This window comes from Pteronotus mesoamericanus, unplaced genomic scaffold (genome assembly GCF_021234165.1).
Source record: "Pteronotus mesoamericanus isolate MK-2021 breed Mesoamerican mustached bat unplaced genomic scaffold, CSHL_Meso_final scaffold_1186, whole genome shotgun sequence".
In the NCBI taxonomy this organism is placed as follows: Eukaryota; Metazoa; Chordata; class Mammalia; order Chiroptera; family Mormoopidae; genus Pteronotus; species Pteronotus mesoamericanus.
In genome coordinates, this window is record NW_026555302.1 from 6,645,355 (window position 1) to 6,933,712 (window position 288,358).

The 288,358-nt window shown below is 43.5% G+C and overlaps 2 protein-coding genes and 1 non-coding gene across 3 annotated transcripts; 1 reads left to right on the forward strand and 2 right to left on the reverse strand.

Moving 5' to 3' along the window:
• Nucleotides 1-45,373: 45,373 nt before the first annotated feature.
• LOC129082123 (U1 spliceosomal RNA) lies at nt 45,374-45,535 on the reverse strand. The gene has a single exon (XR_008530385.1). It is a non-coding gene; the product is annotated as a U1 spliceosomal RNA (small nuclear RNA).
• Nucleotides 45,536-88,463: 42,928 nt separating this feature from the next.
• Nucleotides 88,464-215,983, forward strand: ACBD6 (acyl-CoA binding domain containing 6). Its single transcript, XM_054587696.1, has 8 exons — nt 88,464-89,228; nt 95,271-95,335; nt 98,048-98,144; nt 128,300-128,382; nt 143,185-143,290; nt 153,767-153,856; nt 196,640-196,670; nt 215,681-215,983. The coding sequence occupies exons 1-8, from the start codon at nt 89,007-89,009 to the stop codon at nt 215,833-215,835; spliced, it is 849 nt and encodes a 282-aa protein (XP_054443671.1). The 5' UTR covers nt 88,464-89,006; the 3' UTR covers nt 215,836-215,983.
• Nucleotides 215,984-230,543: 14,560 nt separating this feature from the next.
• On the reverse strand, nt 230,544-270,576 carry LHX4 (LIM homeobox 4). The gene is made up of 6 exons (XM_054587545.1): nt 270,501-270,576; nt 253,449-253,620; nt 237,772-237,974; nt 233,535-233,689; nt 232,975-233,146; nt 230,544-230,938 (listed from the first exon to the last, which is right to left on the reverse strand). Exons 1-6 carry the CDS (start codon nt 270,574-270,576, stop codon nt 230,544-230,546), a joined length of 1,173 nt encoding a protein of 390 aa, XP_054443520.1.
• Nucleotides 270,577-288,358: the final 17,782 nt, after the last annotated feature.

Sequence of the window (288,358 nt, forward strand, 5' to 3'; positions counted from 1 at the left end):
TAAATGCTTGTTGAATTTAATTGAAGACATCAGTGCCAAAAATTGCATGCCGTTTCTGAATTTCAATGTAATTATCAGTCCCAGGTCTATCAGAAAGGCCAGTAACAACAACTTGACTCAGACCAGGGCGGGGTTGGGGAAGGGGGTGAACCAACTGGACTTGGGAGTGAACTTTCTGGAGATTAGGGGTAGGGTTGAAAGGGAAACCAATATTGGGAGAAAAAAGAATCCCCTGGAGGTAGGGTAGCAACCTCACCTCCCAGGGAGACCAGAAATGGGACCAGTATACAGACTGAACTGTCCTCCAGGAGCATGGGGAATAGATGCTTCACACAGCTTGGCACTACTTCCAGTATAAAAGTAATGTCCTGGAAGACCTTCCTTGGGACAGAAACTTAAGTCCTTCCCTGAATGAAGGAGCCCTAGACAGTAATAGCTAACATTTATTAAACACTCACTGTCCATGTACCAAACGCTATTCTAAATTCCTTACATGTACTTCAATTTTTAATTCTCACAATTTTTATGAGACCCAGAAACTAGGGGACCACTGTGACTGGGACAGTATTCTGAGATACCAGGACAGTCTATGCTTTTGGCTTTTTTTCTGCCCTCCATGTATTTTTCCCCTTTCCCTTCCTTTTAATTCATGCCAGTAGGCGTTCTGCAATCATTTTCTCAGGAGAGGGATGAGGCATAATGGAAAATAGGCATAAGCTATGAACCTTTCTGACTTTTGTTATACAACAACCTCTGGTGGAAAGGTAGTTAAGGTCAAAAAAAGAAGAGGAGGAAGAGTGAGGACTCCTCTCAACACCATACCCTCTGCCTACCATAAAAATTCCCTTCTACTGGAGGTAAACTGTTGCCAGGAGAAAGAGATAGGTGAAACAGAGGGCTGTGCGCCCAGGAAGAAGGCACAACCACAGAGAGGAAATAGCTGCACAGTATGCCTAAGAGGACGGAACCAGGAGCAGCTGCAAATGAGTTTGCTGGGCCGTTAGCCAGAATGGACTAGAATGGTAGATTCTTGGCAGCAACTCCTGTAGACTATGGCTTCCTGCTCCCAACAGCACTGTATTTTGGTGCCTTACTGTGCATAAGATTCTGGAACCATGGCCCAACCCAGAGAAGAAAAGAAATCCTCAATACCAGCTGTATAACCAACAACTCTTAGTTTTTCTCATGCCTGATCTGAAGTCCAGACACTCAGTTGGACATGAAAATCCTAATTTCTATACAGAAGTAGATCTAATAATGTTTCCTTATTTTTAGCATTACTTCAGGTATTTCACTGATACAACCATCAAACACTTAGCCTTTATTGAAATAGGTACTTTCTGTAGAGTACTGGGCAAAGTGCTATGACTGATACTCTGAATAGCTTTACTCTGAATTAGAAGGGTCCAGCATTACACTTTCTTTTGTAAATAGACAACTCTTCATTTAACAGAACTTTATTAAGCACTATAATATGCCAGTCATTCCACTTCGAGAATGAAGGACTATTAAAAAATAAATAAGACTATATTTTCTTTTGAAGATATTACAATCCAGTCAGAAAGACAGGCAGATAGACCAACAGCTAGACCACAGTGTGATATGTGTTTAATTGTGGTGTGGACCAGGAAACACAATCCAACTGGATGGTGACCCAGGGAAGGTAATTTTGAAACACAGTCTTAAACAGCAATCTGACCAAGAGAAAAAGCCCAACAATTTTTTTTACCTTTTTCAAAGGTAAAGAACAAGAAGTCAGGATTGTTAACAGATGGCAAAAAGTTGTCTGACCAGAATATCCTTTAAGGCAACTACATGTTTCCTCCTCAGAGAAACTCTCCCTATTCCCTCCTCTCCCTTCCCTATTTGGGGCCCCACATCCACCTGGTGCACACTCTTCTATTGTCAGCAGTAATTTGTGTCAGACTATGAGCTCCTGGAAGACAAGTTGCTCATCTCTCTTGTTTTCTCCTGTTTAACTTGGTTCCTGGCGGCATTCAAGCATTCAAAAAATATTGAAGGAACAAAGGAAAGAAAGAAGGGAGGAGGGAAGAAGGACTGAAAGGGTGCTCCACACGGAAGGAATCTGCAGGAAACAAAGTTAAGTTGGAGCAAGATTGTGAAGGAATAGCTCATGTCAGCACAGGCAGTGTGGGGTCTTTAAAGAAGTTTAAGCTGTAAGTGACTTGCTCAGCCTTGGGAAAGTGGTATAGTATAGCTTCCTGGTTTTGAACACAGGCTCAGGGAATAGACAGGCATGACTCAAAGCCTGAACTCTGGCATTTATAATCTGTGTGGCCTTCACTAAAGCACATTAGCTGTTAAGGTCTCAGTTTCTTTCTCTCTCAAATTGGGATATTAGCACCTCCTTAACAGGCTGTTATGAAAAGTAAATGAGATTCTACATATAAATCACTTAGCACAATGACTGGCCTCTGGTTGACCACTCCAAAACTGGCAGCCCCTCAAAAACCTGTTAGCCCTGTGAAGGGTAGACTAGAGTGGGGACAAATCAGAGCCCAGTTAATTAACAAGCACGTATGTATCACTCACTCTGTGCCAGGTGCTGGTTTAAGTCCTTTATAAATAACAAACTTACTTAATTCTCACAAGGACCTTCAGAGACAGCTACTATTATTACCCTCATTTTAGAGATGCGTACACTGAGACGGAACAGTGAAGAATCTGCTCAAGATCACCCACCTAGAAGTGGGAGAGTGAGGTTTGAACACTGGCACTCCAGCTTCAGAGTCCTTGCTCTTGACCACTACATTATGCTGATTGTCGATACACAGCCCATGCCCGTCACAGTGGTGGAGAGAAGGAGGTGTGACATGTGACTCTAATTCAAGTGACTGGGTAGATGACACTGCCATGGACTGAGATAAGGAATGGAAGTGGAGGACATGTTTGGGGCATTATTGGATGTGTTCAATAGTTAGCAACCCATGAGACATACGATACTCCAATTGAAGGTAAAAAACGAGAGCTTGGGGAAGAGATGGTATTGTTGAAGATGGAGAGGCCATTCACATTTAGGTGATAATTAAGTCCTGGTAAGTCTGCCCAGAAAGAAAGCATACACTGAAATGGAAGAAAGTCCAAGGGAACATCCTGGTGTGAGCCTGATAATGAAGGTGGGACAAGGGAAGAGGCCGGTGTGTGGCCAGAGTACACAGCGAGACAATTAGGAGAGAGCCCCGTCATGGAGGCCTAAAAAGGTGGCATTTCCATAAGGAAGGCAGTGACCCAAAAATGTCAGATTCTACAGAGAAGCTGAGTAGGGTGACTGCTGGGCTGCTGGGTTTAGCAATTAACAAGGCATTAGTAACCTCAGAGAAAGTGGCTTCCATAGCATGAAGGGTCACAGGAGGCTGAGCAGTGAACTGCATTTTGTTTTTGTGTATCCTAAGTTATATTTATTCTGTGTACATGCTGTAGGATCACCAGGAGTGAAAATGTAATAGCATACTCGGCTATTTATCTAGAAATTCATAAGTGCCAAGTCCAAACACTTCATATTTATCACATGTAATTCTAAGTTTGGGAATAGTTATACTTACCACAAAGTAATTGTTCTAAAACTTAGAATTATGTGTGATAAATATAACTACTGCTCTGTTGCTCGAGCAAATGAGACTAGTGATCATGCTGAAGGGTGAGGAACTGACCTGCAGAAGGGTCAAATCTTATGCTGTACCTCCTACCGAAGCTGAATGAGAAGAATGGTCAGAATGGTTGTCTCTGGGTTAGAGATTTCAAGAGATTTTTACTCCTTGTATTTTTCTGTGTTGCTTTCCATTTTTACAAAGTGCATTTATCACATCTGCAATAACAATAGCGTTAACTATTTAAATAACCGCAGGAATGGATGATGCGCTGTGAGTGTGAAAGATGTCTCTGCAGTGTTAGACACTGCAGGCCACAGGGAAGAAACCAGCGGTCTAGGAGATGCAGAAAATCGAGGTGACGAAAGCTCAAGCCAGAGCGCAGGGAAGGCCGAAGAGTACAGACCAAGGGAGGGATTAGCCTTTGTCATCATTTGAGGGGTGTCTTGACACTAGTTGAGACTTGGGGATGAGGGTGCTAGAAATGATTGGGGCAGACACACGTAAGTTTGTAGTTGGAGCAGAGGGATTTTAGGGGAGTTACATGTACATTCCCTGTGTGCTCTCTGTAGGAGATGAGTTCATCTCTCTGCTTGTGGAAATGAGAGGAGAGCTGGGGAAGAAGTAGGCAAGTAGTACCTTGCGTTTGGAAACTATTCACTTTAATGGACTAAATGGGTGGTTTTATTAATTTTTCTAGCAGTACGCAGCAATCTAAGAGCAGGAGGTGAGCGAGGAGATAGTGGAATTGCTCCAAGATTAGGAATTGCAGAAATTGCCTCGGGAAAGGAGATAAAGACATTGAGGTACTAATGGAAACAAAATAATAACAATTAATTTTCTTTATTTCACATGCATTTTTAAAGTTAATCTTTACTTTAAAAGTAAAGCAATGGATAAGGATTAAAAGGATGTTAGGATAAAATATTATAGTAAAGGATAATGATTATAAAGGGCCATTATAATTTCCATTGTACAGATGAGAAAACTGAGGCTTAGAGGATACGGTGGGCATTTGCCTGGTTCTGGAGCTGCCTTCCTAGATGGCAGGATTCCTCATCCCTGAGGTCTTGATAGGAAGTAAGACCCCAGCTCCTACGAGGACTAAAGTGGGCAGATATCCCTATCTCACTTCTTTGGCAGGAAGCATGGGGCCCAGATTTGGCCAGATGCTCCTGCCATGGACCGTGCCTCCAGCGGAAGTACTCAGAGACTCAGCCTAAGCAGAGCATATTGTCAGAGGCTGCAGCAGACCTAAGGTCCAGCAGTGAAAATGGCAGCGAGCATCCCAGCCTGATTTTTTTTCTGATGTGACCTCTGCTCTGTTCTCGGCTGCAAGCTTTTCTTGGCTTCTGGTTTTTTCTTATATTTGTTTACCGGTCTCTTCATGGATGCTGTGAGCAACCCAAAGCCATCCAATAAAATCTATTTCTGTTTAAGTTAACCAGAGTCATATTTTCTTGTTTGTAGGCAAGAACCCTGGGTGGGTCACAGAGATTAAGAACTTTGCCCATAGCTGTTGCTGAGGAGGTACTCAGTAATCAGATGAACATAATGATTATCTGTGAATGTCTATCAGCCTCTCTCTCCAGCCACCCTGGGACCTGGGCAGTGGGCTCATGGATCAAGTGGTCACTGTATCAGGGGATGAAGCATATACTGGACTTCAAAAATATTGCCTTTCCCTCATGTAGGCTGATTGTTTGGCCTGCCAGCGGAGACCGCTGCTGAGTCCCTAACATAGTATCAAATTTGGAGTGGGGTAGACCAGTCAGATATCTGGTGGCAGGTTGATTACATTGATTTCTTTTCATCCTGAGAGTGAGGGAGAGGGCAGTAACTTACCCTCACTGGAACAGTTATTCTGCATATACATTTGCCTTCTCTGCCAGCAATACCATCTGTGAATGTCTTGTTTACCATCACAGTGTCCCATTCAATATTGCTTCCACCAAAGAAATGAAAGGAAAAATATCTATGTATTTTATTGATCTCACTTTGTAGCCGATCACTTACAAACACATGACATTACAGAATGCTATTATAACTTATTGAAGACTCAGTTATGGTAACAGCCAGGAGTTACCACTCTGAGTAGTTGGAGTGCTGTGCTATAGAATGAGATAATGCTCTAATCAGTAGCTGATCTATGCTGATGCTTCTTCCAGTCAGACTACATGAGTCTAGAAATGAAGGAATAGAACTAATTGATCACAAAGTTTTTTAAATCTGTTTTCATGATGCTTGGCTCTCTGCTGGTTCAGAAGATTCAAAACCAAGAAAGAGACTGCTCCCTCCTAAAAACTCAAGACGGTTCCATTAAAAGGAAAGTTGGGGCAGCCATTTGGCCAATGTGGCCTCTAAACCTTGTTAAATCAACAAATAAAAAGGGTTCCTATATTGTTGGAGGGCTTGGCCTGGATTTTCAAGGGAAAACAGAGTTTCCATTGCAAATGAAATAACGGGTATGAGTGGTTTTAAAACCAAGAAGAATCTCTAGGGCACCGCCTTATGCTCCTCTGTCCAGTGGTACAAGTTAAAGAGAGGCCAACCCAATACCGGCAGGATCACCAAGGATTCAGACCCCTTAGAATGAAAGCTTGAATTACCCCATCAGCTAAGGTATCATGACTAGCTGAGTGCTGGCTGAAGGTACTAAAAGGAATATGAGATGGGAGTGGAAGAAAGTTATAAATACCAACTATGGGCTTCAGATCAGTTACAGAAATAAGGTCTGTATTAGCTACCCCATTTTCTTCCGTGCTTTGTTATACATAGAGTAACACATTTCCTTTGCTGGCCCTTTCCTTTTTCTCTAGTGTTTTAGAGTAGTGTGTTGGATGTGGTGAACTTTATAAGTTAGACCTCAGGTTACAGGATATGAAGGTGGGGCTGTGACCAAACTAGAACTAGAGAGGAATGGGCATTCCCCTGGGGCCAGGAGTTCCTTGAGGCCTTTCTGGTTTCTCAGACAGCAGCCCACCCCTGCAGCCCTTTCAACGACTTTGTAAGCACCTAGTTCCCTGTATCTAGCCTTCCTGCCTGCCTAAAATTGCTGCAGCGGTTTTCTGTATCTGTTCTTATGCCCCAACCCAAAAGAAAAACAAACAAAACAATGCTGCAAACAATGAGAAAGTATAAGACGTGTTTATTTTGTTATTGAATCCAAATGCTGATGGGATGGTGGTTTAGATTATTTGTTTTGGTTACTGTAAAGAGTTTTTGCTTTCTATTCAGGCTCTAAAACTTGCTGTAGGCCATTATATAGCTCACTTTGACATGCCTTTGTCTTTTATGAGTCTCATAGATGTTTTGATCAAAGAAGAAGAATCACTGTTTTCTGTCAATACTTACATCTTTAAAGTTGGAGACATAACCTTTCCCAAATTATAACTAGGTCCTTAGAGACAGGGACCATTTCTTATTCATTCTTAAGAGCACTTAACATAGTAGACTCTAGATAGCAATATAAATTGATCCTTTAATATATGTCCTCTCCCCTCCCCCATCAGGATAATTTTTCAATCCATGCAGATCCATTCTTATTGTAAAAATATGTTGTCAGAATCTGGACTTTCCCCCAACACCTGGGGTGGCTGGAAACTAAGGCTAGAGTAAGAGACCTGTATGCAAGGGGTAAGACAGACAATCCAGAAAAGTGAGGAGTCTGAAGCGTTCAGGCAGTGGGGGCTTGGTTATCAAATGTGTTAAAAGTCCTACTGAGAAGCATAAGCTTTTTGGTATTCTGTTCAGTTTCTAGTACATCCAATCAAAAAATCCTAACCTCAGGGAGGTTTGGTTTTAATTTTAAGCTTTTCTATTAACTATCAAATTAAAACACTAATTGTAGAGAATTTAGAAACCACAAAAAGTGTATAGAAGCAGAAAAAATAGACCCCCAAGTTATCACCCAAGAGAAAATACTATCAACCTTTGGGCTTATTAGTTTTGTCTTTTTAAGTTAAAATAGTTGCAGTGTTAAAGTGAGAGTTCAGAGCAGAAATGTATCGCTTTCTTGTAAGTCTTGAATATTCCTCAGGCCCCTCAGGCCCCTGAGGCAAAGCCCCACATTCCTTTCACAAGACACCTCCACAAGCTACCCAAAACCTCAGACTCAGCCGTTAAAACAAAGAGTTGCTTTGTCTTTAGTCCAAGGGAAGGAGTTCCCCTTCTTTGTGTGACAGATTAATAAGATAAACCAGTCAGGGAAGCCCAGCGTGTCCTTCTCGCCAGTTTACAGTACATCCCAACTTGGTGTTTCCAATGGCTTCTAAGAGCCAGGATCTGGGTAGAGGAAGGGGAAAGAGGGCAAAGAGAAGGGTCAGTTGGACATGGGGAGATAGGGAGAAGGCTGTGCGTGTGGAAAGCAGGACATGTCAGTGTGCCTGGGAGTCTGGCAGGAGTGTAGATTGGGCAGGTGTAATTTGAAGATAACTCCCAAGGGCTCTTGCTTCTTGTATGTCAAGGCAGAAGCAAAAGATGGGGGAGGAGACACTAAGCAGGAGAGTGTCCATTTAATTAAGAAAAACAGTCATCATTTCCTGCTCCTGCTCTCTGTACATCTCTAAAACACTGTTTTCTGATGACAGCAAAAAAAAAAAAAAAAAAAGGCCACAGCTTTTATTTGTTCACTTCCTGAAATCCTGAAGTGATCAGCACAGCCCCAGGTGAAGCGAGCACTAAAATGAAAGTCAATTTTTCACTCTGCACCGGAATTGGAGGGTTGGGTCTTGCTCAGTGCTCTATCGCTTGAAACACAATTGGACAGATTCTCAGCGGTGAGTTCAGTGCCAAGCAGGTGATTAACTTCCAGATTATTGGGCTTAGAAACTAAATAATTCGGTAATACATTGGTTAATCCTTTTTTTTATAGTCCTCTGAAAAGAAACGTGTTGACTCTATCTCCAAAATATCTCTTGAATCTGTTCACTTCTTCCTGTCTCCATAGCACCAGTCACCACATTATCTTCCTTGACCCTGATAACAGTTTCCTAGCTGGTGTCCCCCTCCTGGCCCCACTCCATTGTCCACACAACAGTCAGAGCTTCTTTTACGACATAAATCCCATCATGCCTTTCTCCTGCTTACAACTCTGCAGTGCTTCCCATGGCACGTAGGCTAGAATCCAGAATCCTTTTGTGGCCATTTGAGGTAAAGTCAGCGCCCTCCCTCTCCTTCACCTTGTCTCACCTTCCTCCTCATGCACTGCGCTCCAGCTTCGCTAGTCTTTTCTCAGTTTCTTTGCGGCATCACACTCTTTTGCTCCTCAGAGCCTTTCCGTATGTTATTCTTCTGCATGAGATACTCTCCTCCTCCCTTCTTACTCACCCTTTGAACTTCAGCTTAAATATCATTGGCCATCCACACCCAATCTCACTTAGGGACTCCCCATTATACAAAGCACTCTGTACATTTCTTTTACCATTTATACTAACACTGATGAATGTATATTTATTTGAAAGATGGTTAAGGTCCAGTTTACCCAACAGATGGTAGATTCTAAGAAGATAGAGACTATGTCTCTTTTGCTTCCACTGTATCTCCTAGTGCCTGGCACAATACCTGACATATAGTAGGTGCTCAGTACTTCTTGAATGGAAGATTTAAATGATCAAAGTTTGAAGAGTTTAATATAATAATTACCCAAAAAGTGATTTCCTTGTGTCTGTTTTCTACTAATGCAGGACACATAAAAACACTAATTAAATACTGTTGATTGATTGACTTTAGACTAATATTTTAGGTGGGAATAAAGGTATCACACCTGGAGACAGGTTAGGATCAAAGACACCCAGGAATATCATGTGAACTATATTTTAATAAAAAGAAAAAAGAAATAAAACATATACACACCACCCAGGTATAATTACAGTCAACTTTTTTTACTGTGGTGAAAGTGAAACTGTCATAGTGAGGATTAGGTACAAACATTTATAATTACTGTAATGATAGGGCCTCTTACAAGAAGAAAAAAATCAAGACGTACTATAGCTGAATATTACTGGGCATGTTTGTGTTGTGGGCGGTGAGAAGCTATGATTGGCTAGATGGGGCTGCGAACTGAAATCAAGTATCTCACTGGATTAGTAGGCTTGGAAAGAGGAGAAGAGCAAATGTGAGGTATATGGAGAAAGCCATTTCTAGTAGGGCAGAAGATATTGCAAATCTTGAGCAGTAGATTCAGTAGGTAGCCCAACCTAACAGTTATCAATGATTAGCATCATACTGTGAATTAATTTTTGTATAAAATTATATCACAGTAGGCCACAGCCTTGACATACAAAGCCATGCTGCATGTACTCTAGGCCTCCTGTTGATATTTCAGGACTTGTCTGGGTATAGCAGAGATCTGATTTGTACTGAGAGGCATCAGACTGGGGAAAAAGAGAGGCGAGGCTCACAAGACTGGTTCAGACTCTAACTCAAGGTCAGTGTCAGTGGGAAGGATGATTAGCAGCATCTGTCCTTGTGATTGTCTTCCAGCCCGGCTGAGCTTAGGGAACAGGACCTGCAGGTGGGTAGACAAAAACAAAGCATAATGTAGATCTGTCTACACACCCTGTGGGGAGGCTCTGGTAGGGGGTCAGGTCACAATGTGGGACCCCCTACCAGTGCCTCAAGGACTCAAAATGAACACAGCGGGCCAACCTATAGCTGGATCAAAGAAGGCGTGAAAGAGAACACCAGGTTGTAGTGGCATTAAGGAGAGGAGAAAAGCCTGTGGAAAAGAACAGTGCTAGTTCATGACCACCTAGGACCTTCAGCACTACTTGGAAGGAATTTATTATGGGTGGAATTATGTCCCCCAGCAAGGTATGTTGGAATACTAACTCCCAGTACATCAGAATGTAACCGTATTGGACATAGGGTCATTGCAGACGTGACCAAGTAAAGATACGGTCCTTGGGGTAGGCTCTAATCCAGTATGATAGTGTCCCTAATAAGAAAGGAAAAACACCATGTGAAAACAGAGACACACCCAGAGAATGCTGAGTGGTGACAGAAGTAGACATTGGAGTGACACAGCTGTAAGCCAAGGGATGACAAAGATTGAGGACCAACCAGCACAGAAGCTAGAAAGAGGCAAGGAAAGAGGGAGCATAGCGTGGCTGACACCTTGATTTGGGTCGTTTCTGTTGTGTTAAGTCACTCAGTTTATGGTATTTCGTTACAGCCGCCCTAGGAATCTAATACAGGATTGGAGGCAAGGAGTTTTTCATAGTGAGTAGGACTGAGCCAAAGAGATAATGTTTCGCTGCTGTTATTTTGACCCAAATTTTTCCCATAGATTCGTGAAGCTAGGTAAACACAATTTATGTATAATAATCATACCAAAAAAAGTGCCAAACTGCTAAGCTTTTATTTGCTGACTTGAATTTAGTCAGTTAATGTGCCACTGTCTAGTACATTTCATGCAACTTTAAGACCTGCCTGTGTCAATGAGAGAATGTGTGGGACGCTCTCAGAACAGCACCTGCCACTCAGTAAACCAGTAAACTTATAAATGTTAGACTCATAATTATCATCATCTCATTATCCTGATCCTACAGCTCTCAGCAAGTCATGGATCTTTTGCATCTCAGAGCTGCCAGGAGCTGCTGAGAAAACCTCACACCTAGGCAGTCAGGTGCCACTAAAAAGTGAAACATCACCAGTCTCACCAGAGTCCTCTGCCTGGGTTTCCCTCATAAATGTTCTCTCCCACTTTCCACAACCAGCATTTCAAATTGTGCCTCTTCAAACCTCGACGCCGACTCCTTTTCTCAACTTACTCCCAGCCGGATTCCTAGCACTGAGAAAAGGGGAGCCGTTAGGGGGGAAACAAATGCCAGCTCCCTTCACCAAAGTGATCAACCCAGATGCATCCTCAGCTACCCTGGACTTCCCCCAGTTATTTGGACATTTGAGGTGCCCTGGCTTCTTCGAGTCTAGGGAGCCATTCATCATTCTTCCCTCTTCCTCATTCATGCTTTCATTCCATAACCAAGAGTTCATTCTACCTGCTAGGTATCTTGCCAATCCACACACTTTATCTCTATGGCCACCAGCTTGCCTCATATAAACCTGATTGTGTCACTGTCCTGCTCAAATCACCTCAGGGACTTCCTGCTGTTTTGTAGCTACAGATCCAGAAAATCCTTCACACACTTACAAGTCCTCCCCCTGCCCCAGCCTCCCCATAAGCCAAGCTCTATTAGTTTTTCTAATTTCACTTCTTTCTCTGTACTTTTTATACGCTATACTCTGGGCCAGAGAGTAGCTCAAACTATCTCCACTTCCTTGTCAAAATAACGAACACTTAATTAATGCATATTACCTGCTGGGCACATAGCAACTCACCTATCAAGACAGCAAACCTATCACAGCTAAGTACTGTGACTACCCCCATTAGGAGATAAGGAAATAGAGGCACAGAGGTTAAGTCACTTGCTCAAAGTTATAAGGGAAGTAAGTGGTAAGCCAGGATTTGAACCAGGCATACTGGCTGTGCTGTGTATCCCACCAGGCCACTCTCTGGCCTTGTTTAATGGCCAAGTCAGCATTCACCCTCATCCCCCTAACTTGGCTGATTCCTTTGGCTCCTTCATGTCTCAGGGTACACATCCCTTCCTCAGGTTCAGACTTTCTTGCTTAATGTCCTCATGCCTTCCTACCTCTCCCTTAAGGTTTTTATTTAACATCTGTCACCTCTGCTAGACTGTAAGCTCAGTCTGCTTTTTTCACAGCCATACCCTGACTTAGCACATGCCTGACACATAGAAGGTGCTCAAAAAGTGTTTTTTCTTAATAAAAGAATGGACAATGACTAACTACCTTGAAGAGCTTCTTGTATTTAGAACATATAACACAGTACCTGGCACATAGCATTAACTTGATAAACATTTATTTGATAGTGTGTACAGGAAATGGCAAGGAAGCCTGTTTGACTAGTGTCAAGGGTGTAAAGAGAGGTTTTGGCAAATGGTTCAAGTCTTTTTAATGAGCCAAAGGAGGAGAGAATTGCATGATGGAAGGGGTTATCAGTAGTGTGTAATCTTGCAAAGGCAAATATTAGCATTTCAAAATCCCTCCTACCCAGCCGATGATGGTTTGGAATTTTTCTTTCAACTACATCATCCAATTTTCTTATAGCAGACTTCAGCAAAGTATAATTGGTGTGCCCAGGGACGTTGGCGCGTGGTCAGAAGCATGTACTAATGACCCAGGTGGAAACAAAGGTCTACTGTGGATGCGTTCTGTGTGTAACACAAACAGCTACCTCCTCTAAAATTTGAATCTCTCTGAGCACAAGAAAAGATTTCCTATTCCTATCTCCTTTGGAAAACGTAAATAATTTATTACCTTCCCAAGGCTCCCTGGAACACTGGGTTAATCCCTTTAAAAGCATTCATCTGGACACACTAACTTCATTACAATTCTAGACTTGAATGCTACCAGGTATATTTTTTTTCTTCCCTAAACTGAGTGGTGCCAGGGAGTCTAGAGACAGCAGTCAGCAAGGCAGGTTCAAATCATTGTCTCTCTGAGGCTGTGTGTTGGCAGCCAAAGCAACAGCAGGCTCAGCCTTCAAGGAGCAGTGAACGTCTTGTCACCCTTGAGTGACCCTCAACAGGAAAACTGGAAGGAGAAGGGGGTGACTTCCAGGGAAAACAGCTGATCCACCACCTGTACAAACATGCACCTAACTGGCCTGACATGGGCGTCCTTGGGGAAGGGCTCTGGGAAACCGGAGGAATTGCCAACGCGAGGAATCAAGCCGCGGTGCTCCGCACATGCCAGCCCCACAAAGATTGCGCTATCTGTCAGAAACCACCAGCGTCACAAAGCTGCTTTATTCCAAGCCATTTTGTTAAATCAAAGCCCCACCAACTACAGGGCGGTGATTGTGCAGGACTTCTGTCACAGGATCAGCATCTTTGGCCCTATTTTCACACCACAGGAGACACCTATTCTTTTCCAACATTCTGGTCTATGGCTAGCTCTTAATTATATTTGCCGCCAAGAACCAGTTAATGAAGGGATATTTCATGGCCTTTGGCAGAAACCTCAGACTCAGCAACCAAGGAACTGAAAGCCCTGACCTCAAGGCAATCTCTACACCAGCCTCCTGCCTGATGCATATTTCAAAGGTTTCCAGGTTTTAAAGCACGGATTACTTTTGCAAATGAAAAATTGAACAAGCAAAAGCATTTAGTGGCATGTTATTACAGTTCCAATGATTTTGAAAAGGCTGCTTGGTTTAACCAGAGGCAGAATTTCAAATGAACATAGAACAAATATCCATTGCTTTTTTTTTTTTTCCATTGTTTGCTGTTTATTCTACCAGGATTTAAAATGGAATATATAATGCATTATAACATGCATATATCAACCTACAAAAAATACACATATTAATAAAATATTTAATAGCTTCAGAGGAATTCAATATCCAGCCCCCCCAAAACAGGTTGTTTTATTTAAATAAGATCTTACATGGTAATGAAATTTTAAACTCCACTCAAAAAGTAGTGTCTTATTCTTTCAAATATTCCAAATCTTTCATTTATAAGAAAAATAATTAAAACAGAAAGTAAAAGAAATCACTGGCTTTATTTAGTCACTGTTTGCCAGGTATGTAGCCTTTTCCCAGACGCCTTCCATCTAAATACATTCCTTACATACCTACTCTGCACCGGGTACTTTCTGAAGTGAAAAGATTTTAGCCTTTGCCCTCAGACAGTTCAAATCTAGAAAGAGAAACAGTAAATCACAATATAATGTAGCAAATATTATGGGAGTACAATATATGTTAGCTGTACTAAATGTCTAAATGAAGGAATGAAGGAAGGAATTAATTAGCCTGGGTATTTACAGAGTATAATAAATTCATTATAGACAATAGGCAATAAATATAGACTATTCAGCAAAAATGGAGCATGGAATATTTCTAAGTGAAGAAAGTTTCAAGAGGACTCAAGATTACTGATTTTAGCTGTAAGGTTACAAATGAGAAGTCCTACATTCAACTTATGTACAATGTGTTGATAAAACCAGGCTTAAACATGAAACACATATGATAGTGAAGAACCAAACTGCAAAACATAGGAAAAATAAGTGAGCTAGGAATCAGATTGTTACATAACAGTATTGTTACTTAAACTCTGATTTTGGATTTATGAATGTTCTTGTCCAATTATCATGACATACCTACTTTAATTTCTCCATTGTTACTGCAATTAACTACAGTATAATTTACTCCAAGTAGAAGGTACTAGAAAGGGGTATAAGATAAAATCAAGCCAATTCTTCCCCTTTGGGCCTTCAAAACACAACATAATATCCATTTTCACTACAAAGGAAAAAAAAAAGCATCCTTTGTTACTCCCTCAGAAGTAAGATAAAAATTTTACACATCAATCAAAAATGTAATCAAGGACCTCTGTGGCCTCAAACTCAATCTCAGAAAAAAAGAAAGAAAATGAAGGTAAGTGTACGAGGTCTGTCTGGAAAGTATCCAGCCACAAACTATGAAAGACATTTATTGAAGAAGGTACAAGATACAAGAAACATTGTACATAGGACAATGGGACCTCAGCACTCTTCAAGGTAGGCACCTTGGCACCTCACACAGTTCTCCCAGCATCTCTTCCACTGTTCAAAACACTGCAAAATCCTTTGTTGAATGGCCAGCAGAGCTGCCCTGTCATATTTTCCTGAAACTCATCGATGATCTGAAATCTCATCTCTTTCAAAGGTGATTCTAGTTTTGCGAATAGCCAAATCTGGGCTGTGGGGAGGCTGAGTCATGGGGGTAATTTGATGTTTTGTCAAAAAACTCTGCATGAGACGTGATGCATGAGTGGGTGCATTGTCATGTTGAAGCTGCCAATCACCAGTTGCCCCATAGCTGGTGGTTTTCATGGCATTGCCTCTCTTAGAAACAGTTTTTGGAATCCCCAGATCAACTTCTAGGTCTTACACTGTCAGTCGCTGATCTTTGTTGATTGCAGCTTGAACATGTTCAACATTCTCAGGTGTGGGCCTTGTTCGGCTTGCTGTAGGCCTTCCAGAACATAGACACTTTCAACAAATTCTTGATCATCTTTGAAGCATTTGTGCCAAATTTTTATTTGAGCTACACTCATTGCATCATCCCTGAAAGGCTTCTGAATCATCCAAATAATTCCCATAGAGGAATGTTCAAGCTTAACACAAAATCTGGTGCAGATTCATTGCTCTACTTGTTCAGCCATTTTGACTGTGGTGGCCACACAGAACACGTGCTCAGTCAACAGTGTCTACAGCTCCCACTGACTAGTACAGTGAAGTCATGGTTGTTCACACATGCGCATTCCAGTCCACTCTCCTTGGTTGCCAGGTTACATCAATGCCATGCAAACCACTCTTCTTATATTAACAATGGCTGGACTTTTTCCAGACAGACTTCTTATGTCCAAAAATATGGTGTTTGGTCTAAAGAGGTAATATATTGTAATAGATTTGGTGCTGAAGAAGTGGGTTCCAACTTTATCATTATTTTGTTGTATGACCTTGGTCATCATTGCCTCATTGACTAAACAGGAATAAGAATGCATGCTTCTTAAATAAAGTGAAATTTTTGGAAACATTGTGAAAATATAAAAATCCCTTATTAGATTTGTTGCACATTTGAATGATAGAGTTATGATAAGATGGTATTTTTCATCTCTAAAGGATGAAGTACTTTATTATAAGATAAAAGCACATTTGCAATGTATGAAATCTCCTTTAATAATCTATACAATAATAGGAATTAAGTAATAGAAATGCTGCAATTTATTTATTGCAGGTGCATCTATTTCTAGTTCCAGGACAATTTCTTTCTCCTTTCCTTCCTTCCTTCCTCTCTTCCTCCCTTCCTCCTTCCCTTCCTCCCTTCCTTCCTCCCTCTTTCCCTTGCTCACGCTTTCATCATAACTTCATAAAATTTTATGAGATTATTTCTTGTCTTTGCTTTAAAATATTATTTTGATTATTAAATCTTTATTGAAAACATGAAGAAAAAAAGATCCTAAACCTGCTCTTTCCCCTAACAGAGTCTAGCTTTGGTTCTGCCAAGAACATCTAGAAGTTGATAAAAATAGCACATTTCTTTATTTGAACTCAACTGACTTATATTTCTATGGACCTGTCCAAATGTTAAATAATAAATGGTTACCTCTGAATAGATTCTTCCTTGCCCAAGATGCAGTCAAAAAAACATGTTTTTAGATGAGTCATTTAACCGGAATAATTTCCCTTTGGATCGCTAGAGTCATTAGGGGGAAAATATATAAACATATATATATATATAAAGCCATGTGAGTAATTTTCCATGTATCTAGGGCTTAATATTTGAAATGTTTCATAGGCCTTCTGCATCACAAGACAGTTTATTTAAAAATACAGGCACATCCTCCTCTCTGCTGCTCTGTGTCCCTTCCTCTTGAGCAGCTGAAGGCAGGCTCATCAATGATGAACAGTGTCAGCCACTAGCCCTTATGCTTGTGTGTCATCGTTCTGAACTAAATGAACATGTCTGAAGGAGCCAGGCAGAGAGCCTTTCCTCCTCCTTGCTATCATCACCCTGTCTTTTTAACAAAAATGTCAATAAACTAAGTTACTAACCATCAAAACCACATGGACACAATACAAAGGTACAACTTCTGTCGCTATATCAAGGTATAGCCAAATCGCCACCCACGCATTTGCTGCTGTTACTGGGGAAAAAGGGAAATATTGCTTTGGCTCAGAGAAGGGGGAGGAAGAGGTGGAGGCAAAGGAGAGGAGGAGGCAGAACCTTGTCTTTGACAGGAGTGTTCCAACTGAGAAAATCATTTCTCACCCTCCGTCAGGAACAGGTGAACCACAGAAACAGGAGAGCGTGTTATTCATGACCCCTGCCAGAAATTGCAAGGAGATTAGAATGCTCATCAGGAGATACGGCGCCCTGCATAGTGATGTCAAGCTTTGATATTTTGGTTAAAAGAGACATTTCAAATAATTGTATAGCCAACATTCCTACATTAGCCTGTCTTGCTATTGTATATTGCATGGATGCTCTGCTAGGGAAATTTGATCAATATATTAGATTCCTGGCAGAAAGATGCTATCAGACAATGCATGTATGCCTTGACATAGCTCAATTTCAATTTATCCAAGAAGATATTGATTTTTCTCTCACAGAAGTGCACACACACATACTAAGAGTGCCTACAGAGGATGGGGGTTGGGCAGACATTTATTTAAGAACGGACAGCTCTGCCATTTCCCAAATGCATTCAAAATACCCTCTGGCTTGGTGACATATGCCTGGATGATGTACACAAACTCCTCACATCAGGATTAAATCAATAGCTAATGAGGAAAAAAACAAACAAACGGTTTTTCTATGCTCACTCCTTGAATATTAAGAACTCTGTCAACCTCTTCAGAAAATGCAGCCCTTTTAGAATCCTATTCCAGGCTCACTTCACATGAAACAGCTTCCTGAAGCCACTTCTTCCTAATTCAACTGGAATTAATTCTGGATCATTTGATCACAGTCTTCTTGCCCACTATCTGGAGGCATATTAACACTACTTTTATCTCCCTGTGGTTCTCTCCTTGTTTCTGGTGGTCTCTTTCTGACTTAGAGGACCAGACAGTTATTCAAGCTTCTCACTCACTATTTCCAGTTCTTCACATTCTGGGATTGGGCTAGGATTATACTTCCAGGTCCCTTTGTAGTTAGGTGGGGTTGTGTGACCAGTTCTGAGCAATGAGTTATGAGTAAAAGTAATCTGTGTCACTCCCACGTTTAGCTTTTAATTGTCTATGGGACAGCATCCAGAGGAAAATATTGATGCATTAGACTTCAAAAAAATTAAGATCTTCAATATGACAAAAGATACCATTAACAAAATTAAAAGGCAAGAGCCAAATTGAGAGAAAATATTTTTAAAAAATGTAACAAAAGGTTACAAATCAATAGAAAAGTGTGCCTCAGATATAAACAGGCATTTTGTTGAAGAAATATAAGTAGGATAAACATATGAAAAGACACTAAATCTCAGCTGTAGTTAGGGAAATGAAAATTACAGCAACAATATGCCATTCTTACCTATTAGATAAAGAAAATTAAAACTAACAACTAAAAATGCTAACTAATTTCCAGAAGTGGCAAGAGCATGGGGAAATAGGCATTCTCATCCCTGCTGGTATAACCTTATTGGAGGGCAATGAGCAATATCTTTCAAAGTTACAAAAAAATGAATATTTTTACCCCCAAATTTTATTTCTAGGAATATAATCTATAGAAATATTTGCATATAATATTCACATTTATAGAACACATATGGCGTGTCAAGCCCTACCTGTTTTATTTACATTAATCATTTCCCCTTAAGTTAACTTCTATTCTTACCCCATTTTACAAATGAGGAAACAGAGAGAGACTAAGCAACTTGCTTAAGTTAATGCAACTATTAAGCACAGGGATTCAGACACAGAGCACTTTCTTCTGTGTGACACAGCAGACACTTTGTTGTCTTTCTCAAAGAAATATTCATAGGGATATTTCTTGCACCATTATTTATAATTTTAAAAAGATGAATAAAACATAAATGGCCATCAATAGGAGAAATAGTTATGTGATAAATTCAAATTATAGAATACTATGTAGTAATTCAAAAGAATGAACCCAAGAGAATTGAAAACATATAGTCACACGAAAACATGTAGAAATGTTCGTAGTAGCATTATTCATGATAGCCAAAACAGCCCAAATGGCCATCAACTGATGACTCTGTAAACCAAATGTGGTCTGTCATGCAATAGAATATTATTCAGGCATAAAAAGGAATCAAGTACTGACACCTATTACAATGTGGGTGAACCTTGAAAACATTAGGATAAATGAAAGAAGCCAGACACCAAAGGCTACATATTGTATGATTCCTTTTATATGAATGTTCAGAATAGGCAAATCTAGAGAAACAGAAAATGGATTAGCAATTGCCAGGGAATTGAGGGGACAGAGGAATTGGGACTAAGGTACAGGGTTTCTTTTTGGGTGATGAAAACGCTCTGGAATTAGGTAGTGGTAATGGTTGCATAATGTGGTAAATATACTAAAAAGCTTTGAATGGTATACTTGTAAATAATGGAAAATTATGTGAGTTTTATCTCGATTTAAAAAAAGAATGAGGTGTCCTTGTGGTAACACAGAAAAATATTAAATGAAAAAAAGCAAACCTTAAAACAATATGAATGGTATGTTTTCACTTACCAAAAAGAAATATATGTGTTTGAAAACACAGAAAAAATCAGGAAGATTACACACTAGTCCATTAACAGAGATTCCCTCTAGAGAGAAAATATATTTGGGAAAGAGAAGTAAAAGAAAGACTCACTTTTACTCTCTGTACTTCTGTTTTGAATTTCTTTACAATAAGCGTATATTACTCTTACTATTTAAAAAAAAAAACAAAAAATGAAAATAAAAGCATTTAAACATAATTAAGCAAGTGAACAAAAATAACCTCCAGAAACAAACCGTAGTCAAAGTAATAAAATGTAATGGGAAGGCCCGGGGCCGGTACCCCTAATGGCTCAGGTAACTTTAGAAGGTTCATCTAGCATCTCTGAGCCTCAGTTTCCTCTTTCAAAAAAGGCATCTGGACTAGATGACCACCATGAAACTTGCACCCCTAGATAGAATCTTTGGATTCCACAATAGGCTGTCGCCCTTCTTGCTCTGTTACCAAGGTTACTTGCAGCTCCCGCTTTTCAGACCATGTTTCTGACAAAGCGTCAAACACACTCATTAATTTACATATATCCCAAGGTCATGACCTATGGGAAAAGGATCATCAACACCATTGCTCAGCTTCTGCTTAATTATGACCCTTTCTGCTTTATCTGACAGCAGTTAGTTACACAGACTTATGGCTGAATTGAGTAATAAAATAATTCTTGGGCAAACAAGGTAATTGGCTGAACAGTTCATTTTTTTGTATATAATCCATTGAAATTTCATTTCAGAAAGCATGCTACTCCAAAATAATTTATTTTCCTTTCATCATGTACTGTTGATTTTGCTGGCCCTGGGCAGACAAAAAGGAGGTTAAAAGAAAGAGAGAGGCACAATTGCCCTGGGAAACTCAAGGGTGCAAAGGAGCGGGGCTCAATTAAATGCTGTACATGAGCCCTGGCTGGCGTGGCTCAGTTGATTGGCCATTATTCTGCAAACCAAAGAGTCACAGGTTCAATTCTCAGTCAGGGCACATGCAGGGGATAAGCAATCGCTATTTCTCTCTCACATTGATGTTTCTCTCCCTCTCTTTTACGCTCCCTTCCTCTCTCTCTAGAATCAATAAAAAAAAAAATTACTACTGTACATGAATGAACAAATAAATACATGAGAAAATGAGAGATATTTCTGCTCTCTTCTCACCAGCATACCAGCTCCCTGCCTGGCGTTCAGGCCGCTGCAGTGAACAGTGGGGATGATGTACCTATCTGAAAGGCCTGGAAGACAATCTTCAGAGGCCAAAGCTCATACTCAAGGAGTTGGACCAACTCCATCAAGCACAGTGCAGGTACAAATAGATGCCCCCAACGCACCAAAGAGCCCAGACTTTGGAGCCTGTAAAACCAGGGCCCACATCTTGTCTCTGTCACTGTCTTTCTCTATGACCTTGGAAAACTGTAAATACTATAGGATTGTTAAGAAGGTTAAACAAGATAACATATGTAAAACGCCTACCATGCTGCTGGGCATACACTAAGCAATTATTGAAAACATAACTGTTTATCAACCTTTAAATTCTAAAGGACCCATGCCTCAAGTTTTGCCCAAAGTAGGCCTGGAGGCCTGCTTCAACAGGTTTGCTTCTGAGAACAAGGGGACAGCCCACCTTAAGTCCATTTATGGGGATTTTGAGTGGACAGTTTTGACATTAACTTCCAAAGCTACAACTCTGTTCCCTATAGCTCTCCTGGCCATCAGACTCACAGTTGAACTGCTCGGCTTTGGGGTCCCTCAAATGTTGCTTGTGTCTATATTGCTGGTCAGAAGCATCGTGTGGCAAATGAAGAGTGGGAAGGGTTGCAGGGTAAGAAGAAAGAGCACTGAGTGGTTCCTACAAACAAGCTGCCAGGTCAAGCTATTTCTAAAAGAACAGGGATTTTAGCCCTGGCCAGTGTGACTCAGCTGGTTGGAGCATCACCCCACGGACTGAAAGGCTGCGGGTTCAATTCCCAGTCAGGGCACATACCCAGGTTGCGGGTTCGATCCCTGTTTGGGGCGTGTACGGGACACAGCCCATCAATGTTTCTCTCTCACATTGATGTTTCCCCTTCCTCTCTCTCTAAAAGCAATGAGAAAATGTCCTCGGGTGATGATAAAGAAACAATGAAAAGAGCAGGGATTTTAAACTTCCCTTGGAGGTGCTTATGCTTTTCCGCAATACCTGTGTGGGATAACTAAGATCAATTCCTCAGGTATATGCCGACTTCACCTCTTCCCTAACTGGGACCAAGAGTTGGCTTGGGTCCTAGAACTGTCACTCTGGGGCACTTTCATCAAGGAGACTCACTCTTGTAAGTGGGCTGCTTCTCTCCAGCTAGCAAATTCTTTTGAGTCTATTAGTTTTAATTCCTCTGAGGGAGAATCTCCCGGGCACAGCTAACCCTGTCATGCCAGGCCCTCCCTGGCAGGGAGTGCCTCCCTCTGCCCGGGAAATCACAAAGGCTGTGACAGCAGGGACAGGCTTAAAGGATGATGGGTGCTGTGTGTAATGTGTGTATGGCAGGTGCAAAATTTTGCAGAATTATTCTAATTCTAGGGCCTTCGTGCAGCTATTGTTTACTTTTCTCCTTTCCTTAATCGTAAGAGTCACTTATATTCCTAAGGAACTCCACACTTGAAGGAACTAGAGTGAATCTCTAAGTCTCTCTCTTTCTCATTTCAATGAGGACGCTTAAGAAAATCTAGAGTAATATTCTCTCATTCATTCATTCATACATTTGGCACTACTAAATAACATCTGACGTACTCTAGCTAAACACTTCCCTAAAATGAGAGTTCAGATTATGTACTCAAAATGGACATTCTTATAAAATAATTCTGTGAATTTCAAATAAGTTCTCTAAGCAGATTTAAAAACAGTAACAACAAAAAACAGTACCTGTAGAAAATTCTATCTTTCTGACATTTATCCTTTTCCTCTGCCCTGAGAAGCATATATCTATTTATTAATTAATAATAATGTTGCTGCCTTCTACATGAGGTGTTCATTCCCAGCTGCTAACTTCCTATATTTGCTTTTGCTCAGCCCCGTTTATTGTAAGACTAAGAAATCGGTTCAACTTTCCTGATTAAATTTATTTTTGCATCCAATCTTTAGGACTGAAAAAGTAACAGATGCTTATTGTATAAAAAGCAAAATCATACAGAAGTCTTAGGAAGTAAGAAACCCTGTCAATCCTACCCCCAGACATAACACCCATTAACAATGTGGTGCATAGACTTTCAAATTTCCTCCATTCATATACCAACACATATGATATTTATACATATTTTTACATAAATGGGATCTGCCATACGTACTGTTTGGCGATTTTTGTTTCCTTTTGACAAACAAACATTTTAGCTATCTTTCTTTGTCAGGATCTATAGCTTGATCTCAGCTTTCAGGTAGCTTTTAAACAAAAGAAAACATTTGTTTTACATAAACAGAGTGAATTTCAAATGTTTTGCCAACGCACGCCTTAATCAAAACAAAGTCTAGGTGAGAAAATGAAGATAGTGCTATATATTGAAAAAAAAGTAGGTTAATAGTTGCTCCTACTAAACAGTATGTTGCTGTAACTAACTCAGCCTTAAAAAAAAAATTGGGCTGTTACATCTACTTTTTGAATTAGCAGCCAATGGACAAGAGGTGGAATGAGGAATGTTTTGGAAAACACCCTCTCGTGGAGTTGCCTTCAGGTAGTGTATTGCAGGCTCTGAGGCACTTTCAACAGCTTGCCATTAGCTAGAAACACACTTCCCAACACCTCAGCTCGATCTGTTAAAGCCTCTCATTTAGTGAGAAACACAAGACACAGATGACTCAGTGTGCTGGGCAATTCATTAACCCATCAAGGGCTTTCTTCCTGAGCCTGGGATAACAGGCAGAAAAAGAAATGTAATCCTTAATGAATAACAAAGAGCGTGGCTGGAGGGACAGGAACACACACATACAAGACATGTGACGGGCTCCCTTTTTCATCCGGAGCAACCAGTTGTCTCCTGAACTCACATAGATTTTCTCCGTAGATTGATCCTACCTGGGAGCAAGATGAGTTTTGTTTTCCCAGCTGTCTTAGAAATGGGAAGGGACACATACCATGAATCACACTCACAGAAGGCCGTATGTCTTGTATCCCAGGTCTGAGTGGACTGTCCAAAAAAGAACCAAAGGAGTGAACAGAGCCCTGCCAATATTTTACAGGACACCAAAGAGAATATGTGTTCTCACGTTGAGCTATAAAAGTCGGTATTAGCCCAGGGATTACCTGAAATTTAGCCTGAAGGACAACAAGTCATTGTCTTCAGAAAACTGAATATGCTATGCTCTTTTTCATGCTTTTACATAGCATTTGGGAACACTTGAGGACAGGAAGCAAATGTTTTGAGATAATGTTTTATGGATATTTTTTCAGAACACTTTTTTTCTTCTTATTATTTCTTTTCTTCCATGAGCTATTTTGATATCCAACTATGATTCCTGGTTTGGGAATCTTCCTATTTCTAACAAAAAGTTTAAAATATCTAGAAGCTAATCCTTCCCTTTTTCCCCTAAATCTTTGGTTTGCTATCATTAAGACAAGACCCAATAAGTAGGTTGCTGGAAAATGCGTGCACTTTCTCAATGTAATACTGAGAATATTAAGGTAGTAACAAAGTAGGCTTAGGAAGGATAAAAGGAGCATAATTGAAATTTTTTAAAGCTATAAACAGAGCTTTCTTAAATTTCCAGCACAATTATTCTCATTAATAATGTTTATGTTAGTAATTAGTAGGGCGATCAAATGTTTCAGTTTGCCCAAGAGAGTCGTAGTTTGTGCCTGTGGTCTCAGAATAATAATTAAGGGCATTTGCTTTCTCTTTCAAAAGCGTTCTGGCTTGGGCACACAATTCTATGATCACCCTATTACTTATGTAAGGCAGTATTCTGCCATCACAATGGGGCCAGGGCCATGTCACACTGTACGTTGAACTGTATATTAAACGATGATAATTTTCTGTCAAAATTTTAAGCGCACAGATCCTTCACCACAGAAATTTTTCTTCTAAGAATATAATTTATAGACATTCTCATGTTATGAGCAGATTATATATATGCATGCATGTGCACACACATGCACAAGAATGCTTAGTGAAACTGGAAAAGGTTTAAATGTTTATCAATAGTCTAGTTAGATACCATGGAATCCTATGTAACTATTATAAAAGAAGGTGGTATGTCTTTATGTGTTGATAATATGGTGAAATGTCCAAGACATGTTTTTAAATTAAAAATGCAAATTGTGGAAGCATATATACAGCAGTGGTTGTTGTGGCTGGACCTGACAAGCCTTTATGTTCTCCCATAATCTCCTCTAGCTCCCCACCCCACAAACCAAGACAAGTCAACATCAACCTAAATACTAACTGGTTACTATACAAATGAAACTTCCAGTCTAACCAGATTGCCCCTCCCAAGCCTCTCCAAGATAGAGATTTTGGAGATGCCACAACCTACAATATAATCCTGTTGTAATATGCATATTGGAAGAGCATTCTCAAAACTATTGGCTGATTACTTCTAAGGAGTGACTGTTATTCCCTTCTATACTTTTATTTTAACCCATAATCAGATATTGCTTACATTTTTAAAAATTACTTTAAAAGAAATACACATCAGGTTAGTCTGCCATGTAAGACCAGATATTTTAACTGTATCTAGAACATGTGGGGATCCTTGATTTACAGAGAAAGATTAGAGAGCCAGATCTCTGGTGTTTTTCCTATAAATATACTTTGGAGTGGATGTGGCATATTCTGTAGTTATCTCCCAATTATCACGGTAATTGAGGAAATAAAATTGAAATGTAGCTTTCTGTTTCCAACTTTTTCACAATCATTTTAACTGGATCAGTTACACAAATACATTAGTTGCTTCCTCAGAATCTCTTTGGAAATAGGTTATAAAATATAAACCAACTATTTTAGAAGGATAGACTTTCACTTTTTTTTCCCTTTCATTTCTCTGCTCCATCTTCTAGGACAAGTGTGACTCCAAAGATTCACAGAAGAGGAATGAAGACTTGAAGGAGTTTTACCATGGGATTAGCAGATCAAATTGTACCATTTCAATTTCAAGGATTACAAAATGTTCCCACTTAGTTTTAATTTTAGAGTGAAACAAGAAACAAAAGAAAAATAAGCTGAAACAAGAAACTAAAGAAAAATAAGAGTTGGAACTATCTTTCATAGGTAAACACGCTCTAATTTTCATCTCTGCTTCCTCGCTTGCGCCTCCCCAGCCACTTGGTCCTTGATGAGTGAAGATTTCACTCCAAGCTTGGCTCCTCCCTGCCTCCCAGCTCCCTTCCCACTCACTGACCCCCTTCCCACCTTCTCCTCCTTCCTGGCATCAGGGCTTTTAAATTAACTACTTCCTCCTCTCTGTTCTACTGTGCTCTCTTATAAGCCTCCACTTATTTTCTGTTTGTTTCCTCATTTACTCCAATCCACTGTGCCGTCCCCTCTCTAAACTGTCACTTCCTTCAGAGCAGGGACTGATCAATAATATTCCTATTTGAAGCATCAGTGCCTGACACAATACTTGGCACATAGTAGGTACTTAAAAATGTTTTTTAATGAATGAAACCTTGGCATAAATACCAAATAAAAAAGAGTCCCACCTCTACTCTATAGAAAAAAGTCCCAGAAAACACTATAAACCATTTCAAGGTGCCCCAGGAAGGGATCCTTTTGGGCAAGGTGCGGTCTTGTTTCCAGTTGGCTCCCTGGCTGGAGTTCAGAATCTTGTCTACATTTCTTCCCCTGGTGGATTGGTTTGAAATGCCTTTTGTAAGTACTGCATTTTGCTGGTTCCCTAACCCTTTTTTGTTGTTCTGGGAAATCCAAGTGTGAGCCTTGGAACTAACTGAGTGAGACGACACACATTCCGCATTCACCTGTTGTTATGGGTTGGCTTAGCTGTGCACAACACAGGATGGGCTGGCTCAGGAGACACAGTGACGCATGTCATTTTCCCTGTAATCAGGGGTGACCCGGAGCACTCTGGGCCAGGAAGAAATTAGTTTCTCGCACTCGAGCTCTATGGCTCTGACTGTAGATTGAGTCCGGGCACCATCTCGGCATCCATCAACATGACCGAATTAGCTGCTGCCCCAGCTGAGAGTGATGGCACAGGCGTCTGGCTACAGAAAACCTCCCCTGCTTGGCTAAAAGAGGTTATGACCTGCTTGCACAGGGATATAATGGGAGTGTGAAAATCTGCATTTGACTGAAGCTTTAGATTAGAGACACAGCAGCATTGGGCAACCTCTTTTAAAACTCAATGAATAGCAACCTATTAACTATTCAAATGATGTGAATTAGTTTAAGATTTATTGACTGTTTCTATCTACCAGGGAAGCAGGCGCTTGGATGGAGGGTGGGAAATGGGGGAATACAGGAAATGCCCGGCAGAGAAGTGATCCGGGAGCGCAGACATTGGTTACTAAAGACCGCAGCCCTGGCACTGTAGAGAAGGTTGGGGGAGGAACCCAGAGGCGCTCAGAGAACGGGGTGGGGGGCGGCGCGAGGGGGACATTACAGAAGGGTTTAGAAAAGAATTCTGAAGGGGAGAATTAGAAGGCTCCTAGACATTGTGTGTAAAGCAGTCCCTTTTGTATTAGGAGGTTCATCTAAAGCGGAACCAGGAGCAAGCACTAATACTGATAAGAACGGGCCAGACAGATGAATTGTGAGGGCCTAATGATTTTTAACATAACAGTTGTTTTGTTAATTTTCAGAAGTATCATACATGCAACTTGGAAAACGTTAAAAAAAGCACAAAAGACCCAACAAACAAACAAACCAACCAAAAAAACAGAATTGCTTTCGCCCCTCAGAGACAGCCCTCCCTTTGTCGCGCGTATGCCTCTGTCTGCTCCCTTATCTGTGCACACACTCACTCCTGCACGTATCTTTTCTACAACGTAAACCATACCTTACTGCACATACTGTTCTGCAGCCTGGGCCTCGTACATCTTGAAACGTGTGAGGGAAGTGTCTGTGGGAAATTTTTCTCCCTCTGTGGTTCTGTACACTAGGTCCTTCCCGCCCCACCTCTCAGCCCTGTTGTAGGCAGGCTGATTGCTGTAGACGAACCCGCTCACCCGGGGGCCTCTTTGCTCACTGAGGGGTACAACGGCTGTGCTTAAAAAGATAACAGGACTCTGCTGATTCGTACATTACTTTGCATATATTTCCTTTCTAAGTATAAGGGGCTTTTATGTGAGCATGTAAGATAAAACAAAATTGATTGATTAATGTAATCTATGGCCTACCATTCAGGGCCTCCCATTTGTGGAATTGAGCCATGTAATCACACCCTGAGGTAAGGAGGCCGATTCCACACACGGAGAAAAAAGTTGGGATGTGCCAAAGGAGACACACCTTCACGGTCCACAGCGCACCTGCCCTAAGCCTTCTTCTCCCATCTCTTAGGCTTCAGACCCTGGATGCTGACCAGCGGGGCAGAATGCTGAGCCTGAGTATTTCTCATTTGGGCCCAGCCTCTCCTTCCCCCTACTACCGCCTTAATTTAATGCTTTTATCATATGTGGATCCGTGCAAAAGCCTTATACATTACCTTCCTGCCCCTAATCTTGCCCTCTTCTACTCCATCCTTAGCATTTGTAGATAAATAAACTTTCTAACTTGAATATTTGTCTGTTTCTATTGCCTATTACTATGTAACAAGGCACACCAAAAGTTAATGGCAAAAGACAACTGTTGCTTTTTTATGCTCACGATTCAGTGGGTCAGGAATTCAGATGTAGCGTAGCAGGTAGCAGGGCTGGTGTCTCTCTGCCCTGAGAGATCGAGAGCTGGGAGGGCTTGACAGTCTGGGACAGGAACGGCTGCCGTTGGAAGAAGGGTCCCTGCGAGGCATCTTTCCCTGCCTGATTGGCGCCGGGCCGCAGTGCCGAAGGACGGGTTCCGCTGCGGCTGTCGACCGGAGGACCCATGGGCAGCCTCCTCAATATCATGGCCTCGGGTCAGGCTTCTCCCATGGTGGCTCAGGGCTTCAAGTGCTAGCATCTCCAGGGAGCAAGGTGAAGCTTCATGGCCCTTTGCGACCGAGCCTCAGAAGTCACGTAGTTATATTTCCACAATATGCCATAGGCCAGAACAGTCACAAGCCGGCCATGCTTCAAGAGAAGGGAACATAAATTCCACCTCTAGATGGGAACCATGTCAAAAACTTGGGAGTTATATTTTAAGTCATCTATTTTCTAGATTTGCATAAGAATTAAAGGTGATTAAAAATATATGGCAAACTATTAAAGATTAGAGGAAGGAAGGAGACTTTTACTCTTCATTCTCCATACTTCCAAAGGAGGAAAAACTGGTGGGATTACAGGTGATTTTTATTTTGTATGGAAAACTGCCTCCCCTATTCTCTCTAGCCTGCAAAAGATACTATGACAGGCCCTACGTGGACACATTTTAAAAGAAAGTGCCAGACCTGCCAGCTATGCAGGGCACGTGAAGACACAGTGCAACAGCTCCTCCATATCGGCGTGTTACCCACCCTCCAGCTGTGGAAGAGAAGCTAGAAACATCATTCAGGAGGTTTAAGAGACCAGATCAAGGGCTTTGTAGGAAGTGGCCCTGACGCTATGTTCTATGTCCCAGCTCATCCCCACTCTGCCATTGGAAACACCCCCTCACCTTGGAAACCAAACAAGGGGGCTTCACGAAAACCATTTGGAGATCTTGACCTGTATCTGCTGGAGTTTGAGGGTCACAGGGATGGGAGATCGACTTTCACCAGAAGCCCAGAGGCAAAAGGCTAGCTGGGGAGGCCTGCTTTGCAGCAGAACGAAGAAAGGGGACTCATTGGCAGGGAACTTCACTTTCACTGATGGGTGGGCCCCGGAATGGAGGAGACCCCTCCATGAGCCACTATGAATGGCATGAAGGAGGCCACCCAAGAGAACCACCTGGAAGGTGAAGACACCTCGCAGAAGTCCACTACAGCCAGGGGTCCTTAGTAGGTGGACCTCCCAGGTGCAGATGCTACAGCAGATGACAACTGTATCAGTCACACAAGCCTGGGCCATTTGCCTCTAATCCTTCCTCAAGGGCCTAAGGAAAGAGCAGCTAGTGGTTAGAGAAGGAAGGGAAAAAACTAAGCATACACTCCTCCTCCATCCCAAGCTCCCAAAACTGGAGCAAGCCTAGCCGGGGGAATGAGAGGAGTTTTAAAATAAATAAAAGTTTGAAGGTGTAATACTAGACTTGACATGACTTTTACAGTACTCCAATGAGAGCATTCTTGTGCCTGAATGGGATCAGAAAAACTGAAGATTTCATTCTAGAATGGATTTCCTAGAGCAGCAGGAGAAAGAGTAAAAATTTGTTTCTTACTAGAGCTCTAGTATGTCCAATACATTTAATAAATCTATTACATGTTTTTCATGCTTTTCTGATTTTCCAAATTTTGTTTGAGACACATATTGTTTGTTATTATTTAAATGCACATCTAGTCGTATCACTTCTGTGCTTAAAACCCTTCAATGCCTTTGCATTGCCCTCATGATAAAGGCTAATTTTAAAACATGGCTTATGAGGCTTCTCATGATCTCGCCCCTGCCTACCTCTCCAGCTTCCTCTCCTATTCTCCCCTCAACTACACACAACCTACAGTCCAACCATATGGACATAAAAGTTCCAAATGCATCGCAGCCTCCTGTGTCTTTCCCCCGCTCACATTGTTCTTTTGGCCTGGAATGTCACCTATCCTCACCCCTTGCCTGAAGTGTTGGCTGCGATCCTCCCTTCCGCTCGACTTCCACCTCTGCAGCCCCCTAAAATTTCAGATGGAGAGTCCATTTAGGTCAGAGACTGGGCTTGCCGGTTGGTATCCCTAGTGCCTGTGACCAAGTGACACAGCAGGCACTCGGTTTCCAATCCTATAAATAACCCATCATAAACAAATGATGGTTGATGTTCTGTTCAATGTTTCATAAGTGAAGAAAGTCAGGAGAGGCCAAAAGGCATAGTCTTTGGCCTTCTTTCTGAGATGAGGAAAGGAGTTAAGCTCTTTGTGCCTTGCTGACACGTCCACAGCAGGCTTTGGACAGATGATGGCTCCCTGGTGTTGATGAAGCTCTGCCCAGCTGTGGGTCTGGCCACTGACCTGCCCAAAGAGTGACTGCTTCTAGACCTTGCAATCTGAAAGATTCTGTCCTTGGTGTAGATTGTTGCTCTGTTCTAACTCGGTCTCTGTTAAACTGCTCTTTAGGTTTCCGACTTGTGGATCTTTCTCCAGAACACTGTTTCTTGTGGGACCTTTTGGATGAGAGTTAAATGTCTAGAAGTCATGTGCTGAGAAAGTTGGATCACACAGAGTTCAGATAACTGCTAATTTTGCTTCAGAACTTGATGTCACACTTCTATCACATTCTCTTTGCATTTCAATCTAATAAAACACATTCGTTGTCTTTGTTTTCCTTTCTTTCATTTTGTTATACAGAAAATTATATTTACTTATTCAATAAGCAGTTGTTACCTGTCCAGAATCAGCCATTGACATTGCAAACTTCATTTCTACCTTGCTTTAGAACTTCCTGCTTCTTGGTACTCTCCCCTGTTCATATTCTTTGGCAGCCATGAGGTTCTTGGATTCTTAGATCAGAAGGACCACAATCCTTCATATTCATGAAAGGTTTAAAGGTTTGCAGATACACTGGAATTTTAAAATACATTTTATCACCTGAATTTCACAAACACCTATGAAAGAAGAGCTATCATAATGTTAAAGATTTTATAGATGAAGAAAGTGAAATGCAGCAAGGTCGGGTGATTTGTCTGAGGTCATAGAGTTAATTTGGGTCAGAGCTTGGACTCTGTTAACTCTAAGTTGAGTGTTCTGTCCTGCAGTGAACACCATGGCTTCCTCTATCTCACTTAGTACCTGGCCCTGGGTCAATACGATAAGGCCATTAATAACAGACTTTATAGCCTCTTGTGGTCGAGAGTTCACAGTAAAATCAACAATGGCCATGCCTCCTGGAGGGCTGTTTCAAAACCCTTCCAGGAGGCAGCTACACCATATGAAATGTCTAAGAAAGTAGGAATTATATCAAGAATTCACTTGAAAGGTTGATTTTCTTGAAGCCAGCAGAGTTCTTGGTTCAGGTCATTCTGATAATGAAGTCAGAAGTATGTCCTATATCTTTACTAGTGGCCACACCCTCTTCCTTCCCCTTGGCAGTGGCACTTGGCCAATGACATATTGGAAAGAGAGTTATGTCTCCTTAGAGGGCTTCTAGCCTGTCCCCTGGGATAAATTTGCAGGACAAGTTAGGCATGTTTTTCATTATGGAAAATTTGCCATTAATTCATTTACTCTAGCTATGCATTCTTGCTTTTATTTATTTAAAGAGTAAACATTTCTTCTGACTAAATGGAACAACAAATGCGGCCTATTAAACATGACAGACAGGATTCAAGTCTCTGCTGTACCAGTTACTAGCAGTGAGCTTGGGCAAGTTAGTTACCTTCTAGCCTTGGTGTCCTCATCTGTTAAACAGGAATGACCCCAGCCACGAGACCAGATCACGGATAAGCCTGTGACCCCATCTCATTAGAGTGCGTCTCAGCGCTCGACAGGCGGCTATTTCCTGCTGGGAATAGAGACAATGGAAGACTGTCTGACTGGAGCAGCTCCAGCCACCTCCCCACCCCTCCCTTCACACACACACAGAACATGAGGACAAAACCAAAACGCACAAAGGAAGGCAGAGCCATTCCAGGAGATGGAGGGAGACAAGGTTCTGATAGCGCTGTGTGAGCCTAGTCATGTCTGAAGCCAGCCCTATCCCTGGGCTTCCCAGCCCGGCATTCATACCTGCTTGGTTCAGGTAAATCAAGAGGATCCTAAATGATGTTCTACCTAATTTGAGAAGAAAATAAGATAAAGTGCTTAGCAAAATACCTAGCACAGAGTAAGTGCTCAATAAAAGTTAGCTTAATTGTGCTTCTTCTGGTATTTAGTCTAAAAAAGAGGAGACTTCATAACATATTTTGAATACTGAGCAATTTTTGCCAGACGAGGCCAAATCCCATGAGGTATGATATCACAGACACCAAGAAGCCTTTCCTATCTTCTAAAATGCCTCTCTTTTCTTGCTGCCAATTGCCAAAAATAGCCATCAGGCCCTCAATTTGAAGACCTTTCCAGAGAGGTTTCTCATTCAGCCATAGCAGCTACGTCAATATCCTTAACTCCATTCAGGGGCAGGTTTTGACAGTGGCTCTAGAGGTAATAGAGGCCACCGGGCGCCCTGGGGGAGCAAGGGGGACATGGCTTCACCCAAAGGAGACTGCTGGGCTGAAAGTCCAGCGCCGTCCCCGTGCAGTTTTGCCCTAGCTGTCCTCACTGAGTGTGCTCAAGAAGCTCGCATCTGAGATTGTAGAAAACACGTGCTTTCTCTGAACTGAAAAAACATTTGGATGAAATGGCCAAACGAGCCTTCATTAAGCAGAAAGCATCGCTGGAAACCCAGCCCACCTCTTCCACCCACATAGCCTCCAGGCCCGAGCCCGCAGCGGCAGATGTTCCCAAGGAAGCAGGACCACCAAGGGGTGGGGGGGGAAGCAGCCCAAGCCGGGGGTGCTGAGGAAGGGCTCCCTGACAAGAGGATGAAACCCAGCTCCTGTCAGGTGTGCGCGGGGCAGGTGTCTCGATCATCCGTGATTCTAGCCTGCAAAGGAGATGGCCGGATGCGGGAAATGGAGAAGCCGCCTGGGTCGGGCATGGAGTAAACAGTTTAAAGTTCTGTTAGAACAAGAACAGACGTGCCCTGAGGGAAGGACCTGAGTCAGAGTCGTTGTTCAAAGAAATTAGGCAGAGATTCCTGGAAGCAACAATCTAAACAACTTTAGACATCTTATTTAACTCTCAAATCTTCAATTGCCTTCTCCCTCCCTCCCTCCCTCCCTCCCTCCTTCCCTTTTTTCCTTCCTTCCTTCTTCCCTTTCTTTTTAAAATTCTTTCTTCAGTCCATCTCTCATTTTTTTTCTTACAGTCTTTAACCTAGAGCCCGTGTTTTCTTTCTGCTTTGGAGGATTAAGAATGGTTTTACAAAGCTGGTAACATTTCAGTTGAATTTTCTGAGAAGAATGAGATTTTGTAAGCTTATCAAAGCAAGAAGGATATTCCAGGCAGGGAGAACAGTGCGTGCAAAGTCACGGAGGACTGCCCCGGGAAGTGTGGGAGGTTTGGAATGGCTAGAGGGAAAGGCAGAATAAACGAGATGGCAGAAGACGCCGCTAATGGGGCCGGTGGAGGCTGGTTCATGAGGGCCTTACCCGCTGGGGCACACACTGTCAGTTCCCATCCCGTGAGCCTTGCTTCTTCCTTGCAAACAGAATTTTGATTTTGTTCAGGTGGTAAAATGCCCAGGGCCAGACCATTAATCACCATTGGCCTAAGCCAAATATAGCAGCCCCCTCACCTTTGGTGATAATGCTTGGTCTAGGGCTGAGCATGGCACTCAGTTCTGGCCAGAAAAATAGAAGAAATCCGGAGGAAGGCATTGAGGGGAAGAGTTTTAGCCCCGATTTTTAAAAAGAAAGAAAACTAACTCTGTACCAGAAGAGTCCCCTTTTCCCTCCCTCCCTTTGTGATTTGTCACAGGAGAATGTGATATCTATCTGTGACCTTAGTGAGAAGCCCAAGGGTGAACACCACATGCCTAGGATGGAAGAGGAAGGACAGAGAGTCAGAAAGTGGACAAACCAATTGACGGTTGCCTGCCTCAGGACTTTTAGCTAAGGGCACTACAAATATCCTGTGGTTGAAGCCAGTATTAACTGTGCTTGCCGTCAAATTTGTCACAACTGCTGTCATGCCAAGGATGACATTTGTAGGTATGGCTAAGGAGGATGGACCTTATCATGAAGACAAAGGGGAGCTACAGGAAGCTTCAGGCAGGGGGATGAGCTGTTGGATCTGTGCTTGTAAGCCAGGACTCTAGCTGTGGTGTGAAGAATGGGCTGCAAAGGAAGAAACCAGGTGGAGGGGCCAGTTAGGGAGCTACTGCAATTGCCCAAGAGATTAGGGAGAACGGAAGCACTAGAAGCAACAATGATAACCAGAGCGAAGGGCATAAGCCTGAGAGCTATTTTTAGGTCAAAATAACACAGCTTAGTGACTAAGTGGATGTGAGAGGGGGAAAGCAGGAGAAACAAAGAGAGTTCATGGTTTCCGGCTCAATAGGCTTGAAAGACTAGTTGGATGATCCTAGGCAGTTTCTGCATTTCAAGGAGGTCAGATTGAAAATATGAAAACAGATAGGTCTCATCTCTCCTGGCAGCTCTAACTCCCAGGAGAACATTTTGCTGAGAGGACTAGAAGGGACCAGGAAGACCACCTTGGGGAAGGAAAAACCTCTCTTCTCCTGGTGGGTCCTCCGATTTATTTGTGCAGAGCTCCGTGGTGGGCGGCTTTGATCTTCTGTCTGCCCCTTAGATCTAGACTGACAGCAGCGTGCAAAGTGAGGCGGAGGGCTCAGTGACAGGAGTGAGGTCCAAGCATGTAAACTGAAGCCAGCAAACCATCACTTCCCACACACCCTCTAGACATGTCCTCTGTTAAAGTTCTCATAAAAGCTTTGTCCACATCCCCTGGAATTCACTCCTGGTCATGAAGTCTTTCCCTTCTGCTGTTTCTTTACCATCCAGACCTGCCAGGTGCAAGGGGAAGCGATTTGCTTTAAACAAAACAATTGTACCTGTTCCTGATGGCAAAAACAAACAAAAGAAAACACCCCAGAAAAACGAAAATCAATGAAACAGGTAACAGAGATGTTTTTCCCCTAGTGAGGAATGATGCAAACCAGGCAGAAAGCCCAGAGACTGTTGCCAGGATACATGGCTGCTGGGTGGCAGAGGTCACGGAACCATGGAAAGGGTTTCACAAATGACTAATTAGTTGTGTTTTATTTCTCCTTATGGAAGGATTGCCTCAGTCTCTCCAAGACTTACTACAGTTCAAATATTTAAGCTCTCCCACTCCGGTACCACATTTTATATTAGTTTCATGCATTACCTCATTTGATGGGGGGAAAGGTTGAGGAATGCAAGGGTCCAGATTCTTCCCTGTATTCAGGGCAGTTCTGAAGGGTCGCCCCAGCTCCAGAGCTTCCCATGGGACCAGCCAAGGCCTCCGTGTCAGCTGCTTCATAACTCACGGTCTCCCTCTGCCTGTTTCACTCCCACCTTTAGAGGTGTTGTTCCTGGTAGCACCCACCCCCCAATAAAGTCCCTGTATGTGTCAAAGGAAAAACAGAACTGAACTGTAGTTAAAGGGGTAGAAACATTTTATTCAAGACTACTGCAATCAGGTAAAAGAGATCTTATAAAACTGGTTTCAACTCGGAATACAAGAAGGACAAGTGGGGTTTTATAGCCAAAGAGCAAGGGTGGGGCAGTGGATGGAAAATTATTAAAAGGAAACATCAGGGGGAAGAGGGGATTCTGACTAAACCAATCAACAGAATTCTTGCTGAAGGCAGGTGAGGAGGTCACACATCATGTTGGGGATAAAGAACGTGATCAGATATGGAGGGTGATCCGGTATCAAGGACAGGGTATTCTATCTAAACTGACTTAACAGAATTCTCGCTAAAATTGAGTGATGCCAACCGGACAAGGACAGGTGCAGGAGTTAAACGTCAACACTGACTTGAGAAGCCACCTTGGAGGAGACTGAGTAGGAATTGGTCAAGAAGGGAATCTGTCACATGTAAATTTCTCTCTGTTTCCTAGGGAACCTGACCTATGACACCAACATAGGATCATCAATCAACTCTATTTTTCTAGGCACGCATGCACACACACACACACACACACACTTCCATCTCTTCTTATTGTCATCATTTTATTATTTTTAAAAAGATACTTACTTAAAATTCCAACAAAGAAGCATAATCTCAGAATAAATTTAAAATTCTTTGAGTTGAATAGGTTTAGTTTAAATAAAAACTAAAACCCTTGGTTGACAAAGACTTCTTAGAAAGAACACAAAAAACATAAGCCATAATAGAAAATTTGGGTAGATTAGACTTTATCAAAATGTAAAACTCTGCCTTTTAAATGTCACTAAAAGACAGGCACAGATTAGGAGAAGCTATTTTCAAAAAAACATACTTGATAAAGGACTTGTTTCCAGAATATATAAAGCACTCTCACAAAGAAATAGAAATATAAGCAACTCAATTTTTAAATGGGCAAAAGATCTTTTAATCAGAAAAGAGATATAGATAGCAAATAAGCCAACAAAACGATGCTCAGCATTGTTAGTTATTAGAGACATGCAAATTAAAACCACAATGAAATGTCTACAGACCCATCAGAATGGCAAAGAGCGAGCAAGCAACCAACCAACAAACCAACCAACCCAAAACAAACAAAAACAAAAACAAAAACAAAACTCTGATAAGACCAAGTGCTGACAAGGATGTAGAGAAATTTGAACTCTCATACATGAAGTAGTGATTCAGAAATGGTACAGCCATTTTGAACAACAGTTTTTAATAAAGTCAAGCATACATTTACCAAATAATCCAGCAACCCTACTCCTGGATATTTACTCAAAAGAAATAAAAACATATGTTTACACATAGACCTTTACACAAATGTTTATAGCAGCTTATTTGTAATTGCAAAGAATAGAAAACAATCTAAATGCCCATCAACTAATAAACAGATAAACAAACCGTGGTATCACCATACAAGGGACTATTTCTAAGCCATTAAAAGAATGAAGTAATGACAGCAATTCTACTTCTAGGAATGTACTCAAGAGAAATGAAAACATATTTTCACACAAAAACTTATACAAAAACGTTCATAGTTGCATTATTTACAGTAGCCAAAAAGTAGAAAAAACCCCAACACCTACCACCTAAAGAATGGATAAATGCCATATATCCATACAATGGAATATTATCCAGTAATAAAAAAGAATGAGGTGCTGATTTGTGCCCACAATATGGATAAACTTTAAAAACAGCAGGCTAGAACCCTGGCTGGTGTGGCTCGGTTGGTTGGAGGGCCACGCCATAACCGAAAGGTCGCAGGTTCAATTCCTGGTAGGGGCACATATCTAGATTGCAGATTTGATTCCTGGTCCTAGAATGTACAGGAGGCAACCAATCAATGTTTCTCTTTCACATTGATGTTTTTTTCTCTCCCTTCCTGTCTCTCTTAAAAAAAAAAAAAAAGTCCTCAGGTGAGGAGAGAAAGAAAAAAAGCTAGAAAGAGAAAGAAGCTAGACACAAAGGACCACATATTGTATGCTTCATTTATATGAAATGTCATGAGACAGCGTGGTAGTTGCCTAGGGCTGGGGTTTGGAAAGAATGGGAAGGGACTGCTTTAAGGTTTCTTTCCGGAGTGGTGAAAATGTTCTAAAATTGATTGTGGTGATGGTTGCACAACTCTGTAAATTTACCAAAGCCCCCCTTGCCAAAAGATTGAATGGTACACTTTAAATGGGTGAATCGTATGGTACACAAATAGTTACTTTTAAAAAAGGAATAAATGAGGAAGTAAGCTTAGGAAATATACTCAACGTCATTGTGATAACTGCGTACGGTGCCTGCGGGAGCGCTGGGAATACCGCGGGGAGCGCTGCGTGAAGTGTGTGGTTGCCTATCCACGCCACGCGAAGCCAATACAAAGACACAAAGAAAGGAAGAAAGATTATTCTATTATTCACCAGCCTATATTGTTAAGAATTCAGAAAATTACAGATTAAAAAAAAGGAATGAACTAATGAGACACAATAACATGAATGAACCTTGAAATAATAATACTAAGTAAAAGAAGTCCAACATGAAAGACTGATTACAGTATGACTGCATTTATATGACATTCTGAAAAAGAAATCGATAGAGACAGAAGTTAGATCAGTGTTTGCCAGGGCCTGGGGGCAGAGGTTTACTTTAAAGGAGCAAAAGGACTTCTGGGGGGTGATAAAATTATACTGTCTCTAGATTATGGTGGTGGTTACACAACTGGTTACATTTCTCAATATCCACATGTAAAAAGAGTGAATTTTATGATATTAAATTGTACCTCAGTAAACCAAACCTAAAACCAACCTCACTGCGTTGTCCCGGGTTTTTGTTTTGCCACAGACTAGTGACATCTTTGTCACCTACCAAGCCTGGCTTGTGGATGTGAAGGGAAGCAGGGAGAGCAGGCAGCAGCTACAGGACGCAAAGGGAGTTTTTTCAGACAGGTGGAGTCTGCCACATGCGTACAGGCTGCGGAAAGGAATCGTTGTGAAGGGAGAGACCAAAGTTCCTGGAGAGGAGGGTGCTGATTGATGGGCAGAGAAGACTGCTTAAATCAGAATTCTTGATGGTAAACCACAGAAACCCAATTCAAAGAAGCTTAAGCAAAAAAGATAGTATTTGGCTCACATAACTGAAAACTCCAAAAATTTAAAAACAATAGTGTCAGTGCTTGTCTTCGCTTAGGCTGCTAAAACAAAACAGCATAGTCCGGGTGCCTTAACCACCAGACGTTCGCTTCTCTCTCTGCTGGAGGCTGGGGAGTCTGCGATCGGGTGCCAGCGTGGTCAGGCGCTGGTGAGAGCCCTTTCCTGGTTTGCAGGCGTCCAGTTGCCTTCTATATCCTCACAGGGCAGAGAGGGGCCGGGACTCTGGTCTCTTCCTCTGCGGATGAAGGGCGCTAATCCCATCCTGAAGACCCTACCTCAGGACCTCTTTTAAACGTCAATGCCTCCCTGAAGCCCCACCTCCAAACACCATCACAGTGGGGGACAGGGCTTCAACATGTGCATGTTGGGGGGACACAGACCTTCACCATAAGAGCAGCCTCGCTCCCTGTAACCCCTGGCACCTTCGACCTCTCCTCAGCCTTGTTCTTAGTCAGGTTCTTTCCGTAGAAAACAGGCAGGCTCACATTAGTCTTACAGCTGGCAACTCCAGAGAAAAGAATTCAACCACCTGTCCTCCGGTGCCCCCATCCCCCTCTTGAAACAGACTCTAACTGGCCTTCCTGGGGTCATGCCTCGCCTTGTGCTTGGGAAAGCAGGGGCACGTGATTGACAGCCCAGAGCACGTAGAAATGAGGAGGGGGGTTAGAAAGGAAAGAGTGCATGGCAGACAGGAAAAAGAAAAACCCATTGTAGATATTCATCATGGACCCACACACTTGGGAGGGGATAGAATCCACAGGACAAAGTCACTTTGCTAGGCGAGTCCTTCCTTTGACACAATGGGAATAAGATAAGGACGGATGAAGCAAGGAAAGGGAGGGTGGTTTCTGTTAGAGAGAGAAGAGTATGGGCAGGAAAATGAAGCCATTTGCATGGATCAGCTCCCCTTTTCTCTATGAAATAAGAAGTAAGGTTATTTGCTGGAAGCGAACGAGTGGGGGGAATAGAGGTAGAGGCCTTTAAAGAACGGGGAAAGGGTGATGGAAGGTTTAGAAGAGCTGGTAGGGAGCATACAGGGACAAAGAAAAGGGTTGCCGAATGGCACTGAGGCTCTCCCCATCCCTCAGGGCTCAGTTAAAAATGTTCTCGATGGACTTGTACCCCGACTGGAAGACCGCTCGCACCCTCCCGGCTTCCTGCCACGTGGGCCCCCCACAGCCCTCTCCATGCCCCCGCAGCAGCCAGCCCCGGCCCCACCGATCGGTTTCCTGAGTTTGGAGCCGCACAGTTTAGGTGGCGAGTTTAAATACCGGTTACCTGAGGTTCTTTAGTTTGGGAAAGTGGGTAGTAAAAGTTTGAAAAGAGGTGAACTTATTTTAAAATGTATCTGAATCTATTCATTTCCTGAGTCTGGTTAGCAAAAGTTCTGATGAAGTGTTTGAATAACGAGGATAATACAGTTGTGTGCAAACGTGAGCGCATGCACGAGTGTGTGTGCACGCACCTGTTAACTTGCCGGCTGTATTGTACTTTCTGGAAGGCGAAACCCTTGTGTAACTAATTTTCATGTTTCCACGGGCCCTAATATGCAGTGGGGGCTGAACATTTGTTAAGTGAATAAATAAAAGCCAGCTTGCCTTTCTCTGCTTCTCTTTGTTCCTACTCAACCTTACTGCTCCATTAACACAATTGAAGGTGAAACTTGAAAGAACTGCTCCTGTAATTGGGCCTGCTTCCAACTGCAATTATAAGCACGCGTTTTTCTTTTCCTTTACCCACCACCCCGTCACACAAAACCTGAATCAATTCCAGGAGATGGATTTTGCTGCCTGTGTAAAATGTTCTGGCTTCTAGTCAAATGGACATTGCAGGAGTATATAAAAATGGCTTTGTTCTCCACACGAATGAATTCATTTAAGCAGTGCACAGTTTCGATTTCTTATTACCTTTTGGGAGGGTAGAGCATTAAGGAATTTAAAGGTATCATTATTGTAAGAAAACTGCTGAATAAGGAATACCTAAGTGGTAAACAACTCACTGAACTGCCTGAGTACATTTGCGATAAGGGAGCGCATTCTTTATTGTGCCTGAAACCTGTTTCCTATGCAAGAACAGTCCACGCCTTTCTTTTGGAAGAACAATAACATGTAACCTTGAACATACAATACAGCTTTCTATTGCTTGTTCTTCATTTGTAACTGTATCCTTAGACATAGCTGATTCTCTGTGACTCCAGCAAAAAGATTAAAAGGTTCTGGTAATGGTTGAAACGTCTCTGTTTCTGAGTGTTCGTGTGTGAACAAGGCTAACATTAACACATAGTGGGTGTTTAATAAGTAGTCACTGGAAGAGCAGATAAAGAAACAGATTCCCCTGCTAGAGATCCAAGCTTACTAAAGGAATTTTCCTAGGAGGAGGCAAAGAAACTGACTCCCTAGACTCCAGGTTTTGTAAGTACCCTAGAATTGTGTTCAGGGACTCAGGAATTTGGGAAAAGAGAAGAAATACACATTTCTGACAGTGGATTCAAGATGGAGGTTAACTCACTTCAAAGTGGGTGCTTCCGTATTTCAGTTCAGAATAGCCACAAAGGTGATTTCTCTAAATAAGAACACAGCGGGGCAAGACATCAGATTTAATCCCCATTTGTACTTCTAACTAGTTCTGTGGCCTTTGCCATTTATGCAATTCTCCTGAGCTTCAGTTTCCCATTTGTAAAATGAATATATCTCATAGGGGCTTTATGAGAATTAAATCCTATAAATAAACATGTGTGTAAGATTGAGCCTGGCATACTTGTTCACTCAACACATATTTATAGTGCCAGGCACTAGGGATATAAAGGCAAAAGAAATAAGACTTCATCCTTTGAAGAGTTTATAGTCTAGTGGGAAAGACGTGCAAATAAATGCATGTGAAGATCATAAGGATGGCGCATTATGGGAGCATGCGGAAGAATGCCTAAATCAGATTGGGGAACCTAGGAACTTCCCGAGGAGGCAATGCTCAGCTGAGTTTTGAAGAAGTAGGAGCTTCATAGACCAAAACGGGAAGGTCATTCCTGACGGAGTGGACTGTACATGCAAAGGCAGGGCGGCGTGAAACAGCTGACTGTTTAGGGAACAACAGATGGTTCAGTTAGACTGGAGCAAAGGTACATATGTGGGGAAGGCAGCTGACAGGGTGAGGCAGGGAGAGGCCAGATCGGGACCAGCCTTGGGCAACCTGCTCAAAGCAAGTGAACTTTACCTCCAAAGGTATGGGCAGTGGAAGGGCAAGGCCAACCAGGTTTAGTCTGAAAAAGAGTACTCTGGGTGCAATGTGGGGAAAGGATTGTAGGGGTGCAGCTTAAAGGCATGGGGTTCAGTGTGAGGTCCCCGTAATAGTCTAGATGGGGAAAAAATGAGAGCCTGAGTTAGAGTAGTGAGAATGGGGAGGAGGAGATGCATATAAGAGCTATTTAGGAGGGATAGGAATGCAGGGCAGGCAATGAAGGAAGTGTAAGTGTCTAAGATGGTTCACATCCAACGAGGTGGATGATATTGCCATTCACTGAGAGGGAGATCGCAGGAGAAGGAGCAGGTCTGAGATGGGAGTGGATCGGATGAACACTGTGTTTTCCATTTGTTCAATTTTATTGTCTATTAGTCTTTGGGTACAAATATCCAAGAGACAATCGGTTATATGGATCTGAATTAAAACTGTAAATTGGAAAGAACAACCAAGACTGCTAGTTGTGCCAGTGGTTATTTATTGTTTCTTATTCTTCGGTACTAGAATTTCTCCCCTTTCTTTCTCCTTCCCTCCCTCCCTCCCTTCCTTCCTTCTTGCTGTTTTTGCTGATTACATGGCCACTTAGAATAAAAACTACATTTCCCAGCATCTTTTACGACTGGGGTGAGGTCATATGACAAAGATCTAGACAATGAAATGCAAGTGAAGTCTCACGTAAGAAGTTCTAAAGATCTTACTTTAGATTCAGCCCACGGATACCCTGTGCCCTCCTTCTCCATCAGTCCCTTCCTCCATGTTCCTGCCTGGAAGATGACAAGTGTTGCAATCTTGGACAGTAAGGTTCAGATCCCTTGAAGGAGAAAGCGAGAAAGACCCTGGGCAGGGCCATCACTTGGCTCTCCCCCAGAGGGGTCCTTCATTCTGGATGTGCACAGAAGGGTTCCCATGAGGCCGTAAACTGGGCCCAGAGGCTGGGTCTCTGATGTCAGGAGCTTCATGACAGCTCTGGACTACTTACTCAGACATTGATGCGGGAAAGGAAACAAATCCAAACGTCTCTTTTGTTTAAGCTTTTAAACTAGCTGTATTTGAGTTTTCTCTCGGTTGTTGCAACATCTAATCCTAAGTCACTCAAGACTCAGCAGGCTACAGGAGAGAGTTGAAGCCACAGACGTGGATCCAGTCACCCAGGGGCTATGCATGGGGCGACAGCAGCAGAGGATGATGACGGAGCCTGGAGGACAGGCGTTTGAGGGGTCCTGCAGACTCTGTCCCTTCTGAAAGGTTCATTTGCTGCATCTTCGTTTCCTTCCTGCCTCTGGGACGAGAGTCCGTCTTCTCTACTCATCCAGGTATTAAGCCGCCGCGCCTGTCGACTGTCGCAGATGGGCTGCTCTGACCCCAGAGTCACAGTTGGGGGTGGGGTGAGGGAAGGAGCAGTGGTGATTTTAACAGCCTGATTGAAATAGAATTCACATATCGTACAATTCAGCCATTCACAGTGCGCGATTCAATGTTTTCCATTTTTGTCACAGGGTTAGTCAACCACCGCCACAACCTAATTTTACAAGATTTTTACCCTGCAAAAAGAAATGGGATTTGGTGCCCCTTAGCAGTTGCTTCCCATTCTGAGGTAATGAATTTTAATCGTGTCATTGGTTGTCCCTTTCAAAGTGGAAGTAAACCCACTAGTGATACCAATGCCTTCAGCATAGAGAGAGGGAGGATGACGAGCTGAGGACACTGAGGCTCACAGGTGACATGCGTGCAGACCAGGTCTCCTGCCTTTCCCTCCAACACCCCTGCACTTCTTTTAATAATGCTGTGGGCACAAAGGCTCTTTGAGTGGAAGTAATAAGATACCATGAAAGAATAATGACCTTTTTTTCCTTTAGAAATAATTTCAAACTTGCAAAAATGTTGCAAGAACACTATAAGGAACTCCTATATGTCCTTCACTCAGATTCCCCAGTTGTTAACATTTTACCACATTTGTCTTTCATTCTCTCTGTATAGGTGTAAACTTTATTACTTTTTATTTTTCCTGAAAATTTTGAAGGAAGTTAAAGATATAATGCTCCAATATAACTTAATACTTTAGTATGCATTTTCTAAAAACAAGGACTTTTTCTGACATAACTGCAGTACAAACATTGATACAGTGTTACCATGTAATCCACAAACAATATTCAAATTTTGCCATCTGTCCCAACAATAATATCCTTTATGGGTCTGGAAGCCCACCCAGGATTATGCATTGCATTTAATTGTCTTGTCTCTTTAGTCTCCTTTAATTTGGAATATTTTTCTCAGCCTTTCCTTGTCCTGAATATGTTTGCAGGGAGTACAGCCAGTTATTATGTAGAAAATTCCTCAATTTGAGCATGTCTGATATTTCCTCATGATTAGCTTTGCCATCATGCATTTTTGGCAGCGCTACGACAGAGTAATGCTTTGTTCTTCTCAGTGCATTGTATCAGGGGACATGATGTCGATTTGTCCCATTACCGGTGCCATTAAATTTGGCGTTTAGTTAAGCTAGCGTTTGCCAATTTCTCTACAGTAAACTTAATTAATAAGCATTTTGTACTTACTAATAAGGAATGAATCAATATTTTATTGGGAGACACTATGAGGTGCTGTAAATATTCTGCTTCTCATTAAATTTTCATCCACTAGTTTCAGCATCCATTGACGATTCTTGCCTAAATCAATTTTTATTATGATGGTTGCCAAATGATTTTCTAATTCCATTGTTTTTCCTATATTTACTTATTTTTCTTTTTCTTTTTTTCCCCCCAGGGGAGAGCGTGAACGCTGTCGCCCACTACCACAGATTATGCAGTCGAGTCTCCCACATTCGGGGAAATCGCAGGGGTCGGCACACCCGGAGCGCAACGGGTGAGCCTCGCCCTGGGAGAACCGCCTTGTGGTCATGGTAGCTCCCTGCCAGGGGAGTATCTTCTTCCTGTATTTACTAGTTGGCATTATATTATGAGTTTATACTAGACTTTTTTCCTTATTTATTGATATCATTTTCTGTGACTTTATATGGACTCCTATTTATAGTGGGTTGTAATCATTAGTCTAGCCATTTATTTTGATTCTTAATTTTGATTTATTTTAGTTCTTAACTGCCCTCAATTTGACCAATGGGGTGTCCTTCAAGCTGGGTCCTTTTGATATGTCCTCATCGTTCCTGAGCATTACCTCACTCTCTGGCCCAACAAGATATTCTGGGTTCATTCACTGTCCTAGACTCATATCTTAGTTTCTGTGGATGCTGTAACAAATTATCACTGACTTTGCAGCTTAATACAACAGAAATTTATTCTTTGACAAGTTTGGAAGCCAGAGGTCTGGAATCAGTATCTTTGGACTAAAATCTAGATGCCAGCAAGACCACGCTCCCTCTGGAGGCTCTAGAGAGAGTCTATTTGTTGTCTGCTCTAGGTTCTGATGGCTGTCAGCATTCCTTGAGCAGTGGCCGCATCACTTCAGCCTCTGCCTCTGTGGTCACACTGTCTCTACCCCTCCTGCCTGTAATCTCTTATAAGGATGCTTGTGATAGCATTTAGGGCCCGCCCGGATAATCCAGGATAATCTTTTCATCTTGAGGAGAAATTTAGTCACATCTTTAAAGATCCTTTTTCCAAAAAAGGTAAGATTTGCAGGTTCCAGGGATTAGGATGTGCATATCAATCGGTGGACCATTTTTTGGTGCTTTCTTGAAGGACTGGTTCCTTTTAATGAACGATATTTAGTCGCCAAGCTGTGGACGCTATGTATGCTCTTTGCTACTTGAGTGTCTTTGTTTCCAGACACTCTGTGCACCTACAGCTAAGAAATTACACAGCCAGACAGAAAAATAGTTAGATAGATAGATAGATAGATAGATAGATAGATAGATAGATAATAAATGATGTATGTCTGTATACAGGTATGTCATCTAAGTATTTATCTATCCATTTATACACACACATAAATAGACATAAATCTAATTAACCTATTTACATAAAATTCAGGAGATCACATAGACACCTTCAATTCTAACCCAGCACCACAGACCTTATCCTAGCCTCCTTCCTTTCTGTATCTGTATCTCAAATATAGATCTCTCGAATAGTCAGAGACCTGGCTCTCGTTATTCACAATACGCTATTTATTTGCCCAGTTACCTTGTAAGCAATCTCCTGACCATGCCAGTTAAATCCATATATCCCTGCCAACCACACTGGTTATAGGGGACGAATTCCATTGGTCTAGGGAAAGGGAACAGTGGGTAGGATTGTCTAATGAAGAGGTACAATACAGCATCATTGGAGAAGTAGAATTGTCTGTGTTAAGGATAAATCTTTCATTAGCTCAAAGCACCTTCAATTGTGATCTTGTATTTGTTATGCTCAAAGAGAGGTCCTCAAGTCCCACAAACAAGAGAATGATTTTTATAATCCAACATCCTCAAGAGCTTTCTTCCTGAAGACTTCAAGATGACAGTGAAGGGTTCAGAAGTTACCTTACACAGCATCCACATTCACATTTAGGGATGCATTTTCTCAAATGTATGCTGAATCTTAAACTGTTTATCGACATGAATTTTTTTCCCATTGGGGGAACACCTTTATATTTTAAAAGCCTACAAGTCCCTCAAGGGGAGAATTTTAAAATCCACTCAGAGACGCGCTACTCGCCAATTTGCCCTCACTAACTCATCTCCTGATGTTGTTAACGGGAGGAAGGGCGGAGTGCTACAGCGCCATTGAAATTCTAGGCAAACGCGAGATTTATAGTTCTATTGTGTACTATCATTGTCTAACACCTGAAACGGCTTTCCTATCGGGAAACAGCCTGGGTGGTGGCGGGGTGGCAGCAGAGGGAAGTGCGTGGATTAGAACGCCTTTGGGTGATTCTTCCAGACGAAGTTCTTCATGCCAAATTTTGCTCTTTGCTCTCTGGATTAGAAAAAGAAAAAGTGGGTGGGGGAGGGGGGGAACTATCTTAGCTGTCGCAATTCCTGGACTGCTTACACATTAATAATGTTCCAAAAATGCAACAGATTTTGTTTTTGCTGCTATCGCGTATGCCAGGCATCTGGGGTGAGATGAGGAAAATAGAACCCTGAAAGCTCCTGAAATTGTGGCATGATAACCGAGGCTTTTGATAGCAGGGACTGAGTCTGAGATCTCTTTTCAGTTACAAGGGTTCAAAACTTAAAGGGAATATATTAGAAAAGCAGAGTGGGGGGAAGCACCCTGGTTACTACACACCACAGTTTTAAAAAGGAAGAACACACCTCAGGATCTAGAGGAAATGACAGGGAAGATTTGCAATAGTAATTCGTCCTGCTTTTCTACAGGGTCCAGCTATGGGGTGTGACTTTACTGAAACATTCAAAAGAGCTGTATCCATCTTCAAAGTGGCCACCCAGGGAGCCCATGCACAACTCCAAGATGCGTGTGGTCTTTCAAAGCATTTTGGAAGCATGTTTTGGCGCTAACTTCAGGGTCGTTTAATGAGCCACATAAAATTTTAGGCTAGTGGCTACAGTAACAACTACTTTTTCCCCCAACAAAACTAGAATTTCCAGCCATTTATTATCCACTTTTATTCTACTAACTTAACGTTAAAGTCTTGGAATTTCCTCTAAAATCACACTCAAAGTTCTTTTAGTGGAATTCAAAAGCCTTTGTCATTTGTGGTGACTTTGATATTAATGCTTATTGGGCTACCTAGGATAGGCCAACACTTTACATACATTTTTTTCTTGTCCTTTTTCTCATTTTACCAATCAGCAAACTGAGGCTTAGAGATTAAACAACCAATTACCACAGTTAAAAAGTGGCAGAACTTGATGTGCGGCCAGGTCACCTGCCTCTAAAGCACATATTTTTGCCCTGTGCTATGCCTAAACAAGCATGCCACAACTTTTTTTTAAATCCTCACCTGAGGATATGTTTATTGGTTTTTTAGAGAGAGAAGAGGGAGGGGAGAGAGCAAGACAGAGGGAAACGTCTAATGGTTACCTCCAGTAAGTGCCCTGACTGGGGATTGAATGAACCCACAATTTAAGTAATGCCCTGATTGGGAATCCAACCTGCAACCTTCTGACATACGGAATGACATTCCAACCACTTGAGCTACCCAGCCAGGGCAAAGCCACAAAAAAAAATTTTTTTTTTGAGCGATGACATTAGCCCTAGAAACAGCTATTGACCCAAAAAGTAGCCATTTCAAAAGCACGATGCTCATTTGGTTGTATATATTCTTGCTTATGTGTTTAAAACCTGTCACATTGTGTTATTGGTCACATCTCATCTTTTATGTCACAGAGAAAAGTTGTTTTTTTTAAATGTTATATTGGAAGTCTTATATTCTTTCTTTTTTAAGATTGTATTTATTTATTTTTAGACAGAGGGGTAGGGAAGGAGAAAGAGAGGGAGAGAAACATCAGTGTGCGGTTGCCTCTCACATGTCTCCCACTGGGGACCTGGCCCACAACCCAGGCATGTGCCCTGACTGGGAACTAACCTGCGACTCTTTGGATTGCGGGCCAGCGCTCAATCCACTGAGCCACACCAGCCAGGGCTGTCACATGCAAATGAAGATGGTAAATGTTAGTATTACCATTTAGAACAATGATTCTTAGGAACTGGAGGTGGAGGGAGGGAGTTCAGACTCCCACGTGTGCTCCCACCAGCATCCAGCATCTCAAGGGGTCCGGGTGACGGGCCTGGTTTGGGAACAAAGCAGTGCTTTGTTCTAGGGCATTTGTTCCTCCTGAAATTTACGATTAACTTCAGAAAATGAAAGGAGAGCACACGGTGTTTTAAAGTTTATCACAGGGGTTTTAAAACACAGGGCTTTTAAATGAGTTTGGAAAACAGTCTGAGAAGAAGGAAAGCATAATGTCTCAGTGTTCTAGAAATCTTTGCCTCCACACAAGAAAATGCTGACTGATGAAAGCCAGAGGTAAGGAGGTCAAAGCAAACATGTCTTCAGTGCCCATTGTTTAATAATTCAATGCAAGCCCTCCTTCTTATGCCTCTAAAAATCATTATTGTTCTGCGAGGGGAGCTGAGGAGCAGAGCAGCAGCCTCTGGGCACAGACGAAGGCTGAGCTGAACGTGTGAAGTTCTAGAAGCTGCAGACATTCAAACCCGCTCCCTCCTCTTGACTGAAACCCTGGGGGTGAGAGACAAATGCTCTTGAGCATCTGTTCGATAGGCAGTTGTGAATGGCAGGGGTTCTTTCAGAACAGATTTGTAGTCTCAGTGTAAACAGTTGGGTTTAAGAAATAGCTCCGTTTGCACTGGCCTATTGTTCGATTAGAGAATTTGAGTGTGTGGCCTTGCACCTCTGATAAAGTCAAGGTGGTCAATTGTCTGCTGGGTGAAACGCTACATTTCAAAAGCACCGTGTGTTGAGGCACTTCATTTCCACCCTCATCCTGCTTCAGGATTTCCATCCCCGTTTTCGCCTCTATTCTTCTTATTTTCAATTTATCTGTGACTAGACAATAAGGTTCATAGACTCCAGGAACCATATCTGTTTTATTCACCAGTGTATACTCAGTGTATAGCGCAAGGTAGGAATTCAGTGAATAAGTAATCCAGAAGTCTCGCTGCATCCTGCCCGGGACTCCGAGCTGGTCATCACCCAAAGCTCCTCTGAGTTCATGGGGTCAAACAGCAGAGCAAGCGGGAGAGTCAATTTTCAGGGATGACGGGCATCGTGCCACTGCCGGGCCCTCCTTGCTACCATTTGGAAAGCACCACTGCCTACCCTGCCAGCCTGATGGAAGGAAACCGGGGCCTGGAGGGGCCCTCCCATTCCTGCTCTGGAGATACAAAATCTGGATTTTCTCTATGGCTCAGTCGTGGCCTGGCCCCCTTGAGGCAGAAGGCAGGGAGGGGCGGTGCCCCAGGCAGAGGCCAGTGCCATCGACGCGGTCTGCAGGGCTAGTTCTCCAGATGGGCTCCGCGGTCAAAGCTAGAGAGGCTGGCACTTGGACGGGCCCGAGAAGGGGGGGCCAGCCACAAAGCAGGAAGTGGTGTGTTGTAAGCAGAAAAGTGTGGGACTGCATGCCAAAGCTAAGAAGAAGCAGGAGCAGCAGGAGGCCTGGCCAGAGCCAGCAGTCAGCACAAGACAGGTCCCGCATGGACAAAGAACCCTTCCAGTGAATCTCATCTATGCCCCCGTTCTGACATGGAGCACGTGTACTAGCCATGTTTTCTGGACCATAAAATAGCTGATACTACAGGGAGAGTATTCAAAAAAGACATCAAGTAAGCAGAACAGAGGCCACTGGGATCAGAGTGAGGGCATAGGACAATGGTTCTCATTAGAACATTAAAATCACCTGGGGAGCTTTTGCAATCCATGGATGCTGGACCCCAGCCCTAGAGAGTCTTATTTAATTGGCTGGAAGTGGGGCCCAAGCATCAGTGGGTTTTAAGAGCTCCCAAGGTGATTCTAATGTACACTAGCCTAGATCGAGCAGAAGAGAACAGGAAGCAGGAAGAAGATGCTCATCCGTTTAACTCCTTCTCCAGCGACCGGATACTCTCACCCCAGCTCACCCCCGGCACCGCGACCTAGTCCTCACCCCTAGTCCAGAAATTAAAGGAAGCTGATTTCAGTAGCACAGGTGACTGGGTTAATTGGGATGGTCTCCTCCACTTTCTCTTTTTGGCAACCAGACGATGTCCTAAATCAGTTGAAGACTAAAAAGCCTTACATCATAATTAGTATGATGGAATTAGCACCTAATATAGTGGTTTAACTTTAGACTTGGGTTGTCAATAGGAAATAAAAATATAGAACAGCCAATTTAGTTTTAATTTCAAATAAACAAAGAATAATTTTAGTGTAGGTATGTACTATGCAATATTTGGGACATATTTATATTGAAAAATTATGTGTTTATCTAAAATTCAAATTTAACAGGGCATCTGGTATTTTTACTGGCAATCTTACCTTAGATTCAAATGTTGCATTTGAATTTAAGAGGATGACAGCTTTTTATAATACAATTGAAAGGATTGGGTTACTGTGTATGTTTTGCGTAGTCAAAGGTCTTGGTTTGCCAGAGGCGTCCAACATAAGTAATAGACCGCTTCCACCCTCAAAAGTGTCTAATTTAAATGATAAATTATGTGGTCATCTATGCATGGCCACCAGGCTGAGGCACCGGGCTGTCCACAACAATAAAACAAGGATCCTACTTGGCCAGTCCTATAAAGGAGAGAAGCTCTGCTTTTCCTCCTGGAAGGCTGGGGTAGCAGAACACGACCCCGCCTGGGCTGCTCCTGGGAAGCCCCTTGCACCTTGCAGTCTCACTGTTGCCCTTCTCGGACTGGGGGAGGTGGGCCGAGGCTGTCCAGGGGCCTGCAACAGGCTGGGATGACAAACCCCTCTGCTACCAGCATGCCCTGCACCCTGTCTGGAGTGGCAAGAGCTTCACGCTTTACTCTTCCCTGGGCTAGAGAACTCCTCTTCCCTGCCCACCAGACCCAGAGACTAAGCGAGGTAGTCGTAAGGCTGCTTTTGTAGTTAACCTTTAACTTGCGTCTTTATCTGCCTGGCCAAGACCACTGATCTAGAAGGAAAAGAACATATTTTCAAGTTCATCTTTAGAATTAGGAAATTAATCTTTAACCAGATGAAAACGGTCAGTACTAAACTGACTGCTGTTTGTTCCATTCCGCCCCCCATCTGTTGTCCCTGTGACTATAGTGGACTGACCGTCCATCACACCTTAGACCCCTCAGAAGAGTCGGCCAGGGCCATGGCCCTGACTCGGATACTGTCGGCCTGCCTCCCTGTGCGCACCCCATCCCTTACGAGACGGCCTGCGTTCCCAGAATGCCTCAGCTTCAGGATCAGTGTCCAATATTAGCCTCGTGTTTGCCTCTTACCTGCATCACCAGATTTTCTTCTCTGGTTTATCAGATTTGCTCTCCCCTCCACCTGTCCATTTGCTTGACTTAGGCCCCGATGGTTGTCCAAACTTTCAGCGTCTCTGGGCCACACTGGAAGGAGAAGAGATGCCTTAAGCCATATATTAAACACATTGAGACACATAATCACACCCAAGAAAAATCTCTTAATGTTTTAAGTAAAAAAACTTTTTTTCGTGTTGGACTGCATTCGTAGCCATCCTGGGCAACATGCGGCCAGTGGGCCATGTGTTGGACACCCCTGATAGGGCTTTCTAGATCCCTGAGTTACAGCATTCTTAAAGCTATGCGGTACCCAAGAAATATGCCCTCTTTTATCTTTGGTCTCATGGGACCACTTGGGACACTATCGCTAAGACTCTGGATTACCTATTGCCTACCTGTCACCTTATTGAGAGCAACATTCTGTCCGAGTGACAGCATTCACAGCACAGCCACATCAGTCAATGTCCCAGACCTCGCCAGCCTGGGAGGACCACACACAGCCGTATTTCTTCTCAGCCAGAATTGCAGTAGGTTCATTCTTGTCTCCATTTCCTCTACGTCTCTCCAGATATTGCCAAGAACTCCTGGGTTGCTCATCCGGTACACACATCAGCCTCCTTCTATCTGCCTCTTGAAAAGAAGTAAGGACTCTGACGAGCCCTTGCAGACCACCCTCTACACCTGGCGATCTCTAGCCTGCCCTGGAAGCCTCGCTGCCATGACTGATGTGGATGGCTAGCCTCCCTGCACACCCTGGACAGGCTAAGAAGGCCAAAGGGGAAAAAAAACCCTCACATTTGTAAAATCATTTTAATTATATAACTATATCCAGTTGCTAGTCTTGGATCTGCTGAACCAACTTGTTTGGGTATCACCTTCCCACCAAGCCATTGGGGCACCTACAGCTTCCACATCTCAGAATAGACAATGACAGGGAAAGTCCTCCAGACACACCCCAGGCAGGCTGAGTACCCAGCTACATCATATGGCTGGCCCGTGAAAAATTCCTGCTCAGAGCTGCCAGACAGCCCGATACTGAAAGCTATCTACATGCATGGATCTCCATGGACCCCCTGTTTTCTGAATCTCTGCTCTGTACTCCACCCACCTCCTGCGACGCCACCTGTTACCGTGGCTGGATTGTCCTGGCAGTGCATAGCGGGGTCCTTGCACCCACCCCAAGGGATTCACAGAGATTCTCTTGGCCGCACTTCTTGCCATATGTGTAGGAGCTTGGCTGCACCAAGCCCCTGGTCACCACTGTGGTTTAGATGTGGCCTTTCCAATAACCCTCGGCTGAATGCCTTCTGAGCTCCCATTCCAATGGTGTGGTGGGGTCGGGGAGCCGATGGAAAAGAGGAACGCTCCAGGCACGAGCAGCCACGGAGAGGTGCCAGGAGAACAGAGCAAATATAACAGATATCCCTGCTTCCTGATAACCTTTTTGTTTCCTTGCCTCTTATCGCTAATTTGTTGGGCCTGGAACCTGGTGACTCTAATGCCACAGTGGAACTGAAAATAGAAAGGCCAGTACAGATTTCTCCCACCCTACGATGACTGATGGTATGAAACCTTTAAAAACTTAAGCATGTTTTTGATATTCCTAAAGAACTAAAAAGTTGGATCAAACAGATATTCAAAATTAATTTAATTTACCAAAAACTAATTTATACACTTATTTTTAAAATTTTTTTCTGGATTTATTCCTTTTATTTATCCCTTTTTAAAATAATGCATTGATTTTATTTTTCAATTACAGATTACATTCAATATTGTTTTGTATTAGTTACAGGAATATACTGTAAAGACATTTTAAAAAAGAGCTTTACTACCATGTAAGGCTAGATACTAACCTAACTTGTTGGAGGGCAAAGTTACAAGATCTAATAAAATAAGTAAATGCTACTGGACACTTAACGAAGTGAGTGATCTCTATGGTAACTTAGCCAGCAAAGGCATAGGTTATACAAAGTCATTTCTGATGTATATCAACCACGGAGAAGTATAAAATAACAACTGCAGTAGTCATTGGGCTGGAGAAGAAACATTTCTTTATTTCTTGGGAACTCTGCTGTGTAGCCCCACATTCAAATGACAAGTATCTCTAAATGCAAACTCTAGTTATTTCTTTTGTTATTGAGACACCCCAGAAGGCCATTATTATTATTATTTGTTTCATTTTTGTATTACCAAAAATAATTTCATTGTATAAAAAAGGAAAGTGTTTGAAATGGTCTCTTCTGCCCATCAAATATAATTGAGCATCAGATGAGTTGATAATATGGACGCTCAATGATGGGTATCGGGGTTTATTATACTATGTACTTTCTCTGTTTCTTTCCATCTCTCTCTGTCTCTGTCTCTATACATCTATCTATACATTTATCTAAAATTTTCCATAGTAAAATATTTTTAAAAATTATAGAGACCAAATATAAAATATCAAGAGCTTGAATCTGGAGGGATTAGAGGGCCAGGATTATTTATGATAGCCAGCAGTGGGGTTAAACAGTAAACAGACATCAGACAAGAATAAGTCCCTGACATCACTTAATGTGCCTGCTTAAGTGTAGTGAGTGGAATGGTACCTACACTAAAAGCTTCAGAGATGGAGCAGACTCAGGAAAATAATTGTCAATACAACTTTGAAAATGACAAAAGTAGCTATCAGATCTTTATTGCTGCTGTGCATACCTCTAGGGATTCTGGAGATCCCAGGATGAAAGAATCTACAACAGACAATGTATTCATTCTTTTCTTTTGTGGACTATAACCCCAGAAGCCAGCTAATTAGGATAAAAGGAGTAGCAGGAACTGAGTCCCACCAATAACATCAGGAACTGAAGAGTCCTGGAGCCTGCTTCAACTAACATGATTCTTTCTACTGCAGAATTCTTGGATCCCAGAAATCACAAACAATGGGCCCACCGTTACTGAGCCCAGAGTGAAGGCCAGACCAGGCAGCAGAGATGACTTCTGCTTCCTTACTTCCTCTCCAAGCAGTCATGTCACGTGTAGTAATTTCCAAGAACTTGCGTTTGGAGGACTGTTTGCTAAATTCAGCATTTCCCACTGAGATCTACAGAATTGCAATTGTTTTGTTTTGTTGAGAAAAACGAACTATTTATACATAGATTTCAATGCAATGTTTTCTTAGAACCAACTGTTTAATGTTATCGTTTTGGACTTCTTGGTAAACTTTCCTCCACGTCACCCGCCGTGGAAGGCTGTTGGGCAGCACTTTTACTAAAAGTTAGGGTGATGTGGGAGAGAAGTAAAATTACACCATAGCCCAGCCAACTCCTTAGGACTGAACAGCAGCTATTTTTGTTCTCATGCTCCTTGGTCAGCCCTTTGATTGAGGATCTCACCTTGGTTGCCTTTCCTCTGCGGGGCACTGGCTGACCACCCTGCTTAGACTTCCCCCTGGATCACTTTAGCTCCTCCACGTCTTTCGCATATTTACCACCACTTAACACTCTCATGTGGAATCATGGAACTTTAGAGGCTGAAAGGGCTCCACAGCTAATTTAATGCAGCCCTCTCATTTAACAGGTGAGGGAACAGAAATCCTACAAGGTAAGGTAATTGGCAGGTGATAGATCGACCAGGCCAAGCCTGAGCTGGACCTGAAAATGAGGTTTGCCTCCTCATCGAGGACGCTTGCTCCAAACTATGCTGTTGCCATGGTTCTGAAGCTAGCAAGTCAGACTGATTTGAGGTGCTTACAAATGGATGAATGCACAGCCTCAAACAATAGCTCTCTGGATGAAAAGAAACCCTGGCTGGTAATTGAGACCTCCGAACCACAAGTGTGGAAGAAGGAAAAGGCTGTGCAGGCGGCAGCCCTGCCCCGGGGGCGGGCGGGGGCAGGAGGTGTGGACAGTGGGTGGACAGAGACTTGGGTGAGGCCCTGGCTCCGCTGTGTCCCAGATGGGTCATGTGGGATGCCTTTCGGTTGCATGACATTGTTGTAGGCACCCTGTGCATTTTACATCACCCAAAGCTATAAATGGCTTTGCATTAAAAAAAAAAAAATTACAGGTCTCCCACAGCCCACAAAAATATGCTCCACCCAAAAAGAAGCCCATAATTTGGCTGCATCCAGCTGGGTTAAACAAAAACGGAGCCAAGGTTGCCTTGTATTGTCCTGAGAGGTGGCCTAACATTAGCAGGATGAAAGAAATGTAAAATTACTCACAATGGGCTAGATTTTTCTCCATAGGGAAAGCGCTCAGAGTTACTCAGCACGACCTTGGCATCAGCTAGGTAAGGTCTACTCACTGCATGAAAATCACTTCCAAGCTATTATTTATAATTGTATAGCATCTCACATTTGCAAATTGCCTAGCAATGAATTGAGGCAATTTTTCGTAACAATTCTGAGTGGGAGGTTGAGGATTTTAACCCTTCTTTTACCAAAACACAAAGATACTGAGACAAATATGCATCAACCATAAAGAATACCTGGACCGTCTATTTATTTTGGCCGTGGCCCGTGATCCGTGACTTGGCCCCCATTAGGATGACCAAATGTTCCAGTTTGTCTGGGATGGAGGGGGTTTCCTGGGAGGTGGGACTTTTAGAGCTAAAACTGGGCCAGTTCCAGGCAAACCAAGACAGTTAGTCACCCTCTGCACTGAGCGATGTTGCGGGAGCCTGGTGCTGACTCCTGGTCATTTTTGTCTGCATTTCTTAAATGAACATGGCTCTATTTTTTTTTTTAACCCTATCTGTTTTATCTTTCAGAGTTTCAGAAGGCAGAGTCTGACATTGAAGTTTTGTTGTCTTCTCCTATTAGAACCCCTTAACAAAGGAGGTTTGCCTCTTTTTGTACTAGCTGATTGTTCACTAGTATCCCATTTAGGGAGTTTGCTTGCCTGCCATTGCCCCCTGACATGCTTTTGGTAGTATGCGTCCTAAAGATGGCTTCAAGCAAAACACATGTAAGAGAATATGATTTTATTTTTCTACTAAGTAATTGGATTTGAACACCATTCTCTGTCTCCCTAGACACAAAGTTCACCCTTTCTCCTTGGATATTTTCTTTGACAGGAGGACATTTAAAGCTTTAAAATTCAGGTGGCCACCAGGATAGATGGAAAGAGAGAATTCACCTCTGGCTAAGAAACCCTTGAGTCAAAATCAGCCCCAATGAGAGTCACAGGCTTTCATCACCAATCAAGAGTCAAACAAAGGGCACGCATGCTACAGTTTTAAGAGTAGGACATCATAAACTGGATTAAGTTTTCAGTAGCGTTTTGCATTAAAAATCCAGAAAGGTCTAAGTGAGGCAATATAACCACTGGTGGGGCCTGCTGACGTGAGGCCTCAGGAGGCAGGTCGTTGGGAGAGTGGGCCCCAAACACTCCGTGAGTTCCAGGGACAGCCGCATATTAGCCTTTATCGGCAGAGCTCTGTTATTAATACATTCCATTGCTTTGGGTGAGAGGTAGCACAACCTCTTTAAAAACGGCCGGGGAAGTATAAAGGGTGTACAGAAGGAATCACAGACACAGAACCAGATTGAGGGGCAGGTCAGACAGGCAGCTGACTGAGGTATCAATTCCTAATGAGTACTTTCCAGAATAAAGTAGAAATGGAGTGCCAGGTAAGTTCAACACAGATCTCACATACAAACGGTGGAATGTCAAAGTGGCCTTACTCCAGTGAAGGGGACCACATCCTCCTGTGAAAATAAAACACCATTCTTCGCCCGAGTCGCCCCCCACCAGCACTAAGTCACTTCAAAAGGCACTAAATTCTTAACCCACCTAGGCTCCCTGCATTTCTTGGTCCACCATATACAAAGGCCTGGCACGTTGCCGATGCCAAGTATGTACATGCTGGTCTAAGGAAGGCCCTGCTTCCACCTCTGGGTACCAGGTAGTCCCTGCAGAGCTTATTCTCCAAAGCATTCAGATGCAATGATAGGAATTAACACTGTGGGCCTTGAGAAAGGCACTTCAAATTTATAAGAGCTTGTCCTGTATCCAGAGGTGACATCAGATCACCTTGAAGATTCTTTGTTCTCTCTTGCTTGGCCCCTTACAATTGTGTGCAGGCATCTGTTACCCTGGGGAAAGGACAAAATGGATCTTTCTGTGATCTCCAGAAGCCCATCAAGATACTACTTTATTTTTCTTTTAAAGAGATTTATTTATTTATTTATTTATTTATTTCTAGAGAGAGGAAGGGAGGGAGGAAGAGAAGAAGAGAAACATCAATGTGAGAGAGAAACATGGGATGAAACCAACAACCTAGGCATGTGTCCTGACCGTGAATCAAACCAGTGACCTTATGTTTTGTGGGATGATGTTCAACCCACCGAGCCATACAGGTCAGGGTGATACTATTTTATCTTCAGGGTATTTAGGTCTTGGCATAGAGCCCAGGTCCTCAGCCCCAAATCCTCCTTTTGTCTTGGTGAGTTTCTCTTTGGAGGCACTGTGTTCCCTGGTGGGCTGATTCATCCTTCCCTCAGCAGGTCCAAAAGTATTACCTGAGGCCTTGGTTGGACAACCACAGGAGCCTCCTTTGCCCTGGAACCTTGACCGATCTCTGGTCAGCATACGGCCTACCCAGGAAGGCCCTCCGGATGTAGCTGCCCTGGCCGGGCACCAAGCGTGTGAACTGACCACCCAGCTAGGGGGCCGTTGCACCGAACCCGCAAGGACATGAGTGCGGAGCAGACAAGTTCTGTTGGGTGGAGCAGTGCCAGCCTTGGACGGCCCCTGTTGACCTGCTCGGGCCATTTGTCGGCCTCTAAAGTAGTGACAGCAGTTGGAAGGAGGATATCCTTGGACTGGTCAACGTGGGTCGCCTAAGTCCCAACACAGCTAGGAGAGGGATGGGGCTCTGTGTTTGTGCGATTGAGGAACCCTCCAGGCCCTGAGGGGGTGGGGAGGGACAAGACCCCAGAGAGGAGAAGGAGTGTGTTTGGTTATCCAAACCAAAGGGGAGCCATTCCTGGGTGAACTGGTCTTGCAGTGCTCTCTCAGTACAAGCCCAGTGTTTTTATAAGACCCCCACTTCATACACAAGCGAAAGAGCAACAACAGGATGATGCGTTTCCCCTCGGACCAGGTAAAAGAGTAACATGATTTTACTGCACCCACTTGGAACATTTTTCTGTTGACCTGCTAGTGGGAACACAGCCTAGCTCTTCTTCAGAAATATAGTTGTGTCAGAAAATAATGTAGTGGAAACCAAATTCCTTTATACTTCTCAAAATCAAGTGATTCATGGAAAGGACACCTGAAGAAAATAAGTTTAAAAAATGGCATCATTTCCACTATACATAAAGGTATTTTTTACTGAGGGGCCACCTGCCATCCCTATTTTATTAATTTTTATAAAACCCGCATGGGAAGAGGTAAATATAGAAGTGTGGTATTCTCCCTCTCTCCCCCGCCACCGCTTCAGAAATTCAAGAAAAGTGACAAACCACAGTGGCACGCAAAGAGTGTCCTGGTTATGATGTATATGTCCACCATCCCAACGGCTCAGACGACTGTCAGCTGGAAGAGGAAGAGTGTGGCGTAGAATGGCTCTGTGAAGAAGTTAGCCCGAGTTCTAAAGCAAGGCTTTAGCATGGACTTGCAGGACACCCAGGTCGCCGGAGAGCTCTCTCCGTCCCCACCTCATCCGGCCTCGCAGCAGGAAGAACAACAACAATAATAAGCATGCCGAATATGAGAACATCCCTCGGATTAGCGTGCTGGCAAGGGGGAAGGACTGTGAAATCGTTTATGGCGTGGTCCGGACAGGACATCTCATGGCCCAGCAGGGGGGACGGGAGTCCATCAGAGCATCTCAGGAATCACTGGAACAGGATGATACAAATTACTGAGCCCCAGCTACAAAGAAGAGCTAAACGTTGCATCATCGCGATGGGCGAGAAATGTGATTTCTTGACTTGCACTAATGAAGCATACCAACAAAGAAACTAAGCCTCTGGGAGTATAAGTTGTAAAGTAAATAAATTGAATTGCATATGAAAAAATTTGTTTTTTTTTTATGTGAACCGGGCTTGGGAGAGATAGGCCTACTGATGCCTGAGTCACTCAGGAAATCTACGGCTTCTCGTCTGGCCCCTTAGCCTTCACCAGGGTTTTCCGTTTGTCCGGTAGATTGAGGTAAACAGCGCGCAGCAATGTTGTAAAGCAGGTACGTTAAGTCTGTCCTCATCCTCCCAGTGCCCAGGGCCCCGTGCAGGGTGCTCGTCTCTACCAGCCTGGGAGGGAAGGGCGCGATCTTGGTCCTTTCACGTGATGGTGAGTGGGCCGCAGTCATAACCTGAGAATGTCAACACCGTCACCTTAACTCTAAATAGTACATGAAAGCCCTTGCCCCTTTAAAATAGAATTCTAGGTAAAGAGGAGCAGAGACAGCCCTCCCCAAGCCTCCCAGCATCACCTCCTACCTATTCCTCAAAGCGTGGTTAAGAGAATCTTGTCATTTTAGGGCATGTGCACTCCGGGGAAAGCAATAATTCCTATTTTTTACTCTCAACAAGTTTCCTCTGTTTCCTGATGAAAGGACAGCCAAGGACTAAACTGGAGAAAGAAGGCAGCTCATTCGAAGGAGAGGCTGGGGGCCAAATGGCCTAGATGCCACCCCCCAAGCAGAGCTGGTCTCCCTGCAGTCACGCTTTGTGTTGGCTTTTTCTGCCCTTTCTCAGTCCCTGCCGTGGCTCTGGTCTCAGTTTCCCATGCTTGTCTCTCTTCCAGATTCTAAGAATCCAGAATTCAAACTCACCCCAACCTCTTACCAGCCCTGACCCCAGTACTTCCTCCTCTGGTCCAGGTTTCAGCCACCCCTCTGCATCCATTACTATCATCTGATTAATTAGTTTGTCGTAGCCTCATAGCCTTGTTTCTGGTGTTGAAAATTTCAATCTAAAGATTATTAATTGGCAACTTTTTTGCATAAGGTCCAATTCAGTCAAGTAGACAAAATAATATAAGAAACCACTATATTCCCACCACCCACATTCAATAATTATCAAGGGTTCACCATATTTACTTGATTTAATCCCCTTTTGTGTTTGTGTTTTCCATTTGCTGAAGTACTTTAAAGTAAACCCCAGACGTCATTTGTTTCACTTCTGAGTCTCTCAAAATAGTGACTTTTGAAAACGTAACCACAATGCCATTATCACACCCACCAAAATTAACAACAGTACTTAGTTAGGTATCACAAATACCCAGTCTGTAATTAACTTTCCTTTATTGTCTCTTAAGCATCTTTTTACATCTGGTTTGTTCAAATCAGGACCCAAACAAGATCCCCACACTACATGTGGTTATCATTTACGCATTTCAAATTAATTTTCCCATCCCTGAGTGGTTTCTTTTTGAGCTCATTTTTTTAAAAAATCTAAATAGCATGCCTTGGCATATATGATTATAATGCTTAGGGCTGTTGTTTCAGTTGCTATTACTGTTGGTTGTTTTTTTTTCATTGAGATGAGACCTGGGTGTGTGTGTGTGTGTGTGTGTGTGGTGGGGTGGAGGGGGGTGTTAAGATACTGGCATCTGAGGAAGCAAATGGCACTGGATTATCTGCAGATGAGAGACAAAAATAATAATTATAGCTAGCAGGTATTCAATGCTTAGTATGTGCCAGCCATTGTTCTAAATGCTTCACATGTAATTTTCTCATCTTTTTAAAGGTAACTGCGTTGGGAGATTTTCAGATGGTGCTGGGACAGGAAGAAAGTGCTGCCTTTTCTGGTTGGGTGAAGATTGTCTAAATGGGTCACAGAGCCTGCGAGTGTGTCAGGTGAGCGAGCATGGGTGGATGCACAATACTCTGAAGACTGGCTGAATTCTCTTCTCCACTCCCAAACATGAAATAATGTAAAGGGAATGTTCTTGCTGCCGAGAAGTATTCCTGGGAGGTGGAGGGGAAGGGCAGATTACTGGTGGCCCTTTAATCCTTTGTTCTGGACAGGCCTCATTCCTTCTCTCCCCCATCCCCATCTTGTGTCTGGAGTCCTATGTGCTGCCACCTCCATGAGTGATTCATCGCCGGTGGCGGTGATAGAACACTGGCTGGAATTACTTAGCCTGTGAGTAAGTGGGGTTGTTGTTCATCAATATAATTTTGGTTTCTTAGCCCTGCAGGGGAACCGCAGGCCATATTGCAAAACTTGGAGTTGTTAAATACCGCCGTCTACACTTAAGGTGCCCCCGAGTCTGACCTTGAAAAGTGAGGATGCAAGGAAGCCGAAGGTGCTGCTAAGGGCTCCAGGTGGAAACACCGTGGGAGACGGGCCTGCGCATAGGGAAACCTCTGGGCTTGAGGTGAGTCAGAGGCAGGGGTTCCCAGGGGACCTGACTATTGGGACATTGTGCAGATAAAGTCAGGGACAGGCGTTTGGTGCTGAGGAAAGCTGGAGCTGGACCCTAGGATCTAGTCTATGAAACCAATGTAAAGTGCAGGCAGCCCAAGTCCAGGTACCTGCTTAAATTAGGATCCCAGGAATGTAGTCCCAGGACTAAGCTAGCAGTAGAGGTTAAGATGAGACATAAAACCAGGGTGACACCAATCAACATAGGACAGTTCCTCTGAGTAAAACTGCCTTCCATCGGACCTCTGCTGAGGATCAGAGGGCCTGACATGAGACCCTCTGATCTTAGAGGCATTGCTTTCTGAACCCCACGGGACTGTGCTCAGGGGCAGGCCTCCCGGACCCTTCCCAGCCACCTCCTCTTGCTGGGAGTGTCCACACAGAGCTGAGCACTGCTGTGGGGCAGGCGGGTAAACACAAGGGAAGAATTGCTTCTCTTGACCAGTTCCTGGTCATCTTCATTAACTGGGAAATAAAACAAGAATTTACTGTTGATGTAAAATATTTGGGTGTAAGCTTCCACCATTTATTGCAGTACTAGTTATGCTGTTTGTCTGGCTTTTGAGAAAATACTTGTTGAAGATGTACAAATGTTGCTATCTTATTTTCTGCCTTGGGACACAAATCTATATAGAGATCCACCACCAAAATAAGCAGGAATTTAAATCAAATGGGGTTGCACACCTAATGACCCCCTTGGGTGGTAGAAATGTTTAATGATAGTTTAGTTCATGGAAACTCCAGCGACCAGGTTCCAAACAGTCTCAGTGGGGAAACCCAAGTCTTTTTCTTTTGGAAATTCTCAATGATATGTTTTCAAAGCAGCTGATAAAACAGTTAATTATAGTGAGGTGTTTGGGCTCCTCTGTAACATACACTTTCTCCTAGTCTGTGATTGGGGCTTGTCATGTGCCCTGAGCAGGACTAGCTAATGCTACCATATATTTGTTTTCCCTTGGGGGGAAACCTACTTAAATTACCACATAGGTAAAACTTCAGGTAAAAAAGCAAAAACTAGCATAAAAAGTAATTTTCACCAAAAGTTTGGAGGGCTAGGTACCACTCTTCCTTCACTTTTCCAAAGCCAGGATCTCCTTTCTGTAGTGGAAGTTGCTTAGACTGAGGCTGGAGATCTCTTAGCTGATCAAGAATGTATCCCCACCCCTTTGGAAATGTGGATCATAAAGAAATAAGCGGTGAAAAGGACTCGGAACCCTGACTTGATTTGAAATGAGCAGAATCAGTTCTTAGCGCTCTTGGTGGAAATTGGTTCCCCATCTAACACAATGGTGAAAAGTTCATTCAATTCCATGCAGGCTCATATATCCAACTGCTTACTCAGCATCGCCACTTAGAAGTCGGATGGACATCTCAAACATGTCCCAAACTAAACGCCCGATCTCTGTGCACCCCACCTCCTGCCTCTCCAACAAACCTGTTTCCACTGCACCTGTCCCAATCTCAGTCGATGGCAATTTACCCTTCCAGTGGTTCAAGCCGGAAACACCTTTGCTGCCTCCAGGGCAGTGAATCTTATTGGACTTTTTTCCCCTCTTTGGCTTTTACACGTAGAGGAAGTTAAAGCTGAAAAGGGCCTTACTCTTTGTTTCACAAATAGACAACTCAGTCGAAAGAAGGTAACAGCTTGCTTAAAGCCAAGCTAGGGACAGGCTGAAACCAAGGTGTGTTCTGCTCTGTGTGCAGACCTCTGTTTTGCAGAGTCACTTTTTGAAAGGCTTTGTGACACGCTGGATGGGCTTCTGGGTCCTGGTTTGCAGGTAGAGCCGATGGGCAATGCTGGTGGTGTCAGGCGGCCCCTTCACCAGGCTGGTGGTTGTCATCCTCGCTGCATGATGCTGCACAGATTTGGATCTACACCACGTGGCAAAACTTAGGCATGGAAAAAGGATGCAGAGAAGCAGCACTGGTGCAGCGCCTAAAGGTCCCAGCTTACAGGACCAAAGGCAGCCGGGGACAGGCCGAACTCTGGCCGAGAGCCCGACCAGCTCTCAGCTGCAGTAAAAGGCTGATGCACCCCCACTGGTGTTTGCGGAGTGTGAGGTCGTGGGCACCAGTCTCCAGTCTCCGAGGCATTTTCATATAAAAGGGAGATCCTAGGACCCTTTAAAATTTCCAGAGGATCGCTGCTGCCATTTGCTGGGAGGGGGCAAGGACATGGAATCCACAGCCACAATGCTGAGGACATATCCATTAAGCCAGTCACAGGATGCTGACTATGCTTGAGGCTCATATTTGTAAGAGACATTGAAATGGAGCGGTGCGGGGTGGTGGGGGAGTCTCTCAAGGCAAGCCTTGGTGTTAGGAATGGGGCAAATGCCTGACTGGCCTAAATTTGATGGAAATTTCCCCTTCTGCCTATGCCTTTTAAAAAATCCTGGAAAGGCTTCCAACAGATTCCCCAAACTATTCTTTAATTGATTCGAACTTTAACATTGACCACAATCTTGGGGTAGTTTTAGAGGCAATCCTCGTCTGCACTTCTGTAATGACAATGGCCGCGTCATGGCTCTAAAAGCTACTTCTCTGCACTACGATACAGCAATATTTCAATCTGGAGGCTTGAAGCTTGTGAGATGCCCTCACTGCACAGAGTAGACACTCGATAAACATTGAAGTAATTTCTTTTCTCATCTGAACTGGAAGCTTATCAAAAGCATGGTTTTTTTGTTGTTGTTGAGCCTTTAAAAGTTCATCTCTTGTGATCACTTATGCAAAACTCTTAGGCCAACGCCGAGCACGCGATAAATGTTCAGTGTACGTTTGTTGGCTAAACAAACAGATTACAAGAACAGAGGAAGCAGGAATGACCTACAGTCTCATTCCTATGGGCCTCCCAGTGTTCCCTGACTGTGTCTTTCTCCCCCCACCTCAGGGTGTGACACCATCACACACACATTCGACGCACACCCTCGGCCACCCGCCCTGGCCCTGGCACCAGTGAGGGCCACCTGAGCACGTTTTCTATATGGATGCACCCAAGGCTAGAGCCCTGCCAAATAATTGCTTTCCAGGAAACATACGATTCCGTTCTGCTTTTGTAATGCAGCCAGGATGCTGTGCCAACGAGCTCCGTGCAAGGAGGGATCTTACTCTTCATGTCACTCTATCAGAAAACGCCGCCACCGGGCCATTTGCCCATTAATTAAATTGCCTTGTGTGGATGAAAGGGTGGGGAAGGGAGCTAGGCAAGCTGTCTGTTCCATGTTTAAGTGAATTTATATTACATTTTGAAGGGGGTTGTGATTTTTCTTTCTTTCTTGAGGTTGAAACCATTTTATGAGTAGACACTGGAAAAGAAATGTGATTGCCTGTAATTTTCTTTTTCTATTGTATTATTCTTACTGCTGTTTATTGTTCTGATGTCTTCATTAGAAAAAGAAAAAGAGAAAGAAAAAAAAAAAAGGCCTTCCTTCAACATGAAGGCTGGGTCTTACTCTAGAATTACTGGAGGAAAGATCCCTGGCTCTTAGGAACTGTTCAAGGTTTCCACCTTGACTTAATCTCCCCAAGCCAAGGTGTCTGTTCTGAAAACCTTCATCATAATACCCACCTTACCTCCCTCAGGAGGTTCCTTTGAATAGCCGTTCCCTTGGACTCTCCTTAAAAAGCTATATGCATGTAATATCTTGTTTTTTAATATGTTAAGAATGTGGCCCTTTGATTCTTTTCAAGAAACTGCTGAGATTGGTAACGACCATCATATCATAAGATGGACCAGAAGCCAGGTCAACGGCCTAAGACTTCTGTGTAGAGAAGCCCGGTGGGAAAATGGCGATGGGAAGGCAAGGAGGCATTACAGTGCCCCCAAGTGGCAACTTGGGCATGACGCCTGGGAGGCAGAGGAAGTGGATGACCCTCCTAGTGAGACCTGTAGTGAGAAAAGGAAACAATCTAATACTCATCTCTCATGGGAATATTTAAATACCATAAGGAAAAACAGGAGGGAAAAAAACAAACTAACTGATCTCAGGCGGTTAAATGTGCTCCAGTTTGCTGGCTTCCATTCTAAGGTCAGCCACTTTGTATTCAATTCGCTGCTCTGAACTCAATGAAGTGTTTAGATTCCATTAAGAAACCTCAAAAAAACCAAGCAAACCTTGGACCTTTAGAGTTAGCAGGAAAGCTTTTAAAAGCTTCTCACAAGCTATCATTTGTGTATTTGGAAAACCATTAGGACTTCTTCCTTTGAAAATACTTTTGATTTTTTTTTTTTAGCTTCTGATTTTAAACATTAATATTTTCTTACTGTGACCCTTATCCTCAAGAACAAATTTCCCACGCCTCAGCAGACAATGCAATCAATTTCTGAGATGCTGAGGCATGGACTGGATTTTTAAAAGTAAAGCGACATATCTTTCTATGTGGATGAAATATAGCGATGGGAAGAAATTTAGAGACGAGTTGGAAGAGTGAAGAAGTGAGACACACAAGCATATTGAATACTTAGAAATGCAGTGGAATCACGAGGGTCTTGGGGAGGGCCTCGTGCCTGAGAAGGGTATTTGCCAGTTGGGCGGTGGAGATATCAGGAGACCAGATGGAATCGCAGGTGGAAAACATCCTCTCTTCACTCCTGCTGCTCTCAAGAAATGGGGACTTGGGCAGACCCCCAAGAGGCATCGCGCAGCGGCTGGCAAAGGCACGCAAATTCAGAGGCTTGGGCTCTACCGACCCCAGCTCTCTCACCAGCGGCATGAGCGTGGGCAGCCAGTGTCTTCAGCAGCCCTGAGAGCAAAATTCCAGCTAATTCACATTAAATTCCACACTCTCCTATTGAACAAGACTAATACCCTCTCCTCTGTGCAACAAACCTGATTTTGCTAAATTTGTGGATTGAATGGGCCTTCCAAGTTCTTTGCACAGGAGAAAGTGTAGATGTAAAAAGTGTAGGCTTTGGAGCCAGACTGTCAGGCCTCAAATGCCAGCCTCACACCTACTAGCTAGATGGCCTCTCATTGTCTCTTTAAGCCTCAGCCTCTTCATCTGTAAGCTGGGAATAATAATAATTTCTATCTCAGGAAGATTAAATGCAATGATACATATCTTTCTTTTTAAAGTGCAATTAGTTGCTTTTATTCCTAATCACTAAAGTATACATGAACACAATATAAAATCTGGGTATTTTTTAAAAGCACAGAAATAACCATTGTTAATTATTTGGTATATAACAATACTTAAGTATATAAATAAATGTGTATATTTTAAAAACTGAACTCTTACTATGCACAGTCCTGTAGTCAGCTTTTCCCCACTCAACAATATGTTGTGAATGTTGTGAAATTTGTATTTTGAAAACCTAATGTTTAATTTCTATACACATTTTATTGATGAATATGTAATAATTTCATCAATGCTGTATTGTCAAATATTTAAATTATTTAGTGTTTTCCTGTTGTAAGTTGTAATGCTTATTTCTTAAGAATAAAAATTCCAGTAGAGATAGATATGAACATTTTCAGGCTTTTGATCCATGTTGCCAGATTTCCCATTAGAGAAGTGGTACTAATTTATATTCCCTTAGTGGTTTTTGAATGCCACTTCTCTGAATATTATAAAAATGTTTGCCAACTTGATAGGTGAAAATGAAATGTCATTAGTTATTTTGCATTCTTGATTTCTAGGGAACTTGAATATTTTAAATATGCATATATCGATCATGTATTTCTTTTTTGGTGACTTATCTATTCACCAGATCTTGGCCCATTTAATCAAAGTTTCATTCGTTCCTAACTTTGTAAGAGCCCTTATCTGTATGATATGAACCCTTCATTATATGTGTTTTATAAAGCTGGAGAGAGGGCTCAAACCTTCCCTTTCCAATTCTCATGGTAAGGGAAAATAAGTGGAAGAAGTGGAATATAAAACTGTGCACATAGTATGATAGCAGTTTTATTTTTAAAAACACATAAAATGAAGTAAAAGATTATAAAGAACCCTATAAAAAGTTAAAAAAATTTTTTTACTTTTTTTATTTTCCAACTGTTTGCAATGGACATATTAAAATTACAATGATTGTGCACTTTTTCCTCCCAATTAGACTGTAAGTTCCTAGGAAACAGAGCTACCTATACTTCATTTGTTCCCAGCAATGGTTGACAAGTATTTGTCAAATAATTAAATCCATGAACTAATATTTTTTGGTTGTATTCTCAGTGATATATGCCTATATTACTTCCACTGTGGTCTTGGTTAGTCAACTTGGGAAGCAGAGGAATTAAATTGTTTAAGAATGGAAGTGAAGAACAAACTGACAGTTACCAGCGGGGAGGGGAGAGGGGGAGAACGGGAAAGAAGGGGAAGGGGTCAAGTCAAGGAACATGTATGAAGGACCTATGGACAAGGACAAGGAGGGGAGGGGGGAGTCGCATATGGAGGGTAGGCAGGGAAGAGCCGTGTGGGAAAAATGGGGACAACTGTAACTGAACAACAATGAAAAAAAAAATTTTTTTAATGAAGTTAATTTTAGAAGAGGCAGTTGGTGGTGCTCAGGTTAAATCTACAGGAAGCAACGTTGGAAGCTCTCGATAAACATTATCCATGAACTCTCCCTCCCCTCAGGCCTTATCTGAGGCTGGTTCATGGGGCATAGGACTCCACTGACAATAGCAAGATACAGGAATATGTCATAATCTCATTCATATCCCACTGTGACAAAATCCCACTCAAATAAAAATTTCCTGGTCTGCTTTTTAATAAAAAATCAGTCTCAGAGCTGTCACTGTGGTTGCTAAGGGTGAAAAAGAGTCAGGACTTCGGACTTGTGGATACGAGATCCCAGCACCTGGGGAAGAGGGCGGTGGGTGGAGAAAGTGGTACTTGGGTAAAACACTGCCCCCTGGCGCCAGGCTGCAACTTGGCCCGCCCTCAAGGTAGCTGGAGGAAGGGGACTGCGGGGATCACCTGCAACCCAGGCTCATAGGCAGTGCAGCCAATGGAATCCCATCACTGTGTGAGGAGGCCCAGGCAGCGATCGCAGGGCGTGACCAGGGCTGCTTGCAGCTGTGTCTCCTGCCAATGGGCAGAGGCAACTGTTAGGGAATATTGAAAAGTAGCTGAGAAATGACATTTCACTTAGTAAAGTTGGGGTCTCGGCTGCCTTGACTCAAATGAAAAGAGTTAGTAGTTCAGCTCTTAAAAGATAAGCTCCACGTGGGGACAGTGAACTACTGGGTGTTTAGCCCCCGCCCCGCTTCAGGCAGCCAAACCAGGCATCAGAAGGTGGGGGAATGACTTCGCCCGAAGTGCTCTCTCTCCTGAACAACATGGCCCTCTAAGAAAGCTCACTGTGCCATGCTTACTGGCCAGCCTTGCAAAAAGAGCAGAGTGGCAGGGAGGAGAGGTGGGGCCAGCTGAAGCCCCGACACCTTCACAGGCGGACGGGGCCCTGCCCGAGTGCTGCGTTCACCCAGGAGGGGCCTTGTCTACCCCACCACGGTTCTGAAGGTCGTCCAGGAAGGCTGCCTGGTGCTTCTCCTGCCTGACTCCCCTCGATATTCTTTTCTCCTCCATTGTCTGCTTTCTCCCCGCAACACTGCCCTCCATAGGACTTGCTGGGACGCCCTCTGTTTCCTGACTTTATTTGAAAACAATGTTATATAGTCAAATAAATCAGTGTGTTCACCTGCTGTATTTGGGGAACAGCAGAAAAAGCCTTGTGTCTCTGGACAGAAGACACTTTAAGAAATCTTACCCTATTTTCTTCCAGGTAATTTGTCTTTTAAATACTTTCTTCCATGGAGAAAATTCCCAATGACAGGAAAAAGAGAAATAGGTCATTTAGAAAACACAGTAATAGTATAACAGTATTTTCTTGGGATATTAATTAATAACCCTCTAATTGCTAAATTTAAGTCACTTACAATGATATATATTAAAATCGTTTTTTAAAAAGGAAGCTTTGCACATATCTCATCTCCCCCAAAGAGCCACCTCTGCAATTCCTTTAAGTGTTCTAGAAAACGTCTGCCGTTCACAAAGGGCTTTTGCATATATTTTCTCCTTTGGTCATTACTCGTTAAGGCACAATGGCATTTCCCCCTCATTTGTAAAGTGAGGATGCCCAGACACCTGAGGTGACTAGTTGAAGGTCACCCAGCTCCCTGCTGCTCAGGTTTGATCAGCAGCAGCCCCTTGAATGTCCACAGCAGCTCTGTGCTGCCTTCTGGGGTTTAAGACAAAATGGAAAACAACGTATTACCCTCGGCACTGTTGTGTGGCTAGGTTACACTTGACTTAGCTTTGCACCTAGGCACCCTTTGAAATGTGATTCTGAGCTGGGAAAAGGGCTATTTTAATACACCCAACTGGAGGCTTAGCTGGATTTTTCCTCATGTGTGCCTGTGACTAAGAGAACATAACGCCTCCAGGGGTCGTTCCTTCTGCGCTCTGGTAACCTTGGTTTTGCGACAATCGTGAAGTGAGAATTTCCTTCCTAAATACACTGGAAATGTATACCAACCATTCGGGAGACGTAGGTGGGTTAAAAATTATTTTTTAAAAGATGATAAGTCAAGACGATAAAAGACAATAATTCCCATCAGTTTTGAGTTAGAGGCAGCTTATAGTCCTCAATAGAAAACACTAGAAAAACAAAAACATCTTGGATAGAAAATGCCAGAACAGAAAAAAAAAATCTTCCTGCTTATGCCTTAGAGGTAGAAATGCCTCAGTTCTGGCTGGGGAGTCTGCAGGACAACCCCCCACCTATAATCCATACTCAGAAATTCAGAAACACAAGCCAGCATGCACCAGAAATCCTCAGCACTCTCAATCCTCAGGAAATGCACCTTAAAACGCACACACCTCCCCCACAACAACTGCTGACTTGACAAGACTAAGACATTTGTGCAGGTAATGTTACCAGGATTAGTTTCCTCATGGAGACATTCCCTGGCTCCAAAGAGCTTTCAAGCATTTTCAAACAGCAGAAAAGTTTGTGATCAATTATGACGAAGCCAAAATAATCGCTTGACATTGTGCTTAGTAATAAAGGTAAGGTTTGACCAGGTTGTTTTTCAGATCTCCCAGAGAACAGATTCCTGTCCAACAGCATTCACTGACTGGAGTTTCCAGCAAACAAGGGTGAGAATGTCGTCAGGATTCAAGTTCATATTGGGCTCAGGAATTCTCACGTCCTCGGTGTCGCTGGGCACTGACATCACAAGCATATGTTTTCTATATTGAGGGCTTGGGTCTCGCTTTATTTTTGCAGTTTTTTAAAAAAGAAAAAATAATAACCTGTTGTGTGTCCACTATTATGTGGCAATTCTCAAGAAAGCCCAGGGAATGAGTCATTGTCCTTTGAGCACATCCTTCACATTCCTGCCCCCGCACCTTGGCTCCTGCCCCTCTCCTCTCGATGCCCTTGCCCCGCCTGGCCTGCTGAGAAAGGCTACGTGCCTGCGAGCCTCATGTCCAGCCAAACCACTCGTCTTCCTTCCCAGGCTAGTGCTGCCTCCCTCCCCCGAACTCCCGTAGCCCTCCCTGCCTGCCCGACACATTTACAACTTGACGTACCCTCTCTCGGGTGGATAATTACCTTTCATGTTCTGCCTCTGGAAATAGGCTCTAAGACCCTTCGGTGCTGGCATATATTTCCTCCCTTCTTTTCTTTCTTGAAAAATAAAATTTCCCTGATTGCATGCCTCAGTCCAGATGGGTACTCAGAACCATCTCTTGATGGGCTCATGAACCTTAGTCTCTGTGCTTGGAGGTGGAGTACGTAGGAGTTTGGGTAGCAGAGCCTTCGCTTCTCAGCATTCCCTGGTTTAAGGTGTTGGTGGACTGTGGGCTCGTGTTGTTACAGTGTCTCAGGGGCAAGGTCAGGGAGGAGAAACACCGTGTTTACTTCATAACTCTGAATGTGCGCTCTCCCCTCTATGGCTGCCAGCACCGCTGGTGGCAAGGACATAAAGAAGAATTATGAGGATTCAGGAGGGCGGAGTGGCCTGGCTTAATGGAGTGCCCAGCTCAGCTCCAAGAAGGCCAGGGAGACAGGAGGAAGAAAAGACAGCTTCAGGTTGGGGAGGAGGCTCCCTCCTTCTGTCCTGCAGCCAGGGAGAGGACACCTGGGAGATTCACCCTGTTGTTGCCTCGGTTGAGGCTTTTTCCATAGAGGAACTGACAACACAGAGGAATTGGGAGGAGGGAAGCAGAGACAGCAGAAAGTTATCTCGAGGAGCAAGTGAGGAGAAACAATGCCATGGAGATACCAGAGCAGATATGACAAATATCCCAGGAGAGGGAGGGTCGTTTTTGAGTGAGAGCCCTTGGAGGCAGGATTCAATTGCACGGAAGAAAGGTTAGGGAAATTTTTACCTGACTCTACAGAAAACTCTGCTGAGTTAAGGGGTGAGGTAATAGATTTGAATCCTGATGACCTGAGGAGTATGTGAAGAATTTAACTACGCAAGAAGGCAGCAACTGTAACAGTAAGAGCATGAGCCCACAGTGGATGGAGCCGGGTTCAACTCCCAGCTCTGTGTCTGGGGCCAAGTTACTATCTCTGAGTCTCAGCCTCCTCCTGTGTAAAATGAGCACGTCTACCACAGCGTTGTCCAGAGGATTAAGTGAGATAATACAAGCAGGTAATGTGATCCCTTAACAAATGGTAGTTCTATCCGCATGGAAGGATGGGATATTTCTTGGTCTCTTTTGGGGCAACTTGGGCTTTGGAGTGCCCTGAGAGAACCGAAGGGGGCACAGTCAGAGGGAAATGCTTCGTGGAAGAAAAGGCCGTGACCTTGTAGGAACGATGATGTTTGATGTTGCATTTGAAATTATTTCCTGCCCCAGGCTATATTAGCTCTGTCTGCTCTCATTTTCAGAAAAGTCTGTTTTGTGCAACTGCTTTATGTCAGTGGTGCTTTGCAAGAGAAAGGAGACAGGTGGGGGTCTGTGTTTCGGCCGCCTGCCGTGGGAAAGCAGAGAGCAGACAGAAAGGACTGACAGGAAGCAGGACTTCAGAGCTGGAGCCGATGGATGGATGCATTAAGGAAGGCAGTAACATTTCGCAGTGAATGGCAAAAGCAGGAAGGGAAGTGGACTTGGTAACATCCGGATTGCACTCACGCATTCACTGTCCCAAGCAGAAGGAATCAGGAAATAATCCCTAGTCTGTCGAACTAATCAACCCACAGCCCAAAGTCAACAGAAAAGTTTCCTGGGGCCCTCTGCCCAGAGGCAGCTTTTCGCTTACCAAGTTGGGTTGAACTGACTCACCTGGAGGAGCTCTGGCACATTCTAATGTGTCAGTACCCGCTAAGTTTACAGAGCTAGCATCTCCGAGTGTCAGCTGTGGCTCTTTGCACTCAGCCTTCTCCTCTGTGTGACAGGAAGTTTTCCCAGGTTGCCAGCCTCAGGGATACGCAGAAAGAAAATTAATACCAGCACACACGTGACTTGGTTCGAAATGGAGAGGGATTTCTAGGATGGCTTCCAGCCGCTGTCATGTTGTGTACGGGGCTGCGGGGATGCTCCCTGACCAAAGAAATAACTCACGAAGCCCCCCGGCTAACGCACCTGCGCCCAGGCCACCACACTCACCACTGGCTTGCCTCTAGGGCAGGGCTCTAAACACGCCAACACGAGTTCCTTCTGAAGCCCGAAAGCGGGCCGCCCTCCTAATCTGGCAGGGCCAGGGCTAATTCTCAGGCTCTTACTCACCGGTGCCGCTGAGTCTCCCACGTTGCCCATGATGTCTTCGAGAAGGTCAGCAGCTCTCTCAAACTAAACTGCTGTCATTCATTTCCTATCCCTTTTGCCAACACAAGCGGCTAGAAAGCCCTTTGCAGCATCTGGCCTGAGGCTCCACATTTCTCCAGACCATCCTCCACGTGCACTTTCCCCTCATTTGTTGTTCTTAGCTTTGCCATAGTGACCTCCCCCTTCCTACCCACTTCACCTCCTTCCCTTCCACACCTGAGCTCCTGCCCTTCACCTTGGAACTGACCCCTAGTTCAAGCCCTGAACTCCTTTGGATGGAATTCTGGCTTTCGTCCATCTCAAACTCCTGTGATTGGACTCCAAGCACTGAAAAAAAATATATCAACTGTCATTTTAAAATTATAGACTATAAAATAAATACAAACTCCAACACATTAAGCGATGACTCTTTCAATGTTTTTTTATTTTTTAACTGTCAAATGCTTCTCCTGCCCAAATATTTTGGAGGCCTGATTTGCTAGTGCCCAGAGCGTGCATTTTGTCTGCCTATTAGTAAAGCAAGTGTGTGCCCCACCCCACCCCCACGGCTCCCCTCCCAACTCCACCCTCACGCCCTGCTGAGCCCTAGGGGACCGTGAAGACTGGCCAGCACAGCTCCTGGGCTCACCCGTAGATTCTAGCTTTGTCCTCCCCATAAAGCCACCTCTTCCCTTCCCTCCCCGTCTGTCTGGGACAGTGTGTATTTCCGTTTTGTCTCTTTGGCTCACTCTCACTGAATTGATGGCTCCTCATTGCTATTTCCACCGAGACAACTGGGACACCGAGAGCTAAGTGTGGCACTAGAGACATGTGTTGACTCTCCACTTAAGTGGCATTTCCTCCGCTGCCCAGTCCTGCTAGGTGTAACTGGGTGAGGGAGAGCCATAGAAGCAACAGGCTGCGACAATTGTTCTGACCCCAAGCAAATTTACATAGGTCACCAGAACATCCATCATTTCTCACTGCAAGCATTTTAAAGCCAGTAGAGATGGTTATGCATAATTTATTATCTAATTGATTTGACCAAAAGGCCATGAGAGAAATAACAGCCATTTATAAATAAGTAACCCAGAGGAACCCTCTCTCTTTCCTTCCCTCTCTCTCTGCCCCTGCTTCTCTTTATCTATTTTTTTAAAATCAAAGAGCATTCAAACACGAGTTTCCTTTCTATATAGGACTCACATATCTCATGACCTCATTCTCTGAGGCACACCCCCCACCCCACAGACTGTTCCCAAAACCTTCCTTGAATCAAGTGGGACTATTGGACCACATCTAGCTCTTCCTGGGATTATGCATCATTTCCATTGCAAGCCTCCTCTCCCGATGGCATCATAGGCAAGGGGAGGAAGCCTCTTTGCCAGGGAAGCCGGGGATTGTGTCTGCTCACCTGGGTAGGGCGGCCCTTCCTGGAGTCTTCACCCACCTTCGGAAAAGTATTTTTTGAACGAGGTCTGTTTGTATTCCTGGGCTGCCCCATTGTCTTCCTCCCGGGTGTTCCCGAGCAATACGCTTTCCCCCCGATGGACTCACTCATTTTATTCCCTCTGCTTAAGCGTGATACCTGGACAGTCGTCTCTGCAGAGCTCCCTGCCTGTTCATCACCGTCCACTCCACCAGAGACGGAGGCGCCACAGGAGGGAAGAGGAGTCAGCCCATCTAATATTTTGGAGGTGATTTAGAGGTTCCACCCCAGATGAGATACCAAGGAGCTGCCCAAGATGGACAGCAGGGTGAAGTCCAGAGGGAGGGAGCAAAGCTCACAGGTGTGAGGGGCATACTATCTTCTGTAACAAAGGGCCTCAGCCTGGGGGGCTTAAAATGACAGAAATGTATTGTCTCCGTTCCGGAGGCTACACGTCTGAAGTCAGAGTGTCAGCGGGACCGCGTTCCCTCTGACCCCTGGAGGAGGGAAGCCTTCTTTGCCTCCTCCAGCTTCCGGTCACTCGCTGGCAGCACCTGCCCTCGCTTGGTTTGTAGCTTCAATACTCCAGGGCCAGCCTTCATTGTCACATGACATTCTCCTGTGTGTCTCAGTCTTCACATGGCCATCATTTAAGGACACCGGTCATACGGGATTAGGGGTCAACCCACTCCAGTATGACTTCATCTTAACTCATTACATCTGCAATGGCCCTTTTCCCAAGTAAGGTCCTGTTTTGCATTGCTGGGGGTTAGGGCTTCAACATATCTTTTTAGTGGGGACACAATTCGTCCCATGACAAGGAGCAGGCCCATGCTGAGCATAGTTGGTAGTTCAGCTTGGCTGGAAAACTGGGTATGAGGAGAGGGTGGCGGGAGAGAAGACAATCTCGCAACTAAAATAATGGAGATCAAAAGGATGGACTTGTTAGCTTAGTTTCATGGGGAAACGCTCTCTGCATCTTTTTTCCAGTCCAGAAGCTTAGAATTTTTTGCCATTGGTCAAAGAAAAATAGAGAACTACCATGCAAGTGAACCAATAATGTCTTCTCTATCTAGCTATGATTTCCTATTCTATTAATTCAATAATATTTATTGAGCACCACGTGCCAGGAGCCATCCCGGGCAATGGGAAATCAGCAGCAAACAAAACACACCTGACTCCTGCCCTTCTGGGAAAACAGCTCAAAGTGTGGTCTTACTGGTCTTTAGCCATGACCTTCCTCATCAACATGTCACAATGTTTAGTAGGAATTCCAAAGTAGAGAAATTTAAAACCAACAGGTGGCAAAATGAAAAACAAAACAGGAAATCATTTTAATGGCAGAAAGTAAGTATCCACACATGGGTGGCAAGCCTGTGCAAAGCTCTTTCTATGTCAAGGCCAGTGCCCTTGACATACCATAAAGTATCAGATAACTAACTCCTCCTGACTTCTGAGGCATGCTCGTCATCCCCATAATGAAAAGAGAAAACCCTCAACTGACCCTGCAGGAAGGTGACAACATAACAACACACTGCCCAGGACTCAGCCGGCAGCTGAAGTTCAAGCTGCCCCGTCGGGAGCGCACAGCTCTTTGTCCCATGCGTCAGGGGTCATGGGACCGCGCCTGGACAGGCGGCATGTGTCGGAGGCCAGGCGGCAACTCTCTTCCGGCAGCACACTTGTTCCTAAATTGCAAAATGCCTCCTGGTATCCATGGCAAAGAGGGAGATGTTGCAGACATGTGACTCAGCGCCATTATGTTCCCTACAGTTAATATTTTCCGTAAACTGCAGATGGTCTCTGAATTGGCCGATATTTGCAGAAATTATGCTCTAGTCCTATAAAATACTGTGTAGAATTACCTTCCAAAGGAACAATGTGCATGAGGCAGCTCGTCTCTTATCATTCAGCAGGTGACCCTCTCCTGGCAGGGAGTGTCCCATTAAATAATATAACATGTTTTCAGAACAAGCAGGGAGGGAGGAAGAGGCAAAGAGTAAGCTCGTGAATGTCATTACAGATGTTCACAAATAGTCTGCTTTTCTCTCTTTCCAGGAACACAGCAGACTGCGTCTCTCTGCCCTTTTTAAAGTCAGGTATGACCGCATGATTTCCTGTGGCTGATAAAACATGTGCAGAAGTGACGTACATCACTCCTGAGAAAAAGCTCGAAGAGCCAGGGCACAGTTTGCTCCCCTGGCTCCCCTGGCTCATTTAGTTTTCCTGTATTGTTGCTTTAGAAGTTGTGGAAACAGGTATCAAGACTGGTTCTATCACTGTGGGTCCCCCATGACCCTGATAAGCTGAGGAACAGAGCAAGGGCAACATAAAAGATTGGTGATGGGAAGCCATTGAAGCTTGGGGTTTTGTGTTAATGACAGAACTCGTCGTGTTGTGACCAGCACCAGCGATTAGTTCTTCATGTCAGCTCCTGCATGTTGATGTGGCAGAATTCTCAGAGGGGTGAATGGTGTCCCCTGCTAGGCGTGCACCTGCCTGGGTAGATCTGTCAGGGGGCTGAGGTTGGGCTTGAGATAGATTGAAGAGGCTTTCTACTAGGGAGCTACTAGCATATGTTTATTTTTACTACTTAGCTGTAATATATGCTTTGGATAGAATCATGAAATACTTCAGTATGATAGGGGTTAATATAATTTTTTCTGGTCAAATATTCAACAATATTATGAAGAATAAAGAAAAGGGATAAAGGATTATTATGAACAAAGGGATAAAGGAAAAAGAAAGAAAGAAAACCAAGTCAACCAAATGCTATTTTAATAGACGGATGTAGCCGCTGAGTTAATATTGTTTGTCAACTTACAAATAATCAAGAAAAGAATAAACAAAAACAACAACCAACAATGATCAAAAGGGGGTAATAACAAATTCAAAGCAAAGTTTATCTCACTCTGCATTGTATGACTTCTATTTCTTACTGTGACATTTAGAAAAATGAGTGGATAATCAAACATTCTTTTAAACCAAGCCTTAACATAGCCTATTTTCCTCTTCATTCGTAGGCCTTCAGTTCCAAGTCTAAAGAAGAAACAGAACTAGGGTTTTGCTGCTTTGCTTTGCTGCTTTATTTTGTTTAAAATAAAGACATAATTGCATAAACAATTGTTTCATCCACTGTGTCACACGACGTGCAAAGTCTGTGTCCTTTCTGAAGAGAAAGACCAGAAGACAAAGATCATCTAGAAAGCTCTGCACACTGACTGAAAACGAACCTGGCTCTAAGTTGCCATCATGTGGTCAATGTGTATATTGCACTTCCACTGGGCTGGAGCGCAGCAACATGATGGGCACCTGGAACCTTGGACCCCCCAGAGTGCAGACTCAACCTCAGAGGACTCATTTTTCATATAAAGAAGTTATATTTTACAAAGGAACAACATGGTAGTTATGTTTTTATTTTTGGGCTCCTTTAGTCTTCAATTCAGTAACTGTAATCCCCCTCCCCCCAAATTAGATGAGAAAATTTTTAGTTTCCTACTTTAAAGTTCAAACATCCGTAAATATCTTGACTTCTAATGCACATGCAAGTAATTCCTTTTAGCTTCTTCCAATCGACTAATAGCTCCCTTTCCATTTATGAATTCTAAGCGCAGTGTGTTTAGCAGACATAAAAGGCCCAGGCTGCGCAGAAGCCTGGGGTGTTAGATGCACTGGGTCACTCACCTCAATGTGAGGCCTAATGCAAACCACTTAAAGTTTAAAGGGCATCCTCTGGAAAGAGAATGGGGCTCAACTGCGGGCTTTCATGGGGATGATACCCGGCTTCAAAAAGCCTACCACTGTTTCACTTCAGTGAGCCTTGCCAGATGGAGCCCTTAAGTGTACTGTCTTATTTGATTTTCTGATTGTTGGATGAATCCTAGTATTATTTCTCCAACTAAAACTTAAGTTACTTGATGGCAAGGATGATATCCATCTCCCCAAACTGTGTACTTTTTACTATATTACATTACCTGCAAGATTACTAAGTCAACATTTAATATTTCATTTTACATTAATTTTTAGCAAAATAACAATATGAAATTAAAAAACACATTTACTAATACAGAATACTCACTAAACTCCATCAGTGTACTACATACTATACTGACAACCACAACCAAAATGTCCCAAATGTGGGACACAGTTCAGCCAACGCAAAGCACTTAACTGAGGCCACTGGCTGCCTGTGCTGCTTTGTGGTCCAGGTTTATCAAGCAACACGGAACTTCTTTGGGTCTAATATCTCAGAGAATGCCAGGGTTTTATTATTTAATGCTGCTTTGCTTTGTGGCCTATGATTTGCCCTTGCAATAGGACCCACAGAATGATACATAGCATTCCAGAGGACTCTGCTAGAAAGTTAGTTTCTAAACCCACAGACCCACCCCCAGCAGTTTCTGTTACTTGTGTTCCATCCAGCTGTCCACCAGCATCAAACAGACTCTGCTGAGATGGTTTCAAAATTAATCACATTTGTTCTTAATTTTAAGTAGCAAATACCTAACTATTCCTGAGAGCTTGAGAATGTGATTTTTTTTTAATTAAATTTTGCTCATTATACAGATTCCACAAAGACTCCAAGATCAGGAGTCTGAGTTTCCTGTTGTGAGTCTTCACCTCCCGCTACAACCATGTTTTGGTTTTGTATTTAGTATAATTCTGCTGGTTATTTTATTTGAAAATGGCCAAAAGAAGTTTAAGATTATGCAAATTAGATCATTCAGTCTACTATCTCTCTGCACCTGCTTATCTGTCTATATGCTAGAGTCCTGCTAATGTACTTAAAGTGTTGGATTAAAGGCATTAGGTTTCCTGGAAGATTATGTCCTAGATAAATATGGTCAATTTGATTGAGTGACATAAAAATAAGCCACCGGCCTGTAAGAACCTTCTTCTTTTAATATTTGCAAAAATAATGCAGTCTTTGTTAAGGAAGGTGTTTCCTCTTAGGAGAAGGTTAACATATATTCCAATTTTTAGTTTCTGCTGGGTAAGAGAGAAAAACAGCTAACTGCATTCCTGCTGTTTGCTTACTGAATCTTGCTTCTTAAGTGAAAACAGCAACATTGCTTCCACCCTCACTACTTCTTCTGCCTCGTGTGCCTTTTCCGCATCATTTGCAATATTTTACTGCCCTTATCCATGTTCTATTTGTAAGTCCTTAAAGCAGTAATTTTCAACCCATGTGCCACTGCAGCACACTGGTGTGCTGTGAGAATTTTTAAAACATGCACTGACCTTTTTTCCCTTAGATTGTCCAACAAAAAAAGGGCAACAACCAACACAATAGCTGTGCAGTGTGAATGAATCAAAATTACACCTATTTTTTTTCTGTCAGACCAGCAAAAAATATAACACATTTTTTGGTGTGCTGCAAAATGTTGGTAATTAATTTATGTGTGCCTTGAGATGAAAAAGGTGGAAAATTGCTGCCTGAAAGAACTATGATTGTGTCTTTTACACTTCCACCCACGATTTACTCGATAAAGATTTAGCAATGTGCCAGGGCAGGGGAAAACAGCAATGATAAAAACAGAAAAAATCCCTGCCTTCATGGAACTTATATAAAAATGGCGTAATACATGAGTAGAATACGTTGTAAATTAGATGGAGATAAGTTCTAAAGAAGTGGAATCGAGAGTGTCAGGAAGGATGGGGCTGCAGTATTTAATAGGACAGACAAAGGAGGTTTGACCAATGTGACATTTGAGCAAAGACCTGAAGGAGCTGCAGACGAACCATATAGATGCCCGGAGGTAGGGCGTTCCAGAAAGAGCACCGGAAAAGTCACCAAAATGGGAGTGCGATGGATGGTGCCTGGTTTGTAAAACCATTAGGAGGCCCAAAGGCTAGAGTAGCATGCACGTGAGACAAGGGATATTCTTGTTCATCCTGTCATCCTTAGGGCTTATCATCGTGTCTGAAACTTGAGGCATTAACATAGTTTTGATCATTAAAGGATATTTTGATAGTAATATAAAAATGTCAATAGTTCATAAAACCAGAATCTTACTAAATCCGGTGCAGTTATTTTTGAATGAAAATATTTTGCCTGCTTGCCCAAACCTTGATTCTGACACCAAAAATGATAGGATTTTTGTTCATCAAGATTTCGGGTTAGTTCAGGATGTCCTGTTGGAGTATTTTGCAAACCATTCACAGCTTCTTTCTTTGCACTTTTTCTGTTAAAGTACTTACAAAGGACTATAGTCAACAGAGAATATAAACACTGGAAAACACCAGCAAACATTCGTGGGTAGTAAATAGTCTAATAACATAACATTCAATGTTTCAGCAAATTTTAACAGCACTCCTTAGAATCACTTAAAAGAAATTTGCCTACTTAAGGAATTATTTTGCAACCAAAACTTCTCAGAACATCATTCATAGATTTTTGTATAAAGTATACTAAACAGAGAATCAAGATGGTGGAGGAGTGAGTGGAAGTCACCTGACCTCCTCCCAGGACCAATCTGGAATTACAACTAAATTGTGGAAAAAATCACCCAGAACAAACAACTGAACAATAGTGAGAGAAGACTCTTATAACCTCAGACAGACAGAAGAGTTAGCTTGTGCACAACCTAACTGGTAAAGAATGCAGTAGAGACTCAAGAAGGAGGGTGGGGTGCCGATGGGCAGCCGCACCAGAAGGATATTGATATGGCCAGTTGGATCCCCCTGAGAAGAGCAGGGTCTAAACCATAAGTGGGAATCTCCAGCCTACAGGACCAGAGCCCAAAAAGTGGCAGGGTTGCTCTCTGTCAAAGACAGATGGCTGGAGATGCAAACAGCCATTTAAAGGGCCAAGGCATAAATTTTTATTTGCAGCCAATTACCCTGAGCCTTGGCAAAGGCAGGGGAAGAGTGGGCTAGAGACACCTGAGAAGAGACTGGGGAAGGCGGCTTTGAGGAGAGAACTGAGAGAGTAGTAGGCGGGATCCCAGTGCTGACTCATCCCCAAGATGGCATCGGCCATCTTGCTCAGGCAGACCACTCCCCTGAGTGGCAACAGCATGCAAGGACCCAAAAGCCCCGTTCCCCAGGAGGGACTTGGCCCTGGCCCAGTACTGCTAAAGCCTTACTGCTGAGTACAGAGTGACAGCCACAGATAGTAGATCTCTGGCTAAAGGGGGCACAGAGTGGTCTAGAGACACTTGAAAAGAGACTGGAGATGGAGGCTTCAGGGAGAGAACAGAGAGAGTAACTGGCAGGATCCTGGTGCTGACTCCTTCCCCATATGGCAGGAGCCATCTGGCTCAGGCAGACCACTCCCCTGAGCAGCAGCAGCATGAGAGGACCCAATAACCCTGCCCCCAGGAGGGACTGTGTCCCACCCTGTGATGTATAAGCCAGCCTGCTGAGTGCAGAGTGACTAGATCAACAGCTGAAGGAGACAGCCACAGACAGTAGATTCCTGGAATTCTCAAACAGACTGCCTAAGATCAGACAGGGATGATATCTGACACCATCAGAGGCAGATCTAAAATAAAAAAACAGCAGTTTCCTACCACAGAAGTTCACACCACAAAGTCAGTAAATCAAGACAGATCAACTTAAGAAGCAGAAGCAAAAAAAAAAAGAAGAGTCTCACAAATAATGGGAAAACAAAGAAACACCCCACCCCTCCCTCAATTGAAGGGAAAGGAAGAATCCCCTGAAAGAGAACTAAATGAAACAGAGGCAAGTAAACTATCAGATATTGAGTTCAAAACAACGGTTCTAAGGAAGCTCAATGAGCTCAGAGAGAATTACCAAAAACTATAGGGAAACTATGAGGAACTTACAGCAAACTATATCAGCATGAAAAAGGACATAGAAACTGTCAATAAGAGATAAGAGGAAATGAAGAACACAATTGCTGAATTGAAGAACACAGTAGAAGGAACCAAAAGCAGCTAGATGAAGCAGAGGAAGGAATCAGCGAGTAGGAGGATAAAGTAGAAAAAAGCTCCAAGAAAGAGGAAGAAAACGAAAAAAGACTCAAAAAGAATGAAGAGGCATTTAGGGAAATGTAATAATATCCATATAATAGGGATACCAAAAGGAGAAGAAGAGGAGCAAGGGATAGAGAAATGGTTTGAAAATGTAATGATGGAAAACTTCCCTAATTGGAGGAGAGAAAAAGTCACACAAGTCCAGGAGGCACAGAGGGTTCCATTCAAGAGGAACCCAATGAGGCCCACTCCAAGACACATCATCATTAAAATGGCAAATATCAAAGACAAACAGAGAATCCTCAAGGCAGCAAGGGAGAAAGAGGTAGCAATATATAAGGGAGCCCCGGCACGGCTAGCATCTGACTTCCCAACAGAAACTCTGCAAGCCAGAAGGGAGTGGCAAGAAATATTCCAAGGAATGAGAAGCAAAGGCCTGCAACCAAGTCTGCTCTACCCAGTAAGGCTCTCAATTCAAACGGAAGGTGAAATGAGAAGTTTCCCAGACAAAAGTAGGCTAAAAGAATACACCTCCACCAAACCAGCATTGCAAAATATGCTAAAGGGACTGCTTTAAGATGAAGAAAAAGAGTCTACGAATACCCAATTCCTTCCACAGTCACCAATACTTAATATTACCAATATTTTTAATACTTATTAATCTAATTGTGACAATGATGTGCTGTTACTTTATTGTTTGTTGAAACTAAACCTGTTTTTGTATGTGTCTTGCCTATATCGTTTTTAAAAAGCTTTAAGTGACTTTTTGTTATTCTTTATCCATTGTTTGATTAAATGTTTGTAGATTTTTTTCCCTAAAAACAAAACTATAAACCCTTTTTTAGATGTGTTGCAAATACTTTCCTGTTCTTTTACTTGTCCTTTAACTTTTTTATATGTATATTACTATATAGTCTTAAATGTTTAATATAGTCACATTTCAACATTTTACCTTATAGCTTCTGGGTTTGAATATTTGACTTCAGGGTAAGAAAAATATTATTTTGTATTTTCTCCTAAAACTCCTTAGATTTTACATATTGATTTTTAACTCACCTGAATATTTTTTTGGTATAATGTGTGAAATAGGGCTCTATATTTGTTTTATTTCAAGTAATAGTGGTCCATACACCTTATTTGTTGAATTAGCCTTATTTTCCCCATTGATTTGAAATATCAATTTAATTATATATTACATTGTTAGACAGATACATTTGTTTCTAGAATGGTCATTTTATTTTATTGATCTATTTGATTATTTCTGTGCTGGTGTCATGTTGTTTTAATTGCTGAGATTTTATAATGGATTTAAATTTTTTAATATTTTATAATGGATTTTGACATTAAAAAATAAATAAAATCAATCTGCATTAAAAAAAAAGAAAAGAAAGAAGGAACTCCTACCTTTGGCAACAACATGAATGGAACTGAAGAATATTATGCTAAGTGAAATAAGCCAGTCAGTGAAAGACAAATACTATATGATCTCACCTATAAGTGGAATCTTTTCAACAACATAAACTAATGAACAAAATAAACCACAGGCATGGAAACATGGAACAGACTGAAAGTGACCAGAGGGGATGGGGAAGGAGGACAATGGTGGAAAAAAGGAGAAAGGACAAAACAAAGAACATATATGAGTGACCCATGGACATGGACAACAGAGTGGGAGTTAACTGTGGGAGAGGGGGGTGGGGTGGGATGGGTGGAGGAGGGCAAAGGGGGAAAATTGAGACAACTGTAGTAGACTAAAGATTATTTAAAAAGTATACTATACACATGTACAGTACTTACTTTATTTGCAGGAATGACTCCCTGTTAGCAGCATGACTATGAACAGATGTACAACCTGGCAACCACAAGAGAGACTGACAAGAACATGACCACTTTTCTCCTGCCTGCTCTTCTCCCTGGCTCTGCTAGCGTGTTCAATTTGTTAGTGGATCTATTTGAATTGTAACTGCTCTATGTTGATTGCTAAACTTTAATTGTAGCAGGTTCATAATACTTTCTCCTGTCTTTCTGATTTCTCAGGTGATTTTTCTTGAGATTAAAAAAGTATATATACAGTTCCCTAGGATTCCTAAGAAATGCTTAAATGGGAACACTAAGTGTAAAAGATCTGTTTACTCAAAGTTGCCAGATCCTGATAGTGTGGGAGTTTTCATTGAATCCTCAAGATACCAAATGTTTCCAAGTGTCAACGCCCTGCAGCCAGAGACTTGTAGAAAGGCACCTGTAGCACACCAGGTGGTACTTGTTCCTTGTGGCTGCGAAGAAGAACACACACCCTGGGGAACCATGGGCTGTGCTCATAAGAAGGTGTTCAGGAAGAAGCTATTATAGAATTTGAACTTCGGGTGGTGAGTTGAAGAAGAGGCCAAGGAAGCAGGGATTTGCTCTGGAGTGCATGGGGTCAGAAAGCCAGGGCAACTCTTACGATCTTAATGAATCTTATGTGTAGGGAGAGAAGACTAGCAGGAGAAGAAAGCTGTAATGGTAAAGAGGTAGTAATCACTCATTTTGGTCAAGAAAAGGGATGTTTGTATTTTATGGTTGATCTTATTTTTGTCTGTGTTTAGGTAAACTTATGGAATGCTTTGCTTGATCTTATTTCATCATGTTTCAGAATTACCTTGTTTGAGTTTGGTGTTTCATGAGATGATTTCTGTCTAATAGGAGAACAACATGGCTTAGCTGTGAGTAGTACCAGGGCAGCTTCTGAACATGAGAGGTGTCTCTCCTTATTAGCTTTTCTGCTTCACAGCTTCTCCTATCAGCCTCTCTACCTGGCTTCCCTTCTCAGGTTAACTGTGCTTAATCATTCCCTGCTGATTTCTTATGACTAATGTGGAAATCACTCTACCTACTTAAAGTAGTAAGAATTACGTCCCCTAAACAGTATGAGATTCAATAAGTTAACACTTTTTGATTGCCAAAAAAAAAATTTATTTTGACATTAATACAGATGCCTCCATTTCCCGCACCTTTTCCCGACTCCACCGATTTCCCACCCCCTTCCCTCTCGTCGACACCACACTGTGGCTGGTATCTATGATTTGGCATATATGTTCTTTAGCTAATCTCTTCACCCTCTTTCAATTACAAGAATTTGTTCATCAGTCACCCTTAGCCTGAATTGTGAATGCCTCAAGGGCAGGGACTAAGAGTGGTACATCTGGATACTGTTAAAATCAAACTGAAACGGACACCAGACTTGAAAATTCCCCGAGCAGACAAAACCAGTTTAGTCATACAAGAAAAGCAAATTTAGCTCATTTTGCAAGGCAAATGAAGCTAACTTGACCTGGGTCACTTTTATCTATACCTCTGAAAGTCATAAGCAAAACTTATTAAGTGATTTGTTGGTTTCTTTTTTTTAATGAATTTTGACAGCACTCAAACAATGTTTGTTGAAACCTGATCCAAACTTTCTCATCCTCCTGCCTTTTCTCATTATTCTCTCATCCTGCCCACCCTTCTCCCCTGCCCACCTGTCTAAAGCCGAATCCCAAAGGGTCAGTAACCATTCTTCAGAACATTTTGTACCATTTAATGGTGCTTAGTACAGTGTTTTGAGTACTAAAGGAACATAGTTTTTTATAAAAAAATATTTAGGACACATTACTCATTAACTATTATAATCATGGTATAGATTTTGAGTTTTATAAGTTTGTTAGGATAGGACTATCGCTTACTTTTTAGTTTCACTTCACAATGTCTGGAAAGCACAGTGACAAAGGCTATTGAACTTGGAAGGAGTATCACGCTGAGGACCAGGAACTAGGGCCCTACTGAGAGATGGGGGGTCCTGCAGGCAGGCAAAACAAGGTACAGAGAAGAGGTGACTTGACCAATTAATCAGGCAGTTTGGGCCAATGAAGATCCCATCTCCCAACTTTTCATTATCATTCAAGGTAGAGCCCCGTCGGCTGGGCATAAATGAAATCCGGAGTCTTTGGCTAGGGATAAAAGATATTTATGCAAGAGTCTTAAAGTTTTAACCACAAATACAACTGGGCAGGGGAAGAAAAAGGAGCCGAGGGTTCTTGTAGTAAAAAGTACATTTTGAGATGACTCAGTCCTGCATCCATAGCCTCTGGATGGTTAATCCTCTAGATGACTGGTGGTCTGGGGAAGTGAACACTCTTGTGCTTGCCCTTCAGGGGGTTATCAGAAGTTTGTCGGAAAGTTCAATGTATATTTAGGCATTTTTGCAGGACTGGAAAGTTTCAAAAGTTTGTTTGCAGGCCAGTTAAAAACAAAAATAGAATCACTTCCTCATAACTCAGCCTACTTGATTTTAGTAATTTAGCAGTCGACTAGAGTGACTCCATTTTATTTCTTCAAGCCAAACTCTCAAACAACAGCTGCAGGGATCCCAGGCTTCTTTGGGAGCTCCTAGAGCACAACATCGAGGAGGTGGGCGCGCAGGCGGAACCTTAGTTCTCACCTCTGTTTCCCGCGACGCCACTCCTAAGGCTACACTACCGAATCGAAGGCTTCCTTCCCCTATCCCGGTGGCCTGTTCTAGGATCGGTTCCGGAGTTTGTGACTACCAATTCCAGCTAAACGATTACGGGATGCCCCAACAACGGAGGGGAACGTCTGCAATCGGCATCTCCCGAACACGTTCCCACGGGTGGCCCTAACGTGGGACCGCGCACGTTATCCCCCGCCGGTGCAGAGCGTAGTCGGGCGCGAGCTCGCGCACGCGACCGCGCTCACGTCGCCCCGCCCCTGCCGCCGCCACCGCCCCTTCCCAGGACCACCACCTGGCTGAGCTTCTCCGAGGCCACCCGGACCGTGAGGTTATCCCCAGGAAGGCAGAAGAGAGCAGGTCCACCGGCAAGAACTGCGGCGGGTAGCGGAGCGTCCCTCGCACGCCCCGGAAGAGAAGGGGAGGGAGGCGGAGTTAGGGAAGGAGAGCGGAGTAAGTGAGCTGGGACCCGAGCCCAGCTCGGACTCTTAACTAGTCTGGTCGACCAGGCCCACGAGCAGGTTACACCCAATCTGAAGAAAACAGAGCGGCACAGAGGTTTGCACTGGGCAAGGACACATGGCCTCTCCATTCCTGTCCGCGGGGACCACCACGGGCGACAGCGGCGGGGAGCTGAGCTCGGGGGACGACTCCGGGGATGTGGAATCGCGCCAGAGCCCCGAGACGGAGGCGTCCAGGAGCCTGACTGAGCTGTTTGAGAAGGCTGCAGCGCACCTCCAGGGCTTGATTCACGTGGCCAGCAGGGAGCAGCTCCTCTACCTGTATGCCAGGTACAAGCAGGTAAAGTCGCAGGGAAGGAGTGGATGCCGGGGAGCGACAAGAGACCTTCTCTTTTCCATAAAAAGCTGGTAGTAAACGTGCTTGGTAAAAGGCTAGCGGTGAAGTGTGTGTGGGTTCTTTTTCGTTTGTTTTTTTTCATCATCCCTTAAAGATTAGCATCGGTCCGGACACGGAAAGGACCTACCTGTCTGCTATCCTAGGAGTGATGATTAGCTGGACACCGAATGAGTTTTTCTGTCTTCTCTGACTTGCTCAGTGACCTTGCACTTGTGCTTTTACCAGCTTTAGACCCTTTACAAAATGAGGATGACAAAATAAGATTTGTCATTCACTCTTGCCAAAGGGTCATATGGATTTCATAATTTTTAAAAAAATTGAGATTCAAGAGAATGATATGATTATACTAAAAAGGGTGATGCAATACAAAATAAAGTATTATTACTTTTATTATTGTGATTTTTTTTAAAGCCTAAATACCTTAGGGTTTAACTTTGCATCTGTCGGATAAAATTATAAAAATTCTAGAACTGCACAACACCAGACGAAACAATGCCCTTCTTTAGGGAAAAGGAAAGAGACTCCCAAGGGGAGTAGATAACTTGCCTGGGGCCATGCAGAGCAGTCAGTCAGAAGTAGAACTAGCTTGTAGCTCCTGACTGTAGGGCTCCGAACTTTACTTGGAAATGTGGAAATAATAATAATAATAATTATGTCATAGAAGACGTATCTAATTTGTCAAAGAGTCATTGGGTTAAGTACCAGAAGGAAAAACTAATTGCTTTACCATAATCAACAAATACTTGTTCAGCAGCTTTTATGTGCAAAATGCTTTGGTGTTATGCCTCTAGGGAATGCAAAGAAGCAAGAGCATCATGATACTTGCCTTCAAGAGACTTATAGAGTTACTTGAGGAGTCTAGATTTAAACACTGAAAATTCTCTGACCAGAGTTAACAATTCAGGAAAACTCCAGCTCCTTATAACACTGGAAACAATGAAGTGCTGGGTAATAGCCAATTTTATTTTATTACATTTTAAAAAACTCTTCTTTTGCCTCTTGGTGTCTATTTTCCCCATAGTCTTTTTTTTTTTTAATAAATATATCTGGGGTTCTTTCTGTATTCTTCAACTCAATATACTGAATAGAGATGAGCCTTTTTTTTAACATATTGATGAATATCAGTTTGCCCTGAAAGATACAGTTGTAGAAACAAATGTTATAAATCATAGTGTTGAGTGAAAATTGCCCCTCAATTGGCCTTGGAATTTGCTTTTTTGCAAAAGTTCTGGGTATTTGTTTTCTTTTTGGTAATTTACCCTGTCCTAGTAACATTAAAATGAGACGTTCAATTATTTAATAAGAATTTACTGAGCATTGTGCTAGGACCTGTAGCATATCTGACTGATGATTCTCTGAGACATATAAGATTAATTTTCTCCAAATCCCCTAGAGAACATTCTTTCTAGGACATATTTCTTATTATTGGTATTAGTGTCATCATTTTTAAAGATCTGATGTTTAAGTTATCAGTGAATTACAGTCACCTGTCAACCACTCTGTCTCAGGTATACTCACTTCATCCGGATAGTCTGGAAGAGGCATGTCCCTCATCCTTTCAAGAACTTGACAGTAGGCTGTCTAGAGATACTCTGTATCTGGAAAATAAAATTCTTCGTTATTAGAGATTAAGATTATGTTTACTTAGATATAACATCAGACACAGTTTTCATCAGTATCTTCTAGATATCTTTTAACAAAAACCTGGTACAGTGTTAAAAATGGCATCTTTAATAGAATAATAAAGTTGAAGTCCAATATAATTCCTTCATGGTGGATCACAATTGCTCATAAAATAATTTCATTTGTATTCAGAATAACACCTATTTTTGTTTGTTTGTTGTTTTTTTGTTTTTGGGTTTTTTTTTTGGCTGAATGAGGTAAGGTTGTCAGCAAAAAGGTGATAAAAATAAGTTAAGAAATGAATGTTTTCTTCTTGGGCAGAGCCCTGAATTTACCTAATTGCTCTTTTAGTCTCAGATAAGCTTATGGCTCCCAAATCACCTTTCATTGAAATTTCAAAAAGATCACACCAATTAAGGGGATTCCCCGCCCCGTGGGCGTGCCCCCCCCCCATTACTCTACATCCTCCCCGCAAAAGGTAACTAATTGATACCTCTGAAAACAATAGGACAATGAAAATTTCAAACCCCTTTTGGAGTCATGGTATAGGAACCTTCAGCACTCGTGCAAGTTAGACTACTCATGCCCTTCTGCTTTAACCTGGGCCCACTTGGTTTACTGGCATTTGCTATTGATAACCTTTGCTGAAATACACTGTTTCAAGGGTGCTGGATATATCATATACTGTGTATCAGAGGGAACCGTTTGGATGCTCTGTTAAAGTGGTACATTTTATAACTGCTTTATAGCTTATGCTTCATTATCTAATGATTTGGAAATGGTTCCTCATGATGTCCTAATACCCGACAGTTTTATTTCCTCAGTCTTTTCTGGATCGGGAACTGTTCTTTGAATTTGGGAACACAAACGCTCTGTGTCAGTCGGGACACGGGTCAGCTGCTGGACGGTTATTTTCAGCTCACACAATGGTCTGGAGGTGGGCGACCTAGGACTGGCGGGGTTGCTCTGCTTTCTGAGGTCATCCAGGGCTCTGTCTTCTGTCTTGTAGCTCAGCCATCCCCCAGGGCACCAGTTCGCAAATGATGGGCTGTGGCTCACAGAGAATGCCTGAGACTTTCTCAGGGGATCTGTAAGGTCAAACTACTTTTATAGTAATACTAAGACACTATTTGCCTTTTTTCCGTGTTGTCATGTTCAGTAAAACTACTGAAGTATTAGCGTGAATCAAGGCGCTGGCATTCAAGTATGCCAGTAGTCATATTTCTTTGCTACCATGCACTCAGAGTAAAAAAAAAAAAAAAAGGCCGGTGTCACTTAAGAATGTCTTAGTTGAAGCAGTAAAAATTATTGATCTTTATGAAATATGAGCTGTTGAGTGCAAGTCCCTCTAGTGCCGTGTGTGATGGAATGGGGGTGCGAACCAAGCACAGCTGCCGCACACGGGGTTATGGGGCTATTTCGAGGAAAAGCATGTGTGTAACTTTTTGAGTTCCAAGCTGAGCTATCCACTTTTTTTTAATTAAACATCATTTTTACTTAGTGGAACAACTCACAGATAAGCTATGCTTATTCAAATTTGAGTATTTAGCAGAGAGTTTCTTGAAAATGAATGAAGTGAGCTCACCACTTTAAAGAAAACAACCGAGAGTATTTGTTGCTGATGATAACATTTGAGCTTTCAAATGAAAATTAGGAGTTTGGAAACTCTGCCACATAAGCTTGACAGCTTCCTAATACTAATTTTTACTTTTTTGATGAGAGTAGTGGTGATTTTAATGATTGTAAACTTTTGCTATTTGAAATGTGTCAACATTTGGAAGGTTTGCATAACTCAGTAACCGCGTTTCCCAAATATTGTATAGGATAATGTTTCAAATTATGTGTGGGTAAACACCTTTTAAAGTGCAAGTCAGATGAATGGATTTTCATGTAACAGTATGAAAAATTCATTGATATGACTTCAGATTACAGATTGCAAGTAACCTTAAAGAAACTGCCACTAATTGAATTTTGGTGTGGTATCAACAAAGAATATCCACAATTATCTGAAAATGTTACTAAAATACCTCTTCCTTTTCTAACAGCATATCTGTGTGAAGCTGAAATTTTCTTCATGTACTTCAACTAAAGCAACATATTACAGTAGATTGAATGCACAAATAGATTGCTGAGACTATATTAAGGCAGCCATTAAAGAGATTTGCAAAATGTAAAACAATGTCACTTTTTTCACTAATTTCTTTTTTTGCTTTAGACTATGTGGTTATTTTTTTTAAATTTTGTTATTTATCTTAACATGTCCTGAGTTTATGATTTCTAAGTGAATTAATATATATTTAAAATGTCTTTTAATTTTTAATTTGATAAACATCAGAAGATATAAACAAAAGCTATTTGGGGCCCTCAGTTTCTAAAATGGTCATGAGACCAAAAAGCTTGAGAACTGCTGCCCTCAGACCCCGCTGCCGTGGCCAGAGACGGCCGCCCTCGTCACGTGCGTGTGATAGATAGGCAGGGCAAAGGGAAAGGGAGGACGAGCCCTACCCGCGCCCCCCTTCCTCTTCAGGAAAGGTATTTATATCACTTCGACCCCTGTTCCTGGGCAGAAGTTGCATGGCTATGTGTAATGGTTATCTGGGCGACCGTGTGTCTGGCTGAGATTTATTTCCATAGGACATATGGAGAATAGATATTGGTATTTGTTTCTGCCCCTGGCTGGTATCTGGGTAAAAAACAAAAATAGTAATAACAGCTATTGTTATGAAGTCCAGTAGTTAATCTTATTTCATATTTCTATCAATCCAATACTTCAGGTGATTTTAGAGATGTCAGAAATGTGTAACATGTAAAATGGAATGTTGTAGTAAAGGAATATTGGGCTTTGGAGTCAGTAAATTCTGGGTTCACATCCTGCTACTGATTAGGATTTACTAATGTGTGAACTGCCACAACCCTCCTCAGCTTCTCTGTACTCATTTGTTAAAGGAGTTTGTAATAGCAAACCTAATGGAATTGCTGTGTGGCTCATGTGACATGACTTAGCTTTGGTGCAACAAATGCAGCTGCTGCCGCCTCACCTCCCCAGGGTCCCATCACCACAGGGCTGCTCCTGTGTAAGTGTATGTTTTGGTAACAACCAGATTAATTGTGATGCATTAGTAAGCAAATGATAGAGATGATAACTGTTACGATTTCAGAGATGGATGAGATCATTGTGGATTGAAAGGGTTCTTAGAATCTTGAGTAGGAGTTGTATTTTGAAAAGCTAAGGGTAGAAGAGAAGGCATTTCTGGTGAGGGGAATTACACTGAGCAAAACTCAGCATCAAAATCCCTAAGGCAGTGAGTAGACCAATCTGATTAGCAAGTAGACCGTCATTTTGACCTTAGGAAAATTCGAGTGTACAAGAGTAATAGGTGGCTTGGGGTCAGATTGGGGTATTTAGCATTAGGGGAAAGTAGCTGTGTTGAACACATGCCTAATACATTCATTCTGTATTCAACAAGCATTTCTTACTACCTAAGTTAGGCTCTATATTAGGTACATTGATTGAGTTAAGAATGGTTTCTTACAGGCTGTATTCTAATAGATGAGACTTTACATGAAACTTTCCAACACAAAGTAAAAGTGAAAAATGCTATCACAGATTGTATTATACAGAGTAAGTGCTAAGAGAGGTCATCAGAAAGGGAGATTGCTTCCGGCAGTGGGAATTGGGCTGGATAGTGAATTCTGTACTTGTGTCAATTTCACTTATGCTTATTCACGATGAACCTAATTACTGTGTAGTTTAACTGGATTAAAAATAAGCATTGACCGCGATCAAGAAAAGATTATTGTGGAATAGATAAAATTTATATTATTGAGAAACCGTTGAAATTTTTTGCACAGCTTTCAACATGTAAATTTATATTGATTAGTTTCATAATAGGGCACTTTAAAAATAGTGTTTTATCCTGGAATTTGGGAGAGATAAAATGCTGATAGTGCTATGATCATCAGCATAAATAAATATTATGAATTGTGATAAACTGTACTTTAAAGTTTATTGCATGTTTTAAAATTCTGTATTATAAGTGGTAATTAGGATTGCATACTCTATATTTATAATTTGCCATATATATAATTTGTTAATTTAGGAATGGAGCTGTCTGTCACCTATATTTTTTAATGTATTATAAGATTAGATAATGTTTTATGCAGTAAGCAAAAATGAGCTTGGATTTAAAGTTTAGGTTTTTTTGCTTGCTTTTGCAAAGAATGTTAAATTTTGTTATTCTACACAGATGCAAATATTTCCTAACCTGTAGCTTCTAAGTACACATAGTAAATTTGAAAATAAAAAGTTTTTTCTGGTTACTCTTTGAAAAATAAGTTCTTGATTTCTCTCCCTTCATTTAGGTCAAAGTTGGAAATTGCAATACTCCCAAACCAAGCTTCTTTGATTTTGAAGGAAAGCAAAAATGGTAAGAAATTCTTGGAATCTATTGAGGTTGTTGGACATGGTTTAGGAGTTTAGGAATTAGAAAGTGGTGAGCAGATTAAAGAATTATTTTTATTTTAATCTCTCTGCTGTAGACTACTAAAAGCAGATAATTGTGTGAGAGATTAAAAGAATCCGATTTTAGCTAAGTCTCCTAAGGGAATCTTGTGCCACGATGTTGGTTTGTAAGTAGTTCACAGCAGGCATGTGTTCCTTATATAAAATGTAGCTTCTTAGAGACTGACCGTAGGAGCTGTTGCTGGAGATTTTCCTCTCCCATCACGCAGTCGCCGGTTCTCCCTCTGGAGGGATCTTTGGAAGAAGTCCAGGAGGCTGAGAAGGGAGAAGAGCAGGGTATATCATCATTTCTTACTCTTCTCCTCTGCCCCAGTTTCATTTCATCTCTAGAGGTCTTGTTTCTTGCCCTGCCCACCACAGTGAAGAGGAAGTGCTGACGGTAACCTCTGGGGCAGAAGGACAAAACAAACAAACAAACCAGATGCTGAGTTCACTTCTTTCCTGAATACATAAGAAGGTTATACCCTCACCATTTTTTTTTTAAACTTATAATTCAGAGGTTCTCTCTTACCATAGGGGCCCTTATTTCCTCTTACTAAATGGAAGGAGGAAATGTCTAAGTGTAAAAACAGAAATTTCATACACTAGAGTACCTTAGTTATAGCAGGAAGGACTTGGAAGCATGAGCCCTGGAATTCAATGTATAGAAGTTTGAAAAAAATGAAATGTGGTTGTAGAGAGAAGCGCTAAAAATGGATTCTAACTCTACATCCTAGAGCAGTGCTGCTCAAAATGCGTCCGCGGACACGCTGCCTGAGTGTGAGCTGCCTGCCACCCGGCCGTGAGCGGGCGCCGGGCTCGAGGCCGAGTGTAAACCGGTTTCAGCACGCAGCACGCCGTTAGCGTCCGCTGGCTGGTTTGTGTGTCTAGAACACTCCCCGTGGAGGGAGCAGTGCTGTGATTTTCCTTCGCGCCCTGGGATTCTTTGCCAGTGACAGCGAACAGTTCTCCGACTGCTGTTTCTCACTGTTGTAGAGAATACCTGATATAACTTTTATGATGAGTTTTTTGTTTTCATTTATGAAATTTTATAAGTTCGTTATTTTCCCCTCTACTTGCCTATTTTTTTTATTGCGTTTAGCAATTCAAAAAAGTTTAGATTTTACAACCACTGTCATAATTCACACAAGAATCTAAATTGCATGCTAAAGCCATTAGGTGAAAAACTACTGGGGAGCAATATGTATTCAAGCTGACCCACAATTTACTTGTTAGTTACAAAGAAGAAAACGGCCTTCAGTAGGTCCTCCATCCTACCGTTGATGGTGGGCGCACTGATGACCGTGTGCCCTCTGACGGGATGCGTTGGAAAGGACGCGGCGCCCGTGTGTTGCTCCTGGCAAAATATTTAACCTGATTCTACTCATGATTGATCGTTTTTGGCATGAGCATTTTAGGTGAGGAAACAGACAAATCCAAATTGAGGGGTGTTTTATAAAACAACTGGTTTGAACTCCTAGAAATATCAGTATCATGGAAGACAAAAAAGGCTGAAGATGTATGAAGCTCTATCATATGTATGAATCTTGATTGGCTCCTGGTCTGGGAAAAGAAAGCTATGAAGGAAATTACTGGCAAATCAGGGAAATCTGATTGTATTGATGTTAAAGTTCCTCCATTTGATATATGCTGATATATTTGGGGCTAAAACGTTAGGATGTCTACAAGGAACTCTCAAAAGATTCAGTAAAAATAAATTTAGAAATCCTCATTGCCAGAGGGAGAGGGGTTAAAGGGGACTAAATGGTAATGGAGAAAGTACTGTAAAGGTTAAATTAATAAAAAATCCTCAAAAAGTTGTTATATTCATCGTGGAAACAGAAAGATAGTTAAGAACCTGTGGGACTGAGTTCTGGTTCACAAGGGATCCGTGGGTCTCCATCCTGGTTGGAAGTAAATTTGGTAGGGAAAACCAGAAGGACCTTGTCCTGGCAGCTTGCAGAAAAGAAGACTGAAATGTTCCTCTTGGTGTTTATACTGCAGGAAGTCCCTGCCTTCTTACCCACCTGTGTTCTTACTTCTGTCTGCATGAGCCCTCGCCTTTGAAGTCCCTGCCTGCAACCTCAGGACCCACTGCTAGCAGCCTATAGGCGTGAAGGGAGCAGAGGGGGAAGCAGATTTCTCAAACCTTACATGAGGAGTCAGGCATTTTTCCAGGGGATGTTGTTTTCTGGGGTGGTTAGTTTCCATGTTCCCTAAATGCTATAAGCACAGTTAATTCACAAGATAGGAATTACTTTTATTGGTCTGTGGATCAGGCATTTTCAATGCGGGGGCAAGCTGGTTTGGGGAAGTATAAAATCTTAGCTATTATAATGGTTTGTGGTCTTCCAGAATTCAACAGATATGCAATATACCCGGATTACTAAAGTTTCATGGCAGAGAGTGGTTAGGAAAAAACTGTCTAAAAGGCTCCTCAGGTGCTAGGGTGATAAGACCTGTGTTGCTATACATCAGTGTGAATGCAAAAGGTGAGGGCTGCTCCTCTGTGGCATATTGTATCCATATCCCCAGATCCGTAAAATGGGTATGTCAGTTTTTTTAAATAAAAAGAGACATGCTATTTGTGCTACTTACATAGTTAATGATGGGTCATTTTGGATATTCTGTCCTGTAGGGAAGCGTGGAGAGCACTCGGTGGTTCAAGCCCAAGCCAGGCAATGCAGGAGTATATAGCGGCAGTCAGAAAGTTAGACCCAGCGTGGACTCCTCAGGTAAGACTTGGTGATTATAAATGGTACTTCCCCAAAACACATCTTCTTTCTCTCAAGTATATGTTTAAATCTAAACTTAGGCTTAAGTAACGTTCTTAAGTTTTCTTTTCTCAAATCAAAAGATTCTAAACTTACTACAATATTTATCTGCATAAAAATACTATTGCTTAAACATTAACATAACCAGCCAGCCACCAATACTGAAAACATCTCTGAATTATAGACACTTTTTAAAAGCATAACAATAATTTCAACCATGTAAACACTCAATTTATTTCAGAATTTGAAAGACTTTAACATCAGATCATCATTACTATCTTAAGAAATAGAAGGTATCTCTTGGGTTTTTTTAATGAGCCCCTTCTGTGCAAGTACAAAATGCTTATTGCTAGGAATAAACTATGGACAATACGTGCTCCTGCCTTGATGTGGTTCAGAGTATCCTAGAGAAGATGAAACACACCGGATGTCATTAATAGCACGAAACAGTAACAACCAAGTCTAGGGAGTCCGGTGGAAGCAGAGATACTTTGGACGTTGGGGGCATTGGATATGGTTCACTTAAATGTACTCTTTTTCTTCTTGTATACTTTTATTGGAGAACATCTATGAAATTTAATAAAGGTGGGGTTGCTACTTTACTTACATTTTTTAAAACCATGTTTGATAGGTGTTTCAGAGGGATAAAGGCTGGATCAGTACCATGTTAAAGTACAAATTGAATGTATGTCTTTTCAGTAAAAATATTTAAACCACACTTTTCGGCAGTGAATGAATTCAGTAATTTTCAATTCTTTTTGATAATAATTAAGTTATTTCTTGCTATTAATTACTAGTATGAAGGAGTTTTGTTTTATTAATCATGAAATCTTAAAATGTCAGAGTAGTAAGGAACCTTAACGGTTATGTATTCTCAGCGAATTTTAAATATATATTATTATTAAGTAATAAGTAATAACAATACATTATTATTAACTGATATTTACTTGACATACATATTTTTTAAGTTTCAAGGATAATACGAGGAACTTCTGGGTGGCTTTTATCTAGAAACACCAATTGTTTTTTGTGTGCTTTAGCATACTCTGTTCATACACACACATATATGTATACATATAAATAAATTTTTTCTGAGTCTTTTTAGATAAGTTGGTAATACCATGTTTCTTTACCACTAAATGCTTCAATTTTTCCTAAGAACAGGGATCTTCTCTTATACAATGACACCATAATTATCAAAATTGGGGATTTTTTTTTCTGTATTTTTTTTTTTTGTCATGAAATCTTTGGAAATTTTTTGATTTAAAGAACCCCTGGGCTCAGAGTCTCTGCAGGACATTGCTTAATATTTTTTGTGATAAGAGCATCTGATATTTACCCTTTCAGCATATTTCTAGCATAGTACAGCTTAGATCTCTATCCTTACTCATCCTACATATCTGCAACTTTGTGCCCTTTTACTAACGTCTTCCCATCCCCTGGTAAACATCATTTCACTCTTTGCTTCTATGAGCTTGACTTTTTCATTGTCTTAGAATCCACACGTAAGTATGATCATACAACACTTTGGCTTGTGTCACTTACCATAATGTCCTCCCGTTTATCCATGTTGTCACAAACGGCAGGATTTACCTTTTCACATTTCTGAGTAATACTCCGTTGTACATATAAATTATGTCTTATTTACCCACTCATCCATAGATGCATGCTTCGGTGGTTTCTGTTTCTTGGCTGTTGTGAACCATGGTGCAGTGAACATGGGATGCAGGTATCTCTTTGAGACCTGATTACATTCCCCTTAGATGCATACGCAGAAGTGGGGTTGCTGCATCATATGGGATTTCTGTTTGGTTTTTTGAGGAACCTCCATACTGTTTCCTGTCATGGCTCTGCCAGTTACATTCCCACCAACAGTGTACAACAGTTCTCTTTCCTAAAATCAGGAATGTTAACATGGATGCAATATTATTGCCAAACCCATAGTTTATATTCAAATCTATCATTTATCTAAAAAATGCCCTTTGTAGTTATTTTTCAAAATTCTGATTCCTCATCCAATCTAAGATCATGCATCGCCTCTAGTGGTCATGTCTCTGGAATCTCCTTGAATCTGGAGCAGTTTTTCAACTTTTTCTTTCTTGATCATGACATTTTTGAAGAATATAGGCCAGTTGTTTTGTAGAATGTCCCTTATATTGGGTTTAATGTTTCTTCATAATTAGATTTAGATTATACATTTTTTTAGGGGGAATACCACAGAATTGTGTCCCTCTTAGTACATTGCACCAGGAGAAACATGATGTCTCTTTGTCCTAGTATTGCTTATATTAGCTTTGATCACTTGCCTAAGGTGGATTCTGCCAGATTTCTCTCCTGTAAAGTTCCTATTTTCCCTTTGTAATTAGTGAGTAATTTCTGGGGAGGTACGCTGAGCCTATGTAAGTATCCTTTCCCTAATCAGATTTCACCCTCTAGTTTTAATAACCATTAATGATTTTCTAACTCCATAATTTTTTCTACATTTATTATTTGCCATTCCACTGTAAGGATGGGCTTTCCGTTCTCCCCCATTTTATTTATTTATTCATTGTCAAGAACTGGGAAAGGTCTAGGACTGTACCCTACTCGCAAGCTAATAAGTTAGCCTCTTACTGTTTCTTAGATGCTGACAGAGGTACAAGACTGTTGGGTCTGAGCCAAAAGACTTTATTATTCATGGCATGGCACACCACACGAGCCTCATTTGATTTGCATCGGCTTCTCCCGTCCCAACCCAGGTCCCCTGGGGATGCCGCAGGTGGGCCTCAATAGATTCCTGCATATGCAGTGGGTTGTGCTCTAGGGAAGGAGCGCTGAGCTGTGGGAAGTCACCACTTTTGTAGCAGATGGAAGCAAGCCTGTTCTTTGTCAGGGGTTGGGAAGACGTTACCTCGCCCCTGAAGGTGGCCCGCTGCACACACAGCCCTGAGCGAGGCTCAGGTAGAAGATGGTGGAGCCTGCCATACTGAACGAGGAGGCGTGGGGACACTCGGGGGCCATGGCTTATTGCCCCTCCCAACACTCATGTATTTGTATCAGTATGTATTCATGGATTTTTATTTTAGTCCGTGGGTTGTTACCCATTACCGTCGTTATTTATTTGGCCACTGGGAACCCCATCACGATGGCTTCCGTGTCCTTTTGAAATATCAACCATCATTCTTTGGGCATTTCCTTTCTGGCACAAGATGTCTCAGGCAGTATTAGTTTCCTACAACTGCCATAGCAAAGAATTACAAACTGGCATTTTGTAGTTTAAAAGAACAGAAATTTGTTCTCTCGGAGTCCTGGAAGCTCAAGGTCTGAAATCGAGTCCTAGCAGACCCATGCTCTCTTCAAAGTCTCTAGGGAAGAATCCCTCTTTGCCTGGACCCGCCTCTGGTGGCCTCAGGTATTCCTTAGCTTGTGGGGGGGGTAACTCCAGCCTCTGCCTCTGCCTTCACTCCGCCGCCTTTCCCGTCTCTCTGTATCCAGTCCTCCGTCTCCTTCTTTCCTATAGGCACCAGTCACGGGGTTTAGGACTCCCCCTAGACCTCATTTTAACTTTTCTCCCCTTCGGCTTTACTGAGATATGACCGACATATAGCACTGTGTAAGTTTAAGGTGCACAACATGTTGATTTGATTTGATATAAATTGCAAAATGATTACCACCTCAGCTAATAGCTCTATTATGTCACATAATTACTATTCCCTTTTTTATGCTGAGAATATTTAAGATCTATTCTTTTAGCAACTGACAAGTATATAAAAAGATTATTAAGTGTAATCACCATGCTGCACATTAGATCCCCAGAACTTGTCTCAGAGCTGGAAGTTTGTGACAGGGACCAAGGGTTTCCCCTCTCCTTCCCCCCGCCCCCCGCCCCCTCTCGCCGCAGCCCCCTGGGAAACACCGCTCTGCTCCTTGTGTCTGTTAGTCTGGTGTGAGTGTTTCTGTAATTCTGCATTGCTACCTCTGTAACACTAAATTCTTTCTTTTGAAGAAATGTTTTTTGTAAGTTGAACATTTATTTGTCTGACATACAGATGAATGTTAATCAGGATAGTTCCTGCAATTTGATTTCTGTTTGCCCTCTACCTCAGTGATTTTCAGCTGGCTTGCCACAAGAATTTTTAAATATGCAATATCTGACTGTTTAGTCAGGGGCACTGACTGCTTTTCCCTTAGACTATCAAATAAAAAAAAATATGATGACAACCAATACAACAGTAGCCATATGTTGTGACTGCCCTGTCTTGAACCATAAATATACAGGTCATATAATAGAGTTGCACCTTATTGGTTATATTGCATAATAAGATTGCCTCTGCTTGGTTAATTTTTGATACCATAAATCCTTATATACAAGTGTAGGCACCTGACTTCTTAAAAAGTCACTTTGGAGCAAAAAGGGTAGGTAAGTATTATTTTTTGTAAATCAATCAAAATTATACCTATTTTTTTGTCAGATTGGCAAAATGTATTTTTTGGTGCGCCTCAGAATTTTAGAAGGTTATGTGTGCTGGGGGATGAAAAAGGTTGAAAATCACTGCTCTACCTCCATTTATACTCACACCTGGTAAAACCTCTTGTGACCACCAGAGGGAGCAAAGTTCATTGTAAAAAAGATAGGATTTCTCAGGAATTCTAGGGCTTTCTGTGTTTCAATAGTATTGTTTATACCTTGATTCTCACTCTTCTCACTGACCATCTAGTCTCTTGCCTTTTTTTTTCCTCCATAGATATTTTTTTTAAATGATTTTATTTATTTATTTTTAGAGAGGAAGGGAGGGAGGAAAGGAGGAAAGGCACACAACCCAGGCATGTGCCCTGACTGGGAATCAAACCAGTGACCTTTTGGTTCACAGGCCAGCACTCAGTCCACTGAACCACACCAGCCAGGGCTACCCCTTAGATCTTTAAAACTTTTTTGCTTACTTGGGATTTTATTAGTAACTTTATTTCTCTTCACCTTACTGATCTGATGATTCTTAGACTAGTATCATTATATTATATTTGTGTATTATGCACAAAGATAAATAGCACAGGTGGGAGAACTCACACTCTACTCTCTTGTTCTGACAGCCAAGTAAGTGGTTATGTAGCTTTCCGGTAGTCATCTAGCCCTTTGTAATACTTGCTCTATTCATCTGGGGTTTTTAATAGCATTGTCAACTTGTCTTTTACCGATAGGAATCCACTGAACAGTTTAATCCACCAAAAAAAAAAAAAAAACCAATTCACTGAACATCAGAGTAGATAAATTCATACATGTAAAATACTAACCTATAAAGGTAGTGTCATAACTTTTGAAATTTATACTTTAAAAATAATTAGGGATTTTTTTTGCCAGAAATTTATCTTTGATATTTTTTTCTCATCATTCGTATTTAATTTTTGTCAGCTCTCAGGTAATTGTGTATTGAATGGGGCTTCTTTTCTCTAGCTGTCTATTACTGGAGAGTCATTCTCTTGCTAGTACCCGTAGCCTGTAGACTCCTCAAAGCCCAGGACCATGCTGGGTTCAGCGTGGTGTGCTGGCCATGCTGCCTGCAGGGCTCAGCACAGGGCACAGGTGCCCACGAAATAGTTCTTGATTATCCTGACGTCCTTCTCAAATAGCGATAATCCCTTCACATTTCTCTTTTATCATCTATTTCTCACCCTTTCTTGGCTCCTTTCTTGATTCTTCAAGTTCCAGGGTATAACTTATGCTCACTATGAGGTGATTATTTAATTCAGCTGGCATTTATAGGATACTCTTAATTTCTCAGAAAACCTACCTGGAAGTAAGTAGAAAATTCAACATTTATAGTTAAGGACTAACAATGTTACAAGAGATTAAAATATACACACATAGGGAAAGTGAATTTTGAATTAACATTTGAATGTTCATCACTTTCAGGGTGATAGGAATATCATGAAGCAAAAATCTTCATGGTTAAATATTGTTTTGCCCAAGGATTTAGCCTGTGTTGCTCTTTCTCCCTACCATTCTTAGAGTTTTAACTGCAGCCTATGTTGATTCTAAATTTACTTTTTAGCCGTGACCTTTTCGGTGTGATCAGGGCCCCGGATGTTTAGACCAGGGTCACAAGAACTCCGTTTTCAAAAGTGAAATACCTGCAGAGGCCAGGCCATCGACACGGACGAGCGGAGTGCGCCGGATTGGTCCCCGCCCTGGCAGTTGTGGCTTGCAGGGGCATGCCGGCCCCACTTAAACTGGGGATCGGACCTTCGCTCCAGCCGGTTACTACTCCGGGTGCCCAGTAGTGCCAGATTGGGTATGAAATCTAGGTTTTTATGGGAAATCTCTTGGTTTTGAAATGAGCCTTTGGAAAAAAAAGTCAAACACAATGTGAGCCAAGTCAAAAATACCTACAGGCTACATTCAGCTGGAGGGGCTCTGCCTTCTTTACTGCGTTTAGTTTAATGTGTTGAATGAAATACTTCCTGAGCATTTCTAGTTAATGTTGCAGTGGGACTTTAAACTCATACACAAGGTAGAACTCATCAACTTTTATTCCCCTCACCTGCCTTCAGTTGTTTTTCTTTCCTTTTATTCCTTATCTTATTTAAGGGTACTGCCATATACCTCATTAATTCAAGTGAGAAACCTAGGAATAATCCCTGATCTTTCCTTTAGTGGTCCATTCAGTTACTTACCAAGTCTCACTAATTCTGCCTTCTAAATATTTCATATTCATCACTGTCTTTCCATTCCTACTCTCTTTATCCTCATATATCATCATCTCTTGGCTAGGCTGTTGCAGTACCTCTTACATGCCCTCCCTACGTTGTATTGGGCCCACTCAGTTCTGTCTTCCACATTGCTTCTAAGTGGTTCATCTGAAATACGTACGGAGTTTTGGGTGAGCCAGAGGGAAGGAGAGACTTTAAAAGAGGTTGAAGAACATTTGCAATAGGCGTTTCTCCAGAATAAGTCTTTTGTTTTGTTTTGTTTTGTTTTTCCTTTTTTTTAAGACCTATATGGAGCAGAAGGATTTTGAGTCAGGAGCAAGGCAGGAAAATCCAGAATTCCTAGTCTGGATTATATGGTTGAGATTTAGGTAAATTGAGTTATCTGTAGAGGGCAGTGTTTCACAGTTTAACATTACTGTAATTTCTTGTGGCCATAAATACACTAATATTGTGTTTATTTTGTGGGGGTTTTTTCACTTTATAGACACACATCACAGTAACTGTAAGGTTAGAAATTAAAAATTTTATGTATGTAATAAATTGATACACTGTTTTAATTAAACACAAAGATACAGCTTCAATAAAGAACATATTATCTTTATATCCAAATATGCTGTGGTCTTGGAATAATAGATTAGAACTAAAAATGAGTAAATATTTTATTGTCCTATTCAAGTCATATAAGGAAAATAAGCAACATAAAATTTGTAATCTAAATTTATTAGAAAATTTAAAGACAATTTATATCTTGTATAACTAAAATTTTCTTTTACAAAAGAATTCTTAAGACTTTCTTATTTGTACAGTAAAACACGATATATTTCTTTGTAAGTAAAGCTGTTACAAATTTGAGTAATCGAATTATGAGAGTAAAACCATAGAAGAATAAAATAGGAGTAGTTCCTTTTGAAGTCAAATTTATTAGCCTCCATATACAAGTAATTTGTGATACAGAAAAGCATAGTATAATAGTAAAAACATTAGATGGCCTATCCAACTGACTTTCTAAAGGGTCGCACAGGATGGAAAAATGGAGTTTTTAATGCCCGTGTGTGTATATGCGTGTTTGCCAATCCAGTGGTCCCTGTTTGCGGTTTAAAAGTGTGTCATGTGCTGTGGCTGGTGTGGCTCAGTTTGTTTGGGCATTATCTGCAAACTGAAAGGTCGCTGGTTCCATTCCCGGTCAGGGCACCTGCCTGGGTTGCGGGCCAGGTGTCCAGTTGAGGGCGTGCGAGAGGCAACCCATCAATGTTTCTCACGTCGATGTTTCTCTCCTTCTTTTTCTCCCTTCCTTCCCCTCTCTCTAAAAATAAATAAATAAAATCTTTTTTTGAAAAGTGTGTAATGTTTTGGTTAGCTTCAGAGTGAAATTGACAAATTTATATTCATCTGTTATATTGTTGGGTATATTTACATTTCTTCCATGCATTTACTTGTCTTCGGTTATATTTGCCACTTGAAGAAAGGAAGCAGTATGTGTGTATATGCAAACACTTTGAGTGACAGCTTCATTCTTCATTAAAAAAATAGTGTTATAACTTAAACAAAACTTGTGAATGCTTTTAGGATTCATGTTTTATATTTAAATGACACCACAGTTTTGCATCAAAGATCTCAGATAAAATTATTTAGGATAAATTTCTAGTGTTTTCATTGATGTTAATGGGGTTGGGGGGTGCACTGGAACCAGATTCTGAAATATGGATGTTTTAATGTTCCCTCTAGCATAACAGACATGATAATTAATAATTAAGTGTTGTCATCTTCCAGTTTTGTGGTTTCTCCTTAGGTTGAACATTTCATATATTTTAAAAATTTTGATGGAACTCTTAGTAATCTATAATTTTAATTTAAGTAAAAGTAAATATATTTAGGAAAGATAATTTTTTTAAATTGAGATGTGTCCACCTACTTTTTGAAACAATTATTAGGTTCTATTATATATTAACATTTTATCATATAGTAGTTAGAACACTGAGTCATTTTAAATGTAGGGTCTGGAAAACTAGATTTGAAACCTAGGGAAGATAGTTTTTTTTGTTCCCCATTTATTTAAAAAATTCAGTGGACAAAAGTTAGTTAAATGATATACCAGAAATTTAATGAATGTATTATTTCTAGTCTAATGTATTCTATTTCTATTCTAATATATACTGAAAGAGTATTTATCTTCCAGACAAATTTATACTTGTATGTATATATATGATTCAGAGTAAAAGATATTATTAGTCTTGATGAATTCTTTAACAATCCAGTGGTGTAGGTATTATTATTCACCTCTGATAGAAAAGGAAACCAAGGCTCAGAGAGTATTTCAGCTAAGAGGTTAAACAACCAGTGTGCAGCTAGAATATACAGAAACAAGAGTTCACACCTGCGCTTGCCTGACTTAGAGACTTGCATTGTTTTCCCTGCACCACAGTGCTCCAAATATTTTCATGGATATGTTATTTTATTTCTGCCTTTTCCTCAAATATTCATCAAATATTTGACCCTACTGTATTGGAGCCTGATGCTCCTTTCTAGGACTACCTACCCTTTTAAAAGTAAGTATAGATTTCACTGTATTTTAAGCCAGTCTAATATACTTCTCATTTTATAACTTTTTAAAGAGAAATACACCAGATTTATTTCAAGACAGCTTTATAGCTCTGTACTCTTCCTTGACAACATAGTATTACTTCTTGTACAATATTTCTCACTGGATATAAGTATTAACAGAATCGTTAACAAATGAAAAATTGTAAAATCATAGAAAAGTGGTTTTTATTTTTTTATTCTGAAACCAAAGTCTCCATAATATTTTGGTCAGAATTTACAGTTTTTGAAAGTATTTAGAAGTATTACTTATATGTGGAGGTTTACAGTGAGGAAATATCTCAATGTGGAATGAATATTATAATTTCAGAACATTAACTTTATTACGTATAAGAATAACTGTATATTTATATATAAACATATCAATAGGCATATTAATTAACCATTTAATACAAATATAAGCTTATAAGAAATACTTTAATCAAGTGACTCCAAAACTTACATTTTGCTGGTGATGGTTGGTTAATTTGTTATGTGTCTGTATATATGTTGTGTGTGTGTGTGTCTTTTTAAAATGTCCTTCATATTACCTGACATTATTTAGCATTCAATATCAATAATTATAGCAAAGGGAATTTGATGGTATTACTAAGACATTAGATAATTATAGGAAAATAGGAAAATTATGCCTACATTTCATGTTAACATTGCATCCCAAATAGTCCTATCTCTGTTGCATACTTTAAAAAAGTGTTTAGACAAATTAATCTATCACCTTTTTAAAGTTTTTTAAAATTGTTAACATTTGGGATATTAAAATTTTGTATTATACACCTTGATGGTTAAGTTTTAAGGTTTATTTCCCTTCCCACCCCCCAAATTTGTATCATGTGCAAAAGTTTTATATATTGAGAGACTGAATGTTTAAGATGTCTAATATTGTACAATCGTTTTTATTACTATTTTAACCCCTGTGTCCTTTGTACATGTTAGTTTTTATCATCGATGGGACGTTTCTCTTGTATATGTTTTATTCTATGGAATTACTCTATACTTTTGTTCATTACTCAGTACTGCACTAGGTTTTTGTACTTCCTATTGCAGTAATCTTTGTTTTCTTTTCAGATCTATTTGTGTTGTAAAACCTAGGGGTGACTATGTTAATTTGTCCTTTGAGATTCACTTGAACTAAGATTTATTGAGCCTTTCAGGTTGCATTACTTAGCATAAACTAATGCTGTAATCCCACTGAAATCTTACCATAATAATGATTAGTTATATGTCATCAGAAATTTTTTAAGAATTTATGCATTCTGAATGTGATTTTCCCAGTAACCTCAAGAAAGCAGATCACTTAGTTTTTACATTTTCTCTAGCATTCGTGCTGATCAATGTAAAATCATGAAATCATCCGGTTTCATTACTATCATTGGGTTGTGACTTTAAAAAACTGAATTAAAAGATTTTATAATTTTTTAAATCATTATTGGTCACACACACATCTATACCATTGTGTCTGTGGTATTTTTCAAGGAAATTTAAATTGTGGATGTTTGTCTTTAGACCAACAAGTAACCTCCTCTGGCTTTATCCGGAGTTTCCAGGGAACCTGATGGGTGCATCCGCGGAGTCTCCCTGAAGTCATGGTGCTGTTTGTTAGCCCCGGTTGCGCTGAATCATCGCTGTCTGTCAGTGAGGTGCACAGCGTTCCTTCCGTCTTGCCGGGTGTTACCTAAGCCTGCAAGTCAACTCTGAATAATGGCCTAGTGGAAGAGTTAACATATTTGGTACCTAAATATGTTATGTTATACGACGTTAACTTAAAAAAAGTTTGACGCTGTATATGGAACCCCCTCAGATCAGGCCTTGCCCCATGCATATGTAAGTTCCTAGTACTTTGGCATGTCAGAAATAATGTCATTGAAAGCATAACTTCAGTACTTAGAGATGTAGACAGTTTTCTGTATTTACAGATGTGTGTGTCTCTGTGTGTGTGCATCTTTGAGAGGTTTTTCAGGAAACACATTGGTATAAACCTCTACTGAGGCTAAAAACCATGTATTTTTAATAATTTCCTATACCAGTCACACTTTTATTTTTGTTGGCTCATTTGGTGCTTAGGTAGAATCTTAGTCTTTTTACTACCTTATGCCTGTTGGAAGAGGAGGAAGTGTCACTAATCTCCTTTTTTCCAAGATGACACATTAACTTTCGATTATTTATATTATTTCAGAACAAGAAAATATACAATTGCAAAGTGAACAGGACAACAGTTATTAAGTTGCAAGTTTCTATTAAGTTATTTTCACAGGTCAATGCAAAATGGCTCTGATATTTTGGAAAACTTCGAATATACTTCTATTCACATAACAGTTTTAAGAAATGGGTTTAACAACAACAAAAAATACAGTTAAATATTTTAACCCATCTCCACACAATGACATTTGGTTTAAATATGCTCTCAGTCATGTACTTCAAAAATCTATTCAACATAATTTTACATATTCTTTTAAAATATATTTTATAATAAGTACAAAGTAGCATTTTAATGCCTGGATATGATAAAAACATTGTGGATATAGCATTTTTTTTGTAGTAAAAGCTATGTTGCTCACTTTTCTAGGCCACTTTTGTTTTTTTAAAAATTCCTTTATACTGGAGTCCCTCATCTGCTGTGTAAATATAGAATGATGGTAGGCTTGAGATTTTCTAGATATTTGAAATGTAATATATACCCTAGTTTGAGTGTGTGCTGTTTTACAGATAGCCCTCATTTCATGCAGAGTCCTGTATTTAAATAGCTCACATCATTGCTATTCTAAGTAGTGCTTTTGCAGTCAGATATGTGAAAGGTGATTGACTTTTTTCCCACAGCTCCATAATTTATAAGAAAACATAAAATGAAAAGACTAGACCAAGATGATTTTGGTACATGGTTGTAATCTTAATACCAGTACAGAGAAGAAAGACTAAGTCTATTCAGAACAGACTGGTTAACTAACTGATCAACCTAAATTTCATGTCATAATTCCTTTTCATTGTTTAGTTTGTGTTTTTTGCATTTAATTTGTAGGTGTTGGGTGTCTTTGATTTTATGTCTTTTGAGAAATTTATGATCGGTACTTTATTTATGACATTGTAGCCTCAGCTTAGGCAATTGATTGAAATACAATATAGGGAAATTTAGTATGTATTTTTTTAAAAGCTTAAATTAGGAAAATGAACCAACAGTGTGATCGTGGAGTTGTTTTGGAGCAAGGTGAGAAGGCAATGGCAGGTTAATTTCTTTATATTTCTTTTGGTCTTTTATTATTAGAATCTTAGCTACAATATCTGATATGCTTTGCTTTTGAAATTTGTATTGTTGTGTTTTAAAGTTGTGAAGGAAGATTATAATTCATTGAGATTATATATGTAGAAGAGTTTGCAAACTGTACAGTGTAATGCCAATATAAATTATTTTTATTATTATACCAACTATAATATTTAACAGAGGCAAGAATTTTATTAATATGTTACCCAAAAATAAATGGGATGCAATGTTAGTGCAGCTGAAGCAGTTAGTGAGTGATAACATAGCACATGGTAGGATATGTTGAATAAATTAATAGGTTGAAATTATAGAGAAATTATTCAGAGGGAAAAGTTAATACATTTCCTTTTGTGGCCACAAATCCTGAATCATAAAGAACTGATTCAGGAAAGGCTAAGTCATATTCCTTTAATTTAGAGTTGGAAGATACAGTTTTTCTCTCTATATATCAAATCTGTCAGCTGTATGAATTAGATTTTGTTAACCAAGTTGAAAATAAATATGTTCATTTTTTAAAAATATTACAAAGACTTGGGTTTAAAACAGTCTGAATGCTACATTGTCTTCAGTCTCACGGTAGCATAGTCCTCTTGAGGCACGGCCGCTTTGTTCCCATCACAGTGAATACCAAGTAAGACTTGCAGCTATTTGACACACTTTACAATTTGAGACCAAAAATATTAGTACCTTTACAGCTTCACAGCCAAAGCTACTATATGTTTATTGGTCTTTCAGTATTTAGAGTCTGAGAGAGATGAAAAGGGAGGGAGAGTGGGGTGATGAGTTGGCCCTTGGGTACAATTAAAAAATCAAATTTAAAAAAAACCCCAGGGTAATTCTTGAAAGGAAAAAAAGAGCTTAAGAGGAAAAGAGATTTTCAGATTTGGGTCTGAATTTCTTGGTACCTGTCCTTGTGTGGAGAAGGTCCTACATTGGAGATGGTTACCTTATGGAGAAAGAAAATTTGAGCTGGACGCTGGCAGTGAAGCTTGATCGGCTTTGAGACAACAGTGACCACAAGCAGGGGTCATTGTGTGTTCTGGCCAGAGCTCAGGGACGTATGGAAACTGGATGGAAGCGCCAGCTTTTCTTATATGCTGAAGTTTCCCTAACCGTGTGAAATACAATGATGGGAACCTGGGATAAGGAAACTGTCATGTTCTTGCATTGTTGTTTTCTGTTATGGCTGTGGACAGAATAGCCAGTGAAGATTTTATGATGCTGTATGTAAGCTAACTGGTGGCCTTAAGTATCTGATTTATAGGTAACTTGAAGTAGTTTTAGAAAACAGGGCAGAACTGAGAGTAACAGAGTGCTGTAGTTTAATTACAGGCCCCTAATGGAAGGGTGGGAAGTTACACCTGAAGTTTATAAGAATAAGCCATCCCCAGAAGAAATACAAATGCCAATAAATAGTGAAAGATGCTCCATCTCACTATTAACCAAGAAATGTAAGATAGAACAAGGTATCCTCTTGAGCTGATTGAATTGGAAGGGTTGTTGGCAGTGCACAAGGAAATCACAGGCACGCGCTTTTGGTGGAGTGTGAGTTGACAGGAGCCTTCTAGGAGACGGTTTCTTTGCCACCGAAAACCACCTGCCCACTTAGCCTCCTTTGGTGTGAGGACCAGCTTCCGCAGGACCTCCTCCGTGACCAGACTCATGGAAGCTTTGACTCCTTCTATTACTTCCAGGCTCAGGTGATGGTACAGGAGTGTGTGATAGAATGTGTCCACAGCAGCTGCTTGGAGGTGTTAGGTAGCAAGCCCAGTTCAGGGGGCAAACTTTGACAAGGAGAGGCAGGACATGGGAGGGTACTGGCAGTGAACTTGCTCTTCCTTCCTCGCCTCTTCTGAGATATGGTAGTTCATGCAGCCTGACTCTCCTGTGTGACCTCAGTCAGTGAAGCCAGCTCAGTAACCGTGCTGTGTTTTATTTGCTTCTCCTTAACTTTCCTTACCTGCCTTACCTCCCTTTCCCTCTCATTTTTCATATCTTGGGATTTCACCTCCTGTGAATTCTTAAGATTGGATACTTTGCCTCCGGTTCCTTTGCTGAGGGAATGTAGGCTAAGAAACTATCAATCCCACTTCTGAGCCTCTATTCCACAAAAATACTTGGGAGTTCTAGAAGACACTGCAGTATTGTTTACCTTCCTGAAAAGTTGGAAATTATCTAAATGGTCATCAAGAGGGAAATGGTTAAATAGTTATATATAATGGAATACTATCTAGCAATAACATGAATGACATAGGAAGTTGTCCATGATATATTATGTGAGATAAAGTGCGGGTCAGTATGTTTAGTGTGATCTCATTTTGATAAATGAAGTCACTAGACAAATCACGTAGGTTTGTGGCAACTTGTGATTTTTAGAGTTTTCCTCTGGGTAAATCTGTAAGTACAAACCATGAGCTAGAGTTGCTTCATAGTAAAGGATGGAAACAAAATATGAGAGTATTACCCCATAGGATTTGAAGGAAAATAGTGAAATATAACTTTAAAATCTATGTAGATTATAATTTTCCTTTGATAGTATTTACTGACATTATAATCGACTGTGAGGATTTGTCTCTTCCTGCCTCTAAACTTTAAGTCCCAAGAGGTTAAGGCAGCATATTGTCTAGGTAACTAACCCTTGTACTTCTAGTCAGGAGGCAGTGACCAATAGTTGAATTGATGAATAAATGAGAAATAATATGTATATACAGTGAAGTATGATATCTGTTTTCTAAGTCATTTGTAGAACTATAGCTACTGAGCTTTTTGGACATATAATGTTGCTAAAAATGTTTCAAAGCTACATAAGTGGAACCAACATTCTCAATTCATTTAATCAAACAATTTTATTTTATATGTCCATAGGATTTGACAAAGGAGATGGTGAACTACCATTCAGTTTCCATATTATGCAGCCTAACTATAAACTCAGGGTCAGACCTATCCTGGGAGACAGCAAACCAATAAATCAGTTTTACAAATGATATGCCCCAAAGGAGTGTTTACCGGTTAGTTGAGCCAACTTATAAATGAGTATCTTAAGACCACGAGTAATTAAATAGGGTCTGGAGTCGAGGGTCCCCGTAAAGTGAATGGCAAGTTTCCTGGTATTTAAGAGCTGTTACCTCCTTTACACCAATTCTTATTCTAACTTCACTGATAATCTCTGTGTATGTGTTTTAGCTTTCACTTTTCAATAGTGCAAGCTAAATAATCTCTATTATAACTATTAGAAAATAAAAGGAAATCACTTAGAAACAGCAAGTTTTCTGGACCATTAGGAAGCATTTCTTAAGCTTTTTAGTCTGTTATTTCAGGTATAAGCAAACTACTAATAAAAATAAAATTTAATGAAGATTTTTTTTAATAATAAAGCAAAGTTATTTACTTAAAATTTAAATACACCAAGGAATGCATCCTTAATTCCTTTCTTCAGCAGGCCAGGAAGACCGCAGGTGCTGGGAAAGTGCCAGGCTCTTGCTGAATGAGCATTATAGTCACACTGTGGGGCCACTTACAAATCTCTTGACAGATTGCCGTAATCTGCCTGTGACCGCCAAAAGCCTGTGAGCTTAAAAAAATTAAGTCAGAATATTTAAAATACTGTCTATGGTAATCCAGATTAGGTAGTAGAACTATCATCTATAGCTAGACTTTGGTGGATAGTTTGATGTACTTGATATTTTTCTTACTGTAAGAAATAGGATGATGCCTAATCTTTTAAATATTTGAAAATGGATAACTGTAAAGACATTGTTTAAACTGTGTATTGATTGGTTTTACTTTTATTATTTTTATTAATTATATTAATAGTTTATTTCCTTTCTAAATGCTTTTTAATGTTCTTCCCAATCCAGAGATTCTGTAATTCAGTGGATGTAAAGATAGCAAACAAAATATTAAATTCCTATTATTTGCATTGTGCTTCTATGATATAGCTATTGCATTGTGCTTCTATGATACAGCTATTGAGTTATAAAAAAAGATTTAATAATATGTTCATTTGTTCATTTATTTTTTTTCATTCAGTCAGCTTGCCTGGCATTACTGCTAGATTTGGGTATAACAAAAGTAAACAATCCTTTTCTCTCAGAGAGATTAAAATCTACTGAAAGAGGAAAAACATTTAAACTGGTCATTTTGGTGGAGGGTGAAGACCACTAATAACATTGTGAACAAAGGGTCGTGGAACCGCAGGAACGACTGTCTGCTCGCTGACTGTTGGAAAGCCTTGTCGGTCACCTACCCTGGGTCATACGGTCTGAGTAGGTTTATTATTGAAAGAAGAGGATGGTGAGGCATTTTGAGTAGAGGCAGAAAGTACAAGGGAATGGAAGTATAAGAGAGTTTGATATATTCAGAAAATGGGGAGAAGTTTAATGTGTATAGGTCATTGGTTAGGAAGATATGGATAGATAGATGAGGGCATTATGAAGTTTTGCCTGCAGTGAAGAGAAACTACCCTTTACAGCTCTTTTAAAGGAAAACATTTTACTTTTATAATTTATTCATATATTAAAAAATATTTCAATGCCCACTACTTGGCACACCTTACATTGTTACTTGGAATTATTAATGTAATGATTTAAACTTACATGTAAGAAGTTTGGATATTGATCTAGAAAAATTTATATGTGAAAGAGGTTTCATGACTTTATTTGAAAGAATAAAGAGGTAGATTAGAAGAGTGTGAATGTATCTTTTGTGCTTAAATTTTTAAATTTCAAATGGTAGATTGTTATGGGAAAATTACAGAGCAATATGTAGGTCTAATATCTTTAAAGAAAAACTGTTAAAACACTTTTTTGAATTCTGAATTGATATTTTAATATACACCCTCATAATAGTATAAATAAAAATACATTCTTAATCATAAAATACAGAAAATGTTCATTTTTTTCTTACTGATTTTAGTGTGAATATACTTATCAAGCGATTAGAAATAGAATTCTGTCAGGATGTTTTCTTAGTTATTTATTCATTTATTTTACTGTTTACACCATTGCAGACGTCCCCACTTTGCCTCCCCTTTGCCTCCTCCACTCAGCCCCACCCCCTCACCACGTTGTTCTGTGTCCATGGGCTATGCAAGGATGTTTTCTCTTTTCAATTTGTAATTTCAACTGTGTTATTTTTGTTTACCAAGGTCTGAAGGATTGTCTTGCATAAACATTTGATATCCAATATAGTCAGTCTGTTAGCGCAGCTCCATTGTGAGATAGGCCTTATTTACTAGATTCTATTATAACCCACACTGGCCAAGATGGAATGTCAGAAGGAACAGCTATCACTCTCGTCTTCAGGGGAACAATCAGCAAGTTCAAGGAAAAAGCAGAGGCTGCTTAGGTGAAGGTATTTTGGAGTGGGTGGCAGTTCGAGCTATCAGTTTTATGTCATATGTTGAGTATTGACAAATTCATTTCAGATTAGTGGGGGTTTTTTGTCCTGTTTTGTTTTGAGGATTACAGAACTCTTGGACATTATTTGATATAGCCTGAAAGTATCCTTCTTTCTGACAGCTTTGGGGGTAACAAAATAGACCAGATTAGGCGGTCAATTAATAGTAACGTAAGAAATATTTCACCAACATAGTTGAAAAATCATTATCTTAGACTATGTTTATTATTTATATTTAATTACACAGCCTATGAAACTTTCTTTTAACTCACAAAATATAATGGATGCTTTGAAAATAAATGACTCCAACTTATTAATTGTTATAGAGGTTACAACCTAATTGCGAGGGACTGCTTCCAAATCACGTGTATAGTAAATATTTTTATAGAGACATGGTCATAAATAGTCCCAGGAAATCCCTCATTTTCAATTTTATGTTGTTGGTTTGCTGCTTTAAAGTTGAATATAATTAGAATAAATAATACGCCAATGACTTCATTTTATGTTTTGAGTCAAAGCTTACTAAATTAAACCTTACTCCCAAAGAAACATCTTGGAGGAAAAATATACAGTTTACTGGGTTTAGATGTTTTCTTGAGATCATGTGTGTTTGATCTTTCCAATTGTAGAATTGAAGAGCAGTGTATAATACAACGAGATGCTAAAGGTCTTTTCCTTGTGCAGGCACCTTTCGTTTAACAGAATCCTGAAGAAGAGGAGTTCATTCATTAAATAATTAATTGATTTAAATTTTTCATCTTTTCCATGGAATTTGAGGATCTTGACATTGTACATATGAGGTCTGTCCAGAAGGTACCCAGCCATATAATATGAAAAATAGAGACACTTATTAAAGAAGATAGAAGAGGCAAGAAAAAATGTACATAGGACAATGACACCTCAGTCTCCTTCAAAGTAGGCACCTTGTCACCTCACACAGTTTTCCCAGTTGCCATCAGCTGCCCCATTGTATTTTCCTGAATGTCATCAACGGTCTGAAATTTCTTCCCTTTCAAAGGTGATTTTAGTTTTGAGAAAAGCCAGAAGTCACAGGGTGCCAATCTGGGTTGCGGAGGGGTGAGTCACCTGGGTGATTTGACATTTCGCCAAAAAACTCTGCAGGAGATGTGACGCATGAGCAGGCATATTACTGTGATGAAGCTGCCAATTACCAGTTGCCCATAGCTGTGGCCTTCCAAATCACCTGAATAGTTTCCGTGGAGGAATGATCAAGCTTAACACAAAATTTGATGCAGATTCATTGATGTACTTGCTTAGTCATTTTAAATGCGATGGCCACACAGTACACATACTCACTCAACGGCATCTACCGCCCCCACTGCCTAGCACAGTGAAGTCATTGTTCACACATGCACATTCCAGTCCACTCTCCTTGGCTGCTAGATTACATCGGTGTCACACAAACTGTTCTCGTTATATTAACAATGGCTGGACTTTTTCTGGACAGACCTCATGTATTACCAGATGCAACACCAGCGTCCTCTCACACTGTATGTTCTAGTTAAACTAAAATGAATGTGTGAAAACGCCCTTTAATGTACTAACAGCTCAGTGAGGTTCCCCAGGCCCTAGTGAACCCGACCTTAACATTGGCACTAAGGGTAGTCACAGAAGCCAGTCTCCTCTTTGCCTGTCATCATCAGGATATTCGTTCGTTGCCCATCCACAGTGAGTCCTAGTTAATAAGAGCTGAGTCTCCTTAGCCAAACTAAGGTTGAACATTTCAGTCTCTGAACTGATGAACCGCTCTTTTGCCTCCCATCCTAGGATACCCTTAACAAACTGTACGGATAAAATTTGGAGGAAATTATAGGAAACAGAATAATAAATTATAGTTATGGAAAAGTGCAAAAACTAAATTATTGACCATGGTTTCAAAATTAGAAATGTTAAGGTGGACGGGAGCCAAATTATTATAATATTAGCTATTTCTCTTGAACAACTGGGCCAGCTTGAGCATTGTGGTATACTACCAGATTGCCCTTTGAGCTTGTCACTTTCAGCATCCTAATGGTATGTGTAATTTTAGAGTTTTATAATATGAATTATTTTTAGTGTTTTTACTACTAGATCCTGAAAAATATCATGACTTTTATTAGAACACTTGAAACTATTTGTTTTAAGATTTGGTATCTTCTAAGTGAGATTGTATTACTTGTGAAGAGGAACAGTTTGATACTGGAATATTTGTTTCTCTTTATAATGAAGTTTAACCACAATTACTTTTACACTAAACTTCTTGGGAACCATAAACTCAAATGTAAGTGTTTAATTCTTATTTTCAGGTCCTCTGTAATCTGTATCTCTATCCCTAATGTTGTAAACCCAGACTTACCTCTAACTTTACACACCATAAATGGACTTCTGCCCTACAGACTTCCCTATCGCCCCTCAAATACAGGGGGTCTCATGCTGCTTCCTGAAACACCGCCTTTACTGTCTTTACCTGTGTTTTTCTTTTGACCTGATTCTTGTTCAATCCATGAAGCCTCCAATCCATGGATTCCCCATTTTCTGTAAACCTGCATTTACCATTCATAGTGTACATTTTAATATTTGATCTTATACCTTTCAGTGATAAGGTCAGTACTTAAGAGAATAACTGCTTAACAGTACTTAACTGTGTTGAGTTGCATTGAACTGAAAAAAATTAGGGATATTTGTTAACATAAATTATGCCTCATAATGTGGCACATAAGCTCTTTGAATGTGATTCTAACAATTACATACATTTCTCATCGCCTTTTTGAAAACATTCCAGTTGCTGAATCATAGTTATTCACTGATGGGCTATTTTGAGCCATGCTGTACGAGAGATATTTTAAACTAGGATGTATGTATTATCAACATTGATTAAAAAGCTGGTGTTTGTAATACAGCAGATTTTTATGGCATAATACATTTAGTGTTTGTGTATGTTTATATGTCTACATTCATTGTATGGAAATTCTCTTCTGTTTCTTCAATTCATTTTTCCTCCCTCAAAAGAAGCCACTCATCTGGTTCATCTTAGTCTCTCCCTCTCTTTGAGTGATTATAATTTTTCTCTGACTTCTGATTTTAAGTTTCCTTAGCACTGATCTGACTATTGAGATCTTTTGAGCAATATTCGACCGACCGGCAAAGGCAGGTGCGTTTTTGGTTTGTTTTTTTTCCCCTAATCTAGTGGGCAAATGAGCTAGTAACCTCTGATCTGTCACTGAGACAAGGTGAGATCGAAGGAGAGGCCTTTCTTAGGACCTCTCAGGTGAATGCTGAGAAAAGGTAGGTCCCTCTCCAACGAAGAGACTGGGGACAGGTCAGCCTTCCAGGATGGTTTAGGCCGGACCGAGTAAGCGGGATGCAACATGTCGAGGACCACGTGCAGCGGGTGGGACTCCTCTCCTCCTGCTAAGGGAGTGTATCTTTAGAGTTGGGCCCCTGACGGTTCAGGTTTTACTGCCAGGGTAGACCTCTGTCCAACCCTTGGCACCTCCATCCTCTCCTTTCTGGCGTGCTCATTCTTCCAGGCTCGTGCTGGTTGTCGAATGACTCCAGCATGCGACATGGAGGGAGAGGGAGCCAGGGATCTGTGTTTTGTCTGCCACCTTCCTACTGTTTTTAGGATAAGCTTGCTGTTAATGCTGTCTTTCTGATGTTCCCAGAGTTTTCAGGTTTCCAAGGTTTCTATTTAATATAATTTCTGAATACTCAGTAAGTTTTTGTTACAGTGAAATGTTACAAAAGATAATTTATTTGAACTCTTGCTAAATTAAGGTCAACATTTGATCATATAGATGGTCTTCTACTTAAGATTTTTTGACTTTAAGATGGTGCAAAAGTGATACATATTCAAGTAGAAACTGTACTTCGAATTCGGAACTTTCACGTTCCTTGAGCTAGTCGGTAGGATACTGTCTCCATGCCGGACAGCGGCAGTGAGCCTGGCTCCTGTCGGCCGCAGCTTCGCGAGGGCAGACAGGCAGTACTCTGCAGTGTGGGTTGGGTGCTGTGTTTTGTGTTTTCACATCCTGTCATGTCCACGGAACGTCCATCTGTGCCCCCTGCTTCTGGTGAAAAGAGGAGGAAGGCAATGACTCTTGAGATGAAACTCAAGATAATTGCCTGACTATAGGCAATTGTAAGTGTGCTGAGCACGTTTAAGGTAGGCTAGTCTAAGTTACAGTATTTGGTAGGTGAGGTGTATGAAATACATTTTTGGCTTATGATATTTTCAACTTGTGACGGGTTTATCAGGACATTAACTGCATCATAATTTGAGGAGCCTCATCCTGTGAATTTTTCTGATATTCTTCACAGTTAATTGAAAGGTATAGGTGGGAATACCTCTTAGTATTGCATATTAGTTGTTTCTATTTCATGCTCTATCAGTCTCTTAGCCAATGAACGTTCTGCTTGCCTGCTGTTCTATGACCAGTACTTTCACTCGTTCCTGGACCAACTGCATCCAGGGTGAAGTTTGCTGTGAATTTTCTCCAAGTTGACCCTCAGCAGTAACAGAAAACACCAGAGCAATTACTGCCCACACATTAATGGTCTTCTAATCTCCAGCCTTGCATGTAATTGCTGCTGTCAAATACAATTGCCGTCTACTTGAGGTTCTTACCCTGGTGGCAGTCGTGCATGCAGTGCCTTGATACAGACTTAGAAAATGAGAAGAGAGTTTTTGAAACTTTTTGAAGGTTTGCTTATAAACTTATCTACTTTGAAAATTTAAAATTATAGAATTACCATTACCTTTTTTTTCTGTTTTTAGAAGACTGACCTGAGTAAGTTTGACAGTAATAAGAGAATAATAATTAAAAAATAGATTTGAAGGTTCAATGATTGTAATCATATTTCTGAATAATTAATTATGAATAAATTTCCTTTATGGATTAGTACTATATTGGCCCCAGTTCAGGAAATGTCGTTCTAAGCTGGTGTTACTTTTTAAAGGAGTATGTATCCTAGTTAAATCCCTACGTAATCTAGAATTAATTCTATTTTGTGATTGGAGTGATAGGACAAGGTCATAATTGAGTGGCTGTAGATTAGAGATTCCCTATTACAGTGATGCCTCTTTGACTCCAGATCTGGGGAATAAACTTACATTCTACAAAAAAAAAACAAATGCATTCTTTTAAATAGCTAAACTTTTTTATGTTTAGGTGAAAAACTCTTGCTCATGTGGTAAGTTTCCTAGCTTCCTTAAACGTAGTTTACTAAACACAGTATATTTACTAATCATAGTAATAATTAATATGATGAGCTTATAAGCTAGCTAAGGTAACTTTTTTATCCCTTCACCTACTGTTTCTCAATTTTCTGTTCTTTTGGGTTGCTTTTTTTCCTCTTAATTGAGGCACATTATAATTTACACACAATACAGTCCACCCGTTTGAAGTGTTCAGCTCAGTGGTTTATAGCATATTCACAAGGTTGTGTAACCAATACAATTCCACAGTCAGTTTTAGGACATTTCCTCGCCTTGGAAAAGACACTCCATACCCTTTAGCTACTAGCTTCATTCTCCCCATTTCCCACAGTCCTAAGCAACCACTGATCTACTTGATTGACATATTTGCCTATTCTGGACATTTCAAATAAATGGAATCATATTACATGTGATATTTTGTGACTGGCTTCTTTCAAAAATGTTAAGAAAGTCTTAGGAGAAAATACATTTACATTATTTATTGAAAAAAATCCGCCTACAAGTGGACCTGCACAGTTCAAACTGTTCCACAGTCAACTGTTTATCAAACACACTGCTTTCGTTGGTGGTACTCTTTCAACCAAATTTTGAGCTGTTAGTCAAGAAGCGTGATTTGCTATAGGTCAATGATAGGCTATTACGTAATGTATCAAAGTGGCCTGATTATGCATCTGACTGGTGGAATTTAGGTCATGAGCCTGCATATCCTGCTGCAAGAGTCTGAGAAATGAGGTTTTGAGGATTCTCTTGGAAAGTTGGGATGCACAATATGGAAGGCTAGTGTTCCAAAGACTGATAAGCCACAGGCAAGATGTACACTAAACTTGTCTTGCTTTATCAATCTCTAAACCTCTCTTTAATGAAATCATTCATTCTATTGTTACCAAACAAAAGGACCTGTGGTGGGGGTTGCCCAGATGCTATTACCAAAACAACGACACCCTCCTTCCCCGGGACCCCTTGGTTGTGGGTCCTTTGCCCACCGCCCTTGGAATTATGGCTCTGAATGGCAGAGTTTGGTAAAAAGGAAAGGAACTATTTATTCAAAAGTTATACAGGTTTGATTAATGGCTAAATGTCACCCTTAAACCTCAAAATCCCTTCAAAACAATCACCAGCACACACGCCGTCCTGCCTTCCCCCCTTTGCCCAGTTAGGCCAGTCAGTCCAGTCAGGGGTACCGTCCTTCAAAAGAAAACATAAGTCCGGGGCCCGGCTAGGCAGGCCTCTCGCGGGTCTCAGCTCCATCTGCTGCGTTGCCGCGATCTCCAGCTCTTAATCCATAACCATGTGGCACCTTCTCATGGTCCGCTAGCAAGAGTCCTTTCTCCCCTCTTTCTTCCCGCATGGTCTTCACACTGTTCCCCAGAGTCTGTGACCCTTTCTCTCTCCTGCAGGCCCCTGTCTCTCCTCTTTCTCTCACAGCTACATTCTGTAGTAAGTCTTTTAAACCTTCCTGATTAGCTTTGGTGATATGCAAAATAATCCTCTTTGCAAATAAGGAACGGAGCTATCCTGTTATTGCCACGCAAACTGACTTCTCAATGGCCCTGCTGAAGGCTCCCATCCCCCATGGCAGCCTGCCCTGGGGTGGGGAGAATATATTTTTCTTGGACATCCCAATCTCTGGACCCCCAAAATATCCTTCTGAGGGGGGCCCTGGCTGTGCCCCGTTACACTATTAAGATCATTGGTTGAATGGAGGCAAATGTAATGGAAAAGGGTATGGAATGGAAATACACCTAGTTTAGCAATGTTAATCTATTCATTCGGGTATTCCCATTCATGCTTTTCATCAGAAATCATTCATGGGTATTAGAATTCTGGGAAGATGATAGTGGTCGTAGTATAGTTTTTGATTATTCCCAAATGCTTCCTTTGCAGAATAACCAGGATAGCATAACCCAAAGCTCTTAGGCAACATCTGTAACGAAACTAGTTGATCAAAGAAAGTAGGGACAAACCATCAACAGCTGCAGGATTTGTGTAGCCTTGATATTTTCATAGGAGAGAACACAGGGAGTCTGGCTGACCTGAGAATGGCAGAATCCTAAGGTGCCAGTAGGTAAGGTTTAGAGGGATTTTGCTTCAATTCTTGTCTGAGTACGTGGGGTTCATGGTGAGGTTCTCCAGATCTGTCTGCACTGTAGAGCTTCCCAGATTAAGCAGCCAAACTCCCTTCAATGCAAAGCCTCACACAGTGATCTGCTGGGAATTTACTCAAAACCAAGCAGTAAAGGGATAATAAAGACAAAAGGAAAAAGAACCAGATAAAAGTGGGAGTGAGGACTGGAGCCAAGCAATTTGAAAGTATCCCAAAGACCAGACTTTTAAAAACATCATGAAAACAACAGGAAAGGGAGCTGTAGACCCCCAAACTTATGCTGATCCACGTTTCTATCTGGAAAATTCAAGAATACTATTATCATGTAAAGGTGAGCAACAGAGAGGACTGTGGTTGAAGCCTTATACAAAGTTACTGTAGTTCAGGAGAGGCTAGTATCATTATTAGATGAGCTAACATTTATATAATATCTACTTTGTGCTGAGCATGTTCTATTTTACAATTTACTGTGATATATTAAAAATAATTTTTGTGGTGATTGCTGGGGGGAGAGGGTATAAGACAACTAAATGGTAATGGAAAAAATACAATAAAGATAAATTTAAAAATAAAATATGTTAAGCACTCATATGAGGTAGTTACTATTCCTTTTTTTTACAAATGAGGATTCTGAAGCAGAGAGATTAATTTACTCAACGTCGTACAACTAGACCTATAAACAAATTCAGCAAAAATATAAAATAAAATGGAAGCCAAATCGGTAGCACATGGAGGCAAGAAACCCTGCCTTGCATATATTAGTGCATATATTAGCCTGATAACATTTGGAATAGTTATTTTTCAGTTAGAAAAGAAAGGTTCATAAGGTCTTAAATCTTGACCCTGCAACTGATGTGAAATCTGAATCCAAATGGTAAAGATCCAGCCAAAGACACATCCTTTCCCATCTGAGTGAAGGAGCATTTCAGTGTCTCAAATAATGTAGTCTGAGGCAATGTCAGAATTGGCAAATTTTATCCTATTGGCTGCCAAACTGGAGTCTCTTCCTTTAACTGCTGACGCAACATAAAAATAACTTAATGGATTTTGAGTAGAGAGAAATGAAATAAACTTCTTAAGCCTTTATGAGAAACATTTCATTGGAGTGGAAATCGAGAGGCTAAAGTAGCCAAAGTTTACCCCTTCTTACAGATGAAGTGGATGGAGACGAAAACTAATGCATCTTTGGCAGCTTGATTCTGAATTCAATCTGATAATGGCAGATATTTTTTGAAAAATTATTTATGCTTAAGATATAATCTTCCCTTTCCCTCCACCCCAGAAAAAAAGTTGTCAGCAGCATCCTAACATGCTTTGTGCTGTTGCTTCGGAGAGAGGCATTCATTTCAGGAAGAAGGCACATGTTTAGAATACACTATAATCAAATTGTGGAGTCATACTTTTCCCTAAAGATTTTAATTACAACCATATTATGCTTTATGCATAAAGATGTTCATCATACCTTTATGAGAGGAAAAGTGAAAATAACCTAAATAGGCAACTGTCAGAGAATGGTTAAATGAATTATGGTGCATTACTGCCTGGAATGTGATGCTGGTTTTTAAATTACTGTTTGTGGGACTTCTGCTCCTGGGCATGGAGCAGTAGGGATGAGATTGACTCTTTGGCCCAAAACAAGAAGAAAACTAGACACAACAGGTGAAATAATGATTTTCAGAAATGACACTAAAAGTGGTGGAAGACTAGCCAAGGAGGGAAGCCAAGCAGTGCTGCGTGCTGTTGCCTCAGCTCACGACCTGGGAGCAGTTTGCAGGCCACAGTGATGGGCGGTGGGATCCAGAGAGCTCGGCCAGCTGTGTCCCCAACTTGAGCTAGAAAACACCAGGCCCAATACTAGAGAGGGCGTCCCTGCAGAAGGAGCGAGAGCTCCAGAGACCTGCAGAAGGGTCCCTGTGGCTGAATGCTAATCTGTGTGTGTGTGAAAGGGAACTAACAGGCGGGGAAAAGAAATACAAGAAAGCAGGAGGCCAAGCGATTCTTGGAGCTGACGCGGGACCGAGAATATTTCATTTCCTACTAGTCAGAGTGGAAAGAAAGTGTAATACATGGGGCATTTGATAGAGGCCTCGAAAGGATTTCACCTTTAGTGAGGCTACATTAAGCTGCACATTAGAGGCTGCTCTGCCCCTGCCTTAACAGGGCTTTAAAGTGAGTCCTGAAAGGATCAAATTGATTCCTGCATAACTGTGCTCATGCCAAAACAAGGTCTAACATAATTTAGAGGAACACAACAAAATCAGCAAACAAGAGTGTAAAATTTACAATGTCTGGCTTACAGTAAAAGTCTTTCAAGCATTCAAGGACAGCAGAAAAATGGGACCCATAACCAAGGAAAAAAAACCTGTCAGTGAAAGCAGAAATAATAGAGAAGAAAACGGCTATTATAAATATATTCTATATATTCATGACAGTAGAGGAAAACATGAACATAATGGAGAGAGAAATGCAAGACCCAATAAGACCCAAATGGAACTTACTAGAGAAGGAAGAAAATAGTATTTGATATGAAAAAATACACTGGGTAGGATTAACAGCAGATTAGAAGTTGCATAAGAAGAGATTAGTGAACTTGAATATGTGAAGCTAATAAAAATCAAGCACAAAGCATAAAAAGGCTGAACAAAAAATGAACAGAGCCCCAGTGAGCAATGGGAAAATATCAAGCAGTGTAGCATATTGGAGTCCCAGGAAGAAGAGAAAAAGCATGAGAGAGAAGAGAATAAACAAAAATTTAACGAACGACAACTGAAATTTTAAATATTTGATGAAAATTATCAAAGTGTTTCATCCTTAACAGCATTGACATTGGGGACTGGATAATTCTTTGTTGTGGAAGGCTGAACTGTGCATTGTAGGATGTTTAGTAGTAACTCCAGTCCCTTTTTACTAGGTGTCAGTGGGACCACCTACTTACAACAAATTACCCCAGACATTGCCAGATATCGTTAGGGGAAGAGAGGGGACAAAAATCTTCCCTAGTTGAGAATCACTGCCATTAACCCATAGATGCAAGAAGCTCAATGAACCCCAAGCAGAAGCAGCACCAAAACACATCATAATCAAATTGATGAAAACCAGTGAAAAAAAATAAAAGCACCCAGATTCCCCCATCCCAAAATGATACAGAGGAACAAAGGTAAGAAGTACAGCAGACTTCTTTTCTGAAAGCTGAAGTCAGGGGCAACATCAAAAGGAAAAATCTATCAACTCATATTTCTATACCATTTAAAGTAGCTCTCAAAAATGAAGGTGAAATTTATTTGCCATTGATGAGAAAGCCACAGGTAACATTACATTCATTGGTGAAAGACCAAAAGCTTTTCCCTTAAGATCAGGAATAAGACAAGGATGCCTGCTTTCACCAGTGCTACTCAACATTGTACTCTAAATTCTAGCTAGAGCAATGAGACAAGTAAAAGGAATGAATAGCAGCCATATTGGAATGGAAGAAGTAAAACTAGTCCTGTTGACAGATAATATCATCCTACCTATAGAAAATCCAAAGAATCCTCAAAAAAACTACTTGAGTTAATAAAAGAATTCAGTAAATTTGCAAGATACGAGAGCAACATGCAAAAATCAGTTGTGTTTCTATACACCAGCAATGAACACCCCAAAATGGAAACTAACAAAATAATTTACAGTAACATCCAAAAGAATAAAATACCTAGAAATAATTTAAACCAAGGAGGTGAGAGATTTTATACTGAAAACTATAAACCATTGCTGAAACAAATTAAAGAAGACCTACATAACTGGAAAGACATCCCATGTTCATAGATTGGCAAATTTTTTATTGTTAAGATGGCAGTACTGCCTGAAGTGACCTACAGATTCAATGAAATTTCTCTGACAATTCTAAATGCCATTTTTGCAGAAATGAAAAACCCAGTCTTCAGATTCAGATGGATTTACAAAGGGCCCTAAATAGTCAAAACACTATTGAAAAAGAATAAAATTGGAGAATTCACACTTGCAATTTCAAAACTTACTGCAAAGCTACTATAATTGTAGCAGTGTGGTATTGGCTTAAGGATAGACCAGTAGAATAGAACTGAGTCTAAAAATAAACCCACACTTTTATGGCCAGTTGATTTTCAATAAGGGTATCGATACTGTCAAATTGCAGGAGATGTGGACCTTTGCGGAGATTGCAATTTAAGCTTTTCAGACAGTAATAACATCCAAGTTCACTGCTTCCACATTACATGTTTTGGAAGAATCTTATTTCTAAATTTAATCTTCATCTTGTGCTTTTTGAGAATACCAAGGGGCACGGCCCATTGAATGCTTGATTTTGGACGGTGTTGCCATAACTGTTTTTTTTTTCCTTTTATTTTGGCTCTCCTTTCTTCTCTCCTTTTCACTGCCTAAAAATATTTTCTTTATGATTGCATTTGAAGTTTTAACTACAGTTTAGTTTCTGTTTGTGGAACTTTAATTTTGTTAAGGGAGGTATGATTTTCCTGATTACCTTTTATATCTGATATTTACATTTCATAATTTGTTTTCATTTTTCCATGTGGAACTCCATATTTTCTACAGCGAACATAGTTAACCTCTTACAGTAGACCAGGCGAATGGCTCTTAGGGGGCTCCAGCAGCAGTTGTGGAGCGACCTTGTGGAATGACCTTAGTTTGCTAGTGAGTACTCATTCCACTGCTTGATGACCTGGGAGTCTGCTTGCCTTTCTGAATCCATCTCGAACCTGTGACTAGTGCCTTGCAGAAATGGTGGCCAAGCTCTCAGTATTCCTTAGCGAAGCAGGATTTTGTAACTGATTTAAATATACACTGCTTTAATCCACATCTCTTTTTTTCTATTCCCCCTCGCCCCACAGTCACCAGAGAAGAAGGGAAAAGCAGCAAATACTGGTTTTGGCGGACCAGTTGTTAGTTCTCTGTATCATGAAGAAATCATCAGGTAATTTTCTCTTCTGGTTGTTGATAATAGCAATATCTCTCTATCTCTATGTACATCATGTATATGAATGTATGTATGTATGTATGTATGCATGCATGTATCTGTATATTTTTAATCCTGAAAACTTCCATTTGTGAAGACCTTTTTCTTAACCTAAAACTGATTTGGTGGTATTTCTAGTAGGATAATAAATGGAAGGAAAGAATTTTTAAGGTATATAATCCCTAAAATCAGCAAGTGTCTGAATCAGTACTAGACAGTAACCTTGCCTAGCATGTAAGTAGTTGGTAGGATAAGGTTTTATGTCTCAGACAGTCTAAGCTGTGGATTTGTGTTGGTGTTAGTTTTCCTCAGAATACCAGTTTTTTAATGACTTCAATTTGTATAGTTTATTTACTTGAGCTACAAATTAAAAATCACTTTAGAGTGAAAAATGGCTCATGAAGGAAAACATTGTGGAGGGTCCTCAAAAAATTAAGCAGAGAATTACTGTATGACCCAGCAATTCTAATTCTAGTTCTATATCCCAAAGAACTGAAAGCAGAATCTGAACGACATGTTTGCACACCCACGTTCATAGCAGCACTATTCCTAATAGCCGAGAGCTGGAAGCCGTCCGAGTGTGCGTCGACGGGTGGGTAAACAAAACATGGTACATAGGATGGAATGTTATTCAGCCTTACAAAGGAAGGAAGTTCTGAAACATCACTAGAACATGAATGAACCTTTAGGACATTATGCTAAGTAAAATGAGCCAGTCACAGAATGATAAATCCTATGTAGTTCCACTTAGGTGAGGCAACAAGAGTAGTCAATGTACAGAAACAGAAAGTAGAACAGTGGTTGTCAGGAGCTGGAGGAAAGGGGAAATGAATGTGAGTTGTTATTTAATGGGCATGGGGTTTTTTTCAGTTTTGCAAAATGGAAAAGTTTCGGAGATTGGTTGCACAATGATGTGAATATACCCAGCACTGCCTAACTGTACACTTTGACATGGTTAAGATGGTAAATTTTATGTGCTTTTCCATCACAATTTAAAAATTTTAGAGGTGATTTTGTATTATTTAATAAAGGACTTAAATTTTGTATGTTATGTATAAAATTTTTGGATAATTCTTGTCTTTCAGCACTGTGTTTGTATAAATCAGGAAAAGGATTCTGTCCTGCTTTAAAGTTATGCGACACCTCCTAAGATTGTTCCTTTACATATAAAAAGGAAATAGGACTCTCTGATGCTCTTACCCTTTTTGAGTTACTTGAACTTTACTTACTCATCAACATAAAATAAATGAGCTCTAATTTTCAGTGGAAAATTGAGATTACCTGAATTTATTGAAGGGAAATAATCTATCTTCATAAAATGAAGAAGTGGTACCAAAAATTTTTGCTTCACTCTTGCAGAAGATTTTGCTGACATTACCATCGTCACAAAGAAGTGGGGATAAGAGCTCCCAGGTAGCATTCTGGGAGGGAAGTTACGGTACCACTATGAACTAAAAACTTTAAATGCTCATAGTTTCCAGTGAATGACCAATCAGTTATTAGGAGGTGTCCTCTCTTGAATCTGGCTGCATAGCAAGCACACCACTTTTGCTTAGATTAAATGTGTAACTTGGGTTGGGACAAGAAAACCTGTTGGAGAATTAAGGGGAACAATGACACCTTTACAGCCGCTGCAGGCCTGGAGTGCATTTGCCAGCTGGCCCACTAGAGCTCTTGAGGAGCAGTGCAGTGTTGAGGAAGCACAGTTTAAAAAACATTTGCAGAGATTAATCCCCCAGCCCCTTAACCCTTAAATATTCAGAAAGTGTTTTGGGGTTCTTAGTTTGTATTTTTCATCTTTATAGAGTCTTCTAAGAAAATGGTATTTTAGAACCCTAACCCCATCAATCAAAGTTTATTAAATGTTGAATCAAGTCATTTTTCCTACATGGTACAGGGGTGCGGGGGAGGGCTGGCCATTCCTTCTGTTTTCCCATAGTCCTTTTATTATAGCATTTATCATGTTATACCACATCGAATTATAATGTTTAAAAAAACTATCCTTCCACTAAACTGTTAGTTTTTGGAGGTCAAGGGTCACATTTTTTCCATCTCTGTATTCTCACTGTCTGAGGAAGTGCCCAGAAGTTAGTAGGTTCCTAGTGAAAGTGCCCAGGCTTGGGAGGTGTCCATGGCCGCTTCCCGCAGGAAAGCCCTATTAGTAAGATTGTGGCTCACACTGCGTTGGCCTAGTGGCCCTGCCACAGAGCAGAGACTGCGGCTTTGGTTTTCTTGAGATGCACCCGTCCTCACCTCTTTTCCTGAGCACTTAAAACGTACAGGCTATTTTACTTTCCTGGTTACATAAATAAATTGAGATCGTTTGACTTTGCTTTTGAAAAATCACCATACATACTTTCTAATAATATCAGTTGCTTATCTGTAGGTAATCACAATCCTTATTTTGTGTGCCAGTTTCTTTAAGGGCTCCTAGAGTAGTGTTTTTCAAAATGGCATGCTGCGTCCTTCCTTTTGGACTGTCTGGTGGCCTGGCTGCGGTGTCTGTACAGAGCAGAAAGCAAATCCGTGCACCCCAGTTGAAGTGAGAGTGGCTGTGTGGATAATTGAAGTATTCCTAAAATAGAGCTAAATTATATTGGAAGAGTCCACTTCCCCTCTCGCACTCCATCCAGTTCCTAAATAAGTGACTCTTAGATTTAGATCAATATTTAGAATTGGATCATAAGAAACAGTAACAAAAGAAGATCACATTTTTATAAAGTAGAGATTTTAATTCAATGAAACACATTTATTATGAACCTATAAGACAAAACATTGTGAATATTTGTGCTTCTCAGCTTCTTCACCTTTTCGTAGTATGTTCTCTGTTTTTTGACATCCACATGTATGTTTAATATACATGTATGTTTAATAACATTATTGGTTAATGGAATGAAATATGAACCTCTGCTATGGGCAAAACTGGTTAGTCTTGGCCTTATTTCATTAAATCATCTAAATATTATTATTCTTATGATATGATTTAAGTCTCTGTATTCCAGAACATTGTTAAGATAAGAAACAGTAAGAAACATGAAGACCAGAGCCACTGAAAGCCTTTTAACTATTATAAACGGTAATTTTATTACTACTATAGCAGATCAGAAATTACAGCAACTACTAATTTTCTTATATAGAGAATTCATTTTATAATTGAACACAATTCCCGTGTAACAAACGACGATAAAAATTATTCTGTACTGAAATGCTGGTTACTCCAGTGACGGACCAGATGTAGTCCCTATTGTTTCTTAAGTATAAGGATGTAGTTGCAACATTGAAAAGGGGCTGTTTGTTGACTCTTATGTAATCAAATATTGCTTGTATTTTGGTGAAACAGTAGCTGTTGTTTTGTTTTTCCACAAGAAAGGTCTGCTTTAACTGAAGTTAATTGCAATTTCTTAGCAGAATTATGTTCAGCTGAGGTGAAAGTAACAGCAGGTTCCAGAGTTTTAGAAACATCAAATGGTAAATTTGAATGAACGGAGAAGTTTTCCTGTATAGAACCATTGTTTTTAAAAAGAACATTAAAAATGTACTTTGAATTCTGTTTTGGATACTTTATTATATAAACCTCTAATTTTTTTCACATTTTTAAAGATCAGGAAGACCAGGATCTAATAAACCCATTTCAGGAGGCTTAGACTCCATCGCTGTGGCAGCTCTCCTGACTAGTGTGCACTGTAGGTGATAAGTTTAAGGGCCACTTTAGTTTTATCGTAATGGTTTTTGAGCCACGGGCCACTGGGGCCAGTTCTGAGCTTGCTCCCTGCCTCTTTGGGTTCTGACCTTTATTCCACTCTGTCGCAGAAAGTGGCAGTATAGTCATAGATACAGATCTCTGAGTTAATATTCCAGAGTCCTGACACCAGTTTCTCCTTCTGAAGCTAGTTAATGGTTCTGTAATATAATGGATGGGAAATAATGTGAGGCTAATGAAGTACAAAAAATTATGGAGCCAAACGGCCAGCATTCAAATGTTGGTTCCACCGCTTTCTAGCTCTGTGACTTTGGACAAGTTAGTTATCTGTAAAATGGCGTAACTACAGTACCCTGCTCATACGGTAATTAAATGGATTATAGCAATACATGTACATAGGTTTCCTAGAACAATATCTGGCACAGGATAAGTTATGATGTCACTGTTAGCTGTAATAGTTTTGTTACTGAGAGTCCCCACAGTCAAGACCCAGGACATACGGCTTATGTTAGGGGCTAAAATCATATGTCAGTCTGGTAGTAGAATATGGTACAGGTTGTTTGTTTTTAGAAAAGAAATTGGAAAACAGGGAAGGGAGAACCAATGCTAATAGACCTGCATTTGGAACTATAGAAGCAAGAAACTAAGAAATCTAGTAACTCAGACAGTTATTCTAATCTTGAGATCAGTTGTGTTTCATTTACACTATAAACTGGCAGAAAAAGCTCTGATTAATAAGCAGAGGGCTTTGCAAAGAGTCAGTTGGTTCTGTACTACATATGCTGACTTAACAAGAAAACACTTTGGGTAACTTGTATACGTAGGTTTTATCTAGAAGTTGGTACATAAATTGGGAATTAGAGCAAGAATTAAAAATACAACAAATGAGGCACATACGGATCCATCTCACCCTGCAGTTAAGATTTGATCTTCCCTGTTATATTTTGTAGCTTGATGCTATGCAATCTATCAGAATTTTATTAATCCCACTTACACAGGCAGCCATCTGGACCTTCTCTAAGCAAAACCAGAGCAGTATACAGCTAAAATGATTGATGGGCTCTGGAATTGATTAGTTGTTCTGTGAGACAAATGAACTGTTTTGGCAGAAAATACCAGAGGTCACTGCTGTGGTCAGACACAAAAGCCTGTAGAATTTTAAAGAGATTCTTTCACCATTGACTTATAAAGTTAACATTTTTAAACAATAATGAATTTTGAAAATATTTTAGGAATATCTTTCCATTGGCTGCTCTCTAGTTTTGATTATAAAGTGGAGGATATAAGTATTAAAAACTAAAATGAATGTTATTATTTTATGCTTTAATTTTGTATTTTTGGTGAAAATAACTGGAATGAAAGCAGTACACACACATTATATTCTGAAATTTTTCTGAAAAGGGTATGATTGGAGACAAAGCTACAACAAATAATGTTTAACTGTAAGTGACTTATAAAATGAAATGGTATGGAATTCCATGTAGTTAGTTATTCAGAGTTTCATTGTTAGATAGCAGTCGGTTTGGGGGGAGGGTTATTTTTCTGTTGTTAACGAACCTACGTAAGTCTCTGAAGTATTTGAGTATTGAAGTATTGAAGACTCCGTAGTATGTGTTTTTTAAAAATTGAATATTTGGATTTTCATGCTTTCAGTAGGTTAAGTCATTCTGGATCACCACTGCATCATTAACACCGCTGCCCTTCGCTCCATAAAGATGATCCCGCTTCCTTTCATGTGTTTGGCTGGTAGTAGTGAAATCCTTCCCTATTTCGCTGTATTGCCCATGATCAACACTGTGTTAACACTTTGGTGATAGGTGATAAATTGGATGACATATGTCTTGTTTCATTCTGGTTATTCTTTGAGGACTACACAAGTGTGGATAGGCAAGTGGGAAACTCCCCCTTGAGAATCTGACTGCTCAGAATGAACTTGAGTTATGGATCTATTCAGCCTGTAAACCTCAGCTGGCATAAGTAATTGAGAAAGCAAAGGTTTGTCTGTGGTGCAGGCCTCGGGGACTCGTGGTCCCCTTCCTCCTCTCTACCTCCCTTTCTTATGAAAATGATCCCAGTTGCACTCCTAGATAATAACACACCAAGCAATTAAAAGCCATGGGTGGCTGGAGAGAGGAGAAAAGGTTTAGTTAATGAGCTTTTCCTCTTCCAGTGCCCATGAGAGCCTCAGGAATGACAAGGCGATTAAAGCGAAGAGATAATTATAGATTATGTGAAAATGGGTCCCTCGAGACCAGTGGGTCTTGACATAAACAGTGGCTGTTGTAAGAGTCTTTTGGCTCTCATAGTCACCCTTTTCTTACGCGCTTTATTTGGCTCCTGTGTCCTCAGTGCCATGACGCCAACCACACAGATAGGCAGATCCACCTGTTTGCAGATCGACAGCCCTTTCTGAACAAGGCGGTCATTCGACAGCTGAAACCAGCCCATCATCTCTTCCTCTCTCCTTCCTCTTTCTTACCCCATTTTCCTTTTCTCTACTTTGTTTTCTCTCTTCTGTCTACCCTTTCTTCTATCTTTCCTGTCGCTTTCTCATATCCTTATCTGTATGCAGTCCCTGTGAAATGCTAGGCACTTTAGAGTTGTTTACAAAGTTCTGTGAGTGCGTGCACACACGTGTGTACAGATGTGTAAACTTATGGGTATGTCATTCCTAGGTCTCTGTGTAATATTGTTCTACCCTCTCTCATCCCCTAACATATCAGAAATTCTGTTTCTTCAGGCTCCAGCATAATCCACATTCATCTACGTTTCATTATTGCCACTGTCATGCCCTTCGCATTGTCATCGTTCCTCTTGAACCGTCATCCTCTCCTGGCCAGGACACCACCGGCCGGTGTGAGAACTGGATTCTCACTTCCTGTGCTGTCTCTTCCCCCGATTTATAGCTCGAACCTCCTCATGTCACTCTCCTGCTTAAAGCCTTGTCATGATCTCCCATAGCACTTGGGATACAATTTGAAAGTCCTTTAACATGTCTTACAGGGCCTCTCGCCATCTTCATCTAAGGCCGACTTCCCTCCCCACCACCTCTTTGTTCACTCCGCTCCAACCACGGCGGCGTATCTTTATTTCCTTGAAAGTCAAATTAATATTTGTTAGATGAATTGACTGACCCCATATACATGAGAAATAACCCCAGCTTACAATATATGCTAAAATCTTATGGTGGTAATGTCAGCTAACATTTATGGTCCACTAATATGATAGTAATTATACTACACTTGTTATATATTCATGTAATTTTCAGAATGATCCTATGAGACGTAGGTATTATTAATATTCGTATTTTACAGGTGAGGAGACAGACTCAGGGAGCTGGGGTCGCTTGCCCAAGGTATCATGGGTAGTCTCTCTGCTCTGCCTTGCGACACTGTCCTACCCCTGGAATGTTTGAGGAAGCATTGTAGTCTCCAGCTGATGAAATTGAGTTTGACAGTTTTTATTATATTAATAATAGTAAATATCTTCAGTTTAAATTTTTAAATTAAATCCCATTCCACTTAGTGTTTTTAAAGATGTGCTTTCCTGGTAAAATTAGAGACTGCAGCCTTTCATTTATCAATATACTGATGATGATGTTTTCTTTGGATTAATTGTTTTTATTGATTTTAGACTTACCTTAATGGTTGAGAATATAACTCAGCTCTGCAGAGCCTGTAAGTCAAGGGATTCTATAGATTTTTCTGATGTGGCCACTGGTTTTGCAAGAATTGATCAGAATTGAACTGTGTTTTTTCTTATAAGCATTGAAAATATCAGAAATTTTCAACCAACTTTTAGAGTTAAGCATGTTTTAAGCAGTGAAAATGAACTGATGTCTTTATAAATCATGGCTAAACAACTTTTCCAGTATAATGAGTTATCTACAAGAAGTATTCATTGATTTTTTTTTTTTTTGGTCATTGCTTGCTTGGGAAAAAAAGTGAGAAAAATATGTTAATAAAATATTAACAACATAAATAAGATAATAAAACTTTTTATTTGAAGCTTTTAGAATTATCTAGTCCTAAAACTAGGTACATTGCTTATTTATCACAATCTGCAAATAATTATTAGTTGGTGAAAGATGTTGCCATTATCACACAACAGGAAGGGGGAAACTAACTGGTTATTTCCCATAACTGAAATCAATTGCAGATCCAGTAGCATTCTGATTTGGAGGATTGTGATTCAGTACACGGGGTGGGCAAAAGGAGGTTTACAGTCGTAATACAAATCCTAATACAAGAATATAAACTGTTTCGCATACTTAGAACTGTGAACCTCCTTTTGCCCACCCGTGTACATGAACTCTCTTAGTCTTTGTTCATTTGCTCACTTGGCACTGTGTATTTTGAACCTGCCCTACCACTTCACTGACTCTGAAGCACCATTGGTTTTAGAACACCGTTATTTAAATACTATCAAGGGAAAACAATGCCACTATTCAATTGTAAGATGCATATTACAAGATCTATTAGAGATGTTAAAATATGAAAAAAAGTTGTATTTTAGAATCAGTGAAATCTGCCAACTTAAGAACAATTTCTAAATGTCTATTTGTCATCTAGGATTTCAAGAATTATTTTAAGAACAACACAATAAATGACAAAAACAAAAACAAAAAACACAACACTTTCTTAAATGCCTTGATCTGAATGCTAGGCTTCCTGAGCATAGTTACAGCCCAAGTGTTTTGCCTCCTGATGATGATGTTTTCTTTGGATTAATTGGCATGGGATCAAAGTATCTTAGAAAGGAGATAGGGTACTATATGCAAGATATTACCTGGGGATCATAGTATAGCCTCTCATTTATGGTCTTTGGTAAGATTGAGACTTGAAAACAGTGTTTCAAGGTGAAATTAACATCTAAAATTTGAATTAGATCTTGATTAAAAGTGGGGATTTTTCATGTGCTAAATAAGGCAGCTGTGACTACTATTTAACCCCCAAGTTAGGAGTTGACGTTACCTGATTTGCTGCTCTTAGATAAGCCTTACACCAGCTTCACTAAACACCTTTGAGTGAGAACAGATTCTTTCAGGTAGAGGACCAGCTGTCTGTATACATTGTTTATATTCATAAATCAAAACATGCTTTAATACAGAGTATCTTAATTTCTAGGTAGATGGTATATATATCTCAGCTTCTAAAATATTGATGGTTTAGACATGTCAAAGATTATATAAAGATTATATAATATAAAGATTATATTTTATATATACACTTATAGTATATAAAGATTATATAAAAAAGAATCAACATTAGACTTTGGGCTCTTGTATTTGGCATACACAGTAGGATGTTAAAAATCATTGCCAAATGAGATCAATGAGATGACATCATTATTTCCTAACATTTTTGGACAAAATAGTAATCCTTTACCTCTCAGATCTCCAAGTTCTGGCCATACATCCAACAAATAAGTAAGAAACTTAAATTCCTACAAGGACCTAATGTTCACCAGCAATGCCAGTGGATTTTGTGTGACAGTGCGCACGCGTTCGTCCTTGAGAGACTGGCTCCTGAGGAGCTCCACAGGGTGGCTTTTAGGTGAACTCGCCACAGATCAGCATTCAGTCTTCAGTCTCAGAGACCTAGGAAAAAGACACCCAGATGAGCAGACCCTCAGAGACAGGGTAGCAATAGTAAAATTCACCTGACTCAGAGGTGTAAATGAAAAGACACTCACTCACCGAAGGGGCTGTGTCCGTGTGGTGGTCCAAGTGCTTAGGGACCCCGGGTGCCCTCCGGTGAGCATGAAGGGACCCAGAAGGACAAATTAATAGTCAGGCGACCACTGGTGAACACGTAGAGTGCGAGGCAGGGAGTCCCTTGAGCACTGCCCCAGTGGCTCTAGCCCCGGTGCTGAGGGGGCCTCTGGAACACACACCGTCGCCCAGCTGAGGGGTACCTCAGGATGCCTTTTTCCTCAGGTGGTTTCTTTGGGTTCAGAATTGGTTTCACTGACTTTTCCCACCTTAGTTGTATCTTCCTTTGTTTTGGTTTTTTAGGTGTGTTAAGTTTAGTGTCTGAATCAAGTAGCTCTTCAGGTCTATCTGGGAGACATTCCTTTTCCAGCTCATTAGTGGCTTATTTAGTTTAAGAGGGCAATTTTATTTCTTTGTATTCCAGGTTTTGGAAGATGAATAGCTGCTTTGTTCCCCAGCTAACTCATAACTTACATTTGTTCCTGACATTATAGGCAGTGAGTGTGCCAAGGGTCTCCGTGACGTATGTCCAGCTCGCCCCTCTAAACTTCGCTGCTGACAGCCGCCCACGACCAAGTGCTGTGGGTCTGCGGAACGCTGCTTGCTGGGGGCGCCGGTCCTTTTCTTTCTTCCCTTCAGCACCCTTCGGCTGCCCAGCTGGGCCGTCAGTCAGCTCTCCTGTGGTCACCCTCGGGCCATCAGCCCACTCCTTGCTTGGAGCCTCTGCCTTCTAGAATGTTGGCCTAGAGCGGTGGCACCCACACAGCCTTGCTGGTGTAGTCCCCAAGGCAATTTTGGGAGACTGTGTGCCCTTTTAGAGTTTTCAGATAACATCTAAAAAATTATTTAGAAGCTGAGATAATTTTCAAGGGTGTAATTTCTGGCACTTTGTAAATAATGAAAATTTAAACACTACTCTTTTAGATGTATCCAATGGAGTCTAAATGCTATAGTGATAATGCATTGTTTTAAATACAAGAACATGGTACCATTGAAAGAAACTGGGAAAATGGTACATAAGATCTATTATTTCTTACAACTGCATGTGAATCTTCAACAGCATTGAAATAAAGTTTAATTAAATAAAATTCTGATCTTGACTTAAAAATATATGAGCAAGTTGTTTAACAGTTAGAAATTTTACATCATTTTTTATTCTACTTCTTCCACATAATTTTATTTCAAAGTAATATATTTTGTGTAATCTTACCATGCTACCATAATTCTCTGCAACAAAAATATGTATATAAGTTGGGCTTTTTAAAAATTTAATTTTTTGTTACCCAAAAGCTCTAACCATTAAATTTTTTCTCATTTGAGCTATAATTATTTCTATACAGTTGATCAACATGCATTATAAATTTTGTTAAATAATTATTAAACATAGGTAAAATTTTATAGAAAATGTGTCAATGATAGGAAGTTTTTAAAAATAGGTTAACACATAAATATTGTTTTAATGAGACAAAGTTTTATATCAAATCAGTTTTTTGTTTGTTTATTTCACCTCTTTATCCTCTAACCTTAGTTATAGAAGGCTTCCCAACACCAAATTTTTACCCAAATTGTCTCTTTGTTACCATGGAAGATTTTATATCTTTAGGCAGTACAACCTACAGTTCATATTTTCCCCCAAACCTTTTCTAGTATATTAAACAGTGTTTTTATGCAAAGGAGGAACATGTTTCATTAATAGTCATTTGCTAAATCTTAATAAAGTCTTGTGGTTCTACTTCCTAGAAGTAGACCATAGTAAGGAGAGAGGTGTGAGCCTTTCTTTTATAAACTAAGGCTGGGAAGTGGGGTGGGAACAGTGATTGAACAGCGGGAATGTGGAAAAGGAGAATTGCGATGAAATACTTACCACAGAAGCCTTTTGCAGGTACATCAGTTTAGGAGAGAGTGTGTTTATATGGAAACTGAGCTGAAAATTCGTTCCCTTAAAACTTTTCATATATATCCCTTTAAGGCCTTGGTATACCTCCAGAGCCCACAGGTATACATCCCTTAGTTTGAGGAATTAGAGCCATTTGTTTATATTTGTGTGGGCATTGGCTTACTCTTTGTGTTTTTATTTAAGAAGTAGTTTTCCATTGCCTATTTACTGTGATAGTGTTTTTATATCCGATTACTCGTTGCTTGGTAAATAGACAAATTGAAATATTTATTGAATGTATCTATTAAATAGCTAGATATATGAGCTAGCCCCATAAATGTGATTTTTAATTCTATGAGATGGACGAAGTAGTAGTTAAATGGAGTTGAGGTGGCCTGCCATGAAACCTAACTATTTGAATTTTTTTTTTTTGGTAGGGAAATGGCATCTTTGTAGAAAGTGGTGCAGGTAGCATACTTAGAAATGGGCAAGGTTCTGTTCTTTCTGTGATTGATGAGAGACAACTGTACTTAGACCCCATCCCCCTTTTCCATAAAGATGTGCCTTTATATTTCAAGAGAATTTCAAAGACAGTTCAGTGGGTTTTTTTCCTTCAGATATATAAATATATTTTGTCGATTTCTGGAAATTTGGAGTAAGGTAAAGAGAGACATTCTGCCTTTTGCTCAGGATACTGTAGGACTCACTTGAGGGTAGGATCACAGACATAACGCATACTCATCTATGAAGAGTGGGTGTGATCATTCTACGTCTTACGTTCAGGAAAGAGAGGGAGAAGGGTAACTGGGTAGGAATAGTAAGAGAAAGGAAGATCAGCTGAGGACTCGTGGAAGGGACCTACCATTTACTCAGGCTCTACTGTATTTGGTAATGGTTGGAATCGCTTGCACGTGTTTCATTTAAGTATGGATGTAGAGGGGAAAATTGCCTCTGGGAAACTGTATTGACAGGGAAATGTGGAGGGAAAAGAGAGAATTTGATTTGTATATTGTACATAATCCTGTTAGGGGCAAGAAAAATGTGGCAAGATGTTGCTCCAGATGTTGCTTCATTTTGGCCACTAGGTGGTGACATTGTACTGACTGCTTGGTTGCTGGCAAGTAAGACTTGGAGTGTGGTGGGCAGGTAAAATAAGCACAAGCGAATCACTTAATTTTTTTTTTATATTAGTCACTCAACTTTGTATCACATCCGTGGAGATTTTATTGAATTTTTTTGATATTTAATTTACATTGCACACTCTACCCTGCAATATTTTATAAATACCTCTATGTGCCGGACATACTTAGCAATGATAAACTGCAGACGATAAGCAGGTGTTCAGATGAAAAACTGCCCCTGCCTTCCAGAAAATCATATACCAAAACACTGTATTTGATGCATATAAGAAACATTGACAATATATTAAGCAAAATAAAAATTTAAGTGTTTGCACTGTATTTATTCCTTTACAGTGTATGGCGTAGGCATACATGCACCCTTGGGATTCAGGGAGAGGGACCACGCCGAAGGCCCTCCCACCCGTAATAACCCTTGCTTATTGCTGGGTATGAGTGACTGACATCCCAAAGCCCCGCCTTCCTTTCCTTTCTGTGCCCCACCGTCCGCTCCCCACTGCTTTCACATCCAGAACAGTTGGTAAGTCATATGCTTTGCATCAGGACTCAAAATGACACAGTCCATTCTCTCACAGCAGAAGTTGCTGCCTCTTGAGCGAGAGGGCTCTCAGTTGCTGGATTGGAGGAAAATAGGTCCCTGTTATTCCCGAGTTGGTATTCTGAATGCACATTTTCCTAGAAACTGTTTTTTGTGGTCGTGAAATATAGTTAAGGTGGTACTATTTGCAACCTTAATTTTAAAAATCAGACTTCTCTGTTTTCTTTCAGAGTAAGTAATCTGGAAAAACATTTTTCTTTTCTACAAAATGGACATTTTCAAGAGACCATATATTCCTTTAAAACATGATTTATTTTTCCTGGAGAAAAAACCTCATGTTCTCCAGCTTGAAGCAGGCTGTTTCTCCTCTGTATTCTGTTAGGTCTTTTTAAAGATCCAGTTTCACCTTATGTTAATGATGTATTGATAATAAACATCCCAACTATATTGTGCATGTGTTTAGTGCCAGGCTTCTTGTTTGTCCTTGTTACCTGTTTACAACAGAGTCTTGCCCAGTGCCTTACATGTAGTTGGTGCTCAATTAAATACATCAGATGCATAACTGAAAACTTAAATGATTTAAGGTCAAAGTAGTGTATTTTAAGTTAATTAACTCTGACTGAAAATAATTTTTATAGGGTATAAGGTATTTGGCTTTTAAAGTAGAAGGACTTCTATAGCTAGGTGCTTTAATATCTGATGAATGGAAGCTAAGGCCTTGAGGTTATAAAACACTAGTTATAAATTTTGGAACTCAAATTGCATTCTTTTAAGCCTGTCCAGAAAATGCAGCCCACGTATGGAACAGTTTCATTGTTAATATTCCAAATTACTTATCCTTTTGAGAATCTCAGTGAAGCTCCCCTGCACAGACATACACACTCAGAAAATTTCACATGAGTTTACACAGATAACTCTGTATCCTATTTTAGAGAGCTCATAGACCCCATATTAAGAACTGCTTTAGTTTCTAGAATAGACTAGAGTTGACTAGTCAGGATATAGCCAGATGTAATAGAAAATGTGGTATATACCGAATCAGTTGATCTGAATGAGTTCTCACTCTCTTATTCTATCTTTGGTAAAAGTGATGCCATTTGGTAGGCCATATAATCTGTCCTTACCTGTTCTTTGTCTGTGAAGTTGTTGCATAAGAGTAAATGAATTTAGTGCATTGATAGAATGGTGCTGGGTACACAGTATGCTTCTCAGTTTTTGTTCCCAGGGTTTGTTTCTGTTATTTCATGAAGGAATGTTGTGATGCTCTAATATCTTCCCCATAAGAAAATTACTTTCTAATTATCTTTTCCTTAAAATTACCTTAGTGTATATATATTTTAAACTTGGGTAACAATCAACTGATCATTCTGTTGTCCTGTACGACAAGCAGAAAGCTGTATTCTGATCTTTGGCACCTCTATATAGACAATACAGTGCTTCTTACTACAGTGATGCAATTGAAAATTTCTAAGACAGAGGAAACATGTCTGTCAGTGTGTAAAAGTAACGGGAGAGAAAGCACAGAGATAATCTACTTGAGATATTATATTAATGAACCAGCGTAACTTGCTAAAGCAATGAATCTTTTTCCTATAATAAAATTTCTAAGAACTTTAGTCTTTTCAGAGGTTGGATGTTTTTTGTCTTATTGAAAATCCATTAATGTTCATGTAAACTTCTTTATAAAAACAGACTTCATTAATGTTTGTCAGCAGCAAACAGGTTGTATTAAAAATATATAACTTTTATGGATTACCTAGTAAGACAAACACTTTTTATTTTTATTCTAATTAGGGAAGAAGACAAAAACATATTTGATTACTGCAGGGAAAACAACATTGACCATATATCCAAAGTCATCAAATCGAAAAATGTGGATGTGAATATGAAAGATGAAGAGGTATGAAGAACGTGCCCTATAATTATTTTCTTATGCTTTCTTGTTCTGCCCCAATGTTTTTTTTCTAAATGGCAGGCCTATGAACTACGACTCAAAATATAGTTAAGAGAGAATATCTAAATGAGACTTCTGTCCATGTTATAAAAGTTACTATGTGAAACTTGCACTCAAATAACTTCTATTTGTTCATCATAAAGGGGGAGACTGTTAACATAAGTGAAATCTGTAAATAATATAAAAATATTTAGAAATAGCTTTAGTGTCCTCTATCATTATATCTTAAATGATATATTTTCCTTTGCTCGGTAAATATATTTCTAGAAAACTGTCAGAATTTTGGTAAATCCAATCATTTAAATATGGTTCCATCATTTAAATATACTTTGTAAAATATATCACTTCTTTTTTTTTTTAAAGATTTTATTTATTTTCAGAGAGAGGGGAAGACAGGGAGAAATAGAAGGAGAGAAACATCAACACGTGGTTGCCTCTCGCGTGCCGCTTATGAAAGACCTGGCCCACAACTCAAGCATGTGCCCTGACTGGGAATCGAACCACTGACCCTTTGCTTTGCAGCCAGGCACTCAATCCACTGAGCCACACCAGCCAGGACAAAATATATTACTTCTTAGGTTTACTTGTTTTGTGAGTAAAACTATTTACATATTGAGCTTGAATTGTCCCTAAATTATACTTGTTTGAAAAGGAACAGACTTCACTAATTCACTTTTATTCATTTTTCTATCTTTGATAATGCAGTGAGAGCTGACTGAAATGACCAAAAGGTGGCAATTGTTAGGAAGAGGACATGGAATGATCATAGATAATGTATAGAGTAGATAAATAATCAACATACGTATTAATTGAGAGCTTTCTGTACAATTTTGCCCTTAATACTGGGTGGGGCAAAAGTAGGTTTGCAGTTGTGAGTATATGAAACAGAGTTTTTATTTTTGTATTATTATTTATTAATTATTATATTATTTTCCATACAAACTATAAACCTAGTTACAGCTACAACATAGTTACATCACAACTTTCAGTTTCAGCTTTTTCATTGGAACTCTGTTGAATCAATGTTTATTATTATTATATAATTAATTACAATATAATTAACAATGTAATATAATTATATTATTATGACATAAATATTGTTCATTGCTGAGTTATGGACTATACTACATGTATTAGCTTTTGCCATAGCAAAAACAACCCCAGATGTCAGTGGCTAACAAAAACATTTCTTTTTGCTCCTATGTCAGAAGGATTTTGGATTACTAAAGACCTAGCTGGGTTCAACAAGCCTTGCTTGGGATCAGTTCATCTTGATTTCATGTATCTTTTCATTCTGAGATCCAGTCTCGGTAGGTAGACACTGTCTGGAGCAGCAGCTGAAGGCAGACAGGCCATATCCCACAAATGCAGTTAAAGATTCTGCTTGGATGTGGCATGTGTCACATCTACTCAGACTTCTTTGGCCAGAATCAGGCATGAGGCCAAGCCCCCGTCAGTAGGGTGAGAAGTCCTGTCCATTATAGAGAAGCAAGGCAAGGGTGGGAAGGGAATGAATAGTTACATAGTTATGACTAAGACAGGCTGCATACCAGGGTACGACATCTGTGCTTCTTAAGGTTAATAATTGTCTCTCTTTTTTCTTCTTATATTTTCTTAGTGTCCTATGTTTCTATCTTTAATTTTTTCCTCAATTTGCCCAACAGAGGTCTTCTCAGTGCAGGCAAACACACGAGGTCCTCAACCCCATGTATTGTTTAGCACTGTCCTTGTGGAGGCCCCTTTCCTTCTTCATCTCCAGTCTGGACTGGCTGCTCTGTAGACCTGTTGCATCGGTGGCATCCCAGACGGCATTTTACCGCTTTCCAAGGACTTCTCTTCCCCTTCCTCCTGGCCTCTTCTGTGTTCCGGATCCCAGGTCTTCGTCTCGTAATTGTTTGTTTCCCTGTTTTGATGGAGAATCTCCTCCAGTAACTTCCTCTTTCATTTATTTCATGGTTTTGGTGGAGCATTTCCTCCAGCCTGAGAATGGTAAATGTTTTGAGATCTTCCTTGTTGAAAATGTTTTGATCAGAGTTCTTGGCATATTCCAAATAATCAGAAACACAAACAAACTGATGAATTAATGAATGACAGGAAAAAAATGAATAACTAGAAGCAGTATAATATAACGCTGGTGAGCTGTGCTACATGGGGTCAATGGTCAAGTCTTTGCAATGTTATTTCCTATCTATACGACCTTTCAAGTCTATTCTGTGACTCAGTTTCTTAATGTGTAACATGGAGATAGTAATAGCACCTATGTTAGGGTTGTTTTGAGGGTGAAATGAGTTAATATACAGCAATTAAACAGTACCTGACCCACCCATAGTGAGAACTCAATAGATTTTAGCTATCTTGATTATCCTTACTGAATAATATGAAAGAATGAGAATATAATGAAGAGATGAATGAAAAAGCCCACCTACCTCCTTTTTTAACTTAATTTTTTAGAGCAGCTTTAGTTTATATCAAAATTGAGAGGAAGGTGCAGAGATTTTCCATGCACCCCCGCCCCCCCACATGCATAGCCCCCTTTGTTGTTAACATCACTCTCCGTAAGGGTCATGTTAACTTTTTCTTTTTCTTTTTTTTTAATTAAGGATGAACCTACATTGAGACATTGTAATCACCCAAAGTCCATGGTTTACCTCAGGGTTCACTCACTTTTGGTGTTTATATTCTATAGGTTTGGATAAATGTATAAAAATAGTACTGAAAACCAGATTCACACCTGACCTTTGCAGAGGTCATTGGACAGCAGTGACAGGGATAAAAATAAATGCCGAGAACGCACACCGCTTACACTAGAAGCCCATTTTTGTGTGTAAAAATAAAAGGAACACTTGTGAAATGTTTTGCTTCGTCCCTTAGTTACTTTGATGCAGTAGCTTCCCAGGCCTTCCAGGTTGTTGCCCACGCAGCCGCCTTCCCCCCCAGCCTGGCAGAACACTGGATGCGGTGCTTACACATTCATAGACTGAGACGCCGGGAATTCAGCTGGGTTCTCTCGTTGCTCCAAGCAGATTTCTGCCCCCTCAGCCATGACCGCTCAGCCGGGGCTTTGAATACTGATGGCAAGCCCTTTTATTATTAATCAGGGATTTGTGTGAATTAATTTGAGAACATGAGGGGGATGAGAGCTTAAAATGAGAATTAAACTTAACATCCTAAATAAAATTAATAGTACTGCTTCATGGTATTTAAAGTTCTAGCAAGTAAAACAACAACTTGGTAAGCCTTGGCGATGGACTAAAGTATATAACCTCAAAGTTAAGTTGCTCGCTAAATACTGTTAACCCCTTTATCAGAAACATTACATTTCTTTATAAATTGGATAACAATTACATTTTGAAAGGACATCCAATTCTTTGTGTTTATCTATGTGATATATAAACTTGAGGTATTCCACTACTGATTAGGATTATTTTAGATGGTATAGGACTTTATTTAAAACGTTTATCCAGCCCTGGCTGGTGTGACTCAACTGTTTGGAGGTGTCCTGTAAAGTGAAAGGTCATGAGTTCCATTCCTGATCAGGGCACATACCAAGGTGGTGGGTTCCGTCTGCGTTAGAGGCACGTATGAAGGCAACTGATCGATGTTTCTTTCTTGCATCAATATTTCTCTCTGTTCCTCCCTTTACCTCTCTCTAGAATCAATAAACATGTCCTTGGATGAGGATATGAATGAATGAATGAATGAATGAATGAATGAATGAATGAATGTTTATCCAGCAAGTTTAACTCAATTTCAGTCTTGCCTTTACATAACCAAAAATTACATTTATTGCACTTAAAATTTGCTATAAGCACATAGAGAAATTTAATTATAGTAATAAAATATGCCACATTTGTATTCTCACATACTTGAAATAAACAAAATTATCATATTTCCTGAAATGCATATATTTGGGTTTGTAACTATTATAGCACATGAACATACGGAAGGTGCCTTTTAAATGAAGTATTAATATTTCATAATGAAGTTATTTTATTATGTGTAAGTAGAGTTCCTGATATATATCTTTTATTTATTCAAGTTGTAATTACTATTAATAGAGTAGAGCAAATATTTCTAATTTGAGAAAATTACATGATATTTCCTACTGATGCAGTAATTAGAACATTGTATTTCACATAATAGAAAAAAGTTTTGTAGTTATATTTACTATTCAGGAAGCTATCAGATGTTTGAAGGTCCAAGTTTATAGCATCATGTTGCTGTGTGTATTCATTTTTATTTAAACTACAACTTTTATTGTATTTTTAACCATTTGCAGAAATATTTGGAAATTGAAGTAGACAATATAAAGACAATGTAAAAGAGAAGACCTAAGAGCCTATTAGTTTTCTTAAATGATGATTCAATTTCTGTCATTGAATCATATTAATATAGCTCCCCACACATGCCAAATATTTACTGTTTTTCAAAAAAATATCTTTTAAGGGTAAAGAATGACTTTAATGTGTAAAGTGTTTACAGTATGAGCACAGTATCTCTTATCAGTTGTCAGACACAAATTATATCTGCATAATTCTTGTCACATGCATTATTTCTCAGATCATTGCCATCTACAATAGACATTAAATGCATGCTTAGTGATGATATTTAAACAATATTTTAAATCTTTATATTAATTTAATTTTTTTAGGACCAATGTAGCAATGTAATAATATTTGAACAAAATAGATTACATTATTCCATTGCAAGTTATCATTGGTCCCCCCCCCCCAAAAGCATTCATCAAGGTCATTGGTTTTCCATAGATTCTTATCTAACGCACGCCTGAATTCCTCTTTTATTGAGCTACTTCTTTAGTTAAGTTCTTTCCTTTCTATGCTTCTGAAGGTACAAGTGTTACACCATTTCCCACATGTTTATTGAAGATCACCTTTCTGTTGAGTCCATTTCTTTCCCTTCTTGCTTTGTTTTAAATCTGTGTGGCTCATGTCAGAATACAATTTACATGCTTTTTGTCTTGAGAAACTGCTGGAAAATCTGGCAACACTGTTTGTATTAACCTAACAAACACAAGTTTTAGGAAGCAGAGTCAGTATACTGAGGCTAAATTTATGCTTTTATTTAAGATTTGAAAAAGGAAGGAAAAAAATGTATCCTCTAAACAACTTTTTACATTTGAGTACGTATTATTTTGGTTGTATAGTTGATTGAAATATTAATTTGAAGGAACTTTGTTCATTCATACCAGTGATTGAGAAATGTCAAATTATGCTCATTGACATTAACACTATTTAAAAATCAAGCATATGGCAGTACTTTACATCAGAAACTCCTATTTGATACCAAATTAGAAAATAAAGTAGTTAAATTCTTATGAGCTTTGGCAATTTATTTTTTTATTTTGGCAAAATATGCATAAGATAAAATTTACCATTTTAACCATTTTTAAGCTATGGGTCTGTGGCGCTAAGTTCACTCACATTGTTATGCAACTGTCACTGACATTTATCTTCAGAGCCTTTTCATTTTCCCCAAGTGAAGCTCTGTTCTCACAAAAACGACTCCCCATTTCCTCCTCCCACCCGCTGGCAACCACCCCACTACTTTCTATCTCCGTGATTGCTCGTGTCGATGGAATCCTACCCTTGTCCTTCTGTGACTGGCTTATTTCACGTAGCGGACTGTCCTCAAGGTTTATCCGTGTTGTAGCCTGTGTCAGAATGTCCTTCCTTTTTCAAAGTGCATAACATTCCATTGTGTGTATATGTTGCATTTTGTTTATCCAAAATCATCACGGACACTTCAGTGGCTTTCATATTTTGGCCATTGTGAGTAATGCTGCTATGAATGTGGATGTACAAATTTTTGTGTGATTTTTTCCTAACACTTAGGTATGAAAAGTTTTAAAGAATTTGAAAGAATTTTGCAGTAATTGTCTATATTCCTACCCACCTACATTCTACCACTAATATTTTACTGTGCTTCTTTTATCAATACCTACCCATCTCCATTCATCCATCAGCCTTATATTTTGATGCATTTTTGATCAGAGTATTTGGCAGACAGTACACTTCCTTCTAAATGCTTCAATATGCATGTCATTAATTAGAAGTCAGTATTAGTTTAGTTTTTCTTTGAAGATAACATTCATATACAATGAAATGCGCGCATCTCGAGTGCACATTTTATTAATTTTAACAAATGCATGTCCCTGTGTAACCAAAACTCCCATCAAGAGAGACCCTTACCCCCTACTGTCACCCCAGAAAATTCTGTCACACTCCTCCCTAGGTGGGTCTTTCTCCTAATTCCACAGAGTTAACAACTGTTCTGATCATTCTTCCACTATAGATTGGTTTTGCTTGTTCTCAAACTTCTTATAAATGAAATTATAATATGTACTTTTTTGTATGAGTCAACTTTTATTTTTCATAATGTTTTTGAGATTCATCTATATTGTATAGAGATCACTGTTTTCTTTGTACTGCTAAGCAGTATTCCACCTGATGAATATATTATCATTTCTCTGTTGCCTTATGATGGACACCTGGGCTGATCTCTTGGCAACTTATTATTGCTGTTACTACTTGTTCTATGCAGGATGAATTAATATCAGCCTTGCTTATTCCTTCACTCTTAAGTCACTAACATTATGGCTTAATAAATACGTATGAAGGGATTTTTAAAAAATTCCCTGATAACTCAGCAACACCATTTCTCTCTGCCTTAGACCTCAGCCAGTGGAAATGACCAGGTAGTTGCTGGTTTGAAATGTGTATCACACATATTCATGCGTAGTTTTCTTTGTATTGCTTGCAAATTAATTACCCCATAGGGAGCTTCTGGCTTTCATGAGATCTTACACCACCTTGCAATATTGCTCCTGTCTTTAAGTTTTTGAAATAACACTGTCCGTTCACTACTGAGAAGGAGGTGAAAGAAGGAGGCATTGTGCAGTTTCTGGTGGTTGTAGGTGGGGAGTTCTCACTGTAACAGCTGCTATAGCAGAAGCAGCAGTAAAGGGGAGAAGGTGAGGACAGGACAGAGGACACAGGGTCATTACAGGTTATTGGTAGGAAAGGCAGTCTCTACTACACCAGTAAATGGAAACAGTTTTTTTGCAGAGAGAAATTCAGGTCGACCTGTTTGCAGTGTTTCATTTGCTAATTAGACAGTATTGTATCACACCATCTTTGGTACAGTGGCAAGGTGCCACCTCCTACAAATTAAACCTACCAACATTGCCGTGTTTTTGTCTACTGTGTGTGCAGTGTGCATGCTTCATATCTGTTCTCGAGACACGGTTAAGAACATCAAGTCTTGTTTTATAATACAGTCTCTTAATTTGTGATATCCCAGAGAAACTGATTTTTAAAAAAGTACATGGTTAGAGGACAAGTAACTAAGGATATCAAAGAAGCATTTAAAATATCATGGCACACTCTGTATTTCCAGAAGGTATGAAAGTAATACCACTTAATAGGTTAGCTGCCACCCTGCACTTTCGAAGCACTTTAGAGTCATTCATCTGTCTGAGGTAGGACAGTATTAGTACCCTTGCTTGGTTAATAGATGAGAACTCTTTCTCCCCCCTCCCCCCTCTGTTTTACTGTATTTGAATTCCAGAATTTCTCCAGAGCTCTCCAAACAGTGCCTGTAATCTTCTGGTAGCCGAACAAAGATTCCTTTTAGCAACTGTGGCTTTCCCCCTTATCTCCTAAGTACCTCTGGGATACTTTTTGCAGAAAGTCGTTAAAACTAGATACAAAGAATTGTCAACTTTTGGGGTGGAAGTAAAAAAATAAATTTAACTTGAAAATTTGTAAGAGATTATATCATTCATAGAAGACAAAACAATTATATATAAAAATAGGTGAAATACTTCATAATTTGGATAAACTGTTTAAGCAGATAGAGCTTTAATGTGTACCTAACTCGTGGTTTTTCTTGAGAAAAAGGAAAGGAACCACAGATGTTTAGTTCCTGATTTGGTCTTAAATGGCTATGAGGATAGTATCTCTGCAAGTTATTGGTTATGTTATTACTTGAACTGATAGTTTTATATTAAAGCATGTTTATGGGAACTTAATAATTTAAAGAAGTGTCATCCCATTCAGACACCTGGTGGTGCAGGCCTTTGTTCATTGAAATACAAAACATTTTGAAGGAAAAACTTCCAAAGCCTGATTTATTTTTATGTTATCTGTGCTTTTCTACAAATATGTTTAATCCTTTTCTTGTTTTTGAGCTTCTTTAATGTTGCATAAAAACACTAATCATTAGGTAGTCTTAATGTAGGTATCTTCAGCACTTCTACAGAAAGTCATTGTCAGAGAATTCATTCTAATTCAAGGTTAATTAGTGTACCATTAAAATAATGTGTTACAAAAATTAATTACATTGCAGGTCAAGCAACGTGTTAAAAAGCACAGTGTAAGTGTCTGCGAGCACATCATCCTCCTTAAAACATTGCTATACAGGTGCCACCCTTCTGGAAAATATATCCAAAGTGAAGATCGCTACTGAGGTCCAGTCATAGGTGTTTCCCATAAAGTAAAGTTTTGGCACCACATATGGGAAATTTAAAATATAACTCCCATTAACAGTAAAATGTGTTGCTTGTCTGCTTTCTCATCGAAACAGCTGAGGATTTATAATTTAGTATTAATCGATGTAACCCTATTGGGTTAATTCTAAGGAGAAACAGGAACCTGGTGGAGCAGAAATTATCTATACATCTTGTGGTAAAAGTACTAGATATATTAATATTATGTTTTCTTACTTAACTATTAGGTCGTTCTAGTAGGTGCCCTGTGGAGTGTATCACACATCATTTTATGTAGTAATTCTTGTTAATAGTTTAACTTAATAGCCTTAAAATGTACACTTAAAGTTAGAAGTAAAAATGATAGAGACTTTGAAGTTTTATTTGATTCTTTTAATGCAAAAGCTGTGAAACAGTTACATTGAACTATAGAATATTTTATATATTGGTATTCATTCTGAGAGTCTTATAGAATATCTAATTATTCATATGGAGAGTTTTGAAATTAGTACCCTGGTAACAGCAGGTCACTAGGCTTACTGAAATTTTAACGCAGGACACTTGACAATACATTTTTTTACTTGGCCTTTAGAATTGTATCCATTTTAAAAGTATTTTAGTGGGCTCTGACCAAAATAGTTTTGTTACTACAGGAAATTTTGAATGATTTGCTCATTTTAATTTTCTGTTTCCCTTCCCATTTGGATTTTGTGTAAGCCTATTGGAAAACATGTTCACAAGTAAATAAAAATAAGTAGAGTGAAGACAAGAAAAGAACAATTAGTAGGGAAGAACTTGTCTTTGCTTTTTTGTTTGTTTGTTTGTTTTTTCAAGAATAGGCCCTTGTCTAATTAGTTGAATTAATAGGTGCTTGAAAAGAGTCTGAAGATAAAGAGTATAAGTGGGTTTAGAAAAGCTTTCTTGAAAAGTGCTTTTTCCTTTTAAAACTGTCTTTGTCCCACTTTGTCCTACTTAAATCTTTTCTAAAATGACATAAAGCAGGGACTTCAACTTAATGTGGAAAAACATTCCAGTTCTTAAAAATGACAACATCACTACCACCCCCAAAAAGCAGTGTTAAGCCGCCCATCACTCATGTCTTCAGAGAAGCCCTTAGCTTCGGGGGTTTTGTTTATCCCTTGGCCCGAGAAGCTTCTTTCATGAACTAAACCAAGATTTTCTGATGGTGCAGAATAGAATTAACACATTGGTAGTAACTCCGAGTCTTTGGTAGACAGCAAAGTGATGTTTCATGTTTAGTACTTTCTCTCCTAACAGCTAATCATCTCTTCTTTTACAAGTGGCTTTCGTAGTCAGCATTTGGAGATAGACACCAAATAGACTATTCTAGTGTTTTTGAGATATTTAAAAGTGTCAATTTGGGATATTAAGGGAAAGCGCTTACTTTCAAACTGGTTAAATTTTCTTCCATTTTAAGGAATAAGCTTGAGTAAATCTAGATTGCTTTCTTCTTACATTTAAGTACTCATTTTTTTATCCGTCAGATTTCTTTCACCAGAAGTAGTGACCATGAAATTTAAGAAAACTATCATTTATGTTTATAAAATAGCATTTTCAAATGTACAACACACCATCTTGCAGCTCATTCATTTAACAAATACTGTTGGCACTTAGCGTTAGTGCCACCCTTCTTTCCTCTCTGCGGGCGAGGAAGCCGATCAGGCTGGCTGACACATGTCATGGCACCAGAACACAACGGATTCCAGAAGTGGGACTCAGGATCTCCGGTTGCCTTCTAAACGTTTGCTTCTTTTCCCATGGAGCATTTTATTTCAGTCATTCCTAGAACAACTAACCCAGTTTTACAAATTATTTTGTCTTTCTTAAAATGTTACATCTTTTACGTGGCCCCACGCACGTAATAACAAGTGTATTTCTCTTTTTGTGTGTGTTAGGGCAGAGCTCTACTCCATTGGGCATGTGATCGAGGACATAAGGAACTAGTCACAGTCTTGCTACAATATAGAGCTGATATTAACTCTCAGGTAAGAATGACAAAGAGGGAGCATGTTTAAAGAATTGAGGTCAAATCCAGGTAACATAAAATTCACCATTAACTATTGTAGAATGTTCAATTCAGTGGCTTTAGTACATTTAACAGTGTTATACGGCCATCACTGTCTTGTTCCACAACATCTTCATCAACCCTAAAGGAAGCCTTGTGCCCAGCAAGCAGTCACTACTTATATCTCTGCAGTGTTCTCCTGGGCTGGTCTTCTATGCCACCATCACGCTGTTTTTCTGTTCATGTAGCTCTGCTGTACTTTTTTAAGTATCATAGCTTCAAAACATGTTTTATTATCTTTTAAGATAGATTCCTTCCCTACTTGATCAGAATTTTTCCTATTATTTTTGTTTACTTTTTTCCTGTGTAAACTTTGAAGTCATCTTTCTAACCCTTGTTTCCCCCAACCACCACTACCACCATCACTAAGTTTTCTTTTAAAAAAAAGGAAACAAACTACTGGTGTCTTTTATTTTGTTTGGATTGTTAGGGAGTATTTTTTTTTTTTAATTTTTAATTTGAGTTGATATTCAATATTATTTTATGTTTGTTTCAGGTATGCAAGCATAGCAGTTAGACAACTATAATTTATAAAGTGACTATATGATTTATAAAGTAGCACAATACATAGTTATTATAATATTATTGACTCTTTTCTTTATGCTGTATTTTATATTCTCATAACTATTTTGTAACTGCCAATCTGTACTTCTTAATCCCTTCACCTTTATCACCCATCGCCCCTGCCTCCCTCCCATCTGGCAGCCTTCAGTTTGTTCACTGTATCTATGAACTGTTTCTGTTTTCTTTATTTGTTTATTTTGTTCTGTAGATTCTACTTATAAGTGAAATTATATGGTATTTTGCTCTGAGGTCTTTCACTTAGCATGATACCCTCTAGGTCCCTCCATATTGTTGCAAATGGCAAGAGCTTATTCTTTTTTATGGCTTAGTAACATTTATTCAGTCATCTGTTGATGGGCACTTGGGTCGCCCCATATCTTAGTTATTGTAAACAGCGCTGCAGTGAGCACAGGGGCGCTTATATCGTTTTGACTTAGTGTTTGGTTTTCTTCAGAGTGGATTGGAGGGAAATGTCCCCAAGTCAGGCATAGCCTGAGGTTTTTGCCTGTGGGTTTTCTGCATGCTACTTGTTTGGGTGATAATAAGGCAGACAATCCAAAAACTGCCTTTTGTAGCTTTATCAGACACTCTTTACTGAACATCAGCTTTCATGCAAAGTGAACATTCCATGTCGGTTTTTAGGATGGACCAGTTAGGCCAGTGTTTTCCTCATCCTCTTTGTATTCACCTGACCACTTCATACTGACCCACCCGCCATTTTCCTTTGTCGTCGACAGTCCAAACTCCTGTGATCCAGTTTCAGTGGGGAACTCGGGCTTTGTCAGCTTGGGCTGCTAACGTGCTTTCAAGTCAGAAGGCTTTTGGAAATTAACTCTTAGAATAGCTTTCCCCATGTAATTTCTTCTTTGGTTTTATTATTGAAAACTCTTTAAAATATAGACAATACAAACATAATAAATGGAAGTAAAGGTTCATCTCTCTCATGACTCAGTCTTTCTTAAACAAAATTATTATTGACTGGCCTATTGGTTGCCAAAAAAGAAAATCAATTTTATTAGAAGTATTTGCTTGGCCACAGATCTTGGTTACTAACCCAGCTGAGACAGGCTGATGTTATCAACTCTCTGAAGACTAATTTTTACTATTAGCCTGAAAGTGAGTAGTAATTAGAGATATGTCACGGTCTACTGTGTTTTCCTATCATTTTTACCCTTTGGTATATCTTATATACTTTTATTACCCTGCAGTTTCTACATTCTGTGACTCTGATGGAATTGGAACTTTTAATTTTATTTCTAAGAAAGATCCTTCATAGATTTCATTTGTTATCTGGTAGTACTGTAGGCCCAGTTTTGTCTTTCCCACTGCTTGGTATTGATTTCTAGTTCAACTCTGAAAGCTAGGTTCTTAACCACGTTCAGATTAGGATGTGGGTTAAATACACACCCACCCCCAGCAGACCTCTTCAGTAACTTTGATCTTTCAAGCCCTGCAGAAAGACTGAAGCTATTCCCAAAGCACATTAGAAAGCATTCGAATGCTGAAGACTTATTGCTAGGTTTTCTCAGATTTATTGTAAAGTAACATTAAGGAAATAGTCTGGTGGGGGAAAAAGTAGGGGCACCGGTCGTGTTAGGTGTCTGCACTGTGCACTGGGTGCCATGAAATTCAAAAGGAAATTATCTAAATATGAAAAAAAAAAAACACAAACCCAGAATGGGGATAATGACAATTCTAAATTTCCCCCGCTATTGTGGGGCTTAACGTGATGGCCGTAGGCCCCCTCCCCCAAGGCTGCCCTGCCTCTCCTGGCCGGAGCTGCCCCTCCCAAGGCCACCCAGCACATCGCTGCCTGTGGGAGAACTTCCCAGCTCTGTAGGTTGGAATTCAGAGTTCTCCACCATCCGGGAAAAAAACCTAACCAATCATGAGTAAGGTCTAAAGCAGTAAACAAAACCATCTGTAATTCTATCATGTGGGGGCAGGGGGCAGATATAAAACAGTTCTTTAATATTTACAATGCACCAAGTATTTTATGTGTATTGTTTCTGTTAATCATCACATCAATCCAAGTTAGGTGTATTATTTTCTGTGTTTTACTGATGAAGAAACAGGAGCTTTGAGAAGTCATACAGCTATTACGTGACAAAATCTGGATTTGAATATGCCATTCTGACCCCAAAGCCCAAGCTCATGACCTCTCCACTGTGAAATTTGAGTACATTTCATTCTCATCTGTTTGTCTCTGCTCACACATATATACCATTTTAAAGATATTTGGTACAATATTGTACACAGAGTAATTTCCTGCATTATGTAAAATAATGGAGATATAAAACACATTCATTCAGGTACATATAGTAAAAAATCTTAAGGATACAACTTAATACATTCTATATACATATGTATTTTTTATTTGTCACAGCTTTAATACAAGTAACATATATATGGGCATCACTGTATATATGCAACTACCACACAAATAAAATTAGAATATTTCCAGAACCTCTAGAAAGTTTTTCTTAACCTACTTCCTGTCAATATCAATCCTTCCACTCCTGCTCGGAGGTAACTATTATTCCTATTTCTCTTACTGGCAATTAGTTCTCCCTCCTCTTGAAATTTAAATATTTGAAATCACATAATATATACTCTTTTGGATTGTGCTTATTAGCTCAGTATAACTTTTGCAACAGTCATCCATGTTGTTCCATACATCTTTTGTTCCTTTATTTTTACTGCTGTGTAACTTTCATTCAAGCATATGCCACAATTTATCCATCTTCCTGTTGATACACATTTAGTTTTTAGGGTTTTTTCCCTTTAGTTTTGGCTATTATGAATAAAAGCACCTGTGAACATTCTTGAACATGGGCATATACATGTATATTTTAATTTTTCTTGGGCCTTTCTCCAGAGTAGAATTGCTGGGTAATATGGTAACTGTGTGTTTATACTTTTGGGGAACTGTTTATGGTTTTTCAAAGAGACCACCCCATTTTACATCCCCACCAGCAGTGTATGGGAGTTCCTGTTTCTGCACATCCTCATCAACACTATTATTAGCCTTAGGTTATAGCTATGCCAGTGTATCTTGCAGTATCTTCATGGTGGTTTTGGTTTTCATTTCCCTCACGGTTAATGACATTGATTATCTTTTATGTTCTTATTGGCCATTTTTACATGTTCTTTGGGGAAATGTCTATTCAGACCCTGAGCCCATTTTTCTGTTGTTGTTATTGGGTGAGGGGAAAAAAAAAACCATGGAAAGTAAAGTTCTTCGGAAGCAAAATGTGTTCTGGGATGTAACGGACCCAGGGCCAGCCCCTCTGAGGCAAGTCATCACTGGCGACTCCCGTTGCCACCCTCACACCTGCCTGAGCTCTTTCCATGGGTGGGACCAGCTCCGAAAGGGCCGACAGTGGTGACCTCAAAGGGAGGACGTTTCGGGGCAGACACCTGCAGGTGCGAGTGCAAGCGAGGAGGTTGGAGACGTTGCTTAGGTGATGGTGTTAATAGTGGGGCAAATGAGGTGGCCGCCTGAATCAGAGCTTTTGGGCATTTTCTTGTAGTCTCTCTGCTGGGACCACCCTAGTGGGAGAAGGGCCGTACTGCCTGCGGCCCTTGGGCAGGAGCAAAGTGGCAGTGCCAGAGGGCAGCGGTGAGTCACACACACGCACAGCCACACCTAGGGCAACCCCTGTAAACCCTGTGCGGGGACATTCAGTGACAAACGCCGTAGATAACGCTGTGCGCACGCGACTTCGCCAGTGAGGCCGTCTGACCCTGGGAGGCTTTCTATTACATATTCAGTTTCTCTAACAGATACAAGACTGGTCACATTTTTTAAATGTGTTTCTTTTGTCAGTTTTAATAAGTTAGGTTTTTCAAAGATTTGTCCATTTCATCTTAAATTGTAAAATATTGACCTACAGTTATTTGTAATATTGTCTTGGTATTTTTTTAGTGTCTCGTAGGGTGTGTAGTTATATCTCATTTTTTAATTTCTGATATTGTTATTTTTTTACTGATTATTCTTGCTAAGGGTTTGTCAACTTTATTAATCTTTTCCAAGGACGGGCTTTTAGCTTTGTTGATTGTCTCCATGGTACATTTGGTGTCTGTCATGATTTCTGCTCTTTATTATTTCCCTCTACTTTCTTTGGATTTAATTTGCTGTTCTTTTTCTGGCTTCTTGAGATGGAAACTTAGGTCATTGATTTTCAACTATTCTTTCCTAACAGGTGTACTCAGAGGTATAAATTTCTCTTTATGCACTACTTTAAATGCATTTAGCAGACTTTGATCTATTATCCTCTAGTCAAAATATATTTATAATTTTTACTGTGATTTTTTTCTTTGACTCATGGGTTACCCAGATGTGTGTTGTTTAACTGCCAACATTTGGAGATTTTACAGTTTTCTTTCTATATTCATTTTTAGTTTGATTCTATTATGATAAGAGAACCTACTCTGGAGAGTTTCAGTATTTTGAAATGAACACTTGCCGTTTGGCCCAGCTCAGCACCACAGGATCCATTCTGCCTTCTCTTTCCGTATCTGTAACTCCCATTTCTGATGACAGTGAGAAGCCTGGCTGCCATTATCTTGTCATACTTACTGACTTGATCCGTCTCCCAGTGGCCCCGTCTCTCACGCTGCCATCACCCCCTCTCCTGCACTGACGCCCTCGTCACACGGAAGCCCTGACGACTTGCCCAGGCCCCTGTGCGGAGGGTGCCCTCCTCGCTCCTCTTGGCCTCTCCCGTCCTTGAGTCGGGTGGCGTTCCCATGTGAGCGCCTTCTCACTCCGCTTGGGCCTCCGCGAGCAGCACAGTACGGGCCCTGTGTGGGATGTCTTCTCACCCCACTTGGCCTCTGACACTTGTACGGGGCCTCTAACGACGCGGACATCCTCCTCGTCCTGCACGAGCTCTGACGCCCCGCGCTGGGCTGCTGCCACCTCAGCGGGTGCCCTCCGCCTCCCAGGGAGGCTCGGCCACCGAGCCTGGACCAGTCCGGCGCTCCTCTCCCCTCCGCTTCCACCCCACGGGGGCGCCTCCCTCCCTCAGCGTTGGCTCCTGGATTTAAAACGGAGCTGTTCAAGAAAGGAAGAGGAAGCGTTGTGTTTCATAATGTGTATGGTATATAGCACATTATGAATAAAGGACCAGAAACTGAAGTCAGTGCTCTTTCCCCCAAGAGAGGGCACCTTTTTGATACAGAGGTTGAGGGGGCCGGCACCTGGGGCCAATGGGGAGCGGAGCTGGTGGGGCGGGGGCGGAGCTTTAGCTGCCCTAGTCCACTGCCCCGCTCGCGGGCAGGCCTTGTGGGAGGTTGACGAGGGCCTCTGCCTGGGAGCCGGCCCTGCCTCCCAGCCCGCAAAGGCCGGCCGAGGTGCAGCCTGACTTCCCTGCGTTGAGCTCCGTCCCGCAGCACCCTGCCTCACACCGCAGGAACGGGTTCAGCCTGGTTGGGGGTTGGAGGCGCGCCCTCTTCCTCAAGTAGGACTTGGTCTTTCAAACATTGCAAAACAATAGAAGAGTCTCGTGTGTGTATTATTTTAGAAATTCTGGCTTCCCACACAGCCCCTTAATTCATAAATCATGTAAGAGAGCAGTACTTTGTGTTTGGGACTTCTGAAGTTCCTGAATTGTTGGGCCAACCCCACACAACCTTCGACAGTTCTGCTGGTTGTGTCTCCCCCGGTGCCGTCACTCAATGGAGCTGCAGCCGATGTCCAGCGTGTGCCCAGGTCAGCAAGTGTCCCCAGCTCTGAAAGCAGCAGGAGAGAGCCTGCTGTCCTCTGCGTAGCTTTCTCGGTCAGTACACTTGGTCCTTTTGGCTTCCAGGGCTCTCAGACATCTTTATAAATACATTATTTTTTTTTAATTTACCCAACGAGGCTGTGTTGTTGCTGTGTTGGGAAAGTTAGTCTGTTGTATCTTCTTCCATCCTACCTGAACCAGATACCAGTCATATATATGGTTTTTGTACTTTTTTTTCACTTAAGTAGCAACCATTTTTTTCATGTCTTTCAATATTTTTGAAAAAGCTTTTTATTGTTTTTTATAGCTTATCTAACTGAGGACAATAGTGGAATACATGTTATATGTGAGAAAATATGAGAAACTGTAAGATAAATTGGGTGTATCTTTTCCGAGTATCCTCTTCCTTGAAGATTTGGGGAATAAAAATAATTTAACTTAGAAGTAGCTCCAAAAATCATTGGATACATAAACACACGCAGATATATAATTTTGGACTAGGATATAAAATAACACACAAATTACTTAGATAAAACAAGGCTTGAATGAAATTTCATGTTTTCAACAAGGTCATGCAGTCACTCAATATATTCTTCCAGTTTCTCAACAATTTTTCCTCCCAAGAGGGGCATTTTTAGTTTAGATTTATCTTACCTTTTTTTCAGTATTCAGATACATAAATATCACTAAGTATCTCATTTTCTAATTTTAGAAGACATGTATTGATCTTCCCTTTTTTTGTTTGCCTTTAAAAAAGTCCTCTTGAGGAAATAGAAAAGGCTTGCTTCCTCTCTTTACTGCCTTTTCTTTATTATATATGTAGATACTGTTCCTGGATATGCAGTATTAAAGTAAGTACTGAAATGGTTCAATGTTTAAGGAAAAGAAACAGAATATACTAGTAAATGGCATTGGAGTATATCTTTTTTATTTAAAATATTTAAATTATTTACAGTTTCAGACTCTCAAATTATTTTACACGTTTACAAACCATTTACATAAATGCATATATATATTTGTCATGTATCTAGAGAAATTACAAATCATAAGAGCTAAAATTTTAGTCTCAGAATTATAGTGACAAGTACCTTGAGACCATGGAATTCTTGTTGGAATGACATTAAACTAATTTTATGTCACATTAAATCAATTCTAAGGTGATTTTTTTTAATACTTCAGCATCTTCAAATTGAGAGATGTCTTAAAATCACTATTAACCAAATAATGTTATTGCCTGTGTTTGAGTTAAGTCTTTAGTTGTTAATATTGTCACCTTCAGTTACGTTCAGTGTTATATTGTCTTTAATTGCCATTTAAAATATTTTCAGAAAGATGACTATAATTGCATATTGGAAAACAAGTTATTGTATATGAAGAAAGGCACAAAAATAGAAGTGGGGAATAAATTTAATATTAGTAAAGACAAATGCCACTAGAGGAAGGACCATTATTCCATAATTGTGTGCATGGGTATGTGACCACAGAAACCTCTTCAAGGAAAGGTTTCTTTCTGTTGTGGATCCAGCTGTTGAGTGGAGTCCTGTGCAGTGGTTATCAGCCCTGAGGGCACAGGGTGCCGGGCATGGATTACCACCCCGGGGGAGGACTCCGACTACGTCCTGCAGAGCAAGGATCACCCCTGTGCCAGCCACCAGAAACAGAAGTGCAGACACTTCTGTCCGTTGTGGCTGGGTGTCAGAGTCACCAAGGAAAACGCAACACAGTTGAGCACTGGGAGGAATAATGTTTTACTCACATAAAGAAGAGATAGAGCAAGATCAGCTTCAAACGTGGGCGTTGGTCATCCATGGCCAGCAGGGCAGTTTGCCCCCCTGCACCTCTCTCGTGCCACAGTGGAGGGAGCCCTGCCCCTTCCCTGGAGAGGACAGTGTGATAATGGGTTGGCCGGGTACCATGTGGCATACATGCTTTAAGGAGACACCAAAGAGTATAATTGAGCCTGAAACAAGGAAAGATATTCCCACACAAGATGACACTGTACTGTTGGGACAGATTCCTAAAAGTAGAATTCCTGGGTCAAAAGGTTAAGTGCATATGTAGTTTTTTTAGGTATTGACAAATTTCCCCCCAGAAGGGTTGCACCAAACTGCACTCCCGACAGCAGTGTGTGAGGCTGCTTTTTCCCTTGCGGCCTCGTCAGTATGTTGTGCTGTCATGTTTTCCGTTTTTTCCCAGGCTGGTAGAGAAATGGTATCTCAGTGCTGTTTTAGTTTGCGTATGTGAGCTGTTACATTTTTTTCCATAGGTTTGAATGTCTTTTTTATGTCCCTTTTTCGTATTTATTGTCCACATTTTTCTATCAGGTTTTTGGCCTCTGATAGCTCAATTTTGATGATTTGTTTATATATTAAAGATAATTCGCTTTCTGTCTGTGGTATTTTTCCTTGACAAAGAGGAATTTACCCGTGTTTTCTTCTAGTATTTCTATGGCTTATTATTTTATATCAAAACCTTTAAATGTATGGTTGTGAGAATGGACCTAACTTTCTTTTTCCAAATGGCTTCTCAGTTGTCCCAGCATTGTTTATTTACAAGTCCATTCCCCAGTGATTTGAAATGCCGCCTTTGTCTTGTATTTGGGTCTAATTCTGGACTTCATAGTCTATTCAGTTGGTCTCTTTGTCAGTTCATGCACTACCACAATTATTTATGAAAGAGGCTTCATTAAGTCTAGAATTAATGTCTTGAACTGCTATTTCTCCATCAGAGTTTTTCTTTTTAAGTGTTTCTGTGGCTATTCTTGAGTGTTTGTTTGTTTTACATGAACTTTAATATCAATTTGTGTGACTCCATAAAATTGCTTGTTGATGTTTTTGGAAGGGATTCCATTGAATTTATAAATTAGAGAGAACTGACATTTGGAACATTGAGTCATCTTATGCAAGTATAGGAGGTATTTTTCCATTTGATCAAGCCTATTTTTGTGTCTTTTAGGATTTACAATTTTTCCTCATATAGCTTTTGCACATTTCTTGTTAAATTTATTCTTAAATATTTAATCTTTGATGCCATAAGTTGTGTACGACTTATAAGTCTTTCAAATAATGTTTGAGATTTTTAGATCTCTAATTCCTTTAATGTAGTTCCCGTACCATTTATATGATGTCATTGTCTACATTTCAAAATATTTCAACTAAATGAAGGTGTAAATATGTTAAATTTTCCTGTTTTCCCTCACGTATTGTCCTTGTGACCCTAATTAAGGGGTCATTTGGAAAATCTGGGCTAATGTGTTAAATCACCTGTATGATTTGCTGGAGAATTGCTCTAATTCCACTTAAGAATATGCAATTAATGAAAGTCAGGTGCGAAAACAGGCGCTCTTTGCCAAAACACAATACATTTTGTCATTTGATCTCTTTTTCCTGCTTAGTAGATCATTATGAAAATAGCCTTAGCCTTCAGATTATTTCTTTAATCCTTGATTCTGTAGAGTCCAGCCCTCATACCAGTCTTCCTAGATTGCTAATATGTTTAGGGTGCTGAGAAGGAAATGATTACTAGTATTCAAGCCTAGAACCTTTCCAGGGGAAATATAAAACTCCTCTCTGAAATGAGTGAAGTTTTACACGATCTGCAGAACCCAAGTGAGTGCACGTGGTAGTGAGGGGAAAGTGGGGGATGGAGAGCAAATCCAATAGCTATGCTTTTAAACCTTGTAATTATTGTATTTTTTTATTATAGGAATTATTTTCATGTATACCTATTTCTTTCCTACAAGATTAGTTGATAAGAGCACTTCCCTTTTTAAAGGCTTGATAAATCACTGGTTTATGAGATTATGACATATGCTTTTACACTCAGAATGTGCCTTCCCAACACGCATTGAATTCTTGGTGTTTTGAGGGCAGAGTTTGATTTTGCATTGCTTTTAATATTGAAGTTACTACTGCACTTGGGCATTCTAGTTAATTCTTTTCTTAATAGTTCCTAGAGCCAGTCAAAACTCAAAATTTTAATAACCAACGAAGTAAAAGGGTTTTTACTTTGTTAAAAACATCAGTTGATAATGTAATTAGTTTGGGGGATTCTCTTTATAATACTTTATAAAAATCTTACATTTTCAATATCAAATACCAAATACTACATCCCAGAATGTGAACATTGTTATATAATATTCTTTATATTTTAAAATTTTTTTTATACTTAGGGGGTAAATCATAAAGTTAGTATGGTATATTTAGCAAATCTTCATCCCACCAATTATTGTTGATATCAACAAGATTTAGAATTCTCATTGGCCAATGTGTAATCTGCCCTAATCGGTTATGGATTAAAAATAAATATATTTGCACATTTTTATGCTTTGCAAACTTCGATATTACCTTCTTGATGACATTCTGATTTGTCTGTTTTTAAAACATTAACCAGCTATAGGAGAAGTGCATTTAGCTAAAGACTAGTATTTTTCTTAGATGATGATTTTTCTTGATGCTCTGTAATTATTAAATGTTTTAAATAACACTTTTGCAAATGATTGTTTTGATGAGTTACTCTCTAAAGAAACCCTAAAATAAGCAAAGTGCTAAAATGACAAGTAGTACTTTGATTCTCTAGGCAAAGAACATGTTTAGAGAGCTGAAATAAAGGGGGAAATTCCAGTGAAATAAAAAGTAAATGAGGTAATCAAAGTCAGAGAAATTGATATTGGCAGGACCTGAATGATGTTCCTAGATGAGCAATCTTTCAAAATACTTCTTGTACATTGCTGCTATTCCTTTATTTATTATTAAAATAACATGATCCATGAGGAGCTTAGGGTGACTCTCGGCCTAGCTAATTCTAATTAATCCAGTCAGGGAGAGCAGTAGGGTAAGTGGAGCAGTCTATCGGATTGAAATTCATAACTTAATTGAGGTCAAAGTCCCGGTCTGGGAGAACAAAAGTCTTTTGCTAGGACCAGGCAGATCAATAGCAATAAATATCTGGCTTGGATACAAGTAGCTTATAGTGACAGATTATCTGACAGTGGCCAGAGGCCTTGGTTCTGTTAAGGGCCGTCTTGAGCATGCCATGGTTCTTGCTGATGTTCAATCCATGCCCGTGACACTTGGAAGGAAGCAGTACTCTCAAGAACTCTGGAAAGTCTTATGGAAGCAATATGTGTGAAACTCCAGGGCTTTCTGCTTGTTATTATCCAATGGACATTTCCTAGCGACACATTTTTTAAGTGATAAAGGAATTTCTATCATATTGCCAGTGAGAGCCAAAGGATTTGCAAAGTTGATTAATCTTGAAAGCCAACTTTCCCATTAATAATTCAAAAAGAGTATCTAGAATTGCTTTGGGGGAAAAACATAACACAAGACCATGTTGTCTTGATTTGTATGTAACTGTAAAAGTTAAGAGGACCATGTTATGCTAATATTAAGGAGTTAGTGTTAGCTCCTAAGTTTGATCATGGTAGTGTGGCTCTGTAGCAATTTTCCTTGTTTTTAGGTGCACACTGATATATTTAGGGACAGGATGTTATGATGGTTATAATTTCTTTACTTCAACAGAAAAGATAAAGATTAAAAGAAAGAAAACGCAGCAAAATGTTACCAATTATTAAATATGAGTAATAGGCCTCTACCTTTCCACACATATAAATATTTTCATTGAAAAAATAACAACAAAAAAGAACCCTGTATAATAAAACCATTAGGCTAGTGTGTTACCAGGAAAGGTTTCCCTCTGTTCCATTCTGTTCATACTTTTAATTTCTACTTAGTTGTCAAAAGCTTAGCTGTTCTTTTATGCATTATATTATTGTCTATCCATAATAATATTAATATTATTTAATTAGCAGAAAACTTTACATTCTACTCATCATTTAATAACATTATTGCCACTGAGTCTCAGCTACCATCTGACTATGGGAAAGTAGCTACTGAGATTTGCAGTTGTTAGTCTCATAAGGTATGGAGAGCTTCATAGTAAACATTCCATCTCCGCTGACACAGATCGGGTCCAAACTCTCGTTCCTTCAGTCATACATTACTGTGGTAACTTACTAATATGACTTTTTTGATCCTACATAATTATGACAGATTAGTCTTCTTTAAATGTTATACTCTAACTGCTACTTCAGTATCTAAGTGATTCTATTATCAAAAACCTCTAGTAGTTTCTTCCCTATGAATCATTCTCAACTTTTATGATTGGCTCTTAAAGCCCCCACCCCCACCCCCGCCTCCCGTGACAGAACTGTTTCGTCTAGTGTTTCTCACTTTATGAGGTCGGTGAGCTCACTTCGTGTATCTCAGAGGTTCCTAAATCTGGATCAGCAGAATTAACTATAGAGTTTTTTAAAAATAAGCCTCAATTCCAGAAACTATGACTCAGTAGACGAGTTGGGGTTGAGGGTTCTTGGGAAGACGAAAATCTCAAAATCATAGAATGTCTACACATAACTCTGTAGTGCCAGGTTTGTAATTCTAAAGCCTATTTTCCCCCGCCAGTCCTTCAGTGTTACCTATCTTTAGTAGGAGTTAAGCTAAAAACAGCCAAAACTAATTCATTCCTATGTGAATCTCTTAACAACTATTTAGAATTATCAGATATGATTTCACTTTTAAAGGAGAGGTACAAATTTACATATAATCCTATTGGCTGAACACTTGTTATTTTTCAAATAACTGTGCAAGATGTATCTACATAGTGGTCTCTTTTTTTCTTATAATAGTCCTATGAGATGAATTTTTTCCATATAATAACACAAAATCACACGGCTGCTGCAATGTCAAGACTCAATTTGTGAGAGCATCTTGTCCGTGGCAAATGCTGGACCCAAAGCAAACGGTTCCCAGTTTTTCATCTGCACTGCCAGGGCCGCGCAGTTGGGTGGCAAGCGTGCGGTCCTTGGTCAGGTGAAAGGGGGCGGTGTGGTAGCTGTGGAGCGCTTTGGGTCCAGGAAGGGCAAGACCAGCAAGAAGATCACCATTGCTGGCTGTGGACGACTCTCCTAAATTAGGCTGTGTTCTACCGTAACCACCAGGCCATGCCTTCCATGGCTCAGGAGAGCACCCCCACCCCCGTCTGCCGGGAGTGTTCTCCAACCTTCGTGCCCTCGCCCAGTTCACCGGGTCCATATTTCCCTGACCCCTTCCAAGTCTAGCTGGATTGCAGAGTTAAGCTCATGATTATGAAATAAAAACTGAACAACAACAAAAACAAGGCAGTCCAGAACGAGAGGTCATTTTCCAGTGTGTTTCTGCAGCTTGTGACCTTTATTCATTTGGAGTTCACCTGTTTTCTATAAGTTCAGGTACATACCAAAATAATAATAAAACAACTCCTCTCTAAGGGCAGATTGGGGGACCAAATGTGTAGTTTTTTAATGGGTCACTTAGAACCTAAGTTACTGAGAGACTGTCTATCCTGAGTTCAGGAAAGCATGGTAGAAAATTCCTGTCCAAGCAGATAAAATTAAAGAAGAGGAACCTCAGTCAGTTCTCAAGAAAACATCTCTAAATGTATAAAATGTTCCCCAACAGTTTTATTTCTCTAGTGTTACTGTGTTATTTGTATTTACTTTATTGTCCACCATGTGTTTTTCTCTCCAGTTGGATTTTGAGTCCTTTAAGTGCAGAGATCATGTTTTCTCTTTCTTTAATATTCCCAGTGGTCTCTTGCATAACACTTGAGATAGAGTACACATTCAAAAAATAGTATAAAATATAGAAGAATGATGGTTCCTCTGTAGATAAGTACTCCCCCAGCCTGAAACCTGTGCGTGCGCAAAACCCTGGGCCTGCGCTTTCCTCATTGAAGCCTCGCCTCTGCCGGGAGTGCCCCAGCCTGGCCAGTCCTTCTCCAGCTTCGGGCGCTCTCTCTCATGCCCACAATGTGCTTTGTTTACATCTTTCATAGCATTTGTCATTCTTTATTGTAAATATCTCTCTTCATGAGACCGTAGGCTCCTTAAGAGTAGGAACTTTGATTTTTCTCTTCCCAAATCCTAATGTATTACTTGACATATCACTTAGCATGTGTTTGATATGAACAAAGAATAAAAATTTAGAATAGAAATAATAGCTCTACAAAACTTTTTCAGAAATTCATAGAAAAAAAGGAAAGAAACTACATTAGTAAAACTTGATCTTAACAAGGTAAACTGAATTCTTCATGGCTTTGTGGACATGTGGTCAATATGCTTATTCATTCTGTAGAGAATTCTCGGGGAGGGGCAGGCCTAACCAAACTTGCTGTAGTGCAGAGAGACATTCTTGAGCAGTGGATGCTGCCGACTTTGTTCTACAGATAAATTCCATGTGCTCTTTAATGAAGATTATGATGCATTATGAGACCACAATGCCCATGTTGAAGTGACTTATTGCTCTTGACCAATATCTTTGTAATGGACAGATTTTGTTTCATGTAGCCATTATTTATTTTTTTCAAACAGGTCTTTACTTTTTAGAAGTGCACTTTCTTACATAACATACTTTTTAAACTATGAATGGTTGAAAGAAATACGGAGAATCTTGTAAAACTGGTAGAAGACATTCGTTTGTGATGAAAGTCAAAAAAAGAAAGAACAGAGGTGTAAGATAATATCTCTCTCTTCTATGTTCCCCTTCCCAAAATGTAAAATTTACATCCACTTTGCACTTTTAAAGCACATCTTCACTGGGAACACCATAGGCTTACATAGTGACCAGTCCAAAGGGCCCAGCTCCTTTCCAGGGTCCAGCCCGAGGGCAGATCATGCTGCTGGTGTGTGTGCCCCTAGGCCTGACCAGTGGCCAAGGGGCACGTGAGTGGGAAGCGGGGGAATGGATTGGGCTCGGACAAGGTGTCTGGACTCACATGTGAGGCCCTTTGTGGTGCGGGAGGCGGCGGGGGTGGGAAGGAAGGGGCTCTGGAGACCCCGTTTGTACTCTTGTCCTGGGAGCGCACAAGGGTTGGGGGCAGCCTGCCTGCCAGCTTGGTGGTTTTCAAAGTGCTCTGTGAATCCGCACAGAGGCACCTAGAATTTTCCCTCCCCACTCCAACTTTTACCTATTTTAAGATTCGATTTTTTTAAGAATAAGATTTTGTTTTAAGAAAAAATTCTTCTATAATGGATTATGAAGGTAGAGATTAACTCTAGTCCTCACTGGATACCAAGCCTTTAGTATTTAATACTAAATTAAATATTTAGCATTTTGTAAGTATTTTCAACTCATAAAACAAATGCATTTAGCCCGTTATACAAAGAAATCTCTGTATCTCAAAAAAATGCAGGCAGAATTACTCAGTTAAGAGAGACAAATGTCAAGGAAAGGAAGTATGAAAACTGCAGACAAAGATGATGAAACCAGTATTTAAAGATGAAATCTTTTTATCATCTTTTTCTATTCCATGAAATGAGTTTATATATATAAGTTCATCACATCCTTATCGGAGTCCTGTGTGGCATTGTCCTTGTTTCACAGCTGAGGGCACTAAAGCTCAGAGAGGTTGTGTGAGTTGCTGAGGACACAAAGCCGATAACTAGGAAAGCAGAGGTCGCACGTCAGGGTTTTGGTGCCAGATCCCGCCTCCACTCTGTCACACCGACTCAGAGCTCTTAGAATTCACGGCCCTCTGATGCAGTTTATGAGGATTACAGTAACAAGTTCTGCATGTCCTTAATAGTTTCTTATTTATAATGAAATTCTCCTGTATTTTTTTGTTATTTTGTTTACCAGGTTTTCCCCGTCAGCGTCACTTTTAATCCGTGTTCCTTTTCTCACAGCTCATAATTTTCTTTAATAAGTTACATTTTTCTGTCATTTTTATATTGAACACTCACTCCTTTTGCTAAGTTTGTATCTGAGAATGAACAACTGGCTCACAGTACAGTGTGAATCAAGTTCAAATTACTTTGAGTTCACAGAACACCCAGTGTCATCTTATTTTTACATCTAACTGAATTATAGGACACTGTCAAAGTGTGGTGTCCCGGTGTAGTAAATTGCTCCTTCTTAATGGTCCCCTGGCTACATTCTCTCCTGCTCTTGCTATAAACCAGAAATTGTTGACATCTTACATTATCCTAAGCTTGAAAACAAAGGAACTGGTTTTTATCCTCAAGCAATCTACTTCTTCACCATTAAGGTTTCTGGACATCTTAGCTACCTACAGCTGAATTACAACATTTTACATACTTTAAAGATGACTGTGCAGTCAGAATTGGATTAATTCTATCATTCTGTAACTTTTTTAAAAGGCAGGCAATTATTCGTCATTGAACTGAGAAATAGATCAGTCATCTTCCTTAAAACTTGTTTGAATGTTGAGGTTCATGGATGATTTCTGAGATTTAATATTTAAATATATGCATGTTATAAAATATCTCTGGCTGTGCTTAGTGTTGGCTGAGTCTAAAATGTTCTTCTAAATGTCACATTATGAGGATGAATTAAAGATGAAAGAATTACACAAAGTAACAAATGAGTCAACAGAGTAAGGTCTAGAAATGGTCAAGCTTGCTTTTTTGATGACCAAACTGATAGACTCATGGAGTGGTTAATAATGCCTGAAAGATGGGAATAAGATAACTCAGAAAAAATGATTTTTCAAGAAAAGATGGTTTTTCTGTAAAACAAGTGCTATAGAATATTTATGGGCCATGTTCATATGCACATATATCGAGATTGATGACACACAGAGATCATCTGTGGAAAATGTGATGGTTATCGTGGACCTAAGTGAACAGTGAGACTGCAATGGAGCGTCGATCTTACAAAAGCCAACTCAATGCTGCCGCTGTAGTAACAGAAATACAACCTGCAAAAGCCAGAGCAAAATACAACAACATACATAGAAGACTACAATTAATGTAAAGCATCAAGTTTAGGTTTTTGTATTTCCAAAAGGATGTGGATAAATTTGAAGACTCTAGAGAAGAATTTTTAAAAATCAGTAGTTTGGAAATGGAGTGTTTGAGGGAAGTTGCATGATCACAAACTGGTATGGGTCACATGCTGCCCAGAGATCTGATCTGTTTTCATTTGGCACTCATAGTGTTACAGTCTATTTGTAATTTACTGCCAATTAATTACACATAAAAATACAGATTTTAGGATTCCCTTGAAAAATCTGAAAATACGGCCGCCCGGGGCCTGCCCCCATGTGGCAGCGGTCAGCTGGAGCCAGGAGCCCCTGCCCTTTGCTGACGGTCTGGGAGCCCTCCTGCTCCCCGTGGCCCGTGGGCCCGCTGCTGCCTCCTGACCCAGCCCACCCCCTTTCGTATTTCCTGCCAGAAGTCATCGGAGGGGCTTATAACCTGGTATGTAGAAAGATGAGGCTTGGAGTCAGGTTGCATACATTCCAGTTTCTATTCTGCCACTAACTGCATGGCCTTGAATAAAGCTTAACTGTAAAATCCTAAAGGTAGAAAGGAATTCAAAGATCATCTGGTTAGAAATTCTCTCCACTAAACTTTCAAAAGGTGCGTAAGCCAGCTGGCCTCTTTGTTTGAGCATTTCACTTCGCAAAGCAGCCTATTCCATTTTAGAAAGCTCTAATTATTAGAAATTTATCTTATATGTTGAGTTTACTTCTGCCTACTTATAATACTAAAACTGTACAATTATATAAGGTATTGTCTCATTACTACAGAACAGTGTAGAATTATAATAACGTCATAGATGTGACACAAAAGACATGGTATATACCTTTATACATTTATTTAAAAATGTGATTTGTGTGTAAAATGTGCTGGGCCACCAAATGGGTGAATGCTTTTATGGCAAAGCACTTTAGAGATCTAAATATTATTATAATGTTTATTAGCCAGATTTTAACCAGACCATTTAAAGTTTTATTGTAGACTTAGTAACCAGTCTTGTTGTATCAGTGTTTTAAATATTTGCCATCTCTTTGAAAACAAGAAAGGAAAAGAAAGAAGAACAAAGAAGGTATCTTGTGTTCTTGTTGATAGAATGGCATTTGTCAGTGTGTGCGTACTTTTTAATTTTCCAGGACTTGGAGACTTAATCCCATGAGCTCACTTCTAATATCAGTAAAGGGTGTGAGCTGTCTCTGTGGTTCAAGCTGCCACTTGAGGGCTTCTCCTTCCTGTGGAGCTTTCTAATGGAATTCAAGGTTCTCTCTAAGGGTGAGCATTACAAAGCCTTCCCAGGCTGCTTGAGAGCAGGAAGTGCACCGGAGGTTCAAGGACACACGGAGTTTAATGTGCACAAACATGCTTCTGCTCCTGCTCCTGCTCCTGCTCCCTCTGATTGGCAGGGTTAGCTCCGAGAGGCCGAGCTTTTTAACGTGATTTGATTAGACCCACCACTTTATTCCTTTCACTTTGTCCCCGTTCCTCCAAGAACAAGCCCGCCGCCTTCTTTGTCTTTGTAGTCTTTGCTTTGCCAGTTACCTTTTCTCTCTTCTTTTTTCCAGATTTTGTGTCAAATTTTGCCATTTTGCAAAACGGAATAAGGAATTCAAAAGTAAAGTGACTTGCCTTATTGAAAGTTTTGGTGTGAAAGATTTCCATACATAAGAAAGAATGGTTTCTACACTTGTGTTTTATAAAACTCTCAATCCCTTACCTTCATTTTGACTTACCTTAGAACACAAGGAAAGAAAATTGTCAGTTATATTAGCAATTCACTTAGATTGACAAATACAATTCCACAGCCACCTATCAAGAATTCGCTTGTACATAATGAATTCCTTTCACAACAGTTCTTTTTAGTAACCTCTTGATTAACAGCTTCAACAATGTGCAAAATTAGAATAGTAAGTATAATGACCTTCCATGGACTCGTCACCCAATTTCAGCAATTGCAATTCGCGGGGAGTCTTGTTTCATCTACACTGGTGCCCCACACTCTGGGTTTTAATCTTTTTGGAAAGGATAGAGAAAAGCAGTGCACACCAGAGAGAAAGGACATGTGTGTAGAACTTTTGCAAAGAATCTTATAGGTTCATACACTTGCTGAAGCCCTTCCATGGATCTCCTAGGAATATTAAGAATCCAGAACTAGAATTCCTGCATTTCAGCAAAGAGAACACTGCATAGTCTCCACGTTGCTCTTCACCTGAATGTCAGGTTTGGGAATCGGCAGAGGTTTTCCTATGAAAACAGTGTCGTTAAGCTAATGGCAGGCTCTTCTAATGATTCAATACTCATTATGGAATCTCTTAATATACTCCCTTACTCCAGTGTTCAGTTTCTTTTCCCTTTACTGCTTATTAGTTTGTCATTTTATAATTGATATTTCTTTATCAGTGTTGACAGATTAGGAAGACTTTCAAGGCCTTAACGACGTGGAATTTTATCTAGAGCTTTTGAGCTGTTTATTGCAAATAGCTGAAAGTGGAAATCTACTTATCCTATAGAGAGGATAGAATGACTAATAACGAAATGCATTTAGGTGTTAGGAACTTAAGTAATAAAGCTGGACTTTCCATTAAAAGAGGATACTTGCTTCTAATTACTAATTTTAATTAACAATTAAAGCTATTTATTGAAAGTATAGGGGTAGCTGACAGCACATGACAGGAGGGTAGTCCTTCTTTTCCCCAGGCTACTTCCAGCCTTCTTTTGTCAGCAGGCGCTTCGCTGAGCCTCCGTCTGGAGCAGCCACGGTGGCAGGGTGGGCTCAGAGCACAACCAGTTAGGAGAGGGGCACAGCAGCCAGCAGCCCCCCACTCAGACCTGTCTCATCGTGAGCCCCACAACATCTGCCCTGATGTGAGCTAAAAGAGGAATAGCTGATGTAATTTAATTATTAACCACTTTATTTCAGAATATTAGGGTTATATTTTGTGTATGGCAAAGTTTCCTCTCTCTCTCTCTCTCTCTCTTTCTTTCTCCCTCTCTCTCTTTCTCTCTCCCTCTCCCCCTCACCACTACCCCTGGGAGATAGGACATAGCGTAAGGTACACAATTCTCATTTGAGTATGCTTAAAAGTATTTCTACTAAAATAATTTAGGAAAGGAACCACCCTTATTTATAGACACCCATTTTTTTAAAGCCCTCCATTCTGGTATTCCCCCTATACCATTTTGTTTTGTATTTGGACGTACTTGTAGTATTTGGTTGAAAAGGGAAAAATTCAACAACAACAGAAACCCAGAATGTTTAATGGTTATATCTACTCAACAGATATACCAAAATAATGATCTTAAAAGGTAAATATACACCAATTTACTATATGTTTCTAAACATACATGAATCCCAGATAGCATGGAAATCAACTTGTTAGTTGATATTAGAGTGTCTGAAAAGTCGTGAAGTATGTGGTTTCGCACCATTTTAGGCTGGGACCACACAGCACCTGTGCCGCGTAGCACCTCTCTCCGTGGACTGTCGAGGCCTGATTGCTGCCCTCCCTTTGGGGTTAGCTTTCTTCAAGGCCAGATTCTCGAAGAAAATTTTCAAGAGGCTCAATACAAAAATATCACTTATAAAAAGATTAATCATCACTTTCAATACACTCTAAAATATTTTCTTTTTAAAAAGTGTCCTTAAAATTTGTTTCACCTATTTTATAGATTCCGTTATGGTTCATGGTTATTTGGCCTGAGGTTGGACGGCCGTTTGAGAGAGCGCTGACCTCCCTCGGTGGGGAGCCTAAGAGTGTCTAAGCACCTGTTTAAAAAAAAAGTTGCCTGCAAAGAAAACTGTCCCCACCTACATTTTATTAAACCTTGACATACTGCATTACTTAAAGAGTTCTCAGAGAAAATTAAAACCCTTTTGACTGGGTTTTGCAATGCAGGGAAATTTTTAGTGACATTTAAAAGGTTTCTCTTGTGTTCCTCTAATGGGATAAATAAAAAAAAGGCTTGTTTTAGCCCAGCAAATGGGGGGACAATCCAATTTCCTTGATTCCATCAAGACACTCTTAAAGCATTAGCCTGTGCAGTAAAAAAAAAAATTCAACTGACCCCCTTTGCCTGATGGCTTTGAAAAGTATCCTGATGTGGAGGTATTTGTCCAACACAGCATACTTGGTTATTGCTCTTCCAACACATTCGTTGATGGAAAAATCTTATGTGAAGCTCCAATAAATGTCAGTTTATGTTACAGAACTATAAAAACAGTGCATCAGACTATAATGGTCTCTCTGATGAGCAGCCTTTCATTGGAAGAGGAAAAGGAATCCTGTCAAGTATGTTTAATATTAAGGAAAAGATATATTGTTTAAAATAATATTTTGGGAAACTTTTTCTTACACCTAATGATTTTGCTGTGGTTGATGTTCACTTCTATTTGTCCAGAAGCTGGTGCTCATGTAGGAAGACTATAATAACATACAGCCGTGACCCTCAAATGTCGGCTTATTAAAACACAGTGCTAGCCTCACCCTCCCAGTCTCTGGTTCAGTGGGTCTGGGGCACATTCTAATAATTTGCATTTTACCAAGTCTTCTGGTGAAACGGATGCTGTTGGCCAGGGGTCCACGCTTGGAGAACCACTGGCCTAAGGGATCTGTGAAAAGAGATACTCATCTCCGGATCAGTGGTTCAAAATGTAAATCAAATTATTTAGTCTGAAAGTTATTAACATCTGAGAGCACTCTAATGTGTGAGAAATGTCTTGATGGATATCAATGCAGTCGAATGGACAGGCGTGTATTTGACATTTGGTCTCCTCATTGGCAGTCTTTAAATCCCATTCTGCGGGGGCGGGGGGACAGGGACATGAAGACAGCTTTTACTTTAGAGAGCAGTATGGGTGCCTGTGTGTTATTTAAAAGAATAGAAACTGATCATGTTTTCTGTGACCTGCATAATATTGAATGAAGCTGTCTTTTATGGTATCCTGATATTGAAAATTTTCTTTTTAACAAGATCTTCTGCCCTTTAACCATGTAAAAACCCAAAGTACCTTCTTACTCATTTTTTTAAAAAAGGAAATTATATTTGATACTGTGATTCTTTGAAATTTGACCATATTTCTTAAGAAACATGGTAATTGTGTTATCCAGAATATTTCATTCTAGCTATATCAGAAGTATTTCCTTTGAAATACTTAAGATTGTTGTAAAAGCCCACTTTTATTCTAGAGTCTGGTAATTAGACACATGCCGTTTATTCACCTGTCCTTAAAATGCACCTGTGTAGTAAATAAGAGACAAAAAATTAACTTTCTGACAAGTACTTATCACAGTGGGAGGTTTGTTGACATCCAAAGATTATAGAAGCAAAATCAGAATACAAGAGGCTCCACAACCTCAGATAGACCCCATCTGAGGAAGGTAGTCCAGTCTCGTCCAGTCTCATTTTCTTCTCGTGGAAGAACACGTATGGTAGTAAGTGCCTTGTGTCTGTTCTTACAGTGTCTGGCTGCTCTGTAGTGGTCATGTTCTTCTGTGTCACACTTTTTTCTTCTGTCAGTCCAAGTACATTCCATCTGAACAAATCTTCTTCATAAAATAATACATACTTTGTATTTGCAAAACATTTTTTTAAAGGGCATCTACATACATTGATTTCATATCATCCTCAAAACTATTGTTTGCATTTAATGTTTTCCTTTTAAAGTCATGGAAATACCATAAACTAGAGATACAGAATCTGGCCGAAAGAATACTGTTTGTTATAAATAGTCTTGTTTTAGTCTTTGGGGCTGTCACCTTTTAAACATATTATGTTGAATTTGTGGCTCTCTTTGAAGCACAATAAACGCTACAGGTTTTTAAAGAGTTATCAGTCGCCTGGTGCTTCCTTTGGAAGTAAGGGTACTATATCCATTACTTAAAACTCAGTTTGAAAATAATTAGAGGTGACTCTGCGATTGCCTGCAGTAAACGAATGGCCTTGGGTAATCGGCACTTTTCTGGAGCCTCCTGCGCTCCCCTAGAGTCCTGTGAGCCCGCAGTCTGTCATTCCCTTCCAGCACCACTTGTTTTGGTTTGGTGTTTTCCTACTGCTAAGGGAAGGCAATCATGTCACATGGCATTGCTGCACCTGTCCTGGGCGCTGTTCCGCTCGCCTTTCCCTGCCGGGCAGTGAGCACTGAGGCTGGAGTCGAGGGAAGCCGGCGCAGTGGGGGTCAGCGTACGAGCGGTCGGGTCGACCTCCGCTGCCCCGATGCCCGACAGCTGGTCTCATGTGGTCCCGGTGCCAGCAGTGTCTTTACAGGCTTTGTGGCAGAGATTATTTAAAGGAGACTAATCCCTCTAAACCCCTTATATTTTAATTATTTCTGTATGTATTTATAAAACCTGCAGTCTGCTTGTTTCAGGGCACAACTGTCCAAGCCCTTGTCTTTAACCTGGTTTCCACAATCAGACAAGTACATCTCTGTTCCCACAGAGGATACACCACTGATTTGATTTTCCTAGTTGTTAAAATTGTTTGGGTTCTTTTTGTTGTTGTTTTGATTGGTTTTGGTTTTTCATTTCCACTTGATGTTGTTACCATTACTGTTTTTTGAAAGGTTAACTAAAGGTAATATGACTTATTTTAGAATATCTGCTAAAGTGCTGTTTTTGTGTTATATGATAGGAATCTAAACCTATAGACATGGAGAATGTGAAACCCTTAGGGTATTAGTAAAAGCAGTAGGCCTTTGAGGGTATTATTTTTTAAAGATGGGTTGGAAGACCGGCCCGCCACGCTTTCCAGCATTGTCGGCTAACCTCATGCCTGACCGGGGCATCCAGAATGAAGATTGCTACCTCCTCAGTTTATGTCATTGAGGGCTGTCACAAATTTCCTCTGAATTTAAGAGATCACACAGTATGAACAAACCAAACAGTAGCACAGAGCTCACGCTCTGTCGTCTGTGCCTTTGGAGCCTCAGGTCCTGGGCACTGTGGAGGCATCTCCCGGCTGGGAGGCGGCTGTCTGCTCCGGGCTCCTGCACCTCCCGGAGGCCGAGGAGAGGCTTTCCCCCGCGGGCTTTCCAGCTCCCAGGGCACTCGGGCAGGGCTGTCTGGGTTCAGAGTCTCTTTGTGATACTTGTGTCACCTAAACAGTTGTTTTAGATCGTTTTATTTCAGCATGGAGTTCCACTTTTAGTTACCGAGACTGTCCTTTTCCTTCTTAGTTGGATTTCTTCGTGTTTGAATGAATACTGACAGGGATGGAGGAGGAATCTTGGTTAGCCAAAATGTCAGTAGCTAATGTTCATTATCCATATTCAGTGATAGCTGTTGCTTATATTCTAGAAGTGGGAATTAAACATTGAAATTACAAAACTTGCCATTTGTTCACTTCATTTGTGTAGAGAACATAGGTTTAAGCCCTAATTCTGTCGTTTGGCTTGCTGGACCACTTTGGGCACGTCGATTAGCCGTGCTGATTTTCAGTTTCCTTGTTTATGAAATGGAGCTACTGTCTCCATTTCAGGATGTAACGTCATTACTTCAGGATGGTTATTTCGAATACGCTGGTATATAGGAGAGTTCTGTAAAATGATACACAAGTGTAAATTTTTATTTTCTTAAAAGAAAGGAAAGCATGTCTGAATTAAGAAAGACCTGGTAAACTTAGGTAGTATAACTAAAGATCTTTACACTGTCCATGTTTTGTGAGTGGTTTTTTAAAAATGATGTTAGTTGAGCTTTTTCCTGTTTCTTTCCAAAAAATGTTTCTCTTCCCTATAATCATTATTTTTCAAAAATGTTCTTTAATATAATGGCTGTCATGGAAGCATATATTACCATAAAAAATTAGATTCTAACTTATAAACAGTAATATATTCATTATTATGTATTATATAACCTAATATAAACAATCTATATTCACTGTATAATATGTTCTCATATTTGAACTAATCTAATATTCTGATTCCTATATTATGAGTTAGAAATTCTTACCTGATTCGAAGACAATTAGAATATGCTTCAAAGTTTTAAATAAAAGAATAACATGTTTAGGGGACAGAGACCAGATTAATTATACGGGAGGCTCTTGGAGGAATTAGTGGATTAGGGCGTTGGGGCCTGGATAGGACCTGCAGCCGTGGACGGAGGGTTGGAGGCGGAGCACAGAAGGGGAGCTCGGTCAGCTCCACCTCAAGAAAGGCAGTGTCACAGCCGCAGAAGAGGGGCAGAAGTTGAATATGACTCCAAAGCCATGGACAGAAAGATTTCTATTTTTGACATGGCTCATTTAGGAGGGCTGTGACTAACTCCTTGAAAAAATGTCCTAAAGAAAAAGAAAAACCACCAGAGGGCATTTGTACCATAAAGATGTTTTCCAAAATAATAATAACTGATCCTAAGAGAAGACCGAATCTTAATTTTAACGCCTCAAAATACTGAGAAATCTCCCATCTCCTAAAATGAAGACACACAGAGGCCCCACAGCGCTTAAGATCAGAAGCTCTGGAGTCAGAGACTGACAGTTCGGGCTCTGCCGCTGCAAATGGCGGGACCTCAGACAAAGTTACTGAACCTAAATTTCAGCTTCTTCATTTGTGAAATGAGATCATTTAATGCCTACATCATAAGGTTTTGGGTGGATTAAGTAAGAGAACATGTAAATTGCTTCGTGCAGTAAACAGATTAGCCACTACCATCATTGTTTTTACTCATAACCGACTGAAATCAATCTTACTTGTTACATTGACAGGTTATAGGCAGAATGGCCTAGAAAATGAAGTGTCATGGAAGTTGCCTGCAATGCTCTTCTTTATCTGTTTCACTGCTCATAGAAGACATTGTATATTTCCTTATTGTAGAATTCTAATGCATAGGTGACTTGGTGAAGTCTTTTTTCCTTATTTTTAAACTGCATCGGAAGTTAAGACCTTCTTATTTGAGTCTTATTTGTACAGCCATACACAAAAGTTATTAAATTACTGTAGGTCTAGGAGGAAGAGGTAGAGCAAGGGAATGAACTAAAGCTAACATTTATTGAGAGACTATTCCCCTTAATACAATCATTCATTTCCCTTAATAAAATCAGTTCCTTATACCAGAAAAATAGCTCATAAATAGCTTTATCCTTGAATGTATGGATTCTTTTTTTTTTTTTTTTTACTTCCTAAAGGCTCTGTCCTATTTTATTGGGTCCCCAAAGAAAGTTTATTAAGTATTTCTTTATGAAACTCAGGAAAGTATTTACAAAGCAAGACATCACATTTGGACAGGAAAAACTGAAGTAAAAATCTTTTCCTGTTTTTAAATTTTTTTTTAATTACCCTAAAAGAGGATGAGAGTGTGTGGACCACCATTTGATAATATTTATAACCAAAAAGTTCTGAAGAAATTACAGTACTAAAATCTGAAATGGTAGCTTCGAGGCAGATGGAGGGTTAAATCTCTGAGCTGTAGAAGCAGATTGTGTTTTCCTTTTGTGATCTGGGCTGACAAGACATCAGTGTTCTATTCATCTGTTGGGAATCAGGCTGTTAATCCAATCAGTGACTCTTGAGTGAGCGGAGGCCTGCCTCCCCCACCAGGGAACAATCGGATCAAACTGCAGATTGTTTAAGAGCACAGTGCTGTCCTCATGTCAGGGGGAATTCTCCAGCGTTCCCTGGTGAATTGGGGATAGGCAAAGCTGTCTTAGCCCATTTATCCTGCTCCTTAAATAACCAGGTATCTGCTTCATCCATACGAAAGCATCTGGCAACAGGGACAACAGGAATGCAAGGAAAACCCGTAACTGTAACTCACCAAAGTGTGGGCAAAAAGCAGAAATGTTTTCAGATACCCCACAAAGCAACTTATATACAAGTTTTCTGACTTTATTCAAATTGTTTTCCTATTTCTTAAACCCTAAATCGTTTTTTCTGCTGGGCTTTTTTGGGGGGTTGTTGTTAACTGTTTTAAGTCATTGAGTGTTGTTAACCACTGTGAGCTCTTTCTGTAAATTTACCTTGCCCTGCCTATATTTTTACAAGCCAGCAGGGTACAAATAAGTTTTAATTTAGATTATGGGAACACTAATTAAATAAATTTTTAATTTCAAAATATCTTTCTCTGAGGAATGCTAATTAAATAAAATTTTAATTTTAAAATATCTCAGTCTGAGCATACATAATTTTGACATCTTTTGCAGCGTAGCAGAATTTGATTTCTAATTACTGATTTAATAGTCCATTAAGTACATTTGGAAATTATTATTGAACTGATTACATAGATGTTCAGAGTTGCAGTTCTCATCTATGAACTGCTGTCCCAAATTTTTCCTTTTAAACATTAAGGTGACATGAGCTATCATAAAACAAAATATTCAAAATGGCAAAGAGAAATTCTCAAAGAAGATACTTAGTATTCCAGTCTTAGCAGAGGGAAGCTTAAAGGGTAATTTTATTGCTTTCTATCTACATCATATAAGAGTATTCCAAAAAGAATTTCCTAAATCTGCCAAGTTAATCCACTCATTCGGTGAATATTTAGTGTGCACCTTTTATATACCCAGACCTCTCTAAGCCTTGGAATTATCAGAGTGAAGAAGATAGGCAATCTCTATTCTCTTTGGGAGTATAAATTCTAGTGAGGAACACATACCAAAAACAAGTAAGTAAGTAAGACAATATCAGATAAGTGCTAAAAGATAAATAAAGCAGATTGGTTACTGTGAACAGACTGATCAAGTGAGACCTTAGCAGGTAGGTAATAGTTAACTAGGCCTCAGTGGAGAGAAGTTGCTGTAAGTCATGCCCCAAATCCCTGACACAGGAGGACTGAGTTTGACACACCAAGAACAGACTACTTACATGCACACTACTCCAGGCCAGTGGATTTCAGGCCTGGCCAAGCACTTGGACGTCCTCAGGAACTTGGTGAAAATAGAGATAGCTGAGCCTGTCCCTAGAAAAGCTGGGTCAGCCCGGCCAAGTAGGGTAGAACCTGTGTGTGCAGTGCCGTGAACAGCGTTGAACACCTGTCTCCAACTAGTGCACTTGCTTCCCTTGAAGACATCACATACTTAGCTACTTCTCGCTGTGCCTTTGCTCATGTTTTTTCCTTTGCCTAGAGTGTATACCCTTATCCTTTGACACATACATTCCTCTCAAACACCACAGAGTACTACTTAGGACGTATTCTTGCCAAAAAAAAAAAAAAAAAAAGTTAAGCCCAAATCTAATAAACCCTGTAAATAAATACATGGGATAATGATGTGAATGACATCAAAAGAAAATAGATGGCACATCTGGACTGTGAGATATTCTGCTAAACAGCTGACTCTGTTTCTATGACAAGTTAGTGGCATTAAAAAAAGTAAGGGGGTCAGTGCTAGATGGAACCTTACCTAAGAGATGTAACAGTTAAATGTAACACATAAGCCTTGTTTGGATCCTCAGACATACAAATCAAGTACAAAAAGACATTTTTAAAACACCATCAGGAAAATTTGGTGCTGTGGTTGTATAAGTAGATTTCTATGTTTTTTAGAGTTGTATACAGAAATATGGGGAGATGATCTGTCTAGAATTTGCTTTGAATTATTTCAGTAAGAAAAAAGGAATAAATGAGGCAAACAGCAAGTTTATTATAGTTGTTGAATCTGGGAGATGGGCATGTTCTATTTTTGTGTGTGAAATTTTTCATGTAAGATGTTTAAAGGGCATGAGATTTTCATGTTTATCTGAAGGGAGCACAAATGTGTAAAGGTTGGGAAATATAGTACTGCATCATTTAGCCTTACCAAACTGATAAATATACTTAGTTACAGTACAAAAAGGTGCTGCTATTGCTTTTTTACCTTTTGGCTAAGATAAAGTGTAAAAATATATGACTTGAAAGGATTTATCAGTAGGTGCTATAATTCCCCATTGCGTCCAGCATATGATTTGATATGCTCCTGACTTTTCAGGAATAAATCTTTTGCATAAAATGAGGCAAGTCTCTTAATTCCCATGATACTTTTTTACAGTTTTAAATGCTGTGCTCCACTGAAGGAAGTCTTTGGTTAATCATTAGGCTTCTTCTAGCTCATGAAATATTCACATTTTTAGAAAAGCACTGATTACCTGGTCTCTTAATACAATGAAGTTCAAAGCAACTTTGAGCTTAATGTTTAGTAGAACAGAGAAAGGTGTGTGTATGTAGCGGATGGAAATCAATCCAAGTTCTCAATGGAAAAAACTTTGCCTTGCCAGAAGGTCTAGAAACATAATAGCTACTGTACAATTAAATATAAATAATTTAAAATGAAAATATCCATAGTATTATTATAAAAATCATTAGGGCTCAATAAATCTGGTTTTTAGTACCAACAGTATATTCCATGTAAGTGTACATGTGTATGTGGGGGAAAGGGCAGTATCATTCTGGTAGAATAAGTAAGGCCCATGAATATAATTATTGTCACAGCTACCAGTAATTCTTACTGCCCTTTTCACAAAGACTTGTTTCCTATTAATAGAATTTTGTCCCCTCCCCACCCATTCAGCATCCAGTATCACCCTGGGCATAGTTAGCACTTCTATATAGCATTCAAACTACACGTAGAATAGGGAGGCCCGGCCATGAAGGCCAGAAGCAGGAACCCGGCAAAGCAGAAAAGTGCCTGTCACTTGAGCGACATTCGGGAAGGCGGAGAAGTTAAACAGGCAGAACCGCACATCCAGGCCGGTGGGCTGCCAGCCAGAGTGTTGGCTTCTGACCCGCAGGCTGGGACTCTGCACCTGTCCTGTTACCTCGCAGGATTGAGTAGCCCTGGGCCCATTCCTTGAGTGAGCCTTTGTGCATTTGCTGTAGCCAACAACCCAGGAGACAGGGAGAACAGGAGACTGAGCCCTTCCCAAGGTGCACCTTCACCTCAGCCAGAAGGGGAGACACGTGTCACTGCGATCCAGTGACTGCTCGAACAGAAATGCACAGGAGGTCACTGGACTGCCACCCATGGGAGCCATTTGTTCCTGCCTGGGGCTCCTCAGAGGAGGTGAACTCTGGTCTGCCTACTTGACCTTTTTACATGACTGGCCACTCTTCCCTTGACTCTCCCCCCTCAACCTCAGGTTTGGTTCTCCCCCGACTTTTTTGGATCATTCCTTACCAGGCCTGTTTTCTCCTGCCTGCTCTTCGGAAACAGCAGGTTTAGCCTTCACCCCACCTCTTGCTCTACATCTAGGCTACCCTGTTAACAACTGTGGTTTCAGTTATTCCCTCTGGCCTAAGGGTTTTCAGACCTTCCTTGCTAGTCCAGACCCCACTAAACTCCAGATCCATATTTTCTCATAGACTATAAGATGTTTTCACGTGGGTTTGGGGGTCAGAAAGATGCACGTCCCAAGGAGGATCATACTGCCTACTCATTGTGCAACTCAGCCAAATTACTTGTCCTCTCTGATTCTCATTTCCACTTTTGTCAAATTAGGATAATCATACTTACTGCAAATGGTTTCTGTGGGGATTTAATTACATGTGAACATGTCTACTGTACTTCCTGGCACACATAAAAGGTATAAAAATACAAGTTTTTGTTTCTAAAATTTTTACCAATCGCTTGTGTTGATTGTGAATGTAAGTAAACCATACACACACTTATGAACATGTGATGGTTTATTGAATGGAGTTTAAAAAAATTAAAGCCATTTTACCAAGACTTTGCTGCTAATACTGTTAGACTAAAGGCACAGATCACTTTAAAGCCACAAACGTGCCTCCAATAAGTCTAATGGATTGTAGAAGAACTTTATAATAGGTGAAAAAATAGACCTGACATCATTCCTGCAAGTTTGAGTCCAGCTTATTCTTAAGCAAGCATCCTGAAGCATCTCCCTGTGTGGCAGCAAGGCCACTGAGGCTTCGTGCCACTTGTGTCTAGATTAGTAGGGACAGTTCAGAGCTAAGGCAAGCGTGAACCTTGTTAAACTCAATGGTTCTTCAAGATAAAAAGTAAACAGCAGGAAAAGAATAAAAAGTAGGTGAGCCCTACAAATTTTATACACCTTGGGATCAGGGGAGCTTTGTAGGGGTTGTTTAAATATCTGTTATCAGAAAACAAATTTTATTGTAGTTGAATAACATAACTTACAATGGACCATTTTAACCATTTTTAAGCAATGATTTTAGTAGTCCTGAGAACATCGACATTGTTGGGCCATCGTCACCACCATCCATCACCAGAAATTTCTCATCCTCCCTCGCTGAAGTCCTGTACTCATACTCCCCCCGACCCCAGCCCCTGGCCAGCCACCGCCCTACTCTCCGTCTTTGTGAATCTGACTACTCTAGGTACCTCCTGTAAGTAGAATCATACTGTATTTGTCCTTGGTACCTGCTATGTCATTTAGCATTATGCTTCCAGGTCAATCCACGATGTTGCATGTGTCAGAATTTCATTCTTTTTAAGGCTGAATAGTATTTTGTTGTATGTACATATCACATTTTGTTTATTCTTTCACTTAATGGACATTTAGGTTGTTTCTGGCTTTGGGCTATTGTGGATGCTGCTGCTGTGAACATGGGTGCACAAATATCTGTTTGAGCACCTGCTTTAATTCCTGTGGGGTGTGCACCCAGAAGTGGAATTGCTGGATCATTACAGTAATTCTATGTTTAATTTTTTTGAGGAACTGCCATACTGTGTTCTGCAGCAGCTACACTGTTTTTGCATTCCCACCACCAACATACAAAGGTTCAAATTTGTCTACATCATTGTCAGCACTTAATATTTTCTGTATTTTTGACAATAGCCATCTTAATGTTGTGAAGTGATGTCCTGTTGCATTTTCAGGAAATTTTAATATATAGCAAATGACTGACAAAACACTCAGATTAAATGAATGCCTAACAAATAATGTAAGCCATAAAATGATATAAAGATGTCTAGATTGAGAATAAACTTGTTCACTAAATTTTCAGTTTTTTATGGGTATAGATACTTATAACTCATCTATATTACATTTCTTGGAATTGTTTATCATGGTAAAGAAAGTAATTATTAAATATAACACACAGACTACTGTAGGAATAAAATCAGCAATACAAACATTAAAAAACTAAGAATCCTGAGGTTATTAACTTCATCTCACATGTTTTTATTAAATGCTTATTACTCCATGACCTGTATGCTGCAAGACAAGACGGGACACAAAGGACGTATTAGCCAGGATCCCTTGCCCTCAGGTTGCTTACTGTTGAGACAAGAAGATACTCATTAAATAACAAGAACAGTTATGAGTGAGAATATAATCAGTGCCACGATGAGACTTACCGTGAAAGTGTTTAAGGGGAGGATATGGGAGAAAAAAGGGAGAGATTAGTATGAGCCGCAGTAAAGATTCCATCTTTAAGAGGGACTCGGGGCCTGTCATGCACTGTAAAGGCGAAGTCATCATTGATGGCCACTGAGGTGGGGATAGGAATAGACAGCAGAAACAGCTCAGTCTGAGATACACGTTTGTAATGAAGAATAATTGGATAAAGTGAAACCAACACATGGTTGCTATGATGCTCGGGTTAAAGACGGGACCACTGTGCGTATGCTTTAAAAAGGGGTACACAATGGATTTTTTAGTGATTAATCTACATATGTAGTAGGTTTTTAAAATGTTTTTAATATACCATAATTTTGTTTCTTTGATTGTTTTACAGAATTGAGATCTTATAAAAAAACACTTTAATTCTCTTTTTTACTACGTTAATAATATTGTGCTTTTCTAAGTTACAAATACTTTGCGACCATGATTTTAAATTGCTACATAGACATCTGGTCAAGATGGCAGCATAAGTAAACATGGCTCACCTCCTTGCACAGCCACATCAAAATTACAACTAAATTATAGAACAACCATCACTCAGAACTATCAGAAATCAAGTGGAATGGAAGTCTGACAGCTACGGAATTAAAGAAACCACATCCATCCAGAATGGTAGAGGGGTGGAGATGCAGAACTGGCTGGTCCCACATTCATGTGTGGTGCATAAAAATTTGGGAGGGATATGTCAGGAGTGAGGAGACCCAGCCCCACACCAGGCCCCCAGCCCAGGGTTTCAGAGCTAGGAAGATAAACCCCCATAACTTTTGGCTACTAAAACCAGCAGGGACTGAGTCAGTGGAAGAAACTTCTGGAGTCCTCGTAAAACTCCTTGGTAAAAGTCCTCTTACCAAGCAAGTCCTCTTAAAGAACCCACACGTGGACTTTTTCAGATCACACCCTCTGAGCTCCAGCATCAGGGTACCAGCTTGAAAAGTACCAGGGGCATATGGGGAGGAACTGAAGTATCTCATCAACATGAGAGCAGGGAGACGGCTTTCTCTCAGACAGAAGGATGAGCAGAGGCCATTGGCCTTTTCTGAGCCCTTCCCCACAGAGCCACAGAGCCAGCAGGCAGGTTCCATATCTGAGACTCCATCAATCTAGCTAACACTGTTTGCCCCACCCGGGCGATCCCCTGAGCCTCGGTCCCACCCAACTTAAGGGCCCACCCAAGCTGTTAACAGACTTTTCCATATGAATGACTGGTGTTGGCTCATGCTTCACAACTTCCTAGATCCTCTCAAACAAGCAACAGCCTGACCCAGTGAGCCCCCAGCCTCCCTACCTCATGCTAAGTGGCTCTAGGCCTGGAACTAGCAACAGCCAGCCTAGATTCACAGTTTGACTTCACGTGGGAATCTCCAAACCCAGCCCAAGTAGCAGCCATCTCAGATTGCTTTATAGCCCAGGCATGGCGGCCCCAGACAAAACACAGGTGGGGGCTGACCTAGGCTTGTACCACCTGGGAAACCCCAGAGCCTGTGCACCCAGTGGACAGCTACAGACCATGTCAGAGCATTGCCACCCTGCCCCTGCACAGCTCATCTTCCATGGAGGGAGAGGTTGGTGGTAGGTGGTCACAGCCAATCCTTGCAGCTGACTGGCTGGGTAAATCCCTCCCATTGATCTGCCATCAGCAACCAAGGCTCAACTATAAGAGGAGGGTGTACTCAGAGTACCCAGCTTGGGTGACAGGGGAGGCTGTGCCATGGGACCCTACGTGACACCTACTACAATAGGCCATGTGAGCAAGACAAGGAGTCATGGCAGCTCTACCTAATACATAGAATCAAACACAGGGAGGCTGCCAAAACAAGGAGACAAAGAAACATGACCCAAATGAAAGAACAGATCAAAATTCCAGAAAAAGACCTAAATAAAGTGGAGATAAGCAATCTATCAGATGCAGAGTTCAAAACACTGGTTATAAGGATGCTCAGGGAACTTAGTGAGCACCTCAACAGCATAAAAAAGATCCAGTCAGAAGCGAAGGATATACTAATCGAAATAAAGAACAATTTACAGGGAAACAACAGTAGAGTCGAAGAAGCCAAGAATCAAATCACTAATTTGGAACATAAAGAACAAAGCAACCAATCAGAACAAGAAGAAGAAAAAAGAACCAAAAAAAAAAGAGAGAGAGAGAGAATGTAAACAGCCTCTGGGACAACTTCAAGCATTCCAACCTTCACATCATAGGGGGGCCAAAAGGAGAAGAGAAAGAGCAAGAAATTGGAAGTTATTTGAAACAATAATAAAAGAAAACCTCCGTAATTTGGCGAAGGAAATAGACATGCCATTCCAGGAAGCACAGAGGGTCCCAAACAAAATGGATGCAAAGAGGACCACTCCAAGACACATCATAATTAAAATGCCAAAGGTTAAAGATAAAGAGAGAATCTTAAAAGCAGCAAGAGAAAAGCAGTTAATTACCTACTGGGGCAATCCTACAAGACTGTCAGCTGATTTCTCAAAAGAAACTTTGTAGGCTAGAAGGGATTGGCAAGAAATATTCAAAGTCATGAGAAGCAAGGACCTACAGCCAAGATTGCTCCACCCAGCAAAGATATCGTTTATAATCAAAGGGTAGATAAAGAGCTTCCCAGACAAAAACCTAAAGGAGTTCATCATCACCAAACCATTATTATATGAAATGTTAAAGGGACTTATTTAAGAAAAAGAAGATCAAAATTATAAACAATAAAATGGCAATAAATACGTATTTATCAACAATTGAATCCAAAAAACTAAGCAAACAAGAACAGAGGCAGAATCATGGATATGGAGAGCGTTTGATGGTTGCCAGACGGGAGGAGGGTGTGGGGGAATGGGTGAAGAGGTGAGGGGATTAAGAAGTTCAAGTAGATCATTACAAAATAGCCACGGGGATGTAAAGGAGATACAGGAAATGGAGTAGCCAAAGAATTTATACAACCCATGGACATGAACAATGGTATGGGGATTGCCTGAGGGAGTGGGGGGTGCTGGGTAGAGAGGGACAAAGGGAAAAATTGGGACAACTGTAATAGAATAATCAGTAAAATATAATTTAAAAATAAATTGCTACATAATAATCTACTGAACCGACATTAACTTTTCTTGTATTGTTGGACATTAAATTATTTCTAATATCTTGCTAATCTACATAATACTGGAACGAACTAAAATTTTTTCATAAAGCTTTTTAAATATTTGAAGCATTTTATTTTTTATTAAAATCACCAGAAGGATTTTATTTTTTCTCTTTATTTTTGTTAATTTATAAATCATGTTTATTCTATTACAGTTGTCTCCATTTTTCCCCCTTTACCCTCCTTCTCCCATCCCACCCCCACCCCCTGCTCCCTGTTAATTCCCACTCTTGTCCATGTCCATAGGTCATTCATACCTGTTCTTTGTCTAGTCCCTTCCCCTTCTTTCCACCATTGTCCTCTTTCCCCATCCCCTCTGGTCACTTTCAGTCTGCTCCATGTTTCTGTACCTGTGGTTCATTGTTCATTAGTTTATTTTGAATAGAGCCTGCTTATAGGTGAGATCATATGGTATTTGTCTTTCATCAAGCTGGCTTATTTCACTTAGGATAATATTCTCCAGTTCCATCCATGTTGTTGCAAAAGGTAGGAGTTCTTTTTCTTTCTTTCTCTCTCTCTCTTTCTCTCTCTCTCTCTTAAATGCAGATTGATTTTATTTATTTTTTAAATGTCAAGGTTAATTATAAAATATTAAAAAATGTTAAACATTATAAACTCTCAGCAATTAAACCAACATGACACTGGCACAGAAATAATCAAGTAGATCAATGAAATATAATGAGTATTCTAGAGACAAACGTATATATCTGTCTAACAATATAATATATGATTAAGTTAATATTTCAAATCAATGGGTAAAATAAGTCTTATTCAACAAATAAGGTGCATGGACTACTATTACTTGAAATAAAACAAATATAGAGCCCTGTTTCACACATACAAGAAATATTCAGGTGAGTTAAAAATCAATATGTAGAATCTAAGGAGTTTTAGGAGAAAATACAAAATAATGTTTTTCTTACCCTGAAGTAAAATATTCAAACCCAGAAGCTATAAAGTAAAATAATGACAATATGACTATATTAAACATTTAAGACTGTACAGTAATATACATATAAAAAAAGCTAAAGAACAAGTAATAGAATAGGAAAGTATTTGCAAAACATCTATAAAAGGTTAATGGATTGGGTTTGTTTGTTTGTTTTGTTTTGGTTTTTTTTTAGGGAAAAAATTCTACAAACATTTAATCAAAAAAATGGATAAAGAATACCAAAAAGTCATTTAAAGCTTTTTTCAAAATAATAGGAATAGGCAAGATATATACAAAAACACATTTAGTTTCAACAAATAATAAAGGAACAATTAAAATAACACATCATTGTCACAATCAGATTGATACGTATTAAAAAATATTGGTAATATCAAAGTATTGGCAACTGTGAAAGGAACTGGGTATTCATAGACTCTTTTTCTTCATCTTAAAGCAGTCCCTTTAGTATATTTTGCAGTGCTGGTTTGGTGGAGGTGTATTCTTTTAGCCGTCTTTTGTCTGGGAAACTCCTCATTTCACCTTCCATTTGAATTGAGAGCCTTGCTGGATAGAGCAGTCTTGGTTGCAGGCCTTTGCTTTTCATTCCTTGGGATATTTCTTGCCACTCCCATCTAACTTGCAGAGTTTCTGTTGAGAAGTCAGCTGCTAGCCATGTTGGAGCTCCGTTATATGTTACTAGCTGTTTCTCCCTTGCTGCCTTGAGGATTCTCTGTTTGTCTTTGATATTTGCCATTTTAATGATGATGTGTCTTGGAGTGGGCCTCATTGGGTTCCTCTCGAGTGGGACCCTCTGTGCTTCCTGGACTTGTGTGACTTTTTCTCTCCTCCAATTAGGGAAGTTTTCCATCATTACTTTTTCAAACAGGTTCTCTATCCCTTCCTCATCCACTTCTCCTTCTGGTATCCCTATTATACGGGTATTAGTACATTTCAGGTTGTCCTGCATTTCCCTAAATGCCTCTTCATTCTTTTTGAGTCTTTTTTCATTTTCTTGCTGTGTCTGGGAACTTTTTTCTACCTTGTCCTCCAGCTCGCTGATTTGATCCTCGGCTTCATCTAGACTGCTTTTGATTCCTTCTACTGTGTTCTTCAATTCAGAAATTGTATTCTTCATTTCCTCTTGTCTCTTATTGATAGTTTCTATGTCCTTTTTCATGTTGATATAGTTTGCAGTAAATCGTAGTTTCCCTGTAGTTTTTTGTAATTCTCTCTGAGCTCACTGAGCTCATTGAGCTTCCTTAGAACCATTGTTTGGAACTCAATATCTGATAGTTTACTTGCCTCTATTTCATTTAATTCTGTTTCTGGGGATTCCTCCTTTCCGTTTGGGTGGGGGGTATTTCTTTGTCTTTCCATTATTTGTGAGACTCTTCTTTTTTACTTATGCTTCTTAAGTTGATCCATCTTGATTTCCTGACTTTGTGGTGTGAACTTCTATAGTAGGAGACCGTTGTTTTTACTTTCTGGATCTGCCTCTGATGATGTCAGATGTCGTCCCTGTCTGATCTTAGTCTGTTTGAGACTTCCAGGAATCTGCTGTCTGTAGCTGTCTCCTTCAGCTGTTAATCTAGTCACTCTGCACTCAGCAAGTCGGCTTAGACAGCTCAGGGCGAGGTGGAATCCTACCTAAGGGTGAGGCTATTGGGTCCTCTGACACTGCTGTGGCTCAGGGGGCGTGGTCTCTGCCTGAGCAAGATGGCTGCTGCCGCATAGGGGATGAGTCAGCACCAAGATCCTGCTGGCTACTCTCTCAGTTCCCTCCCCAAAGCCGCCTTCCCCAGTCTCTCCTCAGGTGTCTCTAGCCCACTTTGCCCCCACCTTTGCTGGAGACCATGTTAAGTGGCTACAAATAAAAATATATGCGTTTGCCCTTTAAACGGTTCTTTGCATCTCCAGCCACCGGTCTCTGGCAGAGAGCAACCCTGCCACTTTCCACAGCTGGCTATTTCATGTGTACTTTTTGGGCTGTGGTGCTGTAGGCTAGAGATCCCCGCTTTTGATTTAGACCCCTCTCTTCTCAGGGGGATCCAACTGGCCATTTCAATATCTGACCATGGGTGCCACCCCCTGCCTTCTTAAGTCTCTACCGCGCTCCTTACCGGTTAGGTTGCACTAAAGCCGATTCTTCTGTCTCCCCAATTACAAGGCTCCTCTCTCACTGTTGTTCAGTTGTTTGTTCCAGGTGATTTCTCCACAATTTAGTTGTAATTTCAGGTTGGTCCTGGGAGGAGGTCAGTGTGACTTCCACTCACTCCTCCACCATCTTGATTCCCCTGTGAAGAATTTTAAAAAATAGATTCTAGAAGTGCTAAACGAGAGGCAATGAACGTTTTCTAAGTATCATACTAATTTGTGCTCCTACCAACAACAAATTAAAGTATCTATTTCATAGCACCCTCTGAGGATGGGGAACTGTTTTGTGGACCTAGCAGACTGAAAATTTTCATTGGGAAAGTGAAGAGTGAATGAGTAGGAATGAAAAGAATCATTTCATGGATTTCTCCACTAGATGTCTGATTATTTACCATACAAAGGATATCGAATAGAGTAGATTGAGTTTTTACTGTAGAGTATTATAGCAACATTACTGCAGTAAGCAAAATACCCTTCAGAAAAGAAAGCAGTTTGGCCCTGTTTTCTTATGTGCCTGACTTGAATGCCAGCTTAGTAAATTAATTTGTAACAATGCATAGACTAAGCTACAGCTTCTTGATATATGCCTACTTGGAAAAGTACAGCAGTCAACCAAGAAGTAAAGATGAGTGTGTGGTCCTGAAGAGCAAGATTATTACACTCTCTGAATGAGATACATCCATTTGGAGATTATGGTTAATAGGAATTACATGCTGATGTGAGACTGTAATTTAGACCACCTGTTGTCTAACCTGCAAAAATAAAAGTTTAATTGTATTTCTCCTTGCTTGCATTTATTTGTCTTGATTCCTCTTGCTCCTTCTCAGGAGCATAGTACAACTGAGAAGACCTGGATTTTGAAGATGAAGGGCCTGGGACCCAGGGCAAGTTATCTATAATCTCTCCCAGCCTCAATTTACCCAGCCTGAAAATGGGAATAGCAATGTTTATGTAATTGGGTTGTTGCCAGGATTAAAAGAAACTGTTCAACTTTCAGCACAGGATAGGAATTCGGCCAATGTTTTGTTCCTTTTTCTTTCCTTACTCTAGTAAAATCTCAACTATCTAGAAGCCTTCGGAAAGATAAACATTCTAGGTTAGTGTTGGTTTCAAGTAGCAAAACAGTTACACTCTGCTTTTTATTTTTTAAGTTTTTTTCTATAAAATATTTTTTTCTAAAATATGTCCCATACTTCATTGCTTCCTTCCTAAATCATTGTACTATAGCATGGGTATTTATAGGCAGTGTGAAACATAGGGCCAAAGCCTCTCTTTCTCTCTTGAGATTGCTAAAATCTACTGGCTGGCATGCAGCCCAGCCCTCTTTATGGCTGGCTGTTCTCTGTGGTCTAAAATATCTGCCACTTGCCACCACTGTCACAGCTTCTAATTTCTGCTGGCTGCTGCTATTGCTGCCCATTCTTTCTTCTAATTACCATTAGGCTTTGCTGCCCCTCTTACCATTTCTGCTCTCTACGCCTTGCTTTCCTCCACTTTTCTCTTCCCGTGTCTCTTCTGCCTCCCATTGCATCTCATATTTCATAGACAAAGACTAACTTTGCATTGCTTTCTCAAACCAGCAAGAAGAATCCTTCTCTACAGTGAGCCAACTAGTCATACATGTTTAATATGCTCCTTACCAGCACTGCACCCCAAGACTCTGGGCCCTGTTCAGGGTACTGGAGAATGCCAAAAACTCAAGTCCCTGGATGAGTGAGGTGTAACTATATTGGCTTTCCTGCAAGTAGTTTATTTTGTTAGTCTTATTTGAGTCTTATTTTATGCAAAGTTTTGTGCTAAATGCAAGAGGTAAAGGAAATAGGGGCTATCAGCTTAAACTATGCCACAATCCTTACCTTCAAAAGAGCAGAACACAAACATACTCATAGGATTCAAGGTAAAAGATGAGAGAAAATTTAAGTAAGGATTGTGAAGGCTCATGGTTTGCTTAACGTTAGAAAGAAGAGTGGCTGCTTTTCAACCCACTGTCAGAGAAGTGGGTGAAAGTTTAGAGCCCTACAGGAGCCAGAACAGAGGGCCAGGCCTGCTGGAGAGGAACCGCCGTGGCTCCCCCTGCTTTAAAGGCGACGGTAAAGAACCACGTAGTGGGGGTCATAGGGACACTTTTCCTTTTCTTATTTGAGAGCCTGGGTTTTAAATTTCCTATATTATTTTGTCATCTGTGTTCCTTAGGAAGTTTTACTTATTTGGACAGAAAGGATATGGAGGTGTAGTGTAGGGGTTGCACATTTCTATGCTTTCGTACTTTGAATTTTAAGCATGGTTGAATTTGTCCCCATTTTAACTTTATTGTGCGATTTTGTTTATTTTTAATTCAACTGAGTATTTTTATTTTACCCTAGTGTATAATCCCTTACAAAGATTTCAAATGTATGACCGATTTTAATTTATTGGAATTGTTTTTGCTGCTGTTTATAACAACTCCATATTTATTATATCTGAACATTTCTTTTAAGCTAAAACAGAAAGGAAAAGCATAAATAACCATGACAAACAACCTCTTCTGGTGTGGTCATTTGAAATGAAACAACCAAAAAAATTTAATCAACTTAAATTTAGAAAAATTAGCTGATATAAGTTGTAAACCAGATGAGTAAAAGCTTTCACTTACTCATTCTTGACATTCAATTCCATTTATTCTTTGTAATATATTTTAAAACAGAATGTTTATAAAGACTAAGGTTTGGATTTCTATATCCTGCTTTGAGGTTACCAAGAAAAAAATGTTTGGAGTCATATTCCTGCTTTAATACAAATTACACTTTAACATACAAAGAGGAATAGCAGGTAAAGATTTTGTAGACACAAGATGATGGGTTTTATTAAAGCATCATAATCATAATAGTAAGAGTATTGTAATATAGTAGTTGATTTTAAATAATTATAAATAATGATTAAAAACTAGAGAGGGTTTCTATTAGTTATAATCGCCAAGTTCATTGATCAAACATGTCTTGAGTACTTATTATGTGCTAGGCATACGAAGGGGAATGAAAGAATAATTTACATTTGGGTCCCTAAAGACTACAATTTGATTTGAGAGTAATTTCAAATAACTGTTCTTCTTTGTTTCACCCAAATACCTGTTCTTATACATGTCAAGGTAGTTAGACATATAAACAACTCAGAATTGAGGAAAATTCTTGATGTCTTTTTAAAGTGCTTTTTCCTAGCACTCTTGGATGACAGAAAAGATAATAGAATTAGAAGACAACTTGGTTGTCCTCCTGTCTTTTTATTCCCCACTTGCCAATCAGTTCTGCGACTGGTCATGGTTGTTATGTTCATATCCCCACTCTAATTGATTTCTGGGTGGACATGCTCAAAGATGAAAGATCAAAAATCTCAATATCTCACATTAAACACTCTAACACTTCAGCCCGCAGCATCTGAACTCAAAAGCCTCAAATTAGGCATGGTGATCTGAAGAACATGGCAAACAAGAACTGATGCGGTGGGGTGGGGTAACCCTCTCAGGCTTGTAATTGTGAAGAGCCGTTTATAAGTAATCCTGTTTTAATTGGTTGGCTAAGGTTTTATTGGAAATAGCTAATAATGGTAATTGCTGAAAGATGTTTGTAAACATATAGATGGTATTCCAATTCAGAGAGAGTACAAATGAATATTAACTTTTTCCTATTGCATGCATGCTCAAAGGATGATGTACCAATTATCAGAAAAACCTGCCGACAGGTGTTTTACTCTCTAAAGATGCCAGTTAAATAGGTGGTACTGTACCTACTTTTTTTTTTTTTTTCAAGGAAAGAGTATGCCTATAACCTTTAACTCAAGGCTTAACTCATGTATCTAGAAAAATTCTTAGAAAGATAATAATAAAATACATTTGCAAACTTCTAAATTGTCAAGTTAGTTTAATCATATTCTATTACAGGGTCACAGCTCTCATAGATAAAGAGAGGAGGTACCTCTAAGCTTAGAAATAATATTAAAAATTACCCCAAATTACATTAGTAATAATTTTTATCACTTCTAATACCTCATCACCAGTTTCCACACTTCTGCAGTAACTTAAACCTCTAAATGTATTTTTTGTTTCTTTTATAGGACAATGAAGGTCAGACTGCTCTACATTACGGTAAGGTGTTTCTAAATTATTAATAATCATTTGAAACTTCTCTCTATATGTTTATCTCAACTTTGCCCAACAATATCTAGTACTTAGAAAAATGCCTGGCCACTAGCAGGGATACAGTAACTTTCTGTTTAAAAAACAGATTAATAACCTCTAACGTTGGAGATACACTAAAATTCTTATGGGCACATTCATAGTAAATTGAGCATTTCTGTACTATCAACAGAAATGAAGGCTCCTCCAACCCCCCTTTGAAAATTTTATTCTTTTTACTGTCAGTGACAACTAAGGTGCTAATCATTGGTACTGTAGGAGCGATAATCTGTACTGCAAGTAACTTTCTCGATGTAATTTAAGTGAAGAAAACTAGATTTTATTTTTTTAACTCATTTCCCCTACTAACTAATTAGCCTTGTTAAGTAATCTTCATTTAAATCACCTATAAAATAGAGGATAATATATAAGATGGAAATAATGGTTTTAAAGAACTACTGGGTAAATTTAGTGAGATAAAATATAAGGTATTTTGTAAACTGTACAGTACTAGTAAAAGTATTTTTACTTTTCTTCTATTTGGGTGTGAATATGGCTGAATAAAAGACCGCCATCAATGCTTAAATCAGATTAAGGGCCAACCCCCTTCAGACCTTTTTGGAGGGAATACCTAAAGCTGTGTTGCCAGCTTTGGCCGCCCCAGGTTGCCATTCAGGAGTAAGTAGCCCAAATGCTGCTGAGCGCTTATGGCTGCCGCTTGGCATTTGTTGGGATGCCAGGAGCCTCTCTGAGCTGTCTAGGAGTCTAGATTATTGGGCCAGCTGTTGTGGTAACTCATCAGCCTGATAATAACCTAGTGTAACCTGGGTGCCATGAAACAGCAGGAAAAAGGAAAATTGTAAGTCAATCCTACTTTTGAACATTTATGCAGAAATCCTAAATAAAATCTATTTAAAAATAAAGGTACATTATGATCCAGTTGATTTCATCCCAGGAATTCAAAAATGATTTAACATTTTTAAAAATTCACTAATGTAATTTTCCACATTAACAAATTATGTGAAAAACTGTATGGTCAAATCAAATGCAAAAAAAGCACTTGAAGAAATTCGATGCTTATTCTAAGAAGCAATATGGAAAGTGATTAAGATGCTGGGCTCTGAAGTGAGACCTCTGGATTCAAATTCTAGCTCTGCTACTAAACGTGGGTCAAGTATTTAACTTTACTGTATCTACTTACTCATAGGAAATGGGGATAATAACCTCAGAGGGTTGTTATGAACATATAGTGAGTTAATCCATGTTAAGTGCTTAGCACAATGTCTAACACCATGGTATATACTTAGTAAATGTTAGGAAATATTATTGTTTATGATAAAACTTTTTTTCATTTTTTTATTGTTTTCCAAGTACAGTTGTCTCTATTTTCCCGCCACCACTTTCCCCTGCCTCACCCACCCCCACCTCCCACCCTCAATCTTTCTCTACCTTTGACATTGTCCATGGGTCCTTTATACATGTTCCTTGATGTCCCGTCCCCTTCTTTCCCACATTATCCACCCCCCTCTTCTGGTTACTGTCAGTTAGTTCTTTATTTCAATGTCATTGGTTATATTTTGCTTGTTTGTTTTGTTGATTAGTTTCCACTTATAGGTGAGATCAAATGGTATTTGTCTTTTACCCCCTGGCTTATTGCGCTTAGCATAATGCTCTCCAGTTCCATCCATGCTGTCTTGAAGGGTAGTAGTTCTTCCTTGCTTTCTGCTATGTAATATTCCATTGTGTAAATGTACCATAGTTTTTTGATCCACTCATTTACTGTTGGGCACTTAGGCTGTTTCCAATACTTTGCTATTTTAAATTGTGCTGCTAAGGACATTGAGGTGCATAGGTTCTTTTGAATTGGTGTTTCAGGATTCTTAGAGTATAATCCCAGTAGTGGAATTGCCGGGTCAAAAGGAAGTTCCATTTTTAGTTTTGTGAAGAAATTCCATACTGTCTGCATTCCCAGCAACAGTGTACTAGGGTTTCCTTTTCTCCACAACCTCACCAGCACTTGTTGTTTGTTGATTTGTTTATCATGGCCATTCTGACTAGTGTGAAGTAGTATATGTCAGTAGTATATGATAAAACTCTTAATTAACCAGGAAAAGAAGGGAAATTCTACAGCCTGATTAAGCTATATGTCCACAACCTAATACAAACATTATTATTAAAGATGGAATATTTAAAGCGTTTTCTTTAAAATCAGAAACAAGAAAAAGTTGCCTACCACAACTATTTCTCTTTAATATTGTATTAGAATTCTAAACTACACAGAAAGGAAAGCAAAAGAAATAACAGTTATGTGGGATGGGTAGAAAGAAGAAACAAGAAGAGAGATTTGTTCTCCCAAAAAACAAGATGTTGTTTGAAAGCTGTAATAATGAAGGCAGAGGCCAGCTTCTGCCTCGACAGTGCAGGACACGCCACTGACCTGCTTCCCTGTGAAATAGTCAAAAATGTTTTCAAAAAATACAACCATTTAAAACATCTAGAAATGGTCCTAAGGACACATAGCAAATGAAGAAACATCTAGTCAAGAGAACCTGTGAAAATCTGGAAAGAAGGCAAGCTTCTGTGATATTTGAAACAAGATCACCCCCTCCTTTTCCCTCCCCAGCTTAGCAGGGTGAAGACTCTCCTCCAGAGCACAGGAGCCAGAACACAGGCTCCCAGGCCGGGGGTTTTCTTCCTGGGAGTGGGGGACTTCAGCGTTCCTCATCCTGCTTCCAGCCGCCTTTCACTGGGGCCAAGTCCTGGGCAAATGCAGAGAAAACACACAAAATACCAAAAGTACAAATCATAATTTAAGTTGTGATGATTATGTTAAAATTTTAAACTTCTATAAAAATGAAAGGTAGTATAAGCAAAGTAAAAATACAAGCTACAGACTGGGAGAAGGTGTTTAAAACAGCCTACATAAGATCATTCAGAATATATCAAGAACATCTACCCAGTCAATAAGGAAGCTAAACAAATAGAAAAATACACACCTCAAAGTATGGATAGTCAGTTCACAAATGGAAAGAGCCAAATAGCCAATAAATAACAAGAAAAGATGCTCAGCCTCACTAACAACTATTAATAGTCTAGGATTATACCCTACTTGCATGCTAACAGGTTAGCCTGACACGGTTTCGTGGATGCTGGCAAAAGACACAGAACTCCTGGATCAGAGACAAAAGACTTATGAATGGCACAGCCTGAGCCTCACAGGGGCTGTGCAGAGAAGCCCAGGTGGATCCTGCACAGTGTGTCGTAACTCAGGAATCCTAAGCCTAGAGAACTCCAGTCTTTTATAATGAGCTGTGTGCAAACAGACCTGCCCAACCTTTGCCCTGGAGAACATACTCTCTTCATTATACCGGACAGTAAACAAACCTGCCCTCTACCCTAGAAGGAAACACTATGTCTGTTCACTCTGCAAACATCCTTGAAAAGATAGTTCAGAACAAAATCTGTCATTACCTCTGTTTAGAAGAGGTGCAGAAACACAAAAGCCCTTGGAGAATTGTATCCCAACAATAATCATGGGATGCCGACTAAAACATTTAGATGTAATTTCACACTGCACACTGGCACTATGTCTACTAATATTAGGTTAGGATACAGAGCAACACGAACTCTCATACACTACTGATAGGAGTATCAACTGTTGAAACTACTTTGGAAATCAGTTTGGCAAGATCTAGTAAAGTCTACAACCCAGCAAGTCTGCTTCTAGATATATGAGGTCTGTCCAGAAGGTATCCAGCCATATGGTACGAAAAATAGAGACATTTACTGAAGAAGATAACAAGAAACATTGTACATAGGACAATGATGTCTCAGTCCCCTTCAAAGTAGGCACCTTGGGACCTCACACAGTTCTCCCAATCACCATCAGATGCCCTGTCATATTCTCCTGAATCTCATCAATGGTCTGAAATCTCTTCCCTTTCAAAAGTGATTTTAGTTTTGGGAAAAGGCAGAAGTCTCAGGGCACCAAATCTGGGCTGAGTCACCTGGGTGATTTGATGTTTAACCAGAAAACTCCGCAGGAGTTGTGATGCATGAGTGAGCATGTTGTCTTCATGAAACTGCCAATCACCAGTTGCACGTGGTTATGGACTTCTGATTCATCTGAATAGTTTCCATGGAGGAATGTTCAAGCTTAAAACATAATTTGATGCAGATCTGTTTCTCTACTCACTCATTTTGAATGTGACGGCCACACAGTACACATGCTCACTCAACAGCGTCTACCACCCTCACTGACTGAGTACAGTGAAGTCTTCATTGTTCATATATGAGCATTCCAGTCCACTCTCCTTGGCTGCCAGGTTACATCGATGTCACACAAACCATTCTCATTATATTAACAATGGATGGATTTTTTCCAGACAGACCTCATTTACATTAGAAATACTGCTGTAAATGTATATAATGAGACATGATTAAGAACATTTATGGCAGCATTATTTGTAATCACCAAAAAATTGTTTTATTAATCTTTATAGTCCTCTCCATGCTGTATTTAAAATACTTGTTATTTAAAATTACAGATGTATACACACACATATACACACATACATATTTCATTACCAAATACCTTTGAAAGGTATACCATTAAAAATGTGCATATCCAGTATACAGGTAATCTCTAGGCTCCTTTCCATAAACAGCCCTCTAGAGTAGTTGTTATTTTTCCCATTTTATAAATAAGGAAACCCAAACCCGAAGAAGTTAGTAACTCACCCAGCAATGCACTTACTAGGTGAGGAGAGAACGAGTGCCTTCCTGTGCCTCCCCCCACAGCGCTCACCCCTCGCACTCCTTGGACGTGTTTCTGTGATAACCCATCGAGTAGTTCTTCCAACACACCAAGAGCTGGCCATTCCAGATCCTAATTTTCAACCCAGAAAAAAATCTCAGCCACCTCCACAGCTGTGATGCAGTCGGGCAACCAGGCATAAATCAAGCAGCCACAGATAATCCGTAAGGAGAAGGAAGCCTTTCACAGTGATTGTGAAGCCTTCAGTGCAAAATTCAGGGGTCCCCTTTTCTCCTGATGCCTGGTTTTAAGGAGCAAGTTTTTTCTTTTACTCCCAAATATTTGCCATAAGTCTCAGAGTTCACTGCTCTGCTTAGAAAGACAGCCCTGCCGGTGCATCCACGTGCTCCACCAACACAGTTCTTACTTCCGTCCCCTCGTTCCTTCTTTCATCCGTGTGCTCAGACATTCTAGTGCCTTCTCTGTGGCACATGTTATGTCTTCCTCTCATATCTTCCTCCAGAAGCCACAGAAACAGCTGAACTGGACTGAATGTGCCCTTGAGACTGTAGATAAGTCACTCCGTCATCCCTAATTAACCATCCGGGGTGTATGTCTTTGTGGAAGTGGGGATGTGTCCATTTAAAGTTAAGATATGTAAAAATAGCATTTTTAGATAGCAACAAGGTTGGGATTTTTCAGAAGGGCTTTCTAACTGGCTTTAAAATAAGCTATATTTTCTTTATGTACTGATAAAGGAAGAAATTTCATAAGATATTGATAAGGGAAAGAATTAAGGTACAGAACAGTGTGTATAGTGTGCTGCCATGAATATATCTGTACATATTTGCTAGTAAATACATAGACTGTCTCTGGAGGATACACAAAAAGCTAAGGGAATTGGTTGTCGAAGGGAAGGGGAACTTAGACAATTGGAGGGGCTATAAGATAAGTGTAGGATAAACATTTTTTCCTATCAGCCTTTTAATAGCTTCTATATTTAGAACCATATATATATACTACCTGTAGGTACTGTGAATATGACTTACTTTCTTAATTATATTTCATTCATTCAACAAATATTTATGGAGTGCCTACTATGTACCTTTTTAAGGTAAGGGATGCCCCAGACTTTGGGTGTCCTTCACCTCCCACCCGGTAAACAAAGACCCCATAGCCATAGCGGTAAGTATGTGAACTAACACTGGATCTAATCTGAGAAAACTATGGACTTGGTTTTCAATGCCAACAAACCCTAAAAATGAGACTTGTTGAGCCAGAAGGAACTGAGACCCTGTGCATAAGCCAGGACGTTCAAAGGGCTATATCCTCAGTTAAAAAAATAAAAATAAAAATTAATAGATTAGAAAAACTTGTCCCACTGATGTAAGGAAGGAAGACAGACAAGCTTATCTTCCACAGACCAGAATCTGGGTGGGACAGAAAGCCCCACCTCACACAAGTTGAAGTTATAGTCTCCGAATGTTTCAGGGGTCCTCAGTCACAAAATTAACGTGATAAGTGTTCAAGGATGATTATTCCTGAGGGGTCTGGCGGAAACAAAGGTAAACTCTTGAAGGACACATCCCCTCAAGCAAGGCAACCCAAAATCCTTACAGAAAGACTCCCTACAGAAAGACGCCTGAAGCCCTCCTTAAAGTGCACTCACAGTCCAAAATTACAGCAAGCAATTGAGTATCAGCAGACGTCAAAACCACAGGATCAGACTTTGAGGAACTTCAATAAAACTACTAGATCGAAATTATCAAAATAAGTGTAATAAAGTCAGGGAATCAAAAACACCAGAATGATACTCCAAAAAGGAACAGGCAGTCTTGAAAGAGAACAAAATAGAACTTCAATAAAATAAAATAAAATAAAATAAAATAAAATAAAATAAAATAAAATAAAATAAAATAAAATGAAAATGCAGAAAACTTACAATGGATAGGTTAAAGTGCAGAATTGGCACAAAAACATTGGTATACTAGATGATAGTTCTAAAAGGCAGCACAGAAAGATAAAAAGATGGAAATGTAAAAGAGACATTGAGTGTAAAATGAGGAGGTTTGATATTTTTTAAAAGGAGTTTCAAAAGGAGAAATTAAGGTAGAATCAATATTTGAGAATATATATACTGATAATGTTCTTAACTGATAAAACATTGGAATCTTCAGATTCAGGAATTATATCTGATTGAGATAAGGTATTTGTCCAATGGAATTCTATGCAGCAATGAGAAAGAACTACAGCTACATTCAAAATCTTGGGCAAATCTCATAAATATACTGTTGAGTTCAAGATGCCAGATACGAAAGAGTGCATAATGTATACTCCCATGTTTATAAAGGTCAAAAACAGGAAAAACGCATCTCCAGCCTGAGTAGACCCCGGGGAAAAGGGGTAGGTGGCATTTGGAAGAGTTAACAGGCAGGGCTGCTTCCGATACTCGAATAATCTAACTCTTGATCTGTGTGCTAGTCAGTAAAATGGATAAGTTCCTCTTAAAAAAAAAAAAAAGTTCATCTTAAGAAAATTTTTATACATGATTTTGGTACCCTTCTTGTATATATTTTATACTCAAATAAAAATTTCACACACAAAAGAGAGGCCCAAACCTGGACTGATATAAAGTGGTGTTACTGGTTTCATGTATATCATTTCTTAACCTTTCCAGCAAGTGTCTGAGCTCAGCCTTGTTTTCCTACATTTGCAAATGAAAAACTAAAGTCCAGAGAGTCCACGTGACCTTGACTGGGTCACACAAGCTGTAGGTAGCAGAGCCGACTCGTCCAGCTTTCCTGATTACACTCCAGCCCTCTCCTCATAATTTCTTAAATAATTACAGTCCTGGTATCCTTTTAAAGCAGACATTATTTTGTGGAAGATGATCTCTCCTAGAAATAAAATAAATGAAAATCCTTTATCCTTGGTCACCTCAGTCAGTGATTCAAGGCTATTTTTCAAAACTGTATTTGTGAGTAGACATATATCAATATCTGTGTCCATGTGCTTTTATAGTCTTATTTCTGTTTACTGAGAGTTTAGACATTAATAAAAATTATCCATGGTTCAGGAATCCTGCCCAAAATTGATCTTGTAAAACAACCTCTATTTCTTTCTCTCAGATTATATTATTCATTGTAGAAAGAACAAAATAAATATCATATATGTTATAATCAAGATAATTAAACACTAAAATAATATCATTAGTTAGAGGTTTTGACATTACAAATATATAAAATTAGAATATTCTGACAACCAGGAATGTTTCATGAAACTAATATTTTAACTTAATAATTACTTATAGCAGTAATTTATTTTTAATTTAGATTTTTTTTTTAACCAGGTCAGTAGATTTTTGCGAGTTATTAAGCTTGTCAAAACAGAGTTTGGCCATGTAATCATAATAATAATTACCATTTATTAAGTATCTACCAAATGCCAGGGAATCCGCTGGGCATATTTTATCTTTTTAGTCACTTAATATTATTTAACCTTTTTTAAAAAATTTAATAGGCGCTCAATAGCTATTTGTTGATTCAGTTTTATTTTAGAGCCCTTAACCTATTCCTGGAACTTGCATAAAACTGTAAGTATAGTTCAATCCAGTGAGCGAGGCCACGCTGAGGATATCTTGGGGGTTTAGCTGTTATTTTCTATGAATTACAGGTGGGCTTGACAGCTGTCCTTGTGTTGACAGCTCCTCTGATTATAGCAGTTGTCAAACTCCATCCTTAAGCAGGTTGTAAATCCTGGCTTCTTCCGATTAAAACTGGGTCAGAGCCAATGGCAGGTTAACTAGAGGCCAGTATTCTGCCACTGTCCGTCCTCACTAGTTCTTCCTAAATGGGCTTTGCGTAGCAGTGTGCTAAAACCCTTATTTGCCTTTATTTTACTTTGGTGTTTTTGAATCTTCAGATACCGGTCCTCCTGTTATTTTGTGATTAAACATTGTCCTTGCTGAGGAGTATATTAGTGCAAGTGTGGTCTTGCTTGTAAATGGCCTGTTAGCCTGCCCCTCCTCTCCCTCCACTGGGAATACTCACATCATTGCATCTGTGTCTCCCAGGGGAAATCAAGGCTTTTCCTTGCACGTGCAGTCATGTGATTTCAGAGTGGGCAGGCTTTCTATCCTCATGAGCCCTCGGTCTTCCACGTAAAGCACCATCTGTTCTGTTCCTTCCACGCTGTTACAGGGCAGTGGGAGGAGGCATTAGAGTGAAAATAAATAAAATAAAAAAAGAAAGAAATTCATCATCAAAACCCTAAGGATTAATGGAGTCAGAAGGCTCACTGCTCTGAATGAAAATTCATCTTCACCTGTGCCAGTGTCAGGCTGCCTCTGTGGCACTTGACAAATAGAGGTTCCCAGGGCACCATAAATTCAGCAACTGCTCTCCTCCCTACAGACTGGCTCCGGCTTTTCCGAGGCAGGCTTATGACTGTTTCTGTATTTCCCAGAACATTGTGGGCACCAACATATCCCCTCATTAACTGAATAAAATGTTCACCCCCTTTCCTTCTCATCCCTCTCTCATCTTCTTTGCCTTTGTTCACTTTGAGGAAGTGGGCAGCTCACATGTCCCTAAAAGATGGCTCTGCCTCGGGAATCGTGCTTCGCTGAAGATGCCAAAGGCAGAGAAATCAATTAACTAATGAATTTTGAACAAACACTAAGTTCCCAGCATAGTGCTAGATGGAGGGGAGAGTATAAAAAAGCATGAAATCAAGTAACTCACCATCTAATTGGGGGTTCAAAACCTATTAAAAAAAACTACCTGTAGGTGCCAGTAGGCTCTGCTCCACGCGAGCACAGTTGGTGCCTGTCCACACTGAACTGCAGGAGGCAGCGCCGCAGCGCCGCTGCCTCCTGCCAAGGCTCGCCTGTGTGGTGGCCTGTCCGTAAACTCGGTCTCTTCACTCCCTTTTGTCTCTCTGCTTCGACTTCCGATTACTTAGACGCTGTCCTGTCAGTCTGTCTTTGCAAAAACCCCAGGCATTCGCCAAGAAAACTCCTTTCCTTACAGATACCATGCCCCTTACTCGGAAGTACTGTTTTGTAACCCTTACCTTCCAAACTTAAATCTCACTTTATAGTTAGACTGGAGCTAAAATTTTATTTGCATTTGTTAGGTGAGGGGATTGTTAGACATGCTGGTTAGCCTTTTCTCGGCTGCTTGGCTGTCACCCTCCAGATGTGGAACTTGAAAATGTGAGCTCCGTCCCGGGGTTAGTGCTCACCGAGGACAGTGCCTCTCACTGCCGGGGAGGTCACCTCATTGCACAGCACGTATGGAATTAATGCCTCTTTGTCTGAGACGGCCAGCTTATGTTGTCAGCCAGAGTACACATCCACTTAGCCTTGATCTTCATGCTTAGTAGACTCAAGTGTTGGGTTAGATTTGCGCTAAGTGGGGCTGGCAGATCATACTAGTAATTATCCTGTATTACAGATTTATACACTGGGAAATGTATTCCTCTGGTACTGCTCTAAAAGTTCCCACTTTACAACCTAACCAGGTTTTTCTCACAATAAGTTGAGACTGATAGCTGCGGCAAAAAGGTTAAATGATTATTTCTCAAAATACAAAGTCATATAGCTAGTTCTGTGCAGGAGAAATAGCCTCATTTCACAGCTACTTAATACTAGGCCATGTGTCTTTAACTTTGTTGTATTTTGTAAGACACTGTCTTCCACCAGAATCTAATTTGGTGTATTCATGGTATAAGGTTCATTATATTATTTTAGGAGATAATTTTAAGTTCTCGATGGGATGTTATAATTCTAAACATTTCCTGTCAACTCCTGGGCCTTGGTAAATATATATATCCAGTCTTTGCCTCTCTCCCTGTCTGTGCCACCCCCCAAAAAATGACCTCCACCCACTGGGGCCTGTCCCAGCACTGGAACAGGCCATTCTTGCCTTTCTCTGCTTTGCAGCTAGTCTCTGTTCATTCGGCCATCAAATATTTTAACATTTATAATTTTAGTAGCCTTCTAAGAAATCCCACACCACTGAAGGCAGAGGTAGGGTTCCCAGCTGGTCTGATTTTAGCTCACAAAATTGTCTGCCCTCCACCTCTCTTCACTTAGGACCACCTCTGACCTTGTGCTACTATGGAGTAGAACATGGCACCTAAATTTGTCAGGATGAGAAATGTGAAAATTCACCAAAATTGTCCCAGGTTCCTGACTCATGCCACCCTGGTCAGCCTTTGGGCCCTGTGCCCACTTCGCAGCAGATAGCCAGCGAGCCCCGAGCTGGCAGCGCCCCCCAAGGGAGTGAAAGCAGTCAAGGCAGCCCGAGAAGCTCGCTCTTCAACCTGAGGACCAGCGGAGAGCAAAAGAAGAAATGTCCCACTAAATCTGTTAGAACCAAACTTCCAGAGGGTTCCGTTTCCACTTATGATCCAGCAAAGAAAATGATTCCAAAGAGTGACAAGCCTCTGCAAGAAACACAGATTGTTTCGCCTTTGACAGAGCAACTGGAGAAGAGGCAGCCACCATAAAACAGGGAAGAAGGAAACTGCTAAAATGAACAAATTCTTAAAGTGAGCTGGAACAACGTTTTAGAATAAATCAGAGCCAAGGAGAGTCCTCAGTGCAGCGCTCCTTCTCGTTAGCGAGATGCTCTTAGAGAAACTGAGGGCAGAGAGAGCCCTCCTTTGTGGCACACAGCCGTGCCACTTCCCTGGACCCTTATTTCATAAGAAGCAAAACCCTGAAACCCCGGGGAGGTGGAGGGAAGCAGAGAACTTTTCTGTCCTCCTCCTGTCCCTGGGCCCAGGCAAGTAGCCACTGCATTTGGAGGAGGAACAAAAGCAAAGCCTGTCTGGTGCGCGGGAGGGACAGAGAAGCAGCCCCTGGGCTCCGGGCTCCGAGCGCTGCACCAACACAAAGCAGAGGCCTGTCGCCCGGGGGCAGAGCAGGAGACTCTCCCACTCATGACATGGCCGTCCTCATACTGCCGCGGGTGGAGCGCGAACGCTGAAGAAGCCCTCCGGCGCCCTGGGCTGCGCACTAAGCAGAAGGCGGCAGCAGCCCCCAAGTGGAGGAATTTGAAATGAGGGATGCACTGAAGTTAACCTATAGCACCGATAAACCGCAAACCCAGTTCGCCTGCTCCCTAGATTGACTCAACACCCATGCGAGCGGCATGGCAGAAAAAGAGGCATACTTCCTGCGAATAAATAGTAGTATTTACTTCAGCCCCACTGACCTCCTACACACAGTGTTCTGCATTCAGTCAAAAAATTAGGAGACACAAAAGCAAGGGAAAAACAACCCATTGTCAAGCAGTAAATCAGTAACTGAGAGAGCAAGTAGATAATAAGTCAGCAGGGAAAGACTTGAACAGTACTGTCAATCAACTCGACTTAATTGACATCCATAGACAATTTCACCTAATGAATAGAATAAACATTATTTCATGTACACATGAAACACTTTATCAAGATAGACCATATTCTAGGCCATAAAACAAACTTAAACAATACAGAAAACATCTCACAAAGTTTGCTCTGTGACCACTTCAGGATTAAATTAGAAATTAATAACAGACACATATCTAGAAAATCCCCAATTGCAAGAAACTTAAACATACTTCTAAGTAATTCATAGGTCAAAGAAGAAATTCCAAGGGAAATTAGAAAATATTTTGAACCAAATGAAAATGAAAACCCCCTAAAATGTATGGGATGCAGCTAAAAGCAGTGCTTAGGAGAAATCAAATGCTGGACTAGAAAAGAATAAAGGTCTCAAATCGATGATCTAAGATTCTACCTTTAAAAATTTTAGAAAATGAAGAGCAAATTAAGCTCAAAACAAGCATAGGAATAAAATAATAAAGGTCAAAGTAGAATTCATTTAAATAGAAAACCAAGAAAATCAATGAGACAGTCTATGAAACCATTGAAAACCTTTGAAAAGGTCAATAAAAACTGAAAGACCTCTAGCCAGACCAATTAAAAAAAAGGAGAAACTAACCAATTTCAGGAATGAGAGGGAGATATCAATATAGATTCTACAGATATTATGAACAGTTTTCTGCCAGTAAATTAAATAAAAGAAACACAAACTATTTCTCCCAAAAGTAAATAACCTAGATAGCCTTATATTTATTAAGAGACTGAATTTATAGCTAAAAACTTTCCCACAACAAAATCTTTAGGACCTAATTGCTTCCTTGGTGAATTCTACTAAATGTTTAAGGAAGAAATAATACCAAGGCTGCACACACTCTTCCAAAAAATAAAAGATGAGGCAACACCGCCCACCTTCTTCTATAAGGCTGACATTACCCTAATACCAAAACCAGAAAAACACCCTAGATAGAAAGAAAAACACCCTAGATAGAGAGAAAAACACCCTAGATAGAAAAGAAAACTACAGGCCAATATCTCTCATGAATATAGATGTAAAAATCTTTAATAAAATGTTAGCAAATTGAACCCAGCAATATACAAAAATTATAGTAAATCATAATCAAATGTGTTTATCCCAAGAATGCAAGGTTGGTTCAGCAATTGAAAATCATTGTATTTCACCATATCAACAGAGCAAAACCCAAAACAAAACATGCAATCATGTCCACATGTGTAGAAAAAGCAGTTGAAAAATTCAACCTCTCTGTGATTTAAACACACACATGTACATACACATACACGCAGCAAAGTAGGAATAGAATGGAACTTCCTCAACCTGAGGAAGTTGGTAGCTTAACATTACCCTTAATGGTGAAAGGCCAAATACTGTCCTTCTGACTGGTCCACTTTGATTTAACATTGTATGGGAGTTCTATCCAGTTCAGTAGGCAAAGAAAAGTAATAAGCAGATATAGATTTAAAAGGAAGAAATAAAACCTACTTTATTCACAGATGAGATGGCCACCTACATAAAAGTCCCCAAAGAATCTATGTTTCAAAAAAACCTTGAGAATTAATAAGGGAGTTCAGCAGGTTTGCAGGATACAAAAATCAATACATAAAAACCAATCATACTTCTATATACTCTTAATATTATTATTCTTAATGAATAATTGGAAATTGAAAATTATAAACACAAAGTCAATGTACAAATACCAGTTGTTTTCTTTTATGCTTATAGTGAACCAATTTGAAATTTTTAAAAACACCATTGACAGTAGCCTCGGAAAACATGAAATTCCTAGGGATAAATCAAAAGAAGTGCACAATTTGTACACTGAAAATTCCCAAACACTGCTGAGAGAAATGAAGGGAAATCTTAAGTAAATGGGGAGAGATACTGTTGTTTGTGGATCAAAAGACTCAATATTCTTAAACTATTCATTCTTCCCAAATTGAGTTATATATTCTGTACAATCCTAAAAAAAATTTCCAGAAGGACTTCTTGTAAAAATTTACAAGTTAATTCTTGTAAACTCTAATTCTAAAAATGATACGGAAAAGCAAAGTACCCAGCCAATTCTAAAAGTGATACGGAAAAGAAAAGTGCCCAGAACAGCCATAGTAACTTTGAGGAAGAAAGCTGGAGGACGCTCCCTTTGTTCAAGACTTTCTATAAAGTTACAGAAACCGAGATATTGTGATCTAAGGATAGGTATATAGATCAATGAAACATGACAGATAACCTAGACAGACCAAGTATTAGAATAAAAGATGCCCCCAGCACTCTTAGGGCTTAGGAAATTGCAGGGTTGTCGGAGCTCTGTGCCAGAAACTGGGTGCCGGGACCAATATATATTTTTTCTATTTCCCACTCCCTCATTCCAGAGTGGTACACTTATTACAGTTTGATAAGCCTGTGTAGACATACCATAATCATATTATACTACATTATAATCACCCAAAGTTTCTATTTCAGTTGGCTTCTGTGCATTCTATGGACAAATGTAAAATGATGTGTATCCATCATTATGGTATTGTACAATTTCTTTAAGATACAGGCCTATTCAGATTGTATTCTTATATGAGTTTTGGCAAATTGTCTTTCAGGGAATTGGTCCATCTCATTTTAGGTTATCATATTTGTGGGCATAGAGTTCTTTGTAGTATTCCTTTATTATTCCATATGTCCATGAGATCTGTAGCGATGTCCAGCTTTCATTTCTGATACGAGCAGTTGTCCCCGCTGACCCACAGTTCCGCCCTCTCTGATTTCAGTTACCTGTAGTCAAAGCAAGAAGAATTCATACATGTACTGGTGGAAATACAAACTTTGGAAGTATGGTAGTTTCTTCTAAAAGTTAACTAGCCCTGACCAGTGTCGCTTAGTTGATTGGGCATCATTCCTCAAAGAGAAAGGTTGTGTGTTCGATTCCTGGCCAGGGCACATGCCTGGGTTGTGGGTTCAGTCCCCCATCAGGGCACATACGAGAGACACCCAATCGATGTTTCTCTCATATAAATGTTGATCTCCTTCTCTTTCTCCCTCCCTTCCCCTCTCTCTAAAAAATAAATCAAGTTTTTTTTTAATAAGTTAATTATTCACTTGCTGTGTGACTCAAGAGTCCCACTCCTAGATATTTACCCAAAAGATGTGAAAACATGAAAGATCCACACAAAGATGTGTTCAGGTGTTCATAAGATCTTTATTCATAATGGTCAAAAACTGGAAGCAATCCATCGTCTGCCTACACCCATGTAATGGAATACTGCTCAGCAACAAAAAGGAAGGAGCTTACAGCAGTGTGGATGGATCTCAAAAGCATTATGCTAAGTGAGAAGCAAGACACAAAAGACTCTGTGCTATAGGATTTCCATTTCTGGAGAAGGCAAAACCGTAGGGACAGAAATCAAATCAGATCAATGGTTGCCAGGGCTGTGGGTAGGAGTGGGAGCAGAGGATCGACTGCAGAGAGATAGGAGAGAACTTTTGGGGGTGATGGAAATGCCCTATATCTCTGTTGCAACAGAAATTACATAAATAGAGATAGCTGTCAGAATTCAGCATTATTTTAAAGAGTGAACATTAACTCAATAAACGAGAAAAAAATGAAGAAAAAACAAAAAACAGGGAATCTCACACTATATGTTAATTGACACAGTCCAAGTAGATGAATATAAATTGTAGTTTAAAAAAATTCAGGTGGAAATTTAATAACTGACATTAACAATTTTTGCCTCCTAACTTTTTTTAATTCCCAGCCACATGAATGTGTCTGTTGGTAAGGACACTGTTAGGAGTTCTCAGTAATGCATATGTCATTTTCAAACATACTTCTGTAGCATGGTAAGGGAGAGAGCACTTAGGTCATGCAATATAAATGGAAAAAGTGCTAAGAATCCTGAGGCCAGAACATATGTCTTCAAAAAGCCACATAGTACAATGAAAACAGAGACAACAATGTGCATGGCGTGGTTCGTTTGCTTTTAGCACCACGTGTTCATCATGTCCCAAACCAAGCCTGTTTCCCGCTCTGTGATTTTCTGGTTCTGTTCCCCTCCAAAAATCCTTCTTCTTCCTTCTTCCGGTTCCTTATTCTAGAAATAATGTCACCAGCACCTGGCTGGTTCCCCCAGACTAGAAAGATAGGTGTTGTGTTTGGTTCTTTTAACTCTTTTCCCATTGTTCTTTTGGATTGATTTGCAAAATATTTTTTAAATATTAAGGATAGTAGCTCTTGTCTGTCTTATGTATGTGAATGTTTCCCAGAGTATGGTTTACCTTTGTGTGTAGTATTTTTGTGTGTGTGGTATAGCTGTTTTACATTTTTATGTGTTCAAATTTATTAATTTTCGGTTTCTATGTATTCAGGTTTATCGGTAATTTTCTTTATGGCATCTGGGTTTCATACCACGTATGGAAATACCCAAGCCATTTCATTCAGTAAACATTATGATCACAGGCCTTGGGCCTATGAGCTTTTCAAAAACCTATAAATATATTTAAAATAAAATATTTTTTGTCCCAGAAAACAAAAGGAAAATTTAACAATTTAAGTAAACATTTAAGTGCCTAGAAACATAACATTGTATCAGCTTCATTAATTATTAAATTTAGTGTTCACAAACTTATTTAAGTACATTGCTATGCCCTACTCCTTGAATTTCGGCCCCTTCTTTATATTGCTGCTGATACTGGCTCATTGCAAGCCCCCCGAAGAACTGCCACAATCTCCTAATTGGCCGCCTGCCACAAATTTCTAGGCCCTCCAGGTCACTCTTTACAGAATGATCATCCTAACCCAGAAGCCAAACCACGCCGCTCCCCAGCTCCCTAGTATGGCTTTCAAGGCGCCCTGCACAGTGGGATGGAAGCCCAGCCTCTCTGCTTTAGACCTGCTGCTGTTTCCGGGAGCCTCAGCCAGTTCTCCCTGGGCCTGTGCCCCCGGCATCCACTGGTGATGTTTCCTTACCCTGCAGTGCCTTCCTTTCTCAGTTACCTGGAGTTTTTCTCTGTCCTTCAAGGCTCATGTTACATCCTACCTACTGGTGCTGCTTTTTCTGGTTCCTTACCTTCCTCCTCCCCGCCTTGGTACGGTATGCGCGTACGCCTGCCTGCTGCGGCACTTACTCATTCCTTTGTGGTGGAAGTTGCCAAATTACATATTGCTCTCCCAGCTGTTTCATAATAAATTCCCCAGAGCAGGAATCTTACCTGTATCCTTGATAGGACTGATATAGTGTGTATTCAATAAAATACTCATTGAATCAAGCTCCTTATCCTTCTTCCCTTTTATCTAACCTTTTGTTGTTGCTGTTGTATAATATATCATACCACAAAAGAGTGATAAATGTGTATGAAGAGTTTAAAATGTAGCTTTTAAAAAAATATACCTACCACCTAGCTTAAGAAATAGTCTCACCAACATCTGTGTGCGTGTATCCAATCACATAACCTTCCTTACACTCCCCAGTCCCGCAGATTAGCACTACCCCAAATTTTATCTTAACGATTTTCCTTATAGTATCACTACATATTTGTGTCTCTGAACAATGATGTTTAATTTTGTCTTTAAAATTTTGTTTAAACACAGCCACACTATGTATATTCTTTTGATTTTTTTCCTTCAACATCATGTTCTGGATAGAAACTCACGTTCATTAGTTTTCAGTGTTGCATGGGATTTCATTGTGTAAGGAAACAGGCTTGGATTTTCACGTGTTATTCTGAGTGGGCCTTTGGGTGGTTTACATTTGCAGTCTACTATGCCCGTGCTGGTCTGTACTCCCTCGCTAACGCCTCCTGGGGAACCCGGCCCCTGCAGGAGGTCCGGGGAGCACTCGGCTGGGGTAGAGTTGCCGGGTCAGAATGCGGGCATTTGTCTGGGGTCAGGCGATAATGCCAAATTGTGGTCCTTAGTGCTCACGCCCGCGTACCCTCCTGCAGCTCAAGGGGAGTGTCCCTTGCCCTGGTCCCTTCAAGGCTTGGTATTATCTAAGTTTTTAATTTCACCGAACTACTGAGGATGAAACGGTGTCTTCTGGTTTTAATTTTCATTTCCCTAGTTACTAATATGGTTGCTCATCATTTCATGTTTATTGCCATTTCTGTTTCATCTTGGCTGAAATACCTGCTTTTGCCTTTAGCCCACTTGTCTCAGCACCATCTAATTAATGGGTCTTTGTTTCCTCGCTGACTTGTGATGCAAAGGAATGGATGACTCTGTTCTAGTCCTTCGTCTGTTTGTCCATCCTGGGGATACCACAGCATCTTCATATTAATATTATAGGTCCTTTTCCCCTTCCTGCACCTTGTGTGATTGGTACCCCTTTTTATTTAGGGGGAAAAAAGAAGATTGTGTAAAGGGATGGTCTCATAACTAGGCCAGCTTTTATTTTTTCACTTACAAATTTTAAAGTTCAGTTAGTTACACACTTACCTCCTCTTCAGAGATAAAACATAATTTTTTCTTTGACACATAATATTTTTAACCTTTTGAGATAGTCACAAACCTATCATTATTCTGATCAAAGTACAGTAGATACTTAAACACTCTTTTTGTTCTTTCCCTTCATCCCATCCTTAAGAATAGAATCCAAAAGTCTCACTATTTAAAACATGCATTTCTTTGCTCGCTTGCTCTGGACAACCAAAAAAGCCCAGTTGATTTTGCTGATATTCACAAGGCCGCTGTGCTGGCACAGTTCCGGTCACGAGGCCCGCCCACCTCTGGCCATGGCGAGGGTTCTCACTGTCCCGGATTCCTTGTTGTTCAACACTTGCCTTTCCTGCTGAAGGCTATTTCTCTTTGTCCCCGAGTAACCTTGTTTCCGTGTCTGTCACTTTCCCTGTCAGCTGCTGCCTGTGAGTTTCTGGACATCGTGGAGCTGCTGCTCCAGTCTGGCGCTGACCCCACTCTGCGGGACCAGGACGGCTGCCTGCCGGAAGAGGTGACAGAATGCAGAGCCGTGTCTTTGGTGTTACAGCAGCACACGGCAGGCAAGGCTTAAGCAAAAGCCTGGAAAGCCAGTCTAACAGCACAGGGCAGCGATCATGAAAGAAAACTGGGAAAGTAATACTTCTTTTACCTCCCACCTTTGGCGTACATTGGCTAATAAAATCAGTTCTGAGGAACGGGGATTTTGAAGTCTCAGCAGTTCATTCTGCTTGCATACATTCCGGCGAGTACAGTTTTGGCGACAGACCTGTGTACTGTGCATAATACAATCCAATTCTGCTGAGCGTGCTCTGAAATGTATCACTGTTCGTGAGGGCGGGGAGAGGAGACACGCCGTATTTCACAATATTAAACATGGCTGCCCTTTTAAGAAACAGAGAGAAGCACAACATGACTGAAAATTCTGTACTGATAGTGAGGAAAAGTTTCATGAAACCCCAGTGTGGGGGGAATCACACGACCTGGTGGCATTTTGTACAGCGGGTCCTAACAGGGAGCTAAAATGTCCAATCTCGTGGCCAACAGAATTGGGGCGATAGGAAAAAAGAGGGGCCTTAAGAAAACAAAAGGGCAGAATTCTGTCCCATCGGGATACAGAAGTCACAGGAAAAACCACTTACTGAAAACCTCAAAACCATGGGCACTTTAGAATGACTTAGTGACCTCACTGTAGGACTGAAACACAGGGTCTGGAGGATTCACTGGTTAGACCGGAACACCTTAAACCCCCCTTCACACAACAGGGAGGAATTTCCTAGGGCCCCTCTAGTTGGCTGCGATGTCCCCGCCACGCATGGCAGCAGTCTGCGTACGCGCTCGGGCCTGAACTGCTAGGCCTGTTTGGGTCTGATGTGCGATAGCCGAAATGCCCCGGTCCTTGGGTGTGATTCAGTCATTTCTGGATACCAGGAGAGCATCTGTTTCTTACTGAAAGTGTAGACAAGCAGAGCACAGTTTTCATGCAATGGACAGACAAGTATGCCCCCATTGAAACTGGCTCCCTGCATTCTCCGCTTTAAGCCTAAAGCATCCCATCTGGGGAATTTCTTGACATTTCTTATTATATAAGGAAAGTAGACAGCTGTCATGTGAAAAGAAATGAAGTAAACATGTTGAGATGCAAACATGACCACTTAAATACGTTTTCTAACATGTCACTATTTAGGTAACAAGTGACAGACTTGCTTAGCGGAGCCCTCAGCAACAGACGGGCATCTCCATAGCTCGAGCCAACCCCTCCTGAAACAAGCCCCTTCGGAGCAGAAGCGAGACTTTTTCGTGCTGCTTGCTTTGGGACTTTTCTAACCTACCTTTGTATTTTCTGAGCTGTCAGGCAAACCATTCTCAGAACTATTCATTTTTTAATTATCCGTGGAAGTGATCTGCGTGTTAGCTCATGCTGACTGGTACGGTCTTCTAGCAGTGCTTTCTCTTCGCTATCTCTGCTTTCCCCACAACCCAGCCACACTGTGACCTACTGTTTAGCTAAAGGCTCATGTTACATTAATTGAATGTGTTTAAGAAACATTATTCATTAGTTACAGTAAAAGTGACCAAGATGTTGCATGCAGCTTTCGATTGATAGTACGGTTGACACTTGAATAACACAGGTTTGAACTACACAGGTCCACTTATACACAGGTTATTTCTCAATAAATACTATAAATGCATTTTCTTTTCCTTATGCTTTTCTTAATGATATTTTCTTTTTTCTAGTTTACTTTATTGTGAGAATACAATATATATAATACATATAACACACAAGTCACATGTTAATTGACTTTGTTATTCGTAAGGCTTCCGGTCAACAGTAAGCTGTTTGTAAAATTTTTAGGGGAGGCAAAAGTTATACATGGATTTTTGACTGCATGGAGGGATTGGTATCTCTAACCCCTGCGTTATTCAAGGGTCAGCTGTTCTTTGTGCATTTTTAGGGCATTAGCAGATCAAAAAAATGTTTATTCATTTCAGATTTACAGGGTAGTTATCTGAGCAAGAAGCTATCAAGGAACTCCTTTTTGCATCTCCGGTAATTTGATCTTCCTATTTCTTAGACGAGTGTTTTTATAACCTGTTTTGCCACATCTAAAACTATACAGATTGTTCTTAAGCAAAGACTATAGCTTAGTTTTTATTAATTTTATTTTAAAGATTTAAAATTTACATTCAGAGCTATCACTAAAAATAATCAAGTTAACATTTTCAAGTGCATTTTAAAATCAGTTTTCAAAAATCTCTATTCTTTTGTCACCAGTATCTGAATTGTCTAAAACTTTACTGTCATGTAACAATCTAGGGATTATCTCCCTGAGCCTTAAGCGAGAGGTTTTACTCGTAAAATGTCAGAGAAAACTAGATCTTGGTTTGTTTTTATTCCCCTTAAGTTACTGAAGTATTATATAGTGCATCTCACGGTAGCCAGGTCATGAGTCCCTTTGCCAAAAGCTGCAGTAGTTCCCACCAAGCAAAGTGCACAGGTTTGCTGCAGCAGAAAGCCGGCTAAGTTTTGGATACAAGGTGAGTCATGTTTTCATATAGTTCACAGGAGCAAACAAAGATACACTTGAATGTAGTATAAGTTTGGTTCTGTTATGTATAAGTTTTCTGGACAGACTAGTAATGTTTAAGCCAGTTAGTATTTTAAAATATCATAGAAAACCTTCCTCTGAAGGTTCATTTCTGGTCATGATTCAACAAGAACTTCAAAATAATTGTTTAGCACGTTTTTAATGTTTACTGGGACTAGAATTCAATTACCTCATTATTATTTTTTTCCATGTGCATGAGTATTTTTAAAATTGAGTCGCCACTGTGTTCTCAGACTGGAAACCTGCTGGTTTGGAGGATTCATAAAGTCAGTTGAACAGTGAATAACTGAAGACATTTGTCAGAGTGACGGGCAGTGACTTTCTGCTGTTTTACCACCTGCATTTTTGGTACTGTTCATATATTGCTCTTACCTCATTCTCTGTTCCACCAGCCACCTCTTTTATTATCTGTCCTCCAGCCACCTCTGAAGATGTGCGTTTACACATAAAACCATGCCTAGACCCATTTTCCTATGTCTTTAAAAAAGTGAAAAAGTAAATTTGTTGCTTTTTCATTCCTTGAAGATATTGCGATCAGAACAATACTAACGGCCCCTTCTGTACTGAATATTTGTCCATGGCTGTCATTGCCTCTGCCCCCTACCAAACAGGCTAAGAGGCCGCCTTCCCAGTAGTCTCAATGCACGCGAGTGAAAAATGAGGAATAACGAGAGAATCGTGTAAACAGACATCAAAGGGGAGCCAGAGAACCATATCTGATTGACTGTTCAGAACTCTTGCTTGAATCTAATCAGTGCCCTTAACTCCTGGGGATTCCATTTGCTGAGAAACTGGGCCTCTTCCCCTGGAACACAGTGTTGCACGTGGAATTTTGAGGAGTTCATGGATCTCCTGGAGCTCATCTGTGGAGTCCACAGGGCGTCTGTGGGTCCCATTTAGATTTTTTTTTTTTCTGGCTCCTTGTTAGAGTACTTCAAAAAGAGAATTATTTTGTTGACTGACCCAATGTCCATGGTTTTCAGTGCCCCTACCAGATGGTATATGGGGTGTTGCCATGCCTATTTGAAAGAATGGGAGAAGCGCTTTCTTTTCTTAAATAATTGTTTAAGACCTCAACACTATACATAGTTTTACCACAGACCACCACACTGGGAAATTTTTAAAGAGGACTGGCCAAAGATCTGGCCCCTGACCTCTGATTCTGCTGCTACAGGACAGAAATGAGCCCGCCTGTGCATTCCACCACTCGCTAATGCTGCCTGTTTATAGGCTTATCTTTTTTGACTTTTCAGAATGTTTTTACAGCATTTTTTAATCTATCCCTCCACACGTAGCTCTGTAAAGCAGGTAGTACACATGCTATTAAGGCCACTTAAATGAGGATGAACCTGAGGCATAAACAGGTTACTGCAGTTGCTCAGGGCCAGAGAATAGAGGTAGAGCCGTAACGGGGGCCGCGCCTGCTGCATCCCAGTCCTTTCCATGAGCACAGGGCTCCTGCGGAGTGTTAGGGCTCCTTCCACCACCGGGCCTGGAGAGTTCAGGCACTGTCCTCTGATACACTGATACACTGTCTTCCCTTTTCACGGTATCATCTATATTTAGAATTACTCATGCTATTTCAAGATATCTGGAAAAGTCTCATAGAAATTCCTAAATTGCTAATCAAAAACTAAATCTTTTAAACCTACTGTACCTATGTCTCTAATAAAGATGTGAGAAGTCAGCCAACTGGCCACATATTGTTATCTCTTACGCTTGTCAGGTAGAAGGGTAACAACCAAAGTATAATATCTGGAAGCGTATCTATTATAGCTTTTTTTAATGTTTCAGCATTTTCCAACTAAAAGGTTGCTATAATCCAGTGAACCTTTCTATTAAATAGGTATTTCTCAGCTTCCTGCCAGGTTTAACTACTTGGCTATGGGTAATTACTCCGTGTACATACGGTTTCTCTGAGGATTAATGAACACAGCGTGTCACTTGCAGCAAAGCTGAGCGTAGGTTGCAGGAGGCACTGGTGCCCAGCCTCATCCTGCATTTGAATATTTGAGTGAATTTCAAATGCCAGTTCCTACAGTGTTTTGGGTGAAATGCTTTAAGAGAACTCATAATAACTATATTTGATCAATTCTGAGGCACACTTTTTTTCACATCTTAACGTATCCAAAATTGTTTCTTTTACAAACAATAGTATGTCATAACTGAATTGACAGAATCTTTTGGTCAGTGATACATAAGCTAGTGTATCTTACAGTCAGTATATCTGAACTACAAGAACATGACAGTAATTACGCCTTTTATATAGGACTTTATATGTTAGCATCTTAATTGAACCTCAAAATAATTGTAAAAATAGAAATAATTGGCATTTTTCTCTATTTTGCAAATGAGGAAATTCAAACTCAGAACTGGTAGGGAAACTGTTCAAGGCCAATTAAACAGAAACAATAAAAATGCCCATTTTTATATAGACTTTTATATAGATAGCACGTAAATATCCACGATTTTATTTTTTCAGAGTCAAGGCGATTACCCAAGCCGTGTGATACCAAGCCCAACAGTTTTCCCTGCACCTGTGCTCAGGATACGCTGAAGTGCAAACAAAAGCAGCCATGCTCACAGGTGCCTTGTCAGGCTCCTTAACGGATTCTATATATGCGTGTTGGATTTTCTCCTGGAAATATAAAAAGCCTTCAGTGCAGTCTTCTGTAATCGTGCGACGTGAAAAATTATGACGATCATTATTGGAGCTTTACCTAGAGCATCTTTAATTATTTCAGTGACCATTCACAGTTCCTTCATCAGAGCGATTTTGGCCAAAGCGTAGTATCAGACTGAAGGGAAAAACGCTTCCTTGTTACACTTATCACCTAACGGTTATTATGCACCAAGTGTGATCAATTTTTCACATATGCATTAATTGACATTACACTAAAGGATTGAACAGGAAAAGCTATTTAACCTCATCTTTATTCACTTATGCCTGAAATATTCCTGTCATGCTCCTCCGCGAAGAGCAGAGCTTAATGGCCTGAACCCTGTATGGATCACCATAGTTACTGGGCACTCGTGGCATTTTATTTCTTAATATTTTTACTTTCATATATAAATTCTTCAAAATTTTCTTCCTGTGTTTTATTATTCCATTTTTTTTTTCTTGACACAGTTATAAAATAAATGTCATTATTTTACATTTCCCACTCCCTCTTCTTTGGGGACCTGTGTCCAGAAGCTGCGTCCGGGGGCACCGTTCATCCCTCGCCGGACGGAACCAGAGCAGATGCCCACAGGGCACGCGCGCGGTCGCCCGCGGGACAGACCGCCCTTGCTGGTGCTCGTGCTGCGCGCTCAGGAGGCAGGCCCGCGAGTTCACAGTGGCCTGTGGAGGGGCCCCCCAAGGGGCTGCGCTTGCCTGGCGGTGGGATGCCGGGCGTGCAGTGTGGCTCTCTCGCACGTGGGGAAACAACCGTTTGAGCCCCGCGTGGAGGCTGTGAAGGCGGGAAGGAACAGCGAGGCGACTTTCTGGGGGCCGCCCTGGGCTGCAGCGGCCGGTTCACCACCCACGCTGCAGCCGGGATTCATTTTTCCCCTCGCTTGGGTAGCAATCCTGGTTTCCATTTTAATATTTAGAAGGTAAGTTCAGTTGATGGACACTTTGCGTAATAAAAGGCTCTTTTAAAGTACACACACAGGATAAAAAGTGGCACCGCAGGGCCGGTGGCTTGCACCGAGTACATTTGTAGAGCCCAAAGCTTAGTCCTGGATACGTTTATAGCACTTTAGCTCCGTTTGTGAGTTTGGAACCCTTCCAAACAAAGAAGAGAAAGACATATATTATTGTTTATAATCTCCTTTATTCCGCCAAACCTTGACTGAACAGACTTGTGGATTGCTGTTTAAATCCCCCAGTGCCTTTAACTACCGATAGGGAAAGTGGTTAATGCGCATTCTAAACGAGGCTTGGCATCCACTCCAGGAAATCACTTTAATTGAGAAGCATTAAATGTTAAAATGATTCTAGGGAAAAAAAAATAATAAAGCCTGCACACACATTGAGTACAGAAGTCCAGGCCCATCAGAAACATAGGTTCTTGGTTACTGTATTCCTCTGGCCTTTAAGCCCCGCAGTTGACAGGTGTCAAAAAAGTGACTCAATTCCCTAGGCGGCCCCCCACCCCAGCCAGTGAGCAGGCTGCGGTCCGGGCCCCCTTTAGAGGAGGGGCGGGAGCTGGCAACTTTACAGGTGTTGGTTTTTGTGGAATGATAAGCGGGTCCCAGGTGACTGAAATAGGAGATTGAACCCCAGAGCCCTTGCCCGGGCTTTCCATTGCTGCGCTGAAGCCATCTGTTGAAAACTATTTACCATGTTAATGGCCTTTTTTTAACTGCTTATTTCCAGCTGCAAGCATGTGCCAAGACTACTCTTCGGGGTCTATATTTTATCTTTCAGGAAGCAATTCCCAGCCTTTCCAAAATCCCCAAACCCCTCCCAACCAACAGGAGATCCTGGTCCAGGGCAGGCAGGAAAGTGAGAGAAAGAATAAATCTTTAAAAACAAAAACTCTCCCCCAGCTCCAGAGACAGCCCAGACTAGAAAGTTCCGCCTGCTAAACAGCCCGAGGTGTGACCAAGTCCCAGGGCCATACTTCTCTCAGAGCCCCTTCCGTGGGGGTGGGGGGCGCCCAGCTGCGTGTGCTAGGGTAGCCCGTGTGACTTGTTCATTCAATTACAGAACAATGGCCCAGTTAAAAACACACCTAAATTCAATTTTTGTGTTTAACTGGCGGCGGGGTGGTGGGGAGCCAAAGGAAGAATCACCCAAGGAGTGTTGTAAAAGAAAATCCTGAAATCACATCAAACAAAAACAAAAGAGGGAAAGGAATGAAAAACTCATCAAGAGACAAATGTTAAGAGTCCTATGCCCACCACCCCCTGCTCTCAGAGAGGCTGCAATGCCTGTGCTCTCCCAGGGCAGGAGCTGATGGTATGAAGACCTTTATTTAATAGCTCGGATGAGTTCTTTTTATTACTCCTTTTAGAAGGATGATAGTAAAAAGTTTCCTCTTCCTAATGACTTGGCTCATTTTATAAACATTGGGGTTTTTGCCTCCCTCCGGCCTCCCGGTGTTTCCTCCGCAGCAGTAGCTAAACCTCGCGTACCTCTCTGGGGCAGCCATGACCCAGACAGGCACCCAGGCCAAGCCCCGTGCTCACCGCTCGCCGCCCAGCCTGCAGAGGCCTTATGTGGACAGACGCCAGGGTTTCCAAACGGCAAACCAGAAATGGCGTTCATCTAAAGAGGTGTGGCAAAGGGATGCCACAATTTTCTGTTTAGACCGTATGGGACAGTCTTTAAACTACGTCGCAAGTATCTTATCTAACGAAATACATTCAGGTACGTTGAGGAACACCTCTCGTGATTTTACTTCTAGTTTGGCGATTAATTAAAATTTACAACAACTGACTTGCCTTTGGTTTCTTTCTAATCCTTTCTGACTTCAGCTGAGCGAAACCCTGGGCTCGGGGAGGCAGACGGCGGGGAAGGCAGTGCGGACACTGCCTGCTGAGCCTTCGTCGGCTCTCCTGAGTTTCTATCTTATTTCCTTCTGTCTGGCTGGCAATTTCTTTCCTTTATTCTTCTTTAAGCAGCTGTCCTTTTGAAAGGTCACTGTCAGAGAATGACATGCTCAGGAGCTGGTCACCAGTGACCAGACCTGAGAAAGAAGGGCCAGATCCTCTCCTGCCCTGTGAGCTGGGAACTCGTGTGATCATTCGAGAACGTGGCTAGATTAGCGTTGCGGTGGGACTAGGGGACACAGAGCACAAAGTGGAAGCAGTCCAGGGACGTGTCAGCCTGATACACTCAAAGCCATGGATAGTGCATGGGACGCACAGACCCCGTAGAGACAGGCTGGTGAAGAGGGGGTTGGGATGGAAGACGAAGGTCACGGTGCACAGCCATGTGCTGGCGGCGCTCTCGGGCCCCATTCTGAGTGCCTTAGGAATGTGCGGATGAGTAATTAAATTCAGTAGCGACAGAGACTTCATAGCCACCTGGCGGATCTCCCTAACAACCTCCCAAGGGACTGAGCAAGGGCAGAAGCACAAGTCCTCACATGCAGCACCTCCTCTATTGTCCTCCCAACACCCCGCTCCCATTGGGTGCTCTTGTCTTCACCCCTCCCCCTTGCACCCAGTAGGATCCTTTTCATCCTCAGCCCTCCTTGGTACATACACCCCTCCCTCCACAGCAGAGATCAGGTCTCCACGGAAAGACCGTTCAGGCCTCCAAGAGCCTCAGGGGAGGTTCTGCCCGGGAAGCTGCTCTCTCCAGTTTAACTGGGTAGACGGTGGGGCACTACGTGAGTCTAAGGCTTAGGCAGACTCCCGACAACCTGGCGGCACCCTTAGGCTGAGGACGCAGAGGCCCAGAGCCCAGCCTCATGATTCGTACCTAAACAAGTCCCACGAGATAGGACAGTCGCCGCCACCACGTCTAAGCAGTCTCAGAATGCTTCGCCACATACTCCAGGGTAACCAGGAGCTGAAGAGGTGGAGAGTGAGTTTTCTCTGCCTGTTCTCCTGAGCCAGGTGCCACTCAGCTCTGCCCAACAGGACTCTGCAGCGATAGGCATGTTTTATACTCGTGTCCAAACAGCACCCACACGCCGTGTAGCTATAAGCACTGGAAATGTGGCCAGTGTGAGGAACTGAATGTTTCGTATTTTAAATATTAATCAATTTAACTTTGAATAGCCACATGTGGCTATTGAACATTTAAAATATGGCTAGTATTAGGAACTAAATGTTTAGTTTTATTTACTATCAAGCAATTTATGTATAAATAGCCACATGTGGCTAGTGGCCACAACACTGGGTAGTGCGCCTCTGTTTGGATCTTCTCTTCAACCAAACCACACTACTAACCACTAATGGACAAAGCACTCTATGGTTTCTCCAAGGTGGGACTCCAGCTCTAAAGAAAGGCTATGAGGTTTGTTTTTATCTTCTTATTAATTTTCAGAGAGACAGAGAGGAAGGGAGAGAGAGAGAGAAACATTGATTTGTTGGTCCACTTGTTCATGCACTCAGTGGTGGTTGCTTGTATGGGCCCTTAACGGGGACTGAACCCTCAACTTTGGTGGAGCAGGACGACGCTCTAACCAACTGCGCTACCCAATTGGGGCACGTGACTTTTTTTTTTTTTTTTTAATTAAAGACTGTTACTCTTTCCATTCCCACTAAGCTGCAGGCCCTGCACACTAACAGAGCCTCCTACAGAGAAAAAATCTGAATGGAGATTTTCCTAGAAAAGCTTGTCCAAGGGCTCTGATACTCTGATGAGATGTTTCTATCCCTCTGTCCACCGCACACAAATGCAGACATTTGCATACACTTTCTCAATGGAGAACCAGTAACTAAAAACTACATGGTCAGCAGGTGTTCTCTGTCCCTTCCCTGAGCCTAGGCGCAGAGGATCAGGGCCCCAAAAAATTGCCCTGAGCAACATGAGAGAGTTTCCTGTAAGTACCCTTCCCCGGCACTGAGTGGCCCAGCATCTATGGCTGCGAGTAGTTCTGGCATTCGGCCTTTTACTGGGGGCTTCCTCCTGGCGATGCAAGGGTCCCATGTCAGCACAGCTTTGCATCTGATTTAGGTCAAGAGAAAAAACTTACAGAAAGCCAAATAAAAAGCAAGACAGCTTCTAAAGAACTTCCATATTTATTTGACATAGTTTTACCATACACATCTCATGCCAACACACAGGAGGCATATGATACAAACAAACGCACCAGCTTCTCTGTTCCAAAGTCACATGGCAATAAATAAGGATGGGTGGGTCTTTTTTTTTTCCTTTTCCTTCCCCCCGCCCCCCAGCAAGTGAGACGCCATTTCTTTTCACTGTACAAAATTTACACTGTGAAGGGTGAGGGCAACAATCCAGGGCTTAGGGGGTCTGGGGCTTTGAGGTCTGCGTGCAAGTTCAGAGCAGCGTCTGGGATCCTCCAGCCCTGAACCCGCCCATTCGGCTGAGCACAGCCCTCAGGTCGGGGAGTACAAATTATTCTTGTCTCTCGGTGGGCAGCAGATGGGGGGGTGTCCTCCTCTGTCCACCTGAGCTCGCCTCCCTAAGCAAAGGAACGCTTGGCGCACCTCCAAACCTGCCGCTGTCTCCTCACCAGAGCTAGCAGCATGAAACTGTGCTTTCGGGGGCCTACCAAGCGGAGAGTGGGTGGGATGACTTTGCTGGGCTCTCTCTTTTTGGCTCCTGTCACTGTGGGAGAGCAGTTGGAGCAACTACTGCAAGGAAAAAGGGGGCCAATTGACCAATCCAAGAAAGAGAGAGCCAGTGGTGTGCTTTTTATTTAGCTTTCAGCATGCCCAGAGCCCTCAGCAGCAGGCAATAAAACAAAACTCATTTCCGCTTAATTGAATTTGTCTTCATCTCACGGTTTCCAATTTTTAAAGTGCAATGTTTAAAAATGAGCCTCCTCAGTCCTTCCAGACCCTGCTGGCCAAGGAGGTGTGGTCATTATTTCCATGGTTATAACCAGGTTGTCAGTAGTGGCGTGTGGGAGGGGCGGGGTGGGAGCAAGGCTGCCAGACGGCCCGTTGCCCCTAACACAGCGTTTGCTCAGCTGCAGCCTACCACCCACTCCTGCAAGGAGGCAGTCATTGGGAAAGAGCCGGCTGGAGCCTCAGAGATGGCCATGCCTTTTGTTCTACAGGTTACTTGTACTTCTTGCAAACTGAACTTTATTAGGAAGATCGCATGGCCTCCAATTATCTTAGTAGATGTCTTATTTTATGCTAGCCAAAAAAAAAAAAAAAAAAAGCTTTTAGAGACACTGCTGAATATTTTTCTTATGTCTTCAGTCTGTCCTCTTTCCCTGACATATCACTGGATTAGGTTGCAGGAATAATGTTATCAATATGGTAGTTGGTTTTCACTTTACATTATATTCATAGTTATCAGATGAGGCGAGAAAGAGAAAGCACAGAGACAGAAAGGAGTTTGCCTCAGGTTGCACAGCAAGACCCTGGAAGGGCCAGGACCAGTCTTCCCAACACTGAATTTCCCAGTGGGACAGCTTAGCCCCTGCATTAGTTGCTTCTTCTGGGGTTTTATTACTTTTTAGAAAATATAGATTCTTCCATAGTTCCATGGTCCCATCTTTGCTTATACCAGTTACTACTGGAAACTTGGGTGTTGCTGGTTTTTTAGATTATTAATTTGCTGCTGGATTCAGAAACCTCCTGCCCTAAGGCCTGCAGACAAATGTTGCTAGTTAATTGCTCTCTTAGGGCCAAAGACATCTCCAAATGATGTAAATTGCTCCAGAAAGTCTCCTTTCATTTTTAAAATTCATCCATGTCATTTTAGCAAGCGGGGAACAGCTCCCGGGCAGCACCTCAGAGCTCAGTCACAGCCCGCTGAGCAGGAGAGGAGGGCCTGGAGGACCGCCCCACCGCGTCCGGTGCGCTCAGTCTCCAAGCCGCCAAAGAGCCAGGGAGCAGTCTTGGCACGTGGTGGCTCATTGGTAGCACCGGCCCGTCTGTAATGCTAACCCCACTCACAAGGACATCCACGTAAAACCTGAGTCCTGTCACAGCTGTGCTTCTGTGTGGGGCGCCAGTGTTTGCTGCTGTCTGGGGAGGTGGCTCTGGGGACCTCAGCTCCCCTGGCGTGGCAGCCAGTGCTCTACGGGCGTCTGCAGCCAGCCACCCCCACCGAAACCAGAGCGGCTGCCACCAAGACCAGCTGCACTGCTCACGGAGGTGACAGCGTTCTGGTGTTAATCTGAGGGAGGAAGGCCTCCCACTGCCCCACCCATGGACTAGGGCACGAGCAGGAGCAACTTGCATACAAAACAAAAGCTGGTCAACTGATCTTAAAAAACAGCGCTAGGCAGAGGGGCATGATCCCTTATAGAATCCCCTCTCCCTGTTCTACGCTCACAGCAAATAGGCGGCACCTCTGAGATCCCCGGGGCCCCTGCGCCTGGCTGTTGAGCTGCGACTGTGGTCTGGTTGGGACAGTCCTAACTGGTTCACTGCCCAGCAGTCTTTCTTCTGCACCCTGAGAGCAGCCTGCTAAGAACAGTGCATTCGAGAAACTGCCTTCCAAAAAAGACAGCGGCATGTGCCTTTCCTTCACATGGCCTATGACCTTGCACAGTGTCTCCATCGCCACCCCCACCGTTCACATTACTGGGAATTGTCTGGGCTTCACCGTCCCTCATCCCTACCTCCCAGAGCCTCGGGGAAAGAAGAAAAAAGGAAAAAGACCCTTCATTTGCAGACTCCCCAAGGAAAAATCACAATTGCAGCACATCGAAAGAGGAGGGTCCACTACAAAACCGAGCAGAGAAAGGGTGGCCTGAAGGCTCATCCCAGGGATTCACAGACTATATATTTTAAAGAAGCTTAACTGACCGTAGTTTAGTCCTGGGAAGGCGTTTACAGAAAATGCAGCTGCCAAAGAGGAAGTGTTTATTTCTTCCTTGACACTTTCTAGCATACACTTAAATCTTTGCAGTCCTCAAAAGGTGACAAATGTGGAACAAAGGGTCCTTAGGGTCTTTCACTTCACGTGAAAGAAAGACAGTGCCTTCTTACCCTTCCCTACTAGGCGGGCCTTGGCTAAGAAAACAGGAGGCTGGGACAAGCAACCAATTCCTGACTAATGCCCGGTGTGCACACGGAGAACCTCCTGCCGGATTGAGGGGCGGTGAATAAAGTGGGAGTCACAGCACCATTTGCAACGCTGTTTCCCACCGAAGGGCAGTCTGTGGAGGGCTGGCAGCTCCCTAAGCAGGGCTGGCCTTGCCCTTGCCTCAGGCTTGGGGATGAGCTACTGCAAACTCGCAAGCTGTGAGCCGGCACTGTCTTTGGCCGGAGAGCTCCCCTTTCTGATCAAGCGCAGGGCCGGAGCACCGCAGGGCCTGGCGTGCGGCCAGCCAGCAACCCAGAAACCCAGGGAGACGCAGCCCGGGGGCCGCTTGGAACCCTCTGCACAATTTTAGGCTGCTCCCTAATTGATTCCTCCCAACCGAAATGGGCCAAAAAGCATTGCTAGTACTGGAAGAGGCCAAAACTGTCCTCCAACTGAGTCCGCTAGCACAGCAGAGAGAGCTCTCGTTTTCTAAGGGTTGGGGAGGGTTAACTGCTCGTGGGGTGGACTTTTCAAACTCATCTAAACCAACTCCCTCAAAACAAACTCAAATATCCTTTCACCCTGCGGGAGGGGGGCTCTGGGGGGCCGGCATCTGCTGATTTGGCTACAAAGACTGCACGCTTGGACTCCAAATGGGTCTACAAACATTCCTGCTGATTGTCATTCTGTACTCTCCATATTTTAGCTTTGATCATTTTGTAACCCATAGCCTGTCTAGTGGAATAAATGATATGAACAAATTAAAAAGGCACATTGTGCTCCAAGGGGGCTCATCGGGCAGTTGCTGGGATGGTCCAAGGCCACTCAGCTCCAGCCTCAGAGTCGCCTGCAATGAAAACCACTTCTTGCCATCAGGGGTGGGTTCAGTGATAGGCAGGGGATTCCTCACAAACCACAACTGACAAATATGCTCTGGCTTGTACTTCTGGAGAGGGAAGAAGCCATGTTTTTCACAGCAGAAAAAAAAGGAGGGGGCGTGTTTCAATATCCAACTGTGGTCATCAAATCTTCTGCTGACCTTTAATAAGTGACTTTTTTATTTTGGAAATCAGGGTCTCAGAAGGGTGGTCCAGAAATCGCTTTTCTCATACTTAAGGGATGTGCTGTCTCCACCTCAGCAACCTCAGTTCTGGCGAGAGCCCTGGTTTGGGAGGCATCGCGGGAGGCACACCAGCCGGAGCAGAGTTCGCAACGGCCAGGGCGGCCTCACTGTCACCTCGGCTACCAAGCACGAGCAGCCAAAGCTTGTAAGCAGGGTGGCAGGGTGGGGGAGGGAGCCAACCAGCCAGCACCCTAGCACTCTGGGCTCTGCCCCCTGTGCTGTGTTCTGAGAGGAGGCCGCTCCCCTGCCTGTCCCCAGGAGAGCGGCACCCTGGTGCGCGGACCTCCTAGGGAGCAGCAGAGCACTTCCATTGAAAATAATGGAAATTCACCGTGGCACACTTTTGATCCTAAAAAGACAAGTCTCTTTCGATCCTCGAAGATATTGTCTCAAGCCAGGAGGACAGGCAGGGTGGGGAGGACAGATGTTTAAAAAGGAGGATGATCCATTTCATCGAGCCAAGAGGCTGGGCTCGTGGGAAAGTCGGGGTAGCCTACACTGCTTCCCGTGGAGATGTCAGAGGTGGGTCCCCCAGCCATGGCTCTCAGCGTCTGGCTCACTCCCTGCCCTGCATGCGCAACGATGCCCAAGTTACTGTCCACCGTGTAATCCAGCCCATTGAGCAAAGGAGCGTGGGATGGCAGGGACGAGATGGAGGATGGAGACTGGGGGACTCCATAGGGGCTCCCATCCCTCAAGTCCTGATAGGATTGTCCCGTCCCGTCCATGGAGAAGCTCCCATTCATTAACTGTCCGCCTGTAACGTCCCCCACGTTGCCATATATCCTATTGGTGTGGCCAAGTTCTGAGAGAATTTGATCCTCTGTGGACAAAAGAATGGAGATTTATTGTCAGCCGCCAGGACTCCAGTGGCCCCATTCACAACCAAGGAACCCACATGACCAGGAAAGAAGCCCAAGGATGACAGCTGCCGAGCAGGGGTCGGGTGCCTACACGGCGGCCTGGCATCCGGAGACCAACCCATGCCAGGGGGTGGGGGAAACAGAAGGAACCCCTGCAGAGACTAAATTCCCAGGCCCAGGAGGCCGGACGGTGTGCGCGGGGCGTGTTGGTCCTGTGTCGCTCACAGGCTAAGGTGCTCTGTCTACACTGAGGACTGTGAACACCTCGCATCACAGTGGAAATGTTGGGCGGACAAGATTTAAACTGAAAGCTTTTAAGTGAGTAAAGTGCTTGGGTTAGTTGGCTTGGAAACAAGCAGGCCTTATGGTAAGGGCAGCTGAGAAGCATTCTTAGACATATACACAGAGGCCTTCTGGTCTACCTCGAAAAGCAATTCACCACCAAGGGACTTGGCTTCTCTATCTCATAAGGTCTCCACTGGGGGCAGTGTTGACTTGATTAAGACAAGTGGACCTTCTCATTTCTTGGAGAATTTCATTAAGAGTATCTAATGGGACCCTTGCCACCTGGCAGAAGTCACCTCTCCGACAGAGGTGGGCAGGTTTAGTCTTAGGAAATATAGGACTATATAATTATATAATTGGAGAGGCCAGTGCTATGTCACCCTGGGGACCCACCTGCACCCCACAGAAAGGAGCTACCAAACAAGACCTGATGGTCCTGGCATTGATTTCAGCACCTCAGACGAGATGAAGTGGCCTCCCCACTCTGCTCAGAGGCCTAGAAGGTGAGTGTAAAGCCCTTGAGCCATCCCCAGGGTCCAGGACAGATATCTAGGCTGAGCTACAGTCCCCACAGGTTGTCAGGCTCCTGACGGGCAGCTTGTTCCATCCTCTGCCCCATGGACTTTTCTCTTCCCACCTGGGCCTGTCCAGGCCTCCCCAGACTAGACCCATCCCTTCTGACAACCTGCCCCCACTCCACTCATGAAAACGAAGAGGCGGGGAGGATAGCGCATGCCCTTTAGAAGGGGCAGGAAGATGAAGGCTCAGCCCCACGGTAAAATAGCCATTACTCGGCCTTTTGCCTATACTGGTCATCCCACAGGACCAGGGCCCTCTGTGGGAGCCACAGGCTCTGTGGGGACAATCGTCCTCAAACATATCCAGAGTCATTCGTGTTTATTGATCCCCCCAACAACACAGTGAGGCGGGCAAGGGTTGGTTACTCTCCATTTATAGATGGGGAAACTGAGGCTCAAGAGAAGTGAATCAGTGGGACTGAGCCACAACTGGAAACCTGACTCCTGAGCCCAACTCAGTGCTTTCCCCTCCCCAGCAACGGAAGGCCTCCACGTCCAAGGACTCGGGACAGGAGGACCGTCACAGCTCTCTGCAAACAACCCAAGGGCCCAGAACATGCAGTCATGCGCAGTTTTGCTGATGCACCGATTCAAACAGAGCGCATGCATCTGCGAAGCTTGTGCGGTGGGAGGGGCTGAAGAGCGCAGAAGGGGGAGGCGCTCAGAAAGGAGGCCGGTGCCCCTCTCACATGCACTCACAGTGGTGCTTTCCCAGGGCAAAGGGCCTGGGGAGCATGCCCTCCCCACCACAGGGAGGGGGAAAAGGGTCACTCTAGGGAATCCTGAGGTGAGGGAGCCAGGGCCCCTGCGAAGGAGAGAAGCGCAAGAGAGGGGCTGAGGGCCCAGGCTGAGGCTCAGCTCTGTTCACGCTGCTCAGGCTGATGAGGGAGCCCCGTCAGCAGGAAAGGAGGGGAGGCCGCAGGGCCCCATCCTGGGGAACCAGCTTCCGCTCTCAGCAGCAGAGCTGTCTGGTTTTCCTAAAGGGCCCCTGCCACATCCCCCCACCCGCTGCCACCAGTCCAGGGCAGAGCCTGTGTTCGGGAGGGAGCTGTCAAGGCCTCGAGAAGGTCATGGGTTATTGCTTCCCAGGGGCGTGCCCTAAGGCCCCGCCTCGCCCCTCCAGCCCTGCTCACCTCGGAAGCTCAGCTCACTGTCACTAACCCCACAGTCCTCCGCAGAGCTCTCCTTCTCCTGCTTGCTGCCGCCCCGGCTCCTCTTGACACTCTTATAGAACTGTCCCCAGCGGTGCCGCCCCGCGTCCTTCTTCAGGCGCTTCTCCTTGGCCCTTCTGTTCTGAAACCAGACCTGCCACACAAGCGCAAGGAACACACTGCGGGGGGTGCCCACCATGAGCCCACAGCCCCGGGGGTCCCAGAGATGGGTAGCTAGAGACAGGGACTGAGGCCTCAGTAGAGTTCAAGGCCAGGAGTGTGACATGCCCAGGATTCTGAGCCTCAGAAATCTCTCTCCAATTTGGCAAATTCCCAGGAGCAAGGCCCTGAGCTCCCCAAGAGGGTCAGTGATGCTGCTGATGGTCAGTGACACATTACATTTATCATTCTCCAAGCCTCCTCACAGACAAACTTGCAGACAGGCCCAGAACACCCTCTGTCCCTGACCCTGGCCCTGGCCCCCGGCCCCGCAAGCGTGGCACTGGACCCTGGATCCCCAAGACAGCAAAGGAGTGTCTCACCTGTACGACCCTCATGTCCAGGCCTGTCTCTGAGGAGAGCTGCTCCCTCACGTGCCGGGCGGGCTTGGGGGAGTTCTTGTAGGCGTTCTTTAAGGTCTCCAGCTGCTTTGCCGTGATGGTGGTCCGGGGCCGCTTAGCTCCGGCCTCCGAGTCATCTGCAATGAAAGCCCCTTCTTGGGTTCAGCCCACCCGAAGCTCCCGGGCCTCGTCCCCGTGGCCTCTCCTCACATGACCTTGCCTGCTGCGGGCGAGCAGCGGGGAGGCACGACGCACGTCAGGGTGGAGCTGTCTGGAGCCCGTGGCGCCCACTCCTGCACCACAGGCCTTCCCGAGTCACTGAAAGGCGAGGACACCCTCGTCCTCCTTCCGGCCCCTCGTCCCCTGCCAGCCCAGCCAACACAGGGCTCTCATCAGACTGAAGGCGTCCAATCCCACGCATCTCCCTGTCGTGCCCAACACTCTGGTGGACATCCTCGTGCGTGACTGCCAGCGCTGGGAAGGTGAAGGAGCCAGAGTGAGGTCGTGAAGTTGGTTCTGCGCCTCCCCATGCGCCCCTGCCCCTCCCGCTCCCCCCATCAGGAGCCTCTGCCTCCCCAGGTCCCACCCATCGCCCCCTCCCTTTGCCGTTGCCCCCGCCTCCGGGCTCACAGCAGGGGTGGCCTGCACCCCTGTCCACTAGTCCCCTACAAAATGCTCATAAGTTATGGGTCAGAACCCACTAGCAGGCTGTGAAGTCCATTTGGTGGATTAAAAACTTTGAGGAAATGAGATAAACAGGACGGGATGGGGTGGGGTGGATGAGGGCAACTATTGTTTCATGAAACTTGTTTAGTGTTCGCTGTATAAATATGTTAAGCTGAATGACATAAAATTCGAGTTTCTCACTATGGATCATAGTCAACATTTGTTGAGAAATACTGGCCATGGGCAAAGTCAACAACGGCTCTCTGCTGCATCCCTACCTCCCCCTCTTTCTTTTCCCCTCCTTTCCATGCAATAAAACCCTCTCTGAGGAACAACAGCGGCAGCAGCCAACAAACAAACGAAGCAGCTCCTCTGCCTCGGGCTGGTCTAAGAGCTGAAGGGGCACACAGCGCTCCCGGCAGCTCTGAAAGGCTACTCTTGGTGACAGAAGACCTGGGCTCTCGCGGAGCGAGGGACCTGGGCGTGTTGGGTCTCCCTCCACATCCTGGGGCAGCACACACAGCAGAGGGGGGACGAGGCCCCCAGTCCTCTCTTCTTCTCGGGCTGTTTTCCTCTCCAGCAAGCTGCTGACATCCTCGAACCCCAGGCCACCCACCCCTTCCCTGGAGTGCTGAACCCAAAGAGCAAGGACTCCAGAGTCACTGCGCAGACACCCAGGGAAACCTCCACAACTCGCCACTTCAAATTCCGTTTTAAGGAATCAATCTCATATTTACAGAGGGGCCAACATGACCGCTTTTGATGCAAATATAAAATAGTGCACTTTAAAATGTCTATACAGCCTTTATATATAAAATGTGAAATAATGAAACCACCAAAAAATTTTCATTCATCGAAGACTGCTTCAATTTCGAAGTAGGTTGCCCTGGTGAATTAGACGTCGTTTGCACCGTGGCCAAACGGCAGCGCCGCTGGGACATGCCCATCATCCGGGGTTGGTGGCGCGTTGCTTCCGCACCCTGTCTACATGCACGGGACTTTCTTCTTGTGATTATGGGGACTATTATGCTGTTATTTTAACATTCACCGTTATTATAATTTAAAATCTTCTTCATATCCTATAACAATGTCATCCAAGTATTCATTAAGTCGTGGTGGCCGTGCTCATGCTGAAAAATGTACCCGAAAATCAATAACTTTGGTACGGAAGTTAAATGTGATAAAACGCTATGAGGAAGGCCACGCAAGACCATGATACCCTGGGCTGTTAATTTAGGAGAGAGCATTCTGTGAGGTATTAGAGATAGTGCTGTGAAAATAAAAAGTAGCATTAAGGCAAAGATACACTCCACCAGTTATGGATTTATGTGCTCCCAGAATACGTCCCCCCCTTTACTTTTTACATTAATTCCTATGGGAGAATTAGCCTTAAAATATGTTAGTTTTGAATTATGCAGGGTCTCCTAGTACTTGTCCCTGGCACAAAACACAACCTCATTATATTGAAAATGCAAAGATCCAGGGAGATGTAACCAATGAACAAAATCATTCATACTAAGGTACAAATAGCGGAGATTAGATCCTTTGTGTAGCATACGGGAGGGAACTGTAAGCCTGAAACAGGGTGTAACTTAGAACAGAGGGATTAAAACATAAAAAGAGCCAAATGTCCCACAGCAGACAACGGTCCCCTGCTGCACTTGCGGCTGCCCCGATTTCGCAGGACAGCACCGCCCGGGCCCCCGCCTCTGATGCAGAGACGAGAGGAGCCCGTGGAAAGACTGTGCAGCCTTCAGCTTCTTGCAAACCTGAAGCAGATCCCCACCCCGCTGTTTGCATTTCTCCTCCACGCTGGCCTCACCCTCACTTAACACCCCATTCCGCAGGCTTTATCCTATTAAAGCCTCAGGCCACAGCCCGCTAGTCTCCCCTTCCCTCGGGCCACCCGCAGCAGCAGCGGACACCAGACCAGGAGCGCTCAGGGCCCCACTGAGGCCTGACACCCGGGAGCACCCCAAGGGAGGCCGTGAAGTCCCAGTATCTGGCGAAGGGCACCTGAGTTCCCAAGGCAGCTTGGGATCGCGCAGGCCACCCGCTCTGACAGCTCGTCCCTGACTGCCATCTTAATCTCCGTTGACATCATAATTGCCTCCAAAGCAACAGCATCGAGTGAGTTTTAAGGAACCAGAGCAGATAAATTCATTAAGGCAGAGCTTGGGAATGGGCTTACAGAGCCCCGGAAAGAGGAGAGACTGACAGCCCATCCACCCCCAAAAGGCCGAGCTGGTGGTGGTGGGACTGAGGCGGGGTCCGGGACGCGGGTCCCTGACTCGGCTCCCACTGGCTCGCCTTGAGGTTGCCCCGCCTCCTCACCACTGCAAACCCTTTATTTTAAACTGCGTTACTGAAGCAAAAAAACCATTTCTCCGAGCAGTGATCCAATCTATATAACATATGGGTGTGGGCCCGGGAAAGCTCCGAAGGAGACACAGGAAATTGCCGTTGCCTTCTTTTCTCTCCATCAAGCCCAGAGCTGTCAGAGAGCTGCTTCCCACAGTGACCCGCGCGCTGATAAAAATCCTAGTCAGAGGCGCACCACCCTGGTATTTCGTGAGTTTGTGCATCTGAGACACCCAGGTTGGGTCTGGCCAAATGCCAAATTTGGGGCCAGGGGAGGGTGCACCCCCTGCAGACACAGCTGTGAGTGAGGAGCCCAAGGAGGTGGGGGCCGGAGGGGGGCATTGGGCTTGGCCTCCTAAGGGGCGTGGGTAGAATGGGGGTCCGAGCCCAGGCGAGGCCTTGGAAAGACCCGGGACCGCCCGAACACGGCCCTGGAGGGCAGGAACAGCTGCTGCCCGTCTGCCTGGGGTGGCGGTCACAGGCTGCGGCCTGCCGTCAGCACCAGCCTGGGCTTCCCCTGCAGACCACGGGCAACGACCCCGAGGAAGCTGGGGAAGGGTGGTGGGGAGGGTGGGAGTTACACGGCTGAGTTGAGGTCCCCCTGAATGTGGACACGGCTGAGCACCTGCTCCGTCCGCATCAGGGACTTCGGGAGACACGAGGAGTCAGCCCCACTAAGTCCCTGCCCTCTGCAAGCCCACGGTGAGACGGGAAACAGAGCACAATTAACTGAAGTCCAAGCTGGCGGTCCCAAGGGTGGCTTAGGCCAGTGCTAGGGCTCTCGCTGGCTGAAGCCTTTGAGGTGTGGGGGCGCTGAGGTAAGTGCGCGCCCCAGTGTACAAGCCAGAGTGTCCACTGTAGACAGAACACCTTCTGACCCCACCCCGACCAGGCAAGGAGCCACCGAGACGATGACACAAGGTCCTGGCTGCTTTGGGGCCTAGTGGGGATGACAGGCGCGCTCTTAGAAACCACAGCTTGACTACAGCTCCCATGGAGCCGCTAGTGCTAAAGGATGGCTGCGGGGCGGGGGTGGCAGTCGTTGACAATTAACTCTCCCTGTTGAGGTGGGGGAGCAGTTCTCGGAGGAGGCAGGTGTGAGCAGGGCTCTGGGGGACCCAGGCGAGGGCCCCCGGCGGAGGGCCTGGCCCCAGCCAAGGTCCGGAGCGGGCCGCGCGGGGCAGCGCCGTACCGTTCTGCTTGGCCGTCTCGTAGTCCTCCTTGCACACCAGCCGCCCGTCCTCCATGAGGTAGAACTCGTCCCCCGTGGCCAGCTGCCGGTTGCAGATGATGCAGGCGAAGCAGTGCAGGTGGTAGACGAAGTCCTGCGCCTTGCGGACCACCTGGGTCGGGGGGATGCCCTGCTGGCAGGCCGTGCATTTTGTGCCGAAGCGCCTGTCGGGGCGGCATGAGACGATTAGGGCTCAGGGGGTGGCCGGCATCCTCCCACCTCCCCTCGGCCCCTCTCCACCCCACCATCCCCAGGTGTCCGGGGACACCAACCCCCGGGCCAGCCAGCGCTTACCATCTGGTCCCTCGGCCTCTCACTGGCCTCACGGCTTTGTGCCTGGGCTCCTTAGCCACAAAATGAAGGGGCTGGAAGCTCAGGTGCCTTCGCAAAGGCTGACATCCCAGGGCTCCAAACTGCCCACTAAGCACCCATCGACACACCCAGGACGAGGAGTGACTAGTGGCCTTCGAGCAGGCAGTTGCTCGAAGAAAGGCAGAAACTTCCTGTTTCTCCAACTCCGTGGGGAGGCGCAGAGGGCCAGCCCCAGGGCCACTGCGTGTGCCCGGAACTGTTGTGCCTAAAGCAGCAGCAGAACCCTTCTGCACGTGGTCCGCCCCTGCGTCCCCGAGACGTTGCCCTGGGACAGCAAAGACGGGCCTTCACCCTCCTGCCCCGCCCCTCCAGCTGGCACACGCCAAAGCCCCGTCATGCCGCCTGCATCCCCTCCCCAGGCACAGCCCCTGAGGTGTGGTGGTCCAGGGGTTGGGGAGATGCCCAGGAACTGCATTTTCTTGTCCCTGAGCCATTCAGGGCAGGAAGTCCGCAGACCTGTTTGAAAAAACGCCACTTCAGACCCCTCCCTGGTCTACGCCTCTCTGGACCAGCGCCGAGGCAAGAGGAAGGCACCTGCAGCCACCCTGGGCAAGGTTAGGAAGGGAGGGGACAGGGACATTTTGAAAATATAGTCCAGTGGGTCCTTTAAGCTCCTTTCCCCAACCTGGCCATAGGAACAGAGCCACACCTGTGGCCAGAGAGGGTGGCAGGAGTTAGGGGCCTGGGGAGACGTGGGCAACAGAGGGGGCACTCAGCTGCAGGTGAGCCTCCCCGGCCTCAGGAGGGAGACGGGAGGGGCTGGGGAGGCAGGGGCAGGGTTTAAAACAGCAATCAACCTAATTATTCATGACATTTCACACAGCACAACTTTATCTTCTTCAGGATGAAAGACTTCGCCTAATGGATCTGGGGAAGGTTTGATTTTAATGGTCCTTTTAACTAATGCTTATAGGCAGCCTGATTTCCCCTGAAAGGACAGTACATATTTCATCCACATTAATACCAAATAAATTAATTATGGTCATGGCTATCATGATGAATCCCAGATTAATGCAGAATGATGGGTCTCTTACGCAGTAATGATACCTTCTGGGAGGACTGGGGCAGGCGTGACCAGCGGTGGTTTCGGAGAGAAGTGGGGGTCCCTAAGTCTAGATGGGCAACCCCGAAAAAGCCAGGAGTGTGGTCAAGGGGACGGCTCTTCTGAGACAAGATCTGAGGAGGGTGCTGGGCATGAGGGGCTGAGGCATTTGGCTTGGAAGGACTGTAGACCCCTGAGCTCCTGGACTAGCTCTTGGTTTTTATAGAGGACGGGCTAGGGGGTGCATGGGACAGGTCTCTTTAGAGCAGGCAGAGCAGGGCTCTGTGAACCACCCCCAGGCTGTTCAAAACCATGCATGCGGAGCAGAGCCTGGGCTTCCAGCAGATTCTCAAAGGGGTCCAGCCCAGAAAAGTAGAGTTAACACTTGTGGGATCATAAATCAGAAAATAAACCAGAAAATAAAGAAGTTTTCAAAGGATGTACACAGAAATGCCTGAACGTGAGGATGAAGAACAAAGCATCTTGTCAACTCTAGACAGTACTGTACCTGCCAGGACACAAGTGAGAACCCAGCTTCCTCAGCAGCTGCCGCCTGAGCCCATTCACTGCCGGAACCGCAGAGCAAGGCGAGCAGGCGCCCAGTTCCACCCTGTGTGAGTGCGTGTGTGTCTGGGGGAACAAAGAGGAAGGAGGCCTATATGTAGGGGCGGGCAAACGTAGGTTGACAGTTGTGAGTACACAAAACACAGAGCTTATTCTTGTGTTATTATTTTTTAATTGTATTATTTTCCATTCAAACAACTGTAAGCCCGCTGTAGCCCCTCCCTGCACGTGTCGCTAAGAACGCGTTTTCAAAGTGCCTGTAGTTTCTGTGTCCAGTCCAGGCCATTTCTCACAGCAGGTGTTCAAAACAAAACAGCACCTCATCACGCTCATCGCGACCCCCCGCCCAATAAACACCCCAAATCTGGGAGCTAACCCTGGAGCAGAGGCAGCTCCGGAGAAGAACTGGAGTTTTCCAAAAAGCCAGGCCAATCCTGTGGCCAAACGGTGGGGAGGGGACAGAGACAGAAGCAGGGGGAGGGCTGAGGGGACACCCCCCGGGGGCTTCCCCCACGGAGCAGGCCACACAAAGCAGACAGTGGCTTTCAGTAACCAGAAACCCAGTTGACACCAGCGCCCCAGAGACATGAAAGATAACGGGGGTATAAATTTAATCTACATACCGACAGTGATTCATGCATGAGGGTGGCAAGTGCACAAGAAAAATGAAAAATAAATGGACTTTTCCACCAGCGTTTTTTAGCAATTGAAGCAATTTTCCTGATTGTGGGATTTATACCGATGGTAAGTGGAAGTTGCTCCTTGTTACCTTGCTCCTCTGGAGCACAGCGCGCGGGACACGCGGTGAGGGGCCTGCGTGCACTCCCTCGGCCCACAGGGCGCCCCCACGTGGCCCAGCCCCGAGGGGCACCCCACCCCGACTCGGAGCCAGTGGGCCCAGAATAAGATGCTGTCCTGCGGGCAATGTATGCAATGAGAACACTGGCCAGTCTGAGCCTCCAGATCCAGAACCAGCCAGAGTCACAGCCACCGCCTGGCTGCACAACTCCTCCTGTGGCAGCCACAGTGAGGCGGCCGTGGTTACCACTCCCTGGTCAAAACGAGGCCTGGCCGTGAGCTTGGCTGCTACACAGAGAAACGATCGTCTCGCCAGCCTGACCAAATTTGAAGGCTGCTGGGCGTGGCGGCAGAGCTGGACACAGGCCGAGGAAGAAGCTTCCTGGGGGTTTCCCAGGCAGTTCCCCCTGAATCCCATCCCCAAGCACCTACTGGGTGCAGGGCCGGGCCCACTCGGGCACACACCGCACTGGCCTTGCTCAACAGGACAACAGGTCTGTTCAGCCCATCCTGGCCAGGGGAACGGGGAGCCTCAGGGAAGGAGCTGGTGCCGACTCACGACTCACGTTGCTCTCGTCCTCAGACCAGCATCACGGGCCAGCGTGGGGCAGGGAGCGGGACCCGTTGGGTGGGGGGAGGCACGCGTGCCGAATGCCTGGACTGCTCTTAAGGCCCGTGTCCACAGCCGTCAGGGGACGGACACCCAACCCACAGTAGCTCGGAGCAGAAGCTTCTCTAAGAAGGGAATTGAATCCCCTGGTTGAAATGAGGCCCGCTGTTTCCTAAAACCTAAACTTCCCCTCCTGCTTCGCTGTCACCAACCCTCTCGTTTCACACACGTCTCCCGGGTCCCTGCCCGAAAGCCAGTACCTCCGGCCAGGTGAGAAGCTGAGGCTCAGGCTGGGGAGGTGCCAGCCCTGGCTCACGCAGGCGGTAAAGGAGAGAACAGGATGTGACCTTGGCGCTTCTGACAGGGCAGCGGGGAGACGGCGGCAGGCGCCACAGGCAGCGAGCGTCCACGGAGCAGGCGGCTGCGGCACCTTTACCCTAGACTGGATCTTGGGTGGAGGGGACTGGGCCCCTCAAGTGTCCCAGCTGCTCTGAGCTACTGAGCATGAAGCTGCCCTGGGAGCCTTCACCCCCTGGCGTGTCCCCCACCACTACCGCCACCCTCCGCACACTGACAGTCACACCCCCTGCCATCGTTTGTCCTACTGTGGGTCAGGGGCGAGGGGCCTGGGCCTGCAGCGGGGGAGGCGCGGCCAGCAGCACTGTGACACTCAGGGGCTGCTCCCGACACGAGGAAGGGGGCCAGGCCTGCGTCCTGCGCTCAGCCTGAGCTCCCACCTGCCTGGCTGTCTGTCTACCCCTCCTGCTCTTGAGAGGCCTGCTGGGACCACCCTCCGGGGGGGTTATTGGGTCCCACGGAGAGAGAACACTGAGCAAGCCCTGCAGGCACTGCTCCTTCTAGGAACAGGTGCAGGGACATCCCACGCCACAGCCGTTCGGGCGCATTCCTGGTTGCAGGCCCTGTCCTGTGATCAGGCCAGGCACCATATCCCGGTCACCAAAGCCGGACGGATGAAAGCAGCTCCCGTTCACCGAGCGCCCACGGTGCACCCGGTGTGCCCCCGGCCTCCCCTAACCGGCACCACCAGCCCACAGACCTCACCCCGCTCCCCACCCCAGCTCCGCCCCCATCCCTCAGCGAGTTTAGCTCCCGGCTCACCACCACCATCATCCCTGTCCCCCACCATCACTCCCAGTGACGATATCCACACTACATCCCTTCCTGCCCTGCCCTCTCAATTCGTAGACCTCGTCCCCTGCAGGTCGCGGCCTCCCTCCTGCCTCATCCACACACGCCCATGGTTTACCACAGACTGTGCTGCTCCGGGAATAACTTCCCGCCATCCCAGGCCCAGCTGTCCCCTCCTGTCCCGCCAGCTCACCCCAGGACTCTGCAGCCTGCGGCCACTAGTTCATCCTCCTCACTGTCCTCGCTCCCCTCCTGGCCTCACGCCGCTCCAGCCCCAGCAAAGATGCAGAGGTCCCCCTTACCCATCCCTCCCTCACACACGCCCTCAACTCCCCACCCAGCACCGGGGGCCGGGCAGAGCTGAGGGACCCACGCCACCTCCACCTCGCTGACGGGGCTCGCTTTAAGTTTACAGTCCGGACCGCAAAACCCCCACGGGAAACCACACACACTCCCCGAGTCCACTCGCCCTCCCTCTCTCCCACCCTCTTGCTCTCAAGCTCCCCATCCTCAATCTCAGCCAGAGGCCTGGCTTCCTGTTTCCCTGGAGAAGAGAAACTTTGAACTCAGCCAAGGCCTGCCACGCGCTCTCACTACCATGTCCACCCGCCCGCCTGCCCTCCACGCCCTGTGGCGGGACGTCCGCACCCCTGTGCAAGGCCAGCCGCCCACCTGGGCACAGAGTCCGCTCTGTCTCGCCTAATGAGATGGCTCCTCCAGCGACTGTCCCCCTTGCCTCCTGCCTCATTAATTTTCCTCTTTACTAGATCCTGCCCGGCAGCGCACAGCATGCGATTATTTCTGCCACTTAAAAAAGTCCCTCTCCTGACCCCCCTCCTCCCTCCATCTGCCCCCCACTCCCTCTCCAGCAACACTCCCGCTCCCACCCTATCTTGGATCTACTCTGGTGATTCATTCTATGCGTCTAGTTGGCCAGGTCCCCAGACACCCAGATATTTGGCCCAACATTATCCTGGGGGCATCTGTGAGGGTGTTTCTGGGTGACAGTGACCTTTGACCTGGTGGACTGAGTAAAGCAGGTCGCCCACCCAATTGGCTGCAGGCCTGACTGGAACCCAAAGGAGGACCGTCCCCGGAGGAAGAGGGAAGCGCCCCTGCCTGGCACATTGGTGTTGGCGCATTGGTCTCTTCCTGCCTTTAGACTCGAATGGAAGCAGCAGCTCTTCTCGGGTCTCTGGGCTGCTGGCTTTTGGACTGGAACTCACGCTCCCAGCTCGTCTGGATCAGGCTCCAGCTTGCTGACTGCAGATCTTGGGGCTTCTCAGCCTCCAGAACCACGTGAGCCTCTCCATAAATCTCTCCCCTCTCTCTCTCTCTCACACACACACACCTCCCTGGACCTTCCACCTTCCGACAGCACTGGCTCCCTGCCTCCCTCCCCCTCAGAACACCGCGCTCACTTGGCCCCGGGACCCAGCTCATTCTCCTGGCCCCGCTCTCCCCGCTGGCAGCCTCCCACCGCCTCCCATACCCCTTCTCCGAGGACTCCGCTCCCCTGGGGATTTCACGGCCACCTCCGCCCAGACCTCTCCTCTAACTCCTGACCCCTAGCTCCGGAGCGGTGTATCCCACGGCCTACTCGGCATCTCTACTTGGCCGTCCCAAACCAAGCCCCAGCTCTTCCCCAGAATCTGCTCCTCCCGAGGTCTTCCCCACCTTCAAGAGGGCGACTCCATTCTTCCCATCTCTTGGGCCAAAAGCTTGGACACCCTCTTCTGATTTGTCAGCAGATCCTGCGCGCTGTACCCAAAATGACATCAAGGACTGGACCACCTCTCACCATCTCCTCTGCTGCCTCCCTGGTTCAGACACCACTCCCTCACCCACAACAGCCTCCGAAAGAGTCTTTGGGCTTCAGCCATCACCCCACGTCCATTCTCCACATGGCAACCATAGGGCTCCTGAGTCAGACCATCGCCGGCCCCTGCCCGAAGCCTTCCAGTGGCTGCCGCCTCACTGGGAGCAAAGATCAAGGTCGCTTTCTGGCCCCCATCATCTTTCCAGCCTCTATCAGCCACTCTGCCTGCTCACTCGCCTCGGCCATGCTGGCCCCTCAGGCCCGGCGCTGCTTCCTCAGCTTGGGACACCCTTCCCCAGGCGCCCGCTGGGGCGGCTCGCTCCTGCATGATCTACAGGTCCCTCTAATGTCAGCTCCCAGTGGGGGGAGGGACATTCCCTGACCACCACCCCAACCCCCAGCACTTCCTTTCCCCTCTCCAAAGCACCCGCCTCCAATGGATACCCTGTGCATTTCCTGATCATTTACTGTCTGCCCCTCCTGAAGGCCAGCAGGGGCTGTATCTGCTTTGGTCCAGCACCTAGAGCAGTGCCTGGCCCGGCTATTGTTCTGTGACTACTTGGCGAATGAATAATGAATGGCGACACCCATGGCACACGTTAGCACACCTTCCCCGTGTGCAGAGCGGGAAGGGAGTCCAGAGAGGGGAGGAAACGCGCGAGGGGCCTCGCAGCCATAAGTCGGGGAGCTGGCATTTGAACCAATGCTCTTCCTTGCTCTTGGCTGTGGAAAGGCAGTCAGCAGGGGCGGGTCCGGCCCACACCAGGCTCTTGCGTGTGGGAGTAGCCACAGCACAGTACACTGTCCCGAGGAAACAAAATAGTGTGCAACTTAATTTTATGCTTTAATTGCTTGGTGGTGATTTACTGCTGGCCGTATATTTTTTCCCCAGCTGACACTTCCCTATATGTATTTCTTTTATCTATCAGCACACTTGACAGGTAAGTTGCTGATATTTACTGTTACTGTATGTACTAATATTTCCAGCATATATCAGCACCACAGCCATGTCATGGGCACGTCAAGTTCCGCCCAGGAAGGGCCAGCCTTCTCCAGACATTGACAGGGGCCACATTGGGAGAGGGCCTGGCACCAGAGAACGTGAGAGACTTGGGGAGCGGGGACACAGCGCCCTCCCATGCACACGCTCACTCACATCCCTCCCAGGCCCCCCAGAACTGCCCCATAGTGCCCTGCTTTTAGGGGTTTTAAATATGTTTTCATTTCCCGCAAGTATTCAACAGTATCGTGAGACAAATGCTACTGGAAAAGCTCTAGAACCAGTGACCTAGCCCAACCCCTTCACTTAACACGGAAGGGAAGGGGGCCCCGGGGCAGCCAGGGCCTGGCCCAGGGTCACAGTGCTCGGCTGCAGCAGCAAAGCGGCTAGAGCCCCACTCGCCTTCCCCCACCCCGCCCCGCCCCGCTCCTCCTTTCATGCTGGGGTGGGTAGGTTCCGAGGCTCTTCTGGGAGAGTCCAGCTCCCTCCCTTAATTTTTGTAAACACGCCTGAAGCACGAAGCATGCACCAGGCCACGTCAGGTGAGCCACCTCATTTAAACCACACGACAGCCCCACAGGCAGGGGTTACTGTCCCCTTCCCCCAGCCGGGCCTGACTCCCCTCCACCCCCCTCCCCTCTGCCCCCAGGCGCCTACCCAGCCCTCCTTACTTTTGGCTCATTCTTCTCTGCCCAGGCTCAGCTCTCACCAGGCCACCCCGAGGCCCCTGGGAGGTCTGCTTGGGAGCCTAATCCTCACTTTTAACAAGCTCCCACGGGGTCCCTGGGGCAGCGGTTCCATGGTCCACTCTTGGAGAAACCCCGTGTGCCGGGGGCTCTCGGTCCTCGTGCGGCACCTGCAGATGGCCTGTTGATTCGTGGGTCCCTCAGACCTCAGGACTCACTCTCAGTGACGACATGGCAGGCGCTGTGACAGGCAGCGGCATGGACATTGGGGGCTGAGGCCCCTCACACCACCCCCCAGGCTCCCCACTGCGCTGGCCCAGCACACCCTCTGCAGAGTCCAGCCTTCTCAAGGGGCATTTTCTGGGGCACAGACAGATCCCCAGCATCCCAAGCAACAAGCCAGAGGCCGACTCTCACACTTCCCCCATGTGACCTCAGCCACAGAATCGGCCGGAAATGGGGTCAGGCCAGACCGCTGTGGGACCTTGAGTGCTAAGCTGGGAAGTCTCGGGAGGTCATGGGGCAACAGGGCCAGGAACAGGCCTGGCAGGAAGGCGTAGACTGGCCGAGGGGGAACAAGGGGCGAGGACAGCCGGCCGGGGAAGCCTCTGGTAGTGCAGAGGTGTGGTGACGCTGGAGAGGGGCACAGAGTGAGCGGGGTGGACAGGGAGGGCATTTTGGAGGCGGGTCCGTGACTGGTACCTGAACGGCAGGTGGGAGGCGAAGGAGGAGGTTGAGCCTCAGCGATGAGGACGAGGACGGGACTGCGCTGCTGCCTGGGGGTATCCTGAGATAAAGACGCTGGCCCACACCTCCCATGCCCATGTCACCCGGATCCCTCTTCGCCTGGGGACCCGTTTCCACAGCCCAGGTGCCATCTGACTCCCAGGGTGATTTGCAACTATTTGCTTCCAAACAGATACCCCAAGGCAGCAAAGTCTCAGGGATGCAGGTACCGCGGAGGTCACAAGGCTGGGCTCTGGGAGGGCCGGCAGACAGACAATCTGCGGACTCATCACCCTGATATACAGCCTCGGTCCGGGGTGGGGGCGGGGGCTGCTCCACTAAGTAATTGCTTCTGCCTTGATTACAGACCCTCGCAAATGACTGTGGGCCTGGTCCCACCAGTGTGTTTGAATCTTACAAATGTCCACACACGCAGCCACTGCCAGCACCGTCGGATCATTACCTTAAAAGGTTTAATTTGCTTAGCGAGGAAATTAGACTATAAACTATGCAGAAATTATGGAAAGTCACACGTCAAAGAGACCCTCCCTCTGTGAGTTCCTTATGCACATTTTGCTAGAGGGTGTGTGTGTGTGTGTGTGTGTGTGTGTGTGTGTGGCCTGGCAGGTGAGTAGTTGTCAGAAATAACAAGTGGCTCAGCAAAAACCTGGCCCCAGGTTGGACCCACAAGCAATCCCAGAACTGAAAGGATGACTTCCCGGAGCAACAGGGCAGCGGCCTGAGGCAGCCACACAAGTACAGGCTGGTCCTCTGGCCAGAGCTGGGAATCTGGCCCCGGGAGTGGAGGTGAGGGCTGAGTCACCGCCCCTGAGCTCTGCACCCCACAGGGAGGGATGGCTCCCCCACACTGACCAGGGGTGCTGGTTCCAATCACCCACCTGCCACTGCCACTGGACATGGGCCCCACCTCCCACCCCAGGACCCCTGTGTGGCTTGCGGCCTTTCACAGCCCAAGACCCTCCTTTCTTTTATTTCTCTTCCTATGCAGATGCACCAGCATGACCTTAATAAGAACAGCCACTAATATTGATAACTAGGCACTATCGTCATCATAGTCAATCCTCACAGTATTTTAAAAAAGAAGATATTTTTACTCCCATCCCTTTTTAGGAATAGGACAGTAACGTTCAAAGAGGTCTAAGGCCCCAAGTCCCCACGGAGTCTGGATTTGAACCCCACTCCTGCTTCCTCCAGGAAGCTGTGGGTATCTGCCCAGCTGAGAGATGGAGGCCCAGGTCACTGGAGTGATGGGGCCAAGGTCACTGGTGGAGACTCGACAGGAGCCAGCAAAACTGCCCTGCGGCCAGGCCAGAGGCAGAGTGTGCCGGAGCCGAAACAGGCTGTTCTGACCGCGGGGATAAATCAGTGGCTCTGGCTCCCAAGGACGCCGCTCACCTGCCCTTGGCCAAGGGCCCTGCTGACTGCCAGGGACTGACTGGCTGGGGGAGGCGCGGGGCCACCGGGCGGCTCGTACAGCTCCACTGGCCGCTGACAAGCCACACAGAAGCCCCCCATCCCACCAGGCCCCAACAGTGCCCACCTCTGCCAGCCAGGCAAGGAGGGCCGGGGAGCAGGAGACACCCCCAGGGAACCCTGCGGAGCGGTAGTCCCCCTCAGAATTCCCCCAACTCCTCCCCACAACCCCTTAGGCAGGGAGATGTGAGTGGATACCCCTGGTGGCCAGGGGTACGGGCTGAAGCACCCCACAAGCCTGGAATGTTCTGGAAGACTGTGCTTTACTTTAAACATTTCATGGCTTTAGCTGCTCTTTGAGTCTATAGCTATGTTGGTTTTTGTGTTATAATAATCACTCGTTTGTTCCCCAAATCTTCATGTAAACCCACACGGCATCCTCACCCTGTGGCTTACACCAGCACGCAGCTGGGCACACTCCCCGCTCGGCCAGGCTACCCCAGCTCCGTCCGAGGGTTCTAGCCAAGAAGGGTCACCTGAATGGGCAGGCCTCACACCTGGGCCTCATACACAGGGGTGGGGAGGGCAGGGGGAGTGAGCCAGAAGCCAGCGCAGGCCCAGCACTGAGGGACGACCCTGACAGCCTGGCCCTCCAGGGCTGCGGGTCACACGGCCACATCAGGGCCAGAGGCCCAGAAACATTGGTAAAGCACCTTGTGCTCGGCACAGTTTACACACTGTCTTCCCACCTTACAGCAACTCTGTGGGTTAGCCTCTTACCGGGTAGGGGAATAGGCTCAGAAAGCCCTGCTCACTTGTTCACTGACAAACAGCTAGTATGAGACAGGACAGGAATTCAACGAGCAGAGGGCCTCCCCAAAGCGCTCTGCTTGTAACACAGCCCCTTTTTCAGAAATGCTCCAGCAGGCCAGGGCCTCCGGAGCAGCCACCATGAATCAGCGTCCCCACTCTTCCTGGAGGAGACACTGGGGCTCAGAGATGGCAAAGCGCTCGCCTGAGGGCACCCAGCACTTGAACCAGTCCCCGCAGCCTAGAGCCTGTCCTGTCTTCACCGCGCTTCAGAGCAAGGAAGCTGCTGGGCTCCTGCCAGAACCTAGACCATGACCTGGAGGGGACCCAAAGACCTACTCCCGGACCCCTGCCCTCCCCAGACGCGGGTCCCTTTGCAAGGAGACATGGCACCCACAACATGCTGGGCACACAGTCCAGAAAGGGCCTGCTTAGCAAGCGCAGTGCAAGGAGTTGTTGGCGCCTCAGCTGGTGGTTGACACTGGGCACCAAACACTGCTCTCCACCTCAAGCCTCAGAATCATATTTCCTTTGGAGAAAGAGGAGCTGAGGACCCGGAAAGCAACGACAACAAACAATAGTATAAATGAGTCAATGATACTGAGCAAGACAGAGTTCAACAGCCCCAAAAGAAAAATGCAACAACCACAGAGTACGACCTTCCGCAATACTTCTTTGACTGTGACACAGCAACATTGCCCTCTGCTGCCCGTCACCAGTATGACTGCATCGCCCTGAGTTCAAAGCTCATCTCCAGCTTTCCCCTGGGTCCTCCCCCTACTTCTGAGATAGGACACACCTCCAGGGGGCACATTACCACCATCATTCTTCTTTCTCTTACTTCAAGGAGCAGAGAGAAGGCATTCTCCCTGGCTCTGACTGGGCATCTTCCAAATCCCACAATTGAAAGCTGCCTGAGGTCTGATGGGCGAATTCAAGTGCAAGGCGCAGACTTTGGGTTCCCTAAACCACTCCACTGGTGAAATCATTCCCTTTGGCAAGATGCTCCGGCATTCCAGGTTTTCTAAAGCAGCCACCATGAGCATTCCCATCTCTTCTGGAAGAAGACACTGGAGCTCAGAGATGTCAAGGAACTTGTCTAAGGGCACCCAGCACTTGAACCGGCTCCTGCAGCTTTGCATGAGACAAGTGGGGACTTGGGGTTCCAGGGCGGCCCTGCTCCGTCCTTCTCACCTCACACTCTCAGCACCCCACTGCACGTGCGCCCCAGCATGCCACCTGGAAGCAGGTGCCTGGGGACGTTTAGTGAACTGCCATGAGGAACAAAGCACTCCGAATTGTGGCCAAGTCAAAGCCTCCGCCCCAAGTGGGCAGAGGTCCCACAACCCCTGGGGTGGGAGGTGAAGCCACTCTGACCCTGAGCAACTCCCTCCCTCCCTGCCCTCACCCAGGACCGTGACTGTACCTCCCTGTACCAAAAAGCCACGTCCCAGAGAGCTGGACGGGGCCCAGCCGCCTGCAGACCCACAGGCTTGGGGGCCTCAGAGCTGCCCGATCTTCACGTCCGATTGAGCAGCCACTGGCAGTGGGAGAGCGACTTCAGTTTTAAATTTCTCTCCACACAGCACCCCCATCAGAGCGTTAATGACCGGGAATCAGCACCGAAACTGTGGACAGCTCCTCAGGCCCTGAGACCTGGTCATTTTATGAAGCAGGGTAGTCTTGTGGGGACAAGGAGAATAATGGTGCTAAATAAGGGGCCTGCGCATTTCCCAGGCAGCCTGGGCCTCCAAGACGAAGGGGACAGAAAACACTGGCCACCAAATGGTTGTCAATTCACTGTGTAATCTACTCTTCGTGGCATTGAACCCAGTGACAGACCATGGGCAGGGCTTGAGGCCAGGTGCCTACGTGGAGGACAGGAAAACGAATGACTAACAAGCCTTTCCTCAAATCAACAGGAAGATCAAACAGGTGCATGAGGAATGAGCTGCTGCTGAGTCACCAGAAGGGAGGAGGGACCAGTGGCCATGCATCTGAGGGGCTCCCACTCGCCAGGGAGCTGGACTCACAGCCGTGAAAGGACGGGGAGGCCTTGAAAGGTTGAGCGTCATCCCCGGATGATGACACAGCCTGGGCCAGGGTGTGGAGGTGCGGAAAGCGTGCCTGGGCAAGGGGACAGCCTGCTGGGGGAGGGGGCCTGGTACCCAGGAGAGCAGAGAGCCAAGGACCGGAAGGCAGGGGGGCGCAGGGCAGAGGGCTCTGATGATGCCATGCATCTGGAATACTCCACAGGTGGGGGGGATTCCTACTGAAGGAGCTGGAGGGCCAGGGGATCAGGGCCTGAGCTGGGAGGTAGGTCGCTGGTCTGGTGGGCGGCGTGTGGGCTAGAGAGGTTCGGGGGTCCGTCAGGAGGCTCCTGCTGAGCAAGGCCCTGGAAAATTCCAAATGAGGGCCATGCCCTAGGAAGGCCATGGATGCAGGGAGCAGGGCACCAGCCTGGGTGAGTGACTGTCATTGTTATTTCCCGTCAAGAGCTTGTGGTCCATAAGCCAGTGCCAATCCCTCCCTAGTCTACACTCTGAGCCCTCCTGGGTATAGGGGGACCCTCCCTCCTCATCTCTGCTTCTCCCAAACCCAAACCTGCACCCAAGCTGCCACCTCTCCTTCCCAACCCCGGAACCAGCCGGTCAAGGTCCAAACACTAGAAGGCGCCCTCAGGTGGTTCTGGGGGTCAAGAGCTTCTCTGCCGACAAGGCCCTCACTCTGCGGCCCTGACAGGCTTTGCCTGCACCCCACAGGCTCCTCCGACCCACCACGCTGGACCCGCCAGGGGTCTGACCCAGGGACATCCGAGTGCCAACCCTGTCCCCAGGTAAGCAGGAAGGTGACAGAGCCTGTCACCTCCCCCAGAGCTCACTGAGGCTTCCCAATGGTACAGGGGCAGAATGGCGGCCTGACTATGGGACCAGGGAAAACTCACCCAAGTCCCTGCTTTCTCCTTCCTTCCTCACAGACATATACATGTTCACAAGTGCACGCAGGTACAAAACTCACACGCACACACGCACGATGAAATCCACCCCCTCAGGAGTCCATAAAAGCAGTTTTTGGCCAGGACACCACTGAGGAAAGAAGACAGAGGTGAACTCTTGTTGTGCACTGAGAAGGGGTGTGAGTAGCAGGCATGGACGGCGTAAATACTGGAGGAAAGGAAACAAGGCGAGGGGCAGAGGCGAGGAAGGAGAGAGAAGACCAGGAGAAGTGGAAGTACACACGAAAGGCTCAGGCACAGGGCCAGAGGCCCATCTCCCAACGGGAACCACGGAGGATCTGTCATGTGTCAGCTGCTGCTCCCCGCTCAGGTAGCGCTTGTGCGCGCACGCATGCGCACACAGACAGCAGCGCACATTGGACCGAGGTGGGATGAGGTTGACAACGAGTGCCGCCTTCCGAACACAGGCCACAGAGGCAGCCCCAGGAGTTACCGAGACGCTCTTTAATGTGCTTCTCCACTAACAGTGTGCTAAAAGCTGTTGAGAATCCTCAGAAATTCAAGCGACTTACTCCCTGCAATTAAACATTTGGGGGGATTTGGAAGAAATCGTGTTCTGTTTCCAGGACTGGCGTTTCTCCTTCCTGTCCCCAGAACACACACCCTCCGAGGGACGCACTCGCTCACGTATGCCAAACGTGTCCAGGCCTCGGCGAGCCGCCCCGCTGTCCCAGTCACCCCCTCGCAGTCCCGTGGGCCACTCGGTCACTGACATACAGTCCCCACATCCTGTGCTTGGCTTTGCTCTTATCAGCTCGTCCAAATCCGCAGCGGCACCGGCCTCAGGTACTGGATTCTGGGAGAGAAGTCCCAGACTAAATGCCATTAAAATAAATTCCAAGAGGTGCCCTCACCCTGACCCAAAGGTCCAACAGGACTTTTTCTGGTGGACCCAACATCAGAATGAAAAATTGGGGGCCATCTTGGGAGCTCACACTCAAGTGCCAAACACTGTTCTAAGGGCTTCACATAGACTAACTAGCTCGTTCAATGCTATTAGCAACTCTGTGGGGGGTAGGAGCTGATATTATCAGCCCCACTTTGCAGGTAAGCACACTGAGGCACAGAGAAGGTAGGTCACTTGCCCGAGAGCACACAGTTAATAAGTGGGTTCGAACCCAGGCAGGGTCTGTGCTCTTAACCATCGCGTGAAACTGCCTCTTCGCCATGCTTCCATTGAAAGTGAGGGCATTCATGTAGCCTAGCTTGACCCCTACCAGTAGCAACTCTTCCAAGCCTCAGAGGCCCGCAACGCAGGCTGGCACAGCCAAGGGCTCTGAAGCACCGACTCACCAGGACGGAGACAGCAACCCCTTTTAGGGTTTGCAGGAACCCTCTGTCAGCCACCCCACAGAAGTCTGGCGCATGCTCCTTGCCAGCTGCCCTGGCAGAGCTCAGGTCGGGTGGAGGCCCCTGGGCGCTCTGGCAGTGATAGGGCTGGTGATCTGAAGGGGGACCTCAGAGGAGCAGCCTCTCTCAGCACCCGCCATGGGCCCACCGCCCTCCGCACCCTGCCTCACTGCCAGCTCCCATCCTGCTCTGCCACTGCGCAGGGAGAGGGAGAGATGGACCAAGGCAGGGAAAGGGAGGCCGCGTCCCGGTTCCGACTCACTTGAAGAAGTCCTCCTTGCAGTAGACGCTCCCGGCCCTGGAGAAGCACCTGTCAGCCAGCTGCATCTGGCAGTCTGCACACTTGAGGCAGGAGCTGTGCCAGTGTCTGTCCAGGACCTTCAGGATGAACTTGTCCAGGATATGCTGGTTGCAGCCAGCGCACTGGGGGATCTCTGCGGGGAGAGGAGAGAGAGGCAGTGTGAGCCTTCGCACTGCGCAGCTGACCAGGCCGGCCCTGAGGGGATGGATGCCTTCCCATCCTGCCAGCGGTGGGAAAGGGCACAACCCGCACCTCCAGCGCTGCCGCCGACAGTTGTGCAGGCTGTACACTGCCCAGAGGTCCCTGGTCGGGGGGCTGACATCCAATCCATGCTTTGCTGATTTGGCTTTGGGTGGCTTTGGCCCAAATGGGGTCGCCTGCAGGTTTTTTTAAATCCTCACCCAAGCCTGGGGATAGATTTATTGATTTTAGAGAGAGGAAAGGTGAGCGGGTGAGAGAGAAACATTGATCGGTTGCCTCCTGTATGTGTTCCCGACCAGAGGTCACACCAGCAACCTAGGTATGTGTGTTGACAGGGGATTGAACCAGCAGCTCTCTGGTGCAGGGAACAATGCTCCAACCAACCGAGCCGTCCAGCCAGGGCAAGTTGCCTGCATTTCGAAGAGCACCACAAGGCTAGCAGCACCCGCTGACCCCGTTTAAACCAGCTGAAATTCCGCAGCCAATGGGCCATGAGGACCAACAACATTCTCCTCTATTTTCATGACACTTTACTTCACTACTGGGTGGAATCTGGGCTAACAACATCAGCCCCTAAGTGAGCCCTGCCTAGGCATGGACTGAGAGGCCATCTGGCTGAAAAAGCAAATGACTTGTGGGGGGGGGGCGGTGCGCAGTGATCAAGGTCCAGGTCTGAGGGTGTTCCTGGAGGGAGAGCATCAGCGTTTTGAGAGAATCTCCTGAGAGTATTTTAATGAACTGCCATGGACACCATGGATTGGTCCCAACCTCATTCCCCCTCTAATGTACCTCCCTGTGCTGCAGGCAGACAAGCCAGAAACTGCCTTCCAGACTCCCTTGCAGCTCAGGTTCCAAATACAGTTTAGAGTCTGCCAACCAGATGTACTTAAAAGGGACCTGGATTCAGAACTAAGTTAGAGGAAAGCACAGCCAATGGGCAGGCTCCCACAGTGCTGATGGGGAGCACATAGAGGCTATGAGGGTCTGTGGTTGTAATGTCCTGATCAATCATGGCAAAGGCAATGAGCTTCTAGGGGCTGGGAGCAGTTCCTGGAAGCTGGGCCCAGAGCAGGCTCCATGGAGGTGAAAGCCGCCAATACCTGGTAACTGACCACTTTCCACTGAAATAATGAAAGTGGATTCAGTTGTCTGACGCTGACCCCTAACTACCGCCCCGCCCTGTTCTTCCCACCCTCAGTGCCTTCCTACCCAAGGCCTGTTTTTCTGCCATTTCATCTTTACCAGGGGATTTTGAGTCAATAAAGTACTTTCAAAACAGACAAAATGATCAGGCTTCCATAGTTGGATGAGTAAATAGTGCTAGCATCTTTAGCCATTACCCACCCCTTCCCACCCCTGAAAAAGGGAAGGCAACAAATTAAGGACAAAAAACACACACGCGCAGGCATTTGGCCTCCTATAGTAGCCCCCTAAGGTAGCACACTGGGAGGCTGGCAATGCCAGTGTTCCTCACCTCTATTACAAATAGGACTTTTGCTCATTATTTGTTTACACAGCCTTTCCCATTTGAAAGGCTAGACCTCAAGGGGCAAGACCCGTGTTCCTTTCTCAGCTTTGTATCCTCATTTCCTAGCACCGTGCCTGGCACGCAAGAGTGACATCACAGGCGTTAATCACTGAAGAAATAACTGATCAAGTCTTCTGTAAGAAGCTCACCTGGAAATACTTCTTCACTAGTTTCTCCTGCATACTCCAAAATGTCAACCAAAGTCATAGAGCCAAATCTCTCAGGAATCATACATGTTTCTTGATTGATATCATGTTTATTGGTTGTGACATAATTTAAAAGTGTTAACATAAGAGAATTAGCCTCAATGCATTGGGGGGAGGGGAATTTAACACATCGAAAGCTATGTAGGGAGAAAGCTTTCTCAAGTACTGCCATTTGTATCTAAAACTGAGACAGGCTGTTGGGACAATCACTACATTGTCATCACTATCTCCATACACACATGTCAGTCTCGGACCCAGTTACATCCCAACCCCAGCCAGTTGCCCTCACATCTCTGGCGAGCCAGGGACATGTGCCTGAAAGTCAGACCCCTCAGGTATATTGCCCTTTGACCCCGTTCTCACACCAAACTGTCTCGTGGAAACTACCAGGGGTCACACTTAGGAAGTTACACACAGACAGGACACTTGCTACCTGTCCCAGTTTGTAATGGATTTTTTTTCCCCCTCAAAAGTCTTTCTCCATGATGAAGAAATTGTTCAGTCAATAAGTACTTACCAAGGAATTCTGATGTGCCCAGCAAAGTGCTGAGCACATGATGACTACAGGAATTTCCATGGAAGGAGAGGGGTAGGGAGGACGCAGGGTAAAACCATGGATTCTGGAGCAAGACTGCCCAGGCATGAATCCCAGCTCTGCTCTTTCACCTTGAACCAACCACTTTGCCTCTCTCTGCCTCAGTTTTCTCACCTGAGAAAGCAGTAGGGTAGCAGGCAATGATGACCTAGGACCTCACGGGACTGTTGTGAAGACTAAACAAAGTGTCCAGTATACAGCTGGTACTCAATAAGGGCTTACTATTATTAGGCGATAACGGCACTAACCAGGTGTTAGATGTGGTGCTGCTGGGGCTGAGGGGAAAGGAAAGTTATGGACCAGGAGCACTGGCTTGATCTCATTAAGCCTCCTAGGAGCCCTGTGAGGAGGTCATGACCTCACCGGGCGGCTGGAGGAGCACCCACATCACACAGCCACTGTGTGGAGGCCCGGGGCTGCCTGGCTGCCTCCAGGTACGGGCTCATTCAGCCACGGCTCTGCCTCTGTGGGACTTTCAGGACCCAGCATCCCCAGGGTGGCCAGGAGCTCTGGGGGAGCCGAGGGCCTTGGGCGCGGTTAGGTCTGGATGCACCCAGGTGAGACTGAGGAGTGAAGGACAGGTAACCAGGAGCTCCCCAGGTGTGACCAGTCCAGCCCGGGGAGCGGGGAAGAGAGGGATAGCCGGGTGAAGAGGGTCCTAAAGGGCAGGCGGCTCGGGTTTCTCCTGCCAGCGTCTGTGTGGGGAGCCCTTGCAGCTGCTGGGCCAGGGGCTTGAGGAAGAGGATGTCAGGAAGGTTGTTCTGGCGTCATTTTGCAGTGGCGGGGAGGGCGGATCTAACCAAGAAGCCCTCCGGGCTCAGGGAAGTGGTTTGCAGACAAGCGGCCGCAGGGCGCAGGAACCTGCGGGCACCAACCGCCGGTGCCCGGCAGTCGCCCAGGGGCACACCGCCCGCTGGGGGCATCTTTGTGAGAGCGGATGGCTGGATTCTGGGGAGCTTGGGGCCGACCGGGCCCGCGGAGGCAAATTCACCCTTGAAGAACCAGACGGACAACCGGACGGAGAACCGTCCTCGGGGAGCTGGGGAGCCCTGGCGGGCGCGCGCCCGCTCCCTCCCTGCACCGCGCGGCCGGGGGCCAGAGGCCGCTGATTCCCACCTAATTGTTGTTTGGCCTTGCCTGGGAGGAAAGATGCGGCTGTATTTCTCCTCCGGCCGCAAATGCACGGGATGAGGGCGAGGATGTATGCTCATAAAATTTATTTCGAGCAAGGTATCTAGCGGGAGCCTTAATATGATGAGTATTCAAGAGAGAATACATTAAGGCTAATGTATGCAGGGGAGGGCGGGCAGGGAGTTTTAGAGGTTTGCAAGCCCAGACAGCACGTTAAGGAACAACACTAAAAGCAGATGAGCCCTCCCGCCAGTTCGCAGGGGGCGCTTCCCGCTGGATCCGGCAGGGCTGCCCGAACTTGGGGTCCTCAGAGAGAGGGCTTGGGGCCAGGCTGGGGCCCTCGGGTGTGGCAACAACAGAAGGGACATACTAAGAGTGTTTTTACATTAAAAAATAAAACCTGCAGATTTAGAGAGAGAGAGGGAGGGAGAATTTTTAAAACAAAGATAATGTAGAAATGATTTATTTCAGAGATTCATAATATACTACTAACAATAATAAAAATAGCGTCAAGAGCCTGTTGTGAACTGCGTCAGGTCCTGAACTCGTATTACCTCAAAAGCCACACAACTGGGTAAGGAAGGTATAATCATTCCCATTTTACAGATGAGGAAACTGAGCCTGGGGGAGGTTAGGCAAAGTGCCCAAGGTCCCACCGTTGGGGAGCCAGGATTTGATCCGAGCCTGTGTTAAGGGGAGCCAGCACCGCCTGAGAGCTGGAGGGGCCTGAGGCATCGCCCTGCCCCCACCCTCCCCCGGCTCTGCACTGTCACTTTATGGAGAGAAGGAGGCAAAGACAGAGTCTCAAAGTTGCTCTGTGCACATTGCCAAGGGCAAACGGACAGGTTTCCTTAACAACTGGGCAGATGGGAATGTCTGAGGCTCCGGTGTGGGTCTCTGGACAGAGCACGCAGGTGTGTGGGGGACGGACACTAACGCCCTGGGAGGCCTGGGAACGGGAGCCCTGCAGGCTGACGGCCCCCACCCAGCTGCAAGAAGCCAGCCTGTGGACGGCATCTGCAAGGGTCAGGCCCATGCCTGCCCTGCGTGGGGGGGTGCAGCCCCACCGTTCAGGTGACAGCGCCCATGCAATTATTTAGATTAATTGTGGAGTGTAAGCTAACTAGAAAATGTTCAAAGTGCAACAACACAAGACTTTCTTTTTAAACTTACAATAAATTGGTTTTTATTTTTTTACAGTCTGGAGAGGCTGAACAGGTCACAGGTTCTATAGGTATCCTGCCAGGATAAAGTTGTAGCCAGAGTTTCTAAGGAACAAGAGGACTTGTAAACCCCTGGTGAAGTCAACTTATTTCATGTCGTATTTAATATCACCAAATTCCACTTTAAACAGTGGAATTTCAGCAGACGCCGGGAGTCCCTGAAACAGAATTTGACCTATGAGCTCAGCTCCTGATGAGAGGAGTCATTTCATTCAAAATGAAAATGTTACTCTTATCTGCAGGCAAGTGCTCTGTGGTGACGCTCCGCACCCGGACTCTGCGGAGGCACAAAAGGCAGCGGTGCCCCAGGAACAACAGCGAGTCTGCAGGTGTGTTGGGCCTCACAGCACGACACACGGACCGTGGGCGGTCCTACCCACCAGCCGTCCCAGTCCCGCCATGCCCCAGGGCTGGAGGCATGCGCCTAACCTCACCAGGTGAGCCGCTGCGCCTCTACGGGCAGCTGCCCTCACGCCCCCATGCTCACAGCTCCCACACAGACACACCATAGAAACACACACAGTCACGAGACACCCATACATACACATTCACAGACACACACACACATCACCTATATCTACATATACTCAGGCACACACACTTAGCACACATACATACACACATTCTTAGGTACACACACATATACCACAGAGACTTACACAACTCACACATACACACAAACACATGCACACAGAGGCGCCCTCGCGCAGAAGCTGAGGCATCGCCATTCTGGAAAAAAGCCAGTTCCTCTGAAGTCAAGCTCTGTGAAGTCCATGGCCACTGCTGACTAAGGGAGTTGCCCAACCCCGGGGACCATGGGGAAGGTGGGCGGTGAGTGGAGCAGACAGCAAGGAGGAGGAGGGGGAGTGGGCTCATTCTGTTCACTCTTTTGGAAAACTACTGAGGGAATTTGAAAGTGTTCAGTTCTGTGTAGAGTTTAGAACTTCAGACCTTTAGGTCTGCCAAATGGTTTATGATATATCTCAGATCACCGTGTCTGCCAGACCTGGGTTCAGATCCTGTTTCTACTGAGGCTGTGATCTCGCACAGAGAGCTTAACCCCTTTGAGCCTCAGTTTCCTAATCTGTAAAATGGAGACAACACCACCAGCCCCCCAGGGTTGCCATGCGGTCATGTCAGATAACAAGTGCAGGACACCTGCCCCGTGAGCCCCCTGAGCTCAGCGCTCAGCTCCCTCTCTACTCTCACGGCCACTCGCCAGCGAAGTGAGCTTAGGTATTCAAAGTGTATCAGAATGATTCCATGATTCATTATTTTCCAATATACTATTTTTCCTCCTCGCCCCCATCAAAACACTTAAAATTCCCTCCCCTCCCCTTAGGTCTAAAGCACCTGGAAGATGTGCACCCACTTCAGATCAGCATAAGCCCAGAGTATGAACAGCAGAGCGTGCAACAAGGGCTCAGGTGTGTCTGGAGGAAAAAAAACCTGGCAGATTCTTTCCTTCACAGAAGAAAGGCCTATTTGCCAGATCTCAGTCCCCCCACCTCCTCGACCCCCCCACCCCCGTGAATGGTGAGAACCAGGTGTCCCAACCACCAGCTGCCTGACCTCACCTCACTTTTTGCTGTAATGTATTCAGGTAAGAAGGTGTTGAGTTCAAATTACCATTTGAAGCTTCCAGATTTTTTCTTGGATACATCTAGATGCCCTGTGAAAAAGTGACTATTTTTTCTTTGATAAGAAATGGCAAAAAACCCTCTGCCTGTGGCTTGGATCTACTTCTTTATCAAGGAAGCTTATAAAACCGACAAGAGAAGGCCCAGCCCTCGTGGCCCCCAAGAGGCTGCAGTAGGCGCACAGAGGGCCTATTTTTCAGAGTGGCCCATCAGAAAATGGATTCCATGTTAAACCCCCAAATTCCTCCAGCAGTTGAAGTTTCAGAAAGCTGGTTCCTGGAGGAGACGAAAAGGTCTGATGCGGCCTGTGGCAGCCCAAACTGCCCATACCCCCGGTGATACATAATAATTACTGTGCGTTTTTATTCCCCGGTCACGTCTCTTCACTTCCAAGAAACTGCTCTCAAGGAACCAGGGGCCACCGTGAGACATTTCAGGGATGGTTTGTTTGTTTGTTTGATCGATTTTAATTCTTTGAAAAATGGTGTTTTCTATCTCTTTGGTCACAGAAGATCAACAAGGTGAGGAAAAAATATTTTTTCACTAAAGAGACTAAAACCAACACACTTGACAAGGACTTCTCAAATGTATTTTAAAAAGTGTACCTTCCTGGGGAAACAGGATTTCAGGCATTTCCATTGGAATGGTAATGCTGATGGACACTCTAACATTTGTAAAACTAAGTGGTTTGGTTTTTTGGGGTGTTTTTTTTTTGTACTGATAGGAATAATGTTCACTTAACCATACTGTGAGATCAGATTAATATTTTGTAAAATGTAGACTTCCATCAGCCACTTTGGAATGCTGCAGGGCACGGCTTTTTAAACTGTCTTTAGACAAACAGAGTTGTTTGTTTGTTTATTTGTTTGACAACAATTTCATTTGACAGCCTAATGCCAGGACATGCAAAAGTTTTCCTGCTTCTCTAAGGACAGGGGTCCATGGAAGGTGATTCCAGGTCTCCCTGTTCACAGAGCTCACAATACGCCCGTGTCAGCTTGGCCACCCTCTCTGGACACCCAGGAGCACTCCCTCTGCAGAATGGGAGCCGTGACTCTGTGTCTAGAATGCCAGCAGTCAGAGCTTGGTCCAGTACTTGAAAATCTGCAAGCTCATTTACTCTTCCCAGAGACCCCGAGAAAAGTCAGGCTCTACATTTAAAAGGGCTTCCATTAGGGCACACAGCTGGGCGCCAGCCTGAGGATGAACCTGCTCTTTCTATGGGACAGATTGTGGGGCTGAGGGAAGACCAAGGCTTCCAGCAGGGCTCACCAAAGTCACCTCTACCTGGTGGCTTTTGCCCCAAATCCTTTTGCTGGTGACTCTACTCCAGGAGAGAGTTGTTTTTTGAGTTCTGTCTTAAATAACATTTGGCCAATGTTCCTAAAATACACAATTTCATTTATTTGTTAAGTTTCTTTACTGACTACAAATTGAAAGGCGAAGCCAAATGGGGCTTTAAGGAAACACACATGCAATTAAAATATTACGCAAATGTTTTTCTTGGTGTTCTCTGCTCCTTCCTTCCCCTGTTATAAGAGAAAACAGGCCCTGGCTGGGTAGCTCAGTGGGTTTGAGCATCATCCGATACACCAAGCTTGCTGGCTTGATTCCCTGGTCAGGGCACGTGCAAGAAGCGACCGATGAATGCATAAACAAATGCAACAACAAAGAGATGTTTCACCTTCTCTCTCCCTTCCTCTCTCTCTCTCTCTAAAAATCAATAGATTAAAAAAAAATTGCTTTACAAGAGAAAACACCAGACAATGGCAAACATTGCTGCTCCCTTACCTAAAGTTCCCCATGCACTAAAAAAAAAGATGATTTTTAAAAGGCAGGCTGGGAAAATACTCCCAGTGGGGGCTAACTGATTTAGTCTGGGGATGCCTCAGTTTTAAGGTATATCATCCACCTAAGGCCACAGGACGCACGAGGTATGGCACCATGATGCCTAAACTCCACCTACGTTCTGGAATGTCCCCTTCAAAGAATTGTAACAGAAGAATAGCTAAATTAAAATTCAATTCATTGAAAGTTCTACTACCAGATACATAGTTCAAAAATAAAACTCTCCAATTCAAAGTTAACATGGACAATAAAACCCTATGGTCTGGTCACAACATCCCTTCAGAATCACCTGGTCATTGTGCCAGAGGAACTGAGGACTAATTCATCTGAGCAGCCCCCCTGCAGGGTAAATCTGGGACAGAGGACGCCGTTTTACGTGGCAAATCATGACTCGATGTGTCTGTTTTTTTCCCTCCTGGCTCTATATTTGCCATTTCCCTACTAAATGCAATTCATTTTTATGGAACAATTTATAGCTTCCTTTTTATTTATTTCCTTATTCTAAACCAATGTATCTTGAAGAGAATAAATGTTTTATAAATTTCCTTTTAAGGGATCTTCATAATCTAGTAAGCATAATCTCATAAACATCACAGGTGAAGCACAAAATTCCAACATTAATTCTTTAAAACTAAAAGCCAAAAGGTTCATTGAACATCGTGGTATTTTTGCAACGGCGACAACAGAATTAACAGAGATCTGGGCCTCCCACAGAAACACCGGGGGAGTCTAATCTAAAAATGGCATTACATTTGAGGTGGTCGTATTTGCCATTATAATTATATTCACTTACATACTTTAAAAATACACTAATATACACACAGTTTATTTCATGTCCAGTGATTTCTATTTGTCTTCACAAATGATTAACAACCAGAAAAAAAAAAAGTCAGAAAATCCTTCTCTTATCGGAAATGATCACCCCAACACTGTCTGGGCCTCGGCTTCTCCCGCACCCTCCCCCACAAGGTTCCTGGTGGTTTCATCGGGAGGTTTGGGGTCCCTCAGAAACTCTCCTTTGTTCTTTTTCTGCTTAGACAATTCAAAAATAGTAACCTCTTCAGTAAAAGATCAAATTCAAAAGTATCCTGGGGACAATCTCAATGTTACCATTTTAAGGATAAGTGTGGATAACATTTTAATAGGGGTCTTGCAGTAAGTAAAATATGTGTTGTAAATATGGATTTGCAAGTATAGGATTTCTTTTAGGTTATATATTGACAAAAATTTGGGATCTTCAGTAGGATATTGAGTATTCCCAGTAATTGCAAATAAAACAGAAAATCACATCAAATAAATCCACGACAATCTATGGAAATGTTCTAGACACATCTCTACTTCCACTCCATTAACACCTTTAATCATTGCTATGTGCCCACAGTGAATTTTTCTGATATCTCATTCTGTAGCAATATTCCATATGTTTGGCAACCTCCCCCTCATAGGAAGAAACTTTCAATTAATTTGGCTGCAAGTTTTGTCTCTATTAAGCTATTTCCAGAACGAATCCCTTCACCCTCTAACATTATAATTAAAGCAAATTATACTTTAAAGACATTTAGGGGTGAGATACGGCAGTAAAACATCTGTGGCTACACCCAGGCTGACAGAGCGAAGGGGGTGGGGAGAGCTGACAAGAAAATCTACCAAAATAACAACAGGAGTTCGGACTGGCCTCCCAAGATGACTTCGCAGCCTGCCACGAGCAACGCAGTTCACCCCAAGTATATTTTCCAAGGGCGAATCAATTTCAATTTTGCCAATTAAATCCAACTTGTCCACCTACCCCCAACAGCAGTGCCTCAAAATGCTTGATTTGTGCTCCATTTTAACCAGGGCGCCTATAAAAAATTTTAAGCTGATTTCCTCCTCTCACAAACAATAGCTCAGCCTCACGGTATCTTCTGTCCTAAACCCAGACACTGCCCCCTCTCCAGCCTCCTAGAAAGAAGGTAAGAGCGGGACCTCATCGCCCCACAGCCTGGCGGGTGCTAGACTCCCAATGAAACCCCTTTGCTGTGAATTCAGGCACAAACCCACGCTGCTCCCGGCAAAGATTTTACAGAGGGAGGGAGGGAGGGAGAAAGAGAGGAAAGGAAGACATTCAAGGCACAATGGAATTTTACTAAAAGCAGGAGACCCTGTTTTGCTCACATCTGTGTTCACACTCCAGAGAAAAGGCAGAAAACCTTCACAAAAACCCCACTCTCCAACCTGCTCCCAGACCCGCAGTCTATATAATAAACTACAACAAGCAGCCTGACTGACTGCTTCAGTCAGTCTCCAGCATGGGGGTTCCCAAAGCGGGGAACTCCCCCTCCCTCCCCCTCCCCCTCCCTCCCCTTCCCCTCCCCCTCCCCCTCCCTCCCATCAGCTGAAGTAGTTCAAGCCCCTGTGCATTCCAAAGTTCCTCAGCTCTAACCCTGGTACATTTCCCTCATTGAAAGAAACGACACAGGTCCTCCATCCAACTCCACCAGCCCTCCCCGGCCCACCAGTCTTCAATTTGGAGGAGGAGACTAATTTCCTGGTGAGAGAAACCCACCAGATAGCCACCATTCCTTACTAAGACAAGAAGCTCAAAAGAGCTTTCTGAACAATGTGACAGAAAGAGAGGTCAGCCCCTGTTAACTAATTTTCCAACCCTGGCCGACTGCAGGTGCGACCCGCAACTGTCGCCTCCCCCGCACGGCGTCTCCCTGGGTCCTGCCTGCTGACTCGGGCTAAGTGGTCCCCAGCTGACCGTAGCGCGGAGTGAAAGGGCACGAAAACCCGAGGCCAGTGGGAGTCAGGGCAATAGACGTATTTAGGACTTGGGGGCTGTCCACACCTGGTCAGCAGGGTCATCAGGTCACTGTTCAATGTACAAGACGCCCCTGCGGGCCGTGTTTTGTCTACTCCATGGGAAGAAAGGGCCGGTTCCCCTCCTCCCGCCACCCCCATCTCACCCCTAGGAGGGCTCGGGTTTGACAAAAATTCCCGCAGGAATTTGCAGTCGCAGGCGGCCTCCAAGACGCCTTGAGGACTCGCGTTGCTCTAATCCCCAGGGCATTCAGCGAGCATTCCTGCCTTAACCCCGCTTTGTTTTTGGCGTGTCTGGAAGCAGGACACCTCGCTCTGGTTCCCCCTCCTCTAATTTCCTGCCGCAGTCGGCTTTATCCTGCCCCGGCTTTGCTAGTAATTCCTCTCTTTCCTGATTAGTTTCACCCTGTAGATCCTTTTAAAAGGCATTCGCCCTGCCTATTAAATAACAACAACAATAACAACAATAAATAGTAATAGTAATAAGATCCCATCCTGGACGGAGCCAACCTCCGCCCCGGCGTGGAGCCGGCGCTGGGTCCCAGGCCAGCCGCGACTTCCTCAGGGGACCTCGGGTGCGACCCGAATTCGGCCCGCGCCACTTCGCCTTCCCCGGTGCACCGCGTCACCGACTCTCTCTCCAGGTCGACTTCATTTACATCATCGGCTGCCCGGGCCGAGACCTCGCCTCTCCGGAGCCTGCCAGCGCCCTTCGAGGCCCGCTGAGCGCGGGATGGGGAAGCTGGGGCTTGAACACGCACGGGGCGCACGGGGCCGCTTACCCGCTGGCCACCTTCAGGCTCTGCTCAGGAGGAGCTGCTCCCGACAAGGGTTAAAAAGTCGCCGAGAGACTGGTGCCGCTGGCGCTGGGTTTCTCCTCTGTCTTCCCAAACGCTTGATGCAAACTGGGCAAGGAGAGGAAGCGGTTTCCGCCCGGTCTCCCCTCGCGGGGCGCACTGTCCGCGCTCCCGCCCGCCGCACCTTTCCCCGCGGAAAAAAGTCTCCGCCACCCTTGCAAAGCGTCAGGACAGGCGTCCCAGGCCTGGCCAATCCCAACCCGCTCGGGACCACCAGAGAGAATAGGACAGGAAAAGGAACCGGTCAGGTGGATGGAGGGAAAGGGACAAGGCGCAGGGAGGACGAAAGCGGCGCCGTGTCCGCCGCTGCCGTCCCTCTCTTCCCGTCTCCGCAGCCGCGATCCCTTGTCTTCTCCGGACGGAGGGACACGGTGCCCGCAAAGCCGGCTGCCTCCGAGGGGCACCCTGTCTGCCCCCGCCTTCCCTGGAGAGCCCCCCAAAACCCAGGGCACTGGAGGCGAGCGCGCTCGGGGCTGGCGCGGCGCGCAGGTGCGCAGCGAACGCTTGCAGAAGGAATCAGCACCAGTCTCCGGCCACCCAGGCCCGCTCCTGTCCGCCGGGCAGAGGACTTCTGCCCCGGTCGCAGCGAGGTCATGCAGGGCGCGCTCCCAAACCCGAAGACGCCGCACCCGCTCAGCCTCGCCAGGCTCTGGTTTTCCGCGAGCCCGGACCAACCAAGGGAGTGGGTTTTGCCTTCTCTTCTCATCCCCGACTTCCTGTCTTCCCTGGTCACTAATGACCGTTCGGTGCGACCTGGCCCCTCACCCACCCCACCTGCAGTCTCTCGGTCAGGGATAAAGCGTTGACGCCGCTTCCCTCTGCCCTCCCTGCCCTTTCTCACGGAAGCAGGGGAGCGCAGGAGGCGGGAGCTCCCTAACCCCTGGGGCACCCTCGGCCACCCCCACCTCAAGCGACCCGCTGCCGCGGTCACCCTGGTTTCTCCAAATTCCCTCTGGATGGTGCGCAGCTCTAGCCCGAGGCTGGGACGCTGCCCTCGCAGTGAGAGAATCCGAACCCGTAACCCGCTACGCCCGGATCTGCCGGCGGGGACACCCAACCTGACCTTTAAATGCTGGCTCGCAACTGAAAGTGTTTCTGTGACGCGGGGAAGGAGGTCTGCGGCGTCGGGGGCAGCTGTTTGAATGTCTGTATTGGAATCTGATATAATATCTAAGTGCTGTTTTTTGTGCCACCCCCCCGACCTCCCCCCTCGACCCCGAAAAGGCAGGAAGAAGAGCGCGCCGCTGCTCCGGAGTTTGGAGCCCTGGAAAGGAGTCCGTTCTGCCCCTTTCGACTTGGCCTGCAAGAGGGTGACTACGTTGGGGGCGGGGGCGGTGCCGGGAGATTTACCGCGGGCAGGAGCCCCAGGAGGAGAGGAACGGGAAGTGGTGCGTCCCAGAGAGGTCCTTCTCCCAGGTTCCACCGCAGGCAAAATCATATGCCCTTTTCTTATAGCTTCGGGGATCATGAGAGCTGCAAGCAGTAGATGTCTGAGGAGATGAGAAAGGGACAGGAGGAGCCCCGGGCCTGCTCCCCATTTACCAACGCAGCCTCTACCGGGCAGGTGGCGTCTTCCTCCCGCCCGGGTTGACCCGCTCTCCGGCCGGCAATCCAGGGCCGCAGGTGTCCGTTGTCCTTTTTCTTGGTGACTACCTGGGCAAGGGGGGACGAAACGCGCACCCCCATACCTGCCCCGCACGCTCCGAGTCCTCCTGGCCGGCTAGAGGGGCCGACAGGACGCAGGCCGGGGGCGGGGGCGCAGTGCGGGCGGAGGCCGTGCTGCCGAAGTTGTGAGGTGCGAGGTTCCGGGAGGTGCGGGCGGCGCTCACCGCACCCAGTGTTGCCCGGGAGGGGCGCGGCGAGGACTCGGGCCATGATGCTCCTACCGCTCGGAGGGGGGCAGAGGGGACAGGATAGAGGCAGGGTGCGCCTGGAACCAGAAGACCCGTGACTCCAAATCGTAGTCCAAGTAGCCAGGACCCATATCTTATGACTAGGTCTCTTTCCGAACCTACCCACCTGGCCCGGCCCGGAAAAACAACACTGAAGCCTTTCAAAAGGGCCCTGGGCTCTTACTGGCCGTGACCCAATGGTGCCGCCTCCTGCCGCCCAGAGCAAGGAGCCGGGCTTCTGAGTTGCTTAGGAGACCCTGGCCTGAGGCGGGAGCGGCGCCCAGCGGTCCGTCCGCAAGGTATTCAAGGGGCTGGGGGCTCTACTTCTCCACCCCAGGGGCTCTGGGGTGATTCCCAGCCGCCTCCCGCCCTATTCTTCCTGAGCTTCTTGCCCCAGTCCACCCCTGCCTCCAACTGATGACGACCCCCGAGCTTGTCCCGGGACCAGCGGGCCTAATGGGCCCGCCCCGGGCTGTGGCAGCGGAGCGCGAGGCCCAGAGGGGCCCCACCACCTCTGCTCTGGGAAGCAGGGCGACGACCGCGACGACCGCGATCCTCCCCGGAGCCAGCGGCGGTGGGAGACGGGAGACACAGTGTAAGGAAGAGAACCGCTGAGAGAAAGAGAAATATTGCATTACTTGGCAATGTTTCTCTAAGTGCATGTACCTCACTCATCCCCCAAATGCAAAAGAATATTCCAGAGCCCTGCGCATCAGATGCACTGCGGTTGGGGATCCCTAAGCCTGCGCCCCCAAGTGCTCCAAGTATGGTGGCTCAGGGTGAAGGAGCAGAACAAGAATATGGAGGGGGGGAGCAGCCCAAACCTTCCAGTGGGTGGGTTGGAGGGACCCCTATTAAAGAGCCTTTCTCTGGTCTCCACCTCCCGCCCCAGGCCTGTGATTACCCTTCCTCCCTGAGGTTCAATAACTGTCCCTCACTCCACTCCCACATGGAGTCCTTAGGCCATGGCCTCCGGTCCCAGGAAAGAGAACTGTTGTGTCTGTGCGTCGGGGACCCCACTGCACCTATGCCCAGCTCCCAGCACCACTAGCTTCATGGGCAGCAGCAGCAGGATTCGCTGCAGTGGGGTAGGGTAGGAGCCACACACATCCTAAAAGAAAAAATACATAAAGAGCTGCATCCCAGAGTCTCCTGGGCCAGCCCAGGACCCGGCCCCTGGGCAAGACAAAAGGAGTTACAGACCACCCCCTCCTGGCTGTCCATTGCCCCCGCCCGCCCCCCACCCCAGGGAGGAGTCCCCTTGTCTAAGTCACGAAGTTGTCCACAGTTCCAGCCCAGACTCGCAGCCTTGGCCAACTGCAGCTTTGAAGGCGAGTCCTGGGCATTTTAGGAAATCAAGTTCCTGGTGTGGACATCAAAGTTGTCTCTGAGTAAGAGAATCACAAAGAGACCACCTGAGAGAGGCATCCGAATCCCATCTGAGAAAGGCTGTCAGAGCGTAGCCCACCCCTCCTTCTAACAACAGTCCAGGGACGGACCAGAACTATTAAAGCACAAAGACTGCTGGGTAACGAGGACGCGGGTCACAAGTACACACTCCCCTGACTTGCGCAGAGCTTTAAGGACTTGCCATCAGCTTAGAGACTTGCAGCGCCTTTGCTAGGGTTTGTGTTTGCCTGGGGCCGAAAACCCACCCCCTCCCTGCCTGTGGTCGGGTGGGGGCAGCACGTGAGGCAATGAATCCCCAAGGCTTTCTACAGACACACCTTAGTCAGCAAACTCCCCAAGGCACCGCGCAGACGTGGAACTGTGTGTCAACAGTTCACAGAATTAGGCACAAAGGATGGCTGTAGGATGGAGTGAAAAAACAACCTAAACAGGTTTGAGTGAAGCTAAGCTCTTCGAGTCCCTTCTCAGAAACTTCCCGGGAAGCCCCGGAACACGCCCAGCCTGCCCTTTGAGGTTTGGCCGGGACACCCTGCCATGGAGACCCGAGGCGCAGGAGGGCGCGCTGGTGCTCCCCAGTTCATAGGTAGGCAGCGTTCTTGGACGAGCCCGTCGTTACTGAAAATAAACCTACAGGGCGCAGCTACTGCTCTACTAAAGAAGTCGCGGGCGGAGGAAGCACAGCCCCTTGGCGAGCAGAGTGAAAGAACCCTTCGTCTATCCACGGAGCCCACGGGAGTCCCGAAGAGCCCGCCAGCCTGCGGAGCAGCACTCGCGTTCCAGCTTCCTCGGGAGTGGGGGACAGAGACAGATTTCCTCCGGGAAAACCCCTGCGCGCGCACACACTCACACAGACACAGACCTGAGATAAACAAGCCCGGAGATCCCGCCGCCTTGCTAATTTCGGGCAAGGGAACGCAAGCCGGAGGGAGAGCAAAGCCCCTACACCCCCGGGTCTCTCCTCTTCCCAGTCCGAGACGTCCTGGGAGCCCGCCCTCGCATGCACAAAGGCTGTTCCCTGAGTTCACAACTTCGGCCCCGCGCTTCTCCCTCCTTCACATTCCCTAGCTGGAGGGAACACGGCGAGAGGACTTCCTCTCCAGCGGCAGGCAGCCCGGTCGGCGCAGGCGGCAGGCGCCGCGGGCAGCGGCGGCCGGGGACGCACCAGGCGCGCGCGCTCTGCGCACGGGAACAGAGCGTGTGGCCTGGGCTTCCGTGCTGCCAGCCCCGGGGGGCGGGGGACGCGCTCTCCAACTTTCCGCCCGCTAGGGTTAAGTTGCTGTAGCTGTACTGGGATCTTTGACTGTAGCCCCCGGCGAGAGGGGGATGATTTGGGAAGAACACCCCAGCCGTTAGGCCTGCCCTGCAGCTTGTTCCCCTGGTGTCCCCAAATAGCACTCTCCCCAACGGTCCTAGAAAAGCCATGGGCTGAGGAAGCGAGGTTGGGTACCCTCCGCTCGCCCCCAGTAGGATTTGGGAGGCTTTCACTTTCGGCCCCATAAGCCAAGAGCCAGGCCCTTCGCTCCTGCCCTGTGACCGCCTCTGCGCCCGGGCCGCCGGCCCCTCACCCCGCCCGGCCCCTTCGGTCCGCGCTTCGAGCAGCGTCCGGCCCGCCCCGCACCGGCCAAGGCTGCTGGCTGTCTTGTTATTAAATTAAATCAGCGAGAAAGGGGGGTGTCTTACGTTGCATCGGCACACCAAGCATCTCCGGGAGCCCCTTGACAGCCCCCTCCGCGGAGACGGCTGCGCTCTGCATCATCTCGGAGCGAGAGCCAGCGAGTCGCAGTCTACGGAGATCTCTCGCTCTCTCGCTAAAGCTGGATTCAGGAATTTGAAAATAATAATTAAAAACCCAACCAGGCCGCCGAAGTCACGGTGGACGCCGGACCCTCCGCCTCTCCAGGAGGATTCCACAGGCTGGCTGGCCCCCTCCCCCCGCCAGTCCTCAGTCTGTTTCAAATCCCTTTGATCTCGCTCTCCCGGGTTGGTGCACATCCCGGTTGAGACGCTGTTGCTGCAGCCCTGGCTTTTTTCCCCTCCTCCCTCCCCCGCCCGCCTCCCTCCCCCTCCCCCGCCACCCTTCGCGTGCCGGACGACGGGAGGCCGCGGTCACCCAGGCATTTTGATTCATTCACACTGCAGGAGCGGCCGTGACGTCGCTTTCCGCAGGGAGACCCGCCCTTCGGCCAATCCTTCCACCGGCAGCGAGCGGCGGACCCCGGTGGGAGTGAGGGTCCTAGCGCCCCACATGGGGCCGCGGGTGCGGGAGGGCAGGGCCGCCCGGAGCGGGGTGGGGAGGGGCCTGGCGGGCGGTCCCCCCACCCCCACCCCGGCTTCGGGCCCGGCCGCTGGCTCTCCGGGTATAAATACTGCGGCGGTCCTGACAGCGGCAGCAGGTGGTCCGGCGCGGAGGGCTGGCGGGTTCCCGCGGGTCCTCCGGGGATTCAGGCTCCGGCCGCGGCTCGCGTCCTCCCCGCCCCTCCATTCGGACCGAAGGGTGGGGAAGGGCGGGGCCGACCCTCCGGCGGCCAGGGCTGCACCGCGTCGTCTTCTCCTCGCGCGCTCTCGGTCCCGGGCTCCTCTCCGCCGGACCGAGCGCGCTCCGTAATCAGATGACCCCATCTTCTTCCTCCTCTTCGCTGGCTAATTCCTTCGCTGGCCGTCGCTCCCCAGCCCTTGCTCTCTCTCCCGCGTCTGGCTGAGGCTGGGCCAGGGACAGCCGGTCCTCCTCCCGGAGCGCGCGAGTCACGCAGCGGGCGGCGGCGGGCCGCGGAAGGCGGCCGGGAACTGCGCGCCGAGGCGGCAGGGCGCGGGGCCACGGGGCGCGCCCCCTCCCGCCGTGGCCTGCAGTCTGCTCCCCCTCTTTCTCCGCCCCGTCGGGGCCCCGCGCCTTTGGGCGGCGGCAGGGCCTCGCAGGCCGCTCTGCCTCGTCCACGCAGCTCGGTGCTGCCCTCGGCCCCCGGGAGACCGCGCTGCATCTCCCGCTGCAACCGCGGGCGCTTTGAACAATTCTCGACCTCGTGCGTGCAGGGCGGCAGCGTGCACGCGGACACCCGGGCCAGGGTTGCTTATTGTAGTCACCAGACACACACAGACGCTTAAATTCTCAACGCAAGTTCGTGGAGGAAATAAAACAGGAAGCCCACGGCTGGAGCAGGTCTCCGTGGAGATTCTCCGACGCTCGATCGGGCACTTCCCGCCGCCGGGCTGCAGGCGCGGGAAACCCAGCTCCGCCGCCGCCGCAGGACCTAGAGGCTCTCCGGGTCCAGCCCTCGTGGCACCCCCTTCTGAGCTTCCTTCCGGAGAGGCAGACAGACGTGTCCCCCCAGCCTAGTGGGTCCAGCTAGAGGGGGGGGCTCTGTGCCCTCTCCAGCTTTCCAGCGCGTCCCCTGCTTTTTATCCCCCCCGCCCTGTGTTGTCCCCTAACAGGGGACACCAGGATTGGAGAGGGACAAGCACGAGGGTGGGGGAGCTAGTGTGACCGGCTGCACTTAGAATTTGTCTTCGCTGATGTCACAGTGACTTCTAGGTCTACTGGCACTGGGTTGGCATAATTTCTTCCCTGTTTGCCTGCGAGGTGACTCCAGTCCCCAAGAAAAAAGCAAAGAACCCGGTGACATTTTCAGCGTTTACCAAAATAGTTTCTTCAAAAATGTAACTAGTAAACAAACACGGGGAAATGCCAGCCACTGTTAGCAATTAAAGACAAGCAAAACAAAACAACACAGCACATACCTCTTTTTGTCTGTTAAATAACCGCCTGGGGGTGGGGAGGGGGTGGTAGAGTTCAACACTGGTAGAGTCGCTCGGAAACTGGTAGTCTCACAAACACTGCTGGTGTGCGTGTAAACTCACATCCGAGTGAAAAGCAATTTGGTAATATGTATCAAATCATAAAATTTTCATACCTTTTACCTCATGTAATTCCATTTCTGAGTGTTTCGTACACGAAAATAATGAAGTTTGAAAAAAATAGTTTCATACATGAAGATGTGTTTACACCATTATGTCTTGGAGAAAAATTACCTACATACCCAACCAAATAAAAAATGTTTATGAAGTATATTAAATGTGCTTGGTAATATGTTACACGATTATTGAAACTAATTATGAAATCTAGCTACACGGGAAAGAAGAGTAATTAAAAAAAAACAGGATGCAGTATTGTATGATTATAAGGATGGAAAAATGTTAGCAGTGATAACACACAGTGTTGGTGAGGATGTTCAGAAATTAGAAAACAATTTCCTGTGAGAATGCGGAAAGGAACAATGTCTTCTGAAGGCATTTTGGCAATATATTGGTAGCCTAAAAATTTGACCCAATCCATGTAGAAATTTATCTACAGAAAATAATCAAGAATATAAGGATGTAGTAGTTTCAAGGATGTTTATAACATTTTTAAAAGGGAATAACCTGTATATCTAACAATAGGGGATTATTAAATAAATTAGAGTAAATATGATGGCATGTTATGTAGTCATTAGAAAATACAACAGAAGATATGTAGTAATATAGAAAAGTGTTTGAGATTAATAAGGAAGGGGGGAAATGATATGAAGCAGGAATTCTAAGATAGTTTTTAAAAGAGAAGCACAGATGGAAAAATATAAAATATAAAATATAAAAATGGTTATCTGTACAGTGGATATTTTTATTTTCTTCTTTTTACTTTTTTTCAGTTTCCTCAGTAAGCACATTATTTTATAAAACAGAAAAAACTGTTCAAAAAACATTAGGAAAACACTGAAAGGAAAAATATCAAAATGCTATTCAAAGTATGTTAGGGTAAAAAGTGTATTAGGGAGATGTATTATGGAATTTTTTTTCTTTTTTCCCTTTTCCAGATTTTCTGTAAAGCGGTTATTTTTTTCAGTGATCCTATTAAAAGACAAAATGTTGATATGCAGTGAAACGGAGAGCCTGTGGTAATGACTGCTCTAATTTAGAATGATATTTTTGAAAGGCTCTCTGGCAGCTCCTGATCCCCTGGTAGGAGCCTGCTCCCTTCTTATTTAGCATGTCCCTTAGCCTGTCACTGGGTGAGGGGCAGCATTACTGAGGTGGGGACCCTCCTGTGCCCAGTGCGGATACAGGGGAGGTTGCTGTCACTTCTACCCAACAGCAGAAGCGCCCTGGAGGCCCACTTGGCCCGCATTCCTGGCTCCTGTGGCCAGCAGCTCAGCCGCACTCCAAGACTTTTCTAGAGGCAACTGCACCGCCCCCCACATGAGCTGGGTCCCCTTCCCAAGGTCTTCCACGAACATCTGCACCTGCCAAGGCATTTCGCTTCCCTCGTGGGGCCTCCCTTTCCTGTCGAACGATGAAACCCCGATAAAAACCTTCCTTAAATAGACTTTTAGTGCCTACTGATAGTAATAATAATAACAATAGTCTACTTGGTAATGAAGGCCACCAACAGTTACTGAAAGTTTAAAGTGTGCCAGGCCCCCAGGTAAGTGCTTCCACCTGCATGATTCTGTCTGTTCCTCGCAACAACTCAGTAAGTGGTATTGTTTATACCTACTCGATGGATGATGAAACTGAGGCCGAGGGGGCTAAGCTCGTCTCCATCCCCAGACAGTGGGGAACGGCTGAATCCCCCAGGTAATCCCACATCAGACCCTCGGGCAGGTTGGTTTGGAGTGAAACCTCTGAGCTGACTCAGTTGGGGCTTTTCTCATAGAAGGCCACCCGGGGCTGACAGGTGACCTTCAGTCCTCAAGGAGCTGCAGCCCTCACACTGACCTCAGACCTGTGCCTGGTGGCTAGGGCCTGCCTGGAGGGTGGGCACGAGGGGATGGCCCCCGGTTTCAGCTCAGTCAGGACAGTCAGTCAGTAGGTCAGTACGAGGACCCAGGACTTTCCAGACCTGTCTGGGAGCCAAACCCAGCAAGTCAGTGGGCCCAATTCTGAGGGAAGACTCCCCAGAAACTCAACTTAGAAAAATGATTGTAGCTTGCATTGGTCTAGCACTTTACATTTTTCAAAGTTCTTCCATATATTTGAGCTCATTTGATCTTCATAATCATGTCTGGGTATGATTATCAGGAAGTAGAAAGGTTAAGTGGTTTGCCTAAGGTCACACTGCTAATAAGTTGCAGAGCCAACTGGAAATGAAATCCAGCCTTTGACTCCCAATCTGGTGCTCTTTCCACGCCACCCAGCAGACCCGTGAGTCTTCCAGCCCTTAGATTTTAGGAGCGTCGCCGAGGGCGAGTCCCCCCTCAGACCCTGCCATCCTGAGCCCCAGCCTCCCCCCACCCATGGGGGGTGGGGGGGGCTCCCACCCCTGCTCCCGTCACCCTATCGCCAATCATCTCCTCCTTGTCTCCATGCCTCCCGAACCCTCTTTTATCATTTGCATTTTGAAGCTGTTTCCTTAATTATTCTCCTGCTGTTGGGAACCTGCTCTCCCGTCTCTGTGGCATCCTTTGATTTATCTCTGTCTGGATAACAGCTCCCCGGTTCTCCTTGGGGAATTCAATTTTCATTCATTTTTCTGCTGGGTTAGATTGATATAGACCCTCTGCCCCGGTCCATATTACTCATCCCAGCAGAGAGAGCCAGGGAGACCAACCCTCAGCCCAGCCCCTGGGGAGCCACTGTCTTGTTCAGGGAGCCACAAGGAGTTCTCCAATAAAAGGACAGGGCCTTTGCTCCTCTCCATCTGCCCACCCAGTCCTTCCAGTCATTTGTCACAGGTCCCTTCCGTGGGCCCACCACTTTGTCATTTGTCTCCTTCTCTTCCCAGAACCTTGCAGGGGTCTCTCCCCCCTATGATGCCGATCAGAAGGCAGTTGCTGCTCGTCTTAAACCTGCCCTGTGTCCTTGACACCGGGATTTAAGGGACATGGAAAAGAGATGGCCCTGTACATGGGCATCTAACTCTCAAGATAAGATTCTGAGCCAGGAGGTGGCTGAGAAACCGAATCATAGAAAGGCACCAGGATCCTCAGGGAAGAGGGAAAGTGACAAGAGCAGGCACACATGACCAGCACTGCTCTAAGGGCTCCAGATGCATCAACGCATTTAATCCTCCCCACGCCTGCGAGGCAGGTACTGTTACTCTCCCCCATTTTACAGATGAGGAAACTGAGGTACAGAGCGGTCCAGTGATGTGCCCAAGGTTGCACAGGTGGTAAGCAGCGGGATATGGTCACAGGTAGTCTGGCTCCATCTTTGCCAGAACCACCAGCACCATCAAACAACTCTTATCTGAAGGCCCTGGGCATGGCCGGGTGCTGGGTCGGCGCAGAGTATATCACCGGGCAGGGCCAGGTCCTCTGGGTCCATCTGCGCAGCCGCCATGCCCCACGGCCTGGGTGCATGGGAGCGGGAGAGTGAATTGGGGAGTTTGGTCTTGTTCTAATCTCAGGGTTTATTCTCTTTATTTCCCATTCAAAATCTAAAATATCTTCGATCATTCCTTAATTCATGCATTTATTGACCACCTAGTGTATGCCAGCTCCTCACTAGGCCCTTGAAGACAAGGATGTGGAGTGCCAAGGACAGACCGTCCACAGCTTGCTGCGCTCGGGGACTCCCAGCGCTCCCATGACGCGGTGTCAGCAAAACTCCCCAGGCGCACCTGCCTTCCTTGCGCCCAAGGGAGTCGGAGAAGGGTTTACCGAACATTTGGGTCCTGGGCTCAGAGTACTTGCATTCAACTCTCAACTTGGATATATCCTAACTGGGGTAACCCTTGGTAGCTTCTTTGCTTTGCCTTCTCACTGGCCAAATGGGGTAAAAATAGTATGTCCTCTCCTCATAGATGGTCACAGAAGAACCTAGAAAGATTTCCCCTAGAAATGTTGGTTGGAATCATTATCACCTCCTACTGTAATATTTTGCCTGTTTTCCTTTTTCTTATTTTGTTTTTATGGAAGAAACCAGAGACAAGAACCTCTTGGCAGTTCTCAAGCAAAGACTAGAACTTGGGAGCCCTTTACTCCTAACTATGTTCATTGAGAAAAAGGGAAGCCCACGATCCTTGGGGTAGGGCGGGGAGAGGGTTTCCCTGAAAGAACCTTCTGGCGCTGAGTCAGCCCCCCAGGGCTCAAACCCTGACACCTAGGGCAAGCTCCTTGATCTTGCCAACTTCATCTTTCTCGTCTGTAAAATGGGGATAAAGCCCCCTCCATGATGGGATGCTTGTTGCACTAGAGAAAATATGTCTAAACCCCACACCAAACGCTCAAATGCCACTCTGGCACTTGTTAGCAACCATTACCCACAGCGCTGAGATGACTTCGTTCCTTCTGCCTGCTTCCCAAACAGCCTCCACCTCACACCGTGATACTCAATTCTGTCCTCTCTTCAGACGCAGATCTGCCCACCAGCCTGCAATCATGCTCTTTGGTTTTGTTTTTAAAGCCGACCTAACGTGCAAGTTTACTTAACAAAAGAAGGTGGACGCCAGAGGCAGCCCAGCCGCCACCCTTTCTGCCTTCCCCACCTTCTCTCCTCAGGTTCCAGGGTGCAGAGCATCCCCTGTCCCAGAAGGATCTTGGGAACCTGCCTTTTCCTAGCGCTTTGCAGTTCCTTAAGGGCCTCCATGCACCTTGGCTCACCGGCGCCTCCCGAGGGAGGCAGAGCGAGGCATTTGACGACCACGCTGCAGATGAGGAAACAAGGCAGGAGGAGGGACCTCAGTCGCAGAGCCCCTAAGGAGGAGGCTACGAGTGTGGAGAGGGAGGGGGTCGGAAGCCCAGTCTGGCTCCATATAGGAACAGCTGCAGGTGTCAAGGCTAATCTATTTAAAAACAAAAACAAAAAAAAAACCATCATCCTTTGGCAAAAGATTTTTTTTACTGCAGGAGCTTAACTCAGTAGCTTCCTCTCAGGAATTGACTTACAGGCAAAAGATGCAGATGTGCTAGATGGGGCAGAAGTGACGGGAGGAAGGCCTGCCCAGGAGGTTCTGGTGATGAAAAGCGGCGAAGCAGGGCCACACTCCCAACTCCGGGACCAGATGGGCTTCAGGGTCCGGCTAGCATGTGGCCCAGGGTGAGCCTCCGTGTACAGGTTTGTGGAACAGAAAGAGGGATGGTACCTGCCGGGAGCATTGCCACAGGAGGCCTATGGCTGTGAGCGCAGGGCCAGGCACAGGGAAGTCCCCTACATGTCAACTGTCTTCTGTGGACAAGGACAAGGAACTCAGCACCTTTCACACTGAGTCACAGCCTTGGCTCACTGTGAGGCACTCGCCCATGGTCAGCAAAGTTTCTGCTTGAAAACGCTGGCCCACAGAGAAGGCGCCAGGACACTATGCCTATGGCCACTTATGAAGGTCAAGGAAGAAGCTCTCCGAGCCTCTGTTCTCCTGTTTATGTGGATGACACTCAGGTCACTCTCCTGAGAACGGGCCGTGTGCAGTCCACTAGGAACACTCCTCAGGCAAACACCTGTGACAGCTCATTCGGTTCCCTGGCCCTGCACACAGCACCGCTCAGACTTACTCTGCACCTGGCCGCGTGGTGAAAACACAGATGCAGCCCAGCAGGTCGGGGCCTAAGAGTCGGCCTTGCCAACAAGTTGCCAGACGACACCCATGCTGCTGGCCTGTGGGCCACCCTGCGTGCAGGGATGCTCTCGGCCTATGGCCTTCGCTGTCTGATACAGTGGCCGCTAGTCACAGGTGGCTACTGGGGACCGAAATGTGGCCGATTAGAAATGAGATGTGCTAGAAACACAAATCACACATTAGATTTTGAAGATTTGGTACAAAGGAAAGAGTGTAAAATATCTCATTAAGATTTTTCAAACTTCTATCACATGTTGGAGTGATAATATTTTGGATATATTAGGTTAAATACAATCCATTATTATTTTCATGTCTTTCTTCTGTTAGCACAGTTACCGGAAAATTTTAAATTCTGCGAGTGGCTGGCCTGATGCTTCTACCGGACAGCGCTGTTCCGGGGCGCACTGACTCGTGTGCTCCTGAGTGCGCACACGCGCACACAGACAGCCGTCCCTTCTCTTTCTAGCATCCGGCACAGTTTCTGGCACCATGTAAGTGACTAATAAGCATTTGCTCAGTGAATGAGGGGGAGGAGGCTCCCAAATGTGGCCCCATGAGGGATGGACCCCCCATGCTGATGAAAAGACCTCAGCTGCACAAGACAGTGCCAGACACAGAGCAGGTGGCTATGCCTGAAGAACGAATATCTCTCCCTCTTGCAGTTGACCCTGACCTGCTACCCATCCATCCTCCCTCACACTCAGCCCCGCCCTCTGCTCTTTTCAAGGCTTTGATGGCCAAGAGAAAGGAATTCTGGTGCTCCCTCCCTCCCTTCCCAGGGGTGACCAGATAAAGAGGACAGTCAGGGGACTGTGTGAAGGCCAGGGACCACTCTGTGCGCCGCAGGGTTCCTGCTTTCTCTGAATGTCCCCTCGGCGAACCCCAGGGGTGCCACCCCTCTCCTCTGCTCCCCTCCCCCAGGGTTCTCTTTGTGGTCTGCACCCTGTTCTTGCTGGGGGCGGGCAGGAGGTGGGGGGAGCTCATGGCCGCAGGTACAGACCAAGCATGAACCTGCACTGACCCTGAGCCCCACACGCAGCCGGAGGGGGGCTCAGAGAACAAAATGGAAAGGAGTTTCTGAAGATGCTCCCCTTCTTCCACTTGGAAATTGGCAGGGAGGAAGGAGGGACAACCCAGAACCCAGATGCCTGGGTCTTCACATTCCCAATGACCAGCGCCAGATTTCAGGGCACCACAGGCCGGGGTCTGGGAGGGCAGCGCTGGTGGTAGAGCTTCTGTTCCAGCAGAGGCTCTGGGGAGCCAGGAGGCTGCCTGGGGGCCTCAGGAGCTAGGAGCTGGGCTCTGCCCCAAACCACCGGCCCTGAGCTGGTTTCTGCAGCTCCACCAGGGCCCCAGTGTGTGTACACGTGGGCCCATACCCCCCCACTTCCACGCCCCCCTCTCTGCTCCTGACTATTCCCCGTCCAAGCTGCAGACACTAAGCAGGACAAAGAGAATTCTCGACCAAGTGAACTTACCAGAGGTCAGGGGAAGAATCGGCCTTCATGGTGAGGATGCGGAGGCTGGGAGGCAGTTGTGCCTGAGAGCGGGTGGCTCTAAAGGAGAGTCACAGAGTGCCTGTCCCGTCTAGGGTGGGAGCTGGGCCGGGGGCACAGCGGCAGCCGGGGGCTGTTCGAAAGGAAGAGGACAGGGACGCAGACCACCGGAGGCCCCTGTCCTCTTTCCTCTGAGAGAAGGCTCTCTGCTCCCCCTTGGAAGCTGGGGAAAGGAGGGTCTGTCTGGGGGAGGGGAGAGAGGGGCTGGAGACCGCCTCAGAGAAAATTAAATTGCACTTGAGGGCAAATTCTATTAGGGAATAGAGCCTGTCTCTCAACAGCCTGCGTCCATTTAGGTGATTAGCTCAGCCCAGCACCTCCACCCCCGGCCTGGTGAGCCCCATCCCTCAGCTGGGGGAGCCCGGCCTGTGGCCTCTGGGCACCCCTGTTTCCCAGCCTGCCCTAGGAGGACCCCCATCAGACCACTCCCAACCCCCAGGCTCTTTCGAAGTGGCCAGGAGGGCATGCAAGCCCCACCATTCACAGAGACAGGGATTTACCCTGCTAAATGCTGGCCCAGGGTGAGGGAGGTCAGAGGTCAGCTAGGGGGAGAGCAGTGGTCACGGGTGGTCAGCTGGCTGGAAGGCAGGGGGGATCTGGGTAAGTGGAGAAGGGAGAAGGCGATCCAGTGAGTGAAAAGGCAAAAATACAAGGGAGGAGATGGGCCAGAGGCAGGGTTAGAGCCAGTGCCATCTGGAAACAGGAAGTAGGTACAGAAAAATGCGAGTAGCTGACACTTAGAGAAGGTCAAATGTCACGATAAACTACAATAATGTAATGGTTGGTGGTAACAGATTCACATGTAAAATGGGCAGAATAGTAATGGCAGGTGCCTGAGGGGGCTCTCGTGCTGCTGAAACGCTCACACCAGCAGCTCCACGGCGGGTGGGGGCGATTATTAGCTGTCGGTTGCACGTTCGTACAGGCACACTGTGTCCAGGCTTTGGCAGAAGGGTCCCGATCTGAGGCCCTGGGGAGTCCCACTCACCCATCCCCTGTGTCCTGGGATACCCAGGGTCCCTGGTACACCGGCCGGTCTCAGCCGCTGGACGCTCCCCTGGACCCTGAAGAGACGGCCCTCCTGTCTTTCCCAGTAACCAGAGTTTGTTCGCCTTCCGTGTCCAGCTCTGAAAGTACAGTATTTTGCCGTGCATAACACCCTCCTTGTATAATGTGCACCCACGTTTTTGGCCCAAACTTTCAGGAAGATAATCTTTCGTTTTAATTTTTTAATTCAATTGTTAATTTATTTATATTTAGAAACAAAACAAATGATCACATTCCAGGGTATTATTTTGCATATGGATATTGTTACTGCTTTCTAGAGTTACACTTTTAGTACGTAAGCATAAATAAAAGAATTAAAAACATGTATATAGATACAGAATTAGTACTACTTCTGTATAATGTGCATCCTTATTTTTCCTTCAAAAATTTGGGCAAAAAGGTATGCATTATACATGGAAAAATTCGGTCTTTCATTGGCTTAACAAAACATTTTAGACACCTGAAACGCATCCTGAAGAGAGCAGTGCTCATTTTCCAGAACAAGGAGAAAAACCCAAGGACATGCCACATAAAACGAGTTCTGAGAACCTGGAATGGCGTCTAAAGCACATCGCTGCGCCACAACAAGAGTGTTCTAGCGCAGGACACTTTCCTCTCTCACGGGCTCTCCGCAGGCCCACCACGTGCCCTGGCAACACGGGATTTCAGCCCTTGGAGAGCTTAGCCTTGAAACCGAGGCTTAAACAGAGCATTTCATGGCTGGCGTGCTTGCCTGAGCCTGAAGAGCAAGGGATTGTGTTCTGTCGGGTAGGGCAGGAGACCAGATATTCAGAAAGAGAAGACGCTGAAGGAGGAAAAAAGAAAAGTGTATGGTGTGCTGGGGACAGGGAGGTTCCCGTCCCCAGGCTGCATGCCAGGGAGTCCTGTTGTTTGTTGTGGCTGAAGGAAGAAGCCGGGGCCTCTCTCAGGAGCACTGTTCCTACCTGAGGTGCCCTCCACGGAGTGTCTGCTCAGCCCCCAGCCCCTGCCCAATAGCCAGGACGCCCAGGTTAGCATCTGAAGGAACTTGGTGAGTCCAGCGAGGTGGCTGGTGTTGCAGGTGGCCTGCCCCTCCCCTTCCTCCACCCCGCCAGGGGCTCCTCAAGTCTTCCAGGGTCCGGGCTTCCTGGCCTCAGACACCAGCTAGTGTTGACAAGGCCCATGCTCCCTGAGAACGCCCTGCCCCCACCGACCCCCTTTGCTAACAAGGGACAGGTCCCTCCTTCGGGTTCCAGCAGGCTCCATGGCAGGAACATCCCCATAGCAGACATCTCTGTTGTTGACAGAGCTTGGGCACGCCCACCTTGCTCCAGCCACGCCGTCGTGGGGACCTCATGGGTGACTCTGAGAAGGTACACCACCAGTCACGGAGGGGCGATTCCCATCAGCTTCTCTCTACAAAGGCCTCTTACCTACGGGAGACCTCGGCAGAAGGCGGGGCCCTGCCTCTCAGGGTTACACACAGGCTCCTGCCCTGGGCCCCGACTTTAGGAGGCGTGTCCTAGACGCCAGCAAGTGCTGTTCTGAAGTCCTGGCCCCGTTCCTTCGGCACCTCAGCCCTGACAGTGAGGAAGCTACCTCGTTCACCACAACATTCGCAGCTGCAGGGACAAGCACCTTTGTACATACTTGTTCCGTGAATGGAGGAAGGAGTGAGCGAGCTTATGATTAAACTGCTGCTGCAGCCTGGGAAGGGGAAGGAGCCCAAGCGCATCCCCTGCTGGGGTAGTGGCACGGTCGTCGGCCGTGGGTCGGTGGCCGTCAGGCCTGGTTAGGCTGCCAGGCCAGTTGTTGGTGAGGTCACTGGCTGGAAACTTGTGGTTATGGCTGTCAGGCCCACTTCCCTGTCACCCCTAATGGTCCTTGGCTTTTTATGTACTCCCTACTCTCCCGGGGCATCCCGCAGACTTTATTACATAAGCCACGTGGTCCCTGTGATGAGAGCTACGGAGGAAGGGAAAGCCTGGGAGAGTGAGCCAGACACTGAGACGCAGGAAAAGCGACACCAGCCTCCTGCTTCAGCCTCTGTGGCTGGAATGAGGCTGGGGGTCCTGCCCGTGAGGACCCCGACTCTGCCCCCAGCACCTCTGGCATCACAGGACCAGATCCTCCGCCTGGAAGCATCTGAGAGGACTGCCTGGCCCGGCCCCTGTTCCCGCAGATTTGAGTCTGTGCACCCGGCACGGCGGGCCCCTGACCCGCGCGTGAACACAGCAGCGCACCACACCAGGTCAGCCGACGCTGGAACCTTCGGGTGCGTCTGAGAACCAGACATCTCTCCCCTCCTTAGGAGGCTGAGCGCTCGCAGGGCAGAGCGCTCCGAACCAGCCTCGGATGGAGGAGCTGAGTGCTAGCGAAGTCAGGGAGTGTTCATTTACTGGTGACGTGGAGGCCAAGCAGATATCCATCAGCCACTCACTGAGCAGCCAGGGTGACAGAGAGATACAGGGACGGACAGGAGGCAGCCCTTGCCTTCCCAGAGTCCACAGTCGGATGGGGGAGGCCAAGCGGTTGGCACACACCTCTAGCAATGTGATGGGAGCGACAAGAGAGGGAAGGGATGGGGCTGCGGTGGCCGACCGAAGGGAAGGAGAGCCCGGCGGCAGGGGAAGGCGGAGGAGGGCCCGGGAGGGCTCCTCAGAGGGGGTGACATTTAACCCAGGCCGGAGCTGGGCGGTGGGGAGGACTGTGGGTGGGGGAAGGGCACACACAAAGGCCCACGGCGTGGGAGAGCCAGAGGCCTGGGGATCCATGAGTCCTGCTTACAGATAGGTCACGGGCTGAGGTCACACCAGGGACATCGTGCTGAAAGTTATCTGAGGCTGCACCCTGGCTTGTTAAGACACCCCAGCAGCCCCTCCTGCCTACAGGGTCGAGTCGGACTTCCAGGCTGTTCCTTCAGGGCCCTGTTCAGGCCACATCCCCCCACTCACTCTTAGTGCTTTTCCTCGCCTCTCTCCCCCAACGCCCCCCGAAAGCTAATACCCGGGTGACCCCTGCTCTCCCTGCATGGCCCCCCTTCCCCGCTTGAAGAGGTGCTGGTGCCCCACGGCACCTCAGCCATCCCGCAGGCACCTGTCTACAGGCTGAACCGTAATGGGCCTCTTTACAGGTGGGTCTCCCTTTCTAGACCCCACGCTGAGAGGGCAGGGCACACTCACAGTTTGCTCTGAATGTCACTGCCCCTCAGGAGAAGCCCCCCCACCCAAAAGCTTCCCTTTGGGGCGGGGACAAGGGTGAGGACCAGCCCTTCCATAGGAGACTCGATGCTCTACAGTCTGATAGTCCATGACCGTGGTCCGCTGTAGCAAGTTCCCCTCGCCCCCCTGAAAAAACATAAAGACAACATTGATTCAGTTTTCTTGGTCACAGAAGCAGGGCAATGGTAACAGCAAGAGTTGCTTAGGCCACAGGCACGACACAGAGAGGAATTCTCCCAGGGAGAGACGGAACGTGCCCCATTCCTGGAGCTGACAGCTTCCTTTGGCCGGTAATCCACCATGAAGGCCGCATTTCACACTTGTCCTCAGGAACTGGCCTGCAGGGAATTGCCCCTGGAGGGTGAAAATCGGAACTCGTTAGGGCAATTTGCCCGTTTTACCACGCCCGCTGCAGGGGCTGGTGCGTGAGGTCTGACCTGCGTGAGGGAAGCTGGTCCCAGAGCCCTCCCACGCTGGGCCCCTCCCCGTTGGCTGGGGGAGGGCCTGGCTGCCGACCTGCCGCAGTTGCCTGTCTGCTGTGTCCTCCAATTTGCTCGCCTGCTAGCCCTGTCCCTCCCTGATGCGGACGAGGACAGCCTCCTGCCAGGCTGCCCCCAGGGTCCACACTGGATGGTACCAAGGGCAGTTGTGGACGTTGCGAACATCTTCTCCCAGCCACTTGCCTGTAGTGTCCTCCAGTGAACAGGACACTTCATGACGATGCTTCTGCGTTTAGGATCTTGTCGAAGACGTCTATCCCACGGCTGTGTCGCAATGATATTCTTCCATATTTTATTAGCTTTATAATTTTTCATCTTTCACACTTAGGGTTTTCATCCATCTCGAGCTCATCTCTAGTACAAGGCTGCGGTCCAGTTGTCTTCCTCCGTGTGGTGAGCCTATCAGTTTATGACACCACCTTTGTCAGATCTCACATTTCCGTAATTTCAGGAACCTTTCCTCATGACCCGCTGGTCCATTTATTTGTTCCAATGGTAAAATCACACTTAAAATAATTCTAGTACAAGCCCCAATTTTGTTCTCCTCCCACCAACTCTGACCTACCCATCAGTGAGGGGGCTTCAGGGTGTAGTGGGAAGTGCAGAAAACACCGTGCAGAATGGTATTTAGAATATGCGTCTCTCCCTGTATTTTCAGAGGACATGTCTGAAAGGGCACGCAGGAAACTAGCGGTCCCACTGGCTGCCAGGGAAGGGACCTGCGTGCCTGGGTCACAGAGCAGGGAGAAAGGCATCTCACTCTTTATTTGAATTTTTTGGATACTTAGACATGTGTTGCTTATTAAAAACAAAAAGCATAGTTAATTTTTAAAAGATTTTACTTATTTATTTTCAGACAGAGGGACAGGGGGCAGAAGGAGAGGGAGAGAAACATCGATGTGAGAGAGAAACATGAGTTGGTTGCCTCTCACATGAGCCCTGACCAGGCGCCAAACCCAAAACCCAGGCATGTGACCTGACCAGGAATCAAACCTGCAACCTTTTGCTTTGTGGGACGATGCCCAGCTAACTGAGGCACACTGGTCAGGGCAAAAATTAATTTTTTAAAAAGAATAAAGTACACAAAAGGACTTTGAGATGAATAAAGGACTCTTGACATGTGTGGTTCTGCCTTTGAGGACTGGTACTCAGTCCCTCCGTGGAAGGGCACACTGTCCTCCCGCGTGCAGGGGCCGGTCCTGCCCCGGCTTACGCCACCCCCAGGGCCTTGGCTGCCTGGGTGTCCTTTGCTGCTTGGGTCTCTACAGTTCATCGCTCTCCCAACCCCTGGCCCGTGGCGATTAGGAGAGAAGGCTAATGGCATTATAACAACACACACTGCCCTGGCCGGGTGGCTCAGTTGGTTGGAGCATCGTCCCTCACACCCAAAAGTCTGCAAAGTTCAATTCCTGGTCGGGGTACATACAGATTACAGGTTTGATCCCAGGGGGTTGTATAAGAGGCAACCGGTCCATGTTTCTCTGTCACAAAGATTTTTTTTTTTTTTTTTTTTTGCTCTCTCTCTCCCCTCCCTACCCTCCCACTCTAAAATCAATAAACATATCCTCAGGTGAGGATAAAAAAACAAACATAGTGAATTCCTGTTATGTGCTGTGTGCTATTAGCTGCACCTTTCACCTAGTTACCTTCTTTACAAAGAAATTCAGGATCAGAGACGCACTTGCCAAGGTCACATGACTGCCTGTCCCCTGGAGTTCAGAGGAGCTGGAACAGGAGGCAATATCCAGGCCACCATGCCACCGTGTGCTCAAGTTGCAAAGTAAGTGATTGTTGTTGTTCCAAGCACAGTAGTAAATAACGTACATCTCATATACATCTCACTCTCCCCTCACTCTGGCTACTACTATCTTTTCTTTCCATTTTTGCCAGTAGAATAGACAAAAGTGGCATCTCATTCGGTGTTGATACTTCGGCCCAGGGTTTCCATAGGGCTTCAGTCCTTGTCTTATTTACAAAAGAACTGTAAAATCCTTAATCCTATTTATTTTCCCTATTTCTTTTCCAAAAGGAATGTTTACTGCAAAAATTAAAAAACACCCCTAAGTTCTTAGGTTTGAGCCAGGACCAGGCTAAGGACACCGAATCCCAGGCCGCATCCCTCTCGGGTGCTGCCTGCACCCGTGGGACCTGGAGGACAGGCGTCGCTTTAAATCCTGTGCCCTCGGCACCTCCCTCGCCTCACTCGAGTCCCAGCCCGGATCCAAGGCCACCCCAGCCATACTTTCCAGATGGCCCACCGGGCATAGCTTGGTGTCCTCCCTTCCAGACAATCGTTAACACATATACACAGTTGACCATTAAACAACATGGGTTTGAACTACACGGATCCACTTATATGTGGGTTTTTTTCAATAAATATTGTAAGTGTATTTTCTCTTAATCATGATTCTCTCAAAATTTTCTTTTTTCTAGATTACTTTATGGTAAGAATACAGCATATAATACACATAGGATACAAAATAAGTGGTAACGGGCTGTTTATGCCATCAGCAAGGTTTCCAGTCAACAGCAGGCGATGAGTAGTTACGCTTTGGGGGAATCAAGTGTTACACGTGGACTTTCAGCTGGTGGGGGGTTGGCCGCCTCCACCCCTGCGTTGTTTAAGGGTCAACCGTATAACAATGTTATAAATTACATTACTTACATATATTAATACATTTAATGTGCACTTAAAACACTTATATTAAATTTCATTTAATAATGTGCACTTAAAACATTTATATTAAATTACATTTCATAATTACATTATATATTTACTAATACATATTTTAATAAATAGTAATATTTGTGTTTACAGAAATGTATCCTTGGACATCTTATATCAATACTTGTAAACTAATCTCATTTTAAGATTGCATCTTTTGTAATAGTCTTATCTCTTTGTTATATTTTTGGCACATATTTTTCCAGGTTTTTAATATGTAACTTGGTTTTATTTATTTTTTTAATTGGTGATAAGTAGATCAAATTCTCACTTTAGCTATATTTTTCATTGTTTTTATGCCTACAGAAATAGTAAAATATTCCATTATGTCTTCCTATGCCTTCTTCTTTACTGAGATTTACTTGGGCGTACGGTGTGAAGACCGGATCCTAGCAGAATTCTCCCTAAATAATCAATATTCTCAACACCGCTTGCTAAACATTAATTCCTCCCTCTCCAAAGCAGAACTCCGGCTTGAGAACTGTATGGGGACTCTCCAGGCCAATTCAAGCTCCGCGGGTGGCAGCCCCGGGGTGCCAGGCGCCCCCCCACTCCGCCCCACCCCCGAGCAGACACTGAGGAGGGGTCAGTCACACCTCCAGGGGACGAGGAAGGTCTGATCGCCAGGCAGCGCCCAGGGCTGCCTGCTTCTGGAGGGGCCCGCAGCTCACTGCAAGGCCTCTGCTCTCGCCTCAGAAATGGCTGGGTCGTGCCAAGGGAGCACGCGGACACCTGCCAGCCCTGCCAGGTAGGCCTCGCCCCAGAATCCGAACAGATGCCCCTCGGGTCGTCCTCAGTGACTGTCCCCTTTCGTGCCATCTCCTCAGGTTGGCAGAGGCCCCCACCTTTGCCTTATGTCTTCTAGACTCTCCCGCCTGTCTGCGACCACGTCTGCTCCGGCAGAGGGGAAGCCGGGAGGGAAGGGGCCAGGGAGGTGAGCAGAGCCTGGGTCATCAGCCCTGCGCCCCCCAGTGACCCTCGCGGAGG

Coding starts and splice junctions, on each gene's coding strand:
- LHX4 (XM_054587545.1), bottom strand. CDS start 270,576: ATGATGCAGAGCGCAGCCGTCTCCGCGGAGGGGGCTGTCAAGGGGCTC. Junction 237,975..253,448: donor TGCAAGGAGGACTTCTTCAA/GTGAGTCGGAAC, acceptor CCGCCCCGACAG/GCGCTTCGGCACAAAATGCA. Junction 230,939..232,974: donor CAGTGAGCTGAGCTTCCGAG/GTGAGCAGGGCT, acceptor TTTTGTCCACAG/AGGATCAAATTCTCTCAGAA.
- ACBD6 (XM_054587696.1), top strand. CDS start 89,007: ATGGCCTCTCCATTCCTGTCCGCGGGGACCACCACGGGCGACAGCGGC. Junction 89,229..95,270: donor TGTATGCCAGGTACAAGCAG/GTAAAGTCGCAG, acceptor CCCTTCATTTAG/GTCAAAGTTGGAAATTGCAA. Junction 98,145..128,299: donor ACCCAGCGTGGACTCCTCAG/GTAAGACTTGGT, acceptor CTCGCCCCACAG/TCACCAGAGAAGAAGGGAAA.